Source organism: Schistocerca serialis, chromosome 12 (genome assembly GCF_023864345.2).
Source record: "Schistocerca serialis cubense isolate TAMUIC-IGC-003099 chromosome 12, iqSchSeri2.2, whole genome shotgun sequence".
NCBI lineage: Eukaryota > Metazoa > Arthropoda > Insecta > Orthoptera > Acrididae > Schistocerca > Schistocerca serialis.
This window is the reverse complement of record NC_064649.1, coordinates 170,509,843-170,798,200: the sequence shown is the minus strand read 5'-3', so window position 1 is coordinate 170,798,200 and position 288,358 is coordinate 170,509,843. Positions and strand designations below refer to the sequence as shown.

The window sequence follows — 288,358 nt, the reverse complement described above, 5'->3', positions numbered from 1 at the left end:
TACAAATGGCACAATGCCGTCTTAAGTACAGGAAGACTGACTATTCTTAATGTCTATGATTTGAACCTTTCCTGTGAGACCAGTTTTAGATTCCGATGCTTCACATAAGGATTACGGTATGGCTTGGGCCCTCTACATGACGATGAAACACAGAAATTGCATCGGAATTAAATACAAAATGCACAATGCCGACTGAAGTACAAGAAGACTGACTCTTCTAACTGTATATGTTTGGAGCCTTTCCTGTGAGAGCAGTTTTAGATTCCGATGTTTCACTTCACGTTTACTTTATCCCTTTGACCTTCTTATTGACGATGAAACACAGAAAGTGCATCGGAATTAAATAAAAAAGGCACAATGCCGACTAAAGTACAAAAAGACTAACCCTCTTACTGTCTTAGTTTTGAGCCTTTCCTGTGAGAAAAGTATTAGATTGCGATGCTTCACTTCAGGTTTACTGTATCCCTTGGACCTTCTTATTGACAAAGAAACACAGAAATTGCATCGGATTTAAATACAAAAGGCACAATGCCGACTTAAGTACAAGAAGACTGATACTTCTTACTGCCTATGTTTTGAACCTTTCCTGTGAGACCAGTTTTAGATTCCGATGCTTCACTTCAGGTTTACTGTACCCCTTGGATCTTCTTATTGACGATGAAACGCAGAAATTCCATCGGAATTAAACACAAAAGGCACAATGCCGACATAAGTACAAGAGGACTAACTCTTCTTACATACTATGATTTGACCTTTCCTGTGAGACAAGTTCTAGATTCCGTTGCTTCACTACAGGTTTACTATATCCCTTGGACCTTCTTATTGACGATGAAACGCAGAAATTCCATCGGAATTAAATACAAAAGGCACAATGCCGACATAAGTACAAGAGGACTAACTCTTCTTACATACTATGATTTGACCTTTCCTGTGAGACAAGTTCTAGATTCCGTTGCTTCACTTCAGGTTTACTGTATCCCTTGGACCTTCTTATTGACGATGAAACACAGAAATTGCATCGGAATTAAATACAAAAGGCACAATGCCGACTTAAGTACAAGGAGACTGACTCTTCTTACTGTCTATGTTTTGAACCTTCCCTGTGAGACCAGTCATAGATTCCGATGCCTCACTTCAGGTTTACTGTATCCCTTTGACCTCCGTATTGACGATGAAGCACAGAAATTGCATCGGAATTAAATACAAAAGGAATGATGCCGACTTAAGTACAAGAGGACTGACTCTTCTAACATTACATGATTTGAGCCTTTCCTGTGAGACCAGTTTTAGTTATCGATGCTTCACTTCAGGTTTACTGTATCACTTGGTCCTTCTTATTGACGATGAAACGCAGAAATTATATCGGAATTAAATACAAAATGCACAATGCCGACTTAAGTACAAGAAGACTGATTCTTCTTACTGTCTATGATTTGAACCTTTCCTGTAAGACCAGTTTTAGGTTCCGATGCTTCACTTCAGGTTAACTGTACCCGTTGGACCTTCTTATTGACGATGAAACACAGAAATTGCATCGGAATTAAATACAAAAGGCACAATGCCGATTTAAGTACAAGAGGACTGACTCTTCATACATTCCGTGATTTGAGACATTCCTCTGAGACCAGTTTTGGATATCGATGCTTCACTTCCGGTTTACTGTATCCCTTGGACCTTCTTATTGAAGATGAAACACAGAAATTGCATCGGAATTAAATACAAAAGAAACGATGCCGACTTAAGCACAAGGGGACTGACTCTTCTTACATTCCATGATTTGAGCCTCTCCTGTGAGACCAGTTTTAGATATCGATGCTTCACCTCAGGTTTACTGTATCACTTGGACCTTCTTATTGGCGATGAAACACAGAACTTGCATCGGAAGTAAGTACACAATGAACAATGCCGACCTAAGTACATGATGACTGACTCTTCTTACTGACTATCTTTCGAACCTTTCCTGTGAGACCAGTTTTGGATGCTTCACTTCAGGTTAACTGTACCCGTTAGACCTTCTTATTGACGATGAAACACAGAAATTGCATCGGAAATAAATACAAAAGGCACAATGCCGACTTAAGTACAAGAAGACTGACTCTTCTTACTGTATATGTTTGGAGCCTTTCCTGTGAGACCTGTTTTAGATTCCGATGTTTCATTTCAGGATTATTGTATCACTTGGACCCTCTTATTGACGATAAAACACAGAAATTGCATCGGAATTAAATACAAAAGGCACAATGCCGGTTGAAGTACAAGAAGACTGACTCTGCTTACTGTCTATGTTTTCAACCTTTCCTGTAAGACCAGTTATAGATTCCGATGCTTCACTTCAGGTTAACTGTACCCCTTGGACCTTCTTATTGACGATGAAACACAGAAATTGCATCGGAATTAAATACAAGAGGCACAATGCCGATTGTAGTACAAGAAGACTGACTCTTCTTACTGTCTATGTTATGAACCTTTCTTGTGAGACCAGTTTTAGATTCCAATGCTTCACTTCAGAATTACTGTATCCCTTGGACATTCTTATTCAAGATGGAACAAAGAAATTGCATCGGAATTAAATACAAAATGACACAATGCCGATTTAAGTACAAGAGGACTGACTCTTCTTACATTCCATGATTTGAGACATTCCTCTGAGCCCAGTATTAGATATCGATGCTTCACTTCCGGTTTTCTGTATCCCTTGGACCTTCTTATTGAAGATGAAACACAGAAATTGCATCGGAAGTAAATACAAAAGAAACGATGACGAATTAAGCACAAGGGGACTGACTCTTCTTACATTCCATGATTTGAGCCTTTCCTGTGAGAGCAGTTTTAGATATCGATGCTTCACTTCAGGTTTACTGTATCACTTGGACCTTCTTATGGAAGATGAACCACAGAAATTGCATCGGAAATATATACAAAAGGCACTATGCCGACTCAAGTAAAAGAAGACTGACTCTTCTTACTGTCTATGTTTTGAACCTTGCCTGTGAGACCAGTTTTGGACTCCGATGCTTCACTTCAGGTTTACTGTATCCCTTGGTCCTTCTTATTGACGATTAAACACAGAAATCGGATCGGAATTAAATACAAAAGACACAATGCTAACTTAAGTACAACAAGACTGACTCTTCTTACTGTCTATGTTTTGAACCTCTACTGTAGGACCAGTTTTAGATTCCGATGCTTCACATCAGGTTTAATGTATCCCTTGGACCTTCTTATTGACGATGAAACACAGAAATTGCATCGGAAATAAATACAAAAGGCACAATGCCGACTTAAGTACAAGAAGACTGACTCTTCTTACTGTATATGTTTGGAGCCTTTCCTGTGAGCCCTGTTTTAGATTCCGATGTTTCATTTCAGGATTACTGTATCACTTGGACCTTCTTATTGACGATGAAACACAGAAATTGCATCGGAATTAAATGCAAAAGGCACAATGCCGACTTAAGTACAAGAAGACAGACTCTTTTTACTGTCTATGTTTTGAACCTCTCCTGTGAGACCATTTTTAGATTCCGATGCTTCTATTAAGGTTTTCTGTATCCTTTGGATCTACTTATTGACGATGAAACACAGAAATTGCATCGGAATTAAGTACAAGAGGTAGAATGCCGATTGAAGTACAAGAAGACTGACTCTTCTTACTGTCTATGTTTTCAACCTTTCCTGTAAGACCAGTTTTAGATTCCGATGCTTCACTTCAGGTTAACTGTACCCCTTGGACCTTCTTATCTACGATGAAACACTGAAATTGCATCGGAATTAAATACAAAAGAAACGATGCCGACTTAAGCACAAGGGGACTGACTCTTCTTACATTCCATGACTTGAGCCTTTCCTGTGAACCAGTTTAAGATATCGATGCTTCACTTCAGGTTTACTGTATCACTTGGACCTTCTTGTTGGCGATGAAACACAGAAATTGCATCGGAAGTATGTACAAAATGAACAATGCCGACCTAAGTACATGATGACTGACTCTTCTTACTGTCTATATTTCGAACCTTTCCTGTGAGACCAATTTTGGATTCCAATGCTTCACTTCAGGTCTACAGTATCCCTTGCACCTTCTTGTTGACGATGAAACACAGAAATTACATCGGAATTAAATACAAAAGGCACAATGCCGACTTAAGTACAAGAGGACTCCTTCAATAAAATTCTTCAGGATATCAGACCACATCGTCATAATTTAGAATGCGCCAACGTTTCGGCCAGCGTTGCAGCTAGCCTTCATCAGGGCCTTACGTTAACAGCTAAATGAACACACTTGATTCCTTAACTAGCTGCACGAGAAAACCGTGTCGTTACTTGATTGGCTGTAAAGGGAGGAGGAGGAGGGGTGAAATGTATGCTTTATTGGTGTTTCCTTTATTATCTGTCATTGGCTGAAATAGCTGTTTTCTATTGGTCTTTATATTAATCCACCCCATTGGAGGAGACGGACGAATAGCAAACAGATGATGGCTGTGACGTCACACTGTTTCCATGCTGTCCAGAAGCCGGCTGCGGCGTCCCATTGCTCTGTGTGCTCGCGACCACTGCGGCTCTCCGCGTGTCTGCATGGGCCGCCACGGGTCTGCCGCCGCTCCGTAGCCCTGCTATTGCAGGCAGCCAAGACCTCGGAAGCTTGTACCCGTCCTCTCTATTCATGTTGGCGGGTCTTTTGGCTATTTCTATCGCCTCTCTAATCTTTCTTTTGAAAGTGAGAGGCTGTTTCGCCAGGACGCGGGCTTCTTGAAAAAATATTGGTTTCCCGCACTTGTCTCGGTGTTCCGCCACTGCTGCCTTAGTGTGTTGTTTCAGGCGGATATATCTTTCATGTTCCGAGAGCCTTGTGCTAATCGGACGTCCCGTCTCACCTATGTAGACTAATCCACACGCACAACCAATTTCATACACGCCAGCTGTGTGTAGTTTGTCAACTGCATCCTTGGTAGAACCGAGCATGTCTGATATTTTGTTTCTGCTTCGGAAAATTGGTTTGATATATGGTGTACCGAAGGTACACAAAACCGACTTCCCCTTAAGGCCCATAGTAAACAGTATAAATTCGCCGACCTACTACCTAGCGAAAGAACTGGCACCTAGGCTCCGACACCTAGTGCACCAAACCGAGTCCTACGTTAAGGATTCCACTCACTTCGTGTCTCTCCTAAAGGAAATGCGTGTTATGGACCAAGATCTGATGGTTAGTTTCGACGTCAAATCCCTATTCACGAATGTCCCAGTGTCAGATACTGTGAACATCCTAGAAGAACGCGTGGCACCTGATATATGTGAGCTTGTGCGCCACTGTCTGACGACCACCTATTTCAAGTGGAGAGGTCAATTTTATGAACAAACTGACGGTGTAGCTATGGGCTCACCCCTATCGCCTATCGCAGCAGAAATTTTCATGGAGGCATTTGAGGAAACAGCCCTCCAGTCCGCACCATTACGCCCAAATTGTTGGCTTCGCTATGTCGATGATACTTTCGTCATCTGGCCCCACGGAGAAGAGGAGTTACAGAACTTCCACAAGCACCTTAACGAACAGCATAGGAAAATTCAGTTTACAATGGAAACAGAGAAGAATGGGGTGCTGCCTTTTCTCGACGTGGAAGTTTATCGAAAACCTCATAGTAAACTTGGCCACAAAGTGTACAGGAAACCAACCAATACGGGCAGGTAACTTCACGCCTCCTCCCACCATCACCCCACGCAGAAGAAGTCCGCCCTGCACACGCTAACGAAGAGAGCGTACAGGATAAGCGACGAAGAACATCTGAAGACAGAACTTGAACGCCTCAGGTCCATCTTCGGAACTAATGGCTATGGGAAGCAGATGATAGACAGCACCATGTCGACAAGGGAGAAGATTAATAGGGAAGAGGAGAAGGAGGCATAGAGCATTGCTGTGTTACCATATGTACAAGGGGTCACCGAACGTATTGGCAAAATTCTACGAAAAGCCGACATCAAACCAATTTTCCGAAGCAGAAACAAAATATCAGACATGCTCGGTTCTACCAAGGATGCAGTTGACAAACTACACACAGCTGGCGTGTATGAAATTGGTTGTGCGTGTGGATTAGTCTACATAGGTGAGACGGGACGTCCGATTAGCACAAGGCTCTCGGAACATGAAAGATATATCCGCCTGAAACAACACACTAAGGCAGCAGTGGCGGAACACCGAGACAAGTGCGGGAAACCAATATTTTTTCAAGAAGCCCGCGTCCTGGCGAAACAGCCTCTCACTTTCAAAAGAAAGATTAGAGAGGCGATAGAAATAGCCAAAAGACCCGCCAACATGAATAGAGAGGACGGGTACAAGCTTCCGAGGTCTTGGCTGCCTGCAATAGCAGGGCTACGGAGCGGCGGCAGACCCGTGGCGGCCCATGCAGACACGCGGAGAGCTGCAGTGGTCGCGAGCACACAGAGCAATGGGACGCCGCAGCCGGCTTCTGGACAGCATGGAAACAGTGTGACGTCACAGCCATCATCTGTTTGCTATTCGTCCGTCTCCTCCAATGGGGTGGATTAATATAAAGACCAATAGAAAACAGCTATTTCAGCCAATGACAGATAATAAAGTAAACACCAATAAAGCATACCTTTCACCCCTCCTCCTCCTCCCTTTACAGCCAATCAAGTAACGACACGGTTTTCTCGTGCAGCTAGTTAAGGAATCAAGTGTGTTCATTTAGCTGATAACGTAAGGCCCTGATGAAGGCTAGCTGCAACGCTGGCCGAAACGTTGGCGCATTTTAAATTATGACGATGCGGTCTGATATCCTGAAGAATTTTATTGAAGAAGACAACGGCCGCGGAAGCCTACGCTTACATACAAGAGGACTGTTTCTTCTTACATTCTATGATTTTAGCCTTTCCTGTGAGACCAGTTTTAGATATCGATGCATCACTTCAGGTTTACTGTATCCCTTGGACCTTCTTATAGAAGATGAAACACAGAAATTGCATCGGAATAAAATACAAAAGACACAATGCCGACTCAAGTAAAAGAAGACAGACTCTTCTTACTGTCTATGTTTTGAACCTTGCCTGTGAGACCAGTTTTGGACTCCAATGCTTCACTTCAGGTTTACTGTATCCCTTTGACCTTCTTATTGACGATGAAACACAGAAATTGCTTCGGAATTAAATACAAAAGGCACAATGCCGACTTAAGTACAAGAGGACTGATTCTTCTTACATTCTATGAATTGAGCCTTTCATCTGAGATCAGTTTTAGATATCGATGTTTCACTTCAGGTTAAGTGTAACCCTTGGTCCTTTTTATTGAAGAAGAAACACAGAAATTGCATCGGAATTATATACAAATGGCATAATGCCCACTTAAGTACTAGAAGACTGACTCTTCTTACTGTCTATGTTTTGAACCTCTACTGTAGGACCAGTTTTAGTTTCCGATGCTTCACATCAGGTTTAATGTATCCCTTGGACCTCCTTATTGATGATGAAACATGGAATTTGCATCGGAATTAAATACAAAAGGCACAATGCCGACTCAAGGACAAGAAGACTGACTCTTCTTACTGTCTATGTTTTGACCCTTTCCTGTGATACCAGTTTTGGACTCCGATGCTTCACTTCAGGTTTACTATATCCCTTGGACCTTCTTATTAACGATGAAACACAGAAATTGCTTCGGAATTAAATACAAAAGTCACAATGTCGATTTAAGTACAAGAGGACTGACGCTTCTTACATTATATGATTTGAGTCTTTCCTGTGAGACCAGTTTTAGATATCGAAGCTTCACTTCAGGTTAACTGTAACCCATGGACCTTCTTATTGAAGAAGAAACACAGAAATTGCATCGGAATTAAATACAAAAGGCACAATGCAGACATATGTACAAGAGGACTGACTCTTCTTACTGTCTATGCTTTGAACCTTTCCTGTGAGACCAGTTTCAGATTCCGATGCGTCACTTCAGGTTTAATGTATCCTCCGGACCTTCTTATTGACGATGAAACACAGAAATTGCATCGGAATTATATAAAAAAGGCACAATGACGACTTAAGTACAATAAGACTGATTGCTTTTACTGTCTATGTTTTGAACCTTTCCTGTGAGACCAGTTTTAGATTACGATGCTTCACTTCAGGTTTACTGTATCGCTTGACCTTCTTACTGACGATGAAACACAGAAATTGCATCGGATTTAAATACAAAATACACAATGCCGCCTTAAGTACAAGAAGACTGACACTTCTTACTGTCTATGTTTTGAACCTCTCCTGTGACACCAGTTTTAGGTTCCGATGCTTCACTTCAGGTTAACTGTACCCCTTGGACCTTCTTATTGACGATGAAACACAGACATTGCATCGGAATTAAATACAAAAGGCACAATGCCGACTTAAGTACAAGAGGACTAACTCTTCTTACATTCTATGAATTGAGCCATTCCTGTGAGACCAGTTTTAGATATCGATGCTTCACTCAGGTTTAGTGCATCCCTTGGACCTTCGTATTGACGATGGAGCACAGATATTGCATCGGAATTACATACAAAAGTACAAAAAGACTGACTCTTCTTAGTGACTATGTTTTGAACCTTTCCTGTGAGACCAGTTTAGATTCCGATGCTTCACTTCAGGTATACTGTATCACTTGGACATTCTTATTGACGACGAAAAACAGAAATTGCATTGGAATTAAATACAGAAGGAACGATGCAGACTTAAGTACAAGAGGACTGACTCTTCTTACATTCAATGACTTAAGCCTTTCCTGTGAGACCAGTTTTAGATATCGATGCTTCACTTCAGGTTTGCTGTATCCCTTGGAAGTTCTTATTGACGATGAAACACAGAAATTGCACCGGAATTAAATACAAAAGGTACAATGCCTACTTAAGTACAGAAGACTGACTCTTCTTACAGTCTATGTTTCGAACCTTTCCTGTGAGCCGTATTTTAGATTCCGATGCTTCACTTCAGGTTTCCTTTATCCCTTGGAGCTTCTTACTGACGATGAAACACAGAAATTGCATCGGAATTAAATACAAAAGGAACGATGCCGACTTAAGTACAGGAGGACTGACACTTGTTACATTCTATGAAGTGAGCCTTAGCTGTGAGACCTGTTTTAGATATCGATGATTCACTTCAGGTTTACTGTATCCCTTGGACCTTCTTAGTGACGATGAAACGCAGAAATTGTATCGCAATTAAATGCAAAAGGTACAATGTCGACTTAAGTACAAGAAAACTGACTCTACTTACTGTCTATGATTTGAACCTTCCCTGTGAGACAAGTTTTAGATTCCGATGCTTTACTTCAGGTTTACTGTATCCCTTGGACATTCGTATTGACGATGAAGCACAGAAATTGCATCGGAATTAAATACAAAATTCACAATGGCGACTTAAGTACAAGAAGACTGAATCTTCTTACTGCATATGATTTGAACCTTTCCTGTGAGACCAGTTTTGGATTCCGATATTTCACTTCAGAATTACTGTATCCCTTGGACCTTCTTATTGACGAAGAAACACAGAAATTGCTTCGGATTTAAATACAAAAGGCACAGTGCCGACTTAAGTACAAGAAGACTGACTCTTCTTACTGTCTATGTTGCGAACCTTTCCTGTTAGACCAATTTTAGATTGTGATGCTTCACCTCAGGTTTTCAGTATCCCTCGGACCTTCTTATTGACGATGAAACACAGATATTGCATTGGATTTAAATACAAAAGAACGATGCCGACTTAAGTACAAGAGGACTGACTCTTCCTACATTCTATGATTTGAGCCTTTCCTGTGAGACCAGTTTTAGATATCGATGCTTCACTTCAAGTTTACTATATCCCGTAAACCTTCTTATTGACGATGAAACACAGAGATTGCATCGGAAGTAAATACAAATGGCACAATGCAGATTGAATTACAAGAGGACTGACTCTTCTTACTGTCTATGTTTTGAACCTTACCAGTGAGACCAATTTTAGATTCTGATGCTTCACTTCAGGTATATTGTATCCCTTGGACTTTCGTATTGACGATGAAGCACAAAAATTGCATTGGAATTACATAGAAAAGGCACAATGGCGACTTAAGTACAAGAAGACTGACTCTTCTTAGTGTCAATGTTTTGAACCTTTCGTGTGAGACCAGTTTAGATTCCGATGCCTCACTTCAGGTTTACTGTATCCCTTGGACCTTCTTATTGACGATGAAACACAGAAATTGCATCGGAATTAAATTCCCTTGGACCTTCTTGTTGACGATGAAACACAGAAATTGCATCGGCATTAAATACAGAAGGCACATTGCCGACTTATGTACAAGAAGACTGACTCATCTTACTGTATATGTTTTGAGCCTTTCCTGTGAGACCAGTTTTAGATTCTGATGCTTCACTTAAGGTTTATTGTATCCCTTGGACCTTCTTATTGACAATGGAACACAGAAATTGCATCGGAATTAAACACAAATGGCACAATGCCGTCTTAAGTACAAGAAGAATGACTCTTCTTACTGTCTATGTTTTGACCTCTCCTGTGAGACCAGTTTTAGATTTCGATGCTTCACTTCAGGTTTATCGTATCACTTGGACCTTCTCTTTGACGATGAAACACAGAAATTGCATCGGAATTAAATACATAAGGCACAATGTCGACTTAAGTACAAGAAGACTGACTCTTCTTACTGTCTATGTTTTGAACGTTTCCTGTGAGACCAGTTTTAGATTCCGATGCTTCACTTCAGGTTTACCTTACCCCTTGGACCTTCTTATCGAAGATGAAACACAGAATTTGCATCGGAATTAAATGCAAAAGCCACATGGCCAATTGAAACAGAAGAAGACTGACTCCTCTTACTGTTTATGATTTGAGCCTTTCCTGTGAGACAAGTTTTACATTCCGATGCTTCACTTCAGGTTTACTGTATCACTTGGACGTTCGTATTGACGATGAAGCACAGAAATTGCATCGGAATTAAATACAAAATGCACAATGGAGACTTATGTACAAGAATGTTAACTCTTCTTAGTGTCTATGTTATGAACCTTTTTCTGTGAGACCAGTTTTAGATTCCGATGCATCACTTCAGGTTTTTTGTATCCCTTGGACCTTCGTATTGACGATGAAGCACAGAACTTGCACCGGAATTAAATACAAAAGGCACAATGGGGACTTAAGTACAAGAAGACTGACTCTTCTTAGTGTCTAAGTTTTGAACCTTTCCTGTGAGACCAGTTTTAGATATCGATGCTTCACTTCAGGTCTACTGTATCCCTTGGACGTTCATATTGACGATGAACTACAGAAATTGCACCAGAATTAAATACAAAAGGTACAATGCCGACTTAAGTACACGGAGACTGACTCTTCTTACTGTCTATGATTTGAACGTTTCCTGTGAGACCAGTTTTAGATTCCGATGCGTCACATCAGGATTACTGTATCCCTTGGACCTTCTTATTGACGATGAAACACAGAAATTGCATCGGAATTAAATACAAAAGGCACAATGCCGACTTAAGTACAGGAAGACTGACTCTTCTTACTGTGTATGTTCTGAGCCTTTCCTGTGAGACCAGTTTTAGATTCCGATGCTTCACCTCAGGTTTACTGTATCCCTTGGACCTTCTTACTGACAATGAAACACAGAAATTGCATAGGAATTAAATTCAAATGGCACAATGCCGTCTAAGTACAAGAAGACTGACTCTTCTTACTGTCTATGTTTTGACGTTTCCGGTGAGACCAGTTTTAGATTCCGATGCTTCACTTCAGGTTTACTGTATCGCTTGGACCTTATCATTGACGACGAAACACAGAAATTGCATCGGAATTAAATACAAAAGGCACAATGCCGACTTAAGTACAAGAAGACTTACTCTTCTTACTGTCTTTGTTTTGAAGCTCTCCTGTGAGAGCAGGTTTAGATTCCGATGCTTCACTTCAGGTTTACTGTACCACTTGGACCTTCTTATTCACGATGAAACACAGAAATTGCATCGGCGTTAAATACAACAGGCACAATGCCGACTTAAGTACAAGAGGACTGACTCTTCTTACGTTCTATGATTTGATCCTTTCCTGTGAGACCAGTTTTGGATATCGATGCTTGACTTCAGGTTTAGTGTATCCCTTGGACCTTCTTATTGACGATGAAACACAGAAATTGCATCGGAATTAAACACAAAAGGCACAATGCCGATTGAAATACAAGAAGACTGACTCTTCTTACTGTCTATGCTTTGAACCTTTCCTATGAGACAAGTTTCGGATTCCGATGGTTCACTTCAGGTTTATTGTATCCCTTGGACCTTCGTATTGACGATGAAGCACAGAAATTGTACCGGAATTACACACAAAAGGCACAATAGCGACTTAAGAACAAGATGACTGACTCTTCTTAGTGTCCATGTTTTGAACCTTTCCTGTGAGACCAGTTTAGATTCCGATGCTTCACTTCAGGTTTACTGTTACCCTTGGACCTTCTTAATGACAATGAAACACTGAAATTGCATCGGAATTAAATACAAATGGCACAATGCCGTCTTAAGTACAAGAAGACTGACTCTTCTTACTGTCTATGTTTTGAAACTTTCCTGTGAGACCAGTTTTAGATATCGATGCTTCACTTCAGGTTTATTGTATCCCTTGGACCTTCGTATTGACGATGAAGCACAGAAATTGCACCGGAATTACATACAAAAGACACAATGGCGATTTAAGTACAAGAAGACTGACTCTACTTACAGTATATGTTTTGAGCCTTTCCGGTGAGACCAGTTTTAGATTCCGATGTTTCACTTCAGGTTAACTGTATCCCTTGGACCTTCTTATTGACAATTAAATACAGAAATTGCATCGGAATTAAATACAAATGGCACAATCCCGTCTTAAGTACAAGAAGACTGACTCTTCTCACTGTCTATGTTTTGACCTTTCCTGTGAGACCAGTTTTAGAATCCGATGCTTCACTTCAGGTTTAATGTATCCCCCGGACCTTCTTATTGACGATGAAACACATAAATTGCATCGGAATTATATAAAAAAGGCACAATGACGACTTAAGTACAATAAGACTGATTGCTTTTACTGTCTATGTTTTGAACCTTTCCTGTCAGACCAGTTTTAGATTACGATGCTTCACTTCAGGTTTACTGTATCGCTTGACCTTCTTACTGACGATGAAACACAGAAATTGCATCGGAATTAAATACAAAATACACAATGCCGCCTTAAGTACAAGAAGACTGACACTTCTTACTGTCTATGTTTTGAACCTCTCCTGTGACACCAGTTTTAGGTTCCGATGCTTCACTTCAGGTTAACTGTACCCCTTGGACCTTCTTATTGACGATGAAACACAGACATTGCATCGGAATTAAATACAAAAGGCACAATGCCGACTTAAGTACAAGAGGACTGACTCTTCTTACATTCTATGAATTGAGCCATTCCTGTGAGACCAGTTTTAGATATCGATGCTTCACTTCAGGTTTAGTGTATCCCTTGGACCTTCGTATTGACGATGGAGCACAGATATTGCATCGGAATTACATACAACAGTACAAAAAGACTGACTCTTCTTAGTGACTATGTTTTGAACCTTTCCTGTGAGACCAGTTTAGATTCCGATGATTCACTTCAGGTATACTGTATCACTTGGACATTCTTATTGACGACGAAAAACAGAAATTGCATTGGAATTAAATACAAAAGGAACGATGCCGACTTAAGTACAAGAGGACTGACTCTTCTTACATTCAATGACTTAAGCCTTTGCTGTGAGACCAGTTATAGATATCGATGCTTCACTTCAGGTTTGCTGTATCCCTTGGAAGTTCTTATTGACGATGAAACACAGAAATTGCACCGGAATTAAATACAAAAGGTACAATGCCTACTTAAGTACAGAAGACTGACTCTTCTTACAGTCTATGTTTCGAACCTTTCCTGTGAGACGTATTTTAGATTCCGATGCTTCACTTCAGGTTTCCTTTATCCCTTAGACCTTCTTACTGACGATGAAACACAGAAATTGCACCGGAATTAAATACAAAAGGTACAATGCCTACTTAAGTACAGAAGACTGACTCTTCTTACAGTCTATGTTTCGAACCTTTCCTGTGAGACGTATTTTAGATTCCGATGCTTCACTTTAGGTTTGCTGTATCCCTTGGAAGTTCTTATTGACGAAGAAACACAGAAATTGCTTCGGCTTTAAATACAAAAGGCACAGTGCCGACTTAAGTACAAGAAGACTGACTCTTCTTACTGTCTATGTTGCGAACCTTTCCTGTTATACCAATTTTAGATTGTGATGCTTCACCTCAGGTTTTCTGTATCCCTTGGACCTTCTTATTGACGATGAAACACAGATATTGCATTGGATTTAAATACAAAAGAACGATGCCGACTTAAGTACAAGAGGACTGACTCTTCCTACATTCTATGATTTGAGCCTTTCCTGTGAGACCAGTTTTAGATATTGATGCTTCACTTCAAGTTTACTATATCCCGTAAACCTTCTTATTGACGATGAAACACAGAGATTGCATCGGAAGTAAATACAAATGGCACAATGCAGATTGAATTACAAAAGGACTGACTCTTCTTACTGTCTATGTTTTGAACCTTACCAGTGAGACCAATTTTAGATTCCGATGCTTCACTTCAGGTATATTGTATCCCTTGGACCTTCGTATTGACGATGAAGCACAAAAATTGCATCGGAATTACATAGAAAAGGCACAATGGCGACTTAAGTACAAGAAGACTGACTCTTCTTGGTGTCAAGGTTTTGAACCTTTCGTGTGAGACCAGTTTAGATTCCGATGCCTCACTTCAGGGTTACTGTATCCCTTGGACCTTCTTATTGACGATGAAACACAGAAATTGCATCGGAATTAAATTCAGTTGGACCTTCTTGTTGACGATGAAACACAGAAATTGCATCGGAATTAAACACAAAAGGCACAATGCCGTCTTAAGTAGAAGAAGAATGACTCTTCTTACTGTCTATGTTTTGACCTCTCTTGTGAGACCAGTTTTAGATTTCGATGCTTCACTTCAGCTTTATCGTATCACTTGGACCTTCTCTTTGACGATGAAACACAGAAATTGCATCGGAATTAAATACATAAGGCACAATGTCGACATAAGTACAAGAAGACTGACTCTTCTTACTGTCTATGTTTTGAACCTTTCCTGTGAGACCAGTTTTAGATTCCGATGCTTCACTTCATGTTTACCTTACCCCTTGGACCTTCTTATCGAAGATGAAACACAGAATTTGCATCAGAATTAAATGCAAAAGGCACATGGCCAATTGAAACAGAAGAAGACTGACTCCTCTTACTGTTTATGATTTGAGCCTTTCCTGTGAGACAAGTTTTACATTCCGATGCTTCACTTCAGGTTTACTGTATCACTTGGACGTTCGTATTGACGATGAAGCACAGAAATTGCATCGGAATTAAATACAAAATGCACAATGGAGACATATGTACAAGAATACTAACTCTTCTTAGTGTCTATGTTATGAACCTTTCCTGTGAGACCAGTTTTAGATTCCGATGCATCACTTCAGGTTTATTGTATCCCTTGGACCTTCGTATTGACGATGAAGCACAGAAATTGCACCGGAATTATATACAAAAGGCACAATGGGGACTTAAGTACAAGAAGACTGACTCTTCTTAGTGTCTAAGTTTTGAACCTTTCCTGTGAGACCAGTTTTAGATATCGATGCTTCACTTCAGGTCTACTGTATCCCTTGGACGTTCATATTGACGATGAACTACAGAAATTGCACCGGAATTAAATACAAAAGGTACAATGCCGACTTAAGTACACGGAGACTGACTCTTCTTACTGTGTATGTTCTGAGCCTTTCCTGTGAGACCAGTTTTAGATTCCGATGCTTCACCTCAGGTTTACTGTATCCCTTGGACCTTCTTACTGACAATGAAACACAGAAATTGCATAGGAATTAAATTCAAATGGCACAATGCCGTCTAAGTACAAGAAGACTGACTCTTCTTACTGTCTATGTTTTGACGTTTCCGGTGAGACCAGTTTTAGATTCCGATGCTTCACTTCAGGTTTACTGTATCGCTTGGACGTTATCATTGACGACGAAACACAGAAATTGCAACGGAATTAAATACAAAAGGCACTATGCCGACTTAAGTACAAGAAGACTTACTCTTCTTACTGTCTTTGTTTTGAACCTCTGCTGTGAGAGCAGGTTTAGATTCCGATGCTTCACTTCAGGTTTACTGTACCACTTGGACCTTCTTATTCACGATGAAGCACAGAAATTGTACCGGAATTACATACAAAAGACACAATGGCGATTTAAGTACAAGAAGACTGACTCTACTTACAGTATATGTTTTGAGCCTTTCCGGTGAGACCAGTTTTAGATTCCGATGTTTCACTTCAGGTTAACTGTATCCCTTGGACCTTCTTATTGACGATGAAACACAGAAATTGCATCGGAATTAAATACAAAAGGCATAATGCCGACTTAAGTACAAGAAGACTGATTCTGACTACTGTATATGTTTTGAGCCTTTCCTGTGAGACAAGTTTTAGATTCCGATGCTTCACATCAGGTTTACTGTATCCCTTGGACCTTCCGATTGACAATGAAATACAGAAATTGCATCGGAATTAAATACAAATGGCACAATGCCGTCTTAAGTACAAGAAGACTGACACTTCTTACTGTCTATGTTTTGAACATTTGCTGTGAGACCAGATTTAGATTCCGATGCTTCACTTCAGGTTTTCTGTATCGCTTGGACCTTCTCATTGACGATGAAGCACAGAATTTGCTTCGGAATTAAATACAAAAGGCACAATGGCGAATAAAGTACAAGAAGACTGACTCTTTTTACTGTGTATGTTTTGAACCTCTTTTGTGAGACAAGTTTTAGATTCCGATGCTTCACTTCAGGTTTACTGTATCGCTTGTACGTTCGTATTGACGATGAAGCACAGAAATAGCATCGGAATTAAATACAAAAGGCACAATGCCGACTTAAGTACAAGAAGACTGACTTGTCTTAGTGTCTATGTTTGGACCCTTTCCTGTGAGACCGGTTTAGATTCCGATGCTTCACTTCAGCTTTACTGTATCTCTTGGCTCTTCTTATTGCAGATGAAATACAGAAATTGCATAGGAATTAAATACAAAATAAACGAAGTCGACCTAAGTACAAGAGGACTGACACTTCTAACATTCTATGATTTGAGCTTTTCCTGTGAGACCAGTTTTATATATCGATGCTTCACTTCAGGTTTATTGTATCCCTTGGACCTTCGTATTGACGATGAAGCACAGAAATTGCACCGTAATTACAAAAAAAAGCACAATGGCGATTTAAGTACAAGAAGACTGACTCTTCTTACAGTATATGTTTTGAGCCTTTCCGGTGAGACCAGTTTTAGATTCCGATGTTTCACTTCAGGTTAACTGTATCCCTTGGACCTTCTTATTGACGATGAAACACAGAATTTGCATCGGAATTAAATACAAAAGTCACAATGCCGACTTAAGTACAAGAAGACTAACTCTTATTACTGTATATGCTTTGAGCCTTTCCTGTGAGACCAGTTTTAGATTCCGATGCTTCACTTCAATCTTACTGTATCCCTTGGACCTTCTTATTGACAATTAAACACAGAAATTGCATCGGAATTAAATACAAATGGCACAATCCCGTCGTAAGTACAAGAAGACGGACTCTTCTTAGTGTCTATGTTTTGAACGTTTTCTTTGAGACCAGTTTTAGATTCCGATGCTTCGCATCTGGCTGATTGTATCCCTTGGACCTTCCTATTCACGATGAAGCACAGAAACTGCATCGGAATTACATACAAAAGGCATAATGTCGACTTAAGTACGAGAAGACTGATTCTTCTTAGGGTCTATGTTTTGAACCTTTCGTGTGAGACCAGTTTAGATTCCGATGCTTGACTTCAGGATTACTGTACCCCTTGGACCTTCTTATTGACGATGAAATACAGAAATTGCATCGGAATTAAATACAAAATTAACGATGCCGACATAAGTACAAGAGAACTGACTCTTCTTACATTCTATGATTTGAGCCTTTCGTGTGAGACCAGTTTTAGATTCCGAAATTTCACTTCAGGTTTACTGTATCCCTTGGATCTTCTTACTGACGATGAAGCACAGAAATTGCATCGGAATTAAATACAAAAGGCACAATGGCGACTTAAGTACACGAAGACGGACTCTTCTTAGTGTCTATGTTTTGAACGTTTTCTTTGAGACCAGTTTTAGATTCCGATGCTTCGCATCTGGCTGATTGTATCCCTTGGACCTTCCTATTCACGATGAAGCACAGAAACTGCATCGGAATTACATACAAAAGGCATAATGTCGACTTAAGTACGAGAAGACTGATTCTTCTTAGGGTCTATGTTTTGAACCTTTCGTGTGAGACCAGTTTAGATTCCGATGCTTGACTTCAGGATTACTGTACCCCTTGGACCTTCTTATTGACGATGAAATACAGAAATTGCATCGGAATTAAATACAAAATTAACGATGCCGACATAAGTACAAGAGAACTGACTCTTCTTACATTCTATGATTTGAGCCTTTCGTGTGAGACCAGTTTTAGATTCCGAAATTTCACTTCAGGTTTACTGTATCCCTTGGATCTTCTTACTGACGATGAAGCACAGAAATTGCATCGGAATTAAATACAAAAGGCACAATGGGGACTCAAGTACAAGAAGACTGACTCTTCTTAGTGTCAATGTTTTGAACCTATCCTGTGAGACCAGTTTAGAATCCGATGCTTCACTTCAGGTTTATTGTATCACTTGGACCTTCTTATTGACGATGAAACACAGAAATTGCATCGGAATTAAATACAAAAGGAACGATGCCGACTTAAGTAGAAGAGGACTGACTCCTCTTACATTCTATGATTTGAGCCTTTCCTGTGAGACCAGTTTTAGATATCGATGCTACACTTCAGGTTTACTGTATCCCTTGGACGTTCTTATTGACGATGAAACACAGAAATTGCGTGGGATTTAAATACAAAAGGCACAATGCCGACTTAAAAACAAGAAGACTGACTCTTCTTACTGTGTATGTTTCGAACCTTTCCTGTTAGAACAATTTTGGATTCCGATGCTGCACTTCAGGTTTTCTGTATTCCTTGGATCTTCTTACTGACGATTAAACACAGAAATTGCATCGGAATTAAATACAAAAGGAACGACGCCGACTTAAAAACAAGAGGACTGACTCCTCTTACATTCTATGATTTCAGCTTTTCCAGTGAGCCCAGTTTTAGATATCGATGCTTCACTTTAGGTTTACTGTATCCCTTGGACCTTTTTATTGACGATCAAACACGGAAATTGCATCGGAAATAAATACAAAAGCCACAATGCCAGTTGAAGTACAAGAAGACTGATTCTTCTTACTGTCAAAGTTTTGAACCTTTCCTGTGAGACCAGTTTAGATTCCGATGCTTCACTTCAGGTTTACTGTATCCCTTGGACCTTCTAATTGACGATCAAACACAGAAATTGCATCGGAATTAAATACAAAAGGCACAATACCGACTTAAGTACAAGAGGACTGACTTCTGTTACATTCTATGATTTGAGCCTTTCCTATGAGACCAGTTTTAGATATCGATGCTTCACTTCAGGTTTTCTGTATCCCTTGGACCTTCTTAATGACGATGAAACACAGAAATTGCATCGGAATTACATACAAAAGGCACAATGGCGACTTAAGTTCGAGAAGACTGACTCCTCTTACTGTCTATGTTTCGAACCTTTCCTGTTAGACCAATTTTAGATTCCGATGCTTCACTTCAGGTTTTCTGTATCCCTTGGACCTTCTTACTGACGATGAAACACAGAAATTGCATCGGAATTAAATACAAAGGGAACGATGCCGACTTAAATACAAGAGGACTGACTCTTCTTACATTCTATGATTTAAGCCTTTCCTGTGAGACCAGTATTAGATATCGATGCTTCACTCCAGGTTTACTGTATCCCTTGGACCCTTTTATTGACGATGAAACACAGAAATTGCATCAGAATTAGATACAAATGGCACAATGCCGATTGAAGTACAAGAAGACTGACTCTTCTTACTGTCTATGCTTTGAACCTTTCCTGTTAGACCAGTTTTAGATTCCGATGCTTCACTTCAGGTTTATTGTATCCCTTGGACCTTCGTATTGACGATGAAGCACGAAAATTGCATCGCAATTACATACAAAAGGCACAATGGCGACTTAAGTAAAAGAAGACTGACTCTTCTTAGTGTCTATGTTTTGAACATTCGCTGTGAGACCAGTTTTAGATTCCGATGCTTCACATCAGGTTTACTGTATCCCTTGGACCATCCGATTGACAATAAAACACAGAAATTGCATCGGAATTAAATACAAATGGCACAATGCCGTCTTAAGTACAAGAAGACTGCCTTTTCTTACTGTCTACGTTTTGAACCTTTCCTGTGAGACAAGTTTTAGATTCTGATGCTTCACTTCAGGTTTACTGTATCCCTTGGATCTTCTTACTGATGATGAAGCACAGAAATTGCATCGGAATTAAATACAAAAGGCACAATGGGGACTTAAGTACAAGAAGACTGACTCTTCTTAGTGTCAATGTTTTGTACCTATCCTGTGAGACCAGTTTAGATTCCGATGCTTCACTTCATGTTTACTGTATCACTTGGACCTTCTTATTGACGATGAAACACAGAAATTGCATCGGAATTAAATACAAAACGAACGATGCCGACTTAAGTAGAAGAGGACTGACTCCTCTTACATTCTATGAATTGAGCCTTTCCTGTGAGACCAGTTTTAGATATCGATGCTACACTTAAGGTTTACTGTATCCCTTGGACGTCATTATTGACGATGAAATACAGAAATTGCATGGGATTTAAATACAAAAGGCACAATGCCGACTTAAATACAAGAAGACTGACTCTTCTTACTGTGTATGTTTCGAACCTTTCCTGTTAGAACAATTTTGGATTCCGATGCTTCACTTCTGGTTTTCTGTATCCCTTGGATCTTCTTACTGACGATTAAACACAGAAATTGCATCGGAATTAAATACAAAATGCACAATGCCAGTTGAAGTACAAGAAGACTGATTCTTCTTACTGTCTAGGGTTTAAACCTTTCCTGTGAGACCAGTTTAGATTCCGATGCTTCACTTCAGGTTTACTGTATCCCTTGGACCTTCTTATTGATGATCAAACACAGAAATTGCATCGGAATTAAGTACAAAAGGCACAATGCCGACTTAAGTACAAGAAGACTGACTCTTCTTAGTGTCTATGTTATGAACCTTTCCTTTGAGACCAGTTTTAGATTCCGATGCTTCGCTTCAAGTTTATTGTATCCCTTGGACCTTCGTATTGACGATGAAGCACAGAAATTGCATCGGAATTACATACAAAAGGCACAATGGAGACTTAAGTACGAGAAGACTGACTCTTCTTACTGTCTATGTTTCGAACCTTTCCTGTTAGACCAATTTTAGATTCCTATGCTTCACTTCAGGTTTTCTGTATCCCTTGGACCTTCTTACTGACGATGAAACACAGAAATTGCATCGGAATTAAATACAAAGGGAACGATGCCGTCTTAAATACAAGAGGACTGACTCTTCTTACATTCTATGATTTAAGCCTTTCCCGTAAGACCAGTTTTAGATATCGATGCTTCACTTCAGGTTTACTGTATCCCTTGGACCTTTTTATTGACGATGAAACACAGAAATTGCATCAGAATTAAATACAAATGGCACAATGCCGATTGAAGTACAAGAAGACTTACTCTTCTTACTGTCTATGCTTTGAACCTTTCCTGTTAGACCAGTTTTAGATTCCGATGCTTCACTTCAGGTTTATTGTATCCCTTGGACCTTCGTATTGACGATGAAGCACGAAAATTGCATCGGAATTACATACAAAAGGCACAATGGCGACTTAAGTAAAAGAAGACTGCCTCTTCTTAGTGTCTATGTTTTGAACATTCGCTGTGTGACTGGTTTATATTCCGATGCTTCACTTCAGGTTTACTGTATCACTTGGACCTTTTTATTGACGATGAAATACAGAAATTGCATCGGAATCAAATACAAAAGAACGATGCCGAATTAAGTAACAGAGGACTAACTCTTCTTACATTCTATGATCTGAGCCTTTCCTGTGAGACCAGTTTTAGATATCGATGTTACACTTCAGGTTTACTGTATCCCTTGGACGTTCTTATTGACGATGAAATACAGTAATTGCATCGGAATTATATACAAACGGCATAATGCCGACATAAGTACAAGAAGACTGATTCTGCCTACTGTATATGTTTTGAGCCTTTCCTGTGAGACAAGTTTTAGATTCCGATGCTTCACATGAGGTTTACTGTATCCCTTGGACCTTCCGATTTACAATGAAACACAGAAATTGCATCGGAATTAAATATAAATGGCACAATGCCGTCTTAAGTACAAGAAGACTGACACTTCTTACTGTCTATGTTTTTAACCTTTCCTGTGAGACCAGATTTAGATTAAGATGGTTCACTTCAGGTTTACTGTATCGCTTGGACCTTCCCATTGACGATGAAACACAGAAATTGCTTCGGAATTAAATACAAAAATCACAATGGCGAATTAAGTACAAGAAGACTGACTCATATTACTGTCTATGTTTTGAACCTCTTTTGTGAGACGAGTTTTAGATTCCGAAGCTTCACGTCTTGTTTACTGTATCCGTTTGACCTTCTTATTGACAATGAAACACAGATATTGCATCGGAATTAAATGCAAAAGGCACAATGGCGACTTAAGTACACGAAGACTGACTCTTCTTAGTGTCTATGTTTTGAACCTTTCGTGTGTGACCACTTTAGATTCCTATGCTTCACTTCAGGATTACTGTATCCATTGGACCTTCTTATTGGCGATGAAACACAGAAATTGCATTGCAATTAAATACAAAATTAACGATGCCGACATAAGTACAAGAGAACTGACTCTTCTTACATTCTATGATTTGAGCCTTTCGTGTGAGACCAGTTTTAGATTCCGATGTTACACTTCAGGTTTACTGTATCCCTTGGAACTTCTTACTGACGATGAAGCACAGAAATTGCATCGGAATTAACTACAAAAGGCACAATGGGGACTTAAGTACAAGAAGACTGACTCTTCTTAGTGTCAATGTTTTGAACCTATCCTGTGAGACCAGTTTAGATTCCGATGCTTCACTTCAGGTTCACTGTATCATTTGGACCTTTTTATTGACGATGAAACACAGAAATTGCATCGGAATTAAATACAGAAGGAACGATGCCGACTTAAGTAGAAGAGGACTGACTCCTCTTAGATTCTATGATTTGAGCCTTTCCTGTGAGACCTGTTTTTGATATAGATGCTTCACTTCAGGTTTACTGTACCCTTGGACGTTCTTTTTGGCGATGAAACACAGAAATTTCATGGGATTTAAATGCAAAAGGTACAATGCCGACTTATATACAAGAAGATTGACTCTTCTTTCTGTGTATGTTTCGAACCTTTGCTGTTAGACCAATTTTAGATTCCGATTCTTCACTTCAGGTTTTCTGTATCCCTTGGATCTTCTTACTGACGATTAAACAGAGAAATTGCATCGGAATTAAATACAAAAGGAATGATGCCGACTTAAAAACCAGAGGACTCTTCTTACATTCTATGATTTGAGCTTTTCCAGTGAGACCAGTTTTAGATATCGATGCTTCACTTTACGTTTACTGTATCCCTTGGACCTTTTTATTGACGATGATACACAGAAATTGCATCCGAATTAAATTCAAATGGCACAATGCCGTCTTAAGAACAAGAAGACTGACTCTTCTTACTGTCTATGTTTTGACCTTTCCGCTGAGACCAGTTTTAGATTCCGATGCTTCACTTCAGGTTTACTGTATCCCTTGGGCCTTCTTATTGACAATGAAACACAGAAATTGCATCGGAATTCAATTCAAATGGAGCAATGCCGTCTTAAGTACAAGAGGACTGACTCTTCTTACGTTCTATGATTTGAACCTTTCCTGTGAGACCAGTTTTGGATGTCGATGGTTCACTTGAGGTTTACTGTATCCCTTGGACCTTCTAATTGACGATGAAACACAGAAATTGCATCGGAATTAAACACAAAAGGCACAATGCCGATTGAAATACAAGAAGACTGACTCTTCTTACTCTCTATGCTTTGAACCTTTCCTGTGAGACCAGTTTCAGATTCTGATGCTTCACTTCAGGTTTATTGTATCCCTTGGACCTTCGTATTGACGATGAAGCACAGAAATTGCACCGGAATTACATACAAAAGCCACAATAGCGACTTAAGTACAAGAAGACTGACTCTTCTTAGTGTCCATGTTTTGAACCTTTCCTGTGAGACCAGTTTAGATTCCGATGCTTCTCTTCAGGTTTACTGTATCCCTTGGACCTTCTTATTGACAATTAAACACTGAAATTGCATCGGAATTAAATACAAATGGCACAATCCCGTCTTAAGTACAAGAAGACTGACTCTTCTCACTGTGTATGTTTTGACATTTCCTGTGAGACCAGTTTTAGATTCCGATGCTTCACTTCAGGTTTACTGTATCCCTTGGACCCTCTTATTGACGATTAAACACAGAAATAGCATCGGAATTAAGTACAAGAGGCACAATGCCGACTTAAGTACAAGAAAACTGACTCTTCTTACTGTCTATGTTTTGATCCTTTCCTGTGAGACAAGTTATAGATTACGATGCTTCACGTAGGATTACTGTATCCCTTGGATCTTCGTATTGACGATGAAGCACAGAATTTGCATCGGAATTAAGTACAAAAGGCACAATGGCGACTTAAGTACACGAAGACTGACTCTTCTTAGTGTCTATGTTTTGAATCTTTCCTTTGAGACCAGTTTTAGATTCCGATGCTTCGCTTCAGGCTGATTGTATCCCTTGGACCTTCCTATTCACGATGAAGCACAGAAATTGCATCGGAATTACATTCAAAATGCACAATTTCGATTAAAGTACGAGAAGACTGACTCTTCTTAGTGTCTATGTTTTGAACCTTTCGTGTGAGACCAGTTTAGATTCCGATGCTTCATTTCAGGATTACTGTCTCCCTTGGACCTTCTTATTGACAATGAAACACAGAAATTGCATCGGAATTAAATACAATAGGAACGAAGCCGACTTAAGTAGAAGTGGACTGACTCCTCTTTCATACTATGATTTGAGCCTTTCCTGTGAGACCAGTTTTAGATATCGATGCTACACTTCAGGTTTACTGTATCCCTTGGACGATCTTATTGACGATGAAACACAGAAATTGCGTGGGATTTAAATACAAAAGGCACAATGCCGACTTAAATATAAGAAGACTGACTCTTCTTACTGTGTATGTTTCGAACCTTTCCTGTTAGAACAATTTTGGATTCCGATACTTCACTTCAGGTTTTCTGTATTCCTTGGATCTTCTTACTGACGATTAAACACAGAAATTGCATCGGAATTAAATACAAAAGGAACGACGCCGACTTAAAAACAAGAGGACTGACTCCTCTTACATTCTATGATTTCAGCTTTTCCAGTGAGACCAGTTTTAGATATCGATGCTTCACTTTAGGTTTACTGTATCCCTTGGACCTTTTTATTGACGATCAAACACTGAAATTGCATCGGAAATAAATACAAAAGCCACAATGCCAGTTGAAGTACAAGAAGACTGATTTTTCTTACTGTCAAGGTTTTGAACCTTTCCTGTGAGACCAGTTTAGATTCCGATGCTTCACTTCAGGTTTACTGTAGCCCTTGGACCTTCTTATTGACGATCAAACACAGAAATTGCATCGGAATTAAATACAAAAGGCACAATGCCGACTTAAGTACAAGAGGACTGACTTCTCTTACATTCTATGATTTGAGCCTTTCCTATGAGACCAGTTTTAGATATCGATGCTTCACTTCAGGTTTTCTGTATCCCTTGGACCTTCTTATTGACGATGAAACACAGAAATTGCATCGGAATTACATGCAAAAGGCACAATGGCGACTTAAGTACGAGAAGACTGACTCCTCTTACTGTCTATGTTTCGAACCTTTCCTGTTAGACCAATTTTAGATTCCGATGCTTCACTTCAGGTTTTCTGTATCCCTTGGACCTTCTTACTGCGGATGAAACACAGAAATTGCATCGGAATTAAATACAAAGGGTACGATGCCGACTTAAATACAAGAGGACTGACTCTTCTTACATTCTATGATTTAAGCCTTTCCTGTGAGACCAGTTTTAGATATCGATGCTTCACTTCAGGTTTACTGTATCCCTTGGACCCTTTTATTGACGATGAAACACAGAAATTGCATCAGAATTAAATACAAATGGCACAATGCCGATTGAAGTACAAGAAGACTGACTCTTCTTACTGTCTATGCTTTGAACCTTTCCTGTTAGACCAGTTTTAGATTCCGATGCTTCACTTCATGTTTATTGTATCCCTTGGACCTTCGTTTTGACGATGAAGCACGAAAATTGCATCGGAATTACATACAAAAGGCACAATGGCGACTTAAGTAAAAGAAGACTGACTCTTCTTAGTGTCTATGTTTTGAACATTCGCTGTGAGACCAGTTTTAGATTCCGATGCTTCACATCAGGTTTACTGTATCCCTTGGACCATCCGATTGACAATAAAACACAGAAATTGCATTGGAATTAAATACAAATGGCACAATGCCGTCTTAAGTACAAGAAGACTGACACTTCTTACTGTCTATGTTTTGAACCTTTCCTGTGAGACCAGATTTAGATTCCGATGCTTCACTTCAGGTTTACTGTATCGCTTGAACCTTCTCATTGACGATGAAACACAGAAATTGCTTCGGAATTAAATACAAAAGGCACAATGGCGAATTAAGTACAAGAAGACTGACTCTTTTTACTGTCTATGCTTTGTACCTCTTTTGTTATACGAGTTTTAGATTCCGATGCTTCACATCTTGTTTACTGTATCCGTTGGACCTTCTTATTGACAATGAAACACAGATATTGCATCGGAATTAAATACAAAAGGCACAATGCCGACTTAAGTACAAGAGGACTGACTTCTCTTACATTCTATGATTTGAGCCTTTCCTGTGAGAGCAGTTTTAGATATCGATGCTTCACTTCAGGTTTTCTGTATCCCTTGGACCTTCTTATTGAGGATGAAACACAGAAATTGGATCGAAATTAAATACAAAAGGCACAACGCCGACTTAAGTACAAGAAGACTGCCTTTTCTTACTGTCTACGTTTTGAACCTTTCCTGTGAGACAAGTTTTAGATTCCGATGCTTCACTTCAGGTTTACTGTATACCTTGGATCTTCTTACTGACGATGAAGCACAGAAATTGCATCGGAATTAAATACAAAAGGCACAATGGGGACTTAAGTACAAGAAGACTGACTCTTCTTAGTGTCAATGTTTTGTACCTATCCTGTGAGACCAGTTTAGATTCCGATGCTTCACTTCAGGTTTACTGTATCCCTTGGACCTTCGTATTGACGATGAAGCACAGAAATTGCATCGGAATTAAATACAAAATGCACAATGGCGACTTAAGTACAAGAAGACTGACTCTTCTTAGTGTCTATGCTTTGAACCTTTCCTTTGAGACCAGTTTTAGATTCCGGTGCTTCGCTTCAGGTTTATTGTATCCCTTGGACCTTCGTATTGACGATGAAGCACAGAAATTGCATCGGAATTACATACAAAAGGCACAATGGAGACTTAAGTACGAGAAGACTGACTCTTCTTACTGTCTATGCTTCGAACCTTTCCTGTCAGACCAATTTTAGATTCCTATGCTTCACTTCAGGTTTTCTGTATCCCTTGGACCTTCTTACTGACGATGAAACACAGAAATTGCATCGGAATTAAATACAAAGGGAACGATGCCGTCTTAAATACAAGAGGACTGACTCTTCTTACATTCTATGATTTAAGCCTTTCCTGCAAGACCAGTATTAGATATCGATGCTTCACTTCAGGTTTACTGTATCCCTTGGACCTTTTTATTGACGATGAAACACAGAAATTGCATCAGAATTAAATACAAATGGCACAATGCCGATTGAAGTACAAGAAGACTTACTCTTCTTACTGTCTATGCTTTGAACCTTTCCTGTTAGACCAGTTTTAGATTCCGATGCTTCACTTCAGGTTCATTGTATCCCTTGGACCTTCGTATTGACGATGAAGCACGAAAATTGCATCGGAATTACATACAAAAGGCACAATGGCGACTTAAGTAAAAGAAGACTGACTCTTCTTAGTGTCTATGTTTTGAACATTCGCTGTGTGACTGGTTTATATTCCGATGCTTCACTTCAGGTTTACTGTATCACTTGGACCTTTTTATTGACGATGAAATACAGAAATTGCATCGGAATTAAATACAAAAGAACGATGCCGACTTAAGTACAAGAGGACTAACTCTTCTTACATTCTATGATCTGAGCCTTTCCTGTGAGACCAGTTTTAGATATCGATGCTACACTTCAGGTTTACTGTATCCCTTGGACCTTCCGATTTACAATGAAACACAGAAATTGCATCGGAATTAAATACAAATGGCACAATGCCGTCTTAAGTACAAGAAGACTGACACTTCTTACTGTCTATGTTTTGAACCTTTCCTGTGAGACGAGTTTTAGATTCCGATGATTCACTTCAGGTTTACTGTATCCCTTGGAATTCATATTGACGATGAATCACAGAAATTGCAACGGAATTAAATACAAAAGTCACATGTCGACTTAAGTACAAGATGCCTGACTCTTTTTACTGTCTATGTTTTGAACCTCTTTTGAGAGACCAGTTTTAGATTCCGATGCTTCACTTCCGGTTTACTGTATCCGCTGGACCATCTTATTGACAATGAAACACCAATATTGCATCGGAATTAAATACAAAAGGCACAATGCCGACTTAAGTACAAGAGGACTGACTCCTCTTGCATTCTATGATTTGAGCCTTTCCTGTGAGACCAGTTTTAGATATCGATGCTTCATCTCAGGTTTTCTGTATCCCTTGGACCTTCTTATTGACGATGAAACACAGAAATTGGGTCGGAATTAAATACAAAAGGCACAATGCCGATTGAAGTACTAGAAGACTGAATCTTCTTACTGTGTATGTTTTGAACCTTTCCTGTGAGACCAGTTATAGATTCCGATGATTCACTTCAGGTTTACTGTATCCCTTGGACCTTCTTATTGACGATGAATCACAGAAACTGCAACGGAATTAAATACAAATGTCACAATGCCGACTTAAGTACAAGAAGACTGACTCTTTTTACTGTCTATGTTTTGAACCTCTTTTGTGAGACCAGTTTTAGATTCCGATGCTTCACTTCCGGTTTACTGTATCTGGTGGACCTTCTTATTGACAATGAAACACAGATATTGCATCGGAATTAAATACAAAATGCACAATGCCGACTTAAGTACAAGAGGACTGACTCCTCTTGCATTCTATGATTTGAGCCTTTCCTGTGAGACCAGTTTTAGATATCTATGCTTCACTTCATTTTTTCTGTATCCCTTGGACATTCTTATTGACGATGAAACACAGAAATTGGATCGGAATTAAATACAAAAGGCACTACGCCGACTTAAGTAAAGGGAGACTGCCTCTTCTTACTGTCTATGTTTTGAACCTTTCCTGTGAGACAAGTTTGAGAGTCCGATGCTTCAATTCACGTTTACTGTATCGCTTGGACGTTCGTATTGACGATGAAGCACAGAAATTGCATCGGAGTTAAACACAAAAGTCACAATGCCGACTTAAGTACAAGAAGACTGATTCTTCTCAGTGTCTATGTTTTGAACCTTTCCTGTGAGACCAGTTTAGATTTCGATGCTTCACTTCAAGTTTACTGTATCCCTTGGACCTTCGTATTGACGATGAAGCACAGAAATTGCATCAGAATTAAATACAAAAGGCACAATGCCGACTTAAGTACAAGAAGACTGATTCTTCTCAGTGTCTATGTTTTGAACCTTTCCTGTGAGACCAGTTTAGATTTCGATGCTTCACTTCAAGTTTACTGTATCCCTTGGACCTTCGTATTGACGATGAAGCACAGAAATTGCATCAGAATTAAATACAAAAGACACAATGCCGTCTTAAGTAAAAGAAGACTGACTCTTCTTACTGTCTATGCTTGAACCTTTCCTGTGAGACCATTTCTAGAATCCGATGTTTAACTTCAGGTTTATTGTATCCCTTGGACCTTCGTATTGACGATGAAGCACAGAAATTGCATCGGAATTACATACAAAAGGCACAATGGCGACTTAAGTACATGAAGACTGACTCTTCTTAGTATCTATGTTTTAAACCTTTCCTGTGAGACCAGTTTTGATTCCGATGCTTCATTTCAGGTTTACTATATCCCTTGGACCTTCTTATTGACGATGAAACACTGAAATTACATCGGAATTAAATTCAAAAGGCACAATGTCGACTTAAGTACAACAAGACTGACTCTTCTTACTGTATATGATTTGAGCCATTCCTGTGAGACCAGTTTAAGGTTCCGATGTTTCACTTCAGGTTTACTGTATCCCTTGGACCTTCTTATTGACGATGAAACACAGAAATATCATCAGAATTAAATACAAAAGACACAATGCCGTCTTAAGTACAAGGAGACTGACTCTTCTTACTGGCTATAATTAGAACATTTACTGTAAGACTAGTTTTAGATTCTGATGCTTCACTTCAGGTTTACTGTATCCCTTGGACCTTCTTATTGACGATGAAACACAGAAATTGGATCGGAATTAAATACAAAAGGCACAACGCCAACTTAAGTACAAGACAGCCTCTTCTTACTGTCTATGTTTTGAACCTTCCCTGTGAGAGAAGTTTCGGATTCCGATGCTTCATCTCAGGTTTACTGTATCGCTTGGACGTTCGTATTGACGACGAAGCACAGAAATTGCATCGGAATAGAACACAAAAGGCACAATGCCGACTTAAGTGCAAGAAGACTGACTCTTCTCGGTGTCTATGTTTTGAACCTTTCCTGTGAGCACAGTTTAAATTCCGATGCTTCACTTCAGGTATACTGTATCCCTTGGACCTTCGTATTGACGATGAAGCACAGAAATTGCATCGGAATTAAATACAAAAGGCACAATGGCGACCTAAGTACAAGAGGACTGACTCTTCTTACATTCTATGATTTGAGCCTTTCCTGTGGGACCAGTTTTAGATATCGATGCTTCCCTTCAGGTTTACTGTATCCCTTGGACCTCCGTATTGACGATGAAACACAGAAATTGCATCGGAACTAAATACAAAAGGCACAATCCCGATTGAAGTACAAGAAGACTGACTCTTCTTACTGTCTATGTTTTGAACCTTTCCTGTGAGACCAATTTTAGATTCCAATGCTTCACTTCAGGATTACTGTATCCCTTGGAGCTTCTTATTAACAATGAAATACAGAAATTGCACAGGAATTAAAAACAAATGGCACAATCCCGATTTAAGTATAAGAAGACTGACTCTTCTTACTGTCGATGCTTTGAACCTTTCCTGTGAGACCAGTTTTAGATTCCGATGCTTCACTTCTGGTTTACTGTATCGCTTGGACCTTCCTACTGACGATGTAACACAGAAATTGCATCGGAATAAAATACAAAATGCACAATGCCAACTTAAGTACTAGAAGACTGACTCTTCTTACTGTCTATGATTTGAAACATTCCTTTGAGACGAGTTTTTGATTCTGATGCTTCACTTCAGGGTTACTGCATCTCTTGGACCTTCATATTGACGATGAACCACAGAAATTGCATCGGCATGAAAATCAAAAGGCACAATGCCCACTTAAGTACAAGAAGACTGACTCTTCTTACTGTCTATGTTTTGAGCCTTTCCTGTGAGACCACTTTTAGATTGCGATGCTTCACTTTAGGTTTACTGTGTCTCTTGGCACTTCTTATTGACGATTTAACACAGAAATTGCATCGGAAATAAATACAAAACGTAATTTGTCGACTTAAGTACAAGAGGACTGACTCTTCTTACATTCTATGATTTGAGCCTTTTCTTTGAGACCAGTTTTAGATATCGATGCATCACTTCAGGTTTACTGTATCGCTTGGACCTTCTTATTGACAATCAAACACTGAAATTGCATCGGAATTAAATACAAAAGGCACAATGCCGACTTAAGTACAAGAAGACTGACTCTTCTTACTGTCTATGTTTTGAACCTTCCTCTGGGACCAGTTTTAGAATCCGATGCTTCACTTCATTTTTACTGAATCGCTTGGACCTACGGAGTGACGATGAAGCACAGAAATGGCATCGGAATTAAATACAAAAGGAAGAATGCCGACTTAAGTACAAGAAGACTGACTCTTCCCAGTGGCTATGTTTAGAACCTTTCCTGTGAGACCAGTTTAGATTCCGATGCTTCACTTCAGGTTTACTGTATCCCTTGGACCTTCGTATTGACGATGAAGCACAGAAATTGCATCGTAATTAAATACAAAAGGCACAATGGCGAAGTAAAAACAAGAAGACTGACTCTTCTTAGTGCCTATGTTTTGAACCTTTCCTGTGAGACCAGTTAAGATTCCGATGCTTCACTTCAGGTTTACTGTATCACTTGGACCTTCTTATTGAAGATAAAATACAGGAATTGCATCGGAATTAAATACAAAAGGCACAATGCCGACTTAAGTACAAGTGGACTGACTCTTCTTTCATTCTATGATTTGAGCCTTTCCTGTGAGACCAGTTTTAGATATCGATGCTTCACTTCAGATTTAGTGTGTCTCTTGGACCTTCTTATTGACGATGAAACACAGAAATTGGATCGGAATTAAATACAAAAGGCACAATGCCGACTTACGTACAAGAAGACTGCCTCTTCTTACTGTCTATGTTTTGAACCTTTCCTGTGAGATAAGTTTTAGATTCTGATGCTTCACTTCAGGTTTACTGTATCGTTTGGACCTTCGGATTGACTATGAAGCACAGAAATTGCATCGGAATTAAATACAAAAGGCACAATGCCGACTTAAGTACAAGAAGACTGACTCTTCTTACTGTCTACGTTTTGAACCTTCCTCTGGGACCAGTTTTAGAATCCGATGCTTCACTTCATTTTTACTGAATCGCTTGGACCTTCGTATTGACGATGAAACACAGAAATTGCATCGGAATTAAATAGAAAATTCACAATGCCGACTTAAGTACAAGTGCACTGACTCTTCTTTCATTCTATGATTTGAGCCTTTCCTGTGAGACCAGTTTTAGATATCGATGCTTCACTTCAGATTTAGTGTGTCACTTGGACCTTCTTATTGACGATGAAACACAGAAATTGGATCGGAATTAAATACAAAAGGCACAATGCCGACTTACGTACAAGAAGACTGCCTCCTCTTACATTCTATGATTTGAGCCTTTGCTGTGAGACCAGTTTTAGATATCGATGCTTCACTTCAGGTTTACTGCATTTCTTGGACCTTCTGTTTGACGATGAAACACAGAAATTCCATCGGAATTTAATACAAAAGGCACAATGCCGACTTAAGTATAAGAAGACTGACTCTTCTTACCGTATATGTTTTGACCCTTTCCTGTGAGACTAGTTTTAGGTTCCGATGTTTCACATCAGGTTTACTGTATCCCTTGGATCTTCTTATTGACGATGAAACACAGAAATTGCTTCGGAATTAAATACAAAAGGCACAATGCCGATTCAAAAACAAGAAGAATGACTTTTCTTACTGTCTATGCTTTGAACCTTTCCTGTGAGACCAGTTTTAGATTCCGATGCTTCACTTCGGGTTTACTGTATCCCTTGGAACTTTTTATTGACGATGAAACACGGAAATTGCACTGGAATTAAATACAAAAGGCACAATGCCGATTGACGTACAAGAAGACTGACTCTTCTTACTGTCTATGCTTGAACCTTTCTTGTGAGACCAGTTCTAGATTCCGATGCTTCACTTCAGGTTTATTGTATCCCTTGGACCTTCGTATTGACGATGAAGCACAGAATTGCATCGGAATTACATACAAAAGGCACAATGGCGACTTAAGTACAAGCGACTGACTCTTCTTACTGTCTATGTAATGAACCCTTCCTGTGGGACCAGTTTAGATTCCGATGCTTCACTTCAGGATAACTGTATCACTTGGACCTTCTTATTGACGATGAAACACAGAAATTGCATCGGATATAATACAAAAGGAACGATGCCGACTTAAGTACAGGAGGACTGACTCTTCTTACATTCTATGATTTGAGCTTTTCCTGTGAGACCAGTTTTAGATATGGATGCTTCACTTCAGGTTGATTGTATCCCTTGGACCTTCTTATTGACGATGAAACACAGAAATTGCATCGGAATTAAAGACAAAAGGCACAATGCCGTTTAAGGTACAAGAGGACTGACTCTTCTTACTGTCTATGTTTGGAACCTTTCCAGTGAGACCAATTTTAGATTCCGATGCTTCACTTCAGGGTTACTGTATCCCTTGGGGCTTCTTATTAACAATGAAACACAGATATTGCATAGGAATTAAAAACAAATGGCACAATCCCGATTTAAATACAAGAAGACTGACTCTTCTTACTGTCGATGCTTTGAACCTTTCCTGTGAGACCAGTTTTAGATTCTGATGCTTCACTTCAGGTTTACTGTATCGCTTGGACCTTCTTACTGACGATGTAACACAGAAATTGCATCGGAATAAAATACAAAATGCACAATGCCGACTTAAGTACAAGAAAACTGACTCTTCTTACTGTCTATGTTTTGAACCTTTCCTGTGAGACAAGTTTTAGATTCCGATGCTTCACTTCATGTTTACTGTATCCCTTGGAACTTTTTATTGACGATGAAACACGGAAATTGCACTGGAATTAAATACAAAAGGCACAATGCCGATTGACGTACAAGAAGACTGACCCTTCTTACTGTCTATGCTTGTACCTTTCCTGTGAGACTAGTTGTAGATTCCGATGGTTCACTTCAGGTTTATTGTATCCCTTGGACCTTCGTATTAACGATGAAGCACAGAAATTGCATCGGAATTACATACAAAAGGCACAATGGCGACTTAAGTTCAAGAAGACTGACTCTTCTTAGTGTCTATGTAATGAACCCTTCCTGTGAGACCAGTTTAGATTCCGATGCTTCACTTCAGGATAACTGTATCACTTGGACCTTCTTATTGACGATGAAACACAGAAATTGCATCGGATATAATACAAAAAGAACGATGCCGACTTAAGTACAGGAGGACTGACTCTTCTTACATTCTATGATTTGAGCTTTTCCTGTGAGACCAGTTTTAGATATGGATGCTTCACTTCAGGTTGATTGTATCCCTTGGACCTTCTTATTGACGATGAAACACAGAAATTGCATCGGAATTAAATACAAAAGGCACAATGCCGTTTAAGGTACAAGAGGACTGACTCTTCTTACTGTCTATGTTTGCAACCTTTCCAGTGAGACCAATTTTAGATTCCGATGCTTCACTTCAGGATTACTGTATCCCTTGGGGCTTCTTATTAACAATGAAACACAGATATTGCATAGGAATTAAAAACAAATGGCACAATCCCGATTTAAATACAAGAAGACTGACTCTTCTTACTGTCGATGCTTTGAACCTTTCCTGTGAGACCAGTTTTAGATTCTGATGCTTCACTTCAGGTTTACTGTATCGCTTGGACCTTCTTACTGACGATGTAACACAGAAATTGCATCGGAATAAAATACAAAATGCACAATGCCGACTTAAGTACAAGAAAACTGACTCTTCTTACTGTCTATGTTTTGAACCTTTCCTGTGAGACAAGTTTTAGATTCCGATGTTTCACTTCATGTTTACTGTATCCCTTGGAACTTTTTATTGACGATGAAACACGGAAATTGCACTGGAATGAAATACAAAAGGCACAATGCCGATTGACGTATAAGAAGACTGACCCTTCTTACTGTCTATGCTTGAACCTTTCCTGTGAGACTAGTTGTAGATTCCGATGGTTCACTTCAGGTTTATTGTATCCCTTGGACCTTCGTATTGACGATGAAGCACAGAAATTGCATCGGAATTACATACAAAAGGCACAATGGCGACTTAAGTTCAAGAAGACTGACTCTTCTTAGTGTCTATGTAATGAACCCTTCCTGTGAGACCAGTTTAGATTCCGATGCTTCACTTCAGGATAACTGTATCACTTGGACCTTCTTATTGACGATGAAACACAGAAATTGCATCGGAAATAAATACAAAAGGAACGATGCCGACTTAAGTACAGGAGGACTGACTCTTCTTACATTCTATGATTTGAGCTTTTCCTGTGAGACCAGTTTTAGATATGGATGCTTCACTTCAGGTTGATTGTATCCCTTGGACCTTCTTATTGACGATCAAACACAGAAATTGCATCGGAATTAAATACAAAAGGCACAATGCCGTTTAAGGTACAAGAGGGCTGACTCTTCATACTGTCTATGTTTGGAACCTTTCCAGTGAGACCAATTTTAGATTCCGATGCTTCACTTCAGGATTACTGTATCCCTTGGAGCTTCTTATTAACAATGAAACACAGATATTGCATAGGAATTAAAAACAAATGGCACAATCCCGATTTAAATACAAGAAGACTGACTCTTCTTACTGTCGATGCTTTGAACCTTTCCTGTGAGACCAGTTTTAGATTCTGATGCTTCACTTCAGGTTTACTGTATCGCTTGGACCTTCTTACTGACGATGTAACACAGAAATTGCATCGGAATAAAATACAAAATGCACAATGCCGACTTAAGTACAAGAAAACTGACTCTTCTTACTGTCTATGTTTTGAACCTTTCCTGTGAGACAAGTTTTAGATTCCGATGTTTCACTTCATGTTTACTGTATCCCTTGGAACTTTTTATTGACGATGAAACACGGAAATTGCACTGGAATGAAATACAAAAGGCACAATGCCGATTGACGTACAAGAAGACTGACCCTTCTTACTGTCTATGCTTGAACCTTTCCTGTGAGACTAGTTGTAGATTCCGATGGTTCACTTCAGGTTTATTGTATCCCTTGGACCTTCGTATTGACGATGAAGCACAGAAATTGCATCGGAATTACATACAAAAGGCACAATGGCGACTTAAGTTCAAGAAGACTGACTCTTCTTAGTGTCTATGTAATGAACCCTTCCTGTGAGACCAGTTTAGATTCCGATGCTTCACTTCAGGATAACTGTATCACTTGGACCTTCTTATTGACGATGAAACACAGAAATTGCATCGGAAATAAATACAAAAGGAACGATGCCGACTTAAGTACAGGAGGACTGACTCTTCTTACATTCTATGATTTGAGCTTTTCCTGTGAGACCAGTTTTAGATATGGATGCTTCACTTCAGGTTGATTGTATCCCTTGGACCTTCTTATTGACGATCAAACACAGAAATTGCATCGGAATTAAATACAAAAGGCACAATGCCGTTTAAGGTACAAGAGGGCTGACTCTTCATACTGTCTATGTTTGGAACCTTTCCAGTGAGACCAATTTTAGATTCCGATGCTTCACTTCAGGATTACTGTATCCCTTGGAGCTTCTTATTAACAATGAAACACAGATATTGCATAGGAATTAAAAACAAATGGCACAATCCCGATTTAAATACAAGAAGACTGACTCTACTTACTGTCGATGCTTTGAACCTTTCCTGTGAGACCAGTTTTAGATTCCGATGCTTCACTTCAGGTTTACTGTATCGCTTGGACCTTCTTACTGACGATGTAACACAGAAATTGCATCGGAATAACATACAAAATGCACAATGCCGACTTAAGTACAAGAAAACTGACTCTTCTTACTGTCTATGCTTGAACCTTTCCTGTGAGACTAGTTCTAGATTCCGATGTTTCACTTCAGGTTTATTGTATCCCTTGGACCTTCGTATTGACGATGAAGCACAGAAATTGCATCGGAATTACATACAAAAGGCACAATGGCGACTTAAGTTCAAGAAGACTGACTCTTCTTCGTGTCTATGTAATGAACCCTTCCTGTGAGACCAGTTTAGATTCCGATTCTTCACTTCAGGATAACTGTATCACTTGGACCTTCTTATTGACGATGAAACACAGAAATTGCATCGGAAATAAATACAAAAGGAACGATGCCGACTTAAGTACAGGAGGACTGACTCTTCTTACATTCTATGATTTGAGCTTTTCTTGTGAGACTAGTTTTAGATATGGATGCTTCACTTCAGGTTGATTGTATCCCTTGGACCTTCTTATTGACGATGAAACACAGAAATTGCATCGGAATTTAATACAAAAGGCACAATGCCGTTTAAAGTACAAGAGGACTGACTCTTCTTACTGTGTATGTTTTGAACCTTTCCTGTGAGACCAATTTTAGATTCCGATGCTTCACTTCAGGAGTACTGTATCCCTTGGAGCTTCTTATTAACAATGAAACACAGAAATTGCATAGGAATTAAAAACAAATGGCACAATGACGACTTAAGTACAAGAAGACTGCCTCATCTTACTGTCTATATTTTGAGGCATTCCTGTGAGCCAGTTTTAGATTCCGATTCTTCGCTTCAGGTTTAACGTATCCCTTGGACCTTCTTATTGCCGATGAAACACAGAAATTGCATCGGAATTAAATACAAAAGGCAAAATGCCGACTTAAGTACAAGAAGACTGACTCTTCGTACTGTCTACGTTTTGAACCTTTCCTGTGAGGCCAGTTCTAGTTTCCAATTCTGCACTTCAGGTTTATTGTATACCTTGGACCTTCTTGTTGACGATGAAACACAGAAATTGCATCGGAATTAAATACAAAAGGCACAATGCCGATTAAAGTGCAAGAGGACTGACTCTTCTTACTGTCTATGTTTTGAACCTTTCCTGTGAGACCAGTTTTAGATTCCGATGCTTCACTTCAGGTTTACTGTATCCCTTGGACCTTCTTATTAACAATGAAACACAGAAATTGCGTCGGAATTAAATACAAAAGGCACAATGCCGACTTAAGTACAAGAAGACTGACTCTTCATACTGTCTATGTTTTGAACTTTCCTCTGGGACCAGTTTTAGAATCCGATGCTTCACTTCAGGTTTACTGTGCCCCTTGGACCTTCTTATTGACGATGAAACATAGAAATTGCATCGGAAATAAATACAAAATGCACAATGTTGACTTAAGTACTAGAGGACTGACTCGTCTCACATTCTATGATTTGAGTCTTTCCTGTGAGACCAATTTTAGATATCGATGCTTCACTTCAGGTTTACTGTATCCCTTGGATCTCGTTATTGACGATGAAACACGGAAATTGCATCGGAATTGAATACAAAAGCACAATGCCGGATGAGAAGACTGACTATTTTTACTGTCTATGTTTTGAACCTTTCCTGTGAGACCAGTTTTAGATTCTGATGCCTCACTTCAGGTTTAGTGTATCTTTTGGACCTTCTTATTGACGATGAAACACAGAAGTTGCATCGGAATAAATACAAAAAGAACGATGCCGACTTAAGTACAAGAAGACGGACTCTTCTTACATTCTTGATTTGAGCCTTTCCTATGAGACCAGTTATAGATATCGATGCTTCACTTCAGGTTTATTGTATCCCTTGGACTTTCTAATTGACGATGAAACACAGAAATTGCATTGGAATTAAATACAAAAGACACAATGCCGACTTAAGTACAAGAGGACTGACTCTTCTTACATTCTATGATTTGGGCCTTTCCTGTGAGACCAGTTTTAGATATCGATGCTTCTCTTCAGGTTTACTGTATCCCTTGGACCTTCTTATTGACGATGAAACAAAGACATTGCATCAGAATTAAATACTAAAGTTACAATTCCGACTTAAGTACAAGGAGACTGACTATTCTTACTATGTTTGATTTGAACCTTTATTGTAAGACCAGTTATAGATTCTTATGCTTCACTTCAGGTTTACTGTATCCTTTGGACCTTCTTATTGACGATTAAACACAGAAATTGCATCGGAATTAAATACAAAAGACACTATGCCGACGTATGTACAAGAAGACTGACTTTTCTTACTGTCTATGTTTTGAACCTTTCCTGTGAGACCAGATTTAGATTCCGATGCCTCTATTTAGGTTTACTGTATCCCTTGGACATACTTATTGACAATGAAACGCAGAAATCGCATCGGAATTAAATACAAAAGCCACAATGCCGACATAAGTACAAGGAGACTGACTCTTCTTACTGTCTATGTTTTGAGCCTTTCCTGTGTGACCAGTTTTAGATTGCGATGCTTCACTTCAGGTTTACTGTATCTCTTGGAGCTTCTAATTGACAATGAAACACAGAAATTGCATCGCAATTAAATACAAAATGCACAATGCCGACTTAAGTAAATGATGACTGACTCTTCCTACTGTCTATGTTTTGAACCTTCCTGTGAGACCAGTTTTAGAATCCGATGCATCACTTCAGGTTTTCTCTACCCCTTGGACCTTCTTATTGGCGATGAAACACAGAAATTGCATCGGAAATAAACACAAAAGGCATAATGTCGACTTAAGTACAAGAGGACTGACTCTTCTTACATTCTATGATTTGAGCCTTTCCTGGAAGACCAGTTTTAGATATCGATGCTTCACTTCAGGTTTACTGTATCCCTTGGACGTTCTTATCGACGATGAAACACAGAAATTGCAGCGGAATTAAATACAAAAGGCACAATGCAGCTTAAGTACAAGAAGACTGACTCTTCTTACTGTATATGTTTTGAGCCTTTCCTGTGAGACCAGTTTTAGATTCCGATGTTTCACTTCAGGTTTACTGTATCCCTTGGATCTTCTTATTGACGATGAAACACAGAAATTGCATCAGAATTAAATACAAAAGGCTCAATTCAGACTTAAGTACAAGGAGACTGACTATTCATACTTTCTATGTTTTGAACCTTTCCTGTAAGTCCAGTTTTAGATTCTGATGCTTCACTTCAGGTTTACTGTATCCCTTGGACCTTCTTATTGACAATGAAACACAGAAATTGCATCGGAATTAAATACAAAAGGCACAATGCCGACTTAAGTACAAGAAGACTGACTCTTCTTACTGTCTATGTTTTGAGCCTTTCCTGAGGGACCAGTTTTAGATTGCGATGCCTCACTGCAGGTTTAGTGTATCTTTCGGACATTCTTATTGACGATGAAAAACAGAAATTGCATCGGAATTAAATACAAAAAGAACGATGCCGACTTAAGTACAAGAAGACGGATTCTTCTTACATTCTTGATTTGAGCCTTTCCTGTGAGACCAGTTATAGATATCGATGCATCACTTCACATTTATTGTATCCCTTGGACTTTCTGATTGACGATGAAACACAGAAATTGCATCGGAATTAAATACAAAAGACACAATGCCGACTTAAGTACAAGAAGACTGACTCTTCTTACTGTATATGGTTTGAGCCTTTCCTCTGAGACCAGTTTTAGAGTACGATGTTTCACTTCAAGTTTATTGTATCCCTTGGGCCTTCTTATTGACCGTGAAACACAGAAATTGCATGGGAATTAAACACATAAAGCACAATGCCGACTGAAGTACAAGAAGACTGTCTGTTCTTACAGTCTATGTTTTGAACCTTCCCTGTGAGACAAGTTTTAGATATCGATGCTTCTCTTCAGGTTTTCTGTATCCCTTGGACCTTCTTATTGACGATGAAACAAAGACATTACATCAGAATTAAATACTAAAGTTACAATTCCGACTTAAGTACAAGGAGACTGACTATTCTTACTGTGTTTGCTTTGAACCTTTGTTGTAAGACCAGTTTTAGATTCTTATGCTTCACTTCAGGTTTACTGTATCCCTTGGACCTTCTTATTGACGATTAAACACAGAAATTGCATCGGAATTAAATACAAAAGACACTATGCCGACGTATGTACAAGAAGACTGACTTTTCTTACTGTCTATGTTTTGAACCTTTCCTGTGAGACCAGATTTAGATTCCGATGCCTCTATTTAGGTTTACTGTATCCCTTGGACATACTTATTGACAATGAAACGCAGAAATTGCATCGGAATTAAATACAAAAGCCACAATGCCGACATAAGTACTAGGAGACTGACTCTTCTTACTGTCTATGTTTTGAGCCTTTCCTGTGTGACCAGTTTTAGATTGCGATGCTTCACTTCAGGTTTACTGTATCTCTTGGAGCTTCTAATTGACAATGAAACACAGAAATTGCATCGCAATTAAATACAAAATGCACAATGCCGACTTAAGTAAATGATGACTGACTCTTCCTACTGTCTATGTTTTGAACCTTCCTGTGAGACCAGTTTTAGAATCCGATGCATCACTTCAGGTTTTCTGTACCCCTTGGACCTTCTTATTGGCGATGAAACACAGAAATTGCATCGGAAATAAACACAAAAGGCATAATGTCGACTTAAGTACAAGAGGACTGACTCTTCTTACATTCTATGATTTGAGCCTTTCCTGGAAGACCAGTTTTAGATATCGATGCTTCACTTCAGGTTTACTGTATCCCTTGGACGTTCTTATCGACGATGAAACACAGAAATTGCAGCGGAATTAAATACAAAAGGCACAATGCAGCTTAAGTACAAGAAGACTGACTCTTCTTACTGTATATGTTTTGAGCCTTTCCTGTGAGACCAGTTTTAGATTCCGATGTTTCACTTCAGGTTTACTGTATCCCTTGGATCTTCTTATTGACGATGAAACACAGACATTGCATCAGAATTAAATACAAAAGGCTCAATTCAGACTTAAGTACAAGGAGACTGACTATTCATACTTTCTATGTTTTGAACCTTTCCTGTAAGTCCAGTTTTAGATTCTGATGCTTCACTTCAGGTTTACTGTATCCCTTGGACCTTCTTATTGACAATGAAACACAGAAATTGCATCGGAATTAAATACAAAAGGCACAATGCCGACTTAAGTACAAGAAGACTGACTCTTCTTACTGTCTATGTTTTGAGCCTTTCCTGAGGGACCAGTTTTAGATTGCGATGCCTCACTGCAGGTTTAGTGTATCTTTCGGACATTCTTATTGACGATGAAACACAGAAATTGCATCGGAATTAAATACAATATGCACAATGCCGACTTAAGTACAGGAAGACTGACTCTTCTTACTGTCTATGATTTGAAACTTTCCTGTGAGACTAGTTTTTGATTCCGCAGCTTCACTTCAAGTTTACTGTATCTCTTGGATCTTCTTATTGACGATGAACCACAGAAATTGCATCGGCATGAAAAACAAATGGCACAATGCCGACTTAAGTACAAGAAGATTGACTCTTCTTACTGTCTATGTTTTGAACCTTTCCTGTGAGACAAGTTTTAGATTCCGATGCTCACTTCAGGTTTATTGTATCCCTTGGACCTTCGTGTTGACGACGAAGCACAGAAATTGCATCGGAATTACATACAAAAGGCACAATGGCGACTTAAGTACAAGAAGATTGAGTTTTTTTAGTGTCTATGTTTTGAACCTTTCCTGTGACACCAGTTTACATTCCGATGCTTCACTTCAGGTTTACTGTATCACTTGGACCTTCTTATTGACGATGAAATACAGAAATTGCAACGGAATTAAATACAAAACGAACGATGCCGACTTAAATACAAGAGGACTGACTCTTCTTACATTCTATGATTTGAGCCTTTCCTGTGAGACCAGTTTTAGATATCGTGCCTCAGTTTAGGTTTGCTGTATGCTTTGGACGTTCTTATTGACGATGAAACACAGATATTGCGTCGGAATTAAATACAAAAGGCACAATGCCGACTTAAGTACAAGAAGACTGACTCTTCTTACTGTCTATGTTTTGATCCTTTCCTGTAAGACCAGTTTTAGATTCTGATGCTTCACTTCATGTTTACTGTATTCCTTGGACCTTCTTATTGACGATTAAACACAGAAATTGCATCGGAATTAAATACAAATGACACAATACCGACTTAAGTACAAGAAGAGTGACTATTCTTACTGTCTATGTATTGAACCTTTCCTGTGAGACCAGTTTTCGATTCCGATGCCTCACTTCATGTTTACTGTATCCCTTGGACCTTATTGTTGACAATGAAACGCAGAAATTGCATCGGAAGAAATACAAAAGCCACAATGCCGACTTAAGTACAAGAAGACTGACTCTTCTTACTGTCTATGTTTTGAACCTTCCTGTCAGACCTGTTTCAGAATCCGATGCATCACTTCAGGTTTACTCTATCTCTTGGACCTTCTAATTGACGATGAAACACAGAAATTGCATCGGAAATAAATACAAAAGGCACAATGTCGACTGAAGTAGAAGAGGACTGAGTCTTCTTACATTCAGTGATTTGAGCCTTTCCTGTGAGACCAGTTTTGGATATCGATGCTTCACTTCAGGTTTACTGTTTTAATAGGACCTTCTTATTGACGATTGTTGTTGTTGTGGTCTTCATTCCTGAGACTGTTTTGATGCAGCTCTCCATGCTACTTTATCCTGTGCAAGCTTTTTCATCTCCCAGTACCTACTGCAACCTACATCCTTCTGAATCTACTTAGTGTATCCATCTCTTGGTCTCCCTCTACGATTTTTACCCTCCACGTTGCCCTCCAATACTAAATTGGTGATCCCTTGATGCCTCAGAACATGTCCTACCAACCGATCCCCTCTTCTGGTCATGTTGCGCCACAAACTTGTCTTCTCCCCAATCCTATTCAATACTTCCTCATTAGTTATGTGATCTACCCATCTAATCTTCAGCATTCTTCTGTAGCACCACATTTCGAAAGCTTCTATTCTCTTCTTCTCCAAACTATTTATCGTCCATGTTTCACTTCCATACATGGCTACACTCCATACAAATACTTTCAGAAATGACTTCCTGACACTTAAATCAATACTGGATGTTAACAAATTTCTTTTCTTCAGAAACGCTTTCCTTGCCATTGCCAGCCTACATTTTATATCCTCTCTACTTCGACCATCATCAGTTATTTTGCTCCCCAAATAGCAAAACTCCTTTACTACTTTAAGTGCCTCATTTCCTAATCTAATTCCCTCAGCATCACCTGGCTTAATTAGACTACATTCCATTATCCTTGTTTTGCTTTTGTTGATGTTCATCTTATATCCTCCTTTCAAGACACTGTCCATTCCATTCAACTGCTCTTCCAAGTCCTTTGCTGTCTCTGACAGAATTACAATGTCATTGGCGAAACTCAAAGTTTTTATTTCTTCTCCATGAATTTTAATACCTACTCCGAATTTTTCTTTTGTTTCCTTCACTGCTTGCTCAATACACAGATTGAACAACATCGGGGAGAGGCTACAACCCTGTCTTACTCCCTTCCCAACCCCTGCTTCCCTTTCATATTCCTCGACTCTTATAACTGCCATCTGGTTTCTGTACAAATTGTAAATAGCCTTTCGCTCCCTGTATTTTACCCCTGCCACCTTTAGAATTTGAAAGAGAGTATTCCAGTCAACATTGTCAAAAGCTTTCTCTAAGTCTACAAATGCTAGAAACGTAGGTTTGCTTTTCCTTAATCTTTCTTCTAAGATATGTCGTAAGGTCAGTATTGCCTCACGTGTTCCAGTGTTTCTACGGAATCCAAACTGATCTTCTCCGAGGTTGGCTTCTACTAGTTTTTCCATTCGTCTGTAAAGAATTCGTGTTAGTATTTTGCAGCTGTGACTTATTAAGCTGATAGTTCGGTAATTTTCACATCTGTCAACACCTGCTTTCTTTGGGATTGGAATTATTATATTCTTCTTGAAGTCTGAGGGTATTTCGCCTGTCTCATACATCTTCCTCACCAGATGGTAGATTTTTGTCAGCACTGGCTCTCCCACGGCCGTCAGTTGTTCCAATGGAATATTGTCTACTCCGGGGGCTTTGTTTCGACTCAGGTCTTTCAGTGCTCTGTCAAACTCTTCACGCAGTATCATATCTCCCGTTTCATCTTCATCTACATCCTCTTCCATTTCCATAATATTGTCCTCAAGTACATCGCCCTTATATAGACCCTCTATATACTCCTTCCACCTTTCTGCTTTCCCTTCTTTGCTTAGAATTGGGTTTCCATCTGAGCTCTTGATATTCATACAAGTGGTTCTCTTATCTCCAAAGGTCTCTTTAATTTTCCTGTAGGCGGTATCTATCTTACCCCTAGTCAGATAGGCCTCTACATCCTTACATTTGTCCTCTAGCCATCCCTGCTTAGCCATTTTGCACTTCCTGTCGATCTCATTTTTGAGACGTTTGTATTCCTTTTTGCCTGTTTCACTTACTGCATTTTTATATTTTCTCCTTTCATCAATTAAATTCAATATTTCTTCTGTTACCCAAGGATTTCTACTAGCCCTCGTCTTTTTACCTACTTGATCCTCTGCTGCCTTCACTACTTCGTCCCTCAAAGCTACCCATTCTTCTTCTACTGTATTTATTTCCCCCATTCCTGTCAATTGCTCCCTTATGCTCTCCCTGAATCTGTGTACAACCTCTGGTTCTTTTAGTTTATCCAGGTCCCATCTCCTTAAATTCCCACCTTTTTGCAGTTTCTTCAGTTTTAATCTACAGGTCATAACCAATAGATTGCGGTCAGAGTCCACATCTGCCCCTGGAAATGTCTTACAATTTAAAACCTGGTTCCTAAATCTCTGTCTTACCATTATATAATCTATCTGATACCTTTTAGTATCTCCAGGGTTCTTCCATGTATACAACCTTCTTTCATGATTCTTAAACCAAGTGTTAGTTATGATTATGTTGTGCTCTGTGCAAAATTCTACCAGGCGGCTTCCTCTTTCATTTCTGTCCCCCAATCCATATTCACCTGATATGTTTCCTTCTCTCCCTTTTCCTACACTCGAATTCCAGTCACCCATGACTATTAAATTTTCGTCTCCCTTCACAATTTGAATAATTTCTTTTATTTCATCATACATTTCTTCAATTTCTTCGTCATCTGCGTAGCTAGTTGGCATATAAACTTGTACTACTGTAGTAGGTGTGGGCTTCGTATCTATCTTGGCCACAATAATGCGTTCACTATGCTGTTTGTAGTAGCTTACCCGCATTCCTATTTTCCTATTCATTATTAAACCTACTCCTGCATTACCCCTATTTGATTTTGTGTTTATAACCCTGTAGTCACCTGACCAGAAGTCTTGTTCCTCCTGCCACCGAACTTCACTTATTCCCACTATATCTAACTTCAACCTATCAATTTCCCTTTTTAAACTTTCTAACCTACCTGCCCGATTAAGGGATCTGACATTCCACGCTCCGATCCGTAGAACGCCAGTTTTCTTTCTCCTGATAACGACATCCTATTGAGTAGTCCCCGCCCGGAGATCCGAATGGGGGACTACTTTACCTCTGGAATATTTTACCCAAGAGGACGCCATCATCATGTAATCATACAGTAAAGCTGCATGCCCTCGGGAAAAATTACGGCTGTAGTTTCCCCTTGCTTTCAGCCGTTCGCAGTACCAGCACGGCAATGCCGTTTTGGTTATTGTTACAAGGCCAGATCAGTCAATCATCCAGACTGTTGCCCTTGCAACTACTGAAAAGGCTGCTGCCCCTCTTCAGGAACCACACGTTTGTCTGGCCTCTGAACAGATACCCCTCCGTTATGGTTGCACCTACGGTACGGCTATCTGTATCGCTGAGGCACACAAGCCTCCCCACCAACGGAAAGGTCCATGGTTCATGGGGGGGTTATTGACGATGAAACACAGCAATTGCATTGGAATTAGATACAAAAGGCACAATGCCGACTTAAGTACAAGAAGACTGCCTCTTTTTACTGTCTATGTTTTGAACCTTTCTTATGAGACAAGCTTAGGACTCCGATGTTACACTTCAGGTTTACTGAATCCCTTGGACCTTCTTATTGACGATGAAGCACAGAAATTGCATTGGAATTAAATACAAAAGGCACAATGGCGACTTAAGTACAAGAAGACTGACTCTTCTCAGTGTCTATGTTATGAACCTTTCCTGTGAGACCAGTTTATTTTCCGATGCTTCACTTCAGGTTTACTGTATCCCTTGGACTTTCATATTGACGATCAAACACAGAAATTGCATCGGAATTAAATACAAAAGACACAATGCCGACTTAAGTACAAGAAGACTGACTCTTCTCACTGTATATGGTTTGAGCCTTTCCTGTGAGACCAGTTTTAGAGTACGATGATTCACTTCAAGTTTATTGTATCCCTTGGGCCTTCTTATTGACCATGAAACACAGAAATTGCATGGGAATTAAATACAAAAGGCACAATGCCGACTCAAGTACAAGAAGACTGTCTGTTCTTACAGTCTATGTTTTGAACCTGCCCTGTGAGAAAAGTTTTAGATTGCGATGCTTCACTTCAGGTTTATTGTATCCCTTAGAATTTCGTGTTGACGATGAAGCACAGAAATTGCATCGGAATTACATACAAAAGGCACAATGGCGACTTAAGTACAAGAAGACTGACTCTTCTTAGTGTCTATGATTTGAACCTTTCCTGTGAGATCAGTCTAGATTCCGATCCTTCACTTCAGGTTTACTGTATCGCTTTGAACTTCTTATTGACGATGAAACACAGAAATTGCATCGGAATTAAACACAAAAGGCACAATGCCGACTTAAGGACTAGAAGACTGACTCTTCGTACTGTATATGTTTTGAGCCTTTCCTGTGAGACCAGTCTTAGATTCCGATGTTTCACTTCAGGTTTACTGTATCCGTTGGACCTTCTTATTGACGATGAAACAAAGACATTGCATCAGAATTAAATACAAAAGTTACAATTCCGACTTAAGTACAAGGAGACTGACTTTACTTACTGTATATGTTTGAACCTTTCCTGTAAGACCAATTTTAAATTCTAATGCATCACTTCAGTTTTACTGTATCCCTTGGACCTTCTTATTGACGATTAAACATAGAAATTGCATCGGAATTAATTACAAAAGACACTATGCCGTCTTATGTACAAGAAGACTGACTCTTCTTACTGTCTATGATTTGAACCTCTCCTGTGAGACCAGTTTTATATTCCGATGCCTCTATTTAGGTTTACTGTATCTCTTGGACATTCTTATTGACAATGAAACGCAGAAATTGCATCGGAATTAAATATAAAAGCCACAATGCCGACATAAGTACTACGAAACTGACTCTTCTTACTGTCTATGTTTTGAGCTTTTCCATTGAGACCACTTTTAGATTGCGACGCTTCACTTCAGGTTTACTGTGTCTTTTGAACCTTCTTATTGCCGATGAAACACAGATATTGCATCGGAATTAAATACAAAAGGAACGATGCTGACTTAAGTACAAGAGGACTGACTCTTCCTACATTGTATGATTTGAGCCTTTCCTGTGAGACCAGTTTTAGATTCTGATGCTTCACATCAGGTTTACTGTATCCCTTGGACCTTCTTATTGACAATGAAACACAGAAATTGCATCGGATTTAAATACAAATGGCACAATGCCGATTTAAGTACAAGAAGACTGACTCTTGTAACTGTCGATGGTTTGAACATTTGCTGTGAGACCAGTTTTAGATTCCGATGCTTCACTTCAGGTTTACTGTATCACTTGGACCTTCTTAATGCCGATGAAACACAGAAATTGCATCGGCATTAAATACAAAACGAACGATACCGACTTAAGTACAAGAGGACTGACTCTTCTTACATTCTATTATTTGAGCCTATCCTGTGAGACCAGTTTTAGATAACGATGCCTCAGTTCAGGTTTGCTGTATCCCTTGGACGTTCTTATTGACCATGAAACACAGATATTGCATCGGAATTAAATACAAAAGGCACAATGCCGACTTATGTACAAGAAGACTGAGTCTTCTTACTGTATATGTTTTGAGCCATTCCTGTGAGACCAGTTTTAGATTCCGATGTTTCACTTCAGGTTTACTGTATCCCTTGGACCTTCTTATTGACGATTAAACACAGAAATTCCATCGGAATTAATTACAAAAGACACTATGCCGACTTATGTACAAGAAGACTGATTCTTCTTACTGTCTATGTTTTGAACCTTTCCTGTGAGACCAGTTTTAGATTCCGATGCCTCTATTTAGGTTTACTGTATCTCTTGGACATTCTTATTGACAATGAAACGCAGAAATTGCATCGGAATTAAATATAAAAGCCACGATGCCGACATAAGTACAAGGAAACTGACTCTTCTTACTGTCTATGTTTTGAGCTTTTCCATTGAGACCACTTTTAGATTGCGACGCTTCACTTCAGATTTACTGGATCTTTTGAACCTTCTTATTGCCGATGAAACACAGATATTGCATCGGAATTAAATTACAAAAGGAACGATGCCGTTTAGGTACAAGAGGACTGACTCTTCTTACATTCTATGATTTGAGCCTTTCCTGTGAGACCAGTTTTAGATACCGATGCTTCACTTCAGGTTTATTGTATCCCTTGGACCTTCTTATTGACGATGAAACAAAGAAATTGCATCGGAATTAAATACAAAAGGCACAATGCCGATTAAGGTACAAGAGGACTGACTTTTCTTACTGTCAATGGTTTGAACCTTTGCTGTGAGACCAGTTTTAGTTTCCGATGCTTCACTTCAGGTTTACTGTATCGCTTTGACCTTCTTATTGACGATGTAATACACAAATTGCATCGGAATTAAATACAAAATGCACAATACCGACTTAAGTACAAGAAGACTGACTCATCTTACTGTCTATGATTTGAAACTTTCCTGTTAGAGCAGTTTTTGATTCCGAAGCTTCACTTCAGTGATACTGTATCCCTTGGACCTTCTTATTGACGATGAACCACAGAAATTGCATCGGAATTAAATACAAAAGGCACAATGCCAACTTAAGTACAAGAAGACTGAATCTTCTTACTGTCTATGTTTTGAACCTTCCTGTGAGACCAGTTTTAGAATCCGATGCATCACTTGAGGTTTACTGTATCTCTTGGACCTTCTAATTGACGATGAAACACAGAAATTGCATCGGAAATAAATACAAAAGGCACAATGTCGACTGAAGTACAAGAGGACTGAGTCTTCTTACATTCAGTGATTTGAGCCTTTCCTGTGAGACCAGTTATAGATATTGATTTTTCACTTCAGGTTTACTGTATCCCTTGAACCTCCTTATTGACGATGAATTACAGATATTGCATCGGAATTAAATACAGAAGGCACAATGCCGATTGAAGTACCAGAAGACTGACTCTTCTTACTGTGTATGTTTTGAACGTTTCCTGTGAGACCAGTTTTAGATTCCGATGCTTCACTTCAGGTTTACTGTATCCCTTGGACCTTCTTATTGTCAATGAAACACAGAAATTGCATCGGAATTAAATACAAAAGGCACAATGCCGACTTAAGTACAAGAGGACTGAAGCTTCTTACATTCTATGATTTGAGCCTTTCCTGTGAGACCAGCTTTGGATATCGATGCTTCACTTCAGGTTTACTGTATAAATATGACCCTCTTATTGACGATGAAACACAGAAATTGCATCGGAATTAAATACAAACGGCATAATGCCAACTTAAGTACAAGAAGACTGCCTCTTTTTACTGTCTATATATGAACCTTTCTTGTGAGGCAAGTTTAAGACTCCGATGCTACACTTCAGGTTTACTGAATCCCTTGGACCTTCTTATTGAGTATGAACCACAGAAATTTCATTGGAATTAAATACAAAAGGCACAATGGCTACTTAAGTACAAGAAGACTGACTCTTTTTAGTGTCTATTTTATGAGCCTTTCCTGTGAGACCAGTTTTAGATATCGATGCTTCACTTCAGGGTTACTGTATCCCTTGGACCTTCTTATTGACGATGAACCACAAAAAACTGCATCGGAGTTAACACTCTAAGCGCCAAGCCCGTAAAATTTACGGGCCTGGGATCGCGCGAAAATCACCAAGCCCGTAAAATTTACGGGCCGCTACATTTAATTTCATTCAAAACACTGCAACGTTATTTCTACGGGTTTGGCCAGCGCTATACGTTTTTCAGATGTTTATTAACAAAATGCGTCCATAGATGTCACGGCAGCGCTGTAATTCATGTTAAAACTTATCTTTGCGTTCTCAGTCTGTATATCATTCAGTTGTTTGTCATCATGTTTCGGCGCGGTTTATCAGACGCAGAAATTGCGGATTTGATCAATCATAGCGACACTCTGGATAATGTAGAGAGTGATTCAGACGATTCTGAATGCAATGGTGTGTTTGAAGGTACGTATTTCCGAATTTTCCACGTAATTGTGCAGTACGCACATATCTGTTGAACATGTGTAAACGATGTATGTAGTTACACATAATGTGATATTCTTTTTAGAAGACGAGATTGATGACAGTTTGTCTTCAGATGAAGACGAGAATGATGTTGAAGGTGTTGCTTCAAATCCAGCAGCTGTGCCGTATCCGAAAGACAGTGAGTGGACTGCAGTTGACACCTACCGACCTCTGCCTGTCAACACGACACCCAGGCAGATACTAGTGGATATTGATGAGTCGAGTTCTGTACTGGATTGCAGTAAAGTGTTCCTTACTGACAGTGACGTAAATGAACTCAAGAGACAGACAAATTTGTATGCATCACAGACAATACAGAAGAAAAGAAGAGGAAATAATCTGAAGCCCCATTCAGTTTTGAGTTCGTGGAAGCCAGTGACTATAAGTGAGATGAGGCGTTTCTTGGGTATTATTTTCCACATGTGTGTTTCGAAAAAGCCCAAAATTGCGGACCATTGGAGCACTAATCCTGTTCTTAGTTGTAACTTTTGTCCCCATGTCATGAGCCGTTTGCGTTTCACTCAGATACTGTCATGCTTGCATCTTGTTGACAATTCAAATCAGAAAAAACCAGGCGAAGATGGATTTCATCCACTTTACAAAGTTTTGCCATATTATAATAATTTGAAGGAGCGATGTATCCAGGCATATCGTCCCTCAGAAAAAGTGACAATTGATGAAGGAATTTGCCCATTTCGAGGTCGTGTGAGTTTCCGTGTTTACATGCAAAATAAGCCTCATAAGTATGGACTGAAAGTATATGCTGTTGCTGAAGCCAGTAGTGGCTATGTTGTAAATTTTGAAGTTTATGCTGGTAAGCATATTGTTGACAATTCTTCGTCTGCGGTTATTTTGCGATTGTTGTCTGACAGCAGCTTGCTGAACAAAGGCCACACTGTGTATTTAGATCGATTTTATTCCAGTCCAGAGCTATTTCAGCAACTGGCAGAGAAAGGCACTGGAGCTGTTGGTACTGTGAACAAATCCAGGAAAGGATTGCCTAAAGATTTAGTATCTGCTAAGCTGAAAAAGGGCGAAATGTCTTTTCGGCGTAAAGATAATGTATTGGCAATGAAGTGGAAAGATAAGAGAGATGTGTATACATTGTCTACAAGGCATCAAGCAACATTTGGTACGCATACTAAGAGAAATGGGTCTGTAGTATTGAAACCACTTCAGGTACTTGATTACAACCTCAATAAAATTGGAGTGGATATTGGAGACCAACGCCTGCAGTACAATCCGTTCCAGCACAGAACTGTGAAATGGTGGCGAAAATTATATTTCCATTTGCTGCTTATGGGAGTATCAAATGCATTTTGGCTGTACAATGCAGTGCACAGGAAGAAAATTACAATAACAGACTTTATAACAGTGCTTGCAGTTCAGCTTGTTGAAGACGACACACTTGAATTCATTCCAAGAAATGAAGGAACTGTAGGTCGGCTAACAAAGAGACATTTTTTGCAGCACATACCTGCAACTACTAAGAAGTATGCTGCTCGTGTGTGTCACGTGTGCAGTTCCAGGAGCAAGAAACAGAGTGGCAAGGCTTCTCGCAAAGAGACACGATACGAATGTGAACAGTGTGGCGTTGCACTCTGCCTGGAACCTTGCTTTAAAATTTTCCACACTAAAAAACAATATGATTCTGTGTGAAATTTATATGTAATACTGTATACTATCAGAAACATGTAATGTAGTGCCACAATTTTGGTTAAAAATAAATCACAATTGTATTCCCTTATTCGTATGACTTTTTCTAAATTCTTAAAACATCTAAGTGATTTCTATAACTGTACCTTAAAGCTGTGCATTGTAAAGTAGTTTCTTTCACTCAGAATTAAAGTAGAAATGTGCAGCTTCAAGATGGTACCAAATTTGCCACAATCCAAACAGTAGATTTGATGCAGTAATTTTTTTAATATTGGTAAAATTGCCCGGTTTCTAGGGACGGGTGCATAAAATAGGCCTGGTACAGAGAGTGTTAAATACAAAAGGAACGATGCCGACTTAAGTACAAGAGGACTGACTCTTCTTACATTCTATGATTTGAGCTTCCCTGTGAGACCAGTTTTAGATATCGATGCTTCTCATCAGGTTTACTGTGTTCCTTGGACGTTCTTATCGACGATGAAACACAGAAAGTGCATCGGAATTAAATACAAAAGGCACAATGCCGACTGAAGTACTAGAAGACTGACTCTCCTTACTGTATATGATTTGAGCCTTTCCTGTGAGACCAGTCTTCGATTCCGATGTTTCACTTCAGGTCTACTGTATCCCTTGGACCTTCTTATTGACGATGAAACGCAGACATTGCATCAGAATTAAATACAAAAGTTACAATTCCGACTTAAGTACAAGGAGACTGACTATTCTTACTGTGTATGTCTTGAACCTTTAATGTAAGACCATTTTTAGATTCTAATGCTTCACTTCAGGTTTACTGTATCCCTTGGACCTTCTTATTGACGATTAAACACAGAAATTGCATCGGAATTAAAGACAAAAGACACTATGCCGACTTATGTACAAGAAGACTGACACATCTTTCTGTCTATGTTTTGAACTTTCCTGTGAGACCACCTTTAGATTGCGATGCTTCACTTCAGGTTTACTGTATCTCTTGGACCTTGTTATTGACGATGAAACAAAGAAATTGCATCGGAATTAAATACAAAAGGCACAATGCTGACTTAAGTACAAGAAGACTGACTCTTCCTACTGTCTATGTTTTGAACCTTCCTGTAATACCAGTTTTAGAATACGATGCTTCACTTCAGGTTTACTGAACCCCTTGGACCTTGTTATTGACGATGAAACACAGAAATTGCATCGGAAATAAATACAAAAGGCACAATGTCGACTTAAGTACATGAGGACTGACACCTCTTACATTCTATGATTTGAGCCGTTCCTGTGAGACCAGTTTTAGATATCGATGCTTCACTTCAGGTTTACTGTATCCCTTGGTCCTCCTTATTGACGATGAAACACAGAAATTGCATCGGAATTAAATACAAAAGGCACAATGCCGACTTAAGTACAAGAGGACTGACTCTTCTAACATTCTATGATTTGAGCCTTTCCTGTGAGACCAGTTTTAGATATCGATGCTTCACTTCAGGTTTACTGTATCCCTTGGACCTTCTTATTGACGATGAAACACAGAAATTGCATCGGAATTAAATACAAAAGGCACAATGCCGACTTAAGTAAAAGAACACTGCCTCTTCTTACTGTCTATGTTTTGAACCTTTCCTGTGAGACAAGTTTTTGATTCCGATGCTTCACTTCAGGTTAACTGTATCCCTTGGACCTTCGTATTGACGATGAAGCACAGAAATTGCATCGGAATTAAATACAAAAGGAATAATGGCGACTAATGTACAAGAAGACTGACTCTTCGCATTGTCTATGTTTTGAACCTTTCCTGTGAGACTACTTTAGATTCCGATGCTTCACTTCAGGTTTACTGTATCCCTTGGACCTTTTTATTGACGATGAAACACAGAAATTGCATCGGAATTAAATACAACTGGCACAATGCCGACTCTAGTACAAGAGGACTGACTCTTCTCACTGTATATGGTATGAGCCCTTCCTGTGAAACCAGTTTTAGATTCTGATGTTTCACTTCAGGTTTTTTGTATCCCTTGGACCTTCTTATTGGCGATGAAACATAGAAATTGCATCGGAAATAAATACAAAAGGCACAATGCCGACTTAAGTACAAGAAGACTGACTCTTCTTACTGTTTTTGTTTTGAACCTTTCCTGTGAGACAAGTATTAGATTCCGATGCTCACTTCAGGTTTATTGTATGCGTTAGACCTTCGTGTTGACGATCAAGCACAGAAAATGCATCGGAATTGAATACAAAAGGCACAATGCCGACTTAAGTACAAGAAGACTGACTCTTCTTACTGTATATGCTTTGGGCCTTTCCTGTGAGACCAGTTTTAGATTCCGATGTTTCACTTCAGGTTTACTCTATCCCTTGGACCTTCTTATTGACGATGAAACACAGAAATAGCATCGGAAATAAATACAAAAGGCACAATGTCGACTGAAGTACAAGAGGACTGAGTCTTCTTACATTCAGTGATTTGAGCCTTTCTTGTGAGACCAGTTATAGATATCGATGCTTTACTTCAGGTTTACTGTATCCCTTGGATCTCCTTATTGACGATGAATTACAGAAATTGCATCGGAATTAAATACAAAGGGCACAATGCCGATTGAAGTACAAGAAGACTGACTCTTCTTACTGTGTATGATTTGATCCTTTCCTGTGAGACAAGTTTAAGACTCCGATGCTACACTTCAGGTTTACTGAATCCCTTGGACCTTCTTATTGACGATGAAGCACAGAAATTGCATTATAATTAAATACAAAAGGCACAATGGCGACTTAAGTACAAGAAGACTGACTCTTTTTAGTGTCATTGTTATGAACCTTTCCTCTGAGACCAGTTTAGATTCCGATGCTTCACTTCAGGTTTACTGTATCCCTTGGACCTTCTTATTGCCAATGAAACACAGAAATTGCTTCGGAATTAAATACAAATGGCACAATGCCGATTTAAGTACATTTTGACTGTCTCTTCCAACTGTCGATGCTTTGAACCTTTGCTGTGAGACCAGTTTTAGATGCCGATGTTTCACTTCAGGTTTACTGTATCCCTTGGACCTTCTTATTGACGATGAAACACAGACATTGCATCAGAATTAAATACAAAAGTTACAATTCCGACTTAAGTACAAGGAGACTGACTATTCTTACTGTCTATGTATTGAACCTTTCCTGTAAGACCAGTTTTAGATTCTAATGCTTCACTTCAGGTTTACTGTATCCCTTGTACCTTCATATTGACGATTAATTACAGAAATTGCATCGGAATTAAATACAAAAGGCACTATGCCGACTTATGTAGAAGAAGACTGAGTCTTCTTTCTGTCTATGATTTGAGCCTTTCCTGTGATACCAGTTTCAGAATGCGATGCTTCACTTCATGTTTACTGTATCTCTTGGACCTTCTTATTGACGATGAAACACAGAAATTGCATCGGAAATAAATACGAAAGGCACAATGTCGACTTAAGTACATGAGGACTGACTCTTCTTACATTCTATGATTTGAGCCTTTCCTGTGAGACCAGTTTTAGATATCGATGTTTCACTTCAGGTTTACTATATCCCTTGGACTTCCTTATTGGCAATGAAACACAGAAATTGCATCGGAATTAAATACAAAAGGAATAATGCCGACTTAAGTATAAGAAGACTGACTCTTCTTACTGTCTATGATTTGAAACTTTCCTGTGAGAATAGTTTAGATTCCAATGCTTCACTTCAGGTTTACTGTATCGCTTTGACCTTCTTATTGACGATGAAACACAGAAATTGCATCGGAATTAAATACAAAAGGAACGATACCGACTTAAGTACAAAAGGACTGACTCTTCTTACATTCTATGATTTGAGCCTTTCCTGTGAGACCAGTTTTAGATATCGATGCTTCTCTTCAGGTTTACTGTATCGCTTGGACCTTCTTATTGACAATGTAACACAGAAATTGCATCGGAATAAAATACAAAATGCACAATGCCGACTTAAGTACAAGAAGACTGACTCTTCTTACTCTCTATGATTTGAAACTTTCCTGTGAGACTGGTTTTTGATTCCGATGCTTCACTTCAGGGTTACTGTATCCCTTGGACCTTCTTATTGACTTCATAGAGTCAGGATACCAAATGAAGCAGAAAACATCTGTGGCATTTGTTGATCTAACTGCCGCCTTTGACACTGTGTGGAGGGAAGGCCTTATCTACAAATTACTCCGCATCATACCCTGCAGAACAATGGCTCGACTGATTAACAGCATGCTAAGTGATCGGAAGTTCCAGGTAACCACTGGAAGCAACATAAGTAAGGAGAGGAAGCTGAACAACGGATTGCCTCAAGGATCAGTTCTCTCACCCTTACTGTTCAACCTATATCTATCTGATCTACCTTACACTTCGTCCAGAAAATACTGCTATGCCGATGATCTGGCTCTAGCCGTCAAACACCAGGAAATGAAGACAACAGAAGAGATTTTAGCCAATGACCTGTCTGCATTAGACAATTACTTCAAAATCTGGAGACTCCAACCCAGTGTGAGTAAAACAGAAGTGTGTTGCTTCCAACTAAATAACCAGTTGGCGAACGTAAAACTGGAGGTAAGTTTCAGAGGCAGAATTCTTCATCACAACTGGAACCCAAAATATCTTGGTGTCACCCTGGATCGTACACTATGCTTCAAACAACACCTTCTTAACTTAGCTCAAAAGCTGAGGACTCGAAACAACATCCTCCATAAGCTATGCGGAACTACCTGGGGATCTTCAGCAACCACCCTGCGAACTTCAGCTCTGGGCTTGGTATACTCAAGTGCTGAATATTGTGCACCTGTTTGGATGAATAGTCATCATACAAGGCTTGTTGATACCCAGCTGAATACGACAATGTGCATAATATCTGGCACAATCAGATCTACTCCAGTTTATTGGCTTCCACTGTTAACTGGTATAATGCCTCCTGATCTACGCAGATGTACTGCCCTTATAAGAGAATTCCACAAGATCTCCAGGAATTCTAACCTACCCGTGCATAGCGACCTGCCACTTTTAAATCGCAAGAGACTGAAATCACGTCATCCAACTCTGTGCGATGCTGCTGACATGGTGGCTAAGAATTTCAAACCTCTTGAAGAATGGAAAGGTCGGTGGGAACCAGTGACAGATGTGCACCTGCATAACATCTTCTCAGGTGCTAAACTTCCAAGTGGATTCGACTTACCACGCAAGACGTGGTCTACTCTCAACAGAATCCGTACCAGCCATGGGCGATGCAGGGATGCTCTCTTTAAGTGGAACAAGCTGCCTGATCCAGCTTGTGACTGCGGGGCTCCATACCAGACTGTTCACCACATCGTCAGTGAATGCAGGATTCGAGCCTATCACGGCGCCAAAGAGGACTTCCTGCTAGCAACTCCAGATGCAGTGCGCTGGATTGAAGGACTGGATATTCAGTTGTAAAAACAAACTTAAGTTTCTTGTGTGGCAATATGTACATATATATATGTAATGTCATGATATGTCTGTATTAGCCATACGCTAAATAATAAATAAATAAATAAATTGACGATGAACCACAGAAATTGAATCGGAATGAAATACGAAAGGCACAATGCCGACTTAAGTCCAAGAAGACTGACTCTTCTTACTGTCTATGTTTTGAGCCTTTCCTGTGAGACCACGTTTAGATTGTGATGCTTCACTTCAGGTTTACTGTATCTCTTGGACCTTGTTATTGACGATGAAACACAGAAATTGCATCGGAAATAAATACAAAAGGCACAATGTCGACTTAAGTACAAGAGGACTGACTCCTCTTACATTCTATGATTTGAGCTGTTCCTGTGAGCCCAGTTTTACATATCGATGCTTCACTTCAGGTTTACTGTATCCCTTGGACCTCCTTATTGACGATGAAACACAGAAATTGCATCGGAATTAAATACAAAAGGCACAATGCCGACTTAAGTACAAGTGGACTGACTCTTCTAACATTCTATGATTTGAGCCTTTCCTGTGAGACCAGTTTTAGATATCGATGCTTCACTTCAGGTTTACTGTATCCCCTGGACCTTCTTATTGACGATGAAACACAGAAATTGCATCGGAATTAAATACAAAAGGCACAATGCCGACTTAAGTAAAAGAAGACTGCCTCTTCTTACTGTCTATGTTTTGAACCTTTCCTGTGAGACAAGTTTTTGATTCCGATGCTTCACTTCAGGTTTACTGTATCCCTTGGACCTTCGTATTGACGATGAAGCACAGAAATTGCATCGGAATTAAATACAAAAGGCATAATGGCGACTAATGTACAAGGAGACTGACTCTTCGCAGTGTCTATGTTTTGAACCTTTCCTGTGAAACCAGTTTTAGATTCTGATGTTTCACTTCAGGTTTATTGTATCCCTTGGACCTTCCCTTCTTATTGGCGATGAAACATAGAAATTGCATCGAAATTAAATACAAAAGGCACAATACCGACTTAAGTACACGAAGACTGACTCTTCTTACTGTCTTTGTTTTGAACCTTTCCTGTGAGACCAGTTTCGGATTCCGATGCTTCACTTTAAGTTTACTGTATCCCTTGGACCTTCTTATTGAAGATGAAACACAGAAATTGCATCGGAATTAAATACAAGAGTACAAGAAGACTGTCTCTTCTTACTGTCTTTGTTTTGAACCTTTCCTGTGAGACAAGTTTTAGATTCCGATGCTCACTTCAGGTTTATTGTATCCCTTAGACCTTCGTGTTGACGATGAAGCACAGAAATTGCATTGGAATTGAATGCAAAAGGCGCAATGCCGACTAAAGTACAAGAAGACTGACTCTTCTTACTGTATATGTTTTGAGCCTTTCCTGTGAGACCAGTTTTAGATTCCGATGTTTCACTTCAGGTTTACTCGATCCCTTGGACCTTCTTATTGACGATGAAACACAGAAATAGCATCGGAAATAAATACAAAAGGCACAATGTCGACTGAAGTACAAGAGGACTGAGTCTTCTTACATTCAGTGATTTGAGCCTTTCTTGTGAGACCAGTTATAGATATCGATGCTTCACTTCAGGTTTACTGTATCCCTTGGACGTCCATATTGACGATGAATTACAGAAATTGCATCGGAATTAAATACAAAAGGCACAATGCCGATTGAAGTACAAGAAGACTGACTCTTCTTACTGTGTATGATTTGAACCTTTCCTGTGAGACAAGTTTAAGACTCCGATGCTACACTTCAGGTTTACTGAATCCCTTGGACCTTCTTATTGACGATGAAGCACAGAAATTGCATTGGAATTAAATACAAAAGGCACAATGGCGACTTAAGTACAAGAGGACTGACTCTTTTTAGTGTCATTGTTATGAACCTTTCCTGTGAGACCAGTTTAGATTCCGATGCTTCACTTCAGGTTTACTGTATCCCTTGGACCTTCTTATTGCCAATGAAACACAGAAATTGCTTCGGAATTAAATACAAATGGCACAATGCCGATTTAAGTACATTTTGACTGACTCTTCCAACTGTCGATGCTTTGAACCTTTGCTGTGAGACCAGTTTTAGATTCCGATGTTTCACTTCAGGTTTACTGTATCCCTTGGACCTTCTTATTGACGATGAAACACAGACATTGCATCAGAATTAAATACAAAAGTTACAATTCCGACTTAAGTACAAGGAGACTGACTATTCTTACTGTCTATGTATTGAACCTTTCCTGTAAGACCAGTTTTAGATTGTAATGCTTCACTTCAGGTTTACTGTATCCCTTGGACCTTCTTATTGACGATTAATTACAGAAATTGCATCGGAATTAAATACAAAAGACACTATGCCGACTTATGTAGAAGAAGACTGACTCTTCTTTCTGTCTATGTTTTGAACCTTTCCTGTGAGACCAGTTTTGGATTCCGATGCTTCACTTCAGGTTTAGTGTATCCCTTGGACCTTCTTATTGCCAATGAAGCACAGAAATTGCTTCGGAATTAAATACAAATGTCACAATGCCGATTTAAGTACATTATGACAGATTCTTCCAACTGTCGATGCTTTGAACCATTGCTGTGAGACCAGTTTTAGATTACGGTGCCTCACTTCAGGTTAATTGTATCGCTTGGACCTTCGTATTGTCGATGTAACTCAGAAAGTGCATCGGAAATAAGTTCAAAATGCACAATGCCAACTTAATTACTAGTAGACTAACTCTTCTTACAGTCTATGATTTGAAACTTTCCTGTGAGACCAGTTTCTGATTCCGAAGCTTCACTTCAGGTTTACGGTATCCCTGGGACCTTCTTACTGACGATGAACCACAGAAATTGCATCGGAATTAAATACAAAAGGCACAATGCAGACTTAAGTGGAAGAAGACTGACTCTTCTTTCTGTCTATGATTTGAGCCTTTCCTGTGAGACCAGTTTCAGAATGCGATGCTTCACTTCATGTTTACTCTATCTGTTGGACCTTCTTATTGACGATGAAACACAGAAATTGCATCGGAATTAAATACAAAAGGCACAATGCCGACTTAGGTACAAGAAGACTGACTCTTCTTAGTGTCTATGTTTTGAACCTTCCTGTGAGACCAGTTTCAGAATCCGATGCTTCACTTCAGGTTTACTGTACCCCTTTGACCTTCTCTTTGACGATGAAACACAGAAATTGCATCGGAATTAAATACAAAAGGAACGATACCGACTCAAGTACAAAAGGACTGACTCTTCTTACATTCTAATATTTGAGCCTTTCCTGTGAGACCAGTTTTAGATATCGATGCTTCTCTTCAGGTTTACTGTATCGCTTGGACCTTCTTATTGACAATGTAACACAGAAATTGCATCGGAATAAAATACAAAATGCACAATGCCGACTTAAGTACAAGAAGACTGACTCTTCTTACTCTCTATGATTTGAAACTTTCCTGTGAGGCCGGTTTTTGATTCCGATGCTTCACTTCAGGGTTACTGTATCCCTTGGACCTTCTTATTGACGATGAACCACAGAAATTGAATCGGAATGAAATACGAAAGGCACAATGCCGACTTAAGTCCAAGAAGACTGACTCTTCTTACTGTCTATGTTTTGAGCCTTTCCTGTGAGACCACATTTAGATTGCGATGCTTCACTTCAGGTTTACTGTATCTCTTGCACCTTGTTATTGACGATGAAACACAGAAATTGCATCGGATTTAAATAGAAATGGCACAATGCCGACATTAGTACAAGAGGACTGACTCTTCTCACTGTATATGGTATGAGCCCTTCCTGTGAAACCAGTTTTAGATTCTGATGTTTCACTTCAGGTTTATTGTATCCCTTGGACCTTCTTGTTGGCGATGAAACATAGAAATTGCATCGGAATTAAATACAAGAGTACAAGAAGACTGACTCTTCTTACTGTCTTTGTTTTGAACCTTTCCTGTGAGACAAGTTTTAGATTCCGATGCTCACTTCAGGTTCATTGTATCCCTTAGACCTTCGTGTTGACGGTCAAGCACAGAAATTGCATTGGAATTGAATACAAAAGGCACAATGCCGACTTAAGTACAAGAAGACTGACTCTTCTTACTGTATATGTTTTGAGCCTTTCCTGTGAGACCAGTTTTAGATTCCGATGTTTCACTTCAGGTTTACTGAACCCCTTGGACCTTGTTATTGACGATGAAACAAAGAAATTGCATCGGAAATAAATACAAAAGGCACATTGTCGACTGAAGTACAAGAGGACTGAGTCTTCTTACATTCAGTGATTTGAGCCTTTCTTGTGAGACCAGTTATAGATATCGATGCTTCACTTCAGGTTTACTGTATCCCTTGGACCTCCTTATTGACGATGAATTACAGAAATTGCATCGGAATTAAATGCAAAAGGCACAATGCCGATTGAAGTACAAGAAGACTGACTCTTCTTACTGTGTATGATTTGAACCTTTCCTGTGAGACAACTTTAAGACTCCGATGCTACACTTCAGGTTTACTGAATCCCTTGGACCATCTTATTGACGATGAAGAACAGAAATTGCATTGGAATTAAATACAAAAGGCTCAATGGCGACTTAAGTACAAGATTACTGACTCTTTTTAGTGTCATTGTTATGAACCTTTCTTGTGAGACCAGTTTAGATTCCGATGCTTCACTTCAGGTTTACTGTATCCCTTGGACCTTCTTATTGCCAATGAAACACAGAAATTGCTTCGGAATTAAATACAAATGGCACAATGCCGATTTAAGTACATTTTGACTGACTCTTCCAACTGTCGATGCTTTGAACCTTTGCTGTGAGACCAGTTTTAGATTCCGATGTTTCACTTCAGGTTTACTGTATCCCTTGGACCTTCTTATTGACGATGAAACACAGACATTGCATCAGAATTAAATACAAAAGTTACAATTCCGACTTAAGTACAAGGAGACTGACTATTCTTACTGTTTATGTATTGAACCTTTCCTGTAAGACCAGTTTTAGATTCTAATGCTTCACTTCAGGTTTACTGTATCCCTTGGACCTTCTTATTGACGATTAATTACAGAAATTGCATCGGAATTAAATACAAAAGACACTATGCCGACTTATGTAGAAGAAGACTGACTGTTCGTACTGTCTATGTTTTGAACCTTTCCTGTGAGACCAGATTTAGATTCCAATGCTTCACTTCAGGTTTACGGTATCCCTGGGACCTTCTTACTAACGATGAACCACAGAAATTGCATCGGAATTAAATACGAAAGGCACAATGCAGACTTAAGTGAAAGAAGACTGACTCTTCTTTCTGTCTATGATTTGAACCTTTCCTGTGAGACCAGTTTCAGAATGCGATGCTTCACTTCATGTTTACTGTATCTCTTGGACCTTCTTATTGACGATGAAACACAGAAATTGCATCGGAAATAAATACAAAAGGCACAATGTCGACTTAAGTACATGAGGACTGACTCTTCTTACATTCTATGATTTGAGCCTTTCCTGTGAGACTAGTTTCAGATATCGATGCTTCACTTCAGGTTTACTGTATCCCTTGGACCTCCTTATTGGCAATGAAACACAGAAATTGCATCGGAATTAAATACAAAATGCACAATGCCGACTTAAGTACAAGAAGACTTACTCTTCTTACTCTCTATGATTTGAAACTCTCCTGTGAGACCGGTTTTTGATTCCGATGCTTCACTTCAGGGTTACTGTGTCCCTTGGACCTTCTTATTGACGATGAACCACAGAAATTGAATCGGAATGAAATACGAAAGGCACAATGCCGACTTAAGTCCAAGAAGACTGACTCTTCTTACTGTCTATGTTTTGAGCCTCTCCTGTGAGACCATGTTCAGATTGCGATGCTTCACTTCAGGTTTACTGTACCTCTTGGACCTTGTTATTGACGATGAAACACAGAAATATCATCGGAATTAAATACAAAAGGCACAATGCTGACTTAAGTACAAGAAGACTGACTCTTCCTACTGTCTATGTTTTGAACCTTCCTGTGAGACCAGTTTTAGAATACGATGCTTCACTTCAGGTTTACTGAACCCCTTGGACCTTGTTATTGACGATGAAACAAAGAAATTGCATCGGAAATAAATACAAAAGGCACAATGTCGACTTAAGTACAAGAGGACTGACTCCTCTTACATTCTATGATTTGAGCCTTTCCTGTGAGACCAGTTTTAGATATCGATGCTTCACTTCAGGTTTACTGTATCCTTTGGTCCTCCTTATTGACGATGATACTTAGAAATTGCATCGGAATTAAATACAAATGGCACAAGGCCGACTTAAGTACAAGAGGACTTACTCTTCTAACATTCTATGATTTGAGCCATTCCTGTGAGACCAGTTTTAGATAACGATGCTTCACTTCAGGTTTACTGAATCCCTTGGACCTTCGTATTGACGATGAAGCACAGAAATTGCATCGGAATTTAATACAAATGGCACAATGCCGATTCTAGTACAAGAGGACTGACTCTTCTCACTGTATATGGTATGAGCGCTTCCTGTGAAACCAGTTTTAGATTCTGATGTTTCACTTCAGGTTTATTGTATCCCTTGGACCTTCTTATTGGCGATGAAACATAGAAATTGCATCGGAATTAAATACAAAAGGCACAATGCCGACTTAAGTACAAGAAGACTGGCTCTTCTTACTGTCTTTGTGTTGAACCTTTCCAGTGAGACCAGTTTCGGATTCCGATGCTTCACTTTAAGTTTACTGTATCCCTTGGACCTTCTTATTGAAGATGAAACACAGAAATTGCATCGGAATTAAATACAAGAGTACAAGAAGACTGGCTCTTCTTACTTTCTTTGTTTTGAACCTTTCCTGTGAGACACGTTTTAGATTCCGATGCTCACTTCAGGTTTATCGTATCCCTTAGACCTTCGTGTTGACGATGAAGCACAGAAATTGCATCGGAATTGAATACAAAAGGCACAATGCCGACTTAAGTACAAGAAGACTGACTCTTCTTACTGTATATGTTTTGAGCTTTTCCTGTGAGACCTGTTTTAGATTCCGATGTTTCACTTCAGGTTTACTGTATCCCTTGGACCTTCGTATTGACGATGAAACACAGACATTGCATCAGAATTAAATACAAAAGTTACAATTCCGACTTAAGTACAAGAAGACTGACTATTCTTGCTGTCTATGTATTGAACCTTTCCTGTAAGACCAGTTTTAGATTCTAATGCTTCACTTCATGTTTACTGTATCCCTCGGACCCTTTTATTGACGATGAAACACAGAAATTGCATCGGAATTAAATACAAATGGCACAATGCCGACTCTAGTACAAGAGGACTGACTCTTCTCACTGTATATGGTATGAGCGCTTCCTGTGAAACCAGTTTTAGATTCTGATGATTCACTTCAGGTTTATTGTATCCCTTGGACCTTCTTATTGGCGATGAAACATAGAAATTGCATCGGAATTAAATACAAAAGGCACAATGCCGACTTAAGTACAAGAAGACTGGCTCTTCTTACTGTCTTTGTGTTGAACCTTTCCAGTGAGACCAGTTTCGGATTCCGATGCTTCACTTTAAGTTTACTGTACCCCTTGGACCTTCTTATTGAAGATGAAACACAGAAATTGCATCGGAATTAAATACAAGAGTACAAGAAGACTGACTCTTCTTACTGTCTTTGTTTTGAACCTTTCCTGTGAGACACGTTTTAGATTTCGATGCTCACTTCAGGTTTATTGCATCCCTTAGACCTTCGTGTTGTCGATGAAGCACAGAAATTGCATCGGAATTGAATACAATAGGCACAATGCCGACTTTAGTACAAGAAGACTGACTCTTCTTACTGTATATGCTTTGAGCCTTTCCTGTGAGACCAGTTTTAGATTCCGATGTTTCACTTCAGGTTTACTCTATCCCTTGGACCTTCTTATTGACGATGAAACACAGAAATAGCATCAGAAATCAATACAAAAGGCACAATGTCGACTGAAGTACAAGAGGACTGAGTCTTCTTACATTCAGTGATTTGAGCCTTTCTTGTGAGACCAGTTATAGATATCGATGCTTCACTTCAGGTTTACTGTATCCCCTGGACCTCCTTATTGACGATGAATTACAGAAATTGCATCGGAATTAAATACAAAAGGCACAATGACGATTGAAGTACAAGAACACTGACTCTTCTTACTGTGTATGATTTGAACCTTTCCTGTGAGACAAGTTTAAGACTCCGATGCTTCAGTTCAGGTTTACTGTATCCCTTGGACCTTCTTATTGACGATGAAACACAGACATTGCATCAGAATTAAATACAAAAGTTACAATTCCGACTTAAGTACAAGGAGACTGACTATTCTTACTGTCTATGTATTGAACCTTTCCTGTAAGACCAGTTTTAAATTCTACCGCTTCACTTCAGGTTTACTGTATCCCTTGGACCTTCTTATTGACGATTAATTACAGAAATTGCATCGGAATTAAATACAAAAAACACTATGCCGACTTATGTAGAAGAAGACTGACTCTTCTTACTGTCAATGCTTTGAACCTTTCCTGTGAGACCAGTTTCAGATTCCGATGCTTCACTTCAGGTTTAGTGTATCCCTTGGACCTTCTTATTGCCAATGAAACACTGTAATTGCTTCGGAATGAAATACAAATGGCACAATGCCGATTTGAGTACATTTTGACTGATTCTTCCAACTTTCGATGCTTTGAACCGTTGCTGTGAGACCAGTTTTAGATTCCGGTGCCTCACTTCAGGTTAATTGTATCGCTTAGACCTTCGTATTGTCGATATAACTCAGAAAGTGCATCGGAAATAAGTTCAAAATGCACAATGCCAACTTAATTACAAGAAGACTGACTCTTCTTACTGTCTATGATTTTAAACTTTCCTGTGAGACCAGTTTTTGATTCCGAAGTTTCACTTCAGGTTTACGTTATCCCTGGGACCTTCTTACTGACGATGAACCACAGAAATTGCATCGGAATTAAATACAAAAGGCACAATGCAGACTTAAGTGGAAGAAGACTGACTCTTCTTTCTGTCTATGATTTGAGCCTTTCCTGTGAGACCAGTTTCAGAATGCGATGCTTCACTTCATGTTTACTGTATCTGTTAGACCTTCTTATTGACGATGAAACACAGAAATTGCATCGGAATTAAATCCAAAAGGCACAATGCCGACTTAGGTACAAGAAGACTGACTCTTCTTAGTGTCTATGTTTTGAACCTTCCTGTGAGACCAGTTTTAGAATCCGATGCTTCACTGCAGGTTTACTGTACCCCTTTGACCTTCTCTTTGACGATGAAACACAGAAATTGCATCGGAAATAAATACAAAAGGCACAATGTCGACTTAAGTACATGAGGACTGACTCTTCTTACATTCTATGATTTGAGCCTTTCTTGTGAGACCAGTTATAGATATCGATGCTTTACTTCAGGTTTATTGTATCCCTTTGATCTCCTTATTGACGATGAATTACAGAAATTGCATCGGAATTAAATACAAAGGGCACAATGCCGATTGAAGTACAAGAAGACTGACTCTTCTTACTGTGTATGAATTGAACCTTTCCTGTGAGACAAGTTTAAGACTCCGATGCTACACTTCAGGTTTACTGAATCCCTTGGACCTTCTTATTGTCGATGAAGCACAGAAATTTCATTGGAATTAAATACAAAAGGCACAATGGCGACTTAAGTACAAGAAGACTGACTCTTTTTAGTGTCATTGTTATGAACCTTTCCTGTGAGACCAGTTTAGATTCCGATGCTTCACTTCAGGTTTACTGTATCCCTTGGCCCTTCTTATTGCCAATGAAACACAGAAATTGCTTCGGAATTAAATACAAATGGAACAATGCCGATTTAAGTACATTTTGACTGTCTCTTCCAACTGTCGATGCTTTGAACCTTTGCTGTGAGACCAGTTTTAGATGCCGATGTTTCACTTCAGGTTTACTGTATCCCTTGGACCTTCTTATTGACGATGAAACACAGACATTGCATCAGAATTAAATACAAAAGTTACAATTCCGACTTAAGTACAAGGAGACTGACTATTCTTACTGTCTATGTATTGAACCTTTCCTGTAAGACCAGTTTTAGATTCTAATGCTTCACTTCAGGTTTACTGTATCCCTTGGACCTTCTTATTGACGATTAATTACAGAAATTGCATCGGAATTAAATACAAAAGGCACTATGCCGACTTATGTAGATGACGACTGACTCTTCTTACTGTCTATGTTTTGAACCTTTCCTGTGAGACCAGTTTTAGATTCCGATGCTTCACTTCAGGGTTAGTGTATCCCTTTAACCTTCTTATTGCCAATGAAACACAGAAATTGCTTCGGAATTAAATACAAATGGCACAATGCCGATTTAAGTACATTTTGACTGATTCATCCAACTGTCGATGCTTTGAACCTTTGCTGTGAGACCAGTTTTAGATTCCGGTGCCTCACTTCAGGTTAATTGTATCGCTTGGACCTTCGTATTGTCGATGTAACTCAGAAAGTGCATTGGAAATAAATTCAAAATGCACAATGCCAACTTCATTACAAGAAGACTGACTCTTCTTACTGTCTATGATTTGAAACTTTCCTGTGAGACCAGTTTTTGATTCCGAAGCTTCACTTCAGGTTTACGGTATCCCTGGGACCTTCTTACTGACGATGAACCACAGAAATTGCATCGGAATTAAATACAAAAGGCACAATGCAGACTTAAGGGGAAGAAGACTGACTCTTCTTTCTGTCGATGATTTGAGCCTTTCCTGTGAGACCAGTTTCAGAATGCGATGCTTCACTTCATGTTTACTGTATCTCTTGGACCTTCTTATTGACGATGAAACACAGAAATTGCATCGGAAATAAATACGAAAGGCACAATGTCGACTTAAGTACATGAGGACTGACTCTTCTTACATTCTATGATTTGAGCCTTTCCTGTGAGACCAGTTTTAGATATCGATGCTTTACTTCAGGTTTACTATATCCCTTGGACTTCCTTATTGGCAATGAAACACAGAAATTGCATCGGAATTAAATACAAAAGGAATAATGCCGACTTAAGTACAAGAAGACTGACTCTTCTTACTGTCTATGATTTGAAACTTTCCTGTGAGAATAGTTTAGATTCCAATGCTTCACTTCAGGTTTACTGTATCGCTTTGACCTTCTTATTGACGATGAAACACAGAAATTGCATCGGAATTAAATACAAAAGGAACGATACCGACTTAAGTACAAAAGGACTGACTCTTCTTACATTCTATGATTTGAGCCTTTCCTGTGAGACCAGTTTTAGATATCGATGCTTCTCTTCAGGTTTACTGTATCGCTTGGACCTTCTTATTGACAATGTAACACAGAAATTGCATCGGAATAAAGTACAAAATGCACAATGCCGACTTAAGTACAAGAAGACTGACTCTTCTTACTCTCTATGATTTGAAACTTTCCTGTGAGACCGGTTTTTGATTCCGATGCTTCACTTCAGGGTTACTGTATCCCTTGGACCTTCTTATTGACTTCATAGAGTCAGGATACCAAATGAAGCAGAAAACATCTGTGGCATTTGTTGATCTAACTGCCGTCTTCGACACTGTGTGGAGGGAAGGCCTTATCTACAAATTACTCCGCATCATACCCTGCAGAACAGTGGCTCGACTGATTAACAGCATGCTAAGTGATCGGAAGTTCCAGGTAATCACTGGAAGCAACATAAGTAAGGAGAGGAAGCTGAACAACGGATTGCCTCAAGGATCAGTTCTCTCACCCTTACTGTTCAACCTATATCTATCTGATCTACCTTACACTTCGTCCAGAAAATACTGCTATGCCGATGATCTGGCTCTAGCCGTCAAACACCAGGAAATGAAGACAACAGAAGAGATTTTAGCCAATGACCTGTCTGCATTAGACAATTACTTCAAAATCTGGAGACTCCAACCCAGTGTGAGTAAAACAGAAGTGTGTTGCTTCCATCTAAATAACCAGTTGGCGAACGTAAAACTGGAGGTAAGTTTCAGAGGCAGAATTCTTCATCACAACTGGAACCCAAAATATCTTGGTGTCACCCTGGATCGTACACTATGCTTCAAACAACACCTTCTTAACTTAGCTCAAAAGCTGAGGACTCGAAACAACATCCTCCATAAGCTATGCGGAACTACCTGGGGATCTTCAGCAACCACCCTGCGAACTTCAGCTCTGGGCTTGGTATACTCTAGTGCTGAGTATTGTGCACCTGTTTGGATGAATAGTCATCATACAAGGCTTGTTGATACCCAGCTGAATACGACAATGCGCATAATATCTGGCACAATCAGATCTACTCCAGTTTATTGGCTTCCACTGTTAACTGGTATAATGCCTCCTGATCTACGCAGATGTACTGCCCTTATGAGAGAATTCCACAAGATCTCCAGGAATTCTAACCTACCCGTGCATAGCGACCTGCCACTTTTAAATCGCAAGAGACTGAAATCACGTCATCCAACTCTGTGCGATGCTGCTGACATGGTGGCTAAGAATTTCAAACCTCTTGAAGAATGGAAAGGTCGGTGGGAACCAGTGACAGATGTGCACCTGCATAACATCTTCTCAGGTGCTAAACTTCCAAGTGGATTCGACTTACCACGCAAGACGTGGTCTACTCTCAACAGAATCCGTACCAGCCATGGGCGATGCAGGGATGCTCTCTTTAAGTGGAACAAGCTGCCTGATCCAGCTTGTGACTGCGGGGCTCCATACCAGACTGTTCACCACATCGTCAGTGAATGCAGGATTCGAGCCTATCACGGCGCCAAAGAGGACTTCCTGCTAGCAACTCCAGAAGCAGTGCGCTGGATTGAAGGAGTGGATATTCAGTTGTAAAAACAAACTTAAGTTTCTTGTGTGCCAATATGTACATGTATATATGTAATGTCATGATATGTCTGTATTAGCCATACGCTAAATAATAAATAAATAAATAAATTGACGATGAACCACAGAAATTGAATCGGAATGAAATACGAAAGGCACAATGCCGACTTAAGTCCAAGAAGACTGACTCTTCTTACTGTCTATGTTTTGAGCCTTTCCTGTGAGACCACGTTTCGATTGCGATGCTTCACTTCAGGTTTACTGTATCTCTTGGACCTTGTTATTGACGATGAAACACAGAAATATCATCGGAATTAAATACAAAAGGCACAATGCTGACTTAAGTACAAGAAGACTGACTCTTCCTACTGTCTATGTTTTGAACCTTCCTGTGAGACCAGTTTTAGAATACGATGCTTCACTTCAGGTTTACGGAACCCCTTGGACCTTGTTATTGACGATGAAACACAGAAATTGCATCGGAATTAAATACAAAAGGCACAATGCCGACTTAAGTAAAAGAAGACTGCCTCTTCTTACTGGCTATGATTTGAACTTTTCCTGTGAGACAAGTTTTTGATTCCGATGCTTCACTTCAGGTTTACTGTATCCCTTGGACCTTCGTATTGACGACGAAACATAGAAATTGCATCGGAATTAAATACAAAAGGCACAATGCCGACTTAAGTACACGAAGACTGACTCTTCTTACTGTCTTTGTTTTGAACCTTTCCAGTGAGACCAGTTTCGGATTCCGATGCTTCACTTTAAGTTTACTGTATCCCTTGGACCTTCTTATTGAAGATGAAACACAGAAATTGCATCGGAATTAAATACAAGAGTAAAAGAAGACTGACTCTTCTTACTGTCTTTGTTTTGAACCTTTCCTGTGAGACAAGTTTTAGATTCCGATGCTCACTTCAGGTTTATTGTATCCCTTAGACCTTCGTGTTGACGATGAAGCACAGAAAGTGCATTGGAATTGAATACAAAAGGCGCAATGCCGACTTAAGTACAAGAAGACTGACTCTTCTTACTGTATATGTTTTGAGCCTTTCCTGTGAGACCAGTTTTAGATTCCGATGTTTCACTTCAGGTTTACTCTATCCCTTGGACCTTCTTATTGACGATGAAACACAGAAATAGCATCGGAAATAAATAGAAAAGGCACAATGTCGACTGAAGTACAAGAGGACTGAGTCTTCTTACATTCAGTGATTTGAGCCTTTCTTGTGACACCAGTTATAGATATCGATGCTTCACTTCAGGTTTACTGTATCCCTTGGACCTCCTTATTGACGATGAATTACAGAAATTGCATCGGAATTAAATACAATAGGCACAATGCCGATTGAAGTACAAGAAGACTGACTCTTCTTACTGTGTATGATTTGAACCTTTCCTGTGAGACAAGTTTAAGACTCCGATGCTACACTTCAGGTTTACTGAATCCCTTGGACCTTCTTATTGACGATGAAGCACAGAAATTGCATTGGAATTAAATACAAAAGGCACAATGGCGACTTAAGTACTAGAGGACTGACTCTTTTTAGTGTCATTGTTATGAACCTTTCCTGTGAGACCAGTTTAGATTCCGATGCTTCACTTCAGGTTTACTGTATCCCTTGGACCTTCTTATTGCCAATGAAACACAGAAATTGCTTCGGAATTAAATACAAATGGCACAATGCCGATTTAAGTACATTTTGACTGACTCTTCCAACTGTCGATGCTTTGAACCTTTGCTGTGAGACCAGTTTTAGATTCCGATGTTTCACTTCAGGTTTACTGTATCCCTTGGACCTTCTTATTGACGATGAAACACAGACATTGCATCAGAATTAAATACAAAAGTTACAATTCCGACTTAAGTACAAGGAGACTGACTATTCTTACTGTCAATGTATTGAAGCTTTCCTGTAAGACCAGTTTTAGAGTGTAATGCTTCACTTCAGGTTTACTGTATCCCTTGGACCTTCTTATTGACGATTAATTACAGAAATTACATCGGAATTAAATACAAAAGACACTATGCCGACTTATGTAGAAGAAGACTGACTCTTCTTACTGTCTATGTTTTGAACCTTTCCTGTATGGCCAGTTTTAGATTCCGATGCTTCACTTCAGGTTTAGTGTATCCCTTGGACCTTCTTATTGCCAATGAAACACAGAAATTGCTTCGGAATTAAATACAAATGGAACAATGCCGATTTAAGTACATTATGACTGATTCTTCCAACTGTCGATGCTTTGAACCATTGCTGTGAGACCAGTTTTAGATTACGGTGCCTCACTTCAGGTTAATTGTATCGCTTGGACCTTCGTATTGTCGATGTAACTCAGAAAGTGCATCGGAAATAAGTTCAAAATGCACAATGCCAACTTAATTACTAGAAGACTAACTCTTCTTACAGTCTATGACTTGAAACTTTCCTGTGAGACCAGTTTCTGATTCCGAAGCTTCACTTCAGGTTTACGGTATCCCTGGGACCTTCTTACTGACAATGAACCACAAAAATTGCATCGGAATTAAATACAAAAGGCACAATGCAAACTTAAGTGGAAGAAGACTGACTCTTCTTTCTGTCTATGATTTGAGCCTTTCCTGTGAGACCAGTTTCAGAATGCGATGCTTCACTTCATGTTTACTGTATCTGTTGGACCTTCTTATTGACGATGAAACACAGAAATTGCATCGGAATTAAATACAAAAGGCACAATGCCGACTTAGGTACAAGAAGACTGACTCTTCTTAGTGTCTATGTTTTGAAACTTCCTGTGAGACCAGTTTTAGAATCCGATGCTTCTCTTCAGGTTTACTGTACCCCTTTGACCTTCTCTTTGACGATGAAACACAGAAATTGCATCGGAATTAAATACAAAAGGAACGATACCGACTCAAGTACAAAAGGAGTGACTCTTCTCACTGTATATGGTATGAGCCCTTCCTGTGAAACCAGTTTTAGAATCTGATGTTTCACTTCAGGTTTATTGTATCCCTTGGACCTTCTTGTTGGCGATGAAACATAGAAATTGCATCGGAATTAAATACATAAGGCACAATGCCGACTTAAGTACACGAAGACTGACTCTTCTTACTGTCTTTGTTTTGAACCTTTCCTGTGAGACCAGTTTCGGATTCCGATGCTTCACTTTAAGTTTACTGCATCCCTTGGACCTTCTTATTGAAGATGAAACACTGAAATTGCATGGGAATTAAATGCAAGAGTACAAGAAGACTGACTCTTCTTACTGTCTTTGTTTTGAACCTTTCCTGTGAGACAAGTTTTAGATTCCGATGCTCACTTCAGGTTTATTGTATCCCTTAGACCTTCGTGTTGACGATCAAGCACAGAAATTGCATTGGAATTGAATACAAAAGGCACAATGCCGACTTAAGTACAAGAAGACTGACTCTTCTTACTGTATATGTTTTGAGCCTTTCCTGTGAGACCACGTTCAGATTGCGATGCTTCACTTCAGGTTTACTGTATCCCTTGGACCTTCTTATTGACGATGAACCACAGAAATTGAATCGGAATGAAATACGAAAGGCACAATGCCGACTTAAGTCCAAGAAGACTGACTCTTCTTACTGTCTATGTTTTGAGCCTTTCCTGTGAGACCACGTTCAGATTGCGATGCTTCACTTCAGGTTTACTGTACCTCTTGGACCTTGTTATTGACGATGAAACACAGAAATATCATCGGAATTAAATACAAAAGGCACAATGCTGACTTAAGTACAAGAAGACTGACTCTTCCTACTGTCTATGTTTTGAACCTTCCTGTGAGACCAGTTTTAGAATACGATGCTTCACTTCAGGTTTACTGAACCCCTTGGACATTGTTATTGACGATGAAACAAAGAAATTGCAACGGAAATAAATACAAAAGGCACAATGTCGACTTAAGTACAAGAGGACTGACTCCTCTTACATTCTATGATTTGAGCCTTTCCTGTGAGACCAGTTTTAGATATCGATGCTTCACTTCAGGTTTACTGTATCCCTTAGTCCTCCTTATTGACGATGAAACACAGAAATTGCATCGGAATTAAATACAAAAGGCACAATGCCGACTTAAGTACAAGAGGACTTACTCTTCTAACATTCTATGATTTGAGCCTTTCCTGTGAGACCAGTTTTAGATAACGATGCTTCACTTCAGGTTTACTGTATCCCTTGGACATTCTTATTGACGATGAAACACAGAAATTGCATCGGAATTAAATACAAAAGGCACAATGCCGACTTAAGTAAAAGAAGACTGTCTCTCCTTACTGTCTATACTTTGAACCTTTCCTGTGAGACAAGTTTTTGATTCCGATGCTTCACTTCAGGTTTACTGTATCCCTTGGACCTTCGTATTGACGATGAAGCACAGAAATTGCATCGGAATTAAATACAAAAGGCATAATGGCGACTAATGTACAAGAAGACTGACTCTTCGCAGTGTCTATGTTTTGAACCTTTCCTGTGAGACTACTTTAGATTCCGATGCTTCACTTCAGGTTTACTGTATCCCTCGGACCTTTTTATTGACGATGAAACACAGAAATTGCATCGGAATTAAATACAAATGGCACAATGTCGACTCTAGTACAAGAGGGCTGACTCTTCTCACTGTATATGGTATGAGCGCTTCCTGTGAAACCAGTTTTAGATTCTGATGTATCACTTCAGGTTTATTGTATCCCTAGGACCTTCTTATTGGCGATGAAACATAGAAATTGCATCGGAATTAAGTACAAAAGGCACAATGCCGACTTAAGTACAAGAATACTGGCTCTTCTTACTGTCTTTGTGTTGAACCTTTCCAGTGAGACCAGTTTCGGATTCCGATGCTTCACTTTAAGTTTACTGTATCCCTTGGACCTTCTTATTGAAGATGAAACACAGAAATTGCATCGGAATTAAATACAAGAGTACAAGAAGACTGACTCTTCTTACTGTCTTTGTTTTGAACCTTTCCTGTGAGACAAGTTTTAGATTCCGATGCTCACTTCAGGTTTATTGTATCCCTTAGACCTTCGTGTTGACGATGAAGCACAGAAATTGCATCGGAATTGAATACAAAAGGCACAATGCCGACTTAAGTACAAGAAGACCGACTCTTCTTACTGTATATGTTTTGAGCCTTTCCTGTGAGACCAGTTTTAGATTCCGATGTTTCACTTCAGGTTTACTCTATCCCTTGGACTTTCTTATTGACGATGAAACACAGAAATAGCATCAGAAATAAATACAAAAGGCACAATGTCAACTGAAGTACAAGAGGACTGAGTCTTCTTACATTCAGTGATTTGAGCCTTTCTTGTGAGACCAGTTATAGATATCGATGCTTCACTTCAGGTTTACTGTATCCCCTGGACCTCCTTATTGACGATGAATTACAGAAATTGCATCGGAATTAAATACAAAAGGCACAATGACGATTGAAGTACAAGAAGACTGACTCTTCTTACTGTGTATGATTTGCACCTTTCCTGTGAGACAAGTTTAAGACTCCGATGCTTCACTTCAGGTTTACTGTATCCCTTGGGCCTTCTTATTGTCAATGAAACACAGAAATTGCTTCGGAATTAAATACAAATGGCATAAATCCGATTTAAGTACATTTTGACTGACTTTTCCAACTGTCGATGCATTGAACCTTTGCTGTGAGACCAGTATTAGATTCCGATGTTTCACTTCAGGTTTACTGTATCCCTTGGACCGTCTTATTGACGATGAAACACAGACATTGCATCAGAATTAAATACAAAAGTTACAATTCCGACTTAAGTACAAGGAGACTGACTATTCTTACTGTCTATGAATTGAACCTTTCCTGTAAGACCAGTTTTAAAATCTACCACTTCACTTCAGGTTTACTGTATCCCTTGGACCTTCTTATTGACGATTAATTACAGAAATTGCATCGGAATTAAATACAAAAGACACTATGCCGACTTATGTAGAAGAAGACTGACTCTTCTTACTGTCTATGTTTTGAACCTTTCCTGTGAGACCAGTTACAGATTCCGATGCTTCAATTCAGGTTTAGTGTATCCCTTGGACCTTCTTATTGCCAATGAAACACAGTAATTGCTTCGGAATGAAATACAAATGGCACAATGCCGATTTGAGTACATTTTGACTGATTCTTCCAACTGTCGCTGCTTTGAACCGTTGCTGTGAGACCAGTTTTAGATTCCGGTGCCTCACTTCAGGTTAATTGTATCGCTTGGACCTTCGTATTGTCGATATAACTCAGAAAGTGCATCGGAAATAAGTTCAAAATGCACAATGCCAACTTAATTACAAGAACACTGACTCTTCATACTGTCTATGATTTGAAACTTTCCTGTGAGACCAGTTTTTGATTGCGATGCTTCACTTCAGGTTTACGGTATCCCTGGGACCTTCTTACTGACGATGAACCACAGAAATTGCATCGGAATTAAATACAAAAGGCACAATGCAGACTTAAGTGGAAGAAGACTGACTCTTCTTTCTGTCTATGATTTGAGCCTTTCCTGTGAGACCAGTTTCAGAATGCGATGCTTCACTTCATGTTTACTGTATCTCTTGGACCTTCTTATTGACGATGAAACACAGAAATTGCATCGGAATTAAATACAAAAGGCACAATGCCGACTTAGGTACAAGAAGACTGACTCTTCTTAGTGTCTATGTTTTGAACCTTCCTGTGAGACCAGTTTTAGAATCCGATGCTTCACTTCAGGCTTACTGTACCCCTTTGACCTTCTCTTTGACGATGAAACACAGAAATTGCATCGGAAATAAATACAAAAGGCACAATGTCGACTTAAGTACAAGAGGACTGACTCCTCTTACATTCTATGATTTGAGCCTTTCCTGTGAGACCAGTTTTAGATATCGATGCTTCACTTCAGGTTTACTGTATCCCTTAGTCCTCCTTATTGACGATGAAACACAGAAATTGCATCGGAATTAAATACAAAAGGCACAATGCCGACTTAAGTACAAGAGGACTTACTCTTCTAACATTCTATGATTTGAGCCTTTCCTGTGAGACCAGTTTTAGATAACGATGCTTCACTTCAGGTTTACTGTATCCCTTGGACATTCTTATTGACGATGAAACACAGAAATTGCATCGGAATTAAATACAAAAGGCACAATGCCGACTTAAGTTTAAGAAGACTGTCTCTCCTTACTGTCTATACTTTGAACCTTTCCTGTGAGACAAGTTTTTGATTCCGATGCTTCACTTCTGGTTTACTGTATCCCTTGGACCTTCGTATTGACGATGAAGCACAGAAATTGCATCGGAATTAAATACAAAAGGCATAATGGCGACTAATGTACAAGAAGACTGACTCTTCGCAGTGTCTATGTTTTGAACCTTTCCTGTGAGACTACTTTAGATTCCGATGCTTCACTTCAGGTTTACTGTATCCCTCGGACCTTTTTATTGACGATGAAACACAGAAATTGCATCGGAATTAAATACAAATGGCACAATGCCGACTCTAGTACAAGAGGGCTGACTCTTCTCACTGTATATGGTATGAGCGCTTCCTGTGAAACCAGTTTTAGATTCTGATGTTTCACTTCAGGTTTATTGTATTCCTTGGACCTTCTTATTGGCGATGAAACGTGGAAATTGCATCGGAATTAAGTACAAAAGGCACAATGCCGACTTAAGTACAAGAAGACTGGCTCTTCTTACTGTCTTTGTGTTGAACCTTTCCAGTGAGACCAGTTTCGGATTCCGATGCTTCACTTTAAGTTTACTGTATCCCTTGGACCTTCTTATTGAAGATGAAACACAGAAATTGCATCGGAATTAAATACAAGAGTACAAGAAGACTGACTCTTCTTACTGTCTTTGTTTTGAACCTTTCCTGTGAGACAAGTTTTAGATTCCGATGCTCACTTCAGGTTTATTGTATCCCTTAGACCTTCGTGTTGACGATGAAGCACAGAAATTGCATCGGAATTGAATACAAAAGGCACAATGCCGACTTAAGTACAAGAAGACTGACTCTTCTTACTGTATATGTTTTGAGCCTTTCCTGTGAGACCAGTTTTAGATTCCGATGTTTCACTTCAGGTTTACTCTATCCCTTGGACTTTCTTATTGACGATGAAACACAGAAATAGCATCAGAAATAAATACAAAAGCCACAATGTCGACTGAAGTACAAGAGGACTGAGTCTTCTTACATTCAGTGATTTGAGCCTTTCTTGTGAGACCAGTTATAGATATTGATGCTTCACTTCAGGTTTACTGTATCCCCTGGACCTCCTTATTGACGATGAATTACAGAAATTGCATCGGAATTAAATACAAAAGGCACAATGACGATTGAAGTACAAGAAGACTGACTCTTCTTACTGTGTATGATTTGCACCTTTCCTGTGAGACAAGTTTAAGACTCCGATGCTTCACTTCAGGTTTACTGTATCCCTTGGGCCTTCTTATTGCCAATGAAACACAGAAATTGCTTCGGAATTAAATACAAATGGCACAAATCCGATTTAAGTACATTTTGACTGACTTTTCCAACTGTCGATGCATTGAACCTTTGCTGTGAGACCAGTATTAGATTCCGATGTTTCACTTCAGGTTTACTGTATCCCTTGGACCTTCTTATTGACGATGAAACACAGACATTGCATCAGAATTAAATACAAAAGTTACAATTCCGACTTAAGTACAAGGAGACTGACTATTCTTACTGTCTATGAATTGAACCTTTCCTGTAAGACCAGTTTTAAATTCTACCGCTTCACTTCAGGTTTACTGTATCCCTTGGACCTTCTTATTGACGATTAATTACAGAAATTGCATCGGAATTAAATACAAAAGACACTATGCCGACTTATGTAGAAGAAGACTGACTCTTCTTACTGTCTATGTTTTGAACCTTTCCTGTGAGACCAGTTACAGATTCCGATGCTTCAATTCAGGTTTAGTGTATCCCTTGGACCTTCTTATTGCCAATGAAACACAGTAATTGCTTCGGAATGAAATACAAATGGTACAATGCCGATTTGAGTACATTTTGACTGATTCTTCCAACAGTCGCTGCTTTGAACCGTAGCTGTGAGACCAGTTTTAGATTCCAGTGCCTCACTTCAGGTTAATTGTATCGCTTGGACCTTCGTATTGTCGATATAACTCAGAAAGTGCATCGGAAATAAGTTCAAAATGCACAATGCCAACTTAATTACACGAACACTGACTCTTCATACTGTCTATGATTTGAAACTTTCCTGTGGGACCAGTTTTTGATTCCGATGCTTCACTTCAGGTTTACGGTATCCCTGGGACCTTCTTACTGACGATGAACCACAGAAATTGCATCGGAATTAAATACAAAAGGCACAATGCAGACTTAAGTGGAAGAAGACTGACTCTTCTTTCTGTCTATGATCTGAGCCTTTCCTGTGAGACCAGTTTCAGAATGCGATGCTTCACTTCATGTTTACTGTATCTGTTGGACCTTCTTATTGACGATGAAACACAGAAATTGCATCGGAATTAAATCCAAAAGGCACAATGCCGACTTAGGTACAAGAAGACTGACTCTTCTTAGTGTCTATGTTTTGAACCTTCCTGTGAGACCAGTTTTAGAATCCGATGCTTCACTTCAGGCTTACTGTACCCCTTTGACCTTCTCTTTGACGATGAAACACAGAAATTGCATCGGAAATAAATACAAAAGGCACAATGTCGACTTAAGTACATGAGGACTGACTCTTCTTACATTCTATGATTTGAGCCTTTCTTGTGAGACCAGTTTTAGATATCGATGCTTCACTTCAGGTTTACTGTATCCCTTGGACCTCCGTATTGACAATGAACCACAGAAATTGCATCGGAATTAAATACAAAAGGAATAATGCCGACTTAAGTACAAGGAGACTGACTCTTTTTACTGTCTATGTTTTGAACCTTTCCTGTGAGACAAGTTTTAGATTTCGATGTTTCACTTCAGGTTTATTGTATCCCTCAAACCTTCGTATTGAAGAAGAAGCACAGAAATTGCATTGGAATTACATACATAAGGCACAATGGCGACTTAAGTACAAGAAGACAGACTCTTCTTAGTGTCTATGTTTTGAACCTTTTGCAGTGTGACCAGTTTAGATTCTGATGCTTCACTCCAGGTTTACTGTATCCCTTGGACCTTCTTATTGACGATGAAACACAGAAATTGCATCGGAATTAAATACAAAAGGCACAATGCCGACTTAAGTACAAGGAGACTGACTCTTCTTACTGTCTCTGTTTTGAACCTTTCCTGTGAGACAAGTTTTAGATTTCGATGTTTCACTTCAGGTTTATTGTATCCCTTAAACCTTCGTATTGACGATGAAGCACAGAAATTGCATCGGAATTACATACATAAGGCACAATGGCGACTTAAGTACAAGAAGACAGACTCTTCTTAGTGTCTATGTTTTGAACCTTTTGCAGTGTGACCAGTTTAGATTCTGATGCTTCACTTCAGGTTTACTGTATCACTTGGACCTTCTTATTGACGATGAAACACAGAAATAGCATCGGAATTAAATACAAAAGGCAAAATGCCGACTTAAGTACAAGAAGACTGACTCTTCTTACTGTCTACATTTGGAGGCTTTCCTGTGAGCCAGTTTTTGATTCCGCAGCTTCACTTCAGGTTTAGTGTATCCCATTAACCTTCTTATTGCCAATGAAACACAGAAATTGCTTCGGAATTAAATACAAATGGCACAATGCCGATTTAAGTACATTTTGACTGACTCTTCCAACTGTCGATACTTTGAACCTTTGCTGTGAGACCAGTTTTAGATTCCGATGTTTCACTTCAGGTTTACTGTATCCCTTGGACCTTCTTATTGACGATGAAACACAGACATTGCATCAGAATTAAATACAAAAGTTACAATTCCGACTTAAGTACAAGGAGACTGACTATTCTTACTGTTTATGTATTGAACCTTCCCTGTAAGACCAGTTTTAGATTCTAATGCTTCACTTCAGGTTTACTGTATCCCTTGGACCTTCTTATTAACGATTAATTACAGAAATTGCATCGGAATTAAATACAAAAGACACTATGCCGACTTATGTAGAAGAAGACTGACTGTTCGTACTGTCTATGTTTTGAACCTTTCCTGTGAGACCAGTTTTAGATTCCAATCCTTCACTTCAGGTTTACGGTATCCCTGGGACCTTCTTACTAACGATGAACCACAGAAATTGCATCGGAATTAAATACGAAAGGCACAATGCAGACTTAAGTGAAAGAAGACTGACTCTTCTTTCTGTCTATGATTTGAGCCTTTCCTGTGAGACCAGTTTCAGAATGCGATGCTTCACTTCATGTTTACTGTATCTCTTGGACCTTCTTATTGACGATGAAACACAGAAATTGCATCGGAAATAAATACAAAAGGCACAATGTCGACTTAAGTACATGAGGACTGACTCTTCTTACATTCTATGATTTGAGCCTTTCTGTGAGACCAGTTTTAGATATCGATGCTTCACTTCAGGTTTACTGTATCCCTTGGACCTCCTTATTGGCAATGAAACACAGAAATTGCATCGGAATTAAATACAAAAGGAATAATGCCGACTTAAGTACAAGAAGACTGACTCTTCTTACTGTCTATGATTAGAAACTTTCCTGTGAGAATAGTTTAGATTCCAATGCTTGACTTCAGGTTTACTGTATCGCTTTGACCTTTTTATTGACGATGAAACACAGACATTGCATCAGAAATAAATACAAAAGTTACAATTCCGACTTAAGTACAAGAAGACTGACTCTTCTTACTGTCTATGATTAGAAACTTTCTTGTGAGACCAGTTTAGATTCCGATGCTTCACTTCAGGTTTACTGTATCCCTTGGACCTTCTTATTGCCAATGAAACACAGAAATTGCTTCGGAATTAAATACAAATGGCACAATGCCGATTTAAGTACATTTCGACTGACTCTTCCAACTGTCGATACTTTGAACCTTTGCTGTGAGACCAGTTTTAGATTCCGATGTTTCACTTCATTTTTATTGCATCCCTTGGACCTTCTTATTGACGATGAAACACAGAAATTGCATCGGAGTTAAATACAAAAGACACAATGGCGACTTAAGCACAAGTAGGATCACTCTTCTTACCGTCTATGCTTTTAACCCTTACTGTGAGACAAGTTTTATATTCCGATGCCTCGCTTCAGGTTTACTGCACCCCTTGGAACTTCTTATTGACAATGAAACACAGAAATTGCATCGGAAAGAATACAAAAACCACAATGCCGACTTAAGTACATGAAGACTGACTCTTCTTACTGTCAATGTTTTGAGCCTTTCCTGTGAGACCAGTTTTAGATTCCGATGCTTCACCTCAGGTTTACTGTATCTTTTGGACCTTCTTATTAACGATGAAACACAGAAAGTGCATCGGAATTAAATACAAAAGGAACGATGCCGACTTAAGTACAAAAGGACTGACTCTTCTTACATTCTATGATTTGAGCCTTTCCTGAGAGACCAGTTCTAGATATCGATGCTTCACATCACGTTTATTGTATCCCTAGGCCCTTCTTATTGACGATGAAACACAGAAATTGCAGCGGAATTAAATACAAAAGACACAATGCCGATTAAAGTACAATAGGTACTGACTCTTCTTACTGTCTATGTATTGAACATTTCATGTGAGATCCATTTTAGATTCCGATGCTTCACTTCAGGTTTACTCTATCCCTTGGACCTTCTTATTGACAATGAAACACAGAAATTGCAACGGACTTAAATACAAATGGCACAATGCCGATTTCAGTACAAGAAGACAGACTCTTCTAACTGTCGATGGTTTGAACCTTTGCAGTGAGACCAGTTTTAGATTCCGATGCTTCACTTCAGGTTTACTGTATCGCTTGGACCGTCTTATTGACGATGTAATACAGAAATGGCATCGGAATTAAATTTAAAATGCACCATGCCGACTTAAGTACAAGAAGACTGACTGTTCTTACTGTTTATGATTTGAATCTTACCTGTGAGACCAGTTTTTGAATCCGAAGCTTCACTTTGGGTTCACTGTATCCCTTGGACTTTCTTACTGTCGATGAACCACAGAAATTGCATCGGAATAAAATACAAAAGGCACAATGGCGACTTAAGTACAAGAAGAGTGACTCTTCTTACTGTCTATGTTTTGAACCACTCCTGTGAGACCAGTTTTACATTCCGATGCTTCACTTCAGGTGTACTGTATCCCTCGGACCTACGTATTGAATTTGAAACAGAGAAATTGCATCAGAATTAAATACAAATGGCACAATGCCGATTTAAGTACAAGAAGACTGACTCTTCTAACTGTCGATGCTTTGAACCTTTGCTATGAGACCAGTTTTAGATTCCGATGCTTCACTTCAGGTTTACTGTATCGCTAGGACCTTCTTATTGACGATGTAATACAGAAATTGCATCGGAATTAAATTCAAAATTCACAATGCCGACGTAAGTACAAGAAGACTGACTCTTCTTACAGTCGATGATTTGAAACTTACCTGTGAGACCAGTTTTAGATTCCGAAGCTTCTCATCAGGTTTACTGTATCCCTTGGAACTTCTTATTGACGATGAACCACAGAAACTGCATCGGAATTAAATACAAAAGGCACAATGAAGACTTAAGTACAAGAAGACTGACTCTTCTTACTGTCTATGTTTTGAGCTTATCTCTGAGATCTGTTTTAGATTGCGATGCTTCACTTCAGGCTTACTGTATCTCTTGGACCTTCTGATTGACGATGGAACACAGAAATTGCATCGGAATTAAATACAAAAGGCACAATGCCGACTTAAGTACAAGAAGACTGACTCTTCTTACTGTCTATGTTTTGAACCTTCCTGTGAGACCAGTTTTAGAATCCGATGCTTCACTTCAGGTTTACTGTATCCCTTGGACCTTCTTATTGACGATGAAACAAAGCAATTGCATCGGAAATAAATTCAAACGGCACAATTTCGACTTAAGCACAAGAAGGATCACTCTTCTTACTGTCTATGCTTTAAACCTTACCTGTGAGACAAGTTTTATATTCCGATGTCTCGCTTCAGGTTTACTGCACCCCTTGGAACTTCTTATTGACAATGTAACACAGAAATTGCATCGGAAAGAATACAAAAGCCACAATGCCGACATATGTACAGGAAGACTGACTCTTCTTACTGTCTATGTTTTGAGCCTTTCCTGTGAGACCAGTTTTACATTCCCATGCTTCACCTCAGGTTTACTGTATCTTTTGGACCTTCTTATTGACGATGAAATACAGAAATTCCATCGGAATTAAATACAAAAGGAACGATGCCGACTTAAGTACAAAAGGACTGACTCCTCTTACATTCTATGATTTGAGCCCTTCCTGTGAGACCAGTTCTAGATATCGATGCTTCACTTTAGGTTTATTGTATTCCTAGGACCTTCTTATTGACGATGAAATACAGAAATTGCATCGGAATTAAATACAAAAGGCACAATGCCGATTAAAGTACATGAGGACCGACTCTTCTTACTGTCTATGATTTGAACCTTTCCTGTGAGACCAGTTTTAGATACCGATGCTTCATTTCAGGTTTACTGTATCGCTTGGACCTTCTTATTGACGATGTAATACAGAAATTGCATCGGAATTAAATACAAAATGCACAATGCCGACTTAAGTAAAAGAACACTGACTCTTCTTATTGTTTATGATTTGAGTCTTTCCTGTGAGATTAGTTTCTGATTCCGATGCTTCACTTCAGGTTCGCTCTATCCCTTGGACTTTCTTATTGACGATGAACCACAGAAATTGCATCGGAATTAAATACAAAAGGCACAATGCCGACCTAAGTACAAGAAGACTGACTCTTCTTACTGTCTATGATTTGAGCCTTTCCTGTGAGACCAGTTTTGGATTGCGATGCTTCACTTCAGGTTTATTGTATCTTTTGGACCTTCTTATTGCCGATGAAACACAGAAATTGCATCGGAATTAAATACAAAAGGAACGATGCCAACTTAAGTACAAGAGGACTGACTCTTCTGACATTCTATGTTTTGAACCTTTCCTGTGAGACCAGTTTTAGATATCGATGCTTCACTTCAGGTTTTTTGTATCCCTTGGACCTTCCTATAGACGATGAAACACAGAAATTGCATCGGAATTAAATACAAAAGTCACAATGCCGATTAAAGTACAAGAGGACTGACTCTTCTTTCTGTCTATGTTTTGAACCCTTCCTGTGAGACCTGTTTTAGATTCCGAAGCTTCACTTCAGGTTTACTGTATCCCTTGGACCTTCTTATTGACAATAAAACACAGAAATTGAATCGGAATTAAATACAAATTGCACAATGCCGATTAAAGTACAAGAACACTGACTCTTCTAACTGTCGATGCTTTGAACCATTGCTGTGAGACCAGTTTTAGATTGCGATGCTTCACCTCAGGTTTGCTGTATCTTTTGGACCTTCTTATTTATGATGAAACACAGAAATTGCATCGGAATGAAATACAAAAGGAACGATGCTGACTTAAGTACAAGAGGACTGACTCTTCTTACAATCTATGATTTGAGCCTTTCCTGTGAGACCAGTTATAGATATCGATGCTTCACTTTAGGTTTATTGTATCCCTAGGACCTTCTTATTGACGATGAAACACAGAAATTGCATCGGAATTAAATATAAAAGGCACAATGCCGATTAAAGTACAAGAGGGCTGACTGTTCTTACCGTCTATGTTTGAACCTTTCCTATGAGACCAGTTGTAGATTCCGATGCTTCATTTCAGGTTTAATGTATCGCTTGAACTTTCTTATTGACGATGTAATACAGAAATTGCATCCGAATTAAATACAAAATGCACAATGCCGACTTAGGTACAAGAAGACTGACTCTTCTTACTGTTTATGATTTGAATCTTTCCTGTGAGATTAGTTTTTGATTCCGAAGCTTCACTTCAGGTTCACTGTATCACTTGGACTTTCTAATTGACGCTGAACCACAGAGATTGCATCGGAATTAAATACAAAAGGCACAATGCCGACTTAAGTACAAGAAGACTGACTCTTCTTACTGTCTACGTTTGGAGCCTATCCTGTGAGACCAGTTTTAGATTGCGAGGCTTCACTTCAGGTTTGCTGTATCTCTTGGACATTCTTATTGACGATGAAACACAGAAATTGCATCGGAATTAAATACAAAAGGAACGGTGCCAACTTAAGTACAAGAGGACAGAATCTTCTTACATTCTACGATTTGAGCCTTTCCTGTGAGACCAGTTTTAAATATCGATGGTTCACTTCAAGTTTATTGTATCCCTTGGACCTTCCTATAGACGATGAAACACAGAAATTGCATCGGAATTAAATACAAAAGGCACAATGCCGATTAAAGTACAAGAGGACTGACTCTTCTTACGGTCTATGTTTTGAACCTTTGCTGTGAGACCAGTTTTAGATTCTCATGATACACCTCAGGTTTACTGTATCTTTTGGACCTTCTTATTGACGACGAAACACAGATATTGCAACGGAATTAAATACAAAAGGAACGATGCCGACTTATGTACAAGAGGACTGACTCATCTTACATTCTATGATTTGAGCCTTTCTGTGAGACCAGTTCTAGATATCAATGCTTCACATCAGGTTTATTGTATACCTAGGACCTTCTTATTGACGATGAAACACAGAAATTGCAGCGGAATTAGATACAAAAGGCACAATGCCGATTAAAGTACAATAGGACTGACTCTTCTTACTGTCTATGTTTTGAACATTTCCAGAGAGACCAGTTTAGATTCCGATGCTTCACTTCAGGTTTACTGTATCCCTTGGACCTACTTATTGACAATGAAACACAGAAATTGCAACGGAATTAAATACAAATGGCACAATGCCGATTTCAGTACAAGAAGACTGACTCTTCTAACTGTCGATGGTTTGAACCTTTGCTGTGAGACCAGTTTTAGATTCCGATGCTTCACTTCAGTTTTACTGTATCGCTTGGACCGTCTTATTGACGATGTAATACAGAAATTGCATCGGAATTAAATACAAAATGCACAATGCCGACTTAAGTACAAGAGGACTGACTGTTCTTACTGTTTATGATTTGAATCTTTCCTGTGAGACCAGTTTTTGATTCCAAAGCTTCACTTCGGGTTCACTGTATCTCTTGGATAATCTTATTGACGATGAAACAAAGAAATTGCATCTCAATTAAATACAAAAGACACAATGCCGACTTAAGTACAAGAAGACTGACTCTTCTTACTATCTATGTTTTGAATCTTCCTGCAAGACCAGTTTGGGAATCCGATTCTTCACTTCAGGTTTACTGTACCCCTTAGGTAATCTTATTGACGATGAAACATAGAAATTGCATCGGAAATAAATACAAAAGGCACAATGTCGACTTAAATACAAGAGGACTGACTCTTCTTACATTCAATGATTTGAGCCTTTCCTGTGAGACCAGATTTAGATATCGATGCTTCACTTCTGGTTTACTGTATCCCTTTGACCTTTTTATTGACGATGAAACACAGAAATTGCATCAGAATTAAATACGAAAGGCACAATGCCGACTTAAGTACAAGGAGACTGACTCTTCTTACTGTCTATGTTTTGAACCTTTCCTGTAAGACCAGTTTTAGATTCTGATGCTTACCTTCAGATTTAAGGTATGCCTTGGACCTTCGTATAGACGATTAACAACAGAAATTGCATCGGAATTAAATACAAAAGCCACAATGCCGATTGAAGTACAAGAAGACTGACTCCTCTAACTGTCGATGCTTTGAACCTTCGCTGTGAGACCAGTTTTTGTTTGCGATGCTTCACCTCAGGATTACTGTATCTTTTGGACCTTCTTATTTACGATGAAACACAGAAATTGCATCGGAATTAAATACAAAAGGAAGGATGCCGACTTAAGTACGAGAGGACTGACTCTTCTCACATTTTATGATTTGAGCCTTTCCTGTGAGACCAGTTATAGATATCGATGCTTCACTTTAGGTTTATTGTATTCCTAGGACCTTCTTATTGACGATGAAATACAGAAATTGCATCGGAATTAAATACAAAAGGCACAATGCCGATTAAAGTACATGTGGACCGACTCTTCTTACTGTCTATGATTTGAACCTTTCCTGTGAGACCAGTTTTAGATACCGATGCTTCATTTCAGGTTTACTGTATCGCTTGGACCTTCTTATTGACGATGTAATACAGAAATTGCATCGGAATTAAATACAAAATGCACAATGCCGACTTAAGTAAAAGAACACTGACTCTTCTTATTGTTTATGATTTGAGTCTTTCCTGTGAGATTAGTTTCTGATTCCGATGCTTCACTTCAGGTTCGCTCTATCCCTTGGACTTTCTTATTGACGATGAACCACAGAAATTGCATCGGAATTAAATACAAAAGGCACAATGCCGACTTAAGTACAAGATGACTGACTCTTCTTACTGTCTATTTTTGGAGCCTATCCTGTGAGACCAGTTTTATATTGCGAAGCTTCACTTTAGGATTACTGTATCTCTTGGACATTCTTATTGACGATGAAACAGGGAAATTGCATCGGAATTAAGTACAAATGGCACAATGTCGACTTAAGTACAAGAAGACTGACTCTTTTTACTGTCTATGTTTTGAACCTTCCTGTGAGACCAGTTTGGGAATCCGATGCTTCACTTCAGGTTTACTGTACCCCTTTTATCATCTTACTGACGATGAAACACAGAAATTGCATCGGAAATAAATACAAAAGGCACAATTACGACTTAAGTGCAAGGAGACTGACTCTTCTTACTGTCTATGCTTTGAACCTTTCCTGTAAGACCAGTTTTAGATTCTGATGCTTACCTTCAGTTTACTGTATCCCTTAGACCTTCGTATTGACGATTAACCACAGAAATTGCATCGGAATTAAATACAAAAGACACAATGCCGACTTAAGTACTAGAAGAGTGACTCTTCTTACTGTGTATGTTTTTAACCTTTCCTGTGAGACCAGTTTTAGATTCCGATGCTTCACTTCAGGTTTTCTGTATCCCTTGGATCTTCTTATTGACAATGAAACGCAGAAATTGCATCGGAACAAAATACAAAAGACACAATGCCGACTAAAGTACAAGAAGACTGCCTCTTCTTACTGTCTATGTTTTGAGCCTTTCCTGTGAGACCAGTTTTAGATTGCATTGGTTCACTTCAGGTTTACTGTATCTTTTGGACCTTCTTATTGCCGATGAAACACAGAAATTGCATCGGTATTAAATACAAAGGGAACGATGCCAACTCAAGTACAAGAGGACTGACTCTTCTTACATTCTATGATTTGAGCCTTTCCTGTGAGACCAGTTTTAGATATCGATGCTTCACTTCAGGTTTATTGTATCTCTTGGACCTTCCTATAGACGATGAAACACAGAAATTGCATCGGAATTAAATACAAAAGGCACAATGCCGATTAAAGTACAAGAGGACTGCCTCTTCTTACTGTCTATGTTTTGAACCATTCCTGTGAGACCAGTTTTAGATTCCGATGCTTCACTTCAGGTTTATTGTATCCCTTGGACCTTTTTATAGACGATGAAACACAGAAATTGCATCGGAATTAAATACATAAGGCACAATGCCGACATAAGTACAAGGAGACTGACTCTTCTTACTGTCTATGTTTTGAACCTTTCCTGTAAGACCAGTTTTAGATTCTGATGCTTACCTTCAGGTTAACTGTATCCCTTGGACCTTCGTATTGACGATTAACAACAGAAATTGCATCGGAATTAAATACAATAGACACAATGCCGACTTAAGTAGAAGAAGACTGACTCATCTTACTGTCTATGTTTTCAACCTTTCCTGTGAGACCAGTTTTAGATTCCGATGCCTCACTTCAAGTTTTCTGCATCCCTTGGATCTTCTTATTGACAATAAAAACGCAGAAATTGCATCGGAACTAAAGACAAAAGCCAGAATGCCGACTTAAGTACAAGAAGACTGACTCTTCTTACTGTCTATGTTTTGAACCTTACCTGTGAGACCAGTTTTAGATATCGATGCTCCACTTCAGGTTTATTGTATCCCTTGGACCTTCCTATAGACGATGAAACACAGAAATTGCATCGGAACTAAATACAAAAAGCACAATGCCGATTAAAGTACAAGAGGACGGACTCTTCTTACATTCTATGATTTGAGACTTTCCTGTGAGACCGGTTATAGATATCGATGCTTCACTTTAGGTTTATTGTATCTCTAGGACCTTCTTATTGACGATGAAACACAGAAATTGCATCGGAATTAAATACAAAAGGCACAATGCCGATTAAAGTACAAGAGGACTGACTCTTCTTACTGTCTATGTTTTGAACCTCTCCTGTGAGACCACTTTTAGATTCCGATGCTTCACTTCAGGTTTACTGTATCGCTTGGACCTTCTTATTGACGATCTAATACAGAAATTGCATCGGAATTAAATACAAAATGCACAATGCCGACTTAAGTACAAGAAGACTAACTCTTCTTACTGTTTATGATTTGAATCTTTCCTGTGAGATTAGTTTTTGATTCCGAAGCTTCACTTCAGGTTCACTGTGTCCCTTGGACTTTCTTATTGACGATGAACCACAGAAAATGCATCGGAATTAAATACAAAAGGCACAATGCCGACTTAAGTACAAGAAGACTGACTCCTCTTACTGTCTATGTTTTGAGACTTTCCTGTGAGACCACTTTTAGATTGCATTGGTCCACATCACGTTTATTGTATATATTTGGACCTTCTTATTGCCGATGAAACACAGAAATTGCATCGCAATTAAATACAAAAGGAACGATGCCAACTTAAGTACAAGAGGACTGACTCTTCTTACATTCTATGATTTGAGACTTTCCTGTGAGTCCGGTTATAGATATCGATGCTTCACTTTAGGTTTATTGTATCTCTAGGACCTTCTTATTGACGATGAAACACAGAAATTGCATCGGAATTAAATACAAAAGGCACAATGCCGATTAAAGTACAAGAGGACTGCCTCTTCTTACTGTCTATGTTTTGAACCATTCCTGTTTGACCAGTTTTAGATTCCGATGCTTCACTTCAGGTTTGCTGTATCGCTTGGACCTTCTTATTGACGATGAGACACAGAAATTGCATCGGAATTAAATGCAAAAGACACCATGCCGACTTAGGTACAAGAAGACTGACTCTTCTCACTGTCTTTGTTTTGAGCCTTTCCTGTGAGACCAGCTTTAGATTGCGATGCTTCACTTCAGGTTTACTGTATCTCTTGGACCTTCTGATTGACGATGAAACACAGAAATTGCAACGGAATTGAATACAAAAGCCACAATGCTGATTTAAGTACAAGAAGTCTGGCTCTTCTTACTGTCTAAGATTTGAACCTTTCCTGTGCGACCAGTTTTTGATTCCGATGCTTCACTTCAGGTTTACTGTATCCCTAGGACCGTTTTATTGACGATGAACCACAGAAATTGCATCGGAATTAAATACAAAAGGCACAATGCCGACTTAAGTACAAGAAGACAGACTCTTCGTACTGTCTATGTTTTGAACCTTCCTTTGAGACTAGTTTTAGATTCTGATGCTTCACTTCAGGTTCACTGTACCCCTTGGACCTTCTTATTGACGATGAAACACAGAAATTGCAACGGAAATAAATACAACAGGCACAATATCGATTTAAGTACAAGAGGACTGACTCTTTTTACATTCTATGATTTGAGCTTTCCTGTGAGACCAGTGTTAGATATCGATGCTTCACTTCAGGTTTACTGTACCCAGACCTTATTGACGGTGAAACAAAGATATTGCATCGGAATTAAATACAAAAGGCACAATGCCGATTGAAGTACAAGAAGACTGACTCTCCTTACATTCTATGATTTGAGCCTTTCCTGTGAGACCAGTTTTATATATCGAAGGCTTCACTTCAGGTTCACTGTATCCCACGGACCTTCTTATTGACGATGAAACACAGAAATTGCGTCCAAATTAAATACAAAAGGCACAATGCCGACTTAAGTACAAGAGACTGACTCTTCTCAGTGTCTTTGTTTTGAACCTTTCCTGTGAGACCAGTTTAGATTCCAATGCTTCACTTCAGGTTTACTGCATCGCTTGGTCCTTCCTATTGACGATGAAACACAGAAATTGCATCGGAATTGAATACAAAAGGCACAATGCCGACTTAAGTACAAGAAGTCTGATAGTTTGTACTGTCTATGTTTTGAACCTTTCCTGTGAGCCCAGTTTTAGATTATGGGTCATCACTTCATGTTTACTGTGTACCTTGGACCTTCTTATTGACAATGAAACACAGAAATTGCATCGGAATTAAATATAAAAGGCAAAAAGCCGACTTCAGTACCAGTAGACTGACTCTTCTTACTGTCTATGTTTTGAGCCTTTCCTGTGATACCAGTTTTAGTTTGCGATGCATCACTTCAGGTTTACTGTATCTCTTGGACCATCTTACTGACGATGAAACACAGAAATTGCATCGGAATGAAATACAAAAGGCACAATGCCGACTTAAGTACAAGAAGACTGACTCTTCTTACTGTCTATGTATTGAACCTTTCCTGTGAGACGAGTTTTAGATTCCGATGCTTCACTTCAGGTTCACTGTACCCCTTGGACCTTCTTATTGACGATGAAACATAGAAATTGCATCGGAATTAAATACAAATGGGCACAATGCCGACATAAGTACAAGAGGACTACACTTCTTACATTCTATGATTTGAGCCTTTCCTGTGAGACCAGTTTTAGATATCGATGCTTCACTTCAGGGTTACTGTATCCCTTGGACCTCCTCATTGACGATGAAACACAGAAATTGCATCGGAATTAAATACAAAAGGCACAATGTCGATTGAAATACAAGAAGACACACTCTTCTTACTGTCTATGTTTTGAATCTCTCCTGTGAGACAAGGTTTAGATTCCGATGCTTCACTTCAGGTTTACTGCATCCCTTGGACCTTCGTATTGACGATGAAACACAGAAATTGCATCGGAATTAAATACAAAAGGCACAATGCCGACTTAAGTACATGAAGACTGACTCTTCTTACTGTCTATGCTTTGAACCTTTCCTATGAGACCAGTTTTGGAGTCCGGTGCTTCACTTCAGGTTTACTGTATCCCTTGGACCTTCTTATTGACGATGAAACACAGAAATTGCATCGGAATTAAATCCAAAAGGCACAATCCCGGCTTAAGTACAAGAATACTAACTCTTCGTACTGTCTATGTTTTGAACCTTGCCTGTGAGACCAGTTCTAGATTCCGATGCTTCACTTCAGGTTTACTGTATCCCTTGGACCTTCTTATTGACGATGAAACACAGAAATTGCATCGGAATTAAATACAAAAGGCACAATGCCGACTTAAGTACATGAAGACTGACTCTTCTTACTGTCTATGCTTTGAACCTTTCCTATGAGACCAGTTTTGGAGTCCGGTGCTTCACTTCAGGTTTACTGTATCCCTTGGACCTTCCTATTGAAGATGAAACATAGAAATTGCATCGGAATTAAATACAAAAGGCACAATGCCGACTTAAGTACAGGAAGACTGACTCTTCTTACTGTCTATGATTTGAACCATTCCTGTGAGACCAGTTTTAGTCTCCGATGCTTCACTTCAGGTTTACTGTATCCCGGGACCTTCTTAGTGACGATGAAACACAAAAATTGCATCGGAATTAAATACAAAAGGCACAATGCCGACTTAAGTACAAGAGGACTGATTGTTTTTACTGTCTATGTTTTGAACCTTTCCTGTGAGACCAGTTTTAGAATCCGATGCTTCACTTCAGGTTTACAGTATACCTTGGACCTTCTTATTGACAATGAAACACGGAAATTACATCGGAATTAAATACAAAAGCCGAAATGCTGACTTAAGTACAAGAAGACTGACTCTTCTTACTGTCTATGTTTTGAGCCTTTCCTGTGAGACCAGCTTTAGATTGCGATGCTTCACTTCAGGTTTACTGTATCTCTTGGACCTTCTTATTGACGATGAAACACAGCAATTGCATCGGTATTAAATACAAAAGGCACATTGCCGACTTATGTACAAGAGGACTGACTCTTTTTACGTTCTATGATTTGAGCCTTTCCTGCGTGACCAGTTTTTGATATCGATGCTTCACTTCAGGTTTACTGTATCCCTTGGACCATCTTATTTACGATGAAACACAGAAATTGCATCGGAATTAAATACAAAAGGCACAATGCCGACTTAAGTACAAGAAGACTGAGTCTTCTTTATGTCTAAGTTTTGAACCTTTCCTGTGAGACCAGTTTCAGATTCCGGTGCTTCACTTCAGGTTTACTGTATCCTTTGGACCTTAGTATTGACGATGAAAGCACAGAAATTGCATCGGAATTACATACAAAAGGCACAATGGCGATTTAAGTACAAGAAGCAGGACTCTTCTTAGTATCTATGTTTTGAACCTTTCCTGTGAGACCAGTTTGGATTCCGATGCTTCACTTCAGGTTTACTGCATCACTTGGACCTTCTTATTGACGATGAAACACAGAAATTGCATCGGAATTAAATACAAAAGGAACGATGCCGACTTAAGTACAAGAGGACTGAATCTTCTTATATTCTATGATTTGAGCCTTTCCTGTGATACCACTTTTACATATCGAAGCTTCACGTTAGGTTTACTGTATCTATTGGACCCTCTTATTGACGATGAAACACAGAAATTGCATTGGAATTAAATACAAGAGGCAAAAAGCCGACTTAAGTACAAGTAGACTCAGTCTTCTTACTGTCTATGTTTTGAGTCTTTCCTGTGAGACCAGTTTTAGTTTGCGATGCATCACTTCAGGTTTACTGTATCTCTTGGACCTTGTTATTGACCATGAAACACAGAAATTGCATCGGAATGAAATACAAAAGGCACAATGCCGACTTAAGTACAAGAAGACTGACTCTTCTTACTGTCTATGTATTGAACCTTTCCTGTGAGGCGAGTTTTAGATTCCGATGCTTCACTTCAGGTTTAGTGTACCCCTTGGACCTTCTTATTGACGATGAAACACAGAAATTGCATCGGAATTAAATGCAAAAGGCACAATGCCGACATAAGTACAAAAGAACTACACATCTTACATTCTATGTCTTGAGTCTTTCCTGTGAGACCAGTTTTAGTTTGCGATGCGTCACTTCAGGTTTACTGTATCCCTTGGACCTCCTCATTGACGATGAAACACAGAAATTGCATCGGAATTAAATACAAAAGGCACAATGTCGATTGAAGTACAAGAAGATTGACTCTTCTTACTGTCTATGTTCGAATCTCTCCTGTGAGACAAGTTTTGGATTCCGATGCTTCACTTCAGGTTTACTTTATCCCTTGGACCTTCTTATTGACGGTGATACACAGAAATTGCATCGCTATTAAATACAAAAGGCTCAATGCCGACTAAAGTACATGAAGACTGACCCTTCTTACTGTCTATGTTTTGAACCTTTCCTATGAGACCAGTTTTGGATTCCGATGCTTCACTTCAGGTTTACTGTATCCCTTGGACCTTCTCATTGACGATGAAACACAGAAATTGCATCGGAATTAAATACAAAACGCACAATGCCGACTTAAGTACAGGAAGACTGACTCTTCTTACTGTCCATGATTTGAACCATTCCTGTGAGACCAGTTTTAGTCTCCGATGCTTCACTTCCGGTTTACTGTATCCCTGGACTTTCTTAGTGACGATGAAACACAAAAATTGCATCGGAATTAAACACATAAGGCACAATGCCGACTTAAGTACAAGAGGACATATTGTTTTTACTGTCTATGATTTGAACCTTTCCTGTGAGGCCAGTTTTAGAATCCGATGCTTCACTTCAGGTTTACAGTATACCTTGGACGTCCTTATTGACAATGAAACACGGAAATTACATCGGAATTAAATACAAAAGCCACAATGCTGACTTAAGTACAAGAAGACTGACTCTTCTTACTGTCTATGTTTTGAACCTTTCCTGAGAGACCAGTTTTAGATTCCGATGCTTCACTTCAGGTTTACTGTATCCCTTGGACCTTCCTATTGACGATGAAACACAGAAATTGCATCGGAATTACATACAAAAGGCACAATGCCGACTTAAGTACAAGAGTACTGACTCTTCTTACTGTATATGTTTTGAGCCTTTCCTGTGAGTCCAGATTTAGATTCTGATGTTTCACTTAAGGTTTACTGTATCCCTTGGACCTTCTTACTGACGATGACACACAGAAACTGCATCGGAATTAAATACAAAAGGCACAATGCAAACTTAAGTACAAGAAGACTGAGTCTTCTTAATGTCTATGTTTTCAACCTTTCCTGTGAGACCAGTTTTAGATTCCGGTGCTTCACTTCAGGTTTACTGTATCCCTTGAACCTTCGTATTGACGATGAAGCACAGAAATTGCATCGGAATTACATACAAAAGGCACAATGGAAATTTAAGTACAAGAAGCCGGACTCTTCTTAGTATCTATGTTTTGAACCATTCCTGTGAGACCAGTTTTTGTCTCCGATGCTTCACTTCCGGTTTACTGTATCCCTGGACCTTCTTAGTGACGATGAAACACAAAAATAGCATCGGAATTAAATACATAAGGCACAATGCCGACTTAAGTACAAGAGGACTGATTGTTTTTATTGTCTATGATTTGAACCTTTCCTGTGAGACCAGTTATAGAATCCGATGCTTCACTTCAGGTTTAGAGTATACCTTGGACGTTCTTATTGACAATGAAACACGGAAATTACATCGGACTTAAATACAAAAGCCACAATGATGACTTAAGACAAGAAGACTGACTCTTCTTACTGTCTATGTTTTGAGCCTTTCCTGTGAGACCAGCTTTAGATTGCGATGCTTCACTTCAGGTTTATTGTATCTCTTGGACCTTCTTATTGACGATGAAACACAGAAATTGCATCGGAATTAAATACAAAAGGAACGATGACGTTATAAGTACAAGACGTCTGACTCTTTTTACATTCTATGATTTGAGCCTTTCCTGTGAGACCAGTTTTAGATATCGATGCTTCAAGACAGGTTAACTGTATCTATTGGACCCTCTTATTGACGATGAAACACAGAAATTGCATCGGAATTAAATACAAAAGGCACAATGCCGACTTAAGTACAAGAAGACTGACTCTGCATACAGTATATGTTTGAGCCTTTCCTGTGAAACCAGTTTTAGATTCCGATGGTTCGTTTCAGGTTTACTGTATCCCTTCGACATTCTTATTGACGATGAAACATAAAATCGCATCGGAATTAAAGACAAAGGCCACAATGCCGACTTAAGTACAAGAAGACAGAGAGTTTGTACTGTCTATGTTTTGAACCATTCTTGTGAGACCAGTTTTAGGGTCTGGGTCATCACTTCATGTTTACTGTATACCTTGGACCTTCTTATTGACAATGAAACACAGAAGTTGCATCGGAATTAAATACAAAAGGCAAAAAGCCGACTTAAGTACAAGTAGACTGACTCTTTTTACTGTCTATGTTTTGAGTCTTTCCTGTGAGACCAGTTTTAGTTTGCGATGCATCACTTCAGGCTTACTGTATCTCTTGGACCTTCTTTTGACGATGAAACACAGAAATTGCATCGGAATGAAATACAAAATGCACAATGCCGACTTAAGTACAAGAAGACCGACTCTTCTTACTGTCTATGTATTGAACCTTTCCTGTGAGACGGGTTTTAGATTCCAATGCTTCACTTCAGGTTTACTGTACCCCTTGGACCTTCTTATTGACGATGAAACACAGAAATTTCATCGGAATCAAATACAAATGGCACAATGCCGACATAAGTACAAGAGAACTACACTTTTTACATTCTATGTTTTGAGTCTTTCCTGTGAGACCAGTTTTAGTTTGCGATGCATCACTTCAGGTTTACTGTATCCCTTGGACCTTCTCATTGACGATGAAATACAGAAATTTCATCGGAATTAAATACAAAAGGCACAATGTCGATTGAAGTACAAGAAGACTGACTCTTCTTACTGTCTATATTTTGAATCTCTCCTGTGAGACAAGTTTTAGATTTCGATGCTTCACTTCAGGTTTACTGTATCCCTTGGACCTTCTTATTGACGATGAAACACAGAAATTTCATAGGAATTTAATACAAAAGGCACAATGCCGACTTAAGTACAAGAACACTGACACTTCTTACTGTATATGTTTTGAGCCTTTCCTGTGAGTCCAGATTTAGATTCTGATGTTTCACTTCAGGTTTACTGTATCCCTTGGACCTTCTTACTGACGATGACACACAGAAACTGCATCGGAATTAAATACAAAAGGCACAATGCAAACGTAAGTACAAGAAGACTGAGTCTTCTTAATGTCTATGTTTTGAACCTTTCCTGTGAGACCAGTTTTACATTCCGGTGCTTCACTTCAGGTTTACTGTATCCCTTGAACCTTCGTATTGACGATGAAGCACAGAAATTGCATCGGAATTACATACAAAAGGCACAATGGAAATTTAAGTACAAGAAGCCGGACTCTTCTTAGTATCTATGTTTTGAAAAATTCCTGTGAGACCAGTTTTTGTCTCCGATGCTTCACTTCCGGTTTACTGTATCCCTGGACCTTCTTAGTGACGATGAAACACAAAAATAGCATCGGAATTATATACATAACCCACAATGCCGACTTAAGTACAAGAAGACTGACTCTTCGTACTGTCTATGTTTTGAACCTTTCCTGAGAGACCAGTTTTAGATTCCGATGCTTCACTTCAGGTTTACTGTATCCCTTGGACCTTCTTATTAACGATGAAACACAGAAATTGCTTCGGAATTAAATACAAAAGGCACAATGCCGACTTAAGTACAAGAGTACTGACTCTTCTTACATTCTATGATTTGAGCCTTTCTTGCGAGACCAGTTTTAGATATCGATGCTTCACTTCAGGTTTACTGTATCCCTTGGACCTTCTTATTGACGATGAAACACAGAAATTTCATAGGAATTTAATACAAAAGCACAATGCCGACTTAAGTACAACAAGACTGACTCTTCTTACTGTCTATTTTTTGAACCTTTCCTGTGAGACCAGTTTTAGATTCCGATGCTTCACTTCAGGTTTACTGTATCCCTGGACCTTCTTAGTGACGATGAAACACAAAAATTGCATCGGAATTAAATACAAAAGGCACAATGCCGACTTAAGTACAAGAGGACTGATTGTGTTTACTGTCTATGTTTTGAACCTTTCCTGTGAGACCAGTTTTAGAATCCGATGCTTCACTTCAGGTTTACAGTATACCTTGGACCTTCTTATTGACAATGAAACACGGAAATTACATCAGAATTAAATACAAAAGCCGAAATGCTGACTTAAGTACAAGAAGACTGACTCTTCTTACTGTCTATGTTTTGAGCCTTTCCTGTGAGACCAGCTTTAGATTGCGATGCTTCACTTCAGGTTTACTGTATCTCTTGGACCTTCTTATTGACGATGAAACACAGCAATTTCATCGGTATTAAATACAAAAGGCACATTGCCGACTTATGTACAAGAGGACTGACTCTTTTTACGTTCTATGATTTGAGCCTTTCCTGCGTGACCAGTTTTTGATATCGATGCTTCACTTCAGGTTTACTGTATCCCTTGGACCATCTTATTTACGTTGAAACACAGAAATTGCATCGGAATTAAATACAAAAGGCACAATGCCGACTTAAGTACAAGAAGACTGAGTCTTCTTTATGTCTAAGTTTTGAACCTTTCCTGTGAGACCAGTTTCAGATTCCGGTGCTTCACTTCAGGTTTACTGTATCCCTTGGACCTTAGTATTGACGATGAAAGCACAGAAATTGCATCGGAATTACATACAAAAGGCACAATGGCGATTTAAGTACAAGAAGCAGGACTCTTCTTAGTATCTATGTTTTGAACCTTTCCTGTGAGACCAGTTTGGATTCCGATGCTTCACTTCAGGTTTACTGCATCACTTGGACCTTCTTATTGACGATGAAACACAGAAATTGCATCGGAATTAAATACAAAAGGAACGATGCCGACTTAAGTACAAGAGGACTGAATCTTCTTATATTCTATGATTTGAGCCTTTCCTGTGATACCACTTTTACATATCGAAGCTTCACGTTAGGTTTACTGTATCTATTGGACCCTCTTATTGACGATGAAACACAGAAATTGCATTGGAATTAAATACAAGAGGCAAAAAGCCGACTTAAGTACAAGTAGACTCAGTCTTCTTACTGTCTATGTTTTGAGTCTTTCCTGTGAGACCAGTTTTAGTTTGCGATGCATCACTTCAGGTTTACTGTATCTCTTGGACCTTGTTATTGACCATGAAACACAGAAATTGCATCGGAATGAAATACAAAAGGCACAATGCCGACTTAAGTACAAGAAGACTTACTCTTCTTACTGTCTATGTATTGAACCTTTCCTGTGAGGCGAGTTTTAGATTCCGATGCTTCACTTCAGGTTTAGTGTACCCCTTGGACCTTCTTATTGACGATGAAACACAGAAATTGCATCGGAATTAAATGCAAAAGGCACAATGCCGACATAAGTACAAAAGAACTACACATCTTACATTCTATGTTTTGAGTCTTTCCTGTGAGACCAGTTTTAGTTTGCGATGCGTCACTTCAGGTTTACTGTATCCCTTGGACCTCCTCATTGACGATGAAACACAGAAATTGCATCGGAATTAAATACAAAAGGCACAATGTCGATTGAAGTACAAGAAGACTGACTCTTCTTACTGTCTATGTTCGAATCTCTCCTGTGAGACAAGTTTTGGATTCCGATGCTTCACTTCAGGTTTACTTTATCCCTTGGACCTTCTTATTGACGGTGATACACAGAAATTGCATCGCTATTAAATACAAAAGGCTCAATGCCGACTAAAGTACATGAAGACTGACCCTTCTTACTGTCTATGTTTTGAACCTTTCCTATGAGACCAGTTTTGGATTCCGATGCTTCACTTCAGGTTTACTGTATCCCTTGGACCTTCTCATTGACGATGAAACACAGAAATTGCATCGGAATTAAATACAAAACGCACAATGCCGACTTAAGTACAGGAAGACTGACTCTTCTTACTGTCCATGATTTGAACCATTCCTGTGAGACCAGTTTTAGTCTCCGATGCTTCACTTCCGGTTTACTGTATCCCTGGACTTTCTTAGTGACGATGAAACACAAAAATTGCATCGGAATTAAACACATAAGGCACAATGCCGACTTAAGTACAAGAGGACATATTGTTTTTACTGTCTATGATTTGAACCTTTCCTGTGAGGCCAGTTTTAGAATCCGATGCTTCACTTCAGGTTTACAGTATACCTTGGACGTTCTTATTGACAATGAAACACGGAAATTACATCGGAATTAAATACAAAAGCCACAATGCTGACTTAAGTACAAGAAGACTGACTCTTCTTACTGTCTATGTTTTGAACCTTTCCTGAGAGACCAGTTTTAGATTCCGATGCTTCACTTCAGGTTTACTGTATCCCTTGGACCTTCCTATTGACGATGAAACACAGAAATTGCATCGGAATTACATACAAAAGGCACAATGCCGACTTAAGTACAAGAGTACTGACTCTTCTTACTGTATATGTTTTGAGCCTTTCCTGTGAGTCCAGATTTAGATTCTGATGTTTCACTTAAGGTTTACTGTATCCCTTGGACCCTCTTACTGACGATGACACACAGAAACTGCATCGGAATTAAATACAAAAGGCACAATGCAAACTTAAGTACAAGAAGACTGAGTCTTCTTAATGTCTATGTTTTCAACCTTTCCTGTGAGACCAGTTTTAGATTCCGGTGCTTCACTTCAGGTTTACTGTATCCCTTGAACCTTCGTATTGACGATGAAGCACAGAAATTGCATCGGAATTACATACAAAAGGCACAATGGAAATTTAAGTACAAGAAGCCGGACTCTTCTTAGTATCTATAATTTGAACCATTCCTGTGAGACCAGTTTTTGTCTCCGATGCTTCACTTCCGGTTTACTGTATCCCTGGACCTTCTTAGTGACGATGAAACACAAAAATAGCATCGGAATTAAATACATAAGGCACAATGCCGACTTAAGTACAAGAGGACTGATTGTTTTTATTGTCTATGATTTGAACCTTTCCTGTGAGACCAGTTATAGAATCCGATGCTTCACTTCAGGTTTAGAGTATACCTTGGACGTTCTTATTGACAATGAAACACGGAAATTACATCGGACTTAAATACAAAAGCCACAATGATGACTTAAGACAAGAAGACTGACTCTTCTTACTGTCTATGTTTTGAGCCTTTCCTGTGAGACCAGCTTTAGATTGCGATGCTTCACTTCAGGTTTATTGTATCTCTTGGACCTTCTTATTGACGATGAAACACAGAAATTGCATCGGAATTAAATACAAAATGAACGATGACGTTATAAGTACAAGACGTCTGACTCTTTTTACATTCTATGATTTGAGCCTTTCCTGTGAGACCAGTTTTAGATATCGATGCTTCAAGACAGGTTAACTGTATCTATTGGACCCTCTTATTGACGATGAAACACAGAAATTGCATCGGAATTAAATACAAAAGGCACAATGCCGACTTAAGTACAAGAAGACTGACTCTGCATACAGTATATGTTTGAGCCTTTCCTGTGAAACCAGTTTTAGATTCCGATGGTTCGTTTCAGGTTTACTGTATCCCTTCGACATTCTTATTGACGATGAAACATAAAATCGCATCGGAATTAAAGACAAAGGCCACAATGCCGACTTAAGTACAAGAAGACAGAGAGTTTGTACTGTCTATGTTTTGAACCATTCCTGTGAGACCAGTTTTAGGTTCTGGGTCATCACTTCATGTTTACTGTATACCTTGGACCTTCTTATTGACAATGAAACACAGAAGTTGCATCGGAATTAAATACAAAAGGCAAAAAGCCGACTTAAGTACAAGTAGACTGACTCTTTTTACTGTCTATGTTTTGAGTCTTTCCTGTGAGACCAGTTTTAGTTTGCGATGCATCACTTCAGGCTTACTGTATCTCTTGGACCTTCTTTTGACGATGAAACACAGAAACTGCATCGGAATGAAATACAAAATGCACAATGCCGACTTAAGTACAAGAAGACCGACTCTTCTTACTGTCTATGTATTGAACCTTTCCTGTGAGACGGGTTTTAGATTCCAATGCTTCACTTCAGGTTTACTGTACCCCTTGGACCTTCTTATTGACGATGAAACACAGAAATTTCATCGGAATTAAATACAAATGGCACAATGCCGACATAAGTACAAGAGAACTACACTTTTTACATTCTATGTTTTGAGTCTTTCCTGTGAGACCAGTTTTAGTTTGCGATGCATCACTTCAGGTTTACTGTATCCCTTGGACCTTCTCATTGACGATGAAATACAGAAATTTCATCGGAATTAAATACAAAAGGCACAATGTCGATTGAAGTACAAGAAGACTGACTCTTCTTACTGTCTATGTTTTGAATCTCTCCTGTGAGACAAGTTTTAGATTTCGATGCTTCACTTCAGGTTTACTGTATCCCTTGGACCTTCTTATTGACGATGAAACACAGAAATTTCATAGGAATTTAATACAAAAGGCACAATGCCGACTTAAGTACAAGAACACTGACACTTCTTACTGTATATGTTTTGAGCCTTTCCTGTGAGTCCAGATTTAGATTCTGATGTTTCACTTCAGGTTTACTGTATCCCTTGGACCTTCTTACTGACGATGACACACAGAAACTGCATCGGAATTAAATACAAAAGGCACAATGCAAACGTAAGTACAAGAAGACTGAGTCTTCTTAATGTCTATGTTTTGAACCTTTCCTGTGAGACCAGTTTTAGATTCCGGTGCTTCACTTCAGGTTTACTGTATCCCTTGAACCTTCGTATTGACGATGAAGCACAGAAATTGCATCGGAATTACATACAAAAGGCACAATGGAAATTTTAAGTACAAGAAGCCGGACTCTTCTTAGTATCTATGTTTTGAAAAATTTCTGTGAGACCAGTTTTTGTCTCCGATGCTTCACTTCCGGTTTACTGTATCCCTGGACCTTCTTAGTGACGATGAAACACAAAAATAGCATCGGAATTATATACATAACCCACAATGCCGACTTAAGTACAAGAAGACTGACTCTTCGTACTGTCTATGTTTTGAACCTTTCCTGAGAGACCAGTTTTAGATTCCGATGCTTCACTTCAGGTTTACTGTATCCCTTGGACCTTCTTATTAACGATGAAACACAGAAATTGCTTCGGAATTAAATACAAAAGGCACAATGCCGACTTAAGTACAAGAGTACTGACTCTTCTTACATTCTATGATTTGAGCCTTTCTTGCGAGACCAGTTTTAGATATCGATGCTTCACTTCAGGTTTACTGTATCCCTTGGACCTTCTTATTGACGATGAAACACAGAAATTTCATAGGAATTTAATACAAAAGCACAATGCCGACTTAAGTACAAGAAGACTGACTCTTCTTACTGTCTATTTTTTGAACCTTTCCTGTGAGACCAGTTTTAGATTCCGATGCTTCACTTCAGGTTTACTGTATCCCTTGGACCTTCTGATTGACGATGAAACACAGAAATTGCATCGGAATTAAATACAAAAGGCACAATGCCGACTTAAGTACATGAAGACTGACCCTTCTTACTGTCTATGTTTTGAACCTTTCCTATGAGACCAGTTTTGGATTCCGATGCTTCATTTCAGGTTTACTGTATCCCTTGGACCTTCTTATTGACGACGAAACACAGAAATTGCATCGGAATTAAATACAGAAGGCACAATGCCGACTTAAGTACTGGAAGACTGACTCTTCTTACTGTCTATGATTTGAACCATTCCTGTGAGACCAGTTTTAGTCTCCGATGCTTCACTTCCGGTTTACTGTGTCCCTGGACTTTCTTAGTGACGATGAAACACAAAAATTGCATCGGAATTAAACACATAAGGCACAATGCCGACTTAAGTACAAGAGGACATATTGTTTTTACTGTCTATGATTTGAACCTTTCCTGTGAGGCCAGTTTTAGAATCCGATGCTTCACTTCAGGTTTACAGTATACCTTGGACGTTCTTATTGACAATGAAACACGGAAATTACATCGGAATTAAATACAAAAGCCACAATGCTGACTTAAGTACAAGAAGACTAACTCTTCTTACTGTCTATGTTTTGAGCCTTTCCTGTGAGACCAGCTTTAGATTGCGGGGCTTCACTTCAGGTTTACTGTATCTCTTGGACCTTCTTATTGACGATGAAACACAGCAATTGCATCGGTATTAAATACAAAAGGCACAATGCCGACTGAAGTACAAGAGGACTGACTCTTCTTACATTCTATGATTTGAGTCTTTCCTGCTAGACCACTTTTAGATATCGATGCTTCACTTCAGGTTTACTGTATCCCTTGGACCTTCTTATTTACAATGAAACACAGAAATTGCATCGGAATTGAATACAAAAGTCACAATGCCGACTTAAGTACAAGAGGACTGACTCTTCTTACATTATATGATTTGAGCCTTTCTTGCGAGACCAGTTTTAGATATCGATGCTTCACTTCAGGTTTACTGTATCTCTTGGACCTTCTTATTGACGATGAAACACAGAAATTTCAAAGGAATTTAATACAAAACGCACAATGCCGAGTTAAGTACAAGAACACTGACTCTTCTTACTGTATATGTTTTGAGCCTTCCCTGTGAGTCCAGATTTAGATTCTGATGTTTCACTTCAGGTTTACTGAATCCCTTGGACCTTCTTACTGACAATGACACACAGAAACTGCATCGGAATTAAATACAAAAGGCACAATGCAAACTTAAGTACAAGAAGACTGAGTCTTCTTAATGTCTATGTTTTCAACCTTTCCTGTGAGACCAGTTTTAGATTCCGGTGCTTCACTTCAGGTTTACTGTATCCCTTGAAACTCCGTATTCACGATGAAGCACAGAAATTGCATCGGAATTACATACAAAAGGCACAATGGAAATTTAAGTACAAGAAGCCGGACTCTTCTTAGTATCTATGTTTTGAACCATTCCTGTGTGACCAGTTTTTGTCTCCGATGCTTCACTTCCGGTTTACTGTATCCCCGGACCTTCTTAGTGACGATGAAACACAAAAATAGCATCGGAATTAAATACATAAGGCACAATGCCGACTTAAGTACAAGAGGACTGATTGTTTTTACTGTCTATGATTTGAACCTTTCCTGTGAGACCAGTTATAGAATCCGATGCTTCACTTCAGGTTTACAGTATACCTTGGACGTTCTTATTGACAATGAAACACGGAAATTACATCGGACTTAAATACAAAAGCCACAATGATGACCTAAGACAAGAAGACTGACTCTTCTTACTGTCTATGTTTTGAGCCTTTCCTGTGAGACCAGCTTTAGATTGCGATGCTTCACTTCAGGTTTACTGTATCTCTTGGACCTTCTTATTGACGATGAAACACAGAAATTGCATCGGAATTAAATACAAAAGGAACGATGACGTTATAAGTACAAGAGGTCTGACTCTTTTTACATTCTATGATTTGAGCCTTTCCTGTGAGACCAGTTTTAGATATCGATGCCTCACGACAGGTTAACTGTATCTATTGGACCCTCTTATTGACGATGAAACACAGAAATTGCATCGGAATTAAATACAAAAGGCACAATGCCGACTTAAGTACAAGAAGAGTGACTCTGCATACTGTATATGTTTTGAGCCTTTCCTGTGAAACCAGTTTTAGATTCCGATGGTTCGTTTCAGGTTTACTGTATCCCTTCGACATTCTTATTCACGATGAAACAAAAAATCGCATCGGAATTAAATACAAAGGCCACAATGCCGACTTAAGTACAAGAAGACAGAGAGTTTGTACTGTCTATGTTTTGAACCATTCCTGTGAGACCAGTTTTAGATTCTGGGTCATCACTTCATATATACTGTATACCTTGGACCTTCTTATTGACAATGAAACACAGAAATTGCATCGGAATTAAATACAAAAGGCAAAAAGCCGACTTAAGTACAAGTAGACTGACTCTTCTTACTGTCTATGTTTTGAGTCTTTCCTGTGAGGCCAGTTTTAGTAAGCGATGCATCACTTCAGGCTTACTGTATCTCTTGGACCTTCTTTTGACGATGAAACACAGAAATTGCATCGGAATGAAATACAAAATGCACAATGCCGACTTAAGTACAAGAAGACCGACTCTTCTTACTGTCTATGTATTGAACCTTTCCTGTGAGACGGGTTTTAGATTCCGATGCTTCACTTCAGGTTTACCGTACCCCTTGGACCTTCTTATTGACGATGAAACACAGAAATTTCATCGGAATTAAATACAAAAGGCACAATGCCGACATAAGTACAAGAGAACTACACTTTTTACATTCTATGTTTTGAGTCTTTTCTGTGAGACCAGTTTTAGTTTGCGATGCATCACTTCAGGTTTACTGTATCCTTTGGACCTTCTCATTGACGATGAAATACAGAAATTTCATCGGAATTAAATACTAAAGGCACAATGTCGATTGAAGTACAAGAAGACTGACTCTTCTTACTGTCTATGTTTTGAATCTCTCCTGTGAGACAAGTTTTAGATTCCGATGCTTCACTTCAGGTTTACTGTATCCCTTGAACCTTCTTATTGACGATGAAACACAGAAATTTCATAGGAATTTAATACAAAAGGCACAATGCCGACTTAAGTACAAGAACACTGACTCTTCTTACTGTATATGTTTTGAGCCTTTCCTGTGAGTCCAGATTTAGATTCTGATGTTTCACTTCAGGTTTACTGTATCCCTTTAACCTTCTTACTGACGATGACACACAGATACTGCATCGGAATTAAATACAAAAGGCACAATGCAAACGTAAGTACAAGAAGACTGAGTCTTCTTAATGTCTATGTTTTGAACCTTTCCTGTGAGACCAGTTTTAGATATCGATGCTTCACGACAGGTTTACTGTATCTATTGGACCCTCTTATTGACAATGAAACACAGAAATTGCATCGGAATTAAATACAAAAGGCACAATGCCGACTTAAGTACAAGAAGACTGACTCTGCATACTGTATATGTTTTGAGCCTTTCCTGTGAGACCAGTTTTAGATTCCGATGGTTCGTTTCAGGTTTACTGTATCCCTTCGACATTCTTATTGACGATGAAACAAAAAATTGCTTCGGAATTAAATACAAAGGCCACAATGCCGACTTAAGTACAAGAAGACAGAGAGTTTGTACGGTCTATGTTTTGAACCATTCCTGTGAGACCAGTTTTAGATTCTGGGTCATCACTTCATGTTTGCTGTATACCTTGGACCTTCTTATTGACAATGAAACACAGAAATTGCATCGGAATTAAATACAAAAGGCAAAAAGCCGACTTAAGTACAAGTAGACTGACTCTTCTTACTGTCTATGTTTTGAGTCTTTCCTGTGAGACCAGTTTTAGTTTGCGATGCATCACTTCAGGCATACTGTATCTCTTGGACCTTCTTATTGACGATGAAACACAGAAATTGCATCGGAATGAAATACAAAATGCACAATGCCGACTTAAGTACAAGAAGACCGACTCTTCTTACTGTCTACGTATTGAACCTCTCCTGTGAGACGGGTTTTAGATTCCGATGCTTCACTTCAGGTTTACTGTACCCCTTGGACCTTCTTATTGACGATGAAACACAGAAATTTCATCGGAATTAAATACAAAAGGCACAATGCCGACATAAGTACAAGAGAACTACACTTTTTACATTCTATGTTTTGAGTCTTTCCTGTGAGACAAGTTTTAGTTTGCGATGCATCACTTCAGGTTTACTGTATCCCTTGGACCTCCTCATTGACGATGAAATACAGAAATTTCATCGGAATTAAATACAAAAGGCACAATGTCGATTGAAGTACAAGAAGACTGACTCTTCTTACTGTCTATGTTTTGAATCTCTCCTGTGAGACAAGTTTTAGGATCCGATGCTTCACTTCAGGTTTACTGCATCCCTTGGACCTTCGTATTGACGATGAAGCACAGAAATTGCATCCGAATTAAATACAAAAGGCACAATGGGAACTTAAGTACAAGTAGCCTGACTCTTCTTATTGTCTATGCTTTGAACCTTTCCTGTGAGACCAGTTTTAGATTCCGATGCTTCACTTCAGGTTTACTTTATCCCTTGGACCTTCTGATAGACAATGAAACACGGAAATTACATCGGAATTAAATACAAAAGCCACAATGCTGACTTAAGTACAAGAAGACTGACTCTTCTTACTGTCTATGTTTTGAGCCTTTCCTGTGAGACCAGCTTTAGATTGCGATGCTTCACTTCAGGTTTACTGTATCTCTTGGACCTTCTTTTTGACGATGATACACACCAATTGCATTGGTATTAAATACAAAAGTTTCAATGCCGACTTAAGTACAAGAGGACTGACTCTTCTTACATTCTATGATTTGAGCCTTTCCTGCGAGACCAGTTTTAGATATCGATGCTTCACTTCAGGTTTACTGTATCCCTTGGACCTTCTTATTTACGATGAAACACAGAAATTGCATCGGAATTAAATACAAAAGGCTCAATGCCGACTTAAGTACAAGAAGACTGAGTCTTCTTAATGTCTAAGTTTTGAACCTTTCCTGTGAGACCAGTTTTAGATTCCGGTGCTTCACTTCAGGTTTACTGTATCCCTTGGACCTTCTGATTGACGATGAAACACAGAAATTAGATCGGAATTAAATACAAAAGGCACAATGCCGACTTAAGTACAAGAAGACTGACTCTTCTTAATGTATATGCTTTGAGCCTTTCCTGTGAGTCCAGTTTTAGATTCTGATGTTTCACTTCAGGTTTACTGTATCTCTTGGACCTTCTTATTGACGATGAAACACAGAAATTGCATCGGAATTAAATACAAAAGGTACAATGCCGCCTTAAGTACAAGAAGACTGAGTCTTCTTAATGTCTATGTTTTGAACCTTTCCTGTGAGACCAGTTTTAGATTCCGGTGCTTCACTTCAGGTTTACTGTATCCCTTGGACCTTCGTATTGACGACGAAGCCCAGAAATTGCATCGGAATTACATACAAAAGGCACAATGGCGATTTAAGTACAAGAAGCCGGACTCTTCTTAGTATCTATGTTTTGAACATTTCCTGTGAGACCAGTTTAGATTCCGATGCTTCACTTCAGGTTTCCTGCATCACTTGGACCTTCTTATTGACGATGAAACACAGAAATTGAGTTGGAATTAAATACAAAAGGAACGATGCCGACTTAAGTAAAAGAGGACTGAATCTTCTTACATTCTATGATTTGAGACTTTCCTGTGAGACCAGTTTTAGATATCGATGCTTCACGTCAGGTTTATGGTATGTATTGGACCCTCTTATTGACGATGAAACACAGAAATTGCATCGCAATTAAATACAAAAGGCACAATGCGAAATTAAGTACAAGAAGACTGACTCTGCATACTGTATATGTTTTGAGCCTTTCCAGTGAGACCAGTTTTAGATTCCGATGGTTCGTTTCAGGTTTACTGTATCCCTTGGACATTCTTATTGACGATGAAACACAGAAATTGCATCGGAATTAAATACAAAAGGCACAATGCCGACTTAAGTACATGAATACTGACTCTTCTTACTGTCTATGATTTGAACCATTCCTGTGAGACCAGTTTTAGTCTCCGATGCTTCACTTCAGTTTTACTGTATCCCTTGGACCTTCTTTTTGGCGATGAAACACAGAAATTGCATCGGAATTAAATACAAAAAGCACAATGCCAACTTAAGTACAGGAAGACTGACTCTTTTTACTGTCTGTGATTTGAACCATTCCTGTGAGACCAGTTTTAGCCTCTGATGCATCACTTCAGGTTTGCTGTATCCCTGGACTTTCTTAGTGACGATGAAACACAAAAATTGCATCGGAATTAAATACAAAAGGCACAATGCCGACATAAGTACAAGAGGACTGATTGTTTTTACTGTCTATGTTTTGAACCTTTCCTGTGAGACCAGTTTTAGAATCCTATGCTTCACTTCAGGTTTACAATATACCTTGGACATTCTTATTGACAATGAAACACGGAAATTACATCGGAATGAAATACAAAAGCCACAATGCTGACTTAAGTACAAGAAGACTGACTCTTCTTACTGTCTATGTTTTGAGCCTTTCCTGTGAGACCAGCTTTAGATTGCGATGCTTCACTTCAGGTTTACTGTATCTCTTGGACCTTCTGATTGACGATGAAACACAGAATTTACATCGGAATTAAATACAAAAGGCACAATGCCGACTTAAGTACAAGAAGACTGACTCTTCTTACTGTCTATGTTTTGAGCCTTTCCTGTGAGACCAGTTTTAGATATCGATGCTTCACGTCAGGTTCATTGTATGTATTGGACCCTCATATTGACGATGAAACACAGAAATTGCATCGGAATTAAATACAAAAGGCACAATGCCGACTTAAGTACAAGAAGACTGACTCTAAATACTGTATATGTTTAGAGCCTTTCCAGTGAGACCAGTTTTAGATTCCGATGGTTCGTTTCAGGTTCACTGTATCCCTTGGACATTCTTATTGACGATGAAACACAGAAATTACATCGGAATTAAATACAAAAGGCACAATGCCGACTTAAGTACAAGAAGACTGACTCTTCTTACTGTATATGCTTTGAGCCTTTCCTGTGAGTCCAGTTTTAGATTCTGATGTTTCACTTCAGGTTTACTGTATCCCTTGGACCTTCTTATTGACGATAAAACACAGAAATTGCATTGGAATTAAATACAAAAGGCACAATACCGACTTACGTACAAGAAGAGTGAGTCTTCGTAATGTCTATGTTTTGAACCTTTCCTGTGAGACCAGTTTTAGATTCCGGTGCTTCACTTCAGGTTTACTGTATCCCTTGGACCTTCGTATTGACGATGAAGCACAGCAATTGCATCGGAATTACATACAAAAGGCACAATGGCGATTTAAGTACAAGAAGCCGGACTCTTCTTAGTATCTATCTTTTGAACCATTCCTGTGAGACCAGTTTAGATTCCGATGCTTCACTTCAGGTTTCCTGCATCACTTGGACCTTCTTATTAACGATGAAACACAGAAATTGAGTCGGAATTAAATACAAAAGGAACGATGCCGACTTAATTAAAAGAGGACTGACTCTTCTTACATTCTATGATTTGAGCCTTTCCTGTGAGACCAGTTTTAGATTTCGATGCTTCACGTCAGGTTTATTGTATCTATTGGACCCTCTTATTGTCGATGAAACACAGGAATTGCATCGGAATTAAATACAAAAGGCACAATGCCGACTTAAGTTCAAGAAGACTGACTATGCATACTGTATATGTTTTGAGCCTTTCCAGTGAGACCAGTTTTAGATTCCGATGGTTCGTTTCAGGTTTACTGTATCCCTTGGACCATCTTACTGACGATGACACACAGAAACTACATCGGAATTAAATACAAAAGTCACAATGCAAACTTAAGTACAAGAAGAGTGAGTCTTTTTAATGTCTATGTTTTGAACATTTCCTGTGAAACCAGTTTTAGATTCCGGTGCTTCACTTCGGGTTTACTGTATCCCTTGAACCTTCGTATTGACGATGAAGCACAGAAATTTCATCGGAATTACATACAAATGGCACAATGGCGATTTAAGTACAAGAAGCCGGACTCTTCTTAGTATCTATGTTTTGAACCATTCCTGTCAGACCAGTTTTAGTTTGCGATGCATCACTTCAGGCTTACTGTATCTCTTGGACCTTCTTATTGAAGATGAAACACAGAAATTGCATCGGAATGAAATACAAAAGGCACAATGCCGACTTAAGCACAAGAAGACCGACTCTTCTTACTGTCTATGTATTGAACCTTTCCTGTGAGACGGTTTTGGATTCCGATGCTTCACTTCAGGTTTACTGTACCCCTTGGACCTTCTTATTGACGATGAAACACAGAAATTGCATCGGAATTAAATACAAAAGGCACAATGCCGACATAAGTACAAGAGAACTACACTTCTTACATTCTATGTTTTGAGTCTTTCCTGTGAGACCAGTTTTAGTTTGCGATGCATCACTTCAGGTTTACTGTATCCCATGGACCTCCTCATTGACGATGAAACACAGATATTGCATCGGAATTTAATACAAAAGGCACAATGTCGATTGAAGTACAAGAAGACTGACTCTTCTTACTGTCTATGTTTTGAACCTCTCCTGTGAGACAAGTTTTAGATTCCGATGCTTCACTTCAGGTTTACTGCATCCCTTGGACCTTCGTATTGACGATGAAGCACAGAAATTGCATCGGAATTAAATACAAAAGGCACAATGGGAACTTAAGTACAAGGAGACTGACTCTTCTTACTGTCTATGCTTTGAACCTTTCCTGTGAGACCAGTTTTAGATTCCGATGCTTCACTTCAGGTTTACTTTATCCCTTGGACCTTCTTATTGACGATGAAACACAGAAATTGCATCGCTATTAAATACAAAAGGCTCAAAGACGACTTAAGTACAAGAAGACTGACTCTTTTTACTGTCTATGATTTGAACCATTCCGGTGAGACCAGTTTTAGTCTCCGATGCTTCACTTCAGGTTTACTGTATCCCTGGACCTTATTAGTGACGATGAAACACAAAAATTCCATCGGAATTAAATACAAAAGGCACAATGCCGACATAAGTACAAGAGGACTGATTGTTTTTACTGATATGTTTTGAACCTTTCCTGTGAGACCAGTTTTAGAATCCGATGCCTCACTTCAGATTTACAATATACCTTGGACCTTCTTATTGACAATGAAACAAGGAAATTACATCGGAATTAAATACAAAAGCCACAATGCTGACTTAAGTACAAGAAGACTGACTATTCTTACTGTCTATGTTTTGAGCCTTTCCTGTGAGACCAGCTTTAGATTGCGATGCTTCACTTCAAGTTTACTGTATCTCTTGGACCTTCTTATTGACGATGAAACACACCAGTTGCATAGGTATTAAATACAAAAGGTACAATGCCGACTTAAGTACAAGAGGACTGACTCTTCTTACATTCTATGATTTGAGCCTTTCCTGCGAGACCAGTTTTAGATATTGATGCTTCACTTCAGGTTTACTGTATCCCTTGGACCTTCTTATTTACGATGAAACACAGAAATTGCATCGGAATTAAATACAAAAGGCACAATGCTGACTTAAGTACAAGAAGACTGAGTCTTCTTTATGTCTAAGTTTTGAACCTTTCCTGTGATACCAGTTTTAGATTCCGGTGCTTCACTTCAGGTTTACTGTATCCCTTGGACCTTCTGATTGACGATGAAGCACAGAAATTACATCGGAATGAAATGCAAAAGGCACAATGCCGACTTAAGTACAAGAAGACTGACTCTTCTTACTGTATATGTTTTGAGCCATTCCTGTGAGTCCAGTTATAGATTCTGATGTTTCACTTCAGGTTTACTGTATCCCTTGGACCTTCTTATTGACGATGAAACACAGAAATTGCATCGGAATTAAATACAAAAGGCACAATGCCGACTTAAGTACAAGAAGACTGAGTCTTCTTAATGTCTATGTTTTGACCCTCTCCTGTGAGACGAGTTTTAGATTCCGGTGCTTCACTTCAGGTTTACTGTACCCCTTGGACCTTCGTATTGACGATGAAGCACAGAAATTGCATCGGTATTACATACAAAAGGCACAATGGCGATTTAAGTACAAGAAGCCAGACTCTTCCTAGTATCTATGTTTTGAACCTGTCCTGTGAGATCAGGTTAGATTCCGATGCTTCACTTCATGTTTCCTGCATCACTTGGACCTTCTTATTGACGATGAAACACAGAAATTGAGTCGGAATTAAATACAAAAGGAACGATGCCGACTTATGTAAAAGAGGACTGACTCTTCTTACATTCTATGATTTGAGCCTTTCCTGTCAGACCAGTTTTAGATATCGGTGCTTCACGTCAGGTTTATTGTATCTATTGGACCCTCTTATTGACGATGAAACACAGAAATTGCATCGCAATTAAATACAAAAGGCACAATGCCAAATTAAGTACAAGAAGACAGACTCTGCATACTGTATATGTTTTGAGCCATTCCAGTGAGACCAGTTTTAGATTCCGATGGTTCGTTTCAGGTTTACTGTATCCCTTGGACATTCTTATTGACGATGAAACACAGAAATTGCATCGGAATTAAATACAAAAGGCACAATGCCGACTTAAGTACATGAATACTGACTCTTCTTACTGTCTATGTTTTGAACCTTTCCTTTGAGACCAGTTTTGGATTCCGATGCTTCACTTCAGTTTTACTGTATCCCTTGGACCTTCTTTTTGGCCATGAAACACAGAAATTGCATCGGAATTAAATACAAAAGGCACAATGCCAACTTAAGTACAGGAAGACTGACTCTTTTTACTGTCTATGATTTGAACCATTCCTGTGAGACCAGTTTTAGTCTCCGATGCTTCACTTCAGGTTTGCTGTATCCCTGGACCTTCTTAGTGACGATGAAACACAAAAATTGCATCGGAATTAAATACAAAAGGCACAATGCCGACTTAAGTACAAGAGGACTGATTGTTTTTACTGTCTATGTTTTGAACCTTTCCTGTGAGACCAGTTTTAGAATCCTATGCTTCACTTCAGGTTTAAAATATACCTTGGACCTTCTTATTGACAATGAAACACGGAAATTACATCGGAATTAAATACAAAAGCCACAATGCTGACTTAAGTACAAGAAGACTGACTCTTCTTACTGTCTATGTTTTGAGCCTTTCCTGTGAGACCAGCTTTAGATTGCGATGCTTCACTTCAGGTTTACTGTATCTCTTGGACCTTATGATTGACGATGAAACACAGAAATTACATCGGAATTAAATACAAAAGGCACAATGCCGACTTAAGTACAAGAAGACTGACTCTTCTTATTGAATATGTTTTGAGCCTTTCCTGTGAGTCCAGTTTCAGATTCTGATGTTTCACTTCAGGTTTACTGTATCCCTTGGACCTTCTTATTGACGATGAAACACAGAAATTGCATCGGAATTACATACAAAAGGCACAATGGCGATTTAAGTACAAGAAGCCGGACTCTTCTTAGTATCTATGTTTTGAACCTTTCCTGTGAGACCAGTTTCGATTCCGATGCTTCACTTCAGGTTTGCTGCATCACTTGGACCTTCTTATTGACGATGAAACACAGAAATTGCATCGGAATTAAATACAATAGGAACGATGCCGACTTAAGTAAAAGGGGACTGACTCTTCTTACATTCTATGATTTGAGCCTTTCCTGTGAGACCAGTTTTAGATATCGATGCTTCATGTCAGGTTTATTGTATGTATTGGACCCTCTTATTGACGATGAAACACAGAAGTTGCATCGGAATTAAATACAAAAGGCACAATGCCGACTTCAGTACAAGAAGACTGACTCTGAATACTGTATATGTTTAGAGCATTTCCAGTGAGACCAGTTTTAGATTCCGATGGTTCGTTTCAGGTTTACTGTATCCCTTGGACATTCTTATTGACGATGAAACACAGAAATTACATCGGAATTAAATACAAAAGGCACAATGCCGACTTAAGTACAAGAAGACTGACTCTTCTTACTGTATATGTTTTGAGCCTTTCCTGTGAGTCCAGTTTTAGATTCTGATGTTTCACTTCAGGTTTACTGTATCCCTTGGTCCTTCTTATTGACGATGAAACACAGAAATTGCATCGGAATTAAATACAAAAGGCACAATACCGACTTACGTACAAGAAGACTGATTCTTCTTAATGTCTATGTTTTGAACCTTTCCTGTGAGACCAGTTTTAGATTCCGGTGCTTCACTTCAGGTTTACTGTATCCCTTGGACCTTCGTATTGACGATGAAGCACAGAAATTGCATCGGAATTACATACAAAAGGCACAATGGCGATTTAAGTACAAGAAGCCGGACTCTTCTTAGTATCTATCTTTTGAACCTTTCCTGTGAGACCAGTTTAGATTCCGATGCTTCACTTCAGGTTTCCTGCATCACTTGGACCTTCTTATTAACGATGAAACACAGAAATTGAGTCGGAATTAAATACATAAGGAACGATGCCGACTTAAGTAAAAGAGGACTGACTCTTCTTACATTCTATGATTTGAGCCTTTCCTGTGAGACCAGTTTTAGATATCGATGCTTCACGTCAGGTTTATTGTATCTATTGGACCCTCTTATTGACGATGAAACACAGAAATTGCATCGGAATTAAATACAAAAGGCACAATGCCGACTTAAGTACAAGAAGACTGACTCTGCATACTGTATATGTTTTGAGCCTTTCCAGTGAGACCACTTTTAGATACCGATGGTTCGTTTCAGGTTTACTGTATCCCTTGGACATTCTTATTGACGATGAAACACAAAAATTGCATCGGAATTAAATACAAAAGGCACAATGCCGACTTAAGTACATGAATACTGACTCTTCTTACTGTCTATGTTTTTAACATTTCCTATGAGACCAGTTTTGGATTCCGACGCTTCACTTCAGTTTTACTGTATCCCTTGGACATTCTTATTGACGATGAAACATGAAATTGCATCGCAATTAAATACAAAAGGCACAATGCCGCCTTAAGTACAGGAAGACTGACTCTTTTTACTGTCTATGATTTGAACCATTCCTGTGAGACCAGTTTTAGTCTCCGATGCTTCACTTCAGGTTTACTGTATCCCTGGACCTTCTTAGTGACGATGAAACACAAAAATTGCATCGGAATTAAATACAAAAGGAACAATGCCGACTTAAGTACAAGAAGACTGATTCTTCTTACTGTCTATGATTTGAACCTTTCCTGTGAGAATAGTTGTAGATTCCGATGCTTTACTACAGAGTTACTGTATCCCTTGGGCCTCCTTTTTAATGATGAAACACAGTAATTGCAACGGAGTTAAATACAAAATGCACAATGCCGTCTTAAGTACAAGAGGACTGACTCTTCTTACTGTCTATTTTTGAACCTTTCCTGTGAGGCCAGTTTTAGTTGCCGATGCTTCACTTCAGGTTTACTGTATCCCTTGGATCTTCTTAATGACTATGAAACACAGAAATTGCATCGGTATTCAATACAAAAGGCACAATGCCGACTTAAGTACAAGAGGAATGAATCTTCTTACTGTCTATGATTTGAACCTTTCCTGTGAGACCAGGTTTAGATTCCCATGCTTCACTTCAGGTTTACTGTATCCCTTGGACCTTCTAATTGACAATGGGACACAGAAATTGCATCGGAATTAAATACAAATGGCACAATGCCGACTTAAGTCAAGAGGACTGACTCTTATTACTGTCTGTGTTTTGAACCTTTCCTGTGAGACCAATTTTAGATTCCGATGCTTCACTTCAGGTATACTGTATCCCTTGGAAGTTTTTATTGTCGATGAAACACAGAAATTGCATCGGAATTAAATACAAAAGGCACAATGCCGACTTAAGTACAAGAGGAATGAGTCTTCTTACTGGCTATGATTTGAACCTTTCCTATGAGACTAGCTTTAGATTCCGATTCTTCACGTCAGGTTTATGTACCCCTTGGACCTTCTTATTGACGATGAATCACAGAAATTGCATCGGAATTAAATACAAAAGGCACAATGGCGACTTAAGTACAAGAAGACTGATTCTTCTTACTGTCTATGCTTTGAACCTTTCCTGTGAGACCAGTTTTGGATTCCGATGCTTCACTTCATGTTTACTGTATCCCTTGGACCTTCTTAATGACGATGATACACAGAAATTGTGCCGGTATTCAAAACCATAGGCACAATGCCGACTTAAGTACAAGAGGAATGAGTCTTCTCACTGTCTATGATTTGAACCTTTCCTGTGAGACCAGTTTTAGATTCCGATGCTTCACGTCATGTATACTGTATCCCTTGGACCTTCTTATTGACGATGAAACACAGAAATTGCATCGGAATTAACAACAAAAGGCACAATGCCGACTTATGTACAAGAGAACTGACTCTTCTTACATTCTATGATTTGAGCCTTTCCTGTGTGACCAGTTTTAGATATCGATGCTTCACTTCAGGTTTACTGTATCCCTTGCACCTTCCACCTTCCGATTGACGATGAAACACGGAAATTGCTTCAGAAGTAAATACAAAAGGCACAATGCCGACCTAAGTAGAGGATGTTTGACTCTTCTTACTTACTATGTTTTGAACCTTTCCTGTGAGACTAGTTGTGGATTCCGATGCTTCACTTCAGGTTTACTGTATCCCTTGGACCTCCTTTTCAATGATGAAACACAGAAATTGCATCGGAATTAAAAACAAAATGCACAATGCCGACTTAAGTACAACAGGACTGACTCTTCTTACTGTCTATGTTTTGAACCTTTCCTGTGAGACCAGTTTTAGATGTCGATTCTTGACTTCACATTTACTGTATCCCTTGGACCTTCTTAATGACGATGAAACACAGAAATTGCATCGGTATTAAATACAAAAGGCACAATGCCGACTTAAGTACAAGAGGAATGAGTCTTCTTACTGGCTATGATTTGAACCTTTCCTATGAGACTAGCTTTAGATTCCGATTCTTCACGTCAGGTTTATGTACCCCTTGGACCTTCTTATTGACGATGAATCACAGAAATTGCATCGGAATTAAATACAAAAGGCACAATGGCGACTTAAGTACAAGAAGACTGATTCTTCTTACTGTCTATGCTTTGAACCTTTCCTGTGAGACCAGTTTTGGATTCCGATGCTTCACTTCACGTTTACTGTTTCCCTTGGACCTTCTTATTGACGATGAGACACAGAAATTACATCGGAATTCAATACAAAAGGCAGAATGCCGACTTAAGTACAAGAAGACTGATTCTTCTTACTGCCTATGTTTTAACCTATCCTGTGAGACCAGTTTTAGATTCCGATGCTTCACTTCAGGTTTACTGTTTCCCTTGGACCTCCTTATTGTCGATGAAACACAGAAATTGCATCGGAATTAAATACAAAATCCACAATGCCGACTTAAGGACAAGATGACTGACTCTTCTTAAATTCTATGATTTGAGCCCTACCGGTGAGACCAGCTTTGGTTATCGATGCTTCACTTCAGGTTTATTCTATCCCTTGGACCTTCGTATTGACGGTGAAAGACAGAAATTGCATCGGAATTAAATACAAAAGGACAATGCCGACTTAATTACAAGAGGACTGACTCTTCTTAAATTCTATGATTTGAGCCTTTCCTGTGAGTCCAGTTTTAGTTATCGATGCTTCACTTCAGGTTTATTTTATCCCTTGGACCTTCGTATTGACGGTGAAACACAGAAATTGCATCGGAATGAAATACAAAAGGCACAATGCCGACGTAAGTACAAGAAGACTGACTCTTCTTACTGTCTATGGTTTGAACCTTTCCTGTGAGACCAGTTTTAGATTCCCATGCTTCACTTCAGGTTTACTGTATCCCTTGGACCTGCTTATTGACGATGGGACACAGATATTGCATCGGAATTAGATACAAAAGGCACAATGGCGACTTAAGTACAAGAAGACTGATTCTTCTTACTGTCTATGCTTTGAACCTTTCCTGTGAGACCAGTTACAGATTCCGATGCTTCACTTCAGGTATACTGTATCCCTTGGAACTTCTTATTGACGATGAAACACAGAAATTGCATCGGAATTAAATACAAAAGGCATAATGCCGACTTAAGTACAACAGGACTTACTCACCTTATATTCTCAGATTTTAGCCTTTCCTGTGTGACCAGATTTAAATATCGATGCTTCACTTCAGGTATACTGTATCCCTTGGACCTTCTTATTGACGATGATACACAGAAATTGCATCGGAATTAAATACAAAAGGCACAATCCCGACTTAAGTACAAGAAGGCTGACTCTTCTTATTGTCTATGCTTTGAACCTTTCCTGTGAGACCAGTTTTAGATTCCGATGCCTCACTTCAGGTTTACTGTATCCCTTGGACCTTCTTATTGTCGATGAAACACAGAAATTGCATTGGAATTAACTACAAAAAGCACAATGCCGACTTAAGTACAAGAGGACTGACTCTTCCTACATTCTATGATTTGAGCCATTCCTTTGAGATCAGTTTTAGATATCGATGCTTCACTTCAGGTTTACTGTATCACTTGGACCTTCCTATTGACGATGAAACACAGAAATTGCATCAGAACTACGAGGGTCAGTCAAAAAGTAATGCCTCCTATTTTTTTTTCTACGTTTAATTGTCAGGAAATTTAAATGCAATTACATAGGTGGAAAACCACAACATTGAGGATGATTTTGTCATTTTTCAATGTAATCTCCGCCCATCTCTACAGTTTTGGTCCATCTTTGAACAAGGGCATGTATCCCAGCACGGTAAAAATCACAGCTCTGCTTCCTAAGCCATTGACGCACGGATGTTTTGACGGCCTCCTCATCTTCAAAATGAATCCCACGATGAGCTTCTTTTAGTGGCCTGAACAGATGGAAGTCTGATGGTGCCAGTTCAGGGCTGTATGGGGGATGAGGCAAAACTTCCCATCCAGTTTTGACAATCTCGTCAGAGGTGTGACGACTGGTGTGTGGTCTTGCATTGTCATGCAAAAGAAGAACATCTGCCATTGATTTTGTTGGGCGAACTCGCTGAAGACGTGCTTTAAGTTTGTTGAGGGTTGTGACGTATTGAACAGAATTTATTGTGCATCCCTGCTCCAAAAAATCAACCAGAATCACACCCTCTGTATCCCAGAAAACTGTTGCCATAACTTTCCCTGCCGATCGCACAGTTTTGAATTTTTTCTTCCTCGGCGAGCTACTGTGACGCCACTCCATTGACTGCCTCTTTGATTCGGGTTCAAAAAAATGCACCCATATTTCGTCCCCGGTCACAATTTTTTTCAGAAACTCATCTCCCTCCAAACGGAAGCGCTGCAAGTGTTGGGAGGCTATTGTTTTCCTTGCCTCTTTATTCTGATCGGTTAACATTCTTGGAACCCACCGTGCACAAACTTTTGAGTACCCCAATTGTTTAATAATCGTGATCACACTGCCTTTACTAAGAGAAATAATGCGACACACTTCATCTGCAGTCACCCGACGGTCACCACGAATGATGTCATCAACTTGCTGAATGTTGTGTGGAGTCACTGCACTCACCGGCCTGCCACTCCGCTTTTCGTCAGTCAACGGTGTTTGCCCTTCAGCTTCCTTACAACGACGAACCCATCGTCTAACAGTGCTGACATCCACTGTCACAACACCATACACCTTCTTCAGTCTTTCATGAATGCGTATGGGCGTTTCACCTTCTGCATTCAAGAATTCAATCACACAACGCTGTCTCAAACGAACATCGATGTCGGCCATCTTACAAATTTCTGCAGTGCTGCCACCTGTTGACACAGAAAGTTACTACTGCAGTGGATTGCAAAAGAAGGTTTGAGGAATGGCGCCAAATTCAAATTTTTCACTTAACTTAATTTCTTTAAGTAGAAAAAAAATGGGAGGCATTACTTTTTGACCGACCCTCGTAAATACAAAAGTCACAATGCCGACTTAAGTACAAGATGGGTGACTCTTCTTACTTACTATGTTCTGAACCTTCCCTATGAGACCAGTTTTAGATTCCGATGCTTCACTTCAGGTTTACTGTATCCCTTGGACCTTGTTATTGACGATGAAACACAGAAATTGAATCGGAATTAAATACAAAAGGTACAATGCCAACTTAAGTACAAGAAGTCTGATTCTTCTTACTGTCTATGTTTTGAACCTTTCCTGTGAGACCAGTTGTAGATTCCGATGCTTCACATCAGGTTTACTGTATCCCTTGGACCTTCTTAATGACGTTGAAACACAGAAATCGCATCGGAATTAAATACAAAAGGCACAATGCCGACTTAAGTACAAGAGGAATGAATCTTCTTACTGTCTATGATTTGAACGTTTATTTTGAGACTAGTTTTAGATTCCGATGCTTCACGTCAGGTTTACTGTACCGCTTGGAACTTCTTATTGACGATGAGTCACAGAAATTGCATCGGAATTAAATACAAAAGGCACAATGCCGACTTAAGTACAAGAAGACTGATTCTTCTTATTGTCTATGTTCTGAACCTTTCCTGTGAGAATAGTTGTAGATTCCGATGCTTTACTTCAGGTTTGCTGTATCACTTGAACCTCCTTTTTATTGATGAAACACAGAAATTGCATCGGAATTAAATACAAAATGCACAATGCCGACTTAAGTACAAGAGGACTGACTCTTCTTACTGTCTATGTTTTGAACCTTTCCTGTGAGACCAGTTTTAGATGCCGATGCTTCACTTCAGGTTTACTGTATCCCTTGGACCTTCTTAATAACGATGAAACACAGAAATTTCATCGGTATTCAATACAAAAGGCACAATGCAGACTTAAGTACAAGAGGAATGAGTCTTTTTACTGTCTATTATTTAAACCTATCCTGTGAGACCAGTTTTAGATTCCGATGCTTCACTTCAGGTTTACTGTATCCCTTGGACCTCCTTTTCAATGATGAAACACAGAAATTGCATCGGAATTAAATACATAATGCACAATGCCAACTTAAGTCCAAGAAGAGAGAATACTGTCTATGTTTTGAACCTTTCCTGTGAGACCAGTTTTAGATTCACATGCTTCACTTCAGGTTTACTGTATCCCGTGGACCTTCTTATTGACGATGAGACACAGAAATTGCATCGGAATTACATACAATAGGCACAATGCCGACTTAAGTACAAGAAGACTGATTCTTCTTACTGTCAATGTTTTGAAACTTTCCTGTGAGAATGGTTGTAGATTCCGATGCTTTACTTCAGGTTTACTGTATCCCTTGGACCTCCTTTTTAATGATGAAACACAGAAATTGCATCGGAATTAATTAAAAATGCACAATGCCGACTTAAGTACAAGAGGACTGACTCTTCTTACGGTCTATGTTTTGAACCTTTCCTGTGAGACCAGTTTTAGATGCCGATGCTTCACTTCAGGTTTACTGTATCCCTTGGACCTTCTTAATGACGATGGAACACAGAAATTGCACCAGAATTACATACAAAAGGCACAATGCCGACTTAAGTACAAGAGGAAGGAGTCTTCTTACTGTCTATGATTTGAACCTTTCCTGTGAGAGTAGTTTTAGATTCCGATGCAACACGTCAGGTTTACTGTACCCCTTGTACCTTCTATTTGACGATGAAACACAGAAATTTTGAACCTTAAGTACAAGGGGACTGATTCTTCTTAGTGGCTATGTTTTGAACCTTTCCTGTGAGAGCAATTTTAGATTCCGACACTTCACTTCAATTTTTCTGTATCCCTTGGACTTTCTTATTGATGATGAAACACAGAAATTGCATCGGAATTAAATACAAAATGCACAATGCCGATTTAAGTACAAGAAGACTGACACTTCTTACTGTCTATATTTTGAACCTTTCCTGTGAGACCAGTTTTAGATTCCGATGCTTCACTTCAGGTATACTGTATCCCTTGGGCCTTCTTATTGACGATGAAACACAGGAATTGCATCGGAATTAAATACAAAAGGCACAATGCCGACTTAAGTACAAGAAGACTGACTCTTCTTACTGTCTATGCTTTGAACCTTTTTCTGTGAGACCAGTTGTAGATTCTGATGCTTCACTTCAGGTTTACTGTATCCCTTGGACCTTCTTATTGACGATGAAACACAGAAATTGCATTGGAATTAACTACAAAAAGCACAATGCTGACTTAAGTACAAGAGCACTGACTCTTCTTACATTCGATGATTTGAGTCTTTCCTGTGAGACCGGTTTGAGATATCGATGCTTCACTTCGGGTTTACTGTATCCCTTGAACCTTCCTATTGACGATGAAACACAGAAATTGCATGAGAATTAAATACAAAAGCACAATGCCGACTTAAGTACAAGATGCCTGACTCTTCTTACTTACTATGTTTTGAACCTTTCCTATGAGACCAATCTTAGATTCCGATGCTTCAGTTCAGGTTTACTGTATCCCTTGGACCTTGTTATTGACGATGAAACACAGAAATTGAATCGGAATTAAATACAAAAGGCACAATGCCGACTTAAGTACAAGAGGACTGACTCTTCTCACTGTCTGTGTTTGAACCTTTCCTGTGAGACCAGTTTTATATGCCGATGCTTCACTTCAGGTTTACTGTATCCCTTGGACCTTCTTAATGACGATGAAACACAGAAATTGTACCGGTATTCAATACAAAAAACACAATGCCGACTTAAGTACGAGAGGAATGAGTCTTCTCACTGTCTATGATTTGAACTATTCCTATGAGACCAGTTTTAGATTCCGATGCTTCACGTCATGTATACTGTATCCCTTGGACCTTCTTATTGACGATGAAACACAGAAATTGCATCGGAATTAAATACAAAAGGCACAATGCCGAGTTAAGTACAAGAAGACTGACTCTTCTTACTGTCTATGCTTTGAACCTTTCCTGTGAGACCAGTTGTAGAATCCGATGCTTCACTTCAGGTTTACTGTATCCCTTGGACCTTGTTATTGACGATGAAACACAGTAATTGCATCGGATTAACAACAAAAGGCACAATGCCGACTTAAGTACAAGAGGACTGACTCTTCTTACATTCTATGATTTGAGCCTTTCCTGTGTGACCAGTTTTAGATATCGATGCTTCACTTCAGGTTTACTGTATCCCTTGCACCTTCCACCTTCCGATTGACGATGAAACACAGAAATTGCTTCAGAAGTAAATACAAAAGGCACAATGCCGACCTAAGTAGAAGAAGTTTGACTCTTCTTACTTACTATGTTTTGAACCTTTCCTGTGAGACTAGTTGTGGATTCCGATGCTTCACTTCAGGTTTACTGTATCCCTTGGACCTCCTTTTCAATGATGAAACACAGATATTGCATCGGAATTAAATACAAAATGCACAATGCCTACTTAAGAACAAGAGGACTGACTCTTCTTACTGTCTATGATTTGAACCGTTCCTGTGAGACCAGTTGTAGAATCCGATGCTTCACTACATGTTTACTGTATCCCTTGGACCTTCTTATTGACGAAGAAAAACAGTAATTGCGTCGGAATTAACTACAAACGGCACAATGCCGACTTAAGTACAAAAGGACTGACTCTTCTTACTGTCTATGTTTTGAACCTTTCCTGTGAGACCAGTTTTAGATGCCGATGCTTGACTTCACATTTACTGTATCCCTTGGACCTTCTTAATGACGATGAAACACAGATATTGCATCGGTATTAAATACAAAAGGCACAATGCCGACTTAAGTACAAGAGGAATGAGTCTTCTTACTGGCTATGATTTGAACCTTTCCTTTGAGACTAGTTTTAGATTCCGATGCTTCACGTCAGGTTTATGTACCCCATGGACCTTTTTATTGACGATGAATCACAGAAATTGCATCGGAATTAAATACAAAAGGCACAATGGCGACTTAAGTACAAGAAGACTGACTCTTCTTACTGTCTATGCTTTGCACCTTTCCTGTGAGACCAGTTTTGGATTCCGATGCTTCACTTCACGTTTACTGTATCCCTTGGACCTTCTTATTGACGATGAGACACAGAAATTACATCGGAATTAAATACAAAAGGCAGAATGCCGACTTAAGTACAAGAAGACTGATTCTTCTTACTGTCTATGTTTTAACCTATCCTGTGAGACCAGTTTTAGATGCCGATGCTTCACTTGAGGTTTACTGTTTCCCTTGGACCTACTTATTGTCGATGAAACACAGAAATTGCATCGGAATTAAATACAAAAGGCACAATGCCGACTTAAGGACAAGAGGACTGACTCTTCTTACTGTCTATGTTTTGAACCTTTCCTGTGAGACCAGTTTTAGATGCCGATGCTTCACTTCACGTTTACTGTATCCCTTGGACCTTCTTAATAACGATGAAACACAGAAATTTCATCGGTATTCAATACAAAAGGCACAATGCAAACTTAAGTACAAGAGGAATGAGTCTTTTTACTGTCTATTATTTAAACCTATCCTGTGAGACCAGTTTTGGATTCCGATGCTTCACTTCAGGTTTACTGTATCCCTTGGACCTCCTTTTCAATGATGAAACACAGAAATTGCATCGGAATTAAATACAAAATGCACAATGCCGACTTAAGTCCAAGAAGAGAGAATACTGCCTATGTTTTGAACCTTTCCTGTGAGACCAGTTTTAGATTCCCATGCTTCACTTCAGGTTTACGGTATCCCTTGGACCTTCTTATTGACGATGATCCTCAGAAATTGCATCGGAATTAAATACAAAAGGCACAATCCCGACTTAAGTACAAGAAGGCTGACTCTTCTTATTGTCTATGCTTTGAACCTTTCCTGTGAGACCAGTTTTAGATTCCGATGCCTCACTTCAGGTTTACTGTATCCCTTGGACCTTCTTATTGACGATGAAACACAGAAATTGAATCGGAATTAAATACCAAAGGTACAATGCCAACTTAAGTACAAGAAGTCTGATTCTTCTTACTGTCTATGTTTTGAACCTTTCCTGTGAGACGAGTTGTAGATTCCGATGCTTCACTTCAGGTTTACTGTATCCCTTGGACCTCCTTTTTAATGATGAAACACAGAAATTAGATCGGAATTAATTACAAAATGCACAATGCCGACTTAAGTACAAGAGGACTGACTCTTCTTACTGTCTATGTTTTGAACCTTTCCTGTGAGACCAGTTTTAGATTCACATGCTTCACTTCAGGTTTACTGTATCCCGTGCACCTTCTTATTGACGATGAGACACAGAAATTGCATCGGAATTACATACAAAAGGCACAATGCCGACTTAAGTTCAAGAAGACTGATTCTTCTTACTGTCAATGTTTTGAAACTTTCCTGTGAGAATGGTTGTAGATTCCGATGCTTTACTTCAGGTTTACTGTATCCCTTGGACCTCCTTTTTAATGATGAAACACAGAAATTGCATCGGAATTAATTACAAAATGCACAATGCCGACTTAAGTACAAGAGGACTGACTCTTCTTACTGTCTATGCTTTGAACCTTTCCTGTGAGACCAGTTTTAGATGCCGATGCTTCACTTCAGGTTTACTGTATCCCTTGGACCTTCTTAATGACGATGGAACACTGAAATTGCACCAGAATTACATACAAAAGGCACAATGCCGACTTAAGTACAAGAGGAAGGAGTCTTCTTACTGTCTATGATTTGAACCTTTCCTGTGAGAGTAGTTTTAGATTCCGATGCTACACGTCAGGTTTACTGTACCCCTTGTACCTTCTATTTGACGATGAAACACAGAAATTTTGAACCTTAAGTACAAGGGGACTGATTCTTTTTAGTGGCTATGTTTTGAACCTTTCCTGTGAGAGCAATTTTAGATTCCGACACTTCACTTCAATTTTTCTGTATCCCTTGGACTTTCTTATTGATGATGAAACACAGAAATTGCATCGGAATTAAATACAAAATGCACAATGCCGATTTAAGTACAAGAAGACTGACACTTCTTACTGTCTATATTTTGAACCTTTCCTGTGAGACCAGTTTTAGATTCCGATGCTTCACTTGAGGTATACTGTATCCCTTGGGCCTTCTTACTGACGATGAAACACAGGAATTGCATCGGAATTAAATACAAAAGGCACAATGCCGACTTACGTACAACAGTACTTACTCTTCTTATATTCTCAGATTTGAGCCTTTCCTGTGTGACCAGTTTTAGATATCGATGCTTCACTTCAGGTTTACTGTATCTCTTGGACCTTCTTATTGCAGATGATACACAGAAATTGCGTCGGAATTAAATACAAAAGGCACAATGCCGACTTAAGTACAAGAAGACTGACTCTTCTCACTGTCTATGCGTTGAACCTATTTCTGTGAGACCAGTTTTAGATTCTGATGCTTCACTTCAGGTTTACTGTATCCCTTGGACCTTCTTATTGACGATGAAACACAGAAATTGCATTGGAATTAACTACAAAAAGCACAATGCTGACTTAAGTACAAGAGCACTGACTCTTCTTACATTCGATGATTTGAGTCTTTCCTGTGAGACCGGTTTTAGATATCGATGCTTCACTTCGGGTTTACTGTATCCCTTGAACCTTCCTATTGACGATGAAACACAGAAATTGCATGAGAATTAAATATAAAAGCACAATGCCGACTTAAGTACAAGATGCCTGACTCTTCTTACTTACTATGTTTTGAACCTTTCCTAAGAGACCAGTCTTAGATTCCGATGCTTCAGTTCAGAATTACTGTATCCCTTGGACCTTCTTATTGACGATGAAAGACAGTAATTGCATCGGATTAACAACAAAAGGCGCAATGCCGACTTAAGTACAAGAGGACTGACTCTTCTTACATTCTATGATTTGAGCCTTTCCTGTGTGACCAGTTTTAGATATCGATGCTTCACTTCAGGTTTACTGTATCCCTTGCACCTTCCACCTTCCGATTGACGATGAAACACAGAAATTGCTTCAGAAGTAAATACAAAAGGCACAATGCCGACCTAAGTAGAAGAAGTTTGACTCTTCTTACTTACTATGCTTTGAACCATTCCTGTGAGACTAGTTGTGGATTCCGATGCTTCACTTCAGGTTTACTGTATCCCTTGGACCTCCTTTTCAATGATGAAACACAGATATTGCATCGGAATTAAATACAAAATGCACAATGCCTACTTAAGAACAAGAGGACTGACTCTTCTTACTGTCTATGATTTGAACCGTTCCTGTGAGACCAGTTGTAGAATCCGATGCTTCACTTCATGTTTACTGTATCCCTTGGACCTTCTTATTGACGACGAAACACAGTAATTGCATCGGAATTAACTACAAACGGCACAATGCCGACTTAAGTACAAAAGGACTGACTCTTCTTACTGTCTATGTTTTGAACCTTTCCTGTGAGACCAGTTTTAGATGCCGATGCTTGACTTCACATTTACTGTATCCCTTGGACCTTCTTAATGACGATGAAACACAGATATTGCATCGGTATTAAATACAAAAGGCACAATGCCGACTTAAGTACAAGAGGAATGAGTCTTCTAACTGGCTATGATTTGAACCTTTCCTTTGAGACTAGTTTTAGATTCCTATGCTTCACGTCAGGTTTATGTACCCCATGGACCTTTTTATTGACGATGAATCACAGAAATTGCATCGGAATTAAATACAAAAGGCACAATGGCGACTTAAGTACAAGAAGACTGACTCTTCTTACTGTCTATGCTTTGCACCTTTCCTGTGAGACCAGTTTTGGATTCCGATGCTTCACTTCACGTTTACTGTATCCCTTGGACCTTCTTATTGACGATGAGACACAGACATTACATCGGAATTAAATACAAAAGGCAGATTGCCGACTTAAGTACAAGAAGACTGATTCTTCTTACTGTCTATGTTTTAACCTATCCTGTGAGACCAGTTTTAGATTCCGATGCTTCACTTGAGGTTTACTGTTTCCCTTAGACCTACTTATTGTCGATGAAACACAGAAATTGCATCGGAATTAAATACAAAAGGCACAATGCCGACTTAAGTACAAGAGGAATGAGTCTCCTTACTGGCTATGATTTGAACCTTTCCTTTGAGACTAGTTTTAGATTCCTATGCTTCACGTCAGGTTTATGTACCCCATGGACCTTTTTAATGACGATGAATCACAGAAATTGCATCGGAATTAAATACAAAAGGCACAATGGCGACTTAAGTACAAGAAGACTGACTCTTCTTACTGTCTATGCTTTGCACCTTTCCTGTGAGACCAGTTTTGGATTCCGATGCTTCACTTCACGTTTACTGTATCCCTTGGACCTTCTTATTGACGATGAGACACAGAAATTGCATCGGAATTAAATACAAAAGGCACAATGCCGACTTAAGGACAAGAGGACTGACTCTTCTTACTGTCTATGTTTTGAACCTTTCCTGTGAGACCAGTTTTAGATGCCGATGCTTCACTTCAGGTTTACTGTATCCCTTGGACCTTCTTAATAACGATGAAACACAGAAATTTCATCGGTATTCAATACAAAAGGCACAATGCCAACTTAAGTACAAGAGGAATGAGTCTTTTTACTGTCTATTATTTAAACCTATCCTGTGAGACCAGTTTTGGATTCCGATGCTTCACTTCAGGTTTACTGTATCCCTTGGACCTCCTTTTCAATGATGAAACACAGAAATTGCATCGGAATTAAATACAAAATGCACAATGCCGACTTAAGTCCAAGAAGAGAGAATACTGTCTATGTTTTGAACCTTTCCTGTGAGACCAGTTTTGGATTCCGATGCTTCACTTCACGTTTACTGTATCCCTTGGACCTCCTTATTGTCGATGAAACACAGAAATTGCATCGAAACTAAATACAAAAGGCACAATGCCGACTTAAGGACAAGATGACTGACTCTTCTCAAATTCTATGATTTGAGCCTTTCCGGTGAGACCTGTTTTAGTTATCGATGCTTCACTTCAGGTTTATTCTATCCCTTGGACCTTCGTATTGACGGTGAAACACAGATATTGCATCGGAATTAAATACAAAAGGCACAATGCCGACTTCATTACAAGAGGACTGACTCTTCTTAAATTCTATGATTTGGGCCTTTCCTGTGAGACCAGTTTTAGTTATCGATGCATCACTTCAGGTTTATTTTATCCCTTGGACCTTCGTATTGACGGTGAAACACAGAAATGGCATCGGAATTAAATACAAAAGGCACAATGCCGAGTTAAGTACAAGAAGTCTGACTCTTTTTACTTACTATGTTTTGAACCTTTCCTATGAGACTAGTTTTAGATTCCGATGCTTCACTTCAGGTTTACTGTATCCCTTGGACCTTCTTATTGACAATGAAACACAGAAATTAAATTGGAATTAAATACAAAAGGCCCAATGCCGACTTAAGTACAAGAGGAATGACTCTTCTTACTGTCTCTGTTTCGAACCTTTCCTGTGAGACTAGTTGTGGATTCCGATGCTTCACTTCAGGTTTACTGTATCCCTTGGACCTCCGTTTCAATGATGAAACACAGAAATTGCATCGGAATTAAATACAAAATGCACAATGCCTACTTAAGAACAAGAGGACTGACTCTTCTTACTGTCTATGATTTGAACCGTTCCTGTGAGACCAGTTGTAGAATCCGATGCTTCACTTCATGTTTACTGTATCCCTTGGACCTTCTTATTGACGACGAAACACAGTAATTGCATCGGAATTAACTACAAACGGCACAATGCCGACTTAAGTACAAGAGGACTGCCTCTTCTTACTGTCTATGCTTTGAACTTTTCCTGTGAGACCAGTTTTAGATTCCGATGCTTCACTTCAGGTTCACTGTATCCCTTAGACCTTCTTAATGACGATGAAACACGGAAATTGCATCGGTATTCAATACAAAATGCCAATGCCGACTTAAGTACAAGAGGAATGAGTCTTCTTACTGTCTATGATTTGAACCTATCCTGTGAGACCAGTTTTAGATTCCGATGCTTCACTTCAGGTTTACTGTATCCCTTGACCTCCTTTTCAATGATGAAACACAGAAATTGCATCGGAATAAAATACAAAATGCACAATGCCGACTTAAGTACAAGAAGACTGACTCTTCCTACTGTCTATGATTAGAACCTTTCCTGTGAGACCAGTTTTAGATTCCCATGCTTCACTTCAGGTTTTCTGTATCATTTGGATCTCCGTATTGACGATGGGACACAGAAATTGCATCGGAATTAAATACAAATGGCACAATGCCAACTTAAGTACAAGAAGACTGATTCTTCTTACTGTCTATGATTTGAACCTTTCCTGTGATACCAATTGTAGATTCCGATGCTTTACTTCACTTTTGCTGTATCCCTTGGACCTTCCTATTGACGATGAAACACAGAAATTTTGAACCTTAAGTACAAGGAGACTTATTCTTCTTACTGGCTGTGTTTTGAACTTTTCCTGTGAGAGCAATTTTAGATTCCGATGCTTCACTTCAGTTTCACTGTATACCTTGGATTTCCTATTGATCATGAAACACAGAAATTGCATCGGAATTAAATACAAAATGCACAATGCCTACTTAAGTACAAGAAGACTGACTCTTCTTACTGCCTATGTTTTGAACCTTCCTTGTGAGACCAGTTATAGATTCCGATAATTCACTTCAGGTATACTGTATCCCTTGGAACTTCCTATTGACGATGAAACACAGAAATTGCATCGGAATTTAATACAAAAGGCACAATACCGACTTAAGTACAACAGGACTTACTCGCCTTACATTCTCAGATTTTACCCTTTCCTGTGTGACCAGTTTTAAATATCGATGCTTCACTTCACGTTTACTGTATCCCTTGGAACTTCTTATTGACGATGAAACACAGAAATTGCATTGGAATTAACTACAAAAAGCACAATGCCGACTTAAGTACAAGATGCCTGACTCTTCTTACTTACTATGTTTTGAAACTTTCCTATGAGACCAGTTTTAGATTCCGATGCTTCACTTCAGGTTTACTGTATCCCTTGGACCTTGTTATTGACGATGAAACAAGAAATTGAATCGGAATTAAATACAAAAGGCACAATGCCAACTTAAGTACAAGGGGAATGACTCTTCTTACTGTCAATGTTTTGAACATTTTCTGTCAGACCAGTTTTAGATTCACATGCTTCTCTTCATGTTTACTGTATCCCTTGGACCTTCTTATTGACGATGATACAAGAAATTGCATCGGAATTAAATACAAAAGGCACAATGCCGCTTTAAGTGCAAGAAGACTGATTCTTCTTACTGTCTATGTTTTGAACCTTTCCTGTGAGACCAGTTGTAGATTCCGATGCTTCACTTCAGCTTTACTGTATCCCTTGGAATTCCTTTTTCATGAAGAAACACAGAAATTGCATCGGAATTAAATACAAAATGCACAATGCCGACGTAAGTACAAGGGGACTGACCCTTCTTACTGTCTATGTTTTGAACCTTTCCTGTGAGACCAGTTTTAGATGCCGATGCTTCACTTCAGGTTTACTGTATCCCTTGGATCTTCTTAATGACGATGAAACACAGAAATTGCATCGGATTAAATACAAAAGGCACAATGCCGACTTAAGTACAAGATGAATGAGTCTTCTTACTGTCTATGATTTGAACCTTTCCTTTGAGACTAGTTTTAGATTCCGATGCTTCACGTCATGTTTACTGTACCGCTTGGACCTTCTTATTGACATTGAGTCACAGAAATTGCATCGGAATTAAATACAATAAGCACAGTGCCGACTTAAGTACAAGAAGACTAATTCTTCTTACTGTCTCTGTTTTGAAACTATCCTGTGAGAATAGTTGTAGATTCCGATGCTTTACTTCAGGTTTACTGTATCACTTGGACCTCCTTTTCAATGATGAAACACAGAAATTGCATCGGAATCAAATACAAAATGCACAATGCCGACTTAAGTACAAGAGGACTGACTCTTCTTACTGTCTATGTTTTGAACCTTTCCTGTGAGACCAGTTTTAGATGCCGATGCTTCTCTTCAGGTTTACTGTAACCCTTGGACCTTCTTAATGACGACTGAACACAGAAATTGCACCGGAATTGCATACAAAAGGCACAATGCCGACTTAAGTACAAGAGGAAGGAGTCTTCTTACTGTCTATGATATGAACCTTTCCTGTGAGACTAGTTTTAGATTCCGATGCTTCACGTCAGGTTTACTGTACCCCTTGTACCTTCTTATTGACGATGAAACACAGAAATTTTGAACCTTAAGTACAAGGGGACTGATTCTTCTTAGTGGTATGTTTTGAACCTTTCCAGTGAGAGCAATTTTAGATTCCGACGCTTCTCTTCAATTTTACTGTATCGCTTGGACTTTCTTATTGATGATGAAACACAGAAATTGTATCGGAATTAAATACAAAATGCACAATGCCGACTTAAGTACAAAAAGACTGACTCTTCTTACTGTCTATATTTTGAAACTTTCCTGTGAGACCAGATTTAGATTCCGATGCTTCACTTCAGGTATACTGTATCCCTTGGACCTCCTTATTGACGATGAAAGACATAAATTGCATTGGAATTAACTACAAAAAACACAATGCCGACTTAAGTACAAGAGGACTGACTCTTCTTACATTCGATGATTTGAGCCTTTCCTGTGAGACCAGTTTTAGATATCGATGGTTCACTTCGGGTTTACTGTATCCCTTGGACCTTCCTATTGACGATGAAACACAGAAATTGCATCAAAATTAAATACAAAAGGCACAATGCCGACTTAAGTACAAGATGCCTGATTCTTCTTACTTACTATGCTTTGAACCTTTCCTATGAGACCAGTTTTAGATTCCCATGCTTCACTTCAGGTTTACTGTATCCCTTGGACCTTCTTATTGACGATGAGACACAGAAATTGCATCGGAATTAACTACAAAAGGCACAATGCCGACTTAAGTACAAAAGGACTGACTCTTCTGACATTCTATGATTTGAGCCTTTCCTGTGAGACCAGTTTTAGATGTCGATGCTTCACTTTAGGTTTACTGTATCCCTTGCACCTTCCTATTGACGATGAAACACAGAAATTGCATCAGAATTAAATACAAAAGGCACAATGCCGACCTAAGTAGAAGAAGTTTGACTCTTCTTACTTACTATGTTTTGAACCTTTCCTGTGGGACCAGTTGTGGATTTTGATGCTTCACTTCAGGTTTACTGTATCCCGTGGACCTCCTTTTCAATGATGAAACACAGGAATTGCTTCGGAATTAAATACAAAATGCACAATGCCTACTTAAGTACAAGAGGACTGACTCTTCTTTCTGTCTATGTTTTGAACCGTTCCTGTGAGACCAGTTGTAGAATCCGATGCTTCACTTCATGTTTAATGTGTCCCTTGGACCTTCTTATTGACGATGAAACACAGTAATTGCATCGGAATTAACTACAAACGGCACAATGCCGAGTTAAGTACAAGAAGACTGACTCTTCTTACTTACTATGATTTGAACCTTTCCTGTGAGACCAGTTTTAGATTCCGATGCTTCACTTCAGGTTTACTGTATCCCTTGGACCTTCTTAATGACGATGAAACACAGAAATTGCATCGGAATTAAATACAAAATGCACAATGCCGACTTAAGTACAAGAAGACTGACTCTTCTTACTGTCTACGCTTTGAACCTTTCCTGTGAGACCAGTTGTAGATTCCGATGCTTCACTTCAGGTTTACTAATTTTCTTGGACCTCCTTATTGACGATGAAACACAGAAATTGCATCGGAATTTAATACAAAAGGCACAATGCTGACTTAAGTACAAGAAAACTGACCCCTCTTACTGTCTATGCTTTGAACCTTTCCTGTGAGACCAGTATTAGATTCCGATGTTTCACTTCGGGTTTACTGTATCCTTTGGACCTTCTTAATGACGATGAAACACAGAAATTGCATCGGAATTAAATCCAAAAGGCAAAAAGCCGACTTAAGTACTACAGGACTTACTCTTCTTACATTCTAAGATTTGAGCCTTTCCTGTGTGACCAGTTTTAGATATCGATGCTTCACTTCAGGTTTTCTGTATCCCTTGGACCTTCTTATTGACGATGATACACAGAAATTGCATCGGAATTAAATACAAAAGGCACAATGACGACTTAAGTACAAGAAGAATGCCTCTTCTTACTGTCTACGCTTTGAACCTTTCCTGTGAGACCAGTTGTAGATTCCGATGCTTCACTTCAGGTTTACTGTTTCCCTTGGTCCTCCTTATTGACGATGAAACACAGAAATTTCATCGGAATTAAATACAAAAGGCACAATGGCGCCTTAAGCACAAGAAGCCTGACTCTCCTTAGTGTCTATGCTTTGAACCTTTTCTGTGAGACCAGTTTTAGATTCCGATGCTTTACTTCAGTTTTACTGTATCCCTTGGGCCTTCTTATTGACGATGAAACACAGAAATTGCATCGGAATTAAATACAAAAGGCACAATGCCGACATAAGTACAAGTGGACTGACTCTTCTCACATTCTATGATTTGAGCCTTTACTGTGAGACCGGTTTTTGATAGCGATGCTTCACTTCAGGTTTACTGTATCCCTAGGACCTTCTTATTGACGATGAAACACAGAAATTGCATCGGAATTAAATACAAAATTGCATCGGAATTAAATACAAAAGCACAATGCCGTCTTAAATTCAAGAGGACTGACTCTTATTACATTCTAGGATTTGAGCCTTTCCTGTGAGACCAGTATTAGATATTGATGCTTCACTTCACGTTTACTGTATCCCTTGGACCTTCTTATTGACGATGAAACACAGAAATTGCAACGGAATTAAGTACAAAAGGCACAATGCCGACTTAAGTGTAAGAGGTCTGCCTCTTCTTACATTATATGATTTGAGCCTTTCCTGTGAGACCAGTTTTAGATCCGATGCTTCACGTCAGGTTTACTGTACCCCTTCGACCTTCCTATTGACGATGAAACCCAGAAATTGCATCGGAATTAAATACAAAAGGCACAATGCCGACTTAAGTACAAGAAGACTGACTCTTCTTACTGTCTATGTTTTGAACCTTTCCTGTGGGACCAGTTTTACATTCCCATGCTTCACTTCAGGTTTACTGTATCCCTTGGACCTCCTTATTGACGATGAAACACAGAAATTGCATCTGAATTAAATACAAAAGGCACAATGTCAACTTAAGTACAAGAGGACTGACTCTTCTTAAATTCTATGATTTGAGCCTATCCTGTGAGACCAGTTTTACATATCGTTGTTTCACTTCAGGTTTACTGAATCCCTTGGAACTTCTTATTGACGATGAAAAACCGAAATTGCATCGGAATTAAATACAAAAGGCCCAATGCCGACTTAAATACAAGCAGACTGACTCTTCTTAGTGTCTATGTTTTGAACCTTTCCTGTGAGACCAGTTTTAGATTCTGATGCTTCACTTCACGTTTACTGTATCCCTTGGACCTTCTTATTGACGATGAAACAAAGAAATATTGAAACTTAAGTACAAGGGGACTGATTTTATCTTACAGACTATGTGTTGAACCTTTCCTGTAAGAGCAGTTTTAGATTCCGATGCTTCACTTCAGTTCTACTGTACCCCTTGGAACGCCTTATTGATGATGAAACACAGAAATTGCATCGGAATTAAATACAAAAGGCACAATGCCGACTTAAGTACAAGAAGACTGATTCTTCTTACTGTCTATGCTTTGAACCTTTCCTGTGAGAATAGTTGTAGATTCCGATGCTTTACTTCAGGTTTACTGTATCACTTGGACCTCCTTTTTAATGATGAAACACAGAAATTGCATCGGTATTCAATACAAAAGGCACAATGCCGACTTAAGTACAAGAGGAATGAGTCTTTTTACTGTCTATAATTTAAACGTATCCTGCGAGTCCAGTTTTAGATTCCTATGCTTCACTTCAGGTTTAATGTATCCCTTGGACCTCCTTTTCAATGATGAAACACAGAAATTGCATCGGAAATAAATACAAAATTCACAATGCCGACTTAAGTTCAAGAAGACAGACTCTTCTTACTGTCTATGTTTTGAACCTTTCCTGTGGGACCAGTTTTACATTCCCATGCTTCACTTCAGGTTTACAGTATCCCTTGGACCTTCTTATTGACGATGAGACACAGAAATTGCATCGGAATTTAATACAAAAGGCACAATGCCGACTTAAGTACAGGATGCCTGACTCTTCATACTTACTATGCTTTGAACCTTTCCTATGAGACCAGTTTTAGATTCTGATGCTTCAATGCAGGTTTACTGTATCCCTTGGACCTTCTTATTCACGATGAGACACAGAAATTGCATCGGAATTAACTACAAACGGCACAATGCCGGCTTAAGTTCAAGAAGACTGATTCTTCTTACTGTCTATGTTTTGTACTTTTCCTGTGAGACCAGTTGTAGATTCCGATGCTTCACTTCACGTTTACTGTATCCCTTGGACCTTCTTTTTAATGAACAAACACAGAAATTGCATCGGAATTAAATACAAAATTCACATTGCCGACTTAAGTACAAGAGGACTGACTTTTCTTACTTTCTATGATTTGAGCCTTACCTGTGAGACCAGTTTTAGTTATTGATGCTTCACTTCAGGTTTACTGTATCCCTTGGACCTTCGTATTGACGATGAAACACAGACATTGCATTGGAATTAAATACAAAAGGCACAATGCCGACCTAAGTACAAGAGGACTGATTCTTCTTATTGTCATTGTTTTGATCCATTCCTGTTACAGCAATTTTAGATTCCGATGCTTCACTTCAGTTTTACTGTATCCCTTCGACCTTCTTATTGACGATGAAACACAGAATCTGCATCGGAATGATATACAAAATGTACAATGCCGACCTAAGTACAAGAAGACTGACACTTCTTACTGTCTATGAGTTGAACCATTCCTGTGAGACCAGTTTTATATTCCGATGCTTTACTTGAGATTTACTGTATCCCTTCGACCTTCTTATTGACGATGAAACACAGAAATTGCATCGGAATGAAATACAAAAGCCACATTGCCGACATAAGTAAAAGAGGACTTACTCTTCTTACATTCTAAGAATTGAGCCTTTCCTGTGAGACCAGTTTTACATATCGATACTTCACTTCAGGTTTACTGTATCCGTAGGACCTTCCTATTGACGATGATACACAGAAATTGCATCGGAATTAAATACAAGAGGCACAATGCCGAGTTATGTACAAGAAGACTGACTCTTCTTACTGTCTATGCTTTGAACCTTTCCTGTGAGACCAGTTGTAGAATCCGATGCTTCACTTCATGTTTACTGTATCCCTTGGACCTTCGTATTGACGGTGAAACACAGAAATTGCATCGGAATTAAATACAAAAGGCATAATGATGACTTAATTACAAGAGGACTAACTCTTCTTAAATTCTATGATTTGAGCCTTTCCTGTGAGACCAGTTTCAGTTATCGATGCTTCACTTCAGGTTTCTTCTATCCCTTGGACGTTCGTGTTGACGGTGAAACACAGAAATTGCATAGGAATTAAATACAAAAGGCACAATGCCGACTTAAGACAAGAAGACTGACTCTTCTTACTGTCTATGCTTTGAACCTTTCCTGTGTGACCAGTTTTAGATATCGATGCTTCACTTCAGGTTTACTGTATCCCTTGGACCTTCTTATTGACGATGATACACGGAAATTGCATCGGAATTAAATACAAAAGGCGCAATGCCGACATAAGTACAAGAAGACGGACTCTTTTTTCTGTCTATCATTTGAACCCTTCATGTATGATCAGGGTCAGATTCCGATGGTTCACTTCAGGTTTACTGTATCCCTTGGAGCTTCTTATTGACGATGAAACACAGAAATTGCATCGGAATTCAATTCAAAAGGCACAATGTCGACTTAAGTACAAGAAGACCGACTCTTCATACTGTCTAAGCTTTGAAACTTTCCTGTGAGACCAGTTTTAGATTCCGATGCTTCACTTCAGAATTACAGTATTCCTTGGACCTCCTTATTGACGATGAAACACAGAAATTCCATCGGAATTAAATACAAAAGGCACAATGGCGCCTTAAGCACAAGAAGCCTGACTCTTCTTAGTGTCTATGCTTTGAGTCTTTCCTGTGAGACCAGTTTTAGATTTTGATGCTTTACTTCAGTTTTACTGTATCCCTTGGACCTTCTTATTGACGATGAAACACAGAAATTGCATCGGAATTAAATACAAAAGGCACAATGCCGACATAAGTACAAGTTTACTGACTCTTCTCACATTCTATGATTTGAGCCTTTCCTGTGTGACCGGTTTTTGATATCGATGCTTCACTTCAGGTTTACTGTATCCCTAGGACCTTCTTATTGACGATGAAACACAGAAATTGCATCGGCATTAAATACAAAATTGCATCGGAATTAAATTCAAAAGCACAATGCCGTCTTAAATACAAGAGCACTGACTCTTCTTACATTCTAGGATTTGAGCCTTTCCTGTGAGACCAGTTTTAGATATTGATGATTCACTTCACGTTTACTGTATCCCTTGGACTTTCTTATTGACGATGAAACACAGAAATTGCTTCGGAATTAAATACAATAGGCACAATGCCATCTTAAGTACAAGAGGAATGACTAATCTTACTGTCTATGATTAGAACCTTTCCTGTGAGACCAGTTTTAGATTCCGATGCTACACGTCAGGTTTATTGTACGCCTTCGACCTTCCGATTGACGATGAAACCCAGAGATTGCATTGGAATTAAATACAAAAGGCACAACGCCGACTTCAGTACAAGAAGACTGACTCTTCTTACTGTCTATGTTTTGAACCTTCCCTGTGAGACCAGTTTTAGATTCCGATGCATCACTTCAAGATTACTGTATACCTTGGGCCTCCTTATTAATGATGAAACACAGTAATTGCATCGGAATTAAATACAAAGTCGACATTGCCGACTTATGTACAAGAAGACTGACTCATCTTACTGTCTATGTTTGAACCATTCCTGTGAGACCAGTTTTAGATTCCGATGCTTCACGTCAGGTTTACTGTACCCCTTGGACCTTCTTATTCACGGTGAAAGACAGAAATCGCATCGGAATTAAATACAAAATGCACAATGCCGACTTAAGTACAAGAACACAGACTCTTCTTACTATCTATGATTTGAACCTTTCCTGTGAGACCAGTTTTAGATTCCGATGCTTCACTTCTGGTTTACTGTATCCCTTTGGACCTTCTTATTGACGATGAGACACAGAAATTGCATCGGAATTAAATACAAAAGGCACAATGCCGACTTAAGTACAAGAAGACTGATTCTTCTTACTGTCTATGTTTCAACCTTTCCTGTGAGACCAGATTTAGTTATTGATGCTTCACTCAGGTTTATTGAATCCCTTGGACCTTCGTGTTGAAAATGAAACACAGAAATTGCATCGGAATTAAATACAAAAGGCACAATGCCGACTTAATTACAAGAGGACTGATTCTTCTTACTGTCTACGTTTTGAACCTTTGCTGTGAGAGCAATTTTAGATTACGATGCTTCACTTCAGTTTTACTGCATACCTTGGACCTTCTTATTGACGACAAAACACAGAAATTGCATCGGAATTAAATTTAAAATGCACAATGCCCATTTAAGTGCAAGAAGACTGACTCTTCTTACTGTCTACGTTTTGAACCTTTCCTGTGAGACCAGTTAGATTCCGATGATTCACTTCAGGTTTACTGTATCCCTTCGACCTTCTTAATAACGATGAAACACAGGAATAGCATCGGAATTAACTACAAAAGGCACAATGCCGACTTACGTACAAGAGGACTTACTCTTCTTACATTCTAAGATTTGAGCCTTTCCTGTGTGACCAGTTTTAGATATCGATGCTTCACTTCAGGTTTACTGTATCCCTTGGACCTTCCTATTGACGATGAAACACAGATAAAGCATCGGAAATAAATACAAAAGGCACAATGCCGACTTACGTACAACAAGAGTGACTCTTCTTACTGTCTACGGAATGAACCTTTCCTGTGAAACCAGTTTTAGATTCCGATACTTCACTTCAGGTTTACTATAACCCTTGGACCTTCTTATTGACGATGAAACAAAGAAATTGCATCGGAATTAAATACAAAAGGCACAATGCCGACTTAAGTACAAGAAGACTGATTCTTCTTACTGTCTATGTTTCAACCTTTCCTGTGAGACCAGTTTTAGATTCCGACGCTTCACTTCAGGTTTACTATAACCCTTGGACCTTCTTATTGACGATGAAACAAAGAAATTGCATCGGAATTAAATACAAAAGGCACAATGCCGACTTAAGTACAAGGCGACTGACTCTTCTTACATTCTATTAGTTGAGCCTTTCCTGTGAGACCAGTTGTAGATATCGATGCTTCACTTCAGGTTTACTGTATCCCTTGGACCTTCTTATTGACGATGTAACACAGAAATTGCATCGGAATTAAATATAAAAGGCACAATGCCGACTTAAGTACAAGAGGAATGACTCTTCTTGCTGTGTATGTTTTTAACTTTTCCTGTGAGACCAGTTTTAGATTCCCATGCTTCACTTCAGGTTTACTGTGTCCCTTGGATCTTCTTATTCACGATGAGACACAGAAATTGCATCGGAATTAAATACAAAAGGTACAATGTGTCTTACGTACAAGAAGACTGATTCTTCTTACTGTCTATGTTTTGAACCTTTCCTGTGAGACCAGTTGTAGTATCCGATGCCTCACTTCAGGTTTACTGCATCCCTTGGGCCTCATTATTAGTGATGAAACACAGAAATTGCATCGGAATTAAATACAAAATGCACAATGCCGACTTATGTACAAGAAGATTGACTCTTCTTACTGTCTATGTTTGAACCATTCCTTTGAGACCAGTTTTAGATTCCGATGCTTCACTTCAGGTTTACTGTATCCCTTGGTCCTTCTTAATGACGATGAAACACAGAAATTGCATCGGAATTAAATACAAATGGCACAATGCCGAGTTATGTACAAGAAGACTGACTCTGCTTACTGTCTATGCTTTGAACCTTTCCTGTGAGACCAGTTGTAGAATCCGATGCTTCACTTCATGTTTACTGTATCCCTTGGACCTTCGTATTGACGGTGAAACACAGAAATTGCATCGGAATTAAATACAAAAGGCATAATGATGACTTAATTACAAGAGGACTAACTCTTCTTAAATTCTATGATTTGAGCCTTTCCTGTGAGACCAGTTTCAGTTATCGATGCTTCACTTCAGGTTTCTTCTATCCCTTGGACGTTCGTGTTGCCGGTGAAACACAGAAATTGCATAGGAATTAAATACAAAAGGCACAATGCCGACTTAAGACAAGAAGACTGACTCTTCTTACTGTCTATGCTTTGAACCTTTCCTGTGAGATCAGATTTAGATTCCGATGCTTCACTTCAGGTTTACTGTATCCCTTGGACCTTCTTAATGACCACAGAAATTGCATCGGAATTAAATACAAAAGGCACAATGCCGACATAAGTACAAGAAGACGGACTCTTTTTTCTGTCTATCATTTGAACCCTTCCTGTATGACCAGGGTCAGATTCCGATGTTTCACTTCAGGTTTACTGTATCCCTTGGAGCTTCTTATTGACGATGAAACACAGAAATTGCATCGGAATTCAATGCAAAAGGCACAATGTCGACTTAAGTACAAGAAGACCGACTCTTCATACTGTCTAAGCTTTGAAACTTTCCTGCGAGACCAGTTTTAGATTCCGATGCTTCACTTCAGAATTACAGTATCCCTTGGACCTTCTTATTGACGATGAAACACAGAAATTGCATCGGAATTAAATACATAAGGCACAATGCCGACATAAGTACAAGTTTACTGACTCTTCTCACATTCTATGATTTGAGGCTTTCCTGTGTGACCGGTTTTTGATATCGATGCTTCACTTCAGGTTTACTGTATCCCTAGGACCTTCTTATTGACGATGAAACACAGAAATTGCATCGGAATTAAATACAAAATTGCATCGGAATTAAATTCAAAAGCACAATGCCGTCTTAAATACAAGAGCACTGACTCTTCTTACATTCTAGGATTTGAGCCTTTCCTGTGAGACCAGTTTTAGATATTGATGATTCACTTCACGTTTACTGTATCCCTTGGACTTTCTTATTGACGATGAAACACAGAAATTGCTTCGGAATTAAATACAATAGGCACAATGCCATCTTAAGTACAAGAGGAATGACTAATCTTACTGTCTATGATTTGAACCTATCCTGTGAGACCAGTTTTAGATTCCGATGCTACACGTCAGGTTTACTGTACGCCTTCGACCTTCCGATTGACGATGAAACCCAGAGATTGCATTGGAATTAAATACAAAAGGCACAATGCCGACTTCAGTACAAGAAGACTGACTCTTCTAACTGTCTATGTTTTGAACCTTCCCTGTGAGACCAGTTTTAGATTCCGATGCATCACTTCAAGATTACTGTATACCTTGGGCCTCCTTATTAATGATGAAACACAGTAATTGCATCGGAATTAAATACAAAGTCGACATTGCCGACTTATGTACAAGAAGACTGACTCATCTTACTGTCTATGTTTGAACCATTCCTGTGAGACCAGTTTTAGATTCCGATGCTTCACGTCAGGTTTACTGTACCCCTTGGACCTTCTTATTCACGGTGAAAGACAGTAATCGCATCGGAATTAAATACAAAATGCACAATGCCGACTTAAGTACAAGAACACAGACTCTTCTTACTATCTATGATTTGAACCTTTCCTGTGAGACCAGTTTTAGATTCCGATGCTTCACTTCTGGTTTACTGTATCCCTTTGGACCTTCTTATTGACGATGAGACACAGAAATTGCATCGGAATTAAATACAAAAGGCACAATGCAGACTTAAGTACAAGAAGACTGATTCTTCTTACTGTCTATGTTTCAACCTTTCCTGTGAGACCAGTTTTAGATTCCGACGCTTCACTTCAGCTTTTCCATATCCCTTGGACCTTCTTATTGACGATGAAACACAGAAATTGCATCAGAATTAAATACAAAAGGCACAGTGCCGACTTAAGTACAAGAGGACTGACTCTTCTTACATTCTATGATTTGAGCCTTTCCTGTGAGACCAGATTTAGTTATTGATGCTTCACTCAGGTTTATTAAATCCCTTGGACCTTCATGTTGACAATGAAACACAGAAATTGCATCGGAATTAAATACAAAAGGCACAATGCCGACTTAATTACAAGAGGACTGATTCTTCTTACTGTCTACGTTTTGAACCTTTGCTGTGAGAGCAATTTTAGATTACGATGCTTCACTTCAGTTTTACTGCATACCTTGGACCTTCTTATTGACGACAAAACACAGAAATTGCATCGGAATTAAATACAAAAGGCACAATGCCGACTTAAGTACAAGATGACTGATTCTTCTTACTGCCTATGTTTCAACCTTTCCTGTGAGACCAGTTTTAGATTCCGACGCTTCACTTCAGGTTTACTATAACCCTTGGACCTTCTTATTGACGATGAAACAAAGAAATTGCATCGGAATTAAATACAAAAGGCACAATGCCGACTTAAGTACAAGGCGACTGACTCTTCTTACATTCTATTAGTTGAGCCTTTCCTGTGAGACCAGTTGTAGATATCGATGCTTCACTTCAGGTTTACTGTATCCCTTGGACCTTCTTATTGACGATGTAACACAGAAATTGCATCGGAATTAAATATAAAAGGCACAATGCCGACTTAGATACAAGAGGAATGACTCTTCTTGCTGTGTATGTCTTTAACTTTTCCTGTGAGACCAGTTTTAGATTCCCATGCTTCACTTCAGGTTTACTGTGTCCCTTGGATCTTCTTATTCACGATGAGACACAGTAATTGCATCGGAATTAAATACAAAAGGTACAATGTGTCTTAAGTACAAGAAGACTGATTCTTCTTACTGTCTATGTTTTGAACCTCTCCTGTGAGACCAGTTGTAGAATCCGATGCCTCACTTCAGGTTTACTGCATCCCTTGGGCCTCATTATTAGTGATGAAACACAGAAATTGCATCGGAATTAAATACAAAATGCACAATGCCGACTTATGTACAAGAAGACTGACTCTTCTTACTGTCTATGTTTGAACCATTCCTTTGAGACCAGTTTTAGATTCCGATGCTTCACTTCAGGTTTACTGTATCCCTAGGTCCTTCTTAATGACGATGAAACACAGAAATTGCATCGGAATTAAATACAAATGGCACAATGCCGGCTTAAATACAAGAAGACTGACACGTCTTACTGTCTATGTTTTGAACCTTTCCTGTGAGACCAGTTTTAGATTCCGATGCTTCACTTCAGGATTACTTAATCCCTTGGACCTTCTTATTGTCGATGAGACACAGAAATTGCATCAGAAATAAATACAGAAGGCACAATGCCGACTTAAGTACAAGAGGAATGACTCCTCTTGCTGTCTATGATTTGAACCTTTCCTGTGACACCAGTTTTAGATTCCGATGCTTCATGTCACGCTTACTGTACCCCTTGTACATTCGTATTGACGATGAAACACAGAAATTGCATCGGAATGAAATACAAAAGGCACAATGCCGACATAAGTACAAGAAGGCAAACTCTTCTTACTGTGAATATTTTTAACCTTTCCTGTGAGACCAGTAATAGTTTCTCATGCTTCACTTTAGGTTTACTGTATCCTTGGACCTTCTTATAGACGATGAGACACAGAAATTGCATCGGAATTAAATACAAAAGGCACAATGCCGACTTAATTACAAGAGGACTGATTCTTCTTACTGTCTATGTTTTGAACCTTTCCTGTGAGAGCAATTTTAGATTACGATGCTTCAGTTCAGTTTTACTGCATACCTTGGACCTTCTTATTGACGACAAAACACAGAAATTGCATCGGAATTAAATTTAAAATGCACAATGCCGATTTAAGTACAAGAAGACTGACACTTCTTACTGTCTATGTTTTGAACCTTTCCTGTGAGACCAGTTAGATTCCGATGATACACTTCAGGTTTACTGTATCCCTTCGACCTTCTTATTGACGATGAAACACAGGAATTGCATCGGAATTAAATACAAATGGCACAATGCCGACTTACGTACAAGACGACTTACATTTCTTACCTTCTAAGATTTGAGCCTTTCCTGTGTGACCAGTTTTAGATATCGATGCTTCACTTCTGGTTTACTGTATCCCTTGGACCTTCCTATTGACGATGAAACACAGAAATTGCATCGGAAATAAATGCAAAAGGCACAATGCCGACATACATACAAGAAGTCAGTGTCTTCTTACTGTCAATGGAATGAACCTTTCCTGTGAAACCAGTTTTAGATTCCGATGCTTCACTTCAGGTTTACAGTAACCCTGGGACCTTCTTATTGACGATGAAACAAAGAAATTGCATCGGAATTAAATACAAGAGGCAAAATGCAGACTTATGTACAAGAAGACTGACTCTTCTTACTGTCTATGTTTTGAACCTTTCCTGTCAGACCAGTTAGATTCCGATGATTCACTTCTGGTTTACTGTATCCCTTCGACCTTCTTATTGACGATGAAAAACAGAAACTGCATCGGAATTAAATACAAAAGGCACAATGCCGACTTAAGTACAAGAGGGATGACTCTTCTTGCTGTGTATGTTTTTAACCTTTCCTGTGGGACCAGTTTTAGATTCCCATGCTTCACTTCAGGTTTACTGTGTCCCTTGGACCTTCTTATTGACGATGAGACACAGAAATTGCATCGGAATTAAATACAAAAGGTACAATGACGACTTAAGTACAAGAAGACTGATTCTTCTTACTGTCTATGCTTTGAACCTTTGCTGTGAGACCAGTTGTAGATACCGATGCCTCACTTCAGGTTTACTGCGTCCCTTGGGCCTCCTTATTAATGATGAAACACAGAAATTGCATCGGAATTAAATACAAAATCCACAATGCTGACTTATGTACAAGAAGACTGACTCTTCTTACTGTCTATGTTTGAACCATTCCTGTGAGACCAGTTTTAGATTCCGATGCTTCACTTCAGGTTTACTGTATCCCTTGGACCTTCTTATTCACGATGAAAGACAGAAATCGCATCGGAATCAAATACAAAATGCACAATGCCGACATAAGTACAAGAACACAGACTCTTCTTACTGTCTATGTTTTGAACCTTTCCTGTGAGACCAGTTTTAGATTCCGATTCTTCCCTTCTGGTTTACTGTATCCCTTTGGACCTTCTTATAGCCGATGAGACACTGAAATTGCATCGGAATTAAATACAAAAGGCACATTGCCGACTTAAGTACAAGAGGACTGACTCCTCTTACTGTCTATGATTTAAGCCTTTCCTGTGAGACCAGTTTTAGTTATTGATGATTCACTCAGGTTTATTGTATCCCTTGGACCTCCGTGTTGACAATGAAACACAGAAACTGCATGGGAATTAAATACAAAAGGTACAATGCCGACTTAATTTCAAGAGGACTGATTCTTCTTACTGTCTATCTTTTGAACCTTTCCTGTGAGAGCAATTTTAGATTACGATGCTTCACTTCAGTTTTACTGCATACCTTGGACCTTCTTATTGACGACAAAACACAGAAATTGCTTCGGAATTAAATTTAAAATGCACAATGCCGATTTAAGTACATGAAGACTGACTCTTCTTACTGTCTATGTTTTGAACCTTTCCTGTGAGACCAGTTAGATTCCGATGATTCACTTCAGGTTTACTGTATCCCCTCGACCTTCTTATTGACGATGAAACACAGGAATTGCATCGGAGTTAAATACAATAGGCACAATGCCGACTTACGTACAAGAGGACTTACTCTTCTTACATTCTAAGATTTGAGCCTTTCCTGTGTGACCAGTTTTAGATATCGATGCTTCACTTCAGGTTTACCGTATCCCTTGGACCTTCCTATTGACGATGAAACAAATAAATTGCATCGGAATTAAATACAAGAGGCACAATGCAGACTTAAGTACAAGAAGACTGACTCTTCTTAGTGTATATGTTTTGAACCTTTCCTGTGAGACCAGTTTTAGATTCTGATGCTTCACTTCACGTTTACTGTATCCCTTGGACCTTCTTATTGACGATGAAACAAAGAAATATTGAACCTTAAGTACAAGGGGACTGATCTTACAGTCAATGTGTTGAACATTTCCTGTGAGAGCAATTTTAGATTCCGATGCTTCACTTCAGTTCTACTGTTCCCCTTGGACCTCCTTATTGATGAAGAAACACAGAAATTGCATCGGAATTAAATACAAAATGCACAATGCCGACTTATGTACAAGAAGACTGACTCTACTTACTGTCTATGTTTGAACCATTCCTGTGAGACCAGTTTTAGATTCCGATGCTTCACTTCAGGTTTACTATATCCCTTGGACCTTCTTATTGACAATGAAACACAGAAACTGCATCGGAATTAAATACAAAAGGCACAATGCCGACTTTAGTACTAGACGACTGACTCTTCTTACATTCTATGAGTTGAGCCTTTCCTGTGAGACCAGTTGTAGATATCGATGCTTCACTTCAGGTTTACTGTATCTCTTGGACCTTCTTATTGACGATGTAACACAGAAATTGCATCGGAATTAAATATAAAAGGCACAATGCTGACTTAAGTACAAGAGGAATGACTCTTCTTGCTGTGTATGTTATTAACCTTTCCTGTAAGACCAGTTTTAGATTCCCATGCTTCACTTCAGGTTTACAGTGTCCCTTGGACGTTCTTATTGTCGATGAGACACAGAAATTGCATCGGAATTAAATACAAAAGGTACAATGTCGACTTAAGTACAAGAAGACTGATTGTTCTTACTGTGTATGCTTTGGACCTTTCCTATGATACCAGTTGTATAATCCGATGCCTCACTTCAGGTTTACTGCATCCCTTGGGCCTCCTTATTAATGATGAAACACAGAAATGCATCGTAATTAAATACAAAATGCACAATGCCGACTTATGTAGAAGAAGACTGACTCTTCTTACTGTCTATGTTTGAACCATTCCTGTGAGACCAGTTTTAGATTCCGATGCTTCACTTCAGGTTTACTGTATCCCTTGGTCCTTCTTAATAACGATGATACACAGAAATTGCATCGGAATTAAATATAAATGGCACAATGCCGACTTAAATACAAGAATACTGACTCTTCTTACTGTCTATATTTTGGACCTTTCCTGTGAGATCTGTTTTAGATTCCGATGCTTCACTTCAGGATTACTTTAACCCTTGGACCTTCTTATTGACGATGAGACACAGAAATTGCATCGGAATTAATTACAAAAGGCACAATGCCGACTTAAGTACAAGAAGAATGACTCTTCTTGCTGTCTAAGTTTTGAACCTTTCCTGTGAGACCAGTTTTAGTTTCCGATGCTTCACATCATGTTTACTGTACACCTTGGACCTTCTTATTGATGATAAAAGACTGAAATCGCATCGGACTTAAATACAAAAGGCACAATGCCGACTTAAGTACAAGATCACAGACTCTTCTTACTGTCTATGCTTTGAACCTTTCCTGTGAGACCAGTTTTAGATTCCGATGCTTCACTTCTGGTTTACTGTATCCCTTTGGACCTTCTTATTGACGATGAGACACAGAAATTGCATCGGAATTAAATACAAAAGGCACAATGCCGACTTAAGTACAAGAAGACTGATTCTTCTTACTGTCTATGTTTTAACCTTTCCTGTGAGACCAGTTTTAGTTTCCGATGCTTCACTTCAGGTTTTCTATATCCCTTGGACCTTCTTATTGACGACGAAACACAGAAATTGCATCGGAATTAAATACAAAAGACACATTGCCGACTTAAGTACAAGAGTACAGACTCTTCTTACATTCTATGATTTGAACCTTTCCTGTGAGACCAGTTTTAGTTATTGATGCTTCACTCAGGTTTATTGTATCCCTTGGACCTTCGTGTTGACGATGAAACACAGAAATTGCATCGGAATTAAATACAAAAGGCACAATGCCGTCTTAATTACAAGAGGACTGATTCTTCTTACTGTCTATGTTTTGAACCTTTCCTGTGAGAGCAATTTTAGATTCCGATGCTTCACTTCAGTTCTACTGCATCCCTTGGACCTTCTTATTGACGACGAAACACAGAAATTGCATCGGAAATAAATTTGAAATGCACAATGCCGACTTAAGTACAAGAAGACTGACTCTTCTCACTGTCTATATTTTTAACCTTTCCTGTGAGACCAGTTTTAGATTCCGATATGCACTTCAGGTTTACTGTATCCCTTCGACCTTCTTATTGACGATGAAACACAGGAATTGCAACTGAATTAAATACAAAAGGCACAATACCGACTTACGTACAAGAGGACATACTCTTCTTACATTCTAAGATTTCAGCCTTTCCTGTGTGACCAGTTTTAGATATCGATGCTTCACTTCAGGTTTACTGTATCCCTTGGACCTTCTTATTGACGATGAAACAAAGAAATATTGAACTTTAAGTACAAGGGGACTGATTTTTCTTACAGTCTATGTGTTGAACCAACCTCTGAGAGCAATTTTAGATTCCGATGCTTCATTTCAGTTGTACTGTACCCCTTGGACCATCTTATTGATGATGAAACACAGAAATTGCATCGGAATTAAATACAAAATGCACAATGCCGACTTACGTACAAGAAGACTGACTCTTCTTACTGTCTATGTTTGAAGGATTCCTGTGAGACCAGTTTTAGATTCCGATGCTTCACTTCAGGTTTACTGTATCCCTTGGACCTTATTATTGACGATAAAATACAGAAACTGCATCGGAATTAAATACAAAAGGCACAATGCGGACTTAAGTACAAGAGGACTGACTCTTCTTACATTCTGTGCTTTGAGCCTTTCCTGTGAGACCAGTTGTAGATATCGATGCCTCACTTCAGGTTTACTGTATCCCTTGGACCTTCTTATTGACGATGTAACACAGAAATTCCATCGGAATTAAATACAAAAGGCACAATGCCGACTTAAGTACAAGATGAATGACTCTTCTTGCTGACTATTTGTTGAACCTTTCCTGTGAGACCAGTTTTAGATTCCGATGCTTCACGTCACGCTTACTGTGCCCCTTGGACCTTCTTATTGACGATGAAACACAGAAGTTGCATCGGAATCAGATACAAAAGGCACAATGCCGACTTAAGTACAAGAAGACAGACTCTTCTTACTGTGTATGTTTTTAAACTTTCCTGTTAGACCAGTTTTAGATTCCCATGATTCACTTCAGGTTTACTGTATCCCTTGGACCTTCTTATTGACGATGAGACACAGAAATTGCATCGGAATTAAATACAAAAGGTACAATGTCGACTTAAGTACAAGAAGACTGATACTTCTTACTGTCTATGCTTTGAACCTTTCCTGTGAGACCAGTTGTAGATTACAATGCCTCACTTCAGGTTTACTGTATCCCTTGGGCCTCCTTATTAAAGATGAAAAACAGAAATTGCATCGGAATTAAATACAAAATGCACAATGCCGACTTAAGTACAAGAGGACTGACTCTTCTTACTGTCTATGATTTAAACCATTCCTGTGAGACCGGTTTAGATGCCGATGCATCACTTCAGGTTTACTGTATCCCATGGACCTTCTTATTAACGATGAAACACAGGAATTACATCGGAATTAAATACAAAAAGCTCAATGCCGACTTAAGTACAAGAGGAATGACTCTTCTTACTGTCTATGATTTGAACCTTTCCTGTGAGACCAGTTTTATATTTCGATGCTTCACGTCAGGGTTACTGTACCCCTTTGGTCCATCTTATTGACGATGAAACACAGAAATTGTATCCGAATCAAATACAAAAGGCACAATGCCGACTTAAGTACAAGAAGACAGACTCTTCTTACTGTCTATGTTTAGAACCTTTCCTGTGAGACCAGTTTTAGATTCCGATGCTTCACTTCAGGTTTACTGTATCCCTTCAACCTTCTTATTGACGATGAGACCCAGAAATTGCATAGGAATTAAATACAAAAGGCACAATGCCGACTTAAGTACAAGAAGACTGATTCTTCTTACTGTCTATGTTTTAACCTTTCCTGTGAGACCAGTTTTAGATTCCGATGCTTCACTTCACGTTTACTGTATCCCTTGGACCTTCTTATTGAGGTTGAAACACAGAAATTTTGAACCTTAAGTACAAGGTGACTGATTTTTCTTACTGTCTATGTTTTGAACCTTTCCTGTGAGAGCAATTTTAGATTCCGATGCTTCACTTCAGGTTTACTGTATCCCTTGGACCTTCTTAATGACGATAAAACACAGAAATTGCATCGGAATGAAATACAAAAGGCACAATGCCGACTTAAGTACAAGAGGACTGACCCTTCTTACTTTCTATGATTTGAGCCTTTCCTGTGAGGCAAGGTTTTGTTATAGTTGCTTCACTTCAGGGTTACTGTATCACTTGGACCTTCGTATTGACGATGAAACACAGAAATTGCATCGGAATTAAATACAAAATGTACAATGCCGACTTAAGTACAAGAAGACTGACTCTTCTTACTGTCTATGTTTAGACCCTTTCATGTAAGACCAGTTTTAGATTCCGATGCTTCACTTCAGGTTTACTGTATCCCTTGGACCTCCTTATTAACGATGAAACACAGATATTGGATCGGAATTAAATACAACGTGCACAATGCCGACTGAAGTACAAGAGGACTGACTCTTCTTACTGTCAATGTTTTGAACCTTTCCTGTGAGACCAGTTTTAGATTCCGATGCATCACTTCTATTTTACTGTATCCCTTGGATCTTATTATTGACGATGAAACACAGAAATTGCATCGGAATTAAATACAAAAGGCACAATGCCGACTTAAGTACAAGAAGTCTGACTCTTCTTACTGCTATGGTATGAACCTTTCCTGTGAGACCAGTTTTAGATTCCAATTCTTCACTTCAGGTTTACTGTATACTTTGGACCTTCTTAATGACGATGAAAGACAAAAATTGCACCGGAATTAAATACAAAAGGCACAATGCCGACTTAATTACAAGAAGACTGACTCTTCTTACTGTCTATGCTTTGAACCTTTCCTGTGTGACCAGTTGTAGATTCCGATGCTTCACTTCAGGTTTACTGTATCCCTTGGACTTTCTTATTGACGATGAAACACAGAAATTGCATCGGACTTAACTGCAAAATTCACAATGCCGGTTTAAGTACAAGAGGACTGACTCTTCTTATATTCTATGATTTGAGCCTTTCCTGTGAGACCAGTTTTAGATATCGATGCTTCACTTCAGGTTTACTGTATCACTTGAACCTTCCTATTGGTGTTGAAACACAGATATTGCATAGGAATTAAATACAAAAGGTACAATGCCGACTTAAGTACAAGACGTCTGACTCTTCTTTCTGTCTATGGTATGAAACCTTTCCTGTAGACCAGTTTTAGATTCCGATGCTTCACTTCAGGCTTATTGTATCCCTTGGACCTCCTTATTAACGATGAAACTCAGATATTGGATCGGAGTTAAATACAAAGTGCACAATGCCGACTTAAGTACAAGAGGACTGACTCTTCTTACTGTCAATGTTTTGAACCTTTCCTGTGAGACCAGTTTTAGATTCCGATGCATCATTTCTGTTTTACTGTATCCCTTGGACCTTCTCATTGACGATGAAACACAGAAATTGCATCGGAATTAAATACAAAAGGGACAATGCTGACTTAAGTACAATAAGACTGACTCTTCTTAGTGTCTATGGTTTAACCTTTCCTGTAAGACCAGTTTTAGATTCCGATGCTTCACTTTAGTTTTACTGAATCCCTTTGACCTTCTTGTTGGCGATGAAACATAGAAATTGCATCGGAATAAAATACAAAATGCACAATGCCGACTTAAGCACAAGAAGACTGACTCTTCTTACTAACTAAGCTTTGAACCTTTCCTGTGAGACCACTTATAGATTCCGATGCTTCAATTCATGTTTACTGTATCCCTTGTACCTTCTTTTTGACTATGAAACACAGAAATTGCATCGGAATTAAATACAAAAGGCACAATGACGATTTAAGTACAAGAGGACTGTTTGGTCTCATATTCTATGATTTAAGCCTTTCCTGAGAGACCAGTTTTAGTTATCGATGCTTCACTTCAGGTTTACTGTATCCCTTGTACCTTCTTATTGACGATGATACACAGAAATTGCATCGGAATTAAATACAAAAGGCTCAATGCCGACTTAAGTACAGGAGGAATGACTCTTCTTACTGTCTATGATATGAACCTTTCCTGTGAGACCAGTTTTGTGTTCCGATGCTTCACGTCAGGTTTACTGTACCCCTTGGACCTTCTTATTGACGATGACACACAGAAATTGTATCGGAATTAAATACAAAAGGCCCAATGCCAACTTAAGTACAAGAAGACAGACTCTTCAAACCGCCTATGTTTTGAACCTTTCCTGTGAGACCAGTTTTAGATTCCGATACTTCACTTCAGGTTTACTTTATACCTTGGACCTTTTTATTGGCGATGAGACACAGAAATTGCATAGGAATTAAATACAAAAGGCACAATTCCGACTTAAGTACAAGAAGACTGATACTTCTTAATGACTATGTTTTAGCCTTTCCTGTGAGACGAGTTTCAGATTCCGAAGCTTCACTTCAGGTTTACTGTATCCCTTGGGCCTTCTTATTGACGATGAAGCCCAGAAATTGCATCGGATTTAATTACAAAAGGCACAATGCCGACTTAAGTACAAGAGGACTTACTCTTCTTACATTCTAAGATTTGAGCCTTTCCTGTGAGACCAGTTTCAGATATCGATGCTTCACTTCAGGATTACTGTATCCCTTGGAACTTCCTATTGACGATGAAACACAGAAAATGCATCGGAATTAAATACAAAAGGCACAATGCCGACTTAAGGACAAGAGGACTGACTCTTATTACATTCTATGATTTGAGCCATTCCCGTGAGACCAGTTTTAGTTATTGATGCTTCACTTCAGGTTTACTGTATCCCTTGGACCTTCGTATTGACGATGAAACACATAAATTGCATCGGAATTAAATACAAAAGGCACAATGCCGACTTAGGTACAAGAGGATTAATTCCTCTTACTGTCTATGTTTTGAACCTTTCCTGTGAGAGCAATTTTAGATTCTGATGCTTCACTTCAGTTTTACTGTATCCCTTGGACCTTCTTATTGACGATGAAACACAGAAATTGCATCGGAATAAAGTACAAAAGGCACAATGCCGACATAAGTACAAGAGGACTTACTCTTCTTACATTCTAAGATTTGAGCCGTTCCTGTGAGACCAGTTTCAGATATCGATGTTTCACTTCAGGATTACTGTATACCTTGGACATTCCTATTGACGATGAAACACAGAAATTGCACCGGAATTACATACAAAATTTGCAGTGCCGACTTAAGTACAAGAGGAGTAACTCATCTTACTGTCTATGATTTGAACCTTCCCTGTGAGACCAGTTTTAGATTCCGATGCATCACTTCAGGTTTACTGTATCCATTGGACCTTCTCATTGACGATGAAACACAGAAATTGCATCGTAATTAAATACAAAAGGCACAATGCCGACTTTAGTACAAGAGGACATACTCTTCTAACATTCTAAGATTTGAGCCTTTCCTGTGAGACCAGTTTTAGTTATCGTTGCTTCACTTCAGGATTACTGTATACCTTGGATCTTATTATTGACGATGAAACACAGAAATTTCATCGGAATTAAGTACAAAAGGCACAATGCCGACTTAAGTACCAGAAGTCTGACTCTTCTTACTGTCTATGGTATGAACCTGTCCTGTGAGACCAGTTTTAGATTCCGATTCTTCACTTCAGGTTTACTGTATACTTTGGACCTTCTTATTGACGATGAAAGACAGAAATTGCACCGGAATTAAATATAAAAGGCACAATGCCGACTTAATTACAAGAAGACTGACTCTTCTTACTGTCTATGCTTTGAACCTTTCCTGTGTGACCAGTTGTAGATTCCGATGCTTCACTTCAGGTTTACTGTATCCCTTGGACCTTCTTATTGACGATGAAACACAGAAATTGCATCGGACTTAACTACAAAATGCACAATGCCGGCTTAAGTACAAGAGGCCTGACTCTTGTTATATTCTATGATTTGAGCCTTTCCTGTGAGACCAGTTTTAGATATCGAGGCTTCACTTCAGGTTTACTGTATCCCTTGGACCTTCCTATTGACGTTGAAACACAGAAATTGCATAGGAATTAAATACAAAAGGTACAATGCCGACTTAAGTACAAGAAGACTGATACTTCTTAATGACTATGTTTTAGCCTTTCCTGTGAGACGAGTTTCAGATTCCGATGCTTCACTTCAGGTTTACTGTATCCCTTGGGCCTTCTTATTGACGATGAAGCCCAGAAATTGCATCGGATTTATTTACAAAAGGCACAATGCCGACTTAAGTACAAGAGGACTTACTCTTCTTACATTCTAAGATTTGAGCCTTTCCTGTGAGACCAGTTTCAGATATCGATGCTTCACTTCAGGATTACTGTATCCCTTGGAACTTCCTATTGACGATGAAACACAGAAAATGCATCGGAATTAAATACAAAAGGCACAATGCAGACTTAAGGACAAGAGGACTGACTCTTATTACATTCTATGATTTGAGCCATTCCCGTGAGACCAGTTTTAGTTATTGATGCTTCACTTCAGGTTTACTGTATCCCTTGGACCTTCGTATTGACGATGAAACACATAAATTGCATCGGAATTAAATACAAAAGGCACAATGCCGACTTAGGTACAAGAGGATTAATTCCTCTTACTGTCTATGTTTTGAACCTTTCCTGTGAGAGCAATTTTAGATTCTGATGCTTCACTTCAGTTTTACTGTATCCCTTGGACCTTCTTATTGACGATGAAACACAGAAATTGCATCGGAATTAAATACAAAATGTACAATGCCGACTTAAATACAAGAAGACGGACTCTTCTTACTGTCAATGTTTTGATCCTTTCCTGTGAGACCAGTTTTAGATTCCGATGCCTCAATTCAGGTTTACTGTATCCCTTCGACCTTCTTATTGACGATGAAACACAGAAATTGCATCGGAATTAAATACAAAAGGCACAATGCCGACTTAAGTACAAGAGGACTTACTCTTCTTACATTCTAAGATTTGAGCCTTTGCTGTGAGACCTGTTTTAGATATCGATGCTTCACTTCAGGATTACTGTATCCCTTGGATCTTATTATTGACGATGAAACACAGAAATTGCATCGGAATTAAATACAAAAGGCACAATGCCGACTTAAGTACAAGAAGTCTGACTCTTCTTACTGCTATGGTATGAACCTTTCCTGTGAGACCAGTTTTAGATTCCGATTCTTCACTTCAGGTTTACTGTATATTTTGGACCTTCTTAATGACGATGAAAGACAAAAATTGCACCGGAATTAAATACAAAAGGCACAATGCCGACTTAATTACAAGAAGACTGACTCTTCTCTCTGTCTATGCTTTGAACCTTTCCTGTGTGACCAGTTGCAGATTCCGATGCTTCACTTCAGGTTTACTGTATCCCTTGGATTTTCTTATTGACGATGAAACACAGAAATTGCATCGGACTTAACTGCAAAATTCACAATGCCGGCTTAAGTACAAGAGGACTGACTCTTCTTATATTCTATGATTTGAGCCTTTCCTGTGAGACCAGTTTTAGATATCGATGCTTCACTTCAGGTTTACTGTATCACTTGAACCTTCCTATTGGTGTTGAAACACAGAAATTGCATAGGAATTAAATACAAAAGGTACAATGCCGACTTAAGTACAAGACGTCTGACTCTTCTTTCTGTCTATGGTATGAAACCTTTCCTGTAGACCAGTTTTAGATTCCTATGCTTCACTTCAGGCTTATTGTATCCCTTGGACCTCCTTATTAACGATGAAACTCAGATATTGGATCGGAGTTAAATACAAAGTGCACAATGCCGACTTAAGTACAAGAGGACTGACTCTTCTTACTGTCAATGTTTTGAACCTTTCCTGTGAGACCAGTTTTAGATTCCGATGCATCATTTCTGTTTTACTGTATCCCTTGGACCTTCTCATTGACGATGAAACACAGAAATTGCATCGGAATTAAATACAAAAGGGACAATGCTGACTTAAGTACAATAAGACTGACTCTTCTTAGTGTCTATGGTTTAACCTTTCCTGTAAGACCAGTTTTAGATTCCGATGCTTCACTTTAGTTTTACTGAATCCCTTTGACCTTCTTGTTGGCGATGAAACACAGAAATTGCATCGGAATAAGATACAAAATGCACAATGCCGACTTAAGCACAAGAAGACTGACTCTTCTTACTAACTAAGCTTTGAACCTTTCCTGTGAGACCACTTATAGATTCCGATGCTTCAATTCATGTTTACTGTATCCCTTGTACCTTCTTTTTGACTATGAAACACAGAAATTGCATCGGAATTAAATACAAAAGGCACAATGACGATTTAAGTACAAGAGGACTGTTTGGTCTCATATTCTATGATTTAAGCCTTTCCTGTGAGACCAGTTTTAGCTATCGATGCTTCACTTCAGGTTTACTGTATCCCTTGTACCTTCTTATTGACGATGAAACACAGAAATTGCATCGGAATTAAATACAAAAGGCTCAATGCCGACTTAAGTACAGGAGGAATGACTCTTCTTACTGTCTATGATATGAACCTTTCCTGTGAGACCAGTTTTGTGTTCCGATGCTTCACGTCAGGTTTACTGTACCCCTTGGACCTTCTTATTGACGATGACACACAGAAATTGTATCGGAATTAAATACAAAAGGCCCAATGCCAACTTAAGTACAAGAAGACAGACTCTTCAAACCGTCTATGTTTTGAACCTTTCCTGTGAGACCAGTTTTAGATTCCGATGCTTCACTTCAGGTTTACTTTATACCTTGGACCTTTTTATTGGCGATGAGACACAGAAATTGCATCGGAATTAAATATAAAAGGCACAATTCCGACTTAAGTACAAGAAGACTGATACTTCTTAATGACTATGTTTTAGCCTTTCCTGTGAGACGAGTTTCAGATTCCGATGCTTCACTTCAGGTTTACTGTATCCCTTGGGCCTTCTTATTGACGATGAAGCCCAGAAATTGCATCGGATTTAATTACAAAAGGCACAATGCCGACTTAAGTACAAGAGGACTTACTCTTCTTACATTCTAAGATTTGAGCCATTCCCGTGAGACCAGTTTTAGTTATTGATACTTCACATCAGGTTTACTGTATCCCTTGGACCTTCGTATTGACGATGAAACACATAAATTGCATCGGAATTAAATACAGAAGGCACAATGCCATCTTAGGTACAAGAGGATTAATTCCTCTTACTGTCTATGTTTTGAACCTTTCCTGTGAGAGCAATTTTAGATTCTGATGCTTCACTTCAGTTTTACGGTATCCCTTGGACCTTCTTATTGACGATGAAACACAGAAATTGCATCGGAATTAAATACAAAATGTACAATGCCGACTTAAATACAAGAAGACGGACTCTTCTTACTGTCAATGTTTTGATCCTTTCCTGTGAGACCAGTTTTAGATTCCGATGCTTCAATTCAGGTTTACTGCATCCCTTCGACCTTCTTATTGACGATGAAACACAGAAATTGCATCGGAATTAAATACAAAAGGCACAATGCCGACTTAAGTACAAGAGGACTTACTCTTCTTACATTCTAAGATTTGAGCCTTTGCTGTGAGACCTGTTTCAGATATCGATGCTTCACTTCAGGATTACTGTATCCCTTGGATCTTATTATTGACGATGAAACACAGAAATTGCATCGGAATTAAATACAAAAGGCACAATGCCGACTTAAGTACAAGAAGTCTGACTCTTCTTACTGCTATGGTATGAACCTTTCCTGTGAGACCAGTTTTAGATTCCGATTCTTCACTTCAGGTTTACTGTATACTTTGGACCTTCTTAATGACGATGAAAGACAAAAATTGCACCGGAATTAAATACAAAAGGCACAATGCCGACTTAATTACAAGAAGACTGACTCTTCTTACTGTCTATGCTTTGAACCTTTCCTGTGTGACCAGTTGTAGATTCCGATGCTTCACTTCAGGTTTACTGTATCCCTTGGACTTTCTTATTGACGATGAAACACAGAAATTGCATCGGACTTAACTGCAAAATTCACAATGCCGGCTTAAGTACAAGAGGACTGACTCTTCTTATATTCTATGATTTGAGCCTTTCCTGTGAGACCAGTTTTAGATATCGATGCTTCACTTCAGGTTTACTGTATCACTTGAACCTTCCTATTGGTGTTGAAACACAGAAATTGCATAGGAATTAAATACAAAAGGTACAATGCCGACTTAAGTACAAGACGTCTGACTCTTCTTTCTGTCTATGGTATGAAACCTTTCCTGTAGACCAGTTTTAGATTCCGATGCTTCCCTTCAGGCTTATTGTATCCCTTGGACCTCCTTATTAACGATGAAACTCAGATATTGGATCGGAGTTAAATACAAAGTGCACAATGCCGACTTAAGTACAATAGGACTGACTCTTCTTACTGTCAATGTTTTGAACCTTTCCTGTGAGACCAGTTTTAGATTCCGATGCATCATTTCTGTTTTACTGTATCCCTTGGACCTTCTCATTGACGATGAAACACAGAAATTGCATCGGAATTAAATACAAAAGGGACAATGCTGACTTAAGTACAATAAGACTGACTCTTCTTAGTGTCTATGGTTTAACCTTTCCTGTAAGACCAGTTTTAGATTCCGATGCTTCACTTTAGTTTTACTGAATCCCTTTGACCTTCTTGTTGGCGATGAAACACAGAAATTGCATCGGAATAAAATACAAAATGCACAATGCCGACATAAGCACAAGAAGACTGACTCTTCTTACTAACTAAGCTTTGAACCTTTCCTGTGAGACCACTTATAGATTCCGATGCTTCAATTCATGTTTACTGTATCCCTTGTACCTTCTTTTTGACTATGAAACACAGAAATTGCATCGGAATTAAATACAAAAGGCACAATGACGATTTAAGTACAAGAGGACTGTTTGGTCTCATATTCTATGATTTAAGCCTTTCCTGTGAGACCAGTTTTAGTTATAGATGCTTCACTTCAGGTTTACTGTATCCCTTGTACCTTCTTATTGACGATGAAACACAGAAATTGCATCGGAATTAAATACAAAAGGCTCAATGCCGACTTAAGTACAGGAGGAATGACTCTTCTTACTGTCTATGATATGAACCTTTCCTGTGAGACCAGTTTTGTGTTCCGATGCTTCACGTCAGGTTTACTGTACCCCTTGGACCTTCTTATTGACGATGACACACAGAAATTGTATCGGAATTAAATACAAAAGGCCCAATGCCAACTTAAGTACAAGAAGACAGACTCTTCAAACCGTCTATGTTTTGAACCTTTCCAGTGAGACCAGTTTTAGATTCCGATGCTTCACTTCAGGTTTACTTTATACCTTGGACCTTTTTATTGGCGATGAGACACAGAAATTGCATCGGAATTAAATACAAAAGGCACAATTCCGTCTTAAGTACAAGAAGACTGATACTTCTTAATGACTATGTTTTAGCCTTTCCTGTGAGACGAGTTTCAGATTCCGATGCTTCACTTCAGGTTTACTGTATCCCTTGGGCCTTCTTATTGACGATGAAGCCCAGAAATTGCATCGGATTTAATTACAAAAGGCACAATGCCGACTTAAGTACAAGAGGACTTACTCTTCTTACATTCTAAGATTTGAGCCTTTCCTGTGAGACCAGTTTCAGATATCGATGCTTCACTTTAGGATTACTGTATCCCTTGGAACTTCCTATTGACGATGAAACACAGAAAATGCATCGGAATTAAATACAAAAGGCACAATGCCGACTTAAGGACAAGAGGACTGACTCTTATTACATTCTATGATTTGAGCCATTCCCGTGAGACCAGTTTTAGTTATTGATGCTTCACTTCAGGTTTACTGTATCCCTTGGACCTTCGTATTGACGATGAAACACATAAATTGCATCGGAATTAAACCCAAAAGGCACAATGCCAACTTAAGTAGAAGAGGAATGTCTCTTCTTACTGTCTATGTTTTGAACCTTTCCTGTGATACCAGTTGAAGATTCTGATGCTTCACTTCAGGGATACTGTATCCCTTCGACCTCCTCATTAATGATGAAACACAGAAATTGCATCAGAATGAAATACAAAATGGTTAATGCCGAATTAAGTACAAGAGGACTGACTCTTCTTATTGTCTATGTTTTGAACCTTTCCTGTGAGACCAGTTTTAGATTCCAATGCATCACTTCAGGTTTACAGTATCTCTTGGACCTTCTAATTGACGATGAAACACAGAAATTGCATCGGAATACCAAATGCACAATGCCACCTAAAGTACAAGAGGACTGACTCTTCTTACTGTCTATGATTTGAACCTTTCCTGAGAGAATACTTATAGATTCCGATGCTTCAATTCAGGTTTACTGTATCCCTTGTACCTTCATATTGACGATGAAACACAGAAATTGAATCGGAATTAATAACAAAAGCCACAATGCCGACTTAAGTACAAGAGGACTGTTTCGTCTTATGTTCTATGATTTAAGCCTTTCCTGTGAGACCAGATTTAGTTATCGGTGCTTCACTTCAGGTGGACCTTCTTATTGACGATGAAACACTGAAATTGCATCGGAATTAAATACAAAATGCACAATGACGACTTAAGTACAAGAGGACTAACTCTTCTTACTGTCTACGATTTGAACCTTTCCTGTGAGACCAGTTTTAGATTCCGATGCTTCACTTCAGGTTTACTGTATCCATTGGACCTTCTCATTGACGATGAAACACAGAAATTGCATCGGAAATTAATACAAAAGGCACAACGCCGATTTAAGTACAAGAGGACTTACTCTTCTTACATTCTAAGATTTGAGCCTTTCCTGTGAGACCACTTTTAGATATCGATACTTCACTTCAGGATTACTGTATCCCTTGGACCTTCCTATTGACGATGAAGCAAAAAAATTGCATCGGAATTAAATACAAAAGGCACAATGCCGACTTAAGTACAAGAGGTCTGACTCTTCTTGCTGTCTATGGTATGAACCTTTCCTGTGAGACCAGTTTTAGTTTCCGATCCTTCACTTCAGGTTTACTGTATCCCTTGGACCTCCTTATTAACGATGAAACACAGATATTGGATCGGAATTAAATACAAAGTGCACAATGCTGACTTAAGTACAAGACGACTGACTCTGGTTACTGTCAATGTTTTGTACCTTTCCTGTGAGACAAGTTTTGGATACCGATGCTTCACTTCAGGTTTACTGTATCCCTTGGACCTTCGTATTGACGATGAAATACAGAAATTGCATCAGAATTAAATACAAAAGGCACAATGCCGACTTAGGTAAAAGAGGATTAGTTCTTCTTACTGTCTATGTTTTGAACCTTTCCAGTGAGAGCAATTTTAAATTCCGATGCTCCACTTCAGATTTTCTGTATCCCTTGGACCTTCTTATTAACGATGAAACACAGAAATTGCATCAGAATTAAATACAAAAGGCACAATGCCGACTTAGGTACAAGAGGATTAATTCCTCTTACTGTCTATGTTTTGAACCTTTCCTGTGAGAGCAATTTTAGATTCCAATGCTTCACTTCAGTTTTACTGTATCCCTTTGACCTTCTTATTGGCGATGAAACACAGAAATTGCATCGGAATTAAATACAAAATGCATAATGCCGACTTAAGCACAAGAAGACTGACTCTTCTTACTAACTATGCTTTGAACGTTTTCTGTGAGACCACTTATAGTTTCCGATGCTTCAATTCAGGTTTATTGTATCCCTTGTACCTTCTTATTGACGATGAAACACAGAAATTGCATCGGAATTAAATACAAAAGGCACAATGCCGCCTCAAGTACAAGAAGACTGATTCTTCTTACCGTCTATGTTGTGAACCTTTCCTGTGAGACCAGTTGTAGATTCCGATGCTTCACTTCAGATTGACTGTATCCCTTGGACCTCTTCATTAATGATGAAACACAGAAATTGCATCGGAAATAAATACAAAATGCTTAATGCAGACTTAAGTACAAGAGGACTGACTCTTCTTACTGTCTATGTTTTGAACCTTTCCTGTGAGACCAGTCTTAGATTCCGAAGTTTCACTTCAGGTTTACTGTATCCCTTGTACCTTCTTAATGACGATGAACGACAGAAATTGCATCGGAATTAAATACAAAAGGCACAATGCCGACTTAAGTACAAGAAGACTGACTCTTCTTAGTGTCTATGCTTGAACCTTTCCTGTGAGACCAGTTTTAGATTCCGATGCTTCACTTCAGGTTTACTGTATCCCTTGGACCTTCGTATTGTCGATGAAACACAGAAATTGCATCGGAATTAAATACAAAAGGCACAATGCCGACTTAAGTACAAGAGGACTGCTTCATCTTATATTCTATGATTTAAGCCTTTCCTGTGAAAAAAGTTTTAGCTATCGATGTTTCACTTCATGTTTACTGTATCCCCTGTACCTTCTTATATACGATGAAACACAGAAATTGCATCGGAATTAAATACAAAAGGCACAATTCCGACTTAAGTACAAGAAGACTGACTCTTCTTAGTGCCTATGTTTTGAACCTTTCCTGTGAGAACAGTTTTAGATGCCGATGCTTCACTTCAGGTTTACAGTATGCCTTGGACCTTCTTATTGACGGTGAAACACAGAAATTGCGTCGGAATTAAATACAAAAGGCACAATGCCGACTTAAATACAGGACGACTGACTCTTCTTACTGTCTATGCTTTGAACCTTTGCTGTGAGACCAGTTGCATATTCCGATGCTTCACTTCAGGTTTACTGTATCCCTTGGACCTTCTTATTGAAGATGAAACACAGAAATTGCATCGGACATAAATACAAAAGGCACAATGCCGGCTTAAGTACAAGATGACTGACTCTTCTTACATTCTATGAATTGAGCCTTTCCTGTGAGACCAGTATTAGATATCGATGCTTCACTTTAGATTTACTGTATCCCTTGGGACTTCCTATTGACGTTGAAACACAGAAATTGCTTCGGAATTAAATACAAAAGGCACAATGCCGACTTAAGTACAAGAAGACAGACTCCTCTTACTGTCTATGTTTTGAACCTTTCCTGTGAGACCAGTTTTAGATTCCGATGCTTCACTTCAGGTTTACTATATCCTTTGGACCTTCTTATTGATGATGAGACACAGGAATTGCATCGGAATGAAATATAAAAGGCACAATGCCGACTTAAGTACAAGAAGACTGATTCTTCTTACTGTCTATGTTTTGAAACTTCCCTGTGAGACCAGTTGTAGATTCCGATGCTTCACTTCAGGTTTACTGTATCCCTTGGACCCTCTCATTAATGACGAAACACAGACTTTGCATCGGATTTAAATACAAAATGCTTAATGACGACATAAGTACAAGAGGACTGACTCTTCTTACTGTCTATGTTTTGAACCTTTCCTGTGAGACCAGTTTTAGATTCCGATGCATCACTTTCGGCTTACTGTGTCTCTTGGACCTTCTTACTGACGATGAAACACAGAAATTGCATCGGAATACCAAATGCACAATGCCACCTTAAGTACAAGAGGACTCACTCTTCTTACTGTCTATGATTTGAACCTTTCCTGTGAGACCAGTTATAGATTCCGATGCTTCACTTCAGGTTTACTGTATCCCTTGGACCTTCTAATTGACGATGAGAGACAGAAATTGCATCGGAATTAAATACAAAAGGCACAATGCCGACTTAAGTACAAGAAGACTGACTCTTCTTACAGTCTACGTTTTGAACCTTTACTGTGAGACCAGTTTTAGATTCCGATGCTTCACTTCAGGTTTACTGTATCCCTTGGACCTTCCTATTAACGATGAAACACAGATATTGGATCGGAATTAAATAGAAAGTGCACAATGCCGTCTTAAGTACAAGTGCACTGACTCTTCTTACTGTCAATGCTTTGAACCTTTCCTGTGAGACCAGTTTTAGACTCCGATGCATCACTTCTGATTTACTGTACACCTTGGACTTTCTTTTTGACGATGAAACACAGAAATTGCATCGGAATTAAATACAAAATGCACAATGACGACTTACGTACTAGAGGACTAACTCTTCTTACTGTCTATGATTTGAACCTTTCCTGTGAGACAAGTTTTAGATTCCGATGCTTCGCTTCAGGTTCACTGTATCCATTGGACCTTCTCATCGACGATGAAACACAGAAATAGCATCGGAATTAAATACGAAAGGGACAATGCCGACTTAAGTAGAAGAAGACTGACTCTTCTTAGTGTCTATGTTTTAAACCTTTCCTGAAGCCCAGTTTTAGATTCCGATGCTTCACTTCATATTAACTGTATCCCTTTGACCTTCTTATTGGCGATGAAACACAGAAATTGCATCGGAATTAAATACAAAATGCACAAAGCTGACTTAAGCACAAGAAGACTGACTCCTTTTACTAACTATGCTTTTAACCTTTTCTGAGAGACCACTTATAGTTTCCAATGCTTCAATTCAGGTATACTGTATCCCTTGTACCTTCTTATTGACGATGAAACACAGAAATGGCATCGGAATTAAATACAAAAGGCACAATGCCTACTTAAGTACAAGAGGACTGTTTCGTCTTATATTCTATGATTTAAGCCTTTCCTGTGAGACCAGTTTTAGTTATCGATGATTCACTTCAGGTTTACTGTATCCCTTGTACCTTCTTATTGACAATGAAACACAGAAATTGCATCGGAATTCAATACAAAAAGGCACAATGCCGACTTAAGTACAAGAAGACTGATTCTTCTTACCATCTATGTTTTGAACCTTTCCTGTGAGACCAGTTTTCGATTCTGATGCTTCACTTCAGGTTTACTATATCCCTTCGACCTTCTTTTTGACGATGAAACACAGAAATTGCATCGGAATTAAATACAAAAGGCACAATGCCGACTTAAGTACAAGAGGAATGACTCTTCTTAATGTCTATGTTTTGAACCGTTCCTCTGAGACCAGTTTTGGAATCCGATGCTTCACGTCAGGCTTACTGTACCCCTTGGACCTTCTTAATGACAATGAAAGACAGAAATTGCATCGGAATTAAATACAAAAGGCACAATGCCGAGTTAAGTACAAGAAGGCAGGTTCTTTTTACTGTCTATGTTTGGACCATTTCCTGTGAGACGACTTTTAGATTCCGATGCTTCACTTCAGGTTTACTGTATCCCTTGGACCTTGTTGTTGAAGATGAGACACAGAAATTGCATCGGAGTTAAATACAACGTGCACAATGCCGACTTAAGTACAAGAAGACTGATTCTTCTTACTGTCAATGTTTTGAACCTTTCCTGTGAGACCAGTTTCAGATTCCGATGCATCACTTCTGTTTTACTGTATCCCTTGGACCTTCTTATTGACGATGAAACACAGAAAGTGCATTGGAAGTAAATACAAAATGCACAATGCCGACTTAAGTACAAGAGGACTAACTTAAATTATTGTCTATGATTTGAACTTTTCCTGTGAGACCAGTTTTAGATTCCGATGCTTCATTTCAAGTTTACTGTATCCATTGGACCTTCTCATTGACGATGAATCACAGAAATTGCATCGGAATTAAATACAAAAGGGACAATGCCGTCTTAAGTGCAAGAAGACTGACTCTTCTTAGTGTCTATGTTTTGAACCATTCCTGTGAGACCAGTTTTAGATTCCGATGCTTCACTTCAGTTTTACTGTATACCTTTGACCTTCTTATTGTCGATGAAACACTGAAATTGCATCGGAATTAAATACAAAATGCGCAATGCCGACTTAAGCACAAGAAGACTGACTCTTCTTCCTGTCTATGCTTTGAACCTTTCCTGTGAGACCACTTATACATTCCGATGCTTCACTTCAGGTTTACTGTATCCCTTGTACCTTCTTATTGACGATGAAACACAGAAATTGCATCGGAATTAAATACAAAAGGCACAATGCCGACTTAAGTACAAGAAGACTGACTCTTCTTACCGTCTATGTTTTGAACCTTTCCTGTTAGACCAGTTTTAGATTCCGATGCTTCACTTCAGGATTACTTTATCCCTTGTACCTTTTTATTGACGATGAGACACAGAAATTGCATCGGAATTAAATTCAAAAGGCACAATGCCGACTTAAGTACAAGAAGACTGACTCTTCTTAGTGTCTATGTTTTGAACCTTTCCTGTGAGACCAGTTTTAGATTCCGATGCCTCACTTTAGGTATAATTTTTCCCTTGGACCTTTTTATTGGCGATGAGACACAGAAATTCCATCGGAATTAAATACAAAAGGCACAACGCCGATTTAAGTACAAGAGGACTTACTCTTCTTACATTCTAATATTTGAGCCTTTCCTATGAGACCAGTTTTAGATATCGATACTTCACTTCAGGATTACTGTATCCCTTGGACCTTCCTATTGACGATGAAGCAAAAAAGTTGCATCGGAATAAAATACAAAAGGCACAATGCCGACTTAAGTACAAGAAGTCTGACTCTTCTTGCTGTCTATGGTATGAACCTTTCCTGTGAGACCAGTTTTAGTTTCCGATCCTTCACTTCAGGTTTACTGTATCCCTTGGATCTCCTTATTAACGATGAAACACAGATATTGGATCGGAATTAAATACAAAGTGCACAATGCTGACTTAAGTACAAGAGGACTGACTCTGGTTACTGTCAATTTTTTTGAACCTTTCCTGTGAGACCAGTTTTGGATTCCGATGCTTCACTTCAGGTTTACTGTATCCCTTGGACCTTCTTATTGACGATGAAATACAGAAATTGCATCAGAATTAAATACAAAAGGCACAATGCCGACTTAGGTACAAGAGGATTAATTCCTCTTACTGTCTATGTTTTGAACCTTTCCTGTGAGAGCAATTTTAGATTCCGATGCTCCACTTCAGTTTTACTGTATTCCTTGGACCTTCTTATTGACGATGAAACAGAGAAATTGCATCAGAATTAAATACAAAAGGCACAATGCCGACTTAGGTACAAGAGGATTAATTCCTCTTACTGTCTATGTCTTGAACCTTTCCTGTGAGAGCAATTTTAGATTCCGATGCTTCACTTCAGTTTTACTGTATCCCTTTGACCTTCTTATTGGCGATGAAACACAGAAATTGCATCGGAATTAAATACAAAATGCATAATGCCGACTTAAGCACAAGAAGACTGACTCTTCTTAATAACTATGCTTTGAACCTTTTCTGTGAGACCACTTATAGTTTCCGATGCTTCAATTCAGGTTTATTGTATCCCTTGTACCTTCTTATTGACGATGAAACACAGAAATTGCATCGGAATTAAATACAAAAGGCACAATGCCGCCTCAAGTACAAGAAGACTGATTCTTCTTACCGTCTATGTTGTGAACCTTTCCTGTGAGACCAGTTGTAGATTCCGATGCTTCACTTCAGGTTTACTGTATCCCTTGGACCTCCTAATTAATGATCAAACACAGAAATTGCATCGGAAATAAATACAAAATGCTTAATGCAGACTTAAGTACAAGAGGACTGACTCTTCTTACTGTCTATGTTTTGAACCTTTCCTGTGAGACCAGTCTTAGATTCCGAAGTTTCACTTCAGGTTTACTGTATCCCTTGTACCTTCTTATTGACGATGAACGACAGAAATTGCATCGGAATTAAATACAAAAGGCACAATGCCGACTGAAGTACAAGAAGACTGACTCTTCTTAGTGTCTATGCTTGAACCTTTCCTGTGAGACCAGTTTTAGATTCCGATGCTTCACTTCAGGTTTACTGTATCCCTTGGACCTTCGTATTGTCGATGAAACACAGAAATTGTATCGGAATTAAATACAAAAGGCACAATGCCGACTTAAGTACAAGAGGACTGCTTCATCTTATATTCTATGATTTAAGCCTTTCCTGTGAAAAAAGTTTTAGCTATCGATGTTTCACTTCATGTTTACTGTATCCCTTGTACCTTCTTATTGACGATGAAAGACAGAAATTGCATCGGAATTAAATACAAAAGGCACAATTCCGACTTAAGTAGAAGAAGACTGACTCTTCTTAGTGCCTATGTTTTGAACCTTTCCTGTGAGAACAGTTTTAGATGCCGATGCTTCACTTCAGGTTTACAGTATGCCTTGGACTTTCTTATTGACGGTGAAACACAGAAATTGCGTCGGAATTAAATACAAAAGGCACAATGCCGACTTAAATACAGGAAGACTGACTCTTCTTACTGTCTATGCTTTGAACCTTTCCTGTGAGACCAGTTGCATATTCCGATGCTTCACTTCAGGTTTACTGTATCCCTTGGACCTTCTTATTGAAGATGAAACACAGAAATTGCATCGGACATAACTACAAAAGGCACAATGCCGGCTTAAGTACAAGAGGACTGACTCTTCTTACATTCTATGAACTGAGCCTCTCCTGTGAGACCAGTATTAGTATCGATGCTTCACTTTAGATTTACTGTATCCCTTGGGACTTCCTATTGACGTTGAAACACAGAAATTGCTTCGGAATTAAATACAAAAGGCACAATGCCGAATTAAGTACAAGAAGACAGACTCATGTTACTGTCTATGTTTTGAACCTTTCCTGTCAGACCAGTTTTAGATTCCGATGCTTCACTTCAGGTTTACTATATCCCTTGGACCTTCTTATTGACGATGAGACGCAGGAATTGCATCGGGATGAAATATAAAAGGCACAATGCCGACTTAAGTACAAGAAGACTGATTCTTCTTACTGTCTATGTTTTGAAACTTTCCTGTGAGACCAGTTGTAGATTCTGATGCTTCACTTCAGGTTTACTGTATCCCTTGGACCTCCTCATTAATGACGAAACACAGACATTGCATCGGATTTAAATAGAAAATGCTTAATGACGACTTAAGTACAAGAGGACTGACTCTTCTTACTGTCTATGTTTTGAACCTTTCCTGTGAGACCAGTTTTAGATTCCGATGCATAACTTTCGGCTTACTGTGTCTCTTGGACCTTCTTACTGACGATGAAACACAGAAATTGCATCGGAATACCAAATGCACAATGCCACCTTAAGTACAAGAGGACTCACTCTTCTTACTGTCTATGATTTGAACCTTTCCTGTGAGACCAGTTATAGATTCCGATGCTTCACTTCAGGTTTACTGTATCCCTTGGACCTTCTTATTGACTATGAAACACAGAAATTGCATCGAAATTAAATTCAAAAGGCACAATGCCGTCTTAAGTACAAGAAGACTGACTCTTCTTAGTGTCTATGTTTTGAACCTTTCCTGTGAGACCAGTTAAGGATTCCCATGCTTCACTTCAGGTTTACTGTATCCCTTGGACCTTCTTATTGACTATGAAACACAGAAATTGCATCGAAATTAAATTCAAAGGGCACAATGCCGTCTTAAGTACAAGAAGACTGACTCTTCTTAGTGTCTATATTTTGAACCTTTCCTGTGAGACCAGTTTAAGATTCCGATGTTTCACCTCAGGTTAACTGTTTCCCTTGGACCTTCTTATTGACGCTGAAACAGAGTTATTGCATCGAAATTACATACAAAAGGCAAAATGGCGACATAACTACAAGAAGACTGTCTCTTCTTACTGTCTATTTTTGAACCTTCAATCTGAGACCAGTTTTAGATTCCGATGCTTCACTTCAGGTTTACTGTATCCCTTGGACCTTCCTATTAACGATGAAACACAGATATTGGATCGGAATTAAATAGAAAGTGCACAATGCCTACTTAAGTACAAGTGCACTGACTCTTCTTACTGTCAATGCTTTGAACCTTTCCTGTGAGACCAGTTTTAGATTCCGATGCATCACTTCTGTTTTACTGTATACCTTGGACTTTCTTATTGACGATGAAACACAGAAATTGCATCGGAATTAAATACAAAATGCACAATGACGACTTACGTACAAGAGGACTAACTCTTCTTACTGTCTATGATATGAACCTTTCCTGTGAGACAAGTTTTAGATTCCGATGCTTCACTTCAGGTTCACTGTATCCATTGGACCTTCTCATCGACGAAGAAACACAGAAATAGCATCGGAATTAAATACAGAAGGGACAATGCCGACTTAAGTAGAAGAAGACTGACCCTTCTTAGTGTCTATGTTTTAAACCTTTCCTGGAGACCAGTTTTAGATTCCGATGCTTCACTTCAGATTTACTGTTTCCCTTTGACCTTCTTATTGGCGATGAAACACAGAAATTGCATCGGAATTAAATACAAAATGCACAAAGCTGACTTAAGCACAAGAAGACAGACTCCTCTTACTAACTATGCTTTGAACCTTTTCTGAGAGACCACTTATAGTTTCCAGTGCTTCAATTCAGGTTTACTGTATCCCTTGTACCTTCTTATTGACGATGAAACACAGAAATGGCATCGGAATTAAATACAAAAGGCACAATGCCTACTTAAGTACAAGAGGACTGTTTCGTCTTATATTCTATGATTTAAGCCTTTCCTGTGAGACCACTTTTAGTTATCGATGCTTCACTTCAGGTTTACTGTATCCCATGTACCTTCTTATTGACGATGAAACACAGAAATTGCAACGGTATTCAATACAAAAGGCACAATGCCGACTTAAGTACAAGAAGACTGATTCTTCTTACCGTCTATGTTTTGAACCTTTCATGTGAGACCAGTTTTCGATTCCGATGCGTCACTTCAGGTTTACTGTATCCCTTCGACCTTCTTTTTGACGATGAAACACAGAAATTGCATCAGAATTAAATACAAAAGGCACAATGCCGAATTAAGTACAAGAGGACTTACTCTTCTTTCATTCTAAGATTTGAGCCTTTCCTGTGAGATCAGTTTTAGATATCGATGCTTCAGTTCAGGATTACTGTATCCCTTGGCCTTCCTATTGACGATGAAATACAGAAAAGGCATCGGAAGTAAATACAAAAGGCACAATGCCGACTTAAGTACAAGAAGTCTGACTTTTCTTACTGTCTATGGTATGAACCTTTCCTGTGAGATCAGTTTTAGATGCCGATGCTTCAGTTTAGGTTTACTGTATCCCTTGGACCTTCTTCTTAACGATGAAACACAGAAATTGCATCGGAATTAAACACAAAAGGCACAATACCGACTTAAGTACAAGAAGACTGACTCTTCTAAGTGTCTATGTTTTGAACCTTTCCTGTTAGACCAGTTTGGGATTCCGATGCTTCACTTCACGTTTACTGTGTCCCTTGGACCTACTTATTGACGATGAAACACAGACATTTTGAACCTTAAGTACAAGGGGACTGATTCTTCTTACTGGCTATGTTTTGAACCTTTCCTGTGAGACCAGTTTTAGATTCCGATGCTTCACTTCAGGATTACTGTATCCCTTGGACCTTCTTATTGACGATGAAACACAGAAATTGCATCGGACTTAAGTACAAAAGGCACAATGCCGGCTTAAGTACAAGAGGACTGACTCTTCATACACTCTAAGATTTCAGCCTTTCCTGTGAGACCAGTTTTAGATATCGGTTCTTCACTTCAGGTTTACTGTATCCCTTGGACCTTCCTATTGACGTTGAAACAGAGAAATTGCATCGGAATTAAATACAAAAGGCACAATGCCGACTTAAGTACAAGAAGTCTGACTCTTCTTACTGTCTATGTTTTGAACCTTTCCTGTGAGATCAGTTTTAGATGCCGGTGCTTCAGTTTAGGTTTACTGTATCCCTTGGACCTTCTTCTTAACGATGAAACACAGAAATTGCATCGGAATTAAACACAAAAGGCACAATACCGACTTAAGTACAAGAGGAATGACCCTACTTACTGTCTATGTTTTGAACCTTTCCTGTGAGACCAGTTGTAGATTCCGATGCTTCACATCAGGTTTACTGTATCCCTTGGACCTCCTCATTAATGATGAAACACAGAATTTGCATCGGAATTTAATACAAAATGCTTAATGCAGACTTAAGTACAAGAGGACTGACTCTTCTTACTGTCTATGTTTTGAACCTTTCCGGTGAGACCAGTTTTAGATTCCGAAGTTTAACTTCAGGTTTACTGTATCCCTTGAACCTTCTTATTGACGATGAAAGACAGAAATTGCATCGGAATTAAATACAAAATGCACAATGCCGACTGAAGTACAAGAAGACTGACTCTTCTTAGTGTCTATGCTTGAACCTTTCCTGTGAGACCAGTTTTAGATTCCGATGCTTCACTTCAGGTTTACTGTATCCCTTGGACCTTCGTATTGTCGATGAAACACAGAAATTGCATCGGAATTAAATACAAAAGGCACAATGCCGACTTAAGTACAAGAGGACTGCTTCATCTTATATTCTATGATTTAAGCCTTTCCTGTGAGAAAAGTGTTAGCTATAGATGTTTCACTTCATGTTTACTGTATCCCTTGTACCTTCTTATTGACGATGAAACACAGAAATTGCATCGGAATTAAATACAAAAAGCACAATGCCGACTTAAATACAGGAAGACTGACTCTTCTTACTGTCTATGCTTTGAACCTTTCCTGTGAGACCAGTTGCATATTCCGATGCTTCACTTCAGGTTTACTGTATCCCTTGGACCTTCTTATTGAAGATGAAACACAGAAATTGCATCGGACATAACTACAAAAGGCACAATGCCGGCTTAAGTACAAGAGGACTGACTCTTCTTACATTCTATGAACTGAGCCTCTCCTGTGAGACCAGTATTAGTATCGATGCTTCACTTTAGATTTACTGTATCCCTTGGGACTTCCTATTGACGTTGAAACACAGAAATTGCTTCGGAATTAAATACAAAAGACACAATGCCGAATTAAGTACAAGAAGACAGACTCCTGTTACTGTCTATGTTTTGAACCTTTCCTGTCAGACCAGTTTTAGATTCCGATGCTTCACTTCAGGTTTACTATATCCCTTGGACCTTCTTATTGACGATGAGACGCAGGAATTGCATCGGAATGAAATATAAAAGGCACAATGCCGACTTAAGTACAAGAAGACTGATTCTTCTTACTGTCTATGTTTTGAAACTTTCCTGTGAGACCAGTTGTAGATTCCGATGCTTCACTTCAGGTTTACTGTATCCCTTGGACCTCCTCATTAATGACGAAACACAGACATTGCATCGGATTTAAATAGAAAATGCTTAATGACGACTTAAGTACAAGAGGACTGACTCTTCTTACTGTCTATGTTTTGAACCTTTCCTGTGAGACCAGTTTTAGATTCCGATGCATCACTTTCGGCTTACTGTGTCTCTTGGACCTTCTTACTGACGATGAAACACAGAAATTGCATCGGAATACCAAATGCACAATGCCACCTTAAGTACAAGAGGACTCACTCTTCTTACTGTCTATGATTTGAACCTTTCCTGTGAGACCAGTTATAGATTCCGATGCTTCACTTCAGGTTTACTGTATCCCTTGGACCTTCTTATTGACTATGAAACACAGAAATTGCATCGAAATTAAATTCAAAAGGCACAATGCCGTCTTAAGTACAAGAAGACTGACTCTTCTTAGTGTCTATGTTTTGAACCTTTCCTGTGAGACCAGTTAAGGATTCCGATGCTTCACTTCAGGTTTACTGTATCCCTTGGACCTTCTTATTGACTATGAAACACAGAAATTGCATCGAAATTAAATTCAAAAGGCACAATGCCGTCTTAAGTACAAGAAGACTGACTCTTCTTAGTGTCTATATTTTGAACCTTTCCTGTGAGACCAGTTTAAGATTCCGATGTTTCACCTCAGGTTAACTGTTTCCCTTGGACCTTCTTATTGACGCTGAAACAGAGATATTGCATCGAAATTACATACAAAAGGCAAAATGGCGACATAACTACAAGAAGACTGTCTCTTCTTACTGTCTATTTTTGAACCTTCAATCTGAGACCAGTTTTAGATTCCGATGCTTCACTTCAGGTTTACTGTATCCCTTGGACCTTCCTATTAACGATGAAACACAGATATTGGATCGGAATTAAATAGAAAGTGCACAATGCCTACTTAAGTACAAGTGCACTGACTCTTCTTACTGTCAATGCTTTGAACCTTTCCTGTGAGACCAGTTTTAGATTCCGATGCATCACTTCTGTTTTACTGTATACCTTGGACTTTCTTATTGACGATGAAACACAGAAATTGCATCGGAATTAAATACAAAATGCACAATGACGACTTACGTGCAAGAGGACTAACTCTTCTTACTGTCTATGATATGAACCTTTCCTGTGAGACAAGTTTTAGATTCCGATGCTTCACTTCAGGTTCACTGTATCCATTGGACCTTCTCATCGACGAAGAAACACAGAAATAGCATCGGAATTAAATACAGAAGGGACAATGCCGACTTAAGTAGAAGAAGACTGACCCTTCTTAGTGTCTATGTTTTAAACCTTTCCTGGAGACCAGTTTTAGATTCCGATGCTTCACTTCAGTTTTACTCTTTCCCTTTGACCTTCTTATTGGCGATGAAACACAGAAATTGCATCGGAATTAAATACAAAATGCACAAAGCTGACTTAAGCACAAGAAGACAGACTCCTCTTACTAACTATGCTTTGAACCTTTTCTGAGAGACCACTTATAGTTTCCAGTGCTTCAATTCAGGTTTACTGTATCCCTTGTACCTTCTTATTGACGATGAAACACAGAAATGGCATCGGAATTAAATACAAAAGGCACAATGCCTACTTAAGTACAAGAGGACTGTTTCGTCTTATATTCTATGATTTAAGCCTTTCCTGTGAGACCACTTTTAGTTATCGATGCTTCACTTCAGGTTTACTGTATCCCATGTACCTTCTTATTGACGATGAAACACAGAAATTGCATCGGAATTCAATACAAAAGGCACAATGCCGACTTAAGTACAAGAAGACTGATTCTTCTTACCGTCTATGTTTTGAACCTTTCATGTGAGACCAGTTTTCGATTCCGATGCGTCACTTCAGGTTTACTGTATCCCTTCGACCTTCTTTTTGACGATGAAACACAGAAATTGCATCAGAATTAAATACAAAAGGCACAATGCCGAATTAATTACAAGAGGACTTACTCTTCTTTCATTCTAAGATTTGAGCCTTTCCTGTGAGATCAGTTTTAGATATCGATGCTTCAGTTCAGGATTACTGTATCCCTTGGCCTTCCTATTGACGATGAAATACAGAAATTGCATCGGAAGTAAATACAAAAGGCACAATGCCGACTTAAGTACAAGAAGTCTGACTTTTCTTACTGTCTATGGTATGAACCTTTCCTGTGAGATCAGTTTTAGATGCCGATGCTTCAGTTTAGGTTTACTGTATCCCTTGGACCTTCTTCTTAACGATGAAACACAGAAATTGCATCGGAATTAAACACAAAAGGCACAATACCGACTTAAGTACAAGAAGACTGACTCTTCTAAGTGTCTATGTTTTGAACCTTTCCTGTTAGACCAGTTTGGGATTCCGATGCTTCACTTCACGTTTACTGTGTCCCTTGGACCTACTTATTGACGATGAAACACAGACATTTTGAACCTTAAGTACAAGGGGACTGATTCTTCTTACTGGCTATGTTTTGAACCTTTCCTGTGAGACCAGTTTTAGATTCCGATGCTTCACTTCAGGATTACTGTATCCCTTGGACCTTCTTATTGACGATGAAACACAGAAATTGCATCGGACTTAAGTACAAAAGGCACAATGCCGGCTTAAGTACAAGAGGACTGACTCTTCATACACTCTAAGATTTCAGCCTTTCCTGTGAGACCAGTTTTAGATATCGGTTCTTCACTTCAGGTTTACTGTATCCCTTGGACCTTCCTATTGACGTTGAAACAGAGAAATTGCATCGGAATTAAATACAAAAGGCACAATGCCGACTTAAGTACAAGAAGTCTGACTCTTCTTACTGTCTATGTTTTGAACCTTTCCTGTGAGATCAGTTTTAGATGCCGATGCTTCAGTTTAGGTTTACTGTATCCCTTGGACCTTCTTCTTAACGATGAAACACAGAAATTGCATCGGAATTAAACACAAAAGGCACAATACCGACTTAAGTACAAGAGGAATGACCCTTCTTACTGTCTATGTTTTGAACCTTTCCTGTGAGACCAGTTGTAGATTCCGATGCTTCACATCAGGTTTACTGTATCCCTTGGACCTCCTCATTAATGATGAAACACAGAATTTGCATCGGAATTTAATACAAAATGCTTAATGCAGACTTAAGTACAAGAGGACTGACTCTTCTTACTGTCTATGTTTTGAACCTTTCCGGTGAGACCAGTTTTAGATTCCGAAGTTTAACTTCAGGTTTACTGTATCCCTTGAACCTTCTTATTGACGATGAAAGACAGAAATTGCATCGGAATTAAATACAAAATGCACAATGCCGACTGAAGTACAAGAAGACTGACTCTTCTTAGTGTCTATGCTTGAACCTTTCCTGTGAGACCAGTTTTAGATTCCGATGCTTCACTTCAGGTTTACTGTATCCCTTGGACCTTCGTATTGTCGATGAAACACAGAAATTGCATCGGAATTAAATACAAAAGGCACAATGCCGACTTAAGTACAAGAGGACTGCTTCATCTTATATTCTATGATTTAAGCCTTTCCTGTGAGAAAAGTGTTAGCTATCGATGTTTCACTTCATGTTTACTGTATCCCTTGTACCTTCTTATTGACGATGAAACACAGAAATTGCATCGGAATTAAAAACAAAAGGCACAATTCCGACTTAAGTACAAGAAGACTGACTCATCTTACTAACTATGCTTTGAACCTTTTCTGTGAGACCAGTTGCATATTCCGATGCTTCACTTCTGGCCTACTGTATCCCTTGGACCTTCTTATTGAAGATGAAACACAGAAATTGCATCGGACATAACTACAAAAGGCACAATGCCGGCTTAAGTACAAGAGGACTGACTCTTCTTACATTCTATGAATTGAGCCTTTCCTGTGAGACCAGTTGCATATTCCGATGCTTCACTTCAGGTGTACTATATCCCTTGGACCTTCTTATTGACGATGAGACACAGGAATTGCATCGGAATGAAATATAAAAGGCACAATGCCGACTTAAGTACAAGAAGACTGATTCTTCTTACTGTCTATGTTTTGAACCTTTCCTGTGAGACCAGTTGTAGATTCCGATGCTTCACTTCAGGTTTACTGTATCCCTTGGACCTCCTCATTAATGACGAAACACAGACATTGCATCGGATTTAAATACAAAATGCTTAATGACGACTTAAGTACAAGAGGACTGACTCTTCTTACTGTCTATGTTTTGAACCTTTCCTGTGAGACCAGTTTTAGATTCCGATGCATCACTTCCAGTTTACTGTGTCTCTTGGACCTTCTTACTGACGATGAGACACAGAAATTGCATCGGAATACCAAATGCTCAATCCCACCTTAAGTACAAGAGGACTCAATCTTCTTACTGTCTATGATTGGAACCTTTTCTGTGAGACCAGTTATAGATTCCGATGCTTCACTTCATGTTTACTGTATCCCTTGGACCTTCTTATTGACTATGAAACACAGAAATTGCATCGAAATTAAATTCAAAAGGCACAATGCCGTCTTAAGTACAAGAAGACTGACCCTTCTTAGTGTCTATGCTTTGAACCTTTCCTGTGAACCCAGTTTTAGATTCCGATTTTTCACTTCAGGTTTCGTGTTTCTCTTTTACCTTCTTATTGACGATGAAACACAGAAATTGCATCGGAATTAAATACTAAAGGCAAAATGTCGACATAAGTACAAGAAGACTGACCCTTCATACTGTCTATGTTTTGAAACTTACCTGTGAGACCAGTTTTGGATTCCGATGCTTCACTTCAGGTTAACTGTTTCCCTTGGACCTTCTTATTGACGCTGAAACACAGATATTGCATCGAAATTACATACAAAAGGTAAAATGGCGACATAACTACAAGAAGACTGTCTCTTCTTACGGTCTATTTTTGAACCTTCAATCTGAGACCAGTTTCAGATTCCGATGCTTCACTTCAGGTTTACTGTACCCCTTGGACCTTCTAATTGGCGATGAAAGACAGAAATTGCATCGGAATTAAATACAAAAGGCACAATGCCGACTTAAGTACAAGAAGACTGACTCTTCTTACAGCCTATGTTTTGAACCTTTACTGTGAAACCAGTTTTAGATTCCGATGCTTCACTTCAGGTTTACTGTATCCCTTGGACCTTCCTATTAACGATGAAACACAGATATTGGATCGGAATTAAATACAAAGTGCACATTGCCGACTTAAGTACAAGTGCACTGACTCTTCTTACCGTCAATGCTTTGAACCTTTCCTGTGAGACCAGTTTTGGATTCCGATGCATCACTTCTGTTTTACTGTATACCTTGGACCTTCTTATTGACGATGAAACACAGAAATTGCATCGGAATTAAATACAAAATGCACAATGACGACTTAAGTACAAGAGGACTAACTCTTCTTACTGTCTATGATTTGAACCTTTCCTGTGAGACAAGTTTTAGATTCCGATGCTTCACTTCAGGTTCACTGTATCCATTGGACCTTCTCATTGACGATGAAACACAGAAATTGCATCGGAATTAAATACAAAAGGGACAATGCCGACTTAAGTAGAAGAAGACTGACTCTTCTTAGTGTCTATGTTTTAAACGTTTCCTGGAGACCAGTTTTAGATTCCGATGCTTCACTTCAGTTTTACTGTATCCCTTTGACCTTCTTATTGGCGATGAAGCACAGAAATTGCATCGGAATTAAATTCAAAATGCACAAAACTGACTTAAGCACAAGAAGTCTGACTCCTCTTACTAACTATGTTTTGAACCTTTTCTGAGAGACCACTTATAGTTTCCAATGCTTCAATTCAGGTTTACTGTATCCCTTGTACCTTCTTATTGACGATGAAACACAGAAATGGCATCGGAATTGAATACAAAAGGCACAATGCCGACTTAAGTACAAGAGGACTGTTTCGTCCTATATTCTATGATTGAAGCCTTTCCTGTGAGACAGTTTAAGTTATCGATGCTTCACTTCAGGTTTACTGTATCCCTTGTACCTTCTTATTGACGATGAAACACAGTAATTGCATCGGAATTCAATACAAAAGGCACAATGCCGACTTAAGTACAAGATGATTGATTCTTCTTGCCGTCTATGTTTTGAACCTTTCCTGTGAGACCAGTTTTCGGTTCCGATGCTTCACTTCAGGATTACTGTATCCCTTCGACCTTCCTTTTGACGATGAAACACAGAAATTTCATCGGAATTAAATACAAAAGGCACAATGCCGACTTAAGTACAAGAGGACTTACTCTTCTTTCATTCTAAGATGAGAGCCTTTCCTGTGAGACCAGTTTTAGATATCGATGCTTCAATTCAGGATTACTGTATCCCTTGGACCTTCCTATTGACGATGAAATACAGAAATTGCATCGGAATTAAATACAAATGGCACATGCCGACTTAAGTACAAGAGGACTTACTCTTCTTACATTCTAAGATTTGAGCCTTTCCTGTGAGATCAGTTTTAGATATCGATGCTTCAGTTCAGGATTACTGTATCCCTTGGACCTCCCTATTGACGATGAATTACAGAAATTGCATCGGAATTAAATACAAAAGGCACAATTCCGACTTAAGTACAAGAAGACTGACTCTTCTTACAGTCTATGTTTTGAACCTTTATTGTGAGACCACTTTTAGATTCCAATGCTTCACTTCAGGTTTACTGTATCCCTTGGACCTTCCTATTAACGGTGAAACACAGATATTGGATCGGAATTAAATACAAAGTGCACATTGCTGACTTAAGTACAAGTGCACTGACTCTTCTTACTGTCAATGCTTTGAACCTTTCCTGTGAGACCAGTTTTAGATTCCGATGCATCACTTCTGTTTTACTGTATACCTTGGACCTTCTTATCGACGATGAAACACAGAAATTGCATCGGAATTAAATACAAAATGCACAATGACGACTTACGTACAAGAGGACTAACTCTTCTTACTGTCTATGATTTGAACCTTTCCTGTGAGACAAGTTTTAGATTCCGATGCTTCACTTCAGGTTCACTGTATCCATTGGACCTTCTCATTGACGATGGAACACAGAAATTGCATCGGAATTAAATACAAAAGGGACAGTGCCGAGTTAAGTAGAAGAAGACTGACTCTTCTTAGTGTCTATGTTTTAAACCTTTCCTGGAGACCAGTTTTAGATTCCGATGCTTCACTTCAGTTTTACTGTATCCCTTTGACCTTCTTATTGGCGATGAAACACAGAAATTGCATCGGAATTAAATACAAAATGCACAAAGCTGACTTAAGCACAAGAAGACTGATTCCTCTTACTAACTATGCTTTGAACCTTTTCTGAGAGTCCACTTATAGTTTCCAATGCTTCAATTCAGGTTTACTGTATCCCTTGTACCTTCTTATTGACGATGAAACACAGAAATATCATCGGAATTGAATACAAAAGGCACAATGTCGACTTAAGTACAAGAGGACTGTTTCGTCTTATATTCTATGATTTAAGTCTTTCCTGTGAGACCAGTTGAAGTTATCGATGCTTCACATCAGGTTTACTGTATCCCTTGTACCTTCTTATTGACGATGAAACACAGTAATTGCATCGGAATTCAATACAAAAGGCACAATGCCGACTTAAGTACAAGAACATTGATTCTTCTTACCGTCTATGTTTTGAACCTTTCCTGTGAGACCAGATTTCGATTCCGATGCTTCACTTCAGGTTTACTGTATCCCTTCGACCTTCCTTTTGACGATGAAACACAGAAATTTCATCGGAATTAAATACAAAAGGCACAATGCCGACTTAAGTACAAGAGGACTTACTCTTCTTTCATTCTAAGATTTGAACCTTTCCTGTGAGACCAGTTTAAGATATCGATGCTTCAGTTCAGGATTACTGTATCCCTTGGACCTTCCTATTGACGATGAAATACAGAAATTGCATCGGAATTAAATACAAAAGGCACAATGCCGACTTAAGTACAAGAAGACTGACACTTCTATGTGTCTATGTTTTGAACCTTTCCTATTAGACCAGTTTCGGATTCCGATGCTTCACTTCACGTTTACTGTATCCCTTGGACCTTCTTCTTAACGATGAAACACAGACATTTTGAACCTTAAGTACAAGGGAACTGATTCTTCTAACTGGCTAAGTTTTGAACCTTTACTGTGAGACCAGTTTTAGATTCCGATGCTTCACTTCAGGTTTACTGTATCCCTTGGACCTTCCTATTAACGATGAAACACAGATATTGGATCGGAATTAAATACAAAGTGCACATTGCCGACTTAAGTACAAGTGCACTGACTCTTCTTACCGTCAATGCTTTGAACCTTTCCTGTGAGACCAGTTTTGGATTCCGATGCATCACTTCTGTTTTACTGTATACCTTGGACCTTCTTATTGACGATGAAACACAGAAATTGCATCGGAATTAAATACAAAATGCACAATGACGACTTAAGTACAAGAGGACTAACTCTTCTTACTGTCTATGATTTGAACCTTTCCTGTGAGACAAGTTTTAGATTCCGATGCTTCACTTCAGGTTCACTGTATCCATTGGACCTTCTCATTGACGATGAAACACAGAAATTGCATCGGAATTAAATACAAAAGGGACAATGCCGACTTAAGTAGAAGAAGACTGACTCTTCTTAGTGTCTATGTTTTAAACGTTTCCTGGAGACCAGTTTTAGATTCCGATGCTTCACTTCAGTTTTACTGTATCCCTTTGACCTTCTTATTGGCGATGAAGCACAGAAATTGCATCGGAATTAAATTCAAAATGCACAAAACTGACTTAAGCACAAGAAGTCTGACTCCTCTTACTAACTATGTTTTGAACCTTTTCTGAGAGACCACTTATAGTTTCCAATGCTTCAATTCAGGTTTACTGTATCCCTTGTACCTTCTTATTGACGATGAAACACAGAAATGGCATCGGAATTGAATACAAAAAGCACAATGCCGACTTAAGTACAAGAGGACTGTTTCGTCCTATATTCTATGATTGAAGCCTTTCCTGTGAGACAGTTTAAGTTATCGATGCTTCACTTCAGGTTTACTGTATCCCTTGTACCTTCTTATTGACGATGAAACACAGTAATTGCATCGGAATTCAATACAAAAGGCACAATGCCGACTTAAGTACAAGATGATTGATTCTTCTTGCCGTCTATGTTTTGAACCTTTCCTGTGAGACCAGTTTTCGGTTCCGATGCTTCACTTCAGGATTACTGTATCCCTTCGACCTTCCTTTTGACGATGAAACACAGAAATTTCATCGGAATTAAATACAAAAGGCACAATGCCGACTTAAGTACAAGAGGACTTACTCTTCTTTCATTCTAAGATGAGAGCCTTTCCTGTGAGACCAGTTTTAGATATCGATGCTTCAATTCAGGATTACTGTATCCCTTGGACCTTCCTATTGACGATGAAATACAGAAATTGCATCGGAATTAAATACAAATGGCACATGCCGACTTAAGTACAAGAGGACTTACTCTTCTTACATTCTAAGATTTGAGCCTTTCCTGTGAGATCAGTTTTAGATATCGATGCTTCAGTTCAGGATTACTGTATCCCTTGGACCTCCCTATTGACGATGAATTACAGAAATTGCATCGGAATTAAATACAAAAGGCACAATTCCGACTTAAGTACAAGAAGACTGACTCTTCTTACAGTCTATGTTTTGAACCTTTATTGTGAGACCACTTTTAGATTCCAATGCTTCACTTCAGGTTTACTGTATCCCTTGGACCTTCCTATTAACGGTGAAACACAGATATTGGATCGGAATTAAATACAAAGTGCACATTGCTGACTTAAGTACAAGTGCACTGACTCTTCTTACTGTCAATGCTTTGAACCTTTCCTGTGAGACCAGTTTTAGATTCCGATGCATCACTTCTGTTTTACTGTATACCTTGGACCTTCTTATCGACGATGAAACACAGAAATTGCATCGGAATTAAATACAAAATGCACAATGACGACTTACGTACAAGAGGACTAACTCTTCTTACTGTCTATGATTTGAACCTTTCCTGTGAGACAAGTTTTAGATTCCGATGCTTCACTTCAGGTTCACTGTATCCATTGGACCTTCTCATTGACGATGGAACACAGAAATTGCATCGGAATTAAATACAAAAGGGACAGTGCCGAGTTAAGTAGAAGAAGACTGACTCTTCTTAGTGTCTATGTTTTAAACCTTTCCTGGAGACCAGTTTTAGATTCCGATGCTTCACTTCAGTTTTACTGTATCCCTTTGACCTTCTTATTGGCGATGAAACACAGAAATTGCATCGGAATTAAATACAAAATGCACAAAGCTGACTTAAGCACAAGAAGACTGATTCCTCTTACTAACTATGCTTTGAACCTTTTCTGAGAGTCCACTTATAGTTTCCAATGCTTCAATTCAGGTTTACTGTATCCCTTGTACCTTCTTATTGACGATGAAACACAGAAATATCATCGGAATTGAATACAAAAGGCACAATGTCGACTTAAGTACAAGAGGACTGTTTCGTCTTATATTCTATGATTTAAGTCTTTCCTGTGAGACCAGTTGAAGTTATCGATGCTTCACATCAGGTTTACTGTATCCCTTGTACCTTCTTATTGACGATGAAACACAGTAATTGCATCGGAATTCAATACAAAAGGCACAATGCCGACTTAAGTACAAGAACATTGATTCTTCTTACCGTCTATGTTTTGAACCTTTCCTGTGAGACCAGATTTCGATTCCGATGCTTCACTTCAGGTTTACTGTATCCCTTCGACCTTCCTTTTGACGATGAAACACAGAAATTTCATCGGAATTAAATACAAAAGGCACAATGCCGACTTAAGTACAAGAGGACTTACTCTTCTTTCATTCTAAGATTTGAACCTTTCCTGTGAGACCAGTTTAAGATATCGATGCTTCAGTTCAGGATTACTGTATCCCTTGGACCTTCCTATTGACGATGAAATACAGAAATTGCATCGGAATTAAATACAAAAGGCACAATGCCGACTTAAGTACAAGAAGACTGACACTTCTATGTGTCTATGTTTTGAACCTTTCCTATTAGACCAGTTTCGGATTCCGATGCTTCACTTCACGTTTACTGTATCCCTTGGACCTTCTTCTTAACGATGAAACACAGACATTTTGAACCTTAAGTACAAGGGAACTGATTCTTCTAACTGGCTAAGTTTTGAACCTTTACTGTGAGACCAGTTTTAGATTCCGATGCTTCACTTCAGGTTTACTGTATCCCTTGGACCTTCCTATTACCGATGAAACACAGATATTGGATCGGAATTAAATACAAAGTGCACAATGCCGACTTAAGTACAAGTGCACTGACTCTTCTTACTGTCAATGCTTTGAACCTTTCCTGTGAGACCAGTTTTAGATTCCGATGCATCACTTCTGTTTTACTGAATACCTTGGACCTTCTTATTGACGATGAAACACAGAAATTGCATCGGAATTAAATACAAAAGGCACAATGCCGACTTAAGTACAAGAAGACTGACTATTCTTAGTGTCTATGCTTTGAATCTTTCCTGTGAGACCAGTTTTAGACTCCGATGCTTCACTTCAGATTTACTGTATCGCTTGTACCTTCGTATTGTCGATGAAACACAGAAATTGCATCGGAATTAAATACAAAAGGCACAATGCCGATTTAAGTACAAGAGGACTGCTTCATCTTATATTCTATGATTTAAGCCTATTTCTGTGAGACCAGTTTTAGCTACCGATGTTTCACTTCAGGTTTACTGTATCCCTTGTACCTTCTTTATGACGATGAAACACAGAAATTGCATCGGAATTAAATACAAAAGGCACAATGCCGACTTAAGTACAAGAGGACTTACTCTTCTTTCATTCTAAGGTTTGAGCCATTCCTGTGAGACCAGTTTTAGATATCGATGCTTATGTTCAGGATTACTGTATCCCTTGGATCTTCCTATTGAATATGAAATACAGAAATTGCATCGGAATTAAATACAAAAGGCACAATGCCGACTTAAGTACAAGAGGTTTTACTCTTTTTACATTCTAACAATTGAGCCTTTCCTGTGAGATCAGTTTTAGATATCGATGCTTCAGTTCAGGATTACTGTATCCCTTGGACCTTCCTATTGACGATGAAATACAGAAATTGCATCAGAATTAAACACAAAAGGCACAATGCCGACTTAAGTACAAGAAGTCTGACTTTTCTTATTGCCTATGGTATGAACCTTTCCTGTGAGACCAGTTTTAGGTTCCGATTCTTCACTTCAGGTTTACTGTATCCTTTGGACCTTCTTGTTGACGATGAAAGACAGAAATTGCACCGGAACTAAATACAAAAGGCACAATGCCGACTTAAGTACAAGAAGACAGACTCTTCTAAGTGTCTATGTTTTTAACCTTTCCTGTTAAACCAGTTTGGGATTCCGATGCTTCACTTCACGTTTACTGTATCCCTTGGACCTTCTTATTGACGATGAAACACAGACATTTTGAACCTTAAGTACAAGGGGACCGATTCTTCTTACTGGCTATGATTTGAACCTTTCCTGTGAGACCTGTTTTACATTCCGATTCTTCACTTCAGGTTTACTGTATCCCTTGGACCTTCTTATTGACGATGAAACACAGAAATTGCTTCGGACTTAAGTACAAAAGGCACAATGCCGGCTTAAGTACAAGAGGACTGACTCTTCATACACTCTAAGATTTGAGCCTTTCCTTTGAGACCAGTTTTAGATATCGATTCTTCACTTCAGGTTTACTTTATCCCTTGGACCTTCCTATTGACGTTGAAACACAGAAATTGCATCGGAATTAAATACAAAAGGCATAATGCCGACTTAAGTACAAGAAGTCTGACTCTTCTTACTGTCTATGTTTTGAACCTTTCCTGTGAGATCAGTTTTAGATGCCGATGCTTCGGTTTAGGTTTACTGTATCCCTTGGACCATCTTATTAACGATGAAACACAGAAATTGCATCAGAATTAAACACAAAAGGCACATTGCCTACTTAAGTACAAGAGGAATGACCCTTCTTACTGTCTATGTTTTGAACCTTTCCTGTGAGACCAGTTGTAGATTCCGTTGCTTCACTTCAGGTTTACTGTATCCCTTGGACCTCCTCAGTAATGATGAAACACAGAAATTGCATCGGAATTTAATACAAAATGCTTAATGCAGACTTAAGTACAAGAGGATTGACTCTTCTTACTGTCTATGTTTTGAACCTTTCCTGTGAGACCAGTTTTAGATTCCGAAGTTTAACTTAAGGTTTACTGTATCCCTTGAACCTTCTTTTTGACGATGAAAGACAGAAATTGCATCGGAATTAAATGCAAAAGGCACAATGCCGACTTAAGTACAATAAGACTGACTCTTCTTAGTGTCTATGCTTAGAACCTTTCCTTTGAGACCAGTTTTAGACTGCGATGCTTCACTTCAGGTTTACTGTATCGCTTGGACCTTCGTATTGTCGATGAAACACAGAAATTGCATCGGAATTAAATACAATAGCACAATGCCGACTTAAGTACAACAAAACTGCTTCATCTTATATTCTATGATTTAAGCCTTTCCTGTGAGACCAGTTTTAGCAATCGATGTTTCACTTCAGGTTTACTGTATCCCTTGTACCTTCTTATTGACGATGAAACACAGAAATTGCATCGGAATTAAATACAAAAGGCACAATGCCGACTTAAGTACAAGAAGACTGACTCTTCTTAGTGCGTATGTTTTGAACCTTTCCTGTGAGACCAGTTTTAGATTCCGATGCTTCACTTCAGGTTTACTATATCCCTTGGACCGTCTTATTGACGATGAGACACAGAAATTGCATCGGAATGAAAGATAAAAGGCACAATGCCGACTTAAGTACAAGAAGACTGATTCTTCTTACTGTCTATGTTTTGAAGCTTTCCTGTGAGACCAGTTGTAGATTCCGATGCTTCACTTCAGGTTTACTGTATCCCTTGGACCTCCTCATTAATGACGAAACACAGACATTGCAACGGATTTAAATACAAAATTCTTAATGACGACTTAAGTACAAGAGGACTGACTCTTCTTACTGTCTATGTTTTGAACCTTTCCTGTGAGGCCAGTTTTAGATTCCGATGCATCACGTCAGGTTTACTGTATCTCTTGGACCTTCCTATTCACGATGAAACACAGAAATTGCATCGGAATACCAAATGCACAATGCCACCTTAAGTACAAGAGGACTGACTCTTCTTAGTGTCTATGTTTTGAACCTTTCCTGTGAGACCAGTTTTAGATTCCGATGTTTCACTTCAGGTTTAGTGTATCTCTTGGACCTTCTTATTGACGATGAAACACAGATATTGCATCGGAATTACATACAAAAGGCACGATGCCGACTTAAGTACAAGAGGACTGAATCTTCTTACATTCTATGATTTGAGCCTTTCCTGTGGGACTACTTTTAGATATCGATCCCTCACTTCAGGTTTACTGTTTCCCTTGGACCTTCGTATTGACGATGAAACACAGAAATTGCATCGAAATTAAATACAAAAGGCAAAATGGCAACTTAACTACAAGAAGACTGTCTCTTCTTACTGTCTATTTTTGAACCTTCCCTGTGAGACCAGTTTCAGATTCCGATGCTTCACTTCAGGTTTACTGTATCCCTTGGACCTTCTAATTGACGATGAAAGACAGAAATTGCATCGGAATTAAATACAAAAGACACAATGCCGACTTAAGTACAAGAAGACTGACTCTTCTTACTGTCTATGTTTTGAACCTTTCCTGTGAGACCAGTTTGAGATTCCGATGCGTCACTTCAGGTTTACTGTATCCCTTGGACCTCCTTATTAACGATGAAACACAGATATTGGATCGGAATTCAATACAAAGCGCACAATGCCGACTTAAGTACAAGAGGACTGACTCTTCTTACTGTCAATGCTTTGAACCTTTCCTGTGAGACCAGTTTTAGATTCCGATGCATCACTTCTGTTTTACTGTATACCTTGGACCTTCATATTGACGAAGAAACACAGAAATTGCATCGGAATTAAATACAAAATGCACAATGACGACTTACGTACAAAAGGACTAACTCTTCTTACTGCCTATGATTTGAACCTTTCCTGTGAGACCAGTTTTAGATTCCGATGCTTCACTTCAGGTTTACTGTATTCCTTCGACCTTCTTTTTGACGATAAAACACAGAAATTGCATGGGAATTACATACAAAAGGCACAATGCCGTCTTAAGTACAAGAAGACTAACTCTTCTTAGTGTCTATGTTTTGAACCTTTCCTGTGAGACCGGTTTTAGATTCCAATGTTTCACTTCAGGTTTAGTGTATCTCTTGGACCTTCTTATTGACTATGAAACACAGAAATTGCACCGGAATTACATACAAAAGGGTCAATGTCGACTTAAGTAAAAGAAGACTGACTCTTCTTACTGTCTACGTTTTGAACCCTTCCTGTGAGACCAGTTTTAGATTCCGATGCTTCACTTCAGGTTTACTGTATACCTTGGACCTTCATATTGACGAAGAAACACAGAAATTGCATTGGAATTAAATACAAAAGGTACAATGCCGACTTAAGTACAAGAAGACTGACTCTTCTTACTGTCTCTGCTTTTAACCTTTCCTGTGAGACCACTTGTAGATTCTGATGCTTCACTTCAGGTTTACTGTATCCCTTGGACCTTCTTATTGACGATGAAACACATAAATTGCATCTGAATTGAATACAAAAGGTACAATGCCTACTTAAGTACATGAGGACTGACTCTTCTTACATTCTATGATTTGAGCCTTTCCTGTGAGACCAGTTGTAGATATCGATGCTTCACTTCAAGTTTACAGTATCCCTTAGACCTTCGTATTGACGATGAAACACAGATATTGCATCGGAACTAAATACAAAAGGCAAAGTGGCGACTTAAGTACAAGAAGTCTGACTCTTCTTACTGTCTATGTTTTGAACCTTCCCTGTGAGACCAGTTTCAGATTCCGATGCTTCACTTCATGTTTACTGTATGCCTTGGACCTTCTTAGTAACGATGAAACACAGAAATTTCACCGGAATTACATACAAAAGGCACAATGTCGACTTAAGTAAAAGAAGACTGACTCTTCTTACTCTCTATGTTTTGAACCCTTCCTGTGACACCAGTTGTAGATTCCGATGCTTCACTTCAGGTTTACTGCATCCCTTAGACCTCCTCATTAATGACGAAACATAGACATTGCATCGGATTTAAATACAAAATGCTTAATGACGACTTAAGTACAAGAGGACTGACTCTTCTTACTGTCTATGTTTTGAACCTTTCCTGTGAGGCCAGTTTTGGATTCCGATGCATCACTTCAGGTTTACTCTATCTCTTGGGCCTTCTTATTGACGATGAAACACCGAAATTGCAACGGTATTCAATACAAAAGGCACAATGCCGACTTAAGTACAAGAAGACTGATTCATCTTACCGTCTATGATTTGAACCTTTCCTATGAGACCAGTTTTCGATTCCGATGCTTCACTTCAGGTTTACTGTATCCCTTCGGCCTTCTTTTTGACGATGAAACACAGAAATTGCATCGGAATTAAATACAAAAGGCACAATGCCGACTTAAGTACAAGAGGACTTACTCTTCTTTCATTCTAAGATTTGAGACTTTCCTGTGAGACTAATTTTAGATATCGATGCTTCAGTTCAGGATTACTGTATCCCTTGGATCTTCCTATTGACGATGAAATACAAAAATTGCATCGGAATTAAATACAAAAGGCACAATGCCGACTTTAGTACAAGAGGACTTACTCTTCTTACATTCTAAGATTTGAGCCTTTCCTGTGAGATCAGTTTTAGATATCGATGCTTCAGTTCAGGATTACTGTATCCCTTGGACCTTCTTATTGACGATGAAATACAGAAATTGCATCAGAATTAAATACAAAAGGCACAATGCCGACTTAAGTACAAGAAGTCTGACTTTTCTTACTGTCTATGGTATGAACCTTTCCTGTGAGACCAGTTTTAGGTTCCGATTCTTCACTTCAGGTTTACTGTATCCTTTGGACCTTCTTGTTGACAATGAAAGACAGAAATTGCACCGGAACTAAATACAAAAGGCACAATGCCGACTTAAGTACAAGAAGACTGACTCTTCTAAGTGTCTATGTTTTGAACCTTTCCTGTTAGACCAGTTTGGGATTCCGATGTTTCACTTCACGTTTACTGTATCCCTTGGACCTTCTTATTGACGATGAAACACAGAAATTGCATCGGACTTAAGTACAGAAGGCACAATGCCGGCTTAAGTACAAGAGGACTGACTCTTCATACAATCTAAGATTTGAGCCTTTCCTGTGAGACCAGTTTTAGATATCGATGCTTCACTTCAGGTTTACTGTATCCCTTAAACCTTCCTATTGACGTTGAAACACAGAAATTGCATCGGAATTAAATACAAAAGGCATAATGCCGACTTAAGTACAAGAAGTCTGACTCTTCTTACTGTCTATGTTTTGAACCTTTCCTGTGAGATCAGTTTTAGATGCCGATGCTTCAGTTTAGGTTTACTGTATCCCTTCGACCTTCTTATTAACGATGAAACACAGAAATTGCATCAGAATTAAACGCAAAAGGCACAATGCCGACTTAAGTACAAGAGGAATGACCCTTCTTACTGTCTATGTTTTGAACCTTTCCTGTGAGACCAGTTGTAGATTCCGATGCTTCACTTCAGGTTTACTGTATCCCTGGGACCTCCTCAGTAATGATGAAACACAGAAATTGCATCGGAATTTAATACAAAATGCTTAATGCAGACTTAAGTACAAGAGGATTGACTCTTCTTACTGTCTATGTTTTGAACCTTTCCTGTGAGACCAGTTTTAGATTCCGAAGTTTAACTTAAGGTTTACTGTATCCCTTGAACCTTCTTATTGACGATGAAAGACAGAAATTGCATCGGAATTAAATACAAAAGGCACAATGCCGACTTAAGTACAAGAAGACTGACTCTTCGTAGTGTCTATGCTTTGAACCTTTCCTTTGAGACCAGTTTTAGACTCCGATGCTTCACTTCAGGTTTACTGTATCGCTTCGACCTTCGTATTGTCGATGAAACACAGAAATTGCATCGGAATTAAATACAAAAGGCACAATGCCGACTTAAGTACAAGAGGACTGCTTCATCTTATATTCTATGATTTAAGCCTTTCCTGTGAGACCAGTTTTAGCAATCGATGCTTCACTTCAGGTTTACTATATCCCTTGGACCGTCTTATTGACGATGAGACACAGAATTTGGATCGGAATGAAATATAATAGGCACAATGCCGACTTAAGTACAAGAAGACTGTTTCTTCTTACTGTCTATGTTTTGAAGCTTTCCTGTGGGACCAGTTGTAGATTCCGATTCTTCACTTCAGGTTTACTGTATCCCTTGGACCTCCTCATTAATGACGAAACACAGACATTGCATCGGATTTAAATACAAAATTCTTAATGACGACTTATGTACAAGAGGACTGACTCTTCTTACTGTCTATGTTTTGAACCTTTCCTGTGAGGCCAGTTTAAGATTCCGATGCATCACGTCAGGTTTACTGTATCTCTTGGACCTTCTTATTGACGATGAAACACAGAAATTGCATCGGAATACCAAATGCACAATGCCACCTTAAGTACAAGAGGACTGACTCTTCTTAGTGTCCATGTTTTGAACCTTTCCTGTGAGACCAGTTTTAGATTCCGATGTTTCACTTCAGGTTGAGTGTATCTCTTGGACCTTCTTATTGACGATGAAACACAGATATTGCATCGGAATTACATACAAAAGGCACGATGCCGACTTAAGTACAAGGGGACTGAATCTTCTTACATTCTATGATTTGAGCCTTTCCTGTGGGACTAGTTTTAGATATCGATCCCTCACTTCAGGTTTACTGTTTCCCTTGGACCTTCGTATTGACGATGAAACACAGAAATTGCATCGAAATTAAATACAAAAGGCAAAATGGCGACTTAACTACAAGAAGACTGTCTCTTCCTACTGTCTATTTTTGAACCTTTCCTGTGAGACCAGTTTCAGATCCCGATGCTTCACTTCAGGTTTACTGTATCCCTTGGACCTTCTAATAGACGATGAAAGACAGAAATTGCAACGGAATTAAATACAAAAGGCACAATGCCGACTTAAGTACAAGAAGACTGACTCTTCTTACTGTCTATGTTTTGAACCTTTCCTGTGAGAACAGTTTTAGATTCCGATGCGTCACTTCAGGTTTACTGTATCCCTTGGACCTCCTTATTAACGATGAAACACAGATATAGGATCGGAATTCAATACAAAGTGCACAATGCCGACTTAAGTACAAGACGACTGACTCTTCTTACTGTCAATGCTTTGAACCTTTCCTGTGAGACCAGTTTTAGATTCTTTTGCATCACTTCTGTTTTACTGTATACCTTGGACCTTCTTATTGATGATGAAACACAGAAATTGCATCTGAATTAAATACAAAAGGCACAATGCCGACTTAAGTACATGAGGACTGACTCTTCTTACATTCTATGATTTGAGCCTTTCCTGTGAAACCAGTTGTAGATATCGATGCTTCACTTCAAGTTTACAGTATCCCTTGGACCTTCGTATTGACGATGAAACACAGATATTGCATCGGAATTAAATACAAAAGGCACAATGCCGACTTAAGTACAAGAAGTCTGACTCTTCTTACTGTCTATGTTTGAACCTTCCCTGTGAGACCAGTTTCAGATTCCGATGCTTCACTTCATGTTTACTGTATGCCTTGGACCTTCTTAGTGACGATGAAACACAGAAATTTCACCGGAATTACATACAAAAGGCACAATGTCGACTTAAGTAAAAGAAGACTGACTCTTCTTACTGTCTATGTTTTGAACCCTTCCTGTGAGACCAGTTATAGATTCCGATGCCTCACTTCAGGTTTACTGTATCCCTTGGAACTTCTTATTGACGATGAAACACAGAAATTGCATAGGAATTAAATACTAAAGGCACAATGCCGACTTAAGTACTACTAGACTGACTATTCTTACTGAATAAATTTTGAACCTTTCCTGTGAGACCAGTTTCAGATTCTGATGCTTCACTGTAGATTTACTGTATCCCTTAGACCTTCTTATTGACGATGAAACACAGAAATTGCATCGGAATTAAATACAAAAGGCACAATGCCGACTTAAGTACATGAGGAATTACTCTTCTTACTGTCTATGTTTTGAACCTTTCCTGAGAGACCAGTTTTAGATTCCGATGCTTCACACCAGGCTTACTGTACCCCTTGGACCATCTTATTGACGTTGAAACACAGAAATTGCATCGGAATTGAATAGAAGAGGCACAATGCCGACTTAAGTACAAGAGGAATGACTCTTCTTACTGTCTATGTTTTGAACCTTTCCTGAGAGACCAGTTTTAGATTCCGATGCTTCACACCAGGCTTACTGTACCCCTTGGACCATCTTATTGACGATGAAACACGGAAATTGCATCGGAATTAAATACAAAAGGCACAATGCCGACTTAAGTACAAGAAGACTGACTCTTCTTAGTGTCTATGTTTTGAAACTTTCCTGTGAGACCAGTTTTGGATTCCGATGTTTCTATTCAGGATAAGTGTATCCCTTGGACCTTCTTATTGACGATGAAACACAGAAATTTTGAACCTTAAGTACGAGCGGACTGATTTTTCTTACTGTCCATGGTTCAAATGGCTCTGAGCACTATAGGACTTAACATCTATGGTCATCAGTCCCCTAGAAAGAAGAACTACTTAAACCTAACTAACCTAAGGACAGCTCACAACACCCAGTCATCACGAGGAAGTGAAAATCCCTGACCCCGCTGGGAATTGAACCCGGGAACCCGGCGTGGGAAGCGAGAACGCTACCGCACGACCACGAGATGCGGCTTACTGTCTATGCTTTGAACCCTTCCTGTGAGAGCAACTTTAGATTCCGATGCTTAATTTCAATATTACTGTATCCCTTGGAACTTCTTATTGATGATGAAACAGAGAAATTGCATCGGAATTAAATACAAAATGCACAATGCCGACTTAAGTACAAGAAGGCTGACTTTCTTACTGTCTATGTTTTGAACCTTTCCTGTGAGACCAGTTTTAGATTCCGATGCTTCACTTCAGGTTTGCTGTGTCCCTTGGACCTTCTTATTGACAATGAAACACAGAAATTGCATCGGAATTAAATACAAAAGGCACAATGCCGACATAAGTACAAGAGGACTTACTCTTCTTACATTCTAAGATTTGAGCCTTTCCTGTGTGACCAGTTTTAGATATCGAAGCTTTACTTCAGGTTTACTGTATCCCTTGGACCTTCTTATTGACGATGAAACACAGAAATTGCATCGGAGTTAAATACAAAAGGCACAATGCCGACTTAAGTACAAGAAGACTGACTCCTATCCCTGTGAGACCAGTTTCAGATTCCGATGCTTCAGTTCACGATTACTGTATCCCTTGGACCTTCTTATTGACGATGAAACACAGAAATTTTGAACCTTAAGTACAAGGGGACTGATTTTTCTTACTGTCTATGATTTGAAACTTTCCTGTGAGAGCAATTTTAGATTCCGATGTTTCACTTTAGTTTTACTGTATCCCTTGGACCTTCGTATTAATGATGAAACACAGAAATTGCATCGGAATTAATTACAAAATGCACAATGCCGACTTAAGTATAAGAAGGCTGACTGTTCTTACTGTCTATGATTTGAACCTTTCCTGTGAGACCAGTTTTAGATTCCGATGCTTCACGTCAAGCTTACTGTACCCCTTGGACTTTCTTATTGTCGATGCAACACAGAAATTGCATCGGAATAAAATACAAAAGGTGGAATGCCGAGTTAAGTACAAGAAGACTGACTCTTCTTACTGTCTCTGCTTTTAACCTTTCCTGTGAGACCAGTTGTAGATTCCGATGCTTCACTTCAGGTTTACTGTATTCCTTGGACCTTCTTATTGACGATGAAACACAGAAATTGCATCAGAATTAAATACAAAAGGCACAATGCCGACTTAAGTACACGAGGACTGACTCTTCTTACATTCTAAGATTTGAGCCTTTCCTGTGAGACCAGTTGTACGTATCGATGCTTCACTTCAGGTTTACTCTATCACTTGGACCTTCCTATTGACGATGAAACACAGAAATTGCATCGGAATTAAATACAAAAGGCTCAATGCCGACTTAAGTACAAGAAGTCTAACTCTTCTTACTGTCTATGTTTTGAACCTTTCCTGTGAGACCAGGTTTAGATTCCGATGCTTCACGTCAGGCTTACTGTACCCCTTGGACCTTCTTATTGGCGATGAAACACGGAAATTGCATCGGAATTAAATACAAAAGGCACAATGCCGATTTAAGTACATGAAGACTGACTCTTCTTTGTGTCTATGTTTTGAAACTTCCCTGTGAGACCAGTTTTAGATTCCGATGCTTCACTTCAGGTTTACTGTATCCCTTGGACCTTCGTATTGACGATGAAACACAGAAATTAAAATCTGAATTAGATACAAAAGGCACAATGCCGACTTAAGTACAAGAAGACTGACTCTTCTTACAGCCTAAGTTATGAAACCTTACTGTGAGACCAGTTTTGGATTACAATGCTTCACTTCAGGTTTACTGTATCCCTTTGGAGCTTCGTATTGACGATGAAACACAAAAATGGCTTCGGAATTAAATACAAAAGGCACAATACCGACTTAAGTACCACAAGACTGACTATTCTTACTGTATATGTTTTGAACCTTTCCTGTGAGACCAGTTTCCGATTCCGATGCTTCACTTCAGATTTACTGTATCCCTTGGACCATCTTATTGACGATGAAACACAGAAATTCTATCGAATTTAAATACAAAAGGCACAATGCCGTCTTAAGTACAAGAAGACTGACTCTTCTTAGTATCTATGTTTTGACCCTTTCCTGTGAGGCCAGTTTTAGATTACGATGTGTCACTCATGGTTTACTGTATCCCTTGGACCTTCTTATTGACGATGAAGCACAGATATTGCATGGGAATTAAATACAAAAGGCAAAATGTCGACTTAAGTACAAGAAGACTGACCCTTCATACTGTCTATGTTTTGAAACTTACCTGTTAGACCAGTTCTGGATTCCGATGCTTCACTTCAGGTTTACTGTATCCCTTGGACCTTCTTATTGACGATGAAACACAGATATTGCATCGGAATTAAATACAAAAGGCACAATGGCGACCTATGCACAAGAAGACGGCCTATTCTTAGTGTCTATGCTTTGAACCTTTCCTGTGACAGCAGTTTTACATTCCGATGCTTCACTCCAGGTTTACTATATCCCTTGGACCTTCTTAATTGCGATGAAAGACAGAATTTGCATCGGAATTAAATACAAAAGGCACAATGCCGAGTTGAGTACAAGAGGACTGTCTCTTCTTACATTCTATGATTTGAGCCTTTCCTGTCAGACCAGTTTTGGATATCGATCCTTCATTTCAGGTTTACTGTATCCCTTGAACCTTCATATTGACGAGGAAACACAGAAATTGCAGCGGAATTACATACAAAAGGCACAATGCCGACTTAAGTACATGAACACTGACACTACTTACTGTCTATGCTTTGAACCATTCCTGTGAAACCAGTTTTAAATTCCGATGCTTCACTTCAGGTTTATTTTATCCCTTGGACCTTCTTATTGACGATGAAACACGGAAATTGCACCGGAATTAAATACAGAGACACAATGCCGACTCAAGTACAAGAGGTCTGACCCTTCTTACATTCTGTGATTTGAGCCTTTCCTGTGAAACCAGTTTTAGATTCCGATGCTTCTCTTCAGGTTTACTGTATCCCTCGGACCTTCTTTTTGAAGATGAAACACAGAAATTGCATCGGAATTAATTTCAAAAGCCTCAATGCCGACTTAAGTACAAGAAGACTGACTCTTCTTACTGTCTATGATTTGAACCTCTCCTGTGAGACCAGTTTTAGATTCCGATGCTTCACTTCAGGTTTACTGTATCCCTTGGTCCTTCTTATTGACAATGAAACAAGAAAATTTATCGGAATTAAATGCAAAAGGCACAAGGCCTACTTAAGGACAAGATGACTGACTTTTCTTACATTCTATGATTTGAGCCTGTCCTGTGAGACGAGTTTTAGATATCGATGTTTCACTTCAGGTTTACAGTATCCCTTGGACCTTCTTATTGACGATGAAACACAGAAATTTTGAACCATAAGTACAAGAAGACTGACTCTTCTTACTGTCTATGTTTTGAACCTTTCCTGTGAGACCAGTATTAGATTCCGATGCTTCACGTCAGGCTTACTGTATCCCTTGGACCTTCCTATTGACGATGAAACACAGAAATTGCATCGGAATTAAATACAAAATGCACAATGCCGACTTAAGTACAAGAAGACTGACTTTCTTACTGTCTATGTTTTGAACCTTTCCTGTGAGACCAATTTTAGATTCCGATGCTTCACTTCAGGTTTGCTGTATCCCTTGGACCTTCTTATTGAAGATGAAGCACAGAAATTGCGACGGAATTAATTACAAAAGGCCCAATGCCGACTTAGGTACAAGAAGACTGACTCTTCCTACTGTTTATGTTTTGAACCTTTCCTGTGAGACCAGTTTTAGATTCCGATGCATCACTTCAGGTTTACTGTATCCCTTGGACCTTCTTATTGACGATGAAACACAGGAATTGCATGGGAATTAAAAACAAAAGGCACAATGTCGACTTAAGTACAAGAAGACTGACTGTTCATACTGTCTCTGTTTTGAAACTATCCTGTGAGACCAGTTTTGGATTCCGATGCTTCAATTCACGATTACTCTATCCCTTGGATCTTCTTATTGACGATGAAACACAGAAATTTTGAACCTTAAGTACAAGGGGACTGATTTTTCTTACTATCTATGTTTTGAACCTTTCCTATAAGAGCAATTTTAGATTCCGATGTTTCACTTTAGTTTTACTGTATCCCTTGGACCTTCGTATTGATGATGAAACACAGAAATTGCATCGGAATTAATTACAAAATGCACAATGCCGACTTAAGTATAAGAAGGCTGACTCTTCTTACTGTCTATGGGTTAAATGGCTCTGAGCGCTATGGGACTCAACTGCTGTGGTCATCAGTCCCCTAGAACTTAGAACTACTTAAACCTAACTAACCTAAGGACATCACACACATCCATGCCCGAGGCAGGATTCGAACCTGCGACCGTAGCAGTCGCACGGTTCCGGACTGCGCGCCTAGAACCGCGAGACCACCGCGGCCGGCTTACTGTCTATGTTTTGAACCTCTCCTGTGAGACCAGTTTTAGATTCCGATGCTTCACGTCAAGCTTACTGTACCCCTTGGACTTTCTTATTGTCGATGAAACACAGAAATTGCATCGGAATTAAATACAAAAGGCACAATGCCGACTTAAGTACATGAGGACTGACTCTTCTTACATTCTTAGATTTGAACCTTTCCTGTGAGACCAGTTGTACATATCGATGCTACACTTCAGGTTTACTCTATCACTTGGACCTTCCTATTGACGATGAAACACAGAAATTGAATCAGAATTAAATACAAAAGGCACAATGCCGACTTAAGTACAAGAAGTCTAACTCTTCTTACTGTCTATGTTTTGAACTTTTCCTGTGAGACCAGTTTTAGATTCCGATGCTTCACGTCAGGCTTACTGTACCCCTTGGACCTTCTTATTGACGATGAAACACGGAAATTGCATCGAAATTAAATACAAAAGGCACAATGCCGACTTAAGTACATGAAGACTGACTCTTCTTAGTGTCTATGTTTTGAAACTCTCCTGTGAGACCAGTTTTGGATTCCGATGCTTCAATTCAGGATTACCGTATCCTTGGACCTTCTTATTGACGATAAAACACAGAAATTTTGAACCTTAAGTACAAGCGGACAGATTTTTCTTACTGTCTATGTTTTGAACCTGTCCTGTGAGAGCAACTTTAGATTCCGATGCTTCACTTCAGTTTTACTGTATCCCTTGGAACTTCTTATTGATGATGAAACACAGAAATTGCATCGCAATTAAATACAAAATGCACAATGCCGACTTAAGTAAAAGAAGACTGACACTTCTTAGTGTCTATGTTTTGGACCTTTCCTGAGAGACCAGTTTTAGATTCCGATGCTTCACTTCAGGTTTACTGTATCCCTTGGGCCTTCGTATTGACGATGAAACACAGAAATTGCATCGGAATTAAATACAAAAGGCAGAATGACGACATAAGTACAAGAGGACTGACTCTTCTCACTGTCTATGTTTTAAACCTCTCCTGTGAGAGCAATTTTAGATTCCGATGCTTCACTTCAGTTTTACTGTATCCCTTGGACCTTCTAATTGACGATGAAACACAGAAATTGCATTTGATATAAATACAAAAGGCATAATGTCGACTTAAGTACAAGAGGACTGTCTCTTCTTACATTCTATGATTTGAGCCTTTCCTGTGAGACCAGTTTTATATATCGATCCTTCACTTCAGGATTACTGTATCCCTTGGACCTTCGTATTGACGATGAAACACAGAAATTGCATCGGAATTAAATACAAAAGGCACAATGCCGACTAAAGTACAAGAAGACTGACTCTTCATACTGTCTAGGTTTTGAACCCTTCCTGTGAGACCAGTTCTAGATTCCGATGCTTCAATTCAGGTTTACTGTATCCCTTGAACCTTCATATTGACGATGAAACACAGAAATTGCATCGAAATTAAATACTAAAGGCACAATGACGACATAAGTACTAGAGGACTTACTCTTCATACAATCTAAGATTTGTGCCTTTCCTGTGTGACCAGATTTAGATATCAATGCTTCATTTCAGGTTTACTGTATCATTTGGACCTTCTTATTGACGATGAAACACAGAAATTTTGAACCTTAAGTCGAAGGGGACTGATTTTTCTTACTGTCTATGTTTTGAACCTTTCCTGTGAGAGCAATTTTAGATTCCGATGCTTCAGTTCAGGTTTACTGTATCCCTTGGACCTTCTTATTGACGATGAAACACCGAAATTGCATCGGCATTAAATAGAAAAGGCACAATGCCAATATAAGTACAAGAGGACTGACCCGTATTTCATTCTATGATTTGAGCCTTTCCAGTGACACCAGTTGTAGATATCGATGCTTCACTTCAGTTTTACTGTATCCCTTGGACCTTCCTATTGACGATGAAACACAGAAATTGCATCGGAATTAAATACAAAAGCCACAATGCCGACTTAAGTACATGAAGTCTGAATCTCCTTACTGTCTATGTTTTGAACCTTTCCTGTGAGACCAGTTTTAGCTTTCGATGCCTCACTTCAGGTTTACTGTATCGCTTGGACCTACTTATTGACGATGAAACACAGAAATTGCATCGGAATTAAATACAAAAGGCACAAAGCCGACATAAGTACAAGAGGCCTTACTCTTCTTACATTCTAAGATTTGAGCCTATCCTGTGTGACCAGTTTTAGATATCGATGCTTCACTTCAGGTTTACTGTATCCCTTAAACCTACTTATTGACGATGAAACACAGAAATGGCATCGGAATTGAATACAAGAGGCACAATGCCGACTGAAGTACAAGAGGAATGACTCTTCTTACTGTCTATGTTTTGAACCTTTCCTGTGACACCAGTTTTAGATCCGATAATTCACGTCAGGCTTCCTGTATCCCCTTGGACAGTCTTATTGACGATGAAACACAGAAATTGCATTGGAATTAAATACAAAAGGCACAATGCCGACTTAAGTATAAGAAGACTGACTCTTCTTAGTGTCTATGTTTTGAACCTTTCCTCTGAGACCAGTTATAGATTCCGATGCTTCACTTCAGGTTTATTGTATCGCTTGGACCATCTTATTAACGATGAAACACAGAATTTCTATCGAAATTAAATACAAAAGGCACAATGCCGACTTAAGTACAAGAGGACCGACTCTTCTCACATACTATGATTTGAGCTTCTCCTGTGAGACCAGTTTTAGATATCGATGCTTCACTTCAGGTTTACTGTATCCCTTGACCCTTCTTATTGTTGATGAAACACAGAAATTTCATAGGAATTAAATACAAAAGGCACAATGCCTTCTTAAGTACTACAAGACTGACTATTCTTACTGTATATGTGTTGAACCTTTCCTGTCAGACCAGTTTCAGATTCCGATGCTTCACTTCAGATTTACTGTATCCCTTGACCCCTCTTAAAGACGGTGAAAGACAGAAATTGCATCGGAATTAAATACAAAAGCACAGTGCCGACTTAAGTACATGAAGACAAACTCTATTTACTGTCTATGTTTTGAACCATTCCTGTGTAACCAGTTTTAGATTCCGATGCTTCACTTCAGGTTTATTTTATCCCTTGGACCTTCTTTTTGACGATGAAATACAGGAATTGCATCGGAATTAACTACAAAAGGCACAATGGCGACTTAAGTACAACAAGACTGACTCTTCTTACTGTCTATGTTTTGAACTTTTCCTGTGAGACCAGTTTTAGGTTCCAAAGCTTCATTTCAGGTTTACTGTTTCCCTTGGACCTTCGTATAGACGATGAAACACAGATATTGCATCGGAATTAAATACAAAAGGCACAATGCCGACTTAAGTACAAGAGGACTGACTCTTTTTCCTGTCTATGATTTGAAGCTTTCCTGTAATATCAGTTTTAGATTCCGATGCTTCACTTCAGGTTTACCGTATCCCTTGGACCTCCTTGTTGACGATAAAACACAGAAAATGCATCGGAATTAAATACAAAATGCACAATGCCGACTTCAGTACCAGAGGACTGATTCTTCTTACTGTCTAAGATTTGAACCTTTCCTGTGAGACCAGTTTTTGATTCCGATGCTTCACTTCAGGTTTACTGTATCCCTTGGACCTTCTTATTGACGATGAAACACAGAAATTGCATCGGAATTAAGTACAAAAGGCACAATGCCGGCTTAAGTACAAGAAGACTGACTCTTCTTAGTGTCTATGCTTTGAAGCTTTCCTGTAAGACCAGTTTTAGAGTCCGATGCTTCACTTCAGGTCTACTGTATCCCTTGGACTTTCGTATAGACGATGAAACACAGGAATTGCATCCGAATTTAATACAAAAGGCACAATGCCGACTTATGTACAAGAGGACTGACTCTTCTTACTGTCTATATTTTGAACCTTTAATGTGAGAGCAATTTTTGATTCCGATGCTTCACTTCAGCTTTACTGTATCCCTTGGACCTTCTTATTGACGATGAAACACAGATATTGCATCGGAAATAAATACAAAATGCACAATGCGGTCTTAAGTACATGAGGACTGACTCCAATTACTGTCTATGTTTTGAACCATTCCTGTGAAACCAGTTTTAGATTCCGATGCTTCACTTCAGGTTTACTGTGTCCCTTGGACCTTCTTACTGACGATGAAACACAGAAATTGCATTTGAATTAAAAACAAAAGGCACAATTCCGACTTAAGTAAAATAATTCTGACCCTTCTTACATTCTATGATTTGAGCCTTTCCTGTGAGACCAGTTTCAGATTCCGATGCATCACTTCAGGTTTACTGTATCCCTTGGGCCTTCTTATTGACGATGAAACACAGAATTTGCATCGGAATTATATACAAAAGGCACAATGCCTACTTAGGGAATAAGAAGTCTGACTCTTCTTACTGTCTACGTTTTGAACCTTTCCTGTGTGACCAGTTTTAGATTCAGATGAATCACTTCAGGTTTACTGTAAACCTTTGACCTTCTTATTGACGATGAAAAACAGAAATTGCATCGGAATTAAATACAAAAGGCACAATGTAGACTTAAGTACAAGAAGACTGACTCTTCTTACTGTCTATATTTTCAACCTTTCCTGTGAGACCAGTTTTAGATTTCGATGCTTCACTTCAGGTTTACTGTACCCCTTGGACCTTCTTATTGACTATGAAACACAGAAATTGCAAAGGAATTAAATACAAAAGCCACAATGCCGACATAAGTACAAGACGACTGACTCTTCTTACTATCTATGTTTTCAACCTTTCCTGTGAGACCAGTTTCAGATTCCGATGCTTCACGTCAGGTTTACTGTATCCCTTGGACCTTCTTATTGACGATCAAACACGGAAAATGCATCGGAACTAAATACAAAAGGCACAATGCCGACTTAAGTACAAGAAGACTGACTCTCCTTACTGTCTATGTTTTGAACCTTTCCTGTGAGACCAGTTTTAGATTGCGATGCTTCACTTCAGGTTTAATGTATCCCTTGTGGCTTCTTATTGACGATGAAACACAGAAATTGCATCGGAATTAAAAACAAAAGGCACAATGCCGACTTAAGTACAAGAAGACGGACTCATCTTACTGCCTACGTTTTCAACATTTCCTGTGAGACCAGTTTTAGATTCCGATGCTTTACTTCAGGATTACTGTACCCCTTGGACCTTCTTATTGACGATGAAGCACAGAAATTGCATCGAAATTAAATAAAAAAGGCACAATGCCGATTTAAGTACAAGAAGACTGGCTTTTCTTACTGTCTATGATTTCAACCTTTCCTGTGAGACCAGTTTTAGATTCCGATGCTTCACTTCAGGTTTACTGTAGCCCTTGGACCTTCCTATTGACGATGAAACACAGAAATTGTTCGGAATTAAATACAAAAGGCACAATGCCGACTTAAGTACAAGAAGACTGAGTCTTCTTACTGTCTATGTTTTGAACGTTTCCTGTGAGACCAGTTTTAGATTCCGATGCTCCACTTCAGGTTTACTGTACCCCTTGGACCTTCTTATTGACTATGAAACACAGAAATTACACCGGAATTAAATACAAAATGCACAATGCCGACATAAGTACAAGAAGACTGACTCTTCTTATTATCTCTGTTTTCAACCTTTCCTGTGATACCAGTTTAAGATTCCAATGCTTCACTTCAGGTTTACTGTATACCTTGGACCTTCTTATTGACGATCAAACACAGAAAATGCATCGGAATTCAATACAAAAGGCACTATACCGACTTAAGTACAAAAAGACTGACTCTTCTTACTGTCTATGTTTTGAACCTTTCCTGTGAGACCAGTTTTAGATTCCTATACTTCACTTCAGGTTTAATGTATCCCTTGGGGCTTCTTACTGACGATAAAACACAGAAATTGCATCGGAAATAAATACAAAAGGCACAATGCCAACTTAAGTACAAGAAGACTGACTCATCTTATTGCCTATGATTTCAACCTTTCCTGTGAGACCAGTTTTAGATTCCGATGCTTTACTTCTGGATTACTGTACCCCTTGGACCTTCTTATTGACGATGAAACACAGAAATTGCATCGACATTAAATAAAAAAGGCACAATGCCGATTTAAGTACAAGAAGACTGACTCTTCTTACTGTCTATGTTTTCGACTTTTCCTGTGAGACCAGTTTTAGATTCCGATGCTTCGCTTCAGGTTTACTGTATCCCTCGGACCTTCCTATTGACGATGAAACACAGAAATTGCATCGGAATTAAATACAAAAGGCACAATGCCGACTTAAGTACATGAAGACTGACACTTCTTACTGTCTATGTTTTCAACCTTTCCTGTGAGACCTGTTTCAGATTCCGATGTTTCACTTCAGGTTTACTGTACCCCTTGGACCTTCTTATTGACGATGAAACAAAGAAATTGCATCGAAATTAAATAGAAAAGGCACAATGCCGATTTAAGTAAAAAAAGACAGACTCTTCTTACTGTCTATGTTTTCGACCTTTTCTGTGAGACCAGTTTTAGATTCCAATGCTTCACTTCAGTTTACTGTATCCCTTGGACCTTCTTATCGACGATGAAACAAAGAAATTGCTTTGGAATTAAATACAAAAGGCACAATGCCGACTTAAGAACAAGAGGAATGTCTCTTCTTACTGTCTAAGTTTTGAACCTTTCCTGTGAGACCAGTTTTCGATTCCGATGCTTCACTTCAGGTTTACTGTATCCCTTGGAACTTCATATTGACAATGAAACACAGAAATTGCATTGGAATTAAATACAAAAGGCACAATGCAGACTTAAGTATAAGACGACTGACTCGTCTTACATTTTATGATTTGAGCCTTTCCTGTGAGATCAGTTTTAGATATCGATGCTTCACTTCACGTTTACTGTATTCCTTGGACCTTTTTATTGACGATGAAACACAGAAATTGCATGGAAGTTAAGTACAAAAGGCACAACGCTGACTTAAGTACAAGAGGACTAACTCTTCTTACACTCTATGATTTGAGCCTTTCCTGTGGGACCAGTTTTGGATATCGATGCTTCTCTTCAGGTTTACTGTATCCCTTGGACCTTCTTATTGACGTTGAAACACAGAAATTGCATCGGAATTAAATACAAAAGGCACAATGCCGTCTTAAGTACACGAAGACTGACTCTTCTTACTGTCTATGTTTGGAACTTTTCCTGTGAGACCACTTTTAGTTTCCGATGATTCACTTCCGGTTTACTGTATCCGTTGGACTTTCTTATTGACGATGAAACACAGAAATTGCATCGGAATTAAATACAAAAGGCACAATGCAGACTTAAGTACAAGAAAACTGACTTTTCTTACTGTCTATGTTTTCAACCTTCCTGTGAGACCAGTTTTAGATTCCGATGCTTCACTTCAGGTTTACTGTACCCCTTGGACCTTCTTATTGACTATGAAACACAGAAATTGCACCGGAATTAAATACAAAAGGCACAATGCCGACGTAAGTACAAGACGACTGACTCTTCTTACTATCTATGTTTTCAACCTTTCCTGTGAGACCAGTTTCAGATTCCGATGCTTCACTTCAGGTTTACTGTATCCCTTGGACCTTCTTATTGACGATCAAACACAGAAAATGCATCGGAACTAAATACAAAAGGCACAATGTCGACTTAAGTACAAGAAGACTGACTCTTCTTACAGTCTATGTTTTGAACTTTTCCTGTGAGACCGGTTTTAGATTCCGATGCTTCACTTCATGTTTACTGTATCTGTTGGACCTTGTTATTGACCATGTAACACAGAAATTGCATCGGAATAAAATACAAAAAGCACAGTGCCGACTTAAGTACAAGAAGACTGACTCTTCTTACTGATTATGCTATGAACCTTACCTGTGAGACCAGTTTTACATTCCGATGCTTCACTTCAGGTTTACTGTACCCCTTGGACTTCTTAGTGACGATGAAACACAGAAATTTCATCGGAATGAAATACAAAAGGCACAATGCCGACTAAGTACATGAGGACTGTCTCTTGTTACCGTCTATGTTTTCAACCTTTCCTGTGTGACCAGTTTTAGATTCCAATGCTTCACTTCAGGATTACTGTATCCCTTGGACGTTCATATTACCTGTGAAACACAGAAATTGCATCGCAATTAAATACAAAAGGCACAATGCCTGCTTAAGTACAAGAAGACTGACTCTCCTTAATGTTTATGTTTCGAACCTCTCCTGTGAGACCAGTTTTAGATTGCGATGCTTCACTTTAGGTTTACTGTATCTCTTGGACCTTCTTATTGACGAAGAAACACAGAAATTTCATCGGTATTAAATACAAAATGCACAATGCCGACTTAAGTACACGAAGACTGACTCTTCTAACTACCTATGTTTGAACCTTTACTGTGAGACCAGTTTTAGATTCCGATGCTTCACTCCTGGTTTACTGTATCCCTTGCAACTTCTTATTGACGATGAAACACAGAAATTGCATGGGAATTAAATACAAAAGGCACAATGCCGACTTAAGCACAAGGAGACTGACTCTTCTTACTGTTTATGATTTCAGCCTTCTCAGTGGGCCCAGTTTTAGATATCGATGGTTCACTTCAGGTTTACTATATCCATTGGACCTTCTTATTGACGATGAAACACAGATATTGCATCGTAATTACATACAAAAGGCATAATGCCGACTTAAGTACAAGAAGACTGACTCTTCTTACTGTCTATGTCTTGAAACTTTACTGTAAGACCAGTTTTAGATTCCGATGCTTCACTTTAGTTTTACTGTATCTCTTGGACCTTCTTATTGACGATGAAACATAGAACTTGCATCGGAATACAATACAAAAGGCACAATGCTGATATAAGTACAAGAAGAGTCACTCTTCTTACTGTCTATGTTTAGAACCTTTCCTGTGAGACCAGTTTTAGATTCCGATGTTTCACTTCATGTTTACTGTATCCCTTGGACCTTCTTATTGCCAATGAAACACAGAAATTGCATCGGAATTAAATAGAAAAGGCACAATGCCGACTTAAGTACAAGAAGACTGACTCTTCTTACAGTCTATGCTTTGAACCTTTCCTGTGGGACTAGTTTTAGATTCCAATGCTTCACTCCAGGTTTACTGTATCCCTTGGACCTTCTTATTGGCGATGAAACACAGATATTGCATCGGAATTAAATACAAAAGGCCAATGCCTACTTAAGTAAAAGAGGACTGACTGTTCTTACATTCTATGATTTGAGGCTTTCCTGTGAGACCAGGTTTAGATATCATGCTTCACGTCAGGTTTACTGTATCCCTTGGACCTTCTTATTGACGATGAAACACAGAAATTGCATTGGAATTAAATACAAAAGGCACAATGCCGACTTAAGTACAAGAAGACTGACTCTTCTTACTGTCTAGGTTTTGAACCTTTCCTGAGAGATCAGTTTTAGATTCCGATACTTCACTTCAGGTTTAATGTATCCCTTGGACCTTCTTATTGACGATGAAACACTGAAATAGCATGGGAATTAAATAGAAAAGGCACAATACCGACTTAAGTACAAGAGGAATGTCGTGTCTTACTGTCTATGTTCAAGGCTTTTCTGTGAGAGCAGTTATAGATTCCGATGCATCACTTCAGGTTTTCTGTATCCCTTGGACCTTCATATTGACAATGAAACACAGAAATTGCATCGCAATGAAATACAAAATGCGCAATGCCGCCTTAAGTACAAGAATACTCACTCTTCTTACTTTCTATGCTTGGAACCTTTCCTGTGAGACCAGATTTAGATTGCGATGCTTCACTTTAGGTTTACTTTATCCCTTGGACCTTGTTATTGACGATGAAACACAGAAATTTCATCGGAATCAAATACAAAAGGCACAATGCCGACTTAAGTACAAGAGGACTGATTATTCTTACATTCTATGAATTGAGCCTTTCCTGTGAGACCAGTTTAACATATCGATGCTTCACTTCAGGTTTACTGTATCCCTTGGACCTTCTTATTGACGATGAAACACAGAAATTGCATCGGAATTAAATACAAAAGGCACAATGCTGACTTACGTACAAGAAGACTGACTCTTCTTACTGTCTATGTTTTCAACCTTTCCTGTGGAACCAGTTTTAGATATCGATGCTTCACTTCAATTTTACAGTATCCATTGGACCTTCTTATTGACGATGAGACACAGATATTGCATCGTAATTAAATACAAAAGGAATAATGCCGACTTAAGTACAAGAAGACTGACTCTTCCTACAGTCTATGTTTTGAACCTTTCCTGTGGGACCAGTTTTACATTCCGATGTTTCACTCCAGGTTTACTGTATCCCTTGGGCCTACTTATTGACGATGAAACACAGATATTGCATCGGAATTAAATACAAAAGGCCAATGCCTACTTAAGTACAAGAGGACTGGCTGTTCTTACATTCTATGATTTGAGGATTTCCTGTGAGACCAGGTTCAGATATCGATGCTTCACTTCAGGTTTACTGTATCCCTTGGACCTTCTTATTGACGATGAAACACAGAAATTGCATCGGAATTCAATACAAAAGGCACAATGCTGACTTAAGTACAAGAAGACTGACTCTTCTTACTGTCTATGCTTTGAACCTTTCCTGTGAGACCAGTTTTAGATTCCGATGCTTCACTTCAGGTTTACTGTATCTCTTCGACCTTCTTATTGACGATGAAACACAGAACTTGCATCGGAATACAATACAAAAGGCACAATGCTGATATAAGTACAAGAAGAGTCACTCTTCTTACTGTCTATGTTTTGAACCTTTCCTGTGAGACCAGTTTTAGATTCCGATGTTTCACTTCATGTTTACTGTATCCCTTGGACCTTCTTATTGCCAAAGAGACACAGAAATTGCGTCAGAATTAATTACAAAAGGCACAATGCCGACTTAAGTACAAGAGGACTGACTGTTCGTACATTCCATGATTTGAGCCTTTCCTGAGGGACCAGTTTTAGATTCCGATGCTTCACTCCAGGTATACTGTATCCCTTGCACCTTCTTATTGACGATGAAACGCAGAAATTGCATCGGAATTAAAAACAAAAGGCACAATGCCTACTTAAGTACAAGAGGACTGACTATTCTTACATTCTATGAATTGAGCCTTTCCTGTGAGACCAGTTTAACATATCGATGCTTCACTTCAGGTTTACTGTATCCCTTGGACCTTCTAATTGATCATGAAAGACAGAAATTGCATGGGAATTAAATACAAAAGGTACAATGCTGACTTAAGTACAAGAAGACTGACTCTTCTTACTGTCTATGTTTTCGACCTTTCCTGTGAGACCAGTTTTAAATATCGATGCTTCACTTCAGGCTTACAGTATCCATTGGACCTTCTTATTGACGATGAAACACAGATATTGCATCGTAATTACATACAAAAGGCATAATGGCGACTTAAGTACAAGAAGACTGACTGTTCTTACTGTCTATGTTTTGACCCTTTACTGTGAGACCAGGTTTAGATTCCGATGCTTCAATTCAGGTTTACTGTATCCCTTGGACCTTGTTATTGACAATAAAACACAGAAATTGCATCGGAATTAAATAGAAAAGGCACAATGCCGACTTAAGTACAAGAAGACTGACTCTTCTTACAGTCTATGCTTTGAACCTTTCCTGTGGGACTAGTTTTAGATTCCAATGCTTCACTCCAGGTTTACTGTATCCCTTGGACCTTCTTATTGACGATGAAACACAGATATTGCATCGGAATTAAATACAAAAGGCCAATGCCTACTTAAGTAAAAGAGGACTGACTGTTCTTACATTCTATGATTTGAGGCTTTCCTGTGAGACCAGGTTTAGATATCGTGCTTCACGTCAGGTTTACTGTATCCCTTGGACCTTCTTATTGACGATGAAACACAGATATTGCATTGGAATTAAATACAAAAGGCACAATGCCGACTTAAGTACAAGAAGACTGAATCTTCTTACTGTCTAGATTTTGAACCTTTCCTGAGAGATCAGTTTTAGATTCCGATACTTCACTTCAGGTTTACTGTATCCCTTGGACCTTCTTATTGACGATGAAACACAGAAATTGCATCGGAATTAAATACAAAAGGCACAATGCCGACATAAGTACAAGAGGACTGACTGTCCTTACATTCTATTATTTGAACCTTTCCTGTGAGACCAGTTTTAGATATCGATGCATTACTTCAGTTTCACTGTATCCCTTGGACCTTCTTATTGACGATGAAACACAGAAATTGCATCGGAATTAAATACAAAAGGCACAATGCAGACTTAAGTACAAGAAGACTGACTCTTCTTACTGTCTATGATTTCAACCTTTCCTGTGAGACCAGTTTTAGATTCCGATGCTTCACTTCAGGTTTACTGTAGCCCTTGGACCTTCCTATTGACGATGAAACACAGAAATTGCTTCGGAATTAAATACAAAAGGCACAATGCCGACTTAAGTACAAGAAGACAGACTCTTCTTACTGTCTATGTTTTGAACCTTTCCTGTGAGACCAGTTTTAGATTCCGATGCTCCTCTTGAGGTTTTGCTGTACCCCTTGGACCTTCTTATTGACTATGAAACACAGAAATTACACCGGAATTAAATACAAAATTCACAATGCCGACATAAGTACAAGAAGACTGACTCTTCTTACTATCTATGTTTTCAACCTTTCCTGTGAGACCAGTTTTAGATTCCAATGCTTCACTTCAGGTTTACTGTATACCTTGGACCTTCTTATTGAAGATCAAACACAGAAAATGCATCGGAATTCAATACAAAAGGCACAATACCGACTTAAGTACAAAAAGACTGACTCTTCTTACTGTCTATGTTTTGAACCTTTCCCGTGAGACCAGTTTTAGATTCCTATATTTCACTTCAGGTATAATGTATCCCTTGGGGCTTCTTACTGACGATAAAACACAGAAATTGCATCGGAATTAAATACAAAAGGCACAATGCCAACTTCAGTACAAGAAGACTGACTCATCTTACTGACTATGATTACAACCTTTCCTGTGAGACCAGTTTTAGATTCAGATGCTTTACTTCAGGATTACTGTACCCCTTGGACCTTCTTATTGACGATGAAGCACAGAAATTGCATCGAAATTAAATAAAAAATGCACAATGCCGATTTAAGTACAAGAAGACTGACTCTTCTTACTGTGTATGCTTTCGACCTTTCCTGTGAGACCAGTTTTAGATTCTGATGCTTCGCTTCAGGTTTACTGTATCCCTTGGACCTTCCTATTGACGATGAAACACAGAAATTGCATCGGAATTAAATACAAAAGGAACAATGCCGACTTAAGTACATGAAGACTGACTCTTGTTACTGTCTACGGTTTCAACCTTTCCTGTGAGACCTGTTTCAGATTCCGATGTTTCACTTCAGGTTTACTGTACCCCTTGGACCTTCTAATTGACTATAAAACACAGAAATTGCAACGGAATTAAATACAAAAGGCACAATGCCGACTGAAGTACAAGAAGGACTGTCTCTTCTTACTGTCTATGTTTTCAACCTTTCCTGTGAGACCAGTTTTGGATTCCAATGCTTCACTTCAGGTTTACTGTATCCCTTGGACCTTCTTATTGACGATGAAACACAGAAATTGCATCGGAATTAAATACAAAAGGCACAATGCCGACTTAAGTACAAGAAGACTGACTCTTCTTACTGATTATGCTATAAACCTTACCTGTGAGACCAGTTTTACATTCCGATGCTTCACTTCAGGTTTACTGTACCCCTTCGACCTTCTTAGTGACGATGAAACACAGAAATTTCATCAGAATGAAATACAAAAGGCACAATGCCGACTAAGTACATGAAGACTGTCTCTTGTTACCGTCTATGTTTTCAACCTTTCCTGTGTGACCAGTTTTAGATTCCGATGCTTCACTTCAGGATTACTGTATCCCTTGGACGTTCATATTACCTGTGAAACACAGAAATTGCATCGCAATTAAATACAAAAGGCACAATGCCGGCTTAAGTACAAGAAGACTGACTCTTCTTAATGTTTATGTTTCGAACCTCTCCTGTGAGACCAGTTTTAGATTGCGATGCTTCACTTTAGGTTTACTGTACCTCTTGGTCCTTCTTATTGACGAAGAAACACAGAAATTTCATCGGTATTAAATACAAAATGCACAATGCCGACTTAAGTACACGAAGACTGACTCTTCTAACTACCTATGTTTGAACCTTTACTGTGAGACCAGTTTTAGATTCCGATGCTTCACTCCTGGTTTACTGTATCCCTTGCAACTTCTTATTGACGATGAAACACAGAAATTGCATGGGAATTAAATACAAAAGGCACAATGCCGACTTAAGCACAAGAAGACTGACTCTTCTTACTGTTTATGATTTCAACCTTCTCAGTGGGACCAGTTTTAGATATCGATGCTTCACTTCAGGTTTACTGTATCCATTGGACCTTCTTATTGACGATGAAACACAGATATTGCATCGTAATTACATACAAAAGGCATAATGCCGACTTAAGTACAAGAAGACTGACTCTTCTTACTGTCTATGTTTTGAAACTTTACTGTAAGACCAGTTTTAGATTCCGATGCTTCACTTTAAGTTTACTGTATCCCTTGGATCTTCTTATTGACGATGAAACACAGATATTGCATGGGAATTAAATAGAAAAGGCACAATACCGACTTAAGTACAAGAGGAATGTCGCGTCTTACTGTCTATGTTCAATGCTTTTCTGTGAGAGCAGTTATAGATTCCGATGCACCACTTCAGGTTTTCTGTATCCCTTGGACCTTCATATTGACAATGAAACACAGAAATTGCATCGCAAATAAATACAAAAGGCGCAATGCCGACTTAAGTACAAGAATACTAACTCTTCTTACTTTCTATGCTTCGAACCTTTCCTGTGAGACCAGATTTAGATTGCGATGCTTCACTTTAGGTTTACTGTATCCCTTGGACCTTCTTATTGACGATGAAACACAGAAATTTCATCGGAATCAAATACAAAATGCACAATGCCGACTTAAGTACAAGAGGACTGATTATTCTTACATTCTATGAAATGAGCCTTTCCTGTGACACCAGTTTAACATATCGATGCTTCACTTCAGGTTTACTGTATCCCTTGGACCTTCTTATTGACGATGAAACACAGAAATTGCATCGGAATTAAATACAAAAGGCACAATGCTGACTTACGTACAAGAAGACTGACTCTTCTTACTGTCTATGTTTTCAACCTTTCCTGTGGGACCAGTTTTAGATATCGATGCTTCACTTCAATTTTACAGTATCCATTGGACCTTCTTATTGACGATGAGACACAGATATTCCATCGTAATTAAATACAAAAGGAATAATGCCGACTTAAGTACAAGAAGACTGACTCTTCCTACAGTCTATGTTTTGAACCTTTCCTGTGGGACCAGTTTTACATTCCGATGTTTCACTCCAGGATTACTGTATCCCTTGGGCCTACTTATTTACGATGAAACACAGAAATTGCGTCAGAATTCAATACAAAAGCCACAATGCTGACTTAAGTACAAGAAGACTGACTCTTCTTACTGTCTATGTTTTGAACCTTTCCTGTGAGACCAGTTTTAGATTCCGATGCTTCACTTCAGGTTTACTGTATCTCTTGGACCTTCTTATTGACGATGAAACACAGAACTTGCATCGGAATACAATACAAAAGGCACAATGCTGATATAAGTACAAGAAGAGTCACTCTTCTTACTGTCTATGTTTTGAACCTTTCCTGTGAGACCAGTTTTAGATTCCGATGTTTCGCTTCATGTTTACTGTATCTCTTGGACCTTTTTATTGCCGACGAAACACAGAAATTGCGTCAGAATTAATTACAAAAGGCACAATGCCGACTTAAGTACAAGAGGACTGACTGTTCGTACATTCTATGATTTGAGCCTTTCCTGAGGGACCAGTTTTAGATTCCGATGCTTCACTCCAGGTTTACTGTATCCCTTGCACCTTCTTATGACGATGAAACGCAGAAACTGCATCGGAATTAAAAACAAAAGGCACAATGCCGACTTAAGTACAAGAGGACTGACTATTCTTACATTCTATGAATTGAGCCTTTCCTGTGAGACCAGTTTAAGATATCGATGCTTCACTTCTGGTTTACTGTATCCCTTGGACCTTCTAATTGATCATGAAAGACAGAAATTGCATGGGAATTAAATACAAAAGGTACAATGCTGACTTAAGTACAAGAAGACTGACTCTTCTTACTGTCTATGTTTTCAACCTTTCCTGTGAGACCAGTTTTAAATATCGATGCTTCACTTCAGGTTTACAGTATCCATTGGACCTTCTTATTGACGATGAAACACAGATATTGCATCGTAATTACATACAAAAGGCATAATGCCGACTTAAGTACAGGAAGACTGACTGTTCTTACTGTCTATGATTTGACCCTTTACTGTGAGACCAATTTTAGATTCCGATGCTTCAATTCAGGTTTACTGTATCCCTTGGACCTTGTTATTGACAATAAAACACAGAAATTGCATCGGAATTAAATAGAAAAGGCACAATGCCGACTTAAGTACAAGAAGACTGACTCTTCTTACAGTCTATGATTTGAACCTTTCCTGTGGGACTAGTTTTAGATTCCAATGCTTCACTCCAGGTTTACTGTATCCCTTGGACCTTCTTATTGACGATGAAACACAGATATTGCATCGGAATTAAATACAAAAGGCCAATGCCTACTTAAGTAAAAGAGGACTGACTGTTCTTACATTCTATGATTTGAGGCTTTCCTGTGAGACCAGGTTTAGATATCGTGCTTCACGTCAGGTTTACTGTATCCCTTGGACCTTCTTATTGACGATGAAACACAGAAATTGCATTGGAATTAAATACAAAAGGCACAATGCCGACTTAAGTGCAAGAAGACTGACTCTTCTTACTGTCTAGGTTTTGAACCTTTCCTGAGAGATCAGTTTTAGATTCCGATACTTCACTTCAGGTTTACTGTATCCCTTGGACCTTCTTATTGACGATGAAACACAGAAATTGCATCGGAATTAAATACAAAAGGCCCAATGCCGACATAAGTACAAGAGGACTGACTGTCCTTACATTCTATTATTTGAACCTTTCCTGTGAGACCAGTTTTAGATATCGATGCATTACTTCAGGTTCACTGTATCCCTTGGACCTTCTTATTGACGATGAAACACAGAAATTGCATCGGAATTAAATACAAAAGGCACAATGCAGACTTAAGTACAACAAGACTGACTCTTCTTACTGTCTATGATTTCAACCTTTAATGTGAGACCAGTTTTAGATTCCGATGCTTCACTTCAGGTTTACTGTAGCCCTTGGACCTTCCTATTGACGATGAAACACAGAAATTGCTTCGGAATTAAATACAAAAGGCACAATGCCGACTTAAGTACAAGAAGACAGACTCTTCTTACTGTCTATGCTTTCGACCTTTCCTGTGAGACCAGTTTTAGATTCCGATGCTTCGCTTCAGGTTTACTGTATCCCTTGGACCTTCCTATTGACGATGAAACACAGAAATTGCATCGGAATTATACAAAAGGCAGAATGCCGACTTAAGTACATGAAGACTGACTCTTCTTACTGTCTACGTTTTCAACCTTTCCTGTGAGACCTGTGTCAGATTCCGATGTTTCACTTCAGGTTTACTGTACCCCTTGGACCTTCTAATTGACTATAAAACACAGAAATTGCAACGGAATTAAATACAGAAGGCACAATGCCGACTGAAGTACAAGAAGGACTGTCTCTTCTTACTGTCTATGTTTTCAACCTTTCCTGTGAGACCAGTTTTGGATTCCAATGCTTCACTTCAGGTTTACTGTATCCCTTGGACCTTCTTATTGACGATGAAACACAGAAATTGCATCGGAATTAAATACAAAAGGCACAATGCCGACTTAAGTACAAGAAGACTAACTCTTCTTACTGTCTATGTTTTGAACCTTTCCTGTGAGACCGGTTTTAGATTCCGATGCTTCACTTCATGTTTACTGTATCTGTTGGACCTTGTTATTGACGATGTAACACAGAAATTGCATCGGAGTAAGATACAAAAGGCACAGTGCCGACTTAAGTACAAGAAGACTGACTCTTCATACTGATTATGCTATGAACCTTACCTGTGAGACCAGTTTTAAATTCCGATGCTTCACTTCAGGTTTACTGTACCCCTTGGACCTTCTTAGTGACGATGAAACACAGAAATTTCATCGGAATGAAATACAAAAGGCACAATGCCGACTAAGTACATGAAGACTGTCCCTTGTTACCGTCTATGTTTTCAACCTTTCCTGTGTGACCAGTTTTAGATTCCGATGCTTCACTTCAGGATTACTCTATCCCTTGGACGTTCATATTACCTGTGAACCACAGAAATTGCATCGCAATAAAATACAAAAGGCACAATGCCGGCTTAAGTACAAGAAGACTGACTCTTCATAATGTTTATGTTTCGAACCTCTCCTGTGAGACCAGTTTTAGATTGCGATGCTTCACTTTAGGTTTACTGTATCTCTTGGACCTTCTTATCGACGAAGAAACACAGAAATTTCATCGGTATTAAATACAAAATACACAATGCCGGCTTAAGTACACGAAGACTGACTCTTCTAACTATCTATGTTTGAACCTTTACTTTGAGACCAGTTTTAGATTCCGATGCTTCACTGCTGGTTTACTGTATCCCTTGCAACTTCTTACTGACGTTGAAACACAGAAATTGCATGGGAATTAAATATAAAAGGCACAATGCCGACTTAAGCACAAGAAGACTGACTCTTCTTACTGTTTATGATTTCAACCTTCTCAGTGGGACCAGTTTTACATATCGATGCCTCGCTTCAGGTTTACTGTATCCATTGGACCTTCTTATTGACGATGAAACACAGATATTGCATCGTAATTACATACAAAAGGCATAATGCCGACTTAAGTACAAGAAGACTGACTCTTCTTACTCTCTATGTTTTGAAACTTTACTGTAAGACCAGTTTTAGATTCCGATGCTTCACTTTAGGTTTACTGTATCCCTTGGACCTTCTTATTGACGATGAAACACAGAAATTGCATGGGAATTAAATAGAAAAGACACAATACCGACTTAAGTACAAGAGGAATGTCGCGTCTTACTGTCTATGTTCAAGGCTTTTCTGTGAGAGCAGTTATAGATTCCGATGCATCACTTCAGGTTTTCTGTATCCGTTGGACCTTCATATTGACAATGAAACACAAAAATTGCATCGCAATTAAATACAAAAGGCGCAATGCCGACTTAAGTACAAGAATACTGACTCTTCTTACTTTCTATGCTTCGAACCTTTCCTGTGTGGCCACATTTAGATTGCGATGCTTCACTTTAGGTTTACTGTATCCCTTGGACCTTCTTATTGACGATGAAACACAGAAATTTCATCGGAATCAAATACAAAAGGCACAATGCCGACTTAAGTACAAGAGGACTGATTATTCTTACATTCTATGAATTGAGCCTTTCCTGTGAGACCAGTTTAACATATCGATGCTTCACTTCAGGTTTACTGTATCCCTTGGACCTTCTTATTGACGATGAAACACAGAAATTGCATCGGAATTAAATACAAAAGGCACAATGCTGACTTACGTACAAGAAGACTGACTCTTCTTACTGTCTATGTTTTCAACCTTTCCTGTGAGACCAGTTTTAGATATCGATGCTTCACATCAATTTTACAGTATCCATTGGACCTTCTTATTGACGATGAGACACAGATGTTGCATCGTAATTAAATACAAAAGGAATAATGCCGACTTAAGTACAAGAAGACTGACTCTTCCTACAGTCTATGTTTTGAACCTTTCCTGTGGGACCAGTTTTACATTCCAATGTTTCACTCCAGGTTTACTGTATCCCTTGGGCCTACTTATTGACGATGAAACACAGATATTGCATCGGAATTAAATACAAAAGGCCAATGCCTACTTAAGTACAAGAGGACTGGCTGTTCTTACGTTCTATGATTTGAGGATTTCCTGTGAGACAAGATTCAGATATCGATGCTTCACTTCAGGTTTACTGTATCCCTTGGACCTTCTTATTGACGATGAAACACAGAAATTGCATCGGAATTCAATACAAAAGGCACAATGCTGACTTTGGTACAAGAAGACTGACTCTTCTTACTGTCTATGATTTGAACCTTTCCTGTGAGACCAGTTTTACATTCCGATGTTTCACTCCAGGTTTACTGTATCCCTTGGGCCTACTTATTGACGATGAAACACAGATATTGCATCGGAATTAAATACAAAAGGCCAATGCCTACTTAAGTACAAGAGGACTGGCTGTTCTTACATTCTATGATTTGAGGATTTCCTGTGAGACAAGATTCAGATATCGATGCTTCACTTCAGGTTTACTGTATCCCTTGGACCTTCTTATTGACGATGAAACACAGAAATTGCATCGGAATTCAATACAAAAGGCACAATGCTGACTTAAGTACAAGAAGACTGACTCTTCTTACTGTCTATGTTTTGAACCTTTCCTGTGAGACCAGTTTTAGATTCCGATGCTTCACTTCAGGTTTACTGTATCTCTTGGACCTTCTTATTGACGATGAAACACAGAACTTGCATCGGAATACAATACAAAAGGCACAATGCTGATATAAGTACAAGAAGCGTCACTCTTCTTACTGTCTATGTTTTGAACCTTTCCTGTGAGACCAGTTTTAGATTCCGATGTTTCACTTCATGTTTACTGTATCCCTTGGACCTTCTTATTGCCGATGAAACACAGAAATTGCATCGGAATTAATTACAAAAGGCACAATGCCGACTTAAGTACAAGAGGACTGACTGTTCGTACATTCTATGATTTGATCCTTTCCTGAGGGACCAGTTTTAGATTCCGATGCTTCACTCCAGGTTTACTGTATCCCTTGGACCTTCTTATTGACGATGAAACACAGATATTGCATCGGAATTAAATACAAATGCTAATGCCTACTTAAGTAAAAGAGGACTGACTGTTCTTACATTCTATGATTTGAGGCTTTCCTGTGAGACCAGGTTTAGATATCGTGCTTCACGTCAGGTTTACTGTATTCCTTGGACCTTCTTATTGACGATGAAACACAGAAATTGCATTGGAATTAAATACAAAAGGCACAATGCCGACTTAAGTACAACAAGACTGACTCTTCTTACTGTCTAGGTTTTGAACCTTTCCTGAGAGATCAGTTTTAGATTCCGATACTTCACTTCAGGTTTACTGTATCGCTTGGACCTTCTTATTGACGATGAAACACAGACATTGCATCGGAATTAAATACAAAAGGCACAATGCCGACATAAGTACAAGAGGACTGACTGTCATTACATTCTATTATTTGAACCTTTCCTGTGAGACCAGTTTTAGATATCGATGCATTACTTCAGGTTCACTGTATCCCTTGGACCTTCTTATTGACGATGAAACACAGAAATTGCATCGGAATTAAATACAAAAGGCACAATGCAGACTTAAGTACAGGAAGACTGACTCTTCTTACTGTCTATGTTTTCAACCTTTCCTGTGAGACCAGTTTTAGATTCCGATGCTTCACTTCAGGTTTACTGTACCCCTTGGACCTTCTTATTGACTATGAAACACAGAAATTGCACCGGAATTAAATACAAAAGGCACAATGCCGACATAAGTACAAGACGACGCACTCTTCTTACTATCTATGTTTTCAACCTTTCCTGTGAGACCAGTTTCAGATTCCGATGCTTCACTTCAGGTTTACTGTATCCCTTGGACCTTCTTATTGACGATCAAACACAGAAAATGCATCGGAACAAAATACAAAAGGCACAATGCCGACTTAAGTACAAGAAGACTGACTCTTCTTACTGTCTATGTTTTGAACCTATCCTGTGAGACCAGTTTTAGATTCTGATGCTTCACTTCAGGTTTAATGTATCCCTTGTGGCTTCTTATTGACGACGAAACACAGAAATTGCATCGGAATTAAATACAAAAGGCACAATGCCGACTTAAGTACAAGAAAACTGACTCATCTTACTGCCTATGTTTTCAACCTTTCCTGTGAGACAATTATCAGATTCCGATGCTTTGCTTCAGGATTACTGCACCCCTTGGACCTTCTTATTGACGATGAAACACAGAAATTGCATCGAAATTAAATAAAAAAGGCACAATGCCGATTTAAGTACAAGAAGACTGACTCTTCTTACTGTCTATGTTTTCGACCTTTCCTGTGAGACCTGTTTTACATTCCGATGCTTCACTTCAGGTTTACTGTATCCCTTGGACCTTCCTACTGACGATGAAACACAGAAATTGCATCGGAATTAAATACAAAAGGCACAATGCCGACTTATGAACATGAAGATTTACTCTTCTTACTGTCTATGTTTTCAACCTTTCCTGTGAGACCTGCTTCAGATTCCGATGTTTCACTTCAGGTTTACTGTACCCCTTGGACCTTCTAATTGACTATGAAACACAGAAATTGCAACGGAATTAAATACAAATGGCACAATGCCGACTGAAGTACAAGAAGGACTGCCTCTTCTTACTGTCTATGTCTTCAACCTTTCCTGTGAGACCAGTTTTGGATTCCGATGCTTCGCTTCAGGTTTACTGTATCCCTTGGACCTTCTTATTGACGATGAAACACAGAAATTGCATCGGAATTAAATACAAAAGGCACAATGCCGACTTAAGTACAAGAAGACTAACTCTTCTTACTGTCTATGTTTTGAACCTTTCCTTTGAGACAGGTTTTGGATTCCGATGCTTCACTTCATGTTTACAGTATCTGTTGGACCTTGTTATTGACGATGTAACACAGAAATTGCATCGGAATAAAATACAAAAGGCACAGAGACGTCTTAAGTACAAGAAGACTGACTCTTCTTACTGATTATGCTATGACCCTTTCCTGTGAGACCAGTTTTACATTCCGATACTTCACTTCAGGTTTACTGTACCCCTTGGACCTTCTTAGTGACGATGAAACACAGAAATTTCATCGGAATGAAATACAAAAGGCACAATGACGATTAAGTACATGAAGACTGCCTCTTGTTACTGTCTATGTTTTCAACCTTTCCTGTGTGACCAGTTTTAGATTCCGATGCTTCACTTCAGGATTACTGTATCCCTTGGACCTTCTTATCGACGATGAAACACAGAAATTCCATCGGAATTAAATACAAAAGGCACAATGCCGACTTAAGTACAAGAGGAATGTCGCTTCTTACTGTCTATGTTTTGAACCTTTCCTGTGAGACTAGTTTTAGATTCCAACGCTTCACTTCAGGATTACTGTATCCCTTGGACCTTCATATTACCTGTGAAACACTGAAATTGCATCGCAATTAAATACAAAAGGCACAATGCCGGCTTAAGTACAAGAAGACTGACTCTTCTTAATATTTATGATTCGAACCTTTCCTGTGAGACCAGTTTTAGATTGCGATGCTTCACTTTAGGTTTACTGTATCTCTTGGACCTTCTTATTGACGATGAAACACAGAAATTTCATCGGAATGAATTACAAAAGGCACAATGCCGACTTAAGTACACGAAGACTGACTCTTCTAACTATCTATGTTTGAACCTTTCCTGTGAGACCAGTTTTAGATTCCTTTGCTTCACTCCTGGTTTACTGTATCCCTTGCAACTTCTTATTGACGATGAAACACAGAGATTGCATGGGAATTAAATACAAAAAGGACAATGCCGACTTTAGCACAAGAAGACTGACTCTTCTTACTGTCTATGTTTTCAACCTTTCCAGTGGGACCAGTTTTAGATATCGATGCTTCACTTCAGGTTTACTGTATCCATTGGACCTTCGTATTGACGATGAAACACAGATATTGCATAGTAATTAAATACAAAAGGCATAATGCCGACTTAAGTACAAGAAGACTGACTCTTCTTACTGTCTATGTTTTGAAACTTTACTCTAAGACCAGTTTTAGATTCCGATGCTTCACTTCAGGTTTAATGTATCCCTTGGACCTTCTTATTGACGATGAAACACAGAAATTGCATGGGAATTAAATACAAAAGGCACAATACCGACTTAAGTACAAGAGGAATGTCGCGTCTTACTGTCTATGTTTAAGTCTTTTCTGAGAGAGCAGTTATAGATTCCGATGCATCACTTCAGTTTTTCTCTATCCCTTAGACATTCTTATTGACAATGAAACACAGAAATTCCATCGGAATTACATACAATAGGCAGAATGGCGACTTAAGTACAAGAAGACTGTCTCTTCTTACTGACTATGTTTTGAACCTTTCTGTGAGACCAGTTTTAGATTCCGATGCTTCACTTCAGGTTTACAGTATCCCTTGGACCAAATTATTGACGATGAGACACAGAAATTTCATCGGAATGACATACAAAGGCACAATGCCGACTTAAGTACAAGAGGACGGACTGTTCTTACATTCAATGCATTGAGCCTTTCCTGTGGGACCAGTTTTAGATATCGATGCTTCACTTCCGGTTTACTGTATCCCTTGGACCTTCTTATTGACGATGAAACACAGAAATTGCATCGGAATTAAATACAAAAGGCACAATGCTGGCTTAAGTACAAGAAGACTGACTCTTCTTACTGTCTATGTTTTCAACCTTTCCTGTGGGACCAGTTTTAGATATCGATGCTTCACTTCAATTTTACAGTATCCATTGGACCTTCTTGTTGACGATGAGACACAGATATTGCATCGTAATTAAATACAAAAGGAATAATGCCGACTTAAGTACAAGAAGACTGACTCTTCTTACAGTCTATGTTTTGAACCTTTCCTGTGGGATCAGTTTTTGATTCCGATGTTTCACTCCAGGTTTACTGTATCCCTTGGGCCGACTTATTGACGATGAAACACAGATATTGCATCGGAATTAAATACAAAAGGCCAATGCCTACTTAAGTACAAGATGAGTGGCTGTTCTTACATTCTATGATTTGAGGATTTCCTGTGAGACCTGGTTCAGATATCGATGCTTCACTTCAGGTTTACTGTATCCCTTGGACCTTCTTATTGACGATGAAACACAGAAATTGCATCGAAATTAAATACAAAAGGCACAATGCCGACTTAAGTACAAGAAGAGTGGCTCTTCTTACTGTCTATGTTTTGAAACTTTCCAGTGGGACCAGTTTTAGATATCGATGCTTCACTACGGTTTACTGTATCCCTTGGACCTTCTTATTGCCGATGAAACACAGAAATTGCATCGGAATTAATTACAAAAGGCACAATGCCGACTTAAGTACAAGAGGGCTGACTGTTCGTACACTCTATGATTTGAGCCTTTCCTGAGGGACCAGTTTTAGATTCCGATGCTTCACTCCAGGTTTACTGTATCGCTTGCACCTTCGTATTGACGATGAAACGCAGAAATGGCATCGGAATTAAAAACAAAAGGCACAATGCCGACTTAAGTACAAGGGGACTGACTCTTCTTACTGATTATGCTATGAACCTTTCCTGTGAGACCAGTTTTTCATTCCGATGCTTCACTTCAGGTTTACTGTACCCCTTGGACCTTCTTAGTGACGATGAAACACAGAAATTTCATCGGAATGAAATACAAAAGGCACAATGCCGATGAAGTACATGAAGACTGTCTCTTGTTACTGTCTATGTTTTCAACTTTTCCTGTGTGACCAGTTCTAGATTCCGATGCTTCACTTCAGGATTACTAAATCCCTTGGACCTTCTTGTCGACGATGAAACACAGAAATCCAATCGGAATTAAATACAAAAGGCACAATGCCGACTTAAGTACAAGAGGAATGTCGCTTCTTACTGTCTATGTTTTGAACCTTTCCTGTGAGACCAGTTTTAGATTCCAACGCTTCACTTCAGGATTACTGTATCCCTTGGACCTTCATATTACCTGTGAAACACAGAAATTGCATCGCAAATAAATACAAAAGGCACAATGCCGACTTAAGTACAAGAAGACTGACTCTTCTTAATGTTTATGTTTCTAACCTTTCCTGTGAGACCAGTTTTAGATTGCGATGCTTCACTTTAGGTTTACTGAATCTCTTGGACCTTCTTATTGACGATGAAACACAGAAATTTCATCGGTATTAAATACAAAATGCACAATGCCGACTTAAGTACACGAAGACTGACTCTTCTAACTATCTATGTTTGAACCTTTTCTGTGAGACCAGTTTTAGATTCCTTTGCTTCACTCCTGGTTTACTGTATCCCTTGCAACTTCTTATTGACGATGAAACACAGAAATTGCATGGGAATTAAATACAAAAAGGACAATGTCGACTTTAGCACAAGAAGACTGACTCTTCTTACTGTCTATGTTTTCAACCTTTCCAGTGGGACCAGTTTTAGATATCGATGCTTCACTTCAGGTTTACTGTATCCATTGGACCTTCTTATTGACGATGAAACACAGATATTGCATAGTAATTAAATACAAAAGGCATAATGCCGACTTAAGTACAAGAAGACTGACTCTTCTTACTGTCTATGTTTTGAAACTTTACTGTAAGACCAGTTTTAGATTTCGATGCTTCACTTCAGGTTTACTGTATCCCTTGGACCTTCTTATTGACGATGAAACACAGAAATTGCATGGGAATTAAATACAAAAGGCACAATACCGACTTAAGTACAAGAGGAATGTCGCGTCTTACTGTCTATGTTTAAGTCTTTTCTGTGAGAGCAGTTATAGAATCCGATGCATCAATTCAGTTTTTCTGTTTCCCTTAGACATTCATATATACAATGAAACACAGAAATTGCATCGCAATTAAATACAAAAGGCGCAATGCTGACTTAAATACAAGAAGACTGACTCTTCTCACTTTCTATGCTTCGAACCTTTCCTGTGAGACCAGTTTTAGATTGCGATGCCTCACTTTAGGTTTACTGTATCCCTTGGACCTTCTTATTGACGATGAAACACAGAAATTCCATCGGAATTACATACAAAAGGCACAATGGCGACTTAAGTACAAGAAGACTGTCTCTTCTTACTGACTATGTTTTGAACCTTTCCTGTGAGACCAGTTTTAGATTCCGATGCTTCACTTCAGGTTTACAGTATCCCTTGGACCTTCTTATTGACGATGAAACACAGAAATTGTATCGGAATTAAATACAAAAGGCACAATGCTGACTTAAGTACAAGAAGACTGACTCTTCTTACTGTCTATGTATTGAACCATTCCTGTGAGACCAGTTTTAGATTCCGATGCTTCACTTCAGGTTTACAGTATCCCTTGGACCTTCTTATTGACGATGAAACACAGAAATTGCATTGGAATGAAATACAAAGGCACAATGCCGACTTAAGTACAAGAGGACTGACTGTTCTTACATTCAATGCATTGAGCCTTTCCTGTGGGACCAGTTTTAGATATCGATGATTCACTTCCGGTTTACTGTATCCCTTGGACCTTCTTATTGACACAGAAACACAGAAATTGCATCGGAATTAAATACAAAAGTCACAATGCTGACTTAAGTACAAGAAGACTGACTCTTCTTACTGCCTATGTTTTCAACCTTTCCTGTGGGACCAGTTTGAGATATCGATGCATCACTTCAATTTTACAGTATCCATTGGACCTTCTTGTTGACGATGAGACACAGATATTGCATCGTAATTAAATACAAAAGGAATAATGCCGACTTAAGTACAAGAAGACTGACTCTTCTTACAGTCTATGTTTTGAACCGTTCCTGTGGGATCAGTTTTAGATTCCGATGTTTCACTCCAGGTTTACTGTATCCCTTGGGCCGACTTATTGACGATGAAACACAGATATTGCATCGGAATTAAATACAAAAGGCCAATGCCTACTTAAGTACAAGAGGACTGGCTGTTCTTACATTCTATGATTTGAGGATTTCCTGTGAGACCCGGTTCAGATATCGATGGTTCACTTCAGGTTTACTGTATCCCTTGGACCTTCTTATTGACGATGAAACACAGAAATTGCATCGAAATTAAATACAAAGGGCACAATGCCGACTTATGTACAAGAAGAGTGACTCTTCTCACTGTCTATGTTTTGAACCTTTCCTGTGGGACCAGTTTTAGATATCGATGCTTCACTTCCGGTTTACTGTATCCCTTGGACCTTCTTATTGCCGATGAAACACAGAAATTGCATCGGAATTAATTACAAAAGGCACAATGCCGACTTAAGTACAAGAGGACTGACTGTTCGTACATTCTATGATTTGAGCCTTTCCTGAGGGACCAGTTTTAGATTCCGATGCTTCACTCCAGGTTTACTGTATCCCTTGCACCTTCGTATTGACGATGAAACGCAGAAATTGCATCGGAATTAAAAACAAAAGGCACAATGCCGACTTAAGTACAAGAGGACTGACTATTCTTACATTCTATGAATTGAGCCTTTCCTGTGAGACCAGTTTAAGATATCGATACTTCACTTCAGGTTTACTGTATCCCTTGGACCCTCTTATTGATGATGAAAGACAGAAATTGCGTGGGAATTAAATACAAAAGGTACAATGCTGACTTATGTACAAGAAGACTGACTCTTCTTACTGTCTATGTTTTCAACCTTTCCGTTGGGACCAGTTTTAAATATCGATGCTTCACTTCAGGTTTACAGTATCCATTGGACCTTCTTATTAACGATGAAACACAGATATTGCATCGTAATTACATACAAAAGGCATAATGCCGACTTAAGTACAAGAAGACTGACTCTTCTTACTGTCTATATTTTGAACCTTTACTGTGAGACCAGTTTTAGATTCCGATGCTTCCATTCGGGTTTACTGTATCCCTTGGACCTTCTTATTGACAATAAAACACAGAAATTGCATCGGAATTAAATAGAATAGGCACAATGCCGACTTAAGTACAAGAAGACTGACTCTTCTTACAGTCCATGTTTTGAACCTTTCCTGTGGGATTAGTTTTAGATTCCAATACTTCACTCCAGGTTTACTGTATCCCTTGGACCTTCTTATTGACGATGAAACACAGATATTGCATCGGAATTAAATACAAAAGGCCAATGCCTACTTAAGTAAAACAGGACTGACTGTTCTTCCATTCTATGATTTGAGGCTTTCCTGTGAGACCAGGTTTAGATATCTTGCTTCACTTCAGGTTTACTGTATCCCTTGGAACTTCTTATTGACGATGAAACACAGAAAGTGCATTGGAATTAAATATAAAAGGCACAATGCCGACTTAAGTACAAGACGACTGACTCTTCTTACAGTCTAGGTTTTGAACCTTTCCTGAGAGATCAGTTTTAGATTCCGATACTTCACTTCAGGTTTACTGTATCGCTTTGACCTTCTTATTGACGATGAAACACAGAAATTGCATCAGAATTAAATACAAATGGCACAATGCCGACATAAGTACAAGAGGACTGACTGTCCTTACATTCTATTATTTGTGCCTTTCCTGTGAGACCAGTTTTAGATATCGATGCATCACTTCAGGTTTACTGTATCCCTTCGACCTTTTTATTGACGATGAAACACAGAAATTGCATCGGAATTAAATACAAAAGGCACAATGCCGACTTAAGTACAAGAAGACTGACTCTTCTTACTGTCTATGTTTTGAACCTTTCCTGTGAGAGCGGTTTTAGATTCCCGTGCCTCATTTCAGGTTTACTGTATCCCTTGGACCTTTTTATTGACGATGAAACACAGAAGTTGCAACGGAACATAATACAAAAGGCACAATGCCGACTTAAGTGCAAGAAGACTGACTCTTCTTACTGTCTATGTTTTGAACCTTTCCTGTGAGAGCAGTTTTAGATTCCCATGCTTCGCTTCAGGTTTACTGTATCCTTTGGACCTTCTTATTGACGATGAAACACAGAAATTGCATCGGAATTAAATACAAAAAGCAAAATGCCGACTTAAGTACAAGAAGAGTGACTCTTCTTACTGTCTACATTTTGAACCTTTCGTGTGAGACCAGTTTTAGAGTCCGATGCTTCACTTCAGGTTTACTGCATCCCTTGGACCTTCTTATTGACGATGAAACACAGAAATTGCATCGGAATTAAATACTAAATGCACAATGCCGACTTAAGTACAAGAAGACTGACTCTTCTTACAGTCTATGTTTTGAACCTTTCCTGTGGGACTAGTTTTAGATTCCAATGCTTCACTCCAGGTTTACTGTATCCCTTGGACCTTCTTATTGACGATGAAACTCAGATATTGCATCGGAATTAAATACAAAAGGCCAATGCCTAGTTAAGTATAAGAGGACTGACAGTGCTTTCATTCTATGATTTGAGGCTTTCCTGTGAGACCAGGTTGAGATATCGTGCTTCACTTCAGGTTTACTGTATCCCTTGGACCTTCTTATTGACGATGAAACACAGAAATTGCATCGGAATTAAATACAAAAGGCACAATGCCGACTTACGTACAAGAAGACTGACTCTTCTTACTGTTTATGTTTTGAACCTCTCCTGTGAGAGCAGTTTTAGATTCCCATGCTTCACTTCAGGTTTACTGTATCCTTTGGACCTTCTTATTGACGATGAAACACAGAAATTGCATCGGAATTAAATACAAAAGGCACAATGCCGACTTAAGTACAAGAAGACTGACTCTTCTTACTGTCTAGGTTTTGAACCTATCCTGAGAGATCAGTTTTAGATTCCGACACTTCACTTCAGGTTTACTGTAGCTCTTGGACCTTCTTATTGACGATGAAACACAGAAATTGCATCGGAATTAAATACAAAAGGCCCAATGCCGACTTAAGTACAAGAGGACTGACTGTTCTTACATTCTATTATTTGAGACTTTCCTGTGAGACCAGTTTTAGATTCCGACGCTTCACTTCAGGTTTACTGTATCCCTTGGACCGTCTTACCGACGATCAAACACAGAAATAGCATCGGAATTAAATACAAAAGGCACAATGCCAACTTACGTACAAGAGGAATGTCGCTCCTTTCTGTCCATGTTTGAACCTTTCCTTTGAGAGCAGTTTTCGATTCCGATGCTTCACTTCAGGTTTTCTGTATCCCTTGGTCCTTCATATTGACGATGAAACACAGAAATTGCATCGCAATTATTTACAAAAGGCACATTGCCGACTTATGTACAAGCACACTGACTCTTCTCACGGTCTATGTTTCGAACCTTTCCTGTGAGACCAGTTTTAGATTCCGATGCTTCACTTTAGGTTTACTGTATCCCTTGGACCTTCTTATTGACGATGAAACATAGATATTGCATCGTAATTTATTACAAAAGGCACAATGCCGACTTCAGTACAAGAAGACTGACTCTTCTTACTGTCTATGTTTTGAACCTTTCCTCTGAGTGCAGTTTTAGATTCTGATGCTTCACTTCAGGTTTACTGTATCCCTTGGACCTTCTTATTGACGATGAAACACAGAAATTGCATCGGAATTAAATACAAAAGGCACAATGCCGACTTAAGTACAAGAAGACTGACTCTTCTTACTGTCTAGGTTTTGAACCTTTCCTATGAGAGCAGTTTTAGAATCCCGTGCTTCACTTCAGGTTTACTGTACCCCCTTGGACCTTTTTATTGACGATGAAACACAGAAATTGCATCGGAATTAAATACAAAAGGCCCAATACCGACATAAGTACAAGAGCACTGACTGTTCTTACATTCTATTATTTGAGACTTTCCTGTGAGACCAGTTTTAGCTATCGATGCATCACTTCAGGTTTACTGTATCTCTTGGACCTTCTTATTGACGATGAAACACAGAAAATGCATCGGAATTAAACACAAAAATCACAATGCCGACTAAAGTACAAGAAGACTGTCTCTTCTTACTGTCTATGATTTGAAACTTTCCTGTGAGACCAGTTTTAGATTCAGACGCTTCACTTCAGGTTTACTGTATCCCTTGGACCGTCTTCCTGACAATGAAATCCAGAAATTGCATCGGAATTAAATACAAAAGGCACAATGCCAACTTAAGTACAACTGGAATGTCGCTCCTTACAGTCTATGTTTGAACCTTTCCTTGGAGAGCAGTTTTAGATTCCGATGCTTCACTTCAGGTTTACTGTATCGCTTGGACCTTCTTATTGACGATGACACACAGAAATTGCATCGGAATTAAATACAAAAGGCACAAACCCGGCTTAAGTACAAGAAGACTGACTCTGCTTACTCTCTATGATTTGAGCCTTTCCTGTGAGACCAGTTTCAGAATCCGATGCTTCACTTCAGGTTTACTGTATCCGTTGGACCTTCTTATTGACGATGAAACATAGATACTGCATCGGAATTTAATACAAAATGCACAATGCCGACTTAAGTACAAGAAGACTGACTCTTCTTACTGTCTATGTTTTGAACCTTTCCTTTGAGAGCAGTTTTAGAATCCGATGCATCACTTCAGGTTTACTGTATCCCTTGGACCTTCTTATTGACGATGAAACACAGAAATTTCATCGGAAATAAATACAATAGGCACAATGCCGACTTCAGTACAAGAAGACTGACTCTTCTTACTGTCTATGTTTTGAACGTTTCCTCTGAGACCAGTTTTAGATTCCGATGCTTCACTTCAGGTTTACTGTGTCCCTTGGACCTTTTCATTGACGATGAAACACAGATATTGCATCGGAATTAAATACAAAAAGCACAATGCCGACTTAAGTGGAAGAAGACTGGCTCTTCTTAATGTCTACGTTTTGAACCTTTCCTGTGAGAGCAGTTTTAGATTCCGATGCTTCACTTCAGGTTTACTGTATCCCTTGGACCTTCTTATTGACGATGAAACACAGAAATTGCATCGGAATTATTTACAATAGGCACAATGCCGACCTAAGTACACGAAGACTGACTCTTCTTACTATCTATGTTTGAACCTTTCCTCTAAGACAGCTTTTAGATTCCGATGCTTCACTCCAGGTTTACTGCATCACTTGGACCTTCTTATTGACGATGAAACGCAGAAATTGCATCGGAATTAAAAACAAAAGGCACAGGGCCGACTTAAGTACAAGAGGAATGTCGCGTCTTACTGTCTATGTTTAAGTCTTTTCTGTGAGAGCAGTTATAGATTCCGATGCATCACTTCAGTTTTTCTGTTTCCCTTAGACATTCACATTTACAATGAAACACAGAAATTGCATCGCAATTAAATACAAAAGGCGCAATGCTGACTTAAATACAAGAAGACTGACTCTTCTTACTTTCTATGCTTCGAACCTTTCCTGTGAGACCAGTCTTAGATTGCGATGCTTCACTTTAGGTTTACTGTATCCCTTGGACCTTCTTATTGACGATCAAACACAGATATTGCATCGGAATTATTTACAATAGGCACAATGCCGACCTAAGTACACGAAGACTGACTCTTCTTACTATCTATGATTGAACCTTTCCTGTAAGACAGCTTTTAGATTCCGATGCTTCACTCCAGGTTTACTGCATCACTTGGACCTTCTTATTGACGATGAACCGCAGAAATTGCATCGGAATTAAAAACAAAAGGCACAGGGCCGACTTAAGTACAAGAGGAATGTCGCGTCTTACTGTCTATGATTAAGTCTTTTCTGTGAGAGCAGTTATAGATTCCGATGCATCACTTCAGTTTTTCTGTTTCCCTTAGACATTCATATTTACAATGAAACACAGAAATTGCATCGCAATTAAATACAAAAGGCGCAATGCTGACTTAAATACAAGAAGACTGATTCTTCTTACTGTCTATGTTTTGAACCTTTACTGTGAGACCAGTTTTGGGTTCTGTTGCTTCACTTCAGGTTTACTGTATCCCTTGGACCTTCTTATTGACGAGGAAACACAGAAATTGCATCGGAATTAAGTAGAAAAGGCACAATGCCGACTTAAGTAGAAGAAGACTGACTCTTCTTACAGTCTATGTTTTGAACGTTTCCTGTGGGACTAGTTTTAGATTCCAATGCTTCACTCCAGGTTTATTGTATTCCTTGGACCTTCTTATTGACGATGAAACACAGATATTGCATCGGAATTAATTGCAAAAGGCCAATGCCTACTTAAGTATAAGAGGACTGACTGTTCTTACGTTCGATGATTTGAGGCTTTCCTGTCAAACCAGGTTTAGATATCGTGCTTCACTTCAGGTTTACTGTATCCCTTGGACCTTCTTATTGACGATGAAACACAGAAATTGCATCGGAATTAAGTACAAAGGGCACAATGCCGACTTAGGTACAAGAAGACTAACTCTTCTTACTGTCTATGTTTTGAACCTTTCCTGTGAGACGGGTTTTGGATTCCGATGCTTCACTTCATGTTTACTGTATCTGTTGGACCTTGTTATTGACGATGTAACACAGAAATTGCATCGGAATAAAATACAAAAGGCACAGGGCCGACTTAAGTACAAGAAGACTGACTCTTCTTACTGATTATGCTATGAACCCTTCCTGTGAGACCAGTTTTACATTCCGATGTTTCACTTCAGGTTTACTGTACCCCTTGGACCTTCTTAGTGACGATGAAACACAGAAATTTCATCGGAATGAAATACAAAAGGCACAATGCCGATTAAGTACATGAAGACTGTCTCTTGTTACTGTCTATGTTTTCAACCTTTCCTGTGTGACCAGTTTTAGATTCCGATGCTTCACTTCAGGATTACTGTATCCCTTGGACCTTCTTATCGACGATGAAACACAGAAATTCAATCGGAATTAAATACAAAAGGCACAATGCCGACTTAAGTACAAGAGGAATGTCGCTTCTTACTGTCTATGTTTTGAACCTTTCCTGTGAGACCAGTTTTAGATTCCAACGCTTCACTTCAGGATTACTGTATCCCTTGGACCTTCATATTACCTGTGAAACACAGAAATTGCATCGCAAATAAATACAAAAGGCACAATGCCGACTTAAGTACAAGAAGACTGACTCTTCTTAATGATTATGTTTCGAACCTTTCCTGTGAGACCAGTTTTAGATTGCGATGCTTCACTTTAGGTTTACTGTATCTCTTGGACCTTCTTATTGACGATGAAACACAGAAATTTCATCGGTATTAAATACAAAATGCACAATGCCGATTTAAGTACACGAAGACTGACTCTTCTAACTATCTATGTTTGAACCTTTTCTGTGAGACCAGTTTTAGATTCCTTTGCTTCACTCCTGGTTTACTGTATCCCTTGCAACTTCTTATTGACGATGAAACACAGAAATTGCATGGGAATTAAATACAAAAAGGACAATGTCGACTTTAGCACAAGAAGACTGACTCTTCTTACTGTCTATGTTTTCAACCTTTCCAGTGGGACCAGTTTTAGATATCGATGCTTCACTTCAGGTTTACTGTATCCCTTGGACCTTCTTATTGACGATGAAACACAGATATTGCATAGTAATTAAATACAGAAAGCATAAAGCCGACTTAAGTACAAGAAGACTGACTCTTCTTACTGTCTATGTTTTGAAACTTTACTGTAAGACCAGTTTTAGTTTTCGATGCTTCACTTCAGGTTTACTGTATCCCTTGGACCTTCTTATTGACGATGAAACACAGAAATTGCATGGGAATTAAATACAAAAGGCACAATACCGACTTAAGTACAAGAGGAATGTCGCGTCTTACTGTCTATGTTTAAGTCTTTCCTGTGAGAGCAGTTATAGATTCCGATGCATCACTTCAGTTTTTCTGTTTCCCTTAGACATTCATATTTACAATGAAACACAGAAATTGCATCGCAATTAAATACAAAAGGCGCAATGCCGACTTAAATACAAGAAGACTGACTCTTCTTACTTTCTATGCTTCGAACCTTTCCTGTGAGACCAGTTTTAGATTGCGATGCTTCACTTTAGGTTTACTGTATCCCTTGGACCTTCTTATTGACGATGAAACACAGAAATTCCATCGGAATTACATACAAAAGGCACAATGGCGACTTAAGTACAAGAAGACTGTCTCTTCTTACTGACTATGTTTTGAACCTTTCCTGTGAGACCAGTTTTAGATTCCGATGCTTCACTTCAGGTTTACAGTATCCCTTGGACCTTCTTATTGACGATGAAACACAGAAATTGCATCGGAATTAAATACAAAAGGCACAATGCTGACTTAAGTACAAGAAGACTGACTCTTCTTACTGTCTATGTTTTGAACCATTCCTGTGAGACCAGTTTTAGATTCCGATGCTTCACTTCAGGTATACAGTATCCCTTGGACCTTCTTATTGACGATGAAACACAGAAATTGCATCGGAATGAAATAAAAAGGCACAATGCCGACTTAAGTACAAGAGGACTGACTGTTCTTACATTCAATGCATTGAGCCTTTCCTGTGGGACCAGTTTTAGATATCGATGCCTCACTTCCGGTTTACTGTATCCCTTGGACCTTCTTATTGACGATGAAACACAGAAATTGCATCGGAATTAAATACAAAAGTCACAATGCTGACTTAAGTACAAGAAGACTGACTCTTCTTACTGCCTATGTTTTCAACCTTTCCTGTGGGACCAGTTTGAGATATCGATGCTTCACTTCAATTTTACAGTATCCATTGGACTTTCTTGTTGACGATGAGACACAGATATTGCATCGTAATTAAATACAAAAGGAATAATGCCGACTTAAGTACAAGAAGACTGACTCTTCTTACAGTCTATGTTTTGAACCGTTCCTGTGGGATCAGTTTTAGATTCCGATGTTTCACTCCAGGTTTACTGTATCCCTTGGGCCGACTTATTGAAGATGAAACACAGATATTGCATCGGAATTAAATACAAAAGGCCAATGCCTACTTAAGTACAAGAGGACTGGCCGTTCTTACATTCTATGATTTGAGGATTTCCTGTGAGACCCGGTTCAGATATCGATGCTTCACTTCAGGTTTACTGTATCCCTTGGACCTTCTTATTGACGATGAAACACAGAAATTGCATCGAAATTAAATACAAAGGGCACAATGCCAACTTAAGTACAAGAAGACTGACTCTTCTTACAGTCTATGTTTTGAACCGTTCCTGTGGGATCAGTTTTAGATTCCGATGTTTCACTCCAGGTTTACTGTATCCCTTGCACCTTCGTATTGACGATGAAACGCAGAAATTCCATCGGAATTAAAAACAAAAGGCACAATGCCGACTTAAGTACAAGAGGACTGACTATTCTTACATTCTATGAATTGAGCCTTTCCTGTGAGACCAGTTTAAGATATGGATGCTTCACTTCAGGTTTACTGTATCCCTTGGACCCTCTTATTGATGATGAAAGACAGAAATTGCATGGGAATTAAATACAAAAGGTACAATGCTGACTTATGTACAAGAAGACTGACTCTTCTGACTGTCTATGTTTTCAACCTTTCCTGTGGGACCAGTTTTAAATATCGATGCTTCACTTCAGGTTTACAGTATCCATTGGACCTTCTTATTGACGATGAAACACAGATATTGCATCGTAATTACATACAAAAGGCATAATGCCGACTTAAGTACAAGAAGACTGACTCTTCTTATTGTCTATATTTTGAACCTTTACTGTGAGACCAGTTTTAGATTCCGATGCTTCCATTCGGGTTTACTGTATCCCTTGGACCATCTTATTGACAATAAAACACAGAAATTGCATCGGAATTAAATAGAAGAGGCACAATGCCGACTTAAGTACAAGAAGACTGACTCTTCTTACAGTCTATGTTTTGAACCTTTCCTGTGGGATTAGTTTTAGATTCCAATGCTTCACTCCAGGTTTACTGTATCCCTTGGACCTTCTTATTGACGATGAAACACAGATATTGCATCGGAATTAAATACAAAAGGCCAATGCCTACTTAAGTAAAACAGGACTGACTGTTCCTCCATTCTATGATTTGAGGCTTTCCTGTGAGACCAGGTTTAGATATCTTGCTTCACTTCAGGTTTACTGTATCCCTTGGACCTTCTTATTGGCGATGAAACACAGAAAGTGCATTGGAATTAAATATAAAAGGCACAATGCCGACTTAAGTACAAGACGACTGACTCTTCTTACAGTCTAGGTTTTGAACCTTTCCTGAGAGATCAGTTTTAGATTCCGATACTTGACTTCAGGTTTACTGTATCGCTTTGACCTTCTTATTGACGATGAAACACAGAAATTGCATCAGAATTAAATACAAATGGCACAATGCCGACATAAGTACAAGAGGACTGACTGTCCTTACATTCTATTATTTGAGCCATTCCTGTGAGACCAGTTTTAGATACCGATGCATCACTTCAGGTTTACTGTATCCCTTCGACCTTTTTATTGCCGATGAAACACAGAAATTGCATCGGAATTAAATACAAAAGGCACAATGCCGACTTAAGTACAAGAAGACTGACTCTTATTACTGTCTATGTTTTGAACCTTTCCTGTGAGAGCAGTTTCAGATTCCCGTGCTTCATTTCAGGTTTACTGTATCCCTTGGACCTTTTTATTGACGATGAAACACAGAAGTTGCAACGGAACATAATACAAAAGGCACAATGCCGACTTAAGTGCAAGAAGACTGACTCTTCTTACTCTCTATGTTTTTGAACCTTTCCTGTTAGAGCAGTTTTAGATTCCCGTGCTTCGCTTCAGGTTTACTGTATCCTTTGGACCTTCTTATTGACGATGAAACACAGAAATTGCATCGGAATTAAATACAAAAAGCACAATGCCGACATAAGTACAAGAAGAGTGACTCTTCTTACTGTCTACATTTTGAACCTTTCGTGTGAGACCAGTTTTAGAGTCCGATGCTTCACTTCAGGTTTACTGTATCCCTTGGACCTTCTTATTGACGATGAAACACAGAAATTGCATCGGAATTAAATACAAAATGCACAATGCCGACTTAAGTACAAGAAGACTGACTCTTCTTACAGTCTATGTTTTGAACCTTTCCTGTGGGACTAGTTTTAGATTCCAATGCTTCACTCCAGGTTTACTGTATCCCTTGGACCTTCTTACTGACGATGAAACTCAGATATTGCATCGGAATTAAATACAAAAGGCCAATGCCTACTTAAGTATAAGAGGACTGACAGTGCTTTCATTCTATGATTTGAGGCTTTCCTGTGAGACCAGGTTGAGATATCGTGCTTCACTTCAGGTTTACTGTATCCCTTGGACCTTCTTATTGACGATGAAACACAGAAATTGCATCGCAATTAAATACAAAAGGAACAATGCTGACTTAAGTACAAGAAGACTGACTCTTCTTACTGTCTAGGATTTGAACCTTTCTTGGGAGATCAGTTTTGGATTCTGATACTTCACTTCAGGTTTACTGTATCCCTTGGACCTTCTTATTGACGATGAAACACAGAAATTGCATCGGAATTAAATACAAAAGGCACAATGCCGACTTACGTACAAGAAGACTGACTCTTCTTATTGTCTATGTTTTGAACCTCTCCTGTGAGAGCAGTTTTAGATTCCCATGCTTCACTTCAGGTTTACTGTATCCTTTGGACCTTCTTATTGACGATGAAACACAGAAATTGCATCGGAATTAAATACAAAAGGCACAATGCCGACTTAAGTACAAGAAGACTGACTCTTCTTACTGTCTAGGTTTTGAACCTATCCTGAGAGATCAGTTTTAGATTCCGACACTTCACTTCAGGTTTACTGTAGCTCTTGGACCTTCTTATTGACGATGAAACACAGAAATTGCATCGGAATTAAATACAAAAGCCCCAATGCCGACTTAAGTACAAGAGGACTGACTGTTCTTACATTCTATTATTTGAGACTTTCCTGTGAGACCAGTTTTAGCTATCGATGCATCACTTCAGGTTTACTGTATCTCTTGGACCTTCTTATTGACGATGAAACACAGAAATAGCATCGGAATTAAATACAAAAGGCACAATGCCAACTTACGTACAAGAGGAATGTCGCTCCTTTCTGTCTATGTTTGAACCTTTCCTTTGAGAGCAGTTTTCGATTCCGATGCTTCACTTCAGGTTTTCTGTATCCCTTGGTCCTTCATATTGACGATGAAACACAGAAATTGCATCGCAATTAAATACAAAAGGCACATTGGCGACTTATGTACAAGCACACTGACTCTTCTCACTCTCTATGTTTCGAACCTTTCCTGTGAGACCAGTTTTAGATTCCGATGCTTCACTTTAGGTTTACTGTATCCCTTGTACCTTCTTATTGACGATGAAACACAGAAATTGCATCGGAATTAAATACAAAAGGCACAATGCCGACTTAAGTACAAGATGACTGACTCTTCTTACTGTCTATGTCTTGAAGCTTTCCTGTGAGACCAGTTTTACATTTCGATGCTTCACTTCAGGTTTACTGTATCGCCTGGGCCTTCTTATTGACGATGACACACAGAAATTGCTTTGGAATTAAATACAAAAGGCACAATGCCGGCTTAAGTACAAGAAGTCTGACTCTGCTTACTCTCTATGATTTGAGCGTTTCCTGTGAGACCAGTTTCAGAATCCGATGCTTCACTTCGGGTTTACTGTATCCCTTGGACCTTCTTATTGACGATGAAACATAGATATTGCATCGTAATTTATTACAAAAGGCACAATGCCGACTTAAGTACAAGAAGACTGACTCTTCTTAGTGTCTATGTTTTGAACCTTTCCTCTGAGTGCAGTTTTAGATTCCGATGCTTCACTTCAGGTTTACTGTATCCCTTGGACCTTCTTATTGACGATGAAACACAGAAATTGCATCGGAATTAAATACAAAAGGCACAATGCCGACTTAAGTACAAGAAGACTGACTCTTCTTACTGTCTAGGTTTTTAACCTTTCCTATGAGAGCAGCTTTAGAATCCCGTGCTTCACTTCAGGTTTACTGTACCCACTTGGACCTTTTATTGACGATGAAACACAGAAATTGCATCGGAATTAAATACAAAAGGCCCAATGCCGACATAAGTACAAGAGGACTGACTGTTCTTACATTCTATTATTTGAGACTTTCCTGTGAGACCAGTTTTAGCTATCGATGCATCACATCAGGTTTACTGTATCTCTTGGACCTTCTTATTGACGATGAAACACAGAAAATGCATCGGAATTAAACACAAAAATCACAATGCCGACTAAAGTACAAGAAGACTGTTTCTTCTTACTGTCTATGATTTGAAACTTTCCTGTGAGAGCAGTTTTAGATTCCGACGCTTCACTTCAGGTTTACTGTATCCCTTGGACCGTCTTACTGACAATGAAACACAGAAATTGCATCGGAATTAAATACAAAAGGCACAATGCCAACTTAAGTACAAGAGGAATGTCGCTCCTTACAGTCTATGTTTGAACCTTTCCTTTGAGAGCAGTTTTAGATTCCGATGCTTCACTTCAGGTTTACTGTATCCCTTGGACCTTCATATTGACGATGAAACACAGAAACTGCATCGCATTTAAATACAAAAGGCACATTGCCGACTTATGTACAAGCAGACTGACTCTTCTCACTGTCTATGTTTCGAACCTTTCCTGTGAGACCAGTTTTAGATTCCGATGCTTCACTTTAGGTTTACTGTATCCCTTGTACCTTCTTATTGACGATGAAACACAGAAATTGCATCGGAATTAAATACAAAAGGCACAATGCCGACTTAAATACAAGAAGACTGACTCTTCTTACTGTCTATGATTTGAAGCCTTCCTGTGAGACCAGTTTTACATTCCGATGCTTCACTTCAGGTTTACTGTATCGCTTGGACCTTCTTATTGACGATGACACACAGAAATTTCATCGGAAATAAATACAATAGGCACAATGCCGACTTAAGTACAAGAAGACTGACTCTTCTTACTGTCTATGTTGTGAACGTTTCCTCTGAGACCAGTTTTAGATTCCGATGCTTCACTTCAGGTTTACTGTGTCCCTTGGACCTTTTCATTGACGATGAAACACAGATATTGCATCGGAATTAAATACAAAAAGCACAATGCCGACTTAAGTAGAAGAAGACTGGCTCTTCTCAATGTCTACGTTTCGAACCTTTCCTGTGAGAGCTGTTTTAGATTCCGATGCTTCACTTCAGGTTTACTGTATCCCTTGGACCTTCTTATTGACGATGAAACACAGAAATTGCATCGGAATTAATTACAATAGGCACAATGCCGACCTAAGTACACGAAGACTGACTCTTCTTACTATCTATGTTTGAACCTTTCCTGTAAGACAGCTTTTAGATTCCGATGCTTCACTCCAGGTTTACTGCATCACTTGGACCTTCTTATTGACGATGAAACGCAGAAATTGCATCGGAATTAAAAACAAAAGGCACAATGCCGAATTAAGTACAAGAAGACTGACTCTTCTTACTGTCTATGATTTGAACCTTTACTGTGAAAACAGTTTTAGATTCCCATGCTTCACTTTAGGTTTACTGTATCCCTTGGACCTTATTATTGATGATGAAACACAGATATTGCATCGTAATTAAATACAAAAGGCATAATGCCGACTTAAGTACAAGAAGACCGACTCTTCTTACTGTCTATGTTTTGAACCTTTACTGTGAGATCAGTTTTAGGTTCTGATGCTTCACTTCAGGTTTACTGTATCCCTTGGACCTTCTTATTGACGAGGAAACACAGAAATTGCATCGGAATTAAGTAGAAAAGGCACAATGCCGACTTAAGTGGAAGAAGACTGACTCTTCTTACAGTCTATGTTTTGAACGTTTCCTGTGGGACTAGTTTTAGATTCCAATGCTTCACTCCAGGTTTATTGTATTCCTTGGACCTTCTTATTGACGATGAAACACAGATATTGCATCGGAATTAATTGCAAAAGGCCAATGCCTACTTAAGTAAAAGAGGACTGACTGTTCTTACGTTCGATGATTTGAGGCTTTCCTGTCAAACCAGGTTTAGATATCGTGCTTCACATCAGGTTTCCTGTATCCCTTGGACCTTCTTATTGACGATGAAACACAGAAATTGCATCGGAATTAAATACAAAAGGCACAATGCCGACTTAAGTACAAGAAGACTAACTCTTCTTACTGTCTATGTTTTGACTTTCCTGTGAGACGGGTTTTGGATTCCGACGCTTCACTTCATGTTTACTGTATCTGTTGGACCTTGTTATTGACGATGTAACACAGAAATTTCATCGGAATAAAATACAAAAGGCACAGGGCCGACTTAAGTACAAGAAGACTGACTCTTCTTACTGATTATGCTATGAACCTCTCCTGTGAGACCAGTTTTACATTCCGATGTTTCACTTCAGGTTTACTGTACCCCTTGGACCTTCTTAGTGACGATGAAACACAGAAATTTCATCGGAATGAAATACAAAAGGCACAATGCCGATTAAGTACATGAAGACTGTCTCTTGTTACTGTCTATGTTTTCAACCTTTCCTGTGTGACCAGTTTTAGATTCCGATGCTTCACTTCAGGATTACTGTATCCCTTGGACCTTCTTATCGACGATGAAACACAGAAATTGCATGGGAATTAAATACAAAAGGCACAATACCGACTTCAGTACAAGAGGAATGTCGCGTCTTACTGTCTATGTTTAAGTCTTTTCCGTGAGAGCAGTTATAGATTCCGATGCATCCCTTCAGGTTTTCTGTATCCCTTGGACATTCATATTGACAATGAAACACAGAAATTGCATCGCAATTAAATACAAAAGGCGCAATGCTGACTTAAGTACAAGAAGACTGACTCTTCTTATTTTCTATGCTTCGAACCTTTCCTGTGAGACCAGTTTTAGATTCCGATGCTTCACTTCAGGTTTACAGTATCCCTTGGACCTAATTATTGACGATGAAACACAGAAATTTCTTCGGAATGAAATACAAAGGCACAATGCCGACTTAAGTACAAGAGGACTGACTGTTCTTACATTCAATGAATTGAGCCTTTCCTGTGGGACCAGTTTTAGATATCGATGCTTCACTTCCGGTTTACTGTATCCCTTGGACCTTCTTATTGACGATGAAACACAGAAATTGCATCGGAATTAAATACAATAGGCACAATGCCGACTTAAGTACAAGAAGACTGACTCTTCTTACTGTCTATGTTTTCAACCTTTCCTGTGGGACCAGTTTTAGATATCGATGCTTCACTTCAATTTTACGGTATCCATTGGACCTTCTTGTTGACGATCAGACACAGATATTGCATCGTAATTAAATACAAAAGGAATAATGCCGACTTAAGTACAAGAAGACTGACTCTTCTTACAGTCTATGTTTTGAACCTTTCCTGTGGGATCAGTTTTGATTCCGATGTGTCACTCCAGGTTTACTGTATCCCTTGGGCCGACTTATTGACGATGAAACACAGATATTGCATCGGAATTAAATACAAAAGGCCAATGCCTACTTAAGTACAAGAGGACTGGCTGTTCTTACATTCTATGATTTGAGGATTTCCTGTGAGACCCGGTTCAGATATCGATGCTTCACTTCAGGTTTACTGTATCCCTTGGACCTTCTTATTGACGATGAAACACAGAAATTGCATCGCAATTAAATACAAAAGGCACATTGCCGACTTATGTACAAGCACACTGACTCTTCTCACAGTCTATGTTTCGAACCTTTCCTGTGAGACCAGTTTTAGATTCCGATGCTTCACTTTAGGTTTACTGTATCCCTTGTACCTTCTTATTGACGATGAAACACAGAAATTGGATCGGAATTAAATACAAAATGCACAATGCCGACTTAAGTACAAGAAGACTGACTCTCCTTACTGTCTATGTCTTGGAGCTTTCCTGTGAGACCAGTTTTACATTTCGATGCTTCACTTCAGGTTTACTGTATCGCCTGGGACTTCTTATTGACGATGACACACAGAAATTGCATCGGAATTAAATACAAAAGGCACAATGCCGGCTTAAGTACAAGAAGTCTGACTCTGCTTACTCTCTATGATTTGAGCGTTTCCTGTGAGACCCGTTTCAGAATCCGATGCTTCACTTCAGGTTTACTGTATCCCTTGGACCTTCTTATTGACGATGAAACATAGATATTGCATCGTAATTTATTACAAAAGGCACAATGCCGACTTAAATTCAAGAAGACTGACTCTTCTTACGGTCTATGTTTTGAACCTTTCCTTTGAGTGCAGTTTTAGATTCCGATGCTTCACTTCAGGTCTACTGTATCTCTTGGACCTTCTTATTGACGATGAAACACAGAAATTGCATCGGAATTATATACAAAAGGCGCAATGCCGACTAAAGTACAAGAAGACTGTCTCTTCTTACTGTCTATGATTTGAAACTTTCCTGTGAGACCAGTTTTAGACTCCGACGCTTCACTCCAGGTTTACTGTATCCCTTGGACCGTCTTACTGACAATGAAACACAGAAATTGCATCGGAATTAAATACAAAAGGCACAATGCCAACTTAAGTACAAGAGGAATGTCGCTCCTTACAGTCTATGTTTGAACCTTTCTTTTGAGAGCAGTTTTAGATTCCGATGCTTCACTTCAGGTTTACTGTATCCCTTGGACCTTCATATTGACGATGAAACACAGAAACTGCATCGCAATTAAATACAAAAGGCACATTGCCGACTTATGTACAAGCAGACTGACTCTTCTCACTGTCTATGTTTCGAACCTTTCCTGTGAGACCAGTTTTAGATTCCGATTCTTCACTTTAGGTTTACTGTATCCCTTGCACCTTCTTATTGACGATGAAACACAGAAATTGCATCGGAATTAAATACAAAAGGCACAATGCCGACTTAAATACAAGAAGACTGACTCTTCTTACTGTCTATGATTTGAAGCTTTCCTGTGAGACCAGTTTTACATTCCGATGCTTCACTTCAGGTTTACTGTATCGCTTGGACCTTCTTATTGACGATGACACACAGAAATTGCATCGGAATTAAATACAAAAGGCACAAAGCCGGCTTAAGTACAAGAAGACTGACTCTGCTTACTCTCTATGATTTCAGCCTTTCCTGTGATACCAGTTTCAGAATCCGATGCTTCACTTTAGGTTTACTGTATCCGTTGGACCTTCTTATTGACGATGAAACATAGATACTGCATCGGAATTTAATACAAAATGCACAATGCCGACTTAAGTACAAGAAGACTGACTCTTCTTACTGTCTATGTTTTGAACCTTTCCTTTGAGAGCAGTTTTAGAATCCGATGCATCACTTCAGGTTTACTGTATCCCTTGGACCTTCTTATTGACGATGAAACACAGAAATTTCATCGGAAATAAATACAATAGGCACAATGCCGACTTAAGTACAAGAAGACTGACTCTTCTTACTGTCTATGTTTTGAACGTTTCCTCTGAGACCAGTTTTAGATTCCGATGCTTCACTTCAGGTTTACTGTGTCCCTTGGACCTTTTCATTGACGATGAAACACAGATATTGCATCGGAATTAAATACAAAAAGCACAATGCCCACTTAAGTACAAGAAGACTGGCTCTTCTTAATGTCTACGTTTTGAACCTTTCCTGTGAGAGCAGTTTTAGATTCCGATGCTTCACTTCAGGTTTACTGTATCCCTTGGACCTTCTTATTGACGATGAAACACAGAAATTGCATCGGAATTAATTACAATAGGCACAATGCCGACCTAAGTACACGAAGACTGACTCTTCTTACTATCTATGTTTGAACCTTTCCTGTAAGACAGCTTTTAGATTCCGATGCTTCACTCCAGGTTTACTGCATCACTTGGACCTTCTTATTGACGATGAAACGCAGAAATTGCATCGGAATTAAAAACAAAAAGCACAATGCCGAATTAAGTACAAGAAGACGGACTCTTCTTACTGTCTATGATTAGAACCTTTACTGTGAAAGCAGTTTTAGGTTCCCATGCTTCACTTCAGGTTTACTGTATCCCTTGGATCTTATTATTGACGATGAAACACAGATATTGCATCGGAATTAAATACAAAAGGCCAATGCCTACTTAAGTACAAGAGGACTGGCTGTTCTTACATTCTATGATTTGAGGATTTCCTGTGAGACCCGGTTCAGATATCGATGCCTCACTTCAGGTTTACTGTATCCCTTGGACCTTCTAATTGACGATGAATCACAGAGATTGCATCGGAATTAAATACAAAAGGCACAATGCCGACTTAAGTACAAGAAGAGTGACTCTTCTTACTGTCTATGTTTTGAACCTTTCCTGTGAGAGCAGTTTTAGATTCCGATGCTTCACTTCAGGTTTGCTGTATCTCTTGGACCTTCTTATTGACGATGAAACACAGAACTTGCATCGGAATTCAATACAAAAGGCACAATGCTGACATAAGTACAAGAAGAGTCACTCTTCTTACTGTCTAGGTTTTGAACCTTTCCTGTGAGACCAGTTTTAGATTCCGATGTTTCACTTCATGTTTACTGTATCCCTTGGACCTTCTTATTGCCGATGAAACACAGAAATTGCATCGGAATTAATTACAAAAGGCACAATGCCGACTTAAGTACAAGATAACTGACTGTTCGTACATTCTATGATTTGAGCCTTTCCTGAGGGACCAGTTTTAGATTCCGATGCTTCACTCCAGGTTTACTGTATCCCTTGCACCTTCGTATTGACGATGAAACGCAGAAATTGCATCGGAATTAAAAACAAAAGGCACAATGCCGACTTAAGTACAAGAAGACTGACTCTTCTTACTGTCTATGTTTCGAACCTTTCCTGTGAGATCAGTTTTAGATTCCCGTGCTTCACTTCAGGTTTACTGTATCCCTTGGACCTTTTTATTTACGATGAAACACAGAAGTTGCAACGGAACTAAATACAAAAGGCACAATGGCGACTTAAGTACAAGAAGACTGACTCTTCTTACTGTCTACGTTTTGAACCTTTCGTGTGAGACCAGTTTTAGAGTCCGATGCTTCACTTCAGGTTTACTGTATCCCTTAGACCTTCTTATTGACGATGAAACACAGAAATTGCATCGGAATTAAATACAAAAGGCACAATGCCGACTTAAGTACAAGAAGACTGACTCTTCTTACAGTCTATGTTTTGAACCTTTCCTGTGGGACTAGTTTTCGATTCCAATGCTTCATTCCAGGTTTACTGTATGCCTTGGACCTTCTTACTGACGATGAAACACAGATATTGCATCGGAATCAAATACAAAAGGCCAATGCCTACTTAAGTATAAGAGGACTGACAGTTCTTACATTCTATGATTTGAGGCTTTCCTGTGAGACCAGGTTTAGATATCGTGCTTCACTTCAGGTTTACTGTATCCCTTGGACCTTCTTCTTGACGATGAAACACAGAAATTGCATCGGAATTAAATACAAAAGGCACAATGCCGACTTAAGTACAAGAAGACTGACTCTTCTTACTGTCTAGGATTTGAACCTTTCTTGAGAGATCAGTTTTGGATTCCGTTACTTCACTTCAGGTTTACTGTATCCCTTGGACCTTCTTATTGACGATGAAACACAGAAATTGCATCGGAATTAAATACAAAAGGCACAATGCCGACTTACGTACAAGAAGACTGACTCTTCTTACTGTCTATGTTTTGAACCTCTCCTGTGAGAGCAGTTTTAGATTCCCATGCTTTACTTCAGGTTTACTGTATCCTTTGGACCTTCTTAATGACGATGAAACACAGAAATTGCATCGGAATTAAATACAAAAGGCACAATGCCGACTTAAGTACAAGAAGACTGACTCTTCTTACTGTCTAGGTTTTGAACCTTTCCTGAGAGATCAGTTTTAGATTCCGACACTTCACATCAGGTTTACTGTATCTCTTGGACCTTCTTATTGACGATGAAACACAGAAATTGCATCGGAATTAAATACAAAATGCACAATGCCGGCTTAAGTACAAGAAGTCTGACTCTGCTTACTCTCTATGAATTGAGCGTTTCCTGTGAGACCAGTTTCAGAATCCGATGCTTCACTTCAGGTTTACTGTATCCCTTGGACCGTCTTATTGACGATGAAACACAGAAATTGCATCGGAATTAAACACAAAAGTCACAATGCCGACTAAAGTACAAGAAGACTGCCTCTTCTTACTGTCTATGATTTGAAACTTTCCTGTGAGACCAGTTTTAGATTCCGACGCTTCACTTCAGGTTTACTGTATCCCTTGGACCGTCTTACTGACAATGAAACACAGAAATTGCATCGGAATTAAATACAAAAGGCACAATGCCAACTTAAGTACAAGAGGAATGTCGCTCCTTAAAGTCTATGTTTGAACCTTTCCTTTGAGACCAGTTTTAGATTCCGATGCTTCACTTCAGGTTTACTGTATCCCTTGGACCTTCTTATTGACGATGAAACACAGAAATTTCATCGGAAATAAATACAATAGGCACAATGCCGACTTAAGTACAAGAAGACTGACTCTTCTTACTGTCTATGTTTTGAACGTTTCCTCTGAGACCAGTTTTAGATTCCGATGCTTCACTTCAGGTTTACTGTGTCCCTTGGACCTTTTCATTGACGATGAAACACAGAAATTGCATCGGAATTAAATACAAAAAGCACAATGCCGACTTAAGTACAAGAAGACTGGCTCTTCTTAATGTCTACGTTTTGAACCTTTCCTGTGAGAGCAGTTTTAGATTCTGATGCTTCACTTCAGGTTTACTATATCCCTTAGACCTTCTTATTGACGAGGAAACACAGAAATTGCATCGGAATTAAGTAGAAAAGGCACAATGCCGACTTAAGTACAAGAAGACTGACTCTTCTTACAGTCTATGTTTTGAACGTTTCCTGTGGGACTAGTTTTAGATTCCAATGCTTCACTCCAGGTTTATTGCATTCCTTGGACCTTCTTATTGACGATGAAACACAGATATTGCATCGGAATTAATTACAAAAGGCCAATGCCTACTTAAGTAAAAGAGGACTGACTGTTCTTACGTTCGATGATTTGAGGCTTTCCTGTCAGACCAGGTTTAGATATCGTGCTTCACTTCAGGTTTACTGTATCCCTTGGACCTTCTTATTGACGATGAAACACAGAAATTGCATCGGAATTAAATACAAAAGGCACAATGCCGACTTAAGTACAAGAAGACTAACTCTTCTTACTGTCTATGTTTTGAACCTTTCCTGTGAGACGTGTTTTGGATTCAGATGCTTCACTTCATGTTTACTGTATCTGTTGGACCTTGTTATTGACGATGTAACACAGAAATTGAATCGGAATAAAATACAAAACGCACAGTGCCGACTTAAGTACAAGAAGACTGACTCTTCTTACTGATTATGCTATGAACCTTTCCTGTGAGACCAGTTTTACATTCCGATGCTTCACTTCAGGTTTACTGTACCCCTTGGACCTTCTTAGTGACGATGAAACACAGATATTGCATCGTAATTAAATACAAAAGGCATAATGCCGACTTAAGTACAAGAACACTAACTCTTCTTACTGTCTATGTTTTGAAACTTTACTGTAAGACCAGTTTTAGATTCCGCTGCTTCACTTCAGGTTTACTGTATCACTTGGACATTCTTATTGACGATGAAACACAGAAATTGCATGGGAATTAAATACAAAAGGCACAATGCCGACTTAAGTACAAGAAGACTAACTCTTCTTACTGTCTATGTTTTGAACCTTTCCTGTGAGACGGGTTATGTATTCCGATGCTTCACTTCATGTTTACTGTATCTGTTGGACCTTGTTATTGACGATGTAACACAGAAATTCATCGGAATAAAATACAAAAGGCACAGTGCCGAATTAAGTACACGAAGACTGACTCTTCTTACTGTATATGTTTACAACCTTTCCAGTGGGACCTGTTTTAGATATCGATGCTTCACTTCAGGTTTACTGTATCCATTGGACCTTCTTATTGACGATGAAACACATATATTGCATCGTAATTAAATACAAAAGGCATAATGCCGACTTAAGTACAAGAAGACTGACTCTTCTTACTGTCTATGTTTTGAAACTTTACTGTAAGACCAGTTTTAGATTCCGATGCTTCACTTCAGGGTTACTGTATCCCTTGGACCTTCTTATTGACGATGAAACACAGAAATTGCATGGGAATTAAATACAAAAGGCACAATACCGACTTAAGTACAAGAGGAATGTCGCGTCTTACTGTCTATGTTTAAGTCTTTTCTGTGAGAGCAGTTATAGATTCCGATGCATCACTTCAGGTTTTCTGTATCCCTTGGACATTCATATTGACAATGAAACACAGAAATTCCATCGCAATTAAATACAAAAGGCGCAATGCTGACTTAAGTGCAAGAAGACTGACTCTTCTTACTTTCTATGCTTCGAACCTTTCCTGTGAGACCAGTTTTAGATTGCGATGCTTCACTTTAGGTTTACTGTATCCCTTCGACCTTCTTATTGACGATGAAACACAGAAATTCCATCGGAATTACATACAAAAGGCACAATGGCGACTTAAGTACAAGAAGACAGTCTCTTCTTACTGACTATGTTTTGAACCTTTCCTGTGAGACCAGTTTTAGATTCCGATGCTTCACTTCAGGTTTACAGTATCCCTTGGACCTAATTATTGACGATGAAACACAGAAATTTCATCGGAATGAAATACAAAGGCACAATGCCGACTTAAGTACAAGAGGACTGACTGTTCTTACATTCAACGAATTGAGCCTTTCCTGTGGGACCAGTTTTAGATATCGATGCTTCACTTCTGGTTTACTGTATCCCTTGGACCTTCTTATTGACGATGAAACATCGAAATTGCATCGGAATTAAATACAAAAGGCACAATGCCGACTTAAGTACAAGAAGACTGACTCTTCTTACTGTCTATGTTTTCAACCTTTCCTGTGGGACCAGTTTTAGATATCGATGCTTCACTTCAATTTTACAGTATCCATTGGACCTTCTTTTTGACGATGAGACACAGATATTGCATCGTAATTAAATACAAAAGGAATAATGCCGACTTAAGTACAAGAAGACTGACTCTCTTACAGTCTATGTTTTGTACCTTTCCTGTGGGATCAGTTTTAGATTCCGATGTTTCACTCCAGGTTTACTGTATCCCTTGGGCCGACTTATTGACGATGAAACACAGATATTGCATCGGAATTAAATACAAAGAGCCAATGCCTACTTAAGTACAAGAGGACTGGCTGTTCTTACATTCCATGATTTGAGGATTTCCTGTGAGACCCGGTTCAGATATCGATGCTTCACTTTAGGTTTACTGTATCCCTTGGACCTTCTTATGGACGATGAAACACAGAAATTGCATCGGAATTAAATACAAAAGGCACAATGCTGACATAAGTACAAGAAGAGTCACCCTTCTTACTGTCTATGTTTTGAACCTTTCCTGTGAGACCAGTTTTAGATTCCGATATTTCACTTCAATTTTACAGTATCCATTGGACATTCTTGTTGACGATGAGACACAGATATTGCATCGTAATTAAATACAAAAGGAATAATGCCGAGTTAAGTACAAGAAGACTGACTCTTCTTACTGTCTATGTTTTGAAACTTTACTGTAAGACCAGTTTTAGATTCCGATGCTTCACTTCAGGTTTACTTTATCCCTTGGACCTGCTTATTGCCGATGAAACACAGAAATTGCATCGGATTTAATTACAAAAGGCACAATGCCGACTTAAGTACAAGATAACTGACTGTTCGTACATTCTATGATTTGAGCCTTTCCTGAGGGACCAGTTTTAGATTCCGATGCTTCACTCCAGGTTTACTGTATCCCTTGCACCTTCGTATTGACGATGAAACGCAGAAATTGCATCGGAATTAAAAACAAAAGGCACAATGCCGACTTAAGTACAAGAAGACTGACTCTTCTTACTGTCTATGTTTCGAACCTTTCCTGTGAGATCAGTTTTAGATTCCCGTGCTTCACTTCAGGTTTACTGTATCCCTTGGACCTTTTTATTGACGATGAAACACAGAAGTTGCAACGGAACTAAATACAAAAGGCACAATGCCGACATAAGTACAAGAAGAGTGACTCTTCTTACTGTCTACGTTTTGAACCTTTCGTGTGAGACCAGTTTTAGAGTCCGATGCTTCACTTCAGGTTTACTGTATCCCTTGGACCTTCTTATTGACGATGAAACACAGAAATTGCATCGGAATTAAATACAAAAGGCACAATGCCGACTTAAGTACAAGAAGACTGACTCTTCTTACAGTCTATGTTTTGAACCTTTCCTGTGGGACTAGTTTTCGATTCCAATGCTTCATTCCAGGTTTACTGTATGCCTTGGACCTTCTTACTGACGATGAAACACAGATATTGCATCGGAATTAAATACAAAAGGCCAATGCCTATTTAAGTATAAGAGGACTGACAGTTCTTACATTCTATGATTTGAGCTTTCCTGTGAGACCAGGTTTAGATATCGTGCTTCACTTCAGGTTTACTGTATCCCTTGGACCTTCTTCTTGACGATGAGACACAGAAATTGCATCGGAATTAAATACAAAAGGCACAATGCCGACTTAAGTACAAGAAGACTGACTCTTCTTACTGTCTCGGATTTGAACCTTTCTTGAGAGATCAGTTTTGGATTCCGTTACTTCACTTCAGGTTTACTGTATCCCTTGGACCTTCTTGTTGACGATGAAACACAGAAATTGCATCGGAATTAAATACAAAAGGCACAATGCCGACTTACGTACAAGAAGACTGACTCTTCTTACTGTCTATGTTTTGAACCTCTCCTGTGAGAGCGGTTTTAGATTCCCATGCTTTACTTCAGGTTTACTGTATCCTTTGGACCTTCTTAATGACGATGAAACACAGAAATTGCATCGGAATTAAATACAAAAGGCACAATGCCGACTTAAGTACAAGAAGACTGACTCTTCTTACTGTCTAGGTTTTGAACCTTTCCTGAGAGATCAGTTTTAGATTCCGACACTTCACTTCAGGTTTACTGTATCTCTTGGACCTTCTTATTGACGATGAAACACAGAAATTGCATCGGAATTAAATACAAAATGCACAATGCCGGCTTAAGTACAAGAAGTCTGACTCTGCTTACTCTCTATGATTTGAGCGTTTCCTGTGAGACCAGTTTCAGAATCCGATGCTTCACTTCAGGTTTACTGTATCCCTTGGACCTTCTTATTGACGATGAAACACAGAAATTGCATCGGAATTAAACACAAAAGTCACAATGCCGACTAAAGTACAAGAAGACTGCCTCTTCTTACTGTCTATGTTTTGATACTTTCCTGTGAGACCAGTTTTAGATTCCGACGCTTCACTTCAGGTTTACTGTAACCCTTGGACCGTCTTACTGACAATGAAACACAGAAATTGCATCGGAATTAAATACAAAAGGCACAATGCCAACTTAAGTACAAGAGGAATATCGCTCCTTAAAGTCTATGTTTGAACCTTTCCTTTGAGAGCAGTTTTAGATTCCGATGCTTCACTTCAGGTTTACTGTATCCCTTGGACCTTCATATTGACGATGAAACACAGAAATTGCATCGCAATTAAATACAAAAGGCACATTGCCGACTTATGTACAAGCAGACTTACTCTTCTCACTGTCTATGTTTCGAACCTTTCCTGTGAGACCAGTTTTAGATTCCGATGCTTCACTTTAGGTTTACTGTATTTCTTGTACCATCTTATTGACGATGAAACACAGAAATTGCATCGGAATTAAATACAAAAGGCACAATACCGACTTAAATACAAGAAGACTGACTCTTCTTACTGTCTATGATTTGAAGCTTTCCTGTGAGACCAGTTTTACATTCCGATGCTTCACTTCGGGTTTACTGTATCGCTTGGACCTTCTTATTGACGATGACACACAGAAATTGCATCGGAATTAAATACAAAGGCACAAAGCCGGCTTAAGTACAAGAAGACTGACTCTGCTTACTCTCTATGATTTGAGCCTTTCCTGTGAGACCAGTTTCAGAATCCGATGCTTCACTTCAGGTTTACTGTATCCATTGGACCTTCTTATTGACGATGAAACATAGATACTGCATCGGAATTTAATACAAAATGCACAATGCCGACTTAAGTACAAGAAGACTGACTCTTCTTACTGTCTATGCTTTGAACCTTTCCTTTGAGAGCAGTTTTAGAATCCGATGCATCACTTCAGGTTTACTGTATCCCTTGGACCTTCTTATTGACGATGAAACACAGAAATTTCATCGGAAATAAATACAATAGGCACAATGCCGACTTAAGTACAAGAAGACTGACTCTTCTTACTGTCTATGTTTTGAACGTTTCCTCTGAGACCAGTTTTAGATTCCGATGCTTCACTTCAGGTTTACTGTGTCCCTTGGACCTTTTCATTGACGATGAAACACAGAAATTGCATCGGAATTAAATACAAAAAGCACAATGCCGACTTAAGTACAAGAAGACTGGCTCTTCTTAATGTCTACGTTTTGAACGTTTCCTGTGAGAGCAGTTTTAGATTCTGATGCTTCACTTCAGGTTTACTGTATCCCTTAGACCTTCTTATTGACGAGGAAACACAGAAATTGCATCGGAATTAAGTAGAAAAGGCACAATGCCGACTTAAGTACAAGAAGACTGACTCTTCTTACAGTCTATGTTTTGAACGTTTCCTGTGGGACTAGTTTTAGATTCCAATGCTTCACTCCAGGTTTATTGCATTCCTTGGACCTTCTTATTGACGATGAAACACAGATATTGCATCGGAATTAATTACAAAAGGCCAATGCCTACTTAAGTAAAAGAGGACTGACTGTTCTTACGTTCGATGATTTGAGGCTTTCCTGTCAAACCAGGTTTAGATATCGTGCTTCACTTCAGGTTTACTGTATCCCTTGGACCTTCTTATTGACGATGAAACACAGAAATTGCATCGGAATTAAATACAAAAGGCACTATGCCGACTTAAGTACAAGAAGACTAACTCTTCTTACTGTCTATGTTTTGAACCTTTCCTGTGAGACGGGTTTTGGATTCAGATGCTTCACTTCATGCTTACTGTATCTGTTGGACCTTGTTATTGACGATGTAACACAGAAATTGCATCGGAATAAAATACAAAACGCAAAGTGCCGACTTAAGTACAAGAAGATTGACTCTTCTTACTGTCTATGTTTTGAAACTTTACTGTAAGACCAGTTTTAGATTCCGATGCTTCACTTCAGGTTTACTGTATCCCTTGGACCTTCTTATTGACGATGAAACACAGAAATTGCATGGGAATTAAATACAAAAGGCACAATACCGACTTAAGTACAAGAGGAATGTCGCGTCTTACTGTCTATGTTTAAGTCTTTTCTGTGAGAGCAGTTATAGATTCCGATGCATCACTTCAGGTTTTCTGTATCCCTTGGACATTCATATTGACAATGAAACACAGAAATTGCATCGCAATTAAATACAAAAGGCGCAATGCTGACTTAAGTACAAGAAGACTGACTCTTCTTACTTTCTATGCTTCGAACCTTTCCTGTGAGACCAGTTTTAGATTGCGATGTTTCACTTTAGGTTTACTGTATCCCTTAGACCTTCTTATTGACGATGAAACACAGAAATTCCATCGGAATTACATTCAAAAAGCACAATGCTGACTTAACTACAAGAAGACTGACTCTTCTTACTGTCTATGTTTTCAACCTTTCCTGTGGGACCAGTTTTAGATATCGATGCTTCACTTCAATTTTACAGTATCCATTGGACCTTCTTGTTGACGATGAGACACAGATATTGCATCGTAATTAAATACAAAAGGAATAATGCCGACTTAAGTACAAGAAGACTGACTCTCTTACAGTCTATGTTTTGAACCTTTCCTGTGGGATCAGTTTTAGATTCCGATGTTTCACTCCAGGTTTACTGTATCCCTTGGGCCGACTTACTGACGATGAAACACAGATATTGCATCGGAATTAAATACAAAGAGCCAATGCCTACTTAAGTACAAGAGGACTGGCTGCTCTTACATTCTATGATTTGAGGATTTCCTGTGAGACCCGGTTCAGATATCGATGCTTCACTTTAGGTTTACTGTATCCCTTGGACCTTCTTATTGACGATGAAACACAGAAATTGCATCGGAATTAAATACAAAAGGCACAATGCTGACATAAGTACAAGAAGAGTCACCCTTCGTACTGTCTATGTTTTGAACCTTTCCTGTGAGACCAGTTTTAGATTCCGATGTTTCACTTCATGTTTACTGTATCCCTTGGACCTTCTTATTGCCGATGAAGCACAGAAATTGCATCGGAATTAATTACAAAAGGCACAATGCCGACTTAAGTACAAGAGGACTGACTGTTCGTACATTCTATGATTTGAGCTTTTCCTGAGGGACCAGTTTTAGATTCCGATGCTTCACTCCAGGTTTACTGTATCCCTTGCACCTTCGTATTGACGATGAAACGCAGAAATTGCATCGGAATTAAAAACAAAAGGCACAATGCCGACTTAAGTACAAGAAGACTGACTCTTCTTACTGTCTATGTTTTGAACCTTTCCTGTGAGAGCAGTTTTAGATTCCCGTGCTTCACTTCAGGTTTACTGTATCCCTTGGACCTTTTTATTGACGATGAAACACAGAAGTTGCAACGGAACTAAATACAAAATGCACAATGCCGACTTAGGTACAAGAAGACTGACTCTTCTTACTGTCTATGTTTTGAACCTTTCCTGTGAGAGCAGTTTTAGATTCCCATGCTTCGCTTCAGGTTTACTGTATCCTTTGGACCTTCTTATTGTCGATGAAACACAGAAATTGCATCAGAATTAAATACAAAAAGCACAATGCCGACTTAAGTACAAGAAGAGTGACTCTTCTTACTGTCTACGTTTTGAACCTTTCGTGTGAGACCAGTTTTAGTGTCCGATGCTTCACTTCAGGTTTACTGTATCCCTTGGACCTTCTTATTGTCGATGAAACACAGAAATTGCATCGGAATTAAATACAAAAGGCACAATGCCGACTTAAGTACGAGAAGACTGCCTCTTCTTACAGTCTATGTTTTGAACCTTTCCTGTGGGACTAGTTTTAAACTCCAATGCTACACTCCAGGTTTACTGTATCCCTTCGACCTTCTTATTGACGATGAAACACAGATATTGCATCGGAATTAAATACAAAAGGCCAATGCCTACTTAAGTATAAGAGGACTGACAGTTCTTACATTCTATGATTTGAGGCTTTCCTGTGAGACCAGGTTTAGATATCGTGCTTCACTTCAGGTTTACTGTAACCCTTGGACCTTCTTATTGACGGTGAAACACAGAAATTGCATCGGAATTAAATACAAAAGGGACAATGCCGACTTAAGTACAAGAAGACTGACTCTTCTTACTGTCTAGGATTTGAACCTTTCTTGAGAGATCAGTTTTGGATTCCGATACTTCACTTCAGGTTTACTGTATCCCTTGGACCTTCTTATTGACGATGAAACACAGAAATTGCATCGGAATTAAATACAAAAGGCACAATGCCGACTTACGTACAAGAAGACTGACTCTTCTTACTGTCTATGTTTTGAACCTCTCCTGTGAGAGCAGTTTTAGATTCCCATGCTTCACTTCAGGTTTACTGTATCCTTTGTACCTTCTTATTGACGATGAAACACAGAAATTGCATCGGAATTAAATACAAAAGGCACAATGCCGACTTAAGTACAAGAAGACTGACTCTTCTTACTGTCTAGGCTTTAAACCTTTCCTGAGAGATCAGTTTTAGATTCCGACACTTCTCTTCAGGTTTACTGTATCTCTTGGACCTTCTTATTGACGATGAAACACAGAAATTGCATCGGAATTAAATACAAAAGGCCCAATGCCGACTTAAGTACAAGAGGACTGACTGTTCTTACATTCTATTATTTGAGACTTTCCTGTGAGACCAGTTTAGCTATCGATGCATCACTTCAGGTTTACTGTATCTCTTGGACCTTCTTATTGACGATGAAACACAGAAATTGCATCGGAATTAAATACAAAAGGCACAATGCCGGCTTAAGTACAAGAAGTCTGACTCTGCTTACTCTCTATGATTTGAGCGTTTCCTGTGAGACCAGTTTCAGAATCCGATGCTTCACTTCAGGTTTACTGTATAACTTGGACCTTCTTATTGACGATGAAACATGGATATTGCATCGTAATTTATTACAAAAGGCACAATGCCGACTTAAGTACAAGAAGACTGACTCTTCTTACAGTCTAGGTTTTGAACCTTTCCTGAGAGATCAGTTTTAGATTCCGATACTTCACTTCAGGTTTACTGTATCGCTTTGACCTTCTTATTGACGATTAAACACAGAAATTGCATCGGAATTAAATACACATGGCACAATGCCGACATAAGTACATGAAGACTGACTCTTCTTACTGTCTATGTTTTCAACCTTTCCTGTGAGACCTGTTTCAGATTCCGATGTTTCACTTCAGGTTTACTGTACCCCTTGGACCTTCTAATTGACTATGAAACACAGAAATTGCAACGGATTTAAATACAAATGGCACACATGCTCAATCAAAAAATAAGAACACAAATAAAAAACAAACACAACATTTCCATAATACAAAGGAACTCACAAGCTGAAAACTTACAAACACACTCAACAAACACACACAATGACAACATCACACAGAAAAGAACCAGATGGTACACCATGACCTACACACATAAACTAACACACAGAGTTGCAAACATCCTAAAGAGACAGGGCTTCAAAATAACATATAAGCCTGGGCAAACCCTTCAATCACACCTAAGCCAGCCAGCTACCAAGAGGGACAAATTCCAACAATCAGGAATACATAAACTTGAATGTCAAAGTTGTGATGCAGTATACATAGGCATGACATGCAGGAATTTTGAAACAAGATACAAAGAACATATCAGATGTTGGAAGTATGAAACAAACCATTCCACATTTGCAGAGCATTTAAAACACTACAACCATCATCCTACAAACATGGAACAAGAAATGAAAATAATGAGAATAAGCAACCATGACAAACATCTTATACAAATGCAAGAAAACTTCCATATCCAGAAAGCCATAGCAGAAAACAAACATGTGATAAATGAACAAACACACATCAGCACAGGCTCCCTACTACACTTAATAAAGGAAATGATAACTTAAAAAATATATATATATATATATAAACACCAAAATACACACACACACACACACACACACACACAGACCCCGCCCCCCCCCCACAAGAAACAAAAAAAAAAAAAAAAAAAAAACGTAACACCAAAATACAGACAGACACACACACACACAGCACAAAAAAGTATATATCACACCAAAACACACACACACACACACACAGGACAAAAACAAAAATAAATAAATAAATACAATAAAATTAAATTAAATTAATACCACACCAAAAAACACTCACACACACACACACACACAAACGCACACACAAATGCATACACGAACAGACCACAGATACTTCAATAGTTACACTCATAAGTTTGGCAGTAATATTCGATCTTTGGCAAAAACATTTGACAGTCGGCAACAGAAACCAAAACATTGCATAAAAACAAGCGTTCAGTGTATAGTGCTGTGGAATGTGGAAAAACAGCAAATTGGCGCTCATAGGAAGAAGAACAACACCAAAAATGCAACAGGAGCGTAATATGTAAGAAACTCTCTACGCAACCTGTAAGTACAGTTCAAAACATTACTACTTAATAGGAAAAACCAACCACCAGAACTGTTTATAACCTATAGGCACAGTGACAAAAATGTAAATAAAATAGCTAACATATGTACATATTCCAGGCCACTGATGATGCCTTGCAGAAAATAAAGGCGAAACGCGTATGGCACTAAAATTGTGTTTTATTCTGTTGCTGTCAGACGGTCCAAAAGTGAAATTTATCAATATACCGTAGTATTACGCGCAACTGAGGAGGACAGGACCACAAAAGTTGAAGATGTCAATACAGCTATGTCAAGCATTCCCTGTCAACGTGTACAACAGGTTCAAGAAAATACATCTGAGACTCCATAAGACGATACAGCATATAAAATTCAACAGAACATGCAGAAAGAACGATTTAATTCCAAGTTACATTAATGTAAAGGTTAAAAACAGTTCTACAGTGGCACAAAAGTCGAAATCATTTGCAGAACGATATTGGTTACTACATGAAATTAAGATGCTCTATTCGAAAAAACAGCACCTAAACATGATGCTCTATGAGACTCATCTAGAATTGGCAAAAAACGTAGGAAACGCCGCAGTTTTCATGCCACTAGTAGAAAAAACTGAGCACAGCTCATACATAGCAATGAAACATTTACAAAACAAACATAAACACAAGATAATGAAACTAACAGTAAAAAAGACGCAAAAATACATTTACATTTTAAATGTGAAACCACATGAACACCAACACACATTCCATCCACGCTTAGTTAACCTAACAGAGACAGAACTACATGAAAACGAAAAAATGCTCTTGGAAAAAGGTTTGAAACACTGCACCAATAGCAAAGTGAACAATCAATACATAGAAAATCTCATAGGAGAAACCGAACACATCCTTACATGTGAAGAACAACAAAATAATTGTGAAATAAACATAGGACTGACAAGAGAACTAGTAAAAAAAGATATAAAAGGCATAATAAAACAAACACAGCAGACACACAATAAGAACAAGCAAACAGAAGCAGCTACTATGAAAAAGTTAAAACAAAAGTTAGCAAACAACAACATATTAATAACAATAGCAGACAAGGGAAATGTAACAGTACTCATGGATAAAGAGCAATACATCACAAAAACCAAGGAATACATAAACACCAACGCAATACAAAAACTGAAGTCAGATCCAACTACACGATTCCAGGCAAATGTGAAACGAACACTGAAAAACATTGAACACACACTCACAGACAAACAGAAATACTACTTAACACAGAAAAACCCACAAGCACCAACACTCCGCAGTCAACCGAAAGTACATAAAGACGGAATGCCAATGAGACCTGTTATCAACTTCAAGAAAGCCCCAACATACCGCATAGCCAAACACCTCCAAAAGTTAGTTACAAAACACTATAAAGTAGAAAACAACATAACAGTGATAAACACAGGAAACCTAATGGAAAACATACAGAACATACAGGTACCACACACAGCATCACTGATTTCATTCGATATAGAAAATATTTATACCTCCATCCCTATCACAGAAACAATAGAAATCATAGAACAAAATCTCTCATCCCACAGCAACCTCACCACAGATGCAATAAAAGAAATAACAGATATGCTCAGACTGACAACTGAACAAAACTACTTTCAGTTTGAGGAAGAATATTATCTACAAACTGATGGACTGCCCATGGGATCCCCAATATCAGGAACACTAGCAAACATTTTCATCAGTCACCTTGAAAATCAGATATTTGATAAGATAACCACAAATGAAAGTTTCAAAATCATATATTGGTACAGATACGTGGATGACATTATTTGTCTGGTAGACGAACCAAGTGAAAAAATAGATGAACTCCATTTAGAATTAAACAAAGCTCATAAGAACATAAAATTCACACTTGAAAAAGAAAAAGAAAATCAAATAAATTTTCTTGACATTACAATTAAAAAAGAAAATGGAAAACATACATTTAACATCTTTAGAAAACCAACAGCCACAGACACAATAATACATTCCACATCCAACCACCCCCAAAGCCAGAAACTTGCAGCACTAAGACACATGTTACATAGATTAAACAGAATCCCACTCAGCAAGAGAAACTATGAACAAGAAATGAACACGATCATACAAATAGCTAGGAACAACGGGTATGACACACATGTGGTACACAGGCCCAATCAAAAAATAAGAACACAAATAAAAAACAAACACAACATTTCCATAATACAAAGGAACTCACAAGCTGAAAACTTACAAACACACTCAACAAACACACACAATGACAACATCGCACAGAAAAGAACCAGATGGTACACCATGACCTACACACATAAACTAACACACAGAGTTGCAAACATCCTAAAGAGACAGGGCTTCAAAATACCATATAAGCCTGGGCAAACCCTTCAATCACACCTAAGCCAGCCAGCTACCAAGAGGGACAAATTCCAACAATCAGGAATATATATACTTGAATGTCAAAGTTGTGATGCAGTATACATAGGCATGACATGCAGGAATTTTGAAACAAGATACAAAGAACATATCAGATGTTGGAAGTATGAAACAAACCATTCCACATTTGCAGAGCATTTAAAACACTACAACCATCATCCTACAAACATGGAACAAGAAATGAAAATAATGAGAATAAGCAACCATGACAAACATCTTATACAAATGCAAGAAAACTTCCATATCCAGAAAGCCATAGCAGAAAACAAACATGTGATAAATGAACAAACACACATCAGCACAGGCTCTCTACTACACTTAATAAAGGAAATGATAACTTAAAAAAAAAATATATATATATATATATAAACACCAAAATACACACACACACACACACACACACACACACACAGACCCCGCCCCCCCCACAAGAAACAAAAAAAAGGAAAAAAAACGTAACACCAAAATACAGACAGACACACACACACAGCACAAAAAAGTATATATCACACCAAAACACACACACACACACACACACAGGACAAAAACAAAAATAAATAAATAAATACAATAAAATTAAATTAAATTAATACCACACCAAAAAACACTCACACACACACACACACACACAAACGCACACACAAATGCATACACGAACAGACCACAGATACTTCAATAGTTACACTCATAAGTTTGGCAGTAATATTCGATCTTTGGCAAAAACATTTGACAGTCGGCAACAGAAACCAAAACATTGCATAAAAACAAACGTTCAGTGTATAGTGCTGTGGAATGTGGAAAAACAGCAAATTGGCGCTCATAGGAAGAAGAACAACACCAAAAATGCAACAGGAGCGTAATATGTAAGAAACTCTCTACGCAACCTGTAAGTACAGTTCAAAACATTACTACTTAATAGGAAAAACCAACCACCAGAACTGTTTATAACCTATAGGCACAGTGACAAAAATGTAAATAAAATAGCTAACATATGTACATATTCCAGGCCACTGATGATGCCTTGCAGAAAATAAAGGCGAAACGCGTATGGCACTAAAATTGTGTTTTATTCTGTTGCTGTCAGACGGTCCAAAAGTGAAATTTATCAATATACCGTAGTATTACGCGCAACTGAGGAGGACAGGACCACAAAAGTTGAAGATGTCAATACAGCTATGTCAAGCATTCCCTGTCAACGTGTACAACAGGTTCAAGAAAATACATCTGAGACTCCATAAGACGATACAGCATATAAAATTCAACAGAACATGCAGAAAGAACGATTTAATTCCAAGTTACATTAATGTAAAGGTTAAAAACAGTTCTACAGTGGCACAAAAGTCGAAATCATTTGCAGAACGATATTGGTTACTACATGAAATTAAGATGCTCTATTCGAAAAAACAGCACCTAAACATGATGCTCTATGAGACTCATCTAGAATTGGCAAAAAACGTAGGAAACGCCGCAGTTTTCATGCCACTAGTAGAAAAAACTGAGCACAGCTCATACATAGCAATGAAACATTTACAAAACAAACATAAACACAAGATAATGAAACTAACAGTAAAAAAGACGCAAAAATACATTTACATTTTAAATGTGAAACCACATGAACACCAACACACATTCCATCCACGCTTAGTTAACCTAACAGAGACAGAACTACATGAAAACGAAAAAATGCTCTTGGAAAAAGGTTTGAAACACTGCACCAATAGCAAAGTGAACAATCAATACATAGAAAATCTCATAGTAGAAACCGAACACATCCTTACATGTGAAGAACAACAAAATAATTGTGAAATAAACATAGGACTGACAAGAGAACTAGTAAAAAAAGATATAAAAGGCATAATAAAACAAACACAGCAGACACACAATAAGAACAACCAAACAGAAGCAGCTACTATGGAAAGGTTAAAACAAAAGTTAGCAAACAACAACATATTAATAACAATAGCAGACAAGGGAAATGTAACAGTACTCATGGATAAAGAGCAATACATCACAAAAACCAAGGAATACATAAACACCAACGCAATACAAAAACTGAAGTCAGATCCAACTACACGATTCCAGGCAAATGTGAAACGAACACTGAAAAACATTGAACACACACTCACAGACAAACAGAAATACTACTTAACACAGAAAAACCCACAAGCACCAACACTCCGCAGTCAACCGAAAGTACATAAAGACGGAATGCCAATGAGACCTGTTATCAACTTCAAGAAAGCCCCAACATACCGCATAGCCAAACACCTCCAAAAGTTAGTTACAAAACACTATAAAGTAGAAAACAACAGAACAGTGATAAACACAGGAAACCTAATAGAAAACATACAGAACATACAGGTACCACACACAGCATCACTGATTTCATTCGATATAGAAAATATGTATACCTCCATCCCTATCACAGAAACAATAGAAATCATAGAACAAAATCTCTCATCCCACAGCAACCTCACCACAGATGCAATAAAAGAAATAACAGATATGCTCAGACTGACAACTGAACAAAACTACTTTCAGTTTGAGGAAGAATATTATCTACAAACTGATGGACTGCCCATGGGATCCCCAATATCAGGAACACTAGCAAACATTTTCATCAGTCACCTTGAAAATCAGATATTTGATAAGATAACCACAAATGAAAGTTTCAAAATCATATATTGGTACAGATACGTGGATGACATTATTTGTCTGGTAGACGAACCAAGTGAAAAAATAGATGAACTCCATTTAGAATTAAACAAAGCTCATAAGAACATAAAATTCACACTTGAAAAAGAAAAAGAAAATCAAATAAATTTTCTTGACATTACAATTAAAAAAGAAAATGGAAAACATACATTTAACATCTTTAGAAAACCAACAGCCACAGACACAATAATACATTCCACATCCAACCACCCCCAAAGCCAGAAACTTGCAGCACTAAGACACATGTTACATAGATTAAACAGAATCCCACTCAGCAAGAGAAACTATGAACAAGAAATGAACACGATCATACAAATAGCTAGGAACAACGGGTATGACACACATGTGGTACACAGGCCCAATCAAAAAATAAGAACACAAATAAAAAACAAACACAACATTTCCATAATACAAACGAACTCACAAGCTGAAAACTTACAAACACACTCAACAAACACACACAATGACAACATCACACAGAAAAGAACCAGATGGTACACCATGACCTACACACATAAACTAACACACAGAGTTGCAAACATCCTAAAGAGACAGGGCTTCAAAATACCATATAAGCCTGGGCAAACCCTTCAATCACACCTAAGCCAGCCAGCTACCAAGAGGGACAAATTCCAACAATCAGGAATATATATACTTGAATGTCAAAGTTGTGATGCAGTATACATAGGCATGACATGCAGGAATTTTGAAACAAGATACAAAGAACATATCAGATGTTGGAAGTATGAAACAAACCATTCCACATTTGCAGAGCATTTAAAACACTACAACCATCATCCTACAAACATGGAACAAGAAATGAAAATAATGAGAATAAGCAACCATGACAAACATCTTATACAAATGCAAGAAAACTTCCATATCCAGAAAGCCATAGCAGAAAACAAACATGTGATAAATGAACAAACACACATCAGCACAGGCTCTCTACTACACTTAATAAAGGAAATGATAACTTAAAAAAAAAAAATATATATATATAAACACCAAAATACACACACACACACACACACACACACACACACACACACACACACACAGACCCCGCCCCCCCCACAAGAAACAAAAAAAAAGAAAAAAAACGTAACACCAAAATACAGACAGACACACACACACACAGCACAAAAAAGTATATATCACACCAAAACACACACACACACACACACACAGGACAAAAACAAAAATAAATAAATAAATACAATAAAATTAAATTAAATTAATACCACACCAAAAAACACTCACACACACACACACACACACAAACGCACACACAAATGCATACACGAACAGACCACAGATACTTCAATAGTTACACTCATTAAGTTTGGCAGTAATATTCGATCTTTGGCAAAAACATTTGACAGTCGGCAACAGAAACCAAAACATTGCATAAAAACAAACGTTCAGTGTATAGTGCTGTGGAATGTGGAAAAACAGCAAATTGGCGCTCATAGGAAGAAGAACAACACCAAAAATGCAACAGGAGCGTAATATGTAAGAAACTCTCTACGCAACCTGTAAGTACAGTTCAAAACATTACTACTTAATAGGAAAAACCAACCACCAGAACTGTTTATAACCTATAGGCACAGTGACAAAAATGTAAATAAAATAGCTAACATATGTACATATTCCAGGCCACTGATGATGCCTTGCAGAAAATAAAGGCGAAACGCGTATGGCACTAAAATTGTGTTTTATTCTGTTGCTGTCAGACGGTCCAAAAGTGAAATTTATCAATATACCGTAGTATTACGCGCAACTGAGGAGGACAGGACCACAAAAGTTGAAGATGTCAATACAGCTATGTCAAGCATTCCCTGTCAACGTGTACAACAGGTTCAAGAAAATACATCTGAGTCTCCATAAGACGATACAGCATATAAAATTCAACAGAACATGCAAAAAGAACGATTTAATTCCAAGTTACATTAATGTAAAGGTTAAAAACAGTTCTACAGTGGCACAAAAGTCGAAATCATTTGCAGAACGATATTGGTTACTACATGAAATTAAGATGCTCTATTCGAAAAAACAGCACCTAAACATGATGCTCTATGAGACTCATCTAGAATTGGCAAAAAACGTAGGAAACGCCGCAGTTTTCATGCCACTAGTAGAAAAAACTGAGCACAGCTCATACATAGCAATGAAACATTTACAAAACAAACATAAACACAAGATAATGAAACTAACAGTAAAAAAGACGCAAAAATACATTTACATTTTAAATGTGAAACCACATGAACACCAACACACATTCCATCCACACTTAGTTAACCTAACAGAGACAGAACTACATGAAAACGAAAAAATGCTCTTGGAAAAAGGTTTGAAACACTGCACCAATAGCAAAGTGAACAATCAATACATAGAAAATCTCATAGTAGAAACCGAACACATCCTTACATGTGAAGAACAACAAAATAATTGTGAAATAAACATAGGACTGACAAGAGAACTAGTAAAAAAAGAAATAAAAGGCATAATAAAACAAACACAGCAGACACACAATAAGAACAACCAAACAGAAGCAGCTACTATGGAAAGGTTAAAACAAAAGTTAGCAAACAACAACATATTAATAACAATAGCAGACAAGGGAAATGTAACAGTACTCATGGATAAAGAGCAATACATCACAAAAACCAAGGAATACATAAACACCAACGCAATACAAAAACTGAAGTCAGATCCAACTACACGATTCCAGGCAAATGTGAAACGAACACTGAAAAACATTGAACACACACTCACAGACAAACAGAAATACTACTTAACACAGAAAAACCCACAAGCACCAACACTCCGCAGTCAACCGAAAGTACATAAAGACGGAATGCCAATGAGACCTGTTATCAACTTCAAGAAAGCCCCAACATACCGCATAGCCAAACACCTCCAAAAGTTAGTTACAAAACACTATAAAGTAGAAAACAACAGAACAGTGATAAACACAGGAAACCTAATAGAAAACATACAGAACATACAGGTACCACACACAGCATCACTGATTTCATTCGATATAGAAAATATGTATACCTCCATCCCTATCACAGAAACAATAGAAATCATAGAACAAAATCTCTCATCCCACAGCAACCTCACCACAGATGCAATAAAAGAAATAACAGATATGCTCAGACTGACAACTGAACAAAACTACTTTCAGTTTGAGGAAGAATATTATCTACAAACTGATGGACTGCCCATGGGATCCCCAATATCAGGAACACTAGCAAACATTTTCATCAGTCACCTTGAAAATCAGATATTTGATAAGATAACCACAAATGAAAGTTTCAAAATCATATATTGGTACAGATACGTGGATGACATTATTTGTCTGGTAGACGAACCAAGTGAAAAAATAGATGAACTCCATTTAGAATTAAACAAAGCTCATAAGAACATAAAATTCACACTTGAAAAAGAAAAAGAAAATCAAATAAATTTTCTTGACATTACAATTAAAAAAGAAAATGGAAAACATACATTTAACATCTTTAGAAAACCAACAGCCACAGACACAATAATACATTCCACATCCAACCACCCCCAAAGCCAGAAACTTGCAGCACTAAGACACATGTTACATAGATTAAACAGAATCCCACTCAGCAAGAGAAACTATGAACAAGAAATGAACACGATCATACAAATAGCTAGGAACAACGGGTATGACACACATATGGTACACAGGCTCAATCAAAAAATAAGAACACAAATAAAAAACAAACACAACATTTCCATAATACAAACGAACTCACAAGCTGAAAACTTACAAACACACTCAACAAACACACACAATGACAACATCACACAGAAAAGAACCAGATGGTACACCATGACCTACACACATAAACTAACACACAGAGTTGCAAACATCCTAAAGAGACAGGGCTTCAAAATACCATATAAGCCTGGGCAAACCCTTCAATCACACCTAAGCCAGCCAGCTACCAAGAGGGACAAATTCCAACAATCAGGAATATATATACTTGAATGTCAAAGTTGTGATGCAGTATACATAGGCATGACATGCAGGAATTTTGAAACAAGATACAAAGAACATATCAGATGTTGGAAGTATGAAACAAACCATTCCACATTTGCAGAGCATTTAAAACACTACAACCATCATCCTACAAACATGGAACAAGAAATGAAAATAATGAGAATAAGCAACCATGACAAACATCTTATACAAATGCAAGAAAACTTCCATATCCAGAAAGCCATAGCAGAAAACAAACATGTGATAAATGAACAAACACACATCAGCACAGGCTCTCTACTACACTTAATAAAGGAAATGATAACTTAAAAAATATATATATATATATATATATATATATATATATAAACACCAAAATACACACACACACACACACACACACACACACACACACACACACACAGACCCCGCCCCCCCCACAAGAAACAAAAAAAAAGAAAAAAAACGTAACACCAAAATACAGACAGACACACACACACAGCACAAAAAAGTATATATCACACCAAAACACACACACACACACACACACAGGACAAAAACAAAAATAAATACAATAAAATTAAATTAAATTAATACCACACCAAAAAACACTCACACACACACACACACACACAAACGCACACACAAATGCATACACGAACAGACCACAGATACTTCAATAGTTACACTCATAAGTTTGGCAGTAATATTCGATCTTTGGCAAAAACATTTGACAGTCGGCAACAGAAACCAAAACATTGCATAAAAACAAACGTTCAGTGTATAGTGCTGTGGAATGTGGAAAAACAGCAAATTGGCGCTCATAGGAAGAAGAACAACACCAAGAATGCAACAGGAGCGTAATATGTAAGAAACTCTCTACGCAACCTGTAAGTACAGTTCAAAACATTACTACTTAATGGGAAAAACCAACCACCAGAACTGTTTATAACCTATAGGCACAGTGACAAAAATGTAAATAAAATAGCTAACATATGTACATATTCCAGGCCACTGATGATGCCTTGCAGAAAATAAAGGCGAAACGCGTATGGCACTAAAATTGTGTTTTATTCTGTTGCTGTCAGACGGTCCAAAAGTGAAATTTATCAATATACCATAGTATTACGCGCAACTGAGGAGGACAGGACCACAAAAGTTGAAGATGTCAATACAGCTATGTCAAGCATTCCCTGTCAACGTGTACAACAGGTTCAAGAAAATACATCTGAGACTCCATAAGACGATACAGCATATAAAATTCAACAGAACATGCAAAAAGAACGATTTAATTCCAAGTTACATTAATGTAAAGGTTAAAAACAGTTCTACAGTGGCACAAAAGTCGAAATCATTTGCAGAACGATATTGGTTACTACATGAAATTAAGATGCTCTATTCGAAAAAACAGCACCTAAACATGATGCTCTATGAGACTCATCTAGAATTGGCAAAAAACGTAGGAAACGCCGCAGTTTTCATGCCACTAGTAGAAAAAACTGAGCACAGCTCATACATAGCAATGAAACATTTACAAAACAAACATAAACACAAGATAATGAAACTAACAGTAAAAAAGACGCAAAAATACATTTACATTTTAAATGTGAAACCACATGAACACCAACACACATTCCATCCACGCTTAGTTAACCTAACAGAGACAGAACTACATGAAAACGAAAAAATGCTCTTGGAAAAAGGTTTGAAACACTGCACCAATAGCAAAGTGAACAATCAATACATAGAAAATCTCATAGTAGAAACCGAACACATCCTTACATGTGAAGAACAACAAAATAATTGTGAAATAAACATAGGACTGACAAGAGAACTAGTAAAAAAAGAAATAAAAGGCTTAATAAAACAAACACAGCAGACACACAATAAGAACAACCAAACAGAAGCAGCTACTATGGAAAGGTTAAAACAAAAGTTAGCAAACAACAACATATTAATAACAATAGCAGACAAGGGAAATGTAACAGTACTCATGGATAAAGAGCAATACATCACAAAAACCAAGGAATACATAAACACCAACGCAATACAAAAACTGAAGTCAGATCCAACTACACGATTCCAGGCAAATGTGAAACGAACACTGAAAAACATTGAACACACACTCACAGACAAACAGAAATACTACTTAACACAGAAAAACCCACAAGCACCAACACTCCGCAGTCAACCGAAAGTACATAAAGACGGAATGCCAATGAGACCTGTTATCAACTTCAAGAAAGCCCCAACATACCGCATAGCCAAACACCTCCAAAAGTTAGTTACAAAACACTATAAAGTAGAAAACAACAGAACAGTGATAAACACAGGAAACCTAATAGAAAACATACAGAACATACAGGTACCACACACAGCATCACTGATTTCATTCGATATAGAAAATATGTATACCTCCATCCCTATCACAGAAACAATAGAAATCATAGAACAAAATCTCTCATCCCACAGCAACCTCACCACAGATGCAATAAAAGAAATAACAGATATGCTCAGACTGACAACTGAACAAAACTACTTTCAGTTTGAGGAAGAATATTATCTACAAACTGATGGACTGCCCATGGGATCCCCAATATCAGGAACACTAGCAAACATTTTCATCAGTCACCTTGAAAATCAGATATTTGATAAGATAACCACAAATGAAAGTTTCAAAATCATATATTGGTACAGATACGTGGATGACATTATTTGTCTGGTAGACGAACCAAGTGAAAAAATAGATGAACTCCATTTAGAATTAAACAAAGCTCATAAGAACATAAAATTCACACTTGAAAAAGAAAAAGAAAATCAAATAAATTTTCTTGACATTACAATTAAAAAAGAAAATGGAAAACATACATTTAACATCTTTAGAAAACCAACAGCCACAGACACAATAATACATTCCACATCCAACCACCCCCAAAGCCAGAAACTTGCAGCACTAAGACACATGTTACATAGATTAAACAGAATCCCACTCAGCAAGAGAAACTATGAACAAGAAATGAACACGATCTTACAAATAGCTAGGAACAACGGGTATGACACACATATGGTACACAGGCTCAATCAAAAAATAAGAACACAAATCAAAAACCAACACAACATTTCCATAATACAAACGAACTCACAAGCTGAAAACTTACAAACACACTCAACAAACACACACAATGACAACATCACACAGAAAAGAACCAGATGGTACACCATGACCTACACACATAAACTAACACACAGAGTTGCAAACATCCTAAAGAGACAGGGCTTCAAAATAGCATATAAGCCTGGGCAAACCCTTCAATCACACCTAAGCCAGCCAGCTACCAAGAGGGACAAATTCCAACAATCAGGAATATATATACTTGAATGTCAAAGTTGTGATGCAGTATACATAGGCATGACATGCAGGAATTTTGAAACAAGATACAAAGAACATATCAGATGTTGGAAGTATGAAACAAACCATTCCACATTTGCAGAGCATTTAAAACACTACAACCATCATCCTACAAACATGGAACAAGAAATGAAAATAATGAGAATAAGCAACCATGACAAACATCTTATACAAATGCAAGAAAACTTCCATATCCAGAAAGCCATAGCAGAAAACAAACATGTGATAAATGAACAAACACACATCAGCACAGGCTCTCTACTACACTTAATAAAGGAAATGATAACTTAAAAAAAAAAAATATATATATATATATATATATATATATATATATATATAAACACCAAAATACACACACACACACACACACACACACACACACACACACACACACACAGACCCCGCCCCCCCCCCACAAGAAACAAAAAAAAAGAAAAAAAACGTAACACCAAAATACAGACAGACACACACACACAGCACAAAAAAGTATATATCACACCAAAACACACACACACACACACACAGGACAAAAACAAAAATAAATAAATAAATACAATAAAATTAAATTAAATTAATACCACACCAAAAAACACTCACACACACACACACACACACACACACAAACGCACACACAAATGCATACACGAACAGACCACAGATACTTCAATAGTTACACTCATAAGTTTGGCAGTAATATTCGATCTTTGGCAAAAACATTTGACAGTCGGCAACAGAAACCAAAACATTGCATAAAAACAAACGTTCAGTGTATAGTGCTGTGGAATGTGGAAAAACAGCAAATTGGCGCTCATAGGAAGAAGAACAACACCAAAAATGCAACAGGAGCGTAATATGTAAGAAACTCTCTACGCAACCTGTAAGTACAGTTCAAAACATTACTACTTAATAGGAAAAACCAACCACCAGAACTGTTTATAACCTATAGGCACAGTGACAAAAATGTAAATAAAATAGCTAACATATGTACATATTCCAGGCCACTGATGATGCCTTGCAGAAAATAAAGGCGAAACGCGTATGGCACTAAAATTGTGTTTTATTCTGTTGCTGTCAGACGGTCCAAAAGTGAAATTTATCAATATACCATAGTATTACGCGCAACTGAGGAGGACAGGACCACAAAAGTTGAAGATGTCAATACAGCTATGTCAAGCATTCCCTGTCAACGTGTACAACAGGTTCAAGAAAATACATCTGAGACTCCATAAGACGATACAGCATATAAAATTCAACAGAACATGCAAAAAGAACGATTTAATTCCAAGTTACATTAATGTAAAGGTTAAAAACAGTTCTACAGTGGCACAAAAGTCGAAATCATTTGCAGAACGATATTGGTTACTACATGAAATTAAGATGCTCTATTCGAAAAAACAGCACCTAAACATGATGCTCTATGAGACTCATCTAGAATTGGCAAAAAACGTAGGAAACGCCGCAGTTTTCATGCCACTAGTAGAAAAAACTGAGCACAGCTCATACATAGCAATGAAACATTTACAAAACAAACATAAACACAAGATAATGAAACTAACAGTAAAAAAGACGCAAAAATACATTTACATTTTAAATGTGAAACCACATGAACACCAACACACATTCCATCCACGCTTAGTTAACCTAACAGAGACAGAACTACATGAAAACGAAAAAATGCTCTTGGAAAAAGGTTTGAAACACTGCACCAATAGCAAAGTGAACAATCAATACATAGAAAATCTCATAGTAGAAACCGAACACATCCTTACATGTGAAGAACAACAAAATAATTGTGAAATAAACATAGGACTGACAAGAGAACTAGTAAAAAAAGAAATAAAAGGCATAATAAAACAAACACAGCAGACACACAATAAGAACAACCAAACAGAAGCAGCTAGTATGGAAAGGTTAAAACAAAAGTTAGCAAACAACAACATATTAATAACAATAGCAGACAAGGGAAATGTAACAGTACTCATGGATAAAGAACAATACATCACAAAAACCAAGGAATACATAAACACCAACGCAATACAAAAACTGAAGTCAGATCCAACTACACGATTCCAGGCAAATGTGAAACGAACACTGAAAAACATTGAACACACACTCACAGACAAACAGAAATACTACTTAACACAGAAAAACCCACAAGCACCAACACTCCGCAGTCAACCGAAAGTACATAAAGACGGAATGCCAATGAGACCTGTTATCAACTTCAAGAAAGCCCCAACATACCGCATAGCCAAACACCTCCAAAAGTTAGTTACAAAACACTATAAAGTAGAAAACAACAGAACAGTGATAAACACAGGAAACCTAATAGAAAACATACAGAACATACAGGTACCACACACAGCATCACTGATTTCATTCGATATAGAAAATATGTATACCTCCATCCCTATCACAGAAACAATAGAAATCATAGAACAAAATCTCTCATCCCACAGCAACCTCACCACAGATGCAATAAAAGAAATAACAGATATGCTCAGACTGACAACTGAACAAAACTACTTTCAGTTTGAGGAAGAATATTATCTACAAACTGATGGACTGCCCATGGGATCCCCAATATCAGGAACACTAGCAAACATTTTCATCAGTCACCTTGAAAATCAGATATTTGATAAGATAACCACAAATGAAAGTTTCAAAATCATATATTGGTACAGATACGTGGATGACATTATTTGTCTGGTAGACGAACCAAGTGAAAAAATAGATGAACTCCATTTAGAATTAAACAAAGCTCATAAGAACATAAAATTCACACTTGAAAAAGAAAAAGAAAATCAAATAAATTTTCTTGACATTACAATTAAAAAAGAAAATGGAAAACATACATTTAACATCTTTAGAAAACCAACAGCCACAGACACAATAATACATTCCACATCCAACCACCCCCAAAGCCAGAAACTTGCAGCACTAAGACACATGTTACATAGATTAAACAGAATCCCACTCAGCAAGAGAAACTATGAACAAGAAATGAACACGATCATACAAATAGCTAGGAACAACGGGTATGACACACATGTGGTACACAGGCCCAATCAAAAAATAAGAACACAAATAAAAAACAAACACAACATTTCCATAATACAAACGAACTCACAAGCTGAAAACTTACAAACACACTCAACAAACACACACAATGACAACATCACACAGAAAAGAACCAGATGGTACACCATGACCTACACACATAAACTAACACACAGAGTTGCAAACATCCTAAAGAGACAGGGCTTCAAAATACCATATAAGCCTGGGCAAACCCTTCAATCACACCTAAGCCAGCCAGCTACCAAGAGGGACAAATTCCAACAATCAGGAATATATATACTTGAATGTCAAAGTTGTGATGCAGTATACATAGGCATGACATGCAGGAATTTTGAAACAAGATACAAAGAACATATCAGATGTTGGAAGTATGAAACAAACCATTCCACATTTGCAGAGCATTTAAAACACTACAACCATCATCCTACAAACATGGAACAAGAAATGAAAATAATGAGAATAAGCAACCATGACAAACATCTTATACAAATGCAAGAAAACTTCCATATCCAGAAAGCCATAGCAGAAAACAAACATGTGATAAATGAACAAACACACATCAGCACAGGCTCTCTACTACACTTAATAAAGGAAATGATAACTTAAAAAAAAAAATATATATATATATATAAACACCAAAATACACACACACACACACACACACACACACACACACACACACACACACACAGACCCCGCCCCCCCCACAAGAAACAAAAAAAAAGAAAAAAAACGTAACACCAAAATACAGACAGACACACACACACACAGCACAAAAAAGTATATATCACACCAAAACACACACACACACACACACACAGGACAAAAACAAAAATAAATAAATAAATACAATAAAATTAAATTAAATTAATACCACACCAAAAAACACTCACACACACACACACACACACACAAACGCACACACAAATGCATACACGAACAGACCACAGATACTTCAATAGTTACACTCATTAAGTTTGGCAGTAATATTCGATCTTTGGCAAAAACATTTGACAGTCGGCAACAGAAACCAAAACATTGCATAAAAACAAACGTTCAGTGTATAGTGCTGTGGAATGTGGAAAAACAGCAAATTGGCGCTCATAGGAAGAAGAACAACACCAAAAATGCAACAGGAGCGTAATATGTAAGAAACTCTCTACGCAACCTGTAAGTACAGTTCAAAACATTACTACTTAATAGGAAAAACCAACCACCAGAACTGTTTATAACCTATAGGCACAGTGACAAAAATGTAAATAAAATAGCTAACATATGTACATATTCCAGGCCACTGATGATGCCTTGCAGAAAATAAAGGCGAAACGCGTATGGCACTAAAATTGTGTTTTATTCTGTTGCTGTCAGACGGTCCAAAAGTGAAATTTATCAATATACCGTAGTATTACGCGCAACTGAGGAGGACAGGACCACAAAAGTTGAAGATGTCAATACAGCTATGTCAAGCATTCCCTGTCAACGTGTACAACAGGTTCAAGAAAATACATCTGAGTCTCCATAAGACGATACAGCATATAAAATTCAACAGAACATGCAAAAAGAACGATTTAATTCCAAGTTACATTAATGTAAAGGTTAAAAACAGTTCTACAGTGGCACAAAAGTCGAAATCATTTGCAGAACGATATTGGTTACTACATGAAATTAAGATGCTCTATTCGAAAAAACAGCACCTAAACATGATGCTCTATGAGACTCATCTAGAATTGGCAAAAAACGTAGGAAACGCCGCAGTTTTCATGCCACTAGTAGAAAAAACTGAGCACAGCTCATACATAGCAATGAAACATTTACAAAACAAACATAAACACAAGATAATGAAACTAACAGTAAAAAAGACGCAAAAATACATTTACATTTTAAATGTGAAACCACATGAACACCAACACACATTCCATCCACGCTTAGTTAACCTAACAGAGACAGAACTACATGAAAACGAAAAAATGCTCTTGGAAAAAGGTTTGAAACACTGCACCAATAGCAAAGTGAACAATCAATACATAGAAAATCTCATAGTAGAAACCGAACACATCCTTACATGTGAAGAACAACAAAATAATTGTGAAATAAACATAGGACTGACAAGAGATCTAGTAAAAAAAGAAATAAAAGGCATAATAAAACAAACACAGCAGACACACAATAAGAACAACCAAACAGAAGCAGCTACTATGGAAAGGTTAAAACAAAAGTTAGCAAACAACAACATATTAATAACAATAGCAGACAAGGGAAATGTAACAGTACTCATGGATAAAGAGCAATACATCACAAAAACCAAGGAATACATAAACACCAACGCAATACAAAAACTGAAGTCAGATCCAACTACACGATTCCAGGCAAATGTGAAACGAACACTGAAAAACATTGAACACACACTCACAGACAAACAGAAATACTACTTAACACAGAAAAACCCACAAGCACCAACACTCCGCAGTCAACCGAAAGTACATAAAGACGGAATGCCAATGAGACCTGTTATCAACTTCAAGAAAGCCCCAACATACCGCATAGCCAAACACCTCCAAAAGTTAGTTACAAAACACTATAAAGTAGAAAACAACAGAACAGTGATAAACACAGGAAACCTAATAGAAAACATACAGAACATACAGGTACCACACACAGCATCACTGATTTCATTCGATATAGAAAATATGTATACCTCCATCCCTATCACAGAAACAATAGAAATCATAGAACAAAATCTCTCATCCCACAGCAACCTCACCACAGATGCAATAAAAGAAATAACAGATATGCTCAGACTGACAACTGAACAAAACTACTTTCAGTTTGAGGAAGAATATTATCTACAAACTGATGGACTGCCCATGGGATCCCCAATATCAGGAACACTAGCAAACATTTTCATCAGTCACCTTGAAAATCAGATATTTGATAAGATAACCACAAATGAAAGTTTCAAAATCATATATTGGTACAGATACGTGTATGACATTATTTGTCTGGTAGACGAACCAAGTGAAAAAATAGATGAACTCCATTTAGAATTAAACAAAGCTCATAAGAACATAAAATTCACACTTGAAAAAGAAAAAGAAAATCAAATAAATTTTCTTGACATTACAATTAAAAAAGAAAATGGAAAACATACATTTAACATCTTTAGAAAACCAACAGCCACAGACACAATAATACATTCCACATCCAACCACCCCCAAAGCCAGAAACTTGCAGCACTAAGACACATGTTACATAGATTAAACAGAATCCCACTCAGCAAGAGAAACTATGAACAAGAAATGAACACGATCATACAAATAGCTAGGAACAACGGGTATGACACACATGTGGTACACAGGCTCAATCAAAAAATAAGAACACAAATAAAAAACAAACACAACATTTCCATAATACAAACGAACTCACAAGCTGAAAACTTACAAACACACTCAACAAACACACACAATGACAACATCACACAGAAAAGAACCAGATGGTACACCATGACCTACACACATAAACTAACACACAGAGTTGCAAACATCCTAAAGAGACAGGGCTTCAAAATACCATATAAGCCTGGGCAAACCCTTCAATCACACCTAAGCCAGCCAGCTACCAAGAGGGACAAATTCCAACAATCAGGAATATATATACTTGAATGTCAAAGTTGTGATGCAGTATACATAGGCATGACATGCAGGAATTTTGAAACAAGATACAAAGAACATATCAGATGTTGGAAGTATGAAACAAACCATTCCACATTTGCAGAGCATTTAAAACACTACAACCATCATCCTACAAACATGGAACAAGAAATGAAAATAATGAGAATAAGCAACCATGACAAACATCTTATACAAATGCAAGAAAACTTCCTTATCCAGAAAGCCATAGCAGAAAACAAACATGTGATAAATGAACAAACACACATCAGCACAGGCTCCCTACTACACTTAATAAAGGAAATGATAACTTAAAAAAAAAATATATATATATATATATATAAACATCAAAATACACACACACACACACACACACACAGACAGACCCCGCACCCCCCCTACAAGAAACAAAAAAAAAAAAAAATAAAACGTAACACCAAAATACAGACAGACACACACACACAGCACAAAAAAGTATATATCACACCAAAACACACACACACACACACACACAGGACAAAAACAAAAATAAATAAATAAATACAATAAAATTAAATTAAATTAATACCACACCAAAAAACACTCACACACACACACACACACACACACAAACGCACACACAAATGCATACACGAACAGACCACAGATACTTCAATAGTTACACTCATAAGTTTGGCAGTAATATTCGATCTTTGGCAAAAACATTTGACAGTCGGCAACAGAAACCAAAACATTGCATAAAAACAAACGTTCAGTGTATAGTGCTGTGGAATGTGGAAAAACAGCAAATTGGCGCTCATAGGAAGAAGAACAACACCAAAAATGCAACAGGAGCGTAATATGTAAGAAACTCTCTACGCAACCTGTAAGTACAGTTCAAAACATTACTACTTAATAGGAAAAACCAACCACCAGAACTGTTTATAACCTATAGGCACAGTGATAAAAATGTAAATAAAATAGCTAACATATGTACATATTCCAGGCCACTGATGATGCCTTGCAGAAAATAAAGGCGAAACGCGTATGGCACTAAAATTGTGTTTTATTCAGTTGCTGTCAGACGGTCCAAAAGTGAAATTTATCAATATACCGTAGTATTACGCGCAACTGAGGAGGACAGGACCACAAAAGTTGAAGATGTAAGTACAAGAAGACTGACTCTTCTCACTGTCTAGGTTTTGAACCTTTCCTGAGAGATCAGTTTTAGATTCCGATACTTCACTTCATGTTTACTGTATCCCTTGGACCTTCTTATTGACGATGAAACACAGAAATTGCATCGGAATTAAATACAAAAGGCACAATGCCGACTTAAGTACAAGAGGACAGACGGTCCTTACATTCTATTATTTGAGCCTTTCCTGTGAGACCAGTTTTAGCTATCGATGCATCACTTCAGGTTTACTGTATCTCTTGGACCTTCTTATTGACGATGAAACACAGAAATTGCATCGGAATTAAACTCAAAAGTCACAATGCCGACTAAAGTACAAGAAGACTGACTCTTCTTACTGTCTATGATTTGAAACTTTCCTTTGAGAGCAGTTTTAGATTCCGATGCTTCACTTCAGGTTTACTGTATCCCTTGGACCTTCATATTGAGGATGAAACACAGAAATTGCATCGCAATTAAATACAAAAGTCACATTGCCGACTTATGTACAAGCAGACTGACTCTTCTCACTGTCTATGTTTCGAACCTTTCCTGTGAGACCAGTTTTAGATTCCGATGCTTCACTTTAGGTTTACTGTATCCCTTGTACCTCCTTATTGACGATGAAACACAGAAATTGCATCGGAATTAAATACAAAAGGCACAATGCCGACTTAAATACAAGAAGACTGACTCTTCTTACTGTCTATGATTTGAAGCTTTCCTGTGAGACCAGTTTTACATTCCGATGCTTCACTTCAGGTTTACTGTATCGCTTGGACGTTCTTATTGACGATGACACACAGAAATTGCATCGGAATTAAATACAAAAGGCACAAAGCCGGCTTAAGTACAAGAAGACTGACTCTGCTTACTCTCTATTATTTGAGCCTTTCCTGTGAGACCAGTTTCAGAATCCGATGCTTCACTTCAGGTTTACTGTATCCCTTGGACCTTCTTATTGACGATGAAACATAGATACTGCATCGGAATTTAATACGAAATGCACAATGCCGACTTAAGTACAAGAAGACTGACTCTTCTTACTGTCTATGTTTTGAACCTTTCCTTTGAGAGCAGTTTTAGAATCCGAAGCATCACTTCAGGTTTACTGTATCCCTTGGACCTTCTTATTGACGATGAAACACAGAAATTTCATCGGAAATAAATACAATAGGCACAATGCCGACTTAAGTACAAGAAGACTGACTCTTCTTACTTTCTATGTTTTGAACGTTTCCTCTGAGACCAGTTTTAGATTCCGATGCTTCACTTCAGGTTTACTGTGTCCCTTGGACCTTTTCATTGACGATGAAACACAGAAATTGCATCGGAATTAAATACAAAAAGCACAATGCCGACTTAAGTACAAGAAGACTGGCTTTTCTTAATGTCTACGATTTGAACCTTTCCTGTGAGAGCAGTTTTAGATTTCGATGCTTCACTTCAGGTTTACTGTATCCCTTGTACCTTCTTATTGACGATGAAACACAGAAATTGCATCGGAATTAATTACAATAGCCACAATGCCGACCTAAGTACACGAAGACTGACTCTTCTTACTATCTATGTTTGAACCTTTCCTGTAAGACAACTTTTAGATTCCGATGCTTCACTCCAGGTTTACTGCATCACTTGGACCTTCTTATTGACGATGAAACGCAGAAATTGCATCGGAATTAAAAACAAAAGGCACAATGCCGAATTAAGTACAAGAAGACTGACTCTTCTTACTGTCTATGATTTGAACCTTTCCTGTGAGAGCAGTTTTAGATTCCCATGCTTCACTTCAGGTTTACTGTATCCCTTGGAAATTATTATTGACGATGAAACACAGATATTGCATCGTAATTAAATACAAAAGGCATAATGCCGACTTAAGTACAAGAAGACTGACTCTTCTTACTGTCTATGTTTTGAACCTTTACTGTGAGACCAGTTTTAGGTTCTGATGCTTCACTTCAAGTTTACTGTATCCCTTGGACCTTCTTATTGACGAGGAAACACAGAAATTGCATCGGAATTAAGTAGAAAAGGCACAATGCCGACTTAAGTACAAGAAGACTGACTCTTCTTACAGTCTATGTTTTGAACGTTTCCTGTGGGACTAGTTTTAGATTCCAATGCTTCACTCCAGGTTTATTGTATTCCTTGGACCTTCTTATTGACGATGAAACACAGATATTGCATCGGAATTAATTACAAAAGGGCAATGCCTACTTAAGTAAAAGAGGACTGACTGTTC

General features: G+C 38.7%; 1 protein-coding gene across 1 annotated transcript; it reads left to right on the top strand.

The window, feature by feature from the left end:
- Positions 1-52,492: 52,492 nt before the first annotated feature.
- Positions 52,493-54,145, top strand: LOC126428032 (piggyBac transposable element-derived protein 4-like). The gene has a single exon (XM_050089910.1). It carries the CDS (start codon positions 52,493-52,495, stop codon positions 54,143-54,145), a length of 1,653 nt encoding a protein of 550 aa, XP_049945867.1.
- The last annotated feature ends 234,213 nt before the right edge of the window (positions 54,146-288,358 follow it).

Coding starts and splice junctions, on each gene's coding strand:
- LOC126428032 (XM_050089910.1), top strand. CDS start 52,493: ATGTATGTAGTTACACATAATGTGATATTCTTTTTAGAAGACGAGATT.